General features: G+C 39.2%; 8 protein-coding genes, 2 long non-coding RNA genes and 2 pseudogenes across 13 annotated transcripts; 3 read left to right on the top strand and 9 right to left on the bottom strand.

Moving 5' to 3' along the window:
• Positions 1-8511: 8511 nt before the first annotated feature.
• On the bottom strand, positions 8512-36148 carry LOC136678545 (polymeric immunoglobulin receptor-like; annotated as a pseudogene).
• An 11647-nt stretch (positions 36149-47795) lies between these two features.
• LOC136678544 (polymeric immunoglobulin receptor-like) lies at positions 47796-52165 on the bottom strand (the record flags this gene model as incomplete). Its single annotated transcript, XM_066656590.1, has 4 exons — positions 47796-47947; positions 51301-51363; positions 51466-51756; positions 51859-52165. Coding segments are annotated over 4 exons (813 nt in total), but the record flags the coding sequence as incomplete, so codon positions are not given.
• A 4181-nt stretch (positions 52166-56346) lies between these two features.
• LOC136678543 (polymeric immunoglobulin receptor-like) lies at positions 56347-60015 on the bottom strand (the record flags this gene model as incomplete). The annotated part of the gene is made up of 7 exons (XM_066656589.1): positions 56347-56403; positions 56592-56663; positions 56760-56813; positions 56961-57013; positions 59148-59210; positions 59316-59606; positions 59709-60015. Coding segments are annotated over 7 exons (897 nt in total), but the record flags the coding sequence as incomplete, so codon positions are not given.
• A 25136-nt stretch (positions 60016-85151) lies between these two features.
• Positions 85152-91232, bottom strand: LOC136678762 (polymeric immunoglobulin receptor-like; the record flags this gene model as incomplete). Its single annotated transcript, XM_066656894.1, has 11 exons — positions 85152-85664; positions 85791-85850; positions 86209-86271; positions 86562-86615; positions 89229-89281; positions 89365-89489; positions 89650-89742; positions 90223-90268; positions 90342-90404; positions 90539-90829; positions 90932-91232. Coding segments are annotated over 10 exons (1146 nt in total), but the record flags the coding sequence as incomplete, so codon positions are not given.
• Positions 91233-94274: 3042 nt separating this feature from the next.
• Positions 94275-96585, bottom strand: LOC136678542 (polymeric immunoglobulin receptor-like; the record flags this gene model as incomplete). Its single annotated transcript, XM_066656588.1, has 5 exons — positions 94275-94316; positions 94505-94576; positions 94673-94726; positions 95893-96233; positions 96336-96585. Coding segments are annotated over 5 exons (759 nt in total), but the record flags the coding sequence as incomplete, so codon positions are not given.
• Positions 96586-97457: 872 nt separating this feature from the next.
• On the top strand, positions 97458-170401 carry LOC136678541 (polymeric immunoglobulin receptor-like; annotated as a pseudogene).
• On the bottom strand, positions 120649-126013 carry LOC136678763 (uncharacterized). The gene is made up of 5 exons (XR_010796492.1): positions 123345-126013; positions 122753-122803; positions 121238-121309; positions 121097-121135; positions 120649-121009 (listed from the first exon to the last, which is right to left on the bottom strand). It is a non-coding gene; the product is annotated as an uncharacterized lncRNA (long non-coding RNA).
• A 3831-nt stretch (positions 170402-174232) lies between the features above and the next one.
• On the bottom strand, positions 174233-175157 carry LOC136677762 (uncharacterized). The gene is made up of 3 exons (XR_010796424.1): positions 175084-175157; positions 174839-174898; positions 174233-174726 (listed from the first exon to the last, which is right to left on the bottom strand). It is a non-coding gene; the product is annotated as an uncharacterized lncRNA (long non-coding RNA).
• Positions 175158-177029: 1872 nt separating this feature from the next.
• Positions 177030-201689, bottom strand: LOC136678540 (polymeric immunoglobulin receptor-like). The gene is made up of 10 exons (XM_066656587.1): positions 201566-201689; positions 201135-201470; positions 198527-198555; positions 187948-188260; positions 187530-187846; positions 178437-178485; positions 177881-178195; positions 177488-177778; positions 177312-177371; positions 177030-177239 (listed from the first exon to the last, which is right to left on the bottom strand). The coding sequence occupies exons 1-10, from the start codon at positions 201687-201689 to the stop codon at positions 177193-177195; spliced, it is 1881 nt and encodes a 626-aa protein (XP_066512684.1). The 3' UTR covers positions 177030-177192.
• On the top strand, positions 194200-196235 carry LOC136677817 (polymeric immunoglobulin receptor-like). Its single transcript, XM_066655468.1, has 7 exons — positions 194200-194242; positions 194527-194847; positions 194950-195240; positions 195353-195394; positions 195809-195865; positions 196043-196064; positions 196202-196235. Exons 1-7 carry the CDS (start codon positions 194200-194202, stop codon positions 196233-196235), a joined length of 810 nt encoding a protein of 269 aa, XP_066511565.1.
• Positions 201690-219854: 18165 nt separating the features above from the next.
• On the bottom strand, positions 219855-224323 carry LOC136679037 (polymeric immunoglobulin receptor-like; the record flags this gene model as incomplete). Its single annotated transcript, XM_066657304.1, has 10 exons — positions 219855-220429; positions 220570-220629; positions 220830-220892; positions 221154-221216; positions 221366-221418; positions 221501-221601; positions 223314-223359; positions 223448-223495; positions 223630-223920; positions 224023-224323. Coding segments are annotated over 9 exons (1023 nt in total), but the record flags the coding sequence as incomplete, so codon positions are not given.
• Positions 224324-227905: 3582 nt separating this feature from the next.
• On the top strand, positions 227906-256157 carry LOC136678854 (putative transporter SVOPL). Of its 4 annotated transcripts, none has more exons than XM_066657018.1 (16): positions 227921-228044; positions 233048-233214; positions 233846-233937; positions 234070-234168; positions 234301-234372; positions 237756-237880; positions 238025-238088; positions 238185-238310; positions 239909-240037; positions 240137-240210; positions 241798-241994; positions 248492-248603; positions 249081-249162; positions 252663-252752; positions 252846-252959; positions 254568-256157. In XM_066657018.1, the coding sequence occupies exons 2-16, from the start codon at positions 233070-233072 to the stop codon at positions 254577-254579; spliced, it is 1533 nt and encodes a 510-aa protein (XP_066513115.1). In that variant the 5' UTR covers positions 227921-228044; positions 233048-233069; the 3' UTR covers positions 254580-256157. The 4 variants fall into 4 exon arrangements, 3 of the variants coding, with proteins under 3 accessions (XP_066513117.1, XP_066513115.1, XP_066513116.1); XM_066657019.1 differs by lacking the exon at positions 227921-228044 and adding an exon at positions 231090-231125; XM_066657020.1 differs by lacking the exon at positions 233048-233214 and having other exon boundaries at positions 227906-228044.
• Positions 256158-256970: the final 813 nt, after the last annotated feature.

Below are 256970 nucleotides of genomic sequence, written 5' to 3'. Positions count from 1 at the left end.
ATATTTCATTCAATCAATGTTTGCCATCCTTGCAGTGCTTCCATCATTTGAGTTGCTGCTATGATCTTCAGCACAACACCCCACTGGCTCAATTTACCACTCACTTTGCTCCATAGTCATCATTATGAAAATATATTGTTAGCAGTTCAGGCTAATATTTAGTTAAACGATATGCATGATTTTTAGCATTAGAAAATCACCAAAATTTTACATTGATGTAGCAACCATACCTGCTAGCGTTTTAACTGGCCGCTCATATTTCACCTTGCAAAATTGAAAAGCAGCTCTAGATAAAGTGGGAGAGTCAACATACCCACTGGCTCATCTTAACCCACGCTTCCCTATTGCCCTCAAAATACAAAAGTTGGGGGGTAAATAGAGTAAGTCACTTCACCTCATTTCAAATATACAGACCCTGTGCTGACCTCTGACCCTGCTGAAAGTGTTTACTCAGACCTCCAGTACTTGTCCATGGAGCAATGGAAGATGGTAGCCTGGTCTAATGAGTCGACATTTTTACATCATGTGGGCAGCCAGGTGTGTGTGTTTTACTAAAAATAAAACCAATAACCAAAAACTTTGATGCTCTGTATATATATCATAGTAAATTTATGCATTTTCTAGAAAATAAAACTTCTTAATTGAGTTTAGAAACGTAACCAGTTTTCTTTGGTTAAAAGTGTTTTATTCCACAAAAGGACCACATTTAACAACTGGGGCATGTATCAAATATTTGTACTTTGTAAAATAGTAAAAACATACTGAACATTTCTAAGAAATTCTGTCAATATTGTTTTCTTTTTATAACAACATCTGAGTTACTGAAGGAATAAAGTGAGAGGGTTTATCACGATTTGTGGAACAGGCCGTGTCCAGAAACCTAAAATGTTACTGCATTTTCCTACAGACCCTTCTCTATCCTCAGTCCTGTGTCTGAATACTGGAGGAGATGAGAGAAGCTGCTCAAATCCCACTGAAGCAGCTTCCAGTGAAGGACACATCAGTGAACACTACCCAGAAAAACAGTTACACATTTCAGAGTGACCTCACTGTGTTCAAGCCTAGAGAGGACGGAGCATTCTGTAATTGGTGTATGTTGCACTCGATAAAGAAGGTGTGTAGTTTAAGGCAGTGTGAGTGTGAGTAAGCCCTGTTAAATGACTGTGATTGGCTGTAGAAGAATTAAGGGGTTTCTTTCAAGCCAATATTGTGATGGGTTTAGGTTTGATGTTGGATACGTCATCAATTTACACACTCTTTGTTCAACAGTCCATAACTGCCCATGAAGACTACAGTGCTTTCATGTGCCTCACTTCATACGTTGCCATTTAAAAGAGTTGGCGGATATTGCAGTGTTCCGTGAGGACCACAAAGACCCTGTTATCCAAAGCTCCATGAGAGGAAGGTGAAGACCAACCAGAATGAACAGTTTTATTTATAGTTGTGTGACAAACATGGCGGAGAAAAGTATAAAGATGTAAATATATTTATCAGATGAGTTCTTAGTTATTTATGAGATGTGTTCTGCTTTTAATTTGAACAGAGCTACTGTAGAAAACCAGTGTAAAAATACAAACAGGTGCCTGTATAGTACACGTCTGTCCCAAATGCAGCGTCTGAAGAGAAATAAATACTTCAGTTTTATAGTCTGTTACTGCCCCCTGTTGGTGATTTGTAACGGTTGCAGTTGTAATGTAATCAATTAACCGGAGTTTAAGAGAGTACCATTTACAGATGTAGGCTAATACATTGCTAGGAGCCTTGCCCAAGAACTCACTTTAGTGCGACTCTGTATAACCTCTATATGATGATCTTTCCCCATCACGCAGGACAATGCTGTGACACTCTGGTAAATACTGTGTTTAAATGAAAACAGTCATCCATGTGTTTGAGTGTAGGACCCTGCACTGATCCAGTCAGCAGCAACAAGAGCTGAAAACAGGAAGAAACTCTGAGGTGGTGCTGCAGAGGCAGGAAGAGTATTTGTGTCTGGAGCCACTTACAGAAAGATGCACTTCTACTCCCTCATGAGTTCTTTAATTCTCTCTGTGTTCCTCCTCTGTATCTCAGGTAAGATCAATGCTGCATCATTCCTGTGCACTGGAGGTGTTCTTTGTGTTGTTCAGTTTTCACTGCTTTAAATGTGCTTTAATACTCTTTTATCACAGTGTCGCTTCAGTCTAAAGGACTCATTCTCTTCACTCTACAGTGACACTGATGTGTTTTCTGATGTGTTAATTAATAAGTTCATAATAAAAGAAGAAGTGTGAATAAACCTATAGACACCCTGTATTGTCCTCTATTGGAGGGGATTTTTCTGTACATGTTTCTGCACCAACCACACAGGCAAAAATAGTTTTTAGTTGAAGGACACGTCTGCTTTAGTAACACTGTCTCTGCTGGAAACAAAGTGAGAGACGTCATAATTCATGCGCAGGCATTGAATAACGTGTCTGTCCTTGAAGATTTCTGATCAGAGGCAGTGCTCACACAATAACTGCTGCTGTTTATAAAATAAGAGACACTGTATTGATGAAAGGGACAGACTGTAATAAACTGTAATAATGTTCCTTTTATAACAAACAACTGGGCAGATGGAACTCCACCCAATACCTTTTGGAAAGTGTTGGAGTGGTGTTCGTGATCCAGAACTAATCATTCAGCATCAGTATCTTGCCTCACTAAAGCTCTTACTAAATACAATCAAATCCAGCAGCATTGTTCCAGCCGCTAGTGTAACGCCTCTGAAGAGCTGGAGCTGCATTAAATATATTAAATATATTAAATATAGCAGCATTAAAAAGTAGGTTTAATAGTAACATGAACTTGGTCTCTCTCTCTCTCTCTCTCTCTCTCTCTCTCTCTCTCTGTGTGTGTGTGTGTATGTGTGCTGATTTAAATGATCATTATTATTTTATGTGAGACAAGAATAACCTTTTTAACTAAACATTGTTAGAGTACAATTGTATTGTTGTGTTAATAGTTTTCAATATGGAGATGAGTGGACTGAAGAAGAGTGATGCTGGCTGGTACTGGTTCAGTGCAGGAGAAGTGGGAGTTACTGTTCACCTCACTGTCACTGAAAGACCTACAAGTAAGATCACATCTATCAGAAAATATCTGTTGACCGTCCTGCTGTAACTGTGCCACTAGCACCAGTTTATTTCTTCTTTTCAACAGCAACAACAGCTTTGAGTTCTGTCTCTACGTCTGAGAAACCAGCATCAGTGAGACCACATTGGGTATGATCACAAAGCATGTTAGAAATAAACCAGTTAAATAAAGTGTCACTAACCCTGACTTTCTACAACATTTACAAACATAAACATGGCAGTAGAATTGATCTGTTGTTGTAATACAACTAAATAATAACACATTTCTTCTGTATTTCATACCTGAGCCCAATATTGATTTATTAAACATGTTTGTTAATGCTGTCTTTCACACTGAGTCTAAAACTAACAGACAGGAACACTGTGCTAGAAAAACACAAAGGAACAAATAAAGAAATACCCTCACTAACCCACCATCCACCCACTCAATGTTATAAATATATTCCTTTCCTGAAGCATGATAATGAGCTGATGGTGTGGATCTGGTGTGTTTCTACAGTTGAAGTGGTTGAGTCTGTGCTCCTGTAGAATGATTCTGGACACCACTGACACCGTTAGAACTCATGTAGATTTTAGTGCTTTGAGAGAGCAGTGCTTACATCAGTGACACTGTGTCCTTGTTCAACTCTAACAGCTGTATCTTGTACCATATTTTATAACACTGTTATGTATTCAGTTCTGTTTATAAGACACCTCCACTCCACTCCACAAAGTGCAATGTTATAACTTAATGCTGGAAAGAAATCTAAAAATGATCTTAAATATTAACATTCAACTGGATATTAGCAGCTGCTGTGACAGTCGAGGCCAATTGTAATAAGCCTTTATATAGATTTATTGAGGTATATTTCAGCTCCTCATATGTAAGTGTCCTGTTTCCTCCTTGGTAAAGGGTTACTCTGATTTCTTATGTTAACAGAAGCAGCTAAAAATACATTTTTCAGAGGCAAACAAACTGAGAGAATGATGGACACTCTAGGTACGATCACAAACATTTTTCTTTGATCAACAAAACCTGAACCTGTAATAAATATTATAATATCTATATAAATATTAATAAATATTGTTTGTGTTTTAAAAAAGTAAATGCATTTTGACTTGTTTTGATTTCTTGACTCTTCTGACAGCATCAGACACATGTTCTGGTGTCAATGTGTAAGTACGAGGGTTTGTTATTACTTTACAGCACATTTATATGTTCTGAAACATGCTAATATTTATTAAAATAAGCCCATATTCTTCACTGGTTCCTTAATTATTGAAGAGATCAGACTTTCATAACATTATAGAGTTTATCATTTTAAACTGATGTAAGTCTGATATGAATGCTGGTTCACTACTTTATTATCCCTGGTGTGTTTTCTGTTTCAGGGCGTCAGAGTGCTTCTGTGTGGCACACAAATGATTCCACACACGCTGTGATCATAGAGCTGTCAAGATTTAAAAAAGATGGGAGATTCTGTAAACTACTCAACTGCTTCATAATCTCCTGCCTTTGGCATAAATTACTGATCTGTTTATGCTTTAGAACAGCTATAATCAAGACCACCGGCTCAGCTCAGGGTTACTGCAATCTCCTATGATCACTTTCAGCTCAGTTTGTGGAACATCCTTTTTTTTACATCTTTTTATAAATTATATAAATGACTCATTACAATGTGGTTAAATCTGACTTAAGAAACATATTTGGAAGGTAAATCTATGCTTTGTTGCTGAGTGTTCTGTTACTGTGCTGTTACTTTTCACCTTTCCAGTGTTGCATTCATATTCATGTGTAATGTGCTTTTATATCTAAAATGCTCTAGAAATAGAGATATATTATTATTGTTAGAAATATTTTAGTGTTGATCATTATTGTAATCTGGTCTGATGTGCTGATACATTTATTAAACTAAATAAAAATAAAAAGATCATTATTAACTGTGCACTGCAAAAATGACCTGCATTCACACTCAGTAGCAGTATAACTCGTGTCTCATCTGGGGTGGGGTATATTAGGCATGTGACATGTTTCAGCACACGTGAAATGTGACACACGTCTTCCCTTCTAAGGTGGAATATTTGACATTTACAATTTTGTACAAAGACAAATGCTCAAATTCAATTCACACCCTCTACAGAGAACATTTCTGCATATTTACACTTAATGCACCGTTCCATATTTATTTACTGAGCCCCAAACCCTAAATGTGGGCTGTGAAAGAGGACATTTGTTTACCTCAATGTGTTAAACTCAACATTAGTATTTAAGAAAGTCTGGTCTACTATAATAATATTAATAATATTTTTATTATAAGCATGTGTTAATTAAGGAATGAAAAATGCACAAAACTAAAACATATTACGAATACAGTTGCAGCACAAAATCAAAAACCATACAGTGATGAGAGAGAGAATACAAATTGGACTCTGAGGGTGACTCCTAAAACATCCAATGAATTAGAGCAAGGTTGTCAGTAATGCAGATAAGACGTACTTACATCAGTGTATGAGAAATACATGTGGGTTTACCGTACTGTTTGGTTCCCCTACTGACCACTAAGATGAGAAATATTTAAATCTTTAAACCACACTAAAGCCATTTTTTTCAAGTGAGTATGTTTTATTGAAGTGCAAGGAAGGCATCTTCATTTTGAATGGTCTGGCCAGGTTTTGGTTCAGAAATAGGGTCCTGGGGTCATGGGTTCGAGCCACACTCCGGGTGAATGTCTGTGAGGAGCTTGGTGTGTTCTCCACATGTCGGTGTGGGTGTCCTCTGTTTGCTCTGGTTTCCTCCCACAGTCAAAAATCACACATTGGTAGGTGGATTGGCTGGCCAAAATTGTCCGTAGGTATATGAGTGAATGTGTGTCGCACTGTGAAGAACTGGCACGGATGTGTTCCTGCCTTACGCAGAGTGATTCCGTGTAGGCTCCAGACCCAGGAATACACTGAGCGAGATATGCGGTTACAGAAAATTAATGAATGAATAAGACTTCATATACCAGTGATCGGGCAGAACAGAAGAAAACAGGCTGGAATGTGTTAATAAACCCATTACATAATAAGGACTTGTGTAGTTTGACTCACCTCTTATTTGTGAAGCACAGAGCTGTAGATCACTGCATCATCTTCGGCTGCTGGAGAGAGCTGTAATTTGGGACAGTTTTAGAAATAAATGAAGGTCTCAGCTCTTTCAGCAGCTAAGATAAAGACTTAGGCTTGAGAACCGCCATCAAAACCAGGTATTTCTCATAAATATTTAGTGCCTTTACATAACTGAGGACAGCTCTAATTCCCCTGAAAAATATTGTGGTCTCAGGATAAGTCAGGCTGGAGATGTTTCAGTAACCAAAAGCTGTTTATATGTAGGAGAATGAGAAGAATAAAATCCTAACCACATTTTTTTCTTAATAGTGCTGTATATAACACACTACTCAATTTATGTTTCAGTGACCCCTTAATGTTTCAGTGATACAGCTTTTAAGTAGATGGCTGTGATGAATATGGTCTTACCCTCTTATTCTGGGGAATTATAGTACTGTATGTCACAGAGTCTTCAACTTCAGATGTAGAGATCTATTTCTCACACACAAACACACACACACACACACACACACACAAACACACACACACAGACACACACACACAGACACACACACACACAGAAGATTTCATTCATTCATTCATTCAATCTGTAACCGCTTATCCAATTCAGGGTAGTGGTGGGTCCAGAGCCTACCTGGAATCACTGGGTACAAGGCAGGAATACACCCTGGAGGGGGTGCCAGTCCTTCACAGGGCAACACAGACACACACACACATTCACTCACACACTCACACCTACGGGCACTTTTGAGTCGCCAATCCACCTACCAATGTGTGTTTTTGGATTGTGGGAGGAAACCGGAGCACCAAGAGGAAACCCACGTGGACACAGGGAGAACACACCTCACAGAACTCCTCACAGACAGTCACCCGGAGCGGGGAATTGAACCCACAACCTCCAGGCCCCTGGAGCTGCGTGACTGCGACACTACCTGCTGCGCCACCGTGCCGCCCACACAAGATTTCATAATCTTATAATATATAAAAAAGTATAATATCAAAAATGACTAACATCATACATTACAGTTCGCTACACCTAAATGTATCATATTCATTTCTCTAAAAGTACATTACGTTTCAAGTGAAACAAGTCTGAGAAGTAACCAGTGACAGAGTGGTAAACCAAAAGAATCCCTTGTGTTCTATACATTCAGACATTAAAGGAGATGAAGGTAATGAATAAAGTCTTACTTTCTTCTTTTTGGGAATCACAGTGCTGTATGTTACTGAGTCTTCAGCTTCAGCTGTAGAGGTCTATTTCAGTCACACACACACATACACACACACACACACACACACACACACACACATTACACCACTGACAAAAGAGGCATAGTACTGTCTCCTGCAAAACACCTGACCTGAGACAACATGAAGCCCCCTATCACTCACAGCACTTATAGTGTGAACTGCAGAGTTACTGCTCCTCTCTCTGCTCTCTGTTTGACTTGATTCTGTTACAGAGAGAAGGAGTGAGTGCTGGTGAGTTTAATAAAGTGTACAGCTGATTAAAAAGCCTGAGCCAACAAATACTTACTGGAAAGTTTTCTCAATATGAAGGTTATAACACAGACCAGGAGCAGGAGCAGTCCGAGGCCTACAGCCAGGAGAATCCAGATAAGCTTTGAGTTTCCATTGCTGCAGTCAGTTAAGTCACATGGCCTGTGTAAGTTATTAATTAAGAAAAGGAGACCCACCATGAAGCATATAAGAGTCACTACCACACAAAAATACATTCTATATATTCTATATAAATCATGTTAGCCGAAGAGTTACATGCCAAAGAAACTGCTTTATCAGTCACTAAATTACACAATCAATAAACATGTCTCATGATGTGATAATTACTTGTTGTCCACGCTCTTGTTGTTAGTTGAGTGGTTAATATGTTCAGCAGCTGCTGTAGAGGAGGTTGTTCTGCAAGAAAAAAGTGGTGTACAGTGGTGTGAATGAACAACAGGATTCAAAGGCTAACAAACAAAAAGACTGCCCTGCACAAATGTTTTTTAATTAGGTAAAAATAGTTATATTAAAATGGAATCTTTTTTCTAGAACTAATAATCTAATACCAGATCAGACCTCACTAATATTTTTGTAACTAAAGGCAATCATTTTTTACAGCAATGTTCTCTCTAGTGTAAAACCTTCCTAAAACATAGTTCCTCCAGAAATTAGTCTCTGACCTAAGGCTGTTAGAGCTTACACTGCTAAATAAGGAGAACATTTGCATTTTGTATATGTTTCATACTTCATTTCACACTTTGGTTGGAACTTGTGCATCTTCAGAGTTGTTATTTTTTAGAGCAGACAATTACAGTTCTGCAAAAAGCAAAGAGCAAAAGTATACTACACTGAAGTGTGAAAGTGTAGCTGTAACAGAAGTTCACTACTTACTTATTTGCTGTTGTTGACTTTTCATTTTTAGTCAGAGGTGTGACACCTAGAAAAACAAATATTAGATTTTTTTAATTTATTCATTATTTTTAATTCTAACATAAGATTGTGATCACACCTGATGTGGTCTCACTGTTACTCTTTTTCTCAGTTGAGGACATTGTAGTCACAGCTCTTGTTGCTGTTGAAAATGAGAAATGTCATCATTCAATTGCAAATGCTATAAGTGATCTGCAGATGTAGGCCAAATTTGGGCAAATATTCATTACCCTCTGGGTATGGGCAGTGTTTCTGATAGATGTGATCTTACTTGTAGGTCTTTCAGTGACAGTGAGGTGAACAGTAACTCCCACTTCTCCTGCACTGAACCAGTACCAGCCAGCATCACTCTTCTTCAGTCCACTCATCTCCACACTGACCGCTCCACTCCCATCATCACTGATCTGCACTGCTGAATTCTGGGATGTTAAGCAGCTCCAGTCTCTAAATCTGCACCACTGCTTCTGTTTATTCTTATAATCAGTTCTGTAGAGACACTGGACACTGACACTGCCCCCTTCCTGACCACTCACTCTGCTGTTTATCACAGACACAGCAGGGTCTGAATAAAGAGGCAGAGAATGAGTGCTGTAAACACATCCTCCATCAAACAAGCTTTAAGTTACAGTGAACAGGTTCTACTTCACACAGAGAGACTTCTTACCTGCACTGACCGTCAGATACAAATAATCACCATCATCTGAACCATCTTTGATATCCACAGCGCACCAATAATATCCAGAGTCAGAGTCTTGGAGAATGTTGAGTTCCACAGTAAACATATTCTGGGTCGGATAATCAGTGACTGATGTTCTTCCTCTTGTGTTTGTACGGGCTACTATTCCACAGGAGCTCCAGTAATACCCCTTACACCAGTATTTAGGGTTTGATTTGTATTTTACATCATAAAAACATGGAATAGTGAGAGATCCTCTTCTTTTTACAGCTAAATTTTTCAGTGTCTTCACACTCTCAGACTCTACAGAGAAGAAGTCAAATGGTACAACAGTGTTACTCCGACTCAGGAACTGCTTCAGAACTATATCAGAGGAATAAACTGGTCATAACTGAACAAACACATTTCACCCTCGTCCTAAATGTTATTATTCAGTATCCACTCTGCACCCTGGAGCAGGTGAGTTAATCAAAGTGTATTTAAAGCAGTGAGAGAGTGAAGAACACACCTCCAGTGCACAGGAATGATGCAGCATTGATCTTACCTGAGATGTAGAGGAAGAACACAGAGAGAATTAAAGAACTCATGAGGGAGTAGAAGTGCATCTTTCTGCAAGAGGCTCCAGAGACAAATACTCTTCCTGCCTCTGAGTGAATTACATTTGACTGAGGTGTTCTTCCTGTTTGTCACCCTCACGCTGCTCTAAATTGATTGGTTAAAAAAATAAGGATGATCCTTTAATGATTGTGATATTTTAGTCAATTAATCAAATTATTATAATGTGAATAAAATTAATAAATAAATAAAATATCAATTCTGGTTTATTTTAACTGGTTTAACGATTGTGAGAGTTCTTATTATCAAAGCCTGTAAAACATTGCGGCTATATCTGTTTTTCTCAAATTCTTCACTTACTGGATCAGGAATAAAGGGAGAAGGTTAATCGTGATTTGTGAAACAGGCCGTGACCAGAAACCTTAACTTTTGCTGTGTTTTCTTACTGATCCTCCCCTGTTCTAAAGTACAGAGTCTGAATACTGGAGGAGATGAGAGAACCCGGTTAAAAATCCCAATGAAGACGTTTCTAGGGAAGGACACATCAGTGAACACTACCCAGAAAAACAGTTACACATTTCAGAGTGTCCTCATTGTGTTCACGCCCAGAGAGGACGGTCAACCAGGACGAGTCTGTAATTGGTGTATGTTGCACTTGATAAAGAACATAAGGTGTGTAGTTTAAGGCCTTGTGAGTGTGAGTAAGCCCTGTGAAATAACTGTGATTGGCTGTAGGAGAATAAAAGCTTTGATTTCAGGCCAATATTGTGATAGGTTTAGGTTTGATGATGGGTGAGTGAATCAGCTGCAACTTACGCAGCCTTGGTTTAACAGTCCATTAACTGCCCAAGCTGCCATTTAAAGGAGTTGGCCGTTTGTGGTCCTCACTGAACACCGCACTAAGACCCAAGTTCAGTCTTGTTATCCAAAGCTCCATGAAAGGAAGTTGGGGACCAGTTTATTGAACAGTTTATTTTATAGTTGTGTGAGAAAATATGGCTGAGAAAAAGGAATTAAGATGTAAATATTGTAGTGGAAATAGCATGCACACGTTGCTGTGGCATAAGCACTACAAAGCGGAGTTAATGATAATTATTATTTTATTAATAATTAATTATTTATTTCATTTTCATTTCATTGTTTGGGAGTCATTAAATAATATGTAGTGTCTTTACCTGTTCAATTTTATGTTGCACAATTAGGTCATCATGTTAGATGACTTTACATATATAGCAGAATTAGCTAGAATTAATTATTATTTATTAATAAATAATTAATTAATAACTCATTGACCCGCTGTAGGTTTTCGGCTCTGAAATTGAATCTGAACTAGAAGGAATAATTCCGTACAAGAAAAGTGCACACACAAATAACCAAGGATTGGTTTTATCACAAAACTGGATTATTAATAAAAATATCAAATAAGGAATATTGATCATAACAGACTGACATCGGATATTCTTCATCTTATCCTGTGTATAATTACAACCACACAATAATATAATTTTCAGTGCAAAACCAATTTTTATATTATGTATGTAATACTTGCTCTTATTGTCAGTTGAGTTATTTACATATTCAGAAGGATCGTCTGCAGAGGAAGCAGTTTTTACTGAAGAAAAAGCTATTTTTCTGCTAGAAGCATAAGAAAAATTGTAGTATACAGCGGTGTGGAGTCAAAAGTCAAATGACACCCTTTTATTTTGTTTGATATTGCTACGTTACCTACTTATCCAGTTGTGTGTTTTTGAGGGAGGAAACCAGAGCACCTGAGGAAACCCACAGAGACACGGGGAGAACACACCAACTCTTCACAGACATTCACTGCCATATAAGGAGAATACTTGCATGTTGTATACGTTTCATACTTCATTTCGCACTTCACACTTGTATGTCTTAGGAAGTGTTGTTTTTCAGAACAGACAATTACCGTTGTAATACAGAGCACAGGGCAAAAGTATGTTACACTGTGTGAAAGTGTAGCGGAACTTCACTACTCACTGATTTGCTGTTATTGACAGTTCATTTTTATTCATTGTACAATTATGTTCCCTAATTAAAGGTACGAATATGTAACCTTGATGGTACCACCACAGAGACAGGTTTTCTAATGTAGTGTAGGCAGGGGAGAGAAGGGGTGGTTTCATAACCTCCTCCAAAATATACATAATGCACTTTCTGCAGTGCTGAGCTGAAAGTAGCAAGGACAGAGGCACTTTTCTATGCTCCCTATTACAGGTCAGTGAAGCATCACAATTATTTTTAAGCTAGAATTTTAAAGTAAAATTTTACATAGTTATCTTTTAGGCTCTCTTTTGTTTACATAGTTGCAGATTATAGCTTGAGATTTTTGTAATTCTGAGACACTGAATTTACCCTTAAACAGGCTACAGTTTGTATTTCTGACTTTTTCTCTCTCTGTACTGATTTTTGGGTTTTGGAATATTTCTTCTGATTTTGACTTTGCTTCACATACTGCGTTTAATAAATCTCCAACTGACTCTCACTCTTGGTGAGTAATTTGTGACATCTGAAGATCCGTAAACCATGTATATGAATAGTTACTGATGACTCAGATATTTGATTTTAAAAATGTAATGGAGTTAAAGTATAAACTTGACAACTTTATGAACCATATACATCAGTTGTGCACACAGAGGTTGTATAAAAAGCATGAAGGTCTGAAAAAGAAATTTAATTTAAAAGTTTAATGTCACCAACTCAATGCCAAGTGCTGGATAGAGGGGTATAAATCCACCTTGCATTGGGCTGAAAAGCAGAAGAACAGGACTTTCTGAAGTCGCAGAGCCCCATCCAATACATTCTGGGCTAAGATGGAGTTGCTTTTGTGACACAGAACTTATAAGTAAGTAACTAATAAATCTCTAGTCTAAATCTTTCCTGGAAAAGCTTGGATCAAAGTGGGCCAAACTTCCCTTTAATACTTTTTTTTTCCACATGAAATGTTAGACTAGAAATTATCAACATCCTTTTAGTAATATGATGTTTACTGAATCAAATGACTTCTGCTAATATTTCTGAGAAAAAACTAAATCCGGTGCAACTGTTACTAATATAATAAATACTCTGTTGATTTTGCTATTTCATTTTTGTTGATGCATGCCCCTGGAACACCATACAATGCAAAGTTTTTATATGGAGAACTCAGTGAACTCAGAGAACTCAGGGAGTGGCTCAGTGTCTCAGTCATGGTTTTTAAATCATCTAATTTATTTTCGCCTGTGCGATTTTAATCTAAGAAGATATAAGTTTGTTTAACTAAGAAAGCATTTATTTATGGAATCTCTTAAGAACATCTTTACAATTACAATTAAATATCATTAAATACCATTAAAATTAACTACTAAACCTTTTCAAATGAAACAGACATCCGTATCTACACATATCCTCACGTTAGATAGGTGATTTAATGAAAGCGTATTTAAAGCAGTGAGTAAATGAAGAATACTCCTCCAGTGCACAGGAATGATGTAGCATTGATCTTACCTGAGATGCAGAGGAAGAACACAGAGAGAATATAATACTTTCTGAGGGAGTAAATGTGCATCTTTCTGTTAGAGTCTCCAGCGACAAATACTCTTCCTGCCTCTGAGATAAGCAGCTCCACTTCAGAGGTCTTCCTGGTTTTTTTTTTTTTTTTTGGTTTGGTTTTTTACTACATTTCAGTGCAAAATAATACAACCTACATATTGCAGATATAGTGAAAATTCAAGATGTCCTCTAATAGAAGATACTTTTAATGAGCAAAATGTGTGGGCTATGAATACCTTCTGAACTTGGCTGAATGAAAAACTTTACACTGTGTCTCTGTATTTATGACAGCCAAGTTCATGCAATCTATAGCAGTAAGGCTTCAGCATCACATTGGCCACACAGAGGTAGTGCAATCTGTAAAATGGTTCTAAGTATTATGTCGGTAGCTTCTTTCTCCCGATTTAGACCTATGACCAGATCTATGACTCTGTTAGACATAGTGTTAGATAGTAATTTTACATCTGAAGTAAGCTGAATTTATTGTAAGATTCACTTTCTGGAAATAAACAGGAAAATAAATCCTTCAATGGTTTGAAATGTTAATTGTAGTGACATTTACAGCATCAGATTTTGTTACAGTGATGGTGATAGGAACCAGAGATCACATTTCTACAACAACAATATAACCATTATTTTTACAACTCAAAATGACCAGTCTGTGAACTGTGCTCTTCTAGCCACTACAGCACTGACTCTATATTTTAAGGGAGACATAACTTAATAATATAAAAGAAGTCTGAGATTATTTGTACAGTTGTGTTTTGCTAGCGGCTATTGCCCCTTTCTTGTGGATATTCTGAATATTACAACTGTCCTGTTGTGCAGCAAATTTTCAACTGATAACAGAAGTTGACAGTGAGTCCTATAACCACCATGTGTCAGGATTCTGAGCTGCTCCACACCTACAAGTATTTAATGTACATTTTGATTAAAAAATAAATTAAAACGCCGACCCGTTCAGAGAATGTGTACAGCAAAAGGAACAGTCCTCTGCACATTCTGAGGAAGCTCAGGTCCTTTAATATCGTTTGGATTCTATACTCTATATTAGACACTAGAGGTCATTATTGCACCACAGTGTAAAACAGCCAGATATATATTTGTTTGTGTGTGTCTGTAAAGACTTCATTATGAAGTCATAATTAGTCTCAAAATTCTTGACAAATATGTCAATGTTAATCCACACAAGTCACAAATATATTTCACTATTCACAAATGAATACATCCCAATCTATGGGATGTAAATTATTTAAGTTTACATTGCATATATTTGTAAAGACAGTCTCAAATTTATTTATTATGTGTTGTATCTGCATTTCAATCCAGTCACTCGCTTCTTTTCGGTGACATTTATTTATTTATTTAGTTTTGGTTGTGGGTTCAAGTCCTGCTCCGGGTGACTGCCTGTGAGGAGTTTAGTGTGTTTCCTCCCAAGGTCCATAAACACATGTTTGCAAGTGGATTGGCGACTCAAAAAGTGCCCATAGGTGTGAATGTGTGTGTGTCGCCCTGTGAAGGACTGACGCCCCCTCCAGGGTGTGTTTCTGCCTTATGCCTCACAACTGACCTTGCTCTATGGGCCGCCACAAAACCAACGACTGTAGGCGCCATTGGCTTATTCTGGCTGCTGATTGGCCGAATAAAAATGACTACCAATAAGAAGCGCATACACTGGAAAAGACCGTCTGCTAAAAGCTGTAAATGTAAATGTATTTACTGTTTAGGATCCGTGGGGTATCTGCCTCCACTCCCTCTCAAACAAATCATCCGTTTTAACAATCCAACCTCAAAAATACTCAACACAACCTATCCGTATAAATATAATACGCAACAAAGTATTTTATTTGAAAACACTATAGTCTACCTCAAAATCAGGGAATTTCTGCTGTACCTTAACATCGTTAAATTTAGGGCACATTTAAATGCGTTCCACAGTGATCAACCACTCCTAAATGTCTGTGATATGAAGGCCATTGTTTACAGTCTGAATCTGGAAATATAGATTTGGCCTTTGACTGTAATGTGACTCAGAATTCTTAACTTTTTTCACTAGTGATGTCCCATCAAGTGAGACAGCAATTTTATTTACGTGAGAGAGGAACGCTGCGTGCAACGCTGTTTTTCACCTCTCTGCTGCCATATTTGATCAGCGTTTTTTATACCTGGAAAACCCTTTGAAGTTCACCATCTGTTCACTCTTTTACATTTCAATCATCTTTCAATGTATCCTGTTCCCAAAACTCTGAGTTTCCCACCATTTGTTTTCCACTCTCTCCTGTATTTCTAACACCTTTCCAGACGTGCCCTGTGCCTCCCCCTCTACCTCTTTGGTCTGAAGACAAAGGGAGTTGATTGAAGGGAAGGTGTCGATATGTTATTTGAAACACACACACACACGTCTGCTGTCTCACACAGAGAATTAGGAATAAAACAATTTCAGTTTACACAAGCATGCGTGGCTATTGCTGATTAAAAATATCTCTATTAAATCTATAAATCATTTCTATAAACAAATTTCCATCACAATATTTACACACTTAAAGCGTTGTTAAAGTTTTTTCTGAATTAAAAACACTGAATGTGGGATATATTAGGGGGAAAAGTTTGTTAAAGGCAACAGAGTCTGGTAAACTGAAAATAAATGTCTGGTGAATGGAAAAAAAAGTGTGGTGAACGGAAAACATATATGTATAATACTTTGTTAATTTTAAAAGCAGATATTATTCAGTTAAGTTGCAGCACAGAGTCTGTCTATAGCATACATTCAAGAATAAATATTGATCAGAGGATGGAATACAGGCTGGACTCTGAGGATGACTTATGATCTCTTATGATCTCAATACAGGAAGAATGAGTTTTCAGCAGTGCACATATGACATATTTACATTGATGTATGTAACATACATGTGGGTATACTACAGTGGTTAAAACACCCGCTAAGTTACACTCACCACTATGATGAGGATTTTTATTTTAACCTTTGAAATCACACAAAAGGACATTATATTGAAGGGAATCATTTGTTTTGTTTGTTTGTCATTGATCTCTTCTGGCTGTTTGTTGAGAAATACAGCTGTGTACACCTGGAATCAACACAGACAGAAAAGCAACAATGAGCAGAAGCCTGAAAAGTGTTTAAGTGTTTAACAAACAAAACAAAAAACAAACAAACAAAACAAAACATAATATAATGTGGTGTATTCTGCCTCACTTCTTATTTGGGCAAAATATTGCCGTACAGCATTTAATCACCTCCAGCATCTGGTGAGAGCTGTAAAATGAGACAGATTTAGAAGTGAAAGAGGATATAAGCTTTTTCAGCAGCTAAAGTCATGGTCAGACTAAGGAACCTCCATCAAAGTAACACTTACTGTCCTCATATACATAATGACAGTCTGACTTCAGGTTAAAATAGAGGTGTGATTTATAACAACAGCTTTATAAACGTTCACTTACAGGTTCATTCGTGGCATCAGTGGCTACATTGCCGTAGATCACATCAGTTCCTAGAGCCACTTCAGACAAAGGCTGTGGACATTATTTACTCAGGATGAGAAAATCTAGTACTGATTCTGTAATAAAATCATGTTTATATGTTTGTCGATATAAAAAAGATATACTTACCTTCTTTTTCTTAGACACAGCAGTGCACATATCTGCATCTTCAGCTGTAGTGTTCTGTTTCATACAGACAGACACACGTATATATACACACACAGCACCAATGACAAAATCCACAATGATACACAATACTAATTACTGCACTATGTGTCTGAACACTAGAACTCAAACAACACGAAGCCACCCATCATTCACAGCACTTACTGTGTAAATTGCTGAGTTACTGCTCCTCTCTGTGGTCTCTGTTTGATTTGCTTCTGAGAAAATGAATGAGTGGATCACATTACAAAGGTAGGTGTAAAACAGTGTACATTTGGTTAAAAAGCCTGAGCCTATAAAGATAATGTCAGACTTATATTTACTGGTATGTTTTCTTGATATGAATCTTATGACACAGATCAGGAACAGCAGCAGTCCGAGGCCCACAGGTAGTAGAGTCCAGATAAGCTTTGAGTTTCCATTGCTGCTGTGAATAAAGTCACAGTACCTTTGTAAATTGTTCATTAAAGAGACCCACAATGAAGCATGTAAAATTCAATATCACACAATAATGCCTTAAAGCACTAACAGACTCACATCGGATATCCTTCATCTTATCCTGTGTATAATTACATTCATTCATTCATTCATTATCTGTAACCGCTTATCCAATTTAGGGTCACGGTGGGTCCAGAGCCTACCTGGAATCATTGGGCGCAAGGCGGGAATACACCCTGGAGGGGGCGCCAGTCCTTTACAGGGCAACAAAGAAACACACACATTCACTCACACACTCACACCTACGGACACTTTTTTGAGTCGCCAATCCACCTACCAACGTGTGTTTTTGGACTGTGGGAGGAAACCGGAGCACCCGGAGGAAACCCATGCGGACACGGGAAGAACACACCAACTCCTCACAGACAGTCACCCGGAGTGGGAGTCGATCCCACAACCTCCAGGCACCTGGAGCTGTGTGACTGCGACAACTACCTGCTGCATCATGCTGCCCTGTATATTTACAACCACACAATAATATCATTTTCAGTGCACAACAAATAAACATTTTTATATAATGTATGAAATACTTGCTCTTGTTGTCAGTTGAATTATTTACATATTCAGAAGAATATTCTGCAGAGGAGGCAGAAGCTTTTTACTGAAGAAAAAGCTGTTTTTCTGCTAGAAGCATAAAAAAAATTACACAGAGGTGTGAATATACAGGGTGAGTCAAAAGTCAAATGACACCCATTTATTTTGTTTGATATTGACAACGTTCCCATTGGAAAAACTTTTCCCCTGATCCAATATGGCTGCCTTCACGATGGTAGCCTTGTTCTGAACTTATCCTAAAAGATAGGCTCCCTCACATATTACTTGCTGACATATTCAGATAAAAGTGTGTCCTGCACCTTTTGACTCACCCTGTACAACAGGCTTTAAAGGCTAACTAAAGGAGATTTAACTACACAAATGGTTTATTTGATGGAAAGACCAGCTACACTTTCCAAATGGCATCCAAACACTAGTCAAAACCAAGGAATATTCATCCATCCATTGTCTGTATCTACTTATCCAGTTCAGGGTCGCTGTGGGTCTCATGCCTACCTGGAAGCACTGGGCCTAAAGGGGGAATACATCCTGGACCGGATGGCAGTCCTTCAGAGGGTGACACACACTCACACCTATGGACACTTTTGAGTAGTCGATTCACCTACCATTGTGTGTTTTTGAGGGAGGAAACAAGAGCACCTGAGGAAACCCACAGAGGCACGGGGAGAACACACCAACTTGTCACAGACATTCACTCAAAGCAGGTCTTGAACCCCAACCTGTGATAGAAGCACTACATAACACTACAAGATACACCCATAGATGACTCAGGCCTTCAGAAATGCACACACAGTCCACAGGGCAATTCATAATGGAGCATTATGTAATATATAATGTTAGATGTGTTAAAGTAGAATTTCTTTTCTAGAACTAATAATCTAATATCGAAACCTGACCTCACTAATATTCTTATAACTAAAGGCAATGATGTTTTTACAGCAATGTTCTCTCTAGTGCAAAGCCTTCCTTAAACATAGTTCCTCCAGAAATTAGTCTCTGACCTAAGGCAGTTAGAGCTTACACTGCTAAACAATTCCATTTTGTATACGTTTCTTACTTAATTTCACATTTGGTTGGCACTTGTATGTCTTAGGGAAGTATTGTTTTTCAGAAAATACCATTGCAGTTCTGCAAGAAAGCACAGGGCAAAAGTATGCTACACTGAAGTGTGAAAGTGTAGCGGAACTTCACTACTCACTGATTTGCTGTTGTTGAGGGTTCATTTTTAGTTGTTGGGACACCTAGAAAAACAAATAATAATTGTTTTAATTTATTAATTAAATCAATTCTAACACAAGATTATGATCATACCTGATGGGGTCTCACTGATACTGGTTTTCACAGTCGAGGATATTGTAGTCACAGCTGTTGTTGCTGTTGAAAATGAGAAATGACATTATTCAAGGGCAAATGTGGGCCATAACAGATCTACAGATGTACATCCATTGCAGTCTGGTTCTGGGCAGTGTTTCAGATACAAATAATCTTACTTGTTGGTCTTTCAGTGACAGTGAGGTGAACAGTAACTCCCACTTCTCCTGCACTGAACCAGTACCAGCCAGCATCACTCTTCTTCAGTCCACTCATCTCCACACTGACCATTCCTCTCCCATCATCACTGATCTGCACTGCTGAATTCTGGGATGTTAAGCAGCGCCAGTCCCTAAATCTGCACCACTGCTTCTGTTTATTCTTATAATCAGTTCTGTAGAGACACTGGACACTGACACTGCCCCCTTCCTGACCACTCACTCTGCTGTTTATCACAGACACAGCAGGATCTGAATAAAGAGGCAGAGAATGAGTGCTGTAAACACGTCCTCCATCAAACAAGCTTTAAGTTACAGTGAAAAGGTTCTACTTGACACTGAGAGACTTCTTACCTGCACTGACCGTCAGGTACAAATAATCACCGTCATCTACAGTCCATTTATCTCCAATTTCCACAGCGCACCAATAATCTCCAGAGTCAGAGTCTTGGAGACTGTTGAGTTCCACAGTAAACATATTCTGGGTCGGATAATCAGTGACTGATGTTCTTCCACTTGTGTTTGTATGGGCTACTATTCCACAGGAACTCCAGTAATACCCCTTACACCAGAATTTAGGGTTTGATTTGTATTGTTTATCATAAAAACATGGAATGGTGAGAGATCCTCCACTTTTTACAGCTACGTTTTTCAGTGTCTTCACACTCTCAGACTCTACAGAGAAGAAGTCAAATGGTACAACAGTGTTACTCCGACTCAGGAACTGCTTCAGAACTATATCAAAGGAATAAACTGGTCATAACTGAGCAAACACATTTCACCCTCGTCCTAAATGTTATTATTCAGTATCCACTCTGCACCCTGGAGCAGGTGAGTTAATCAAAGTGTATTTAAAGCAGTGAGAGAGTGAAGAACACACCTCCAGTGCACAGGAATGATGCAGCATTGATCTTACCTGAGATGTAGAGGAAGAACACAGAGAGAATTAAAGAACTCATGAGGGAGTAGAAGTGCATCTTTCTGTAAGAGGCTCCAGACAAAAATACTCTTCCTGCTTCTAAGTGAAGCAGCTACACTTCAGAGCTCTTCCTGTTTCAGCTCTTGCAGGTTACTGACTGTGGATGAATGCAAAGTTCTACACTAAATCTGAAGAATGGATGAAAGGATGGATCCGTTTAAATACTCTTAGCCACAATTTCACAAATACTCTTCCTGCCTCTGAGTGAAGTACATTTGATCAGTTAATCAAAGTGTATTTAAAGCAGTGAGAGAGTGAAGAACACCCCTCCAGTGCACAGGAATGATGCAGCATTGATCTTACCTGAGATGTAGAGGAAGAACACAGAGAGAATTAAAGAACTCATGAGGGAGTAGAAGTGCATCTTTCTGTAAGAGGCTCCAGAGACAAATAATCTTCTTGCCTCTGAGTGAAGTACATTTGAGTGTTCTTCCTGACCCTCTCCTGCTCTAAATAGATAAGTTCTATGGCTAAATGCTAGCTATTTAGATGCAAATGATTTTATGATTTTTTCTAGGAGGAGTTGAATCACGCTTTAAATTCTTCTTTGTGTGTATTAAAACAGGAAAGTGTGTATTTGGTGTATTTTGTACTTGACAGAAATACAAAATGTGAGGTATAAGGCTGTGCACAAGTGAGGGAAAGTTAGTGAACTGACTTTAGGACAGGGGTCGGCAACCCGCGGTTCCAGAGCTGCATGCGGCTCTTTGATCCCTCTGATGCGGCTCAGCTTTTGAAAATAATTAATGAGTATTTAATTTTAGTTAGTTCATTTTCAAAATGTGGCGATCTTGTAACATCTAAAATATTTTAATATTTAATGTTTAAAATATTTTTGTCGCTCTTAATACACGTCACAACTTCCAATGTGTGACACCCGCCAGTGTGCGATTTTTTGAACTTTTTGACAGCTGACTGCATGGCATCAGTAAAATAATGACGGCACGCAGAGAGAGGACAGCATTCTTGTTTGCTGCCAGTGGATAATTTAATTCGTCATTTTTTTTCATTACGACGAGGACTCAAATAGACATTGAGTATTTTACTTAACTGTCAACACAACGTCTTTTTTTCTGAGTTAAAAATACTTTGTTGCATGCAGAAATGTTATTTCATTTTCTCTGCAGTCGTTCAATGATTTCATAAATGTAACACAGTATAGTTTGTTTATAAATATAGTTTGTTTATATTTGTTTTAAAAATAACCCTGTTATACGCAGTGTTATTTCATTAAAAATTTGTTGTCCCAGTGTTTTCTTTACTGTGTGAAATGGGTCCAAATGGCTCTTTGAGTGGTAAAGGTTGCCGACCCCTGCTTTAGGACAATTAGGTTTATTGTCAGGAACGTGGGCCAGACTGACGGAGGTGGATGCACTTGCTAAAACACAAAATACTTTTATTTCTACAAAAAATAACAAAACAGATAGACTAGGATAAGAAGACAGGATACTGAAACAAAGAAAGACCAAGACAGAGAGACTTGAACAGAACGACCTGGACAGAGACTTCAACAGGAGAACAATACATGGAGAGCATAACAGTAGCCTAGACAAAGAAGCAGAAACAACACAGAAAGCTAAACAGACAAACATAAACAGGGGGTACTAAGCAGACAGAGAAAGCTAAACAGACTAAGCTGAACACAGAAAGCTAACCAGACTAAAGACACAAACAGACCTGAGACAAAAGAGATACAAAGACTGACTTAAAGGGAATGAGTAACAGACAAGACAGATAGACTGGAGAAAACAAACCAACGGTAGAAAGCAAACTAAAGGTGGAATGTGCAACAAAGACAAGGGAACTTAAATGAACACCACAGACAAGGGACACCTGTACTGATAACGACGGGGCAGGATTACAAATGACACTGACAAGGAAGAGGAAGAAATGCAGGACATGGGCGGAGACATGGACAATAACAAACAGAGCCATGTGCCAAGTGAGCACATGGCAGGGACAACAGACACAACAGGACAAGGGCATGACATGAATCCTCTTCCAAAATGTACATACTTCAGTTTCTGTAGTGCTGAGCCCAGAATAACAACAAGCCTGCACAGAGTCATGACCTCAAACAGATAGCCTTTGGGATGAATTTGTGTTAAGACCTTGTCTGACCTCACAAATGTGCATCCCATAAACACATTCATAAACCTAGAACAATTATATAGTGAATGAAACTTCTGTTTTTGGTAGCACTGTGTTTAAAGGCAATCTACAGAGAGATGTAATAAAACATGTTCTAAAATATTATCAGTAAAGCAATACATAAAGGTTTCTGAAAGGTGTCAGTGCTCACAAGACAACTGCAGCTGTTTAATGAAATAAGAGACATTGTACTGATGAAACGGTCTTAGACTATTGACAGACTGTAATATATTGTGATGCTGTTGCATTTGTCCCTACCAACAGATTGTGATTGTCTAAAGTAGCTCAAGTCAAGCGGTCAAATAGACCAGTATATCAGTTTTGGGCTGAGGAGCAGTGGAACTGCATTCTCTGGGTGGATAGAGCACCATTCAGATGTGTTGGAGTGGGGTTTGTGATCCATAACTAGTCATTCAACACCAGTATCTAACCTTACTAAAGCTCTTGGTGGCTGAATACAGCTAAATCTTAACAGCAATGTTCCAGCGTCCTAGAACACCTGAAGAGTGCTAACACTAGAGTCAGAGAGGAGGAATACATGAGTGTGTGTGTGTGTGTGTGTGTGTGTTGGTTTAAATAATTACAATTTCATGCAAGATACGATTTTTTTCTACATTTTTAAAGCACTGTTGTATAATTTTGTAAATTTGCTTCTGACTGCATCACACAGTGTGAAAACACTGAAAATGTAGCTGTAAAAAGTGAAGGATTTGTTTTAATGATGAACAATACAAATTAAATACTAAATACTGGTGTAAGGGTTAATACTGGAGCACAAACAATGTTGGCTAATGTTACATAAAAATTCTAATAAAGTTTTAAAGAATATGTTTTAAGTGCAGCAGGTAGTGTCACAGTCACATAGTGAAGATAAAAATATTTCTTTGGACCATTCTCAAAGTATTTAAAATTTACCAACTAATGAGAAAATAACAAAAAGGTCCAAAATACACTCTCCCTCTTCGGGGGAGGCATGTTCGTTACGAGAGAGTTGCAGACACCAGTCGAGTGAAGTTCAAAGCAAATCAAAGTATTTATTTACCAAAATACTGGATCCAGGAGAATTTACACATTGAGAACAGTCTAATACCCCTCCCAAGTGAAAATTCTGACCTCCCATCATCTGACTCAAAAAGTTATACCCATGATGACGTATAGCCTGGTGGTGAGGCGTTTCTGGCTGATTAGCGTATATTAATATGCATGATTTCACGTGTTAGTACTCAGCTCTTCACGTGCAATATTCAGGTGCCTGTTGTGACCCTGAAGACATTCATTATCTGGTCAGGCTTACAATGGGCCTCTCTTCTCAGCACTTTTTTTCCCTAGAGACAAAAATTTAGGGAGTTAGAAATACACTTCAAGGCCACAAGAAGAAGCTACAGATCAGCGCCTCCATGCCCAACACTATGATGTCAGTGTGTTACAATCCTGGAGTGCACATCTGTTCAAGGTTAGACGTTAAGAATTAAAACTGTGTGTCAATATCAAGTTATCATGCCATATAGTGAAGTTAGCTTATAATATGTTTTGAGGAGTAATTATCATATGAGTTAGTAGTGCAGAATCAAGCAAAAATGTTTAACTACATGTGTAAGTAATTAATAATGTAAATGCTGGTTAGTCATTCATATACATGCATATAGGGTACAGGATTTCACACAATGAGTATGTAGTTATAAATGCTAATTTAACTAATCATCTTTTAAGGATATTTGTCAACAAACACAAAGTAATAAAATTATTTTTCACAACAATTCCCCCTTTTGACCTGTCCAACTGACAGGTCAATACATTTAGATAAATGGTAAACAATTAATGTTAGATTGGTCTGCCTAGGTCACCCCCGGCTTGGCGAGTGACTTAGGTAGAGCGTGATGGCAGATTGTGGTGGTAGCGGGCAATTACACCACTCCTGTTGGGAGTGGACACCTCTGTCCTACCACTCACTCTCTGGACTAAGAGATTACAATGAGCCCTATATGTGTATGTGTTAAAGTGTATTCTTCATCCGTTGGTAGGGATCTGCGCTGGGGGCAAGGATAGACTTTCCTTGTCGTGCCCCTGCCTCAGGGGATTATTCTGCCCCTATGTTGGTTGAGGCTGCTTGATCAGCCTCTTCTGAGGTGTTGTTTTCCTTCAGTGAATGTTTGATGTTAGGTGTCGGTGCGGCTCTGCACTGTGTGAGGTGGTACCACTATAAGCCTTTACCCTTCAGCCGGACTGCACAACTGGTTCTCTCTGTCACCTGGTAGGGTCCTGTCCAGCGAGGTTCATACCACTTCCGCTTGATAACCCAGGGTGAGACTGTCACTTCTGGATCCTTCTCCTCTGTTTTTTCTCCTTCTCTCCTTTCTTGCACCTGTATAGAGAAATCTTTACAAACAGCTTTTAGTTCTTCATATAGCTGTCGGTACTCTGCTTGAGGTAGTTTCTGGGGGGACGCAAGCGCACTGGAGGGGCCTTGAAAAGGTATGCCCCTCCCTAATTCAAAAGGAGTAAATCCTGTAGTTCTATTTACTGAACTACAGACACTAATTAAAGCAATTGGAAGGGCCTCAAGCCAATTCATGCCCGTGGCCAGTTTGATTTTTGCTAATTTGGATTTCAAATTTTGATTCATCCTCTCCACCTGACCTTGTGAGGCAGGATGATACACACAACCATAGCTATGGCGCAGCCCCAATGACTGCTCCACCCACTGCAGTGTTTTACTCGTGAAATGACTCCCGTTATCTGAAAAAAAAAAAAATAAATAAAATTTTCTAGGAAACCCATGGTTAGAAATCCAACAATTAATCAGAAACTTACAGACTGATTTTACATCTTCCCTCAGAGTGGGGAATGCCTCCACCCACCCCGAGAATCTATCTACAACGACCAGGAGATATCTATATCTCCTAATGGGGTCAATCATATCTGTGTAATCCATTTGAATCTCATGTCCATGAGAATCTGGCAATGGAAACCTTCCTGGAGCTAATTTAAATGCTTTTGCTATGTTCTGAGTGTTACAAATCTGACATTTAGTGATGTAATCAGCCACTAATGCTGACATGTATGGGTGCCACCATTGTTTTAGATTTTCCAGTGTCTGTTGTTTTCCTATATGTGCCACTTCTAATGCTGAAATTACTGCTAGCAGTTCTGCGTTCCCCCTTTTTCTGAAACAGTACACCATTAATCACAGTGTCTGTTTCAGAAACATCCATGTAAAAACGTAGTGAATAGTCATGTCTGGCTAAGTCAACTGCAACTGATAAGGTTTGTTTAACGTCTATAAACGCCTGTACCGACTCCACCGTCCAATTCAGCTTACCAGACAAATTTCTCATCCCTATAAATTTCACCATGTCCCTAAAAGGTTATGTTCGTCCGACAAAGTCAGTAATGTATTTTCTGCTGTAACCAGTCAGTTCTAAAAATGCTAACATGTCTTACACAGTCTCTGGTTTTGTGGTTATATTGGGGAATCCAAATTGGTTGTGTAATATTCATACAAAAAGATACAGGTGACTGATTAGTGTATCATACATCATCTGGTCCTGTGGACCACAATGTGTCAGGTAGTGATGCTAATAATACCTCCATCTGTAGATAATCACAGTCCTCACAACCATGGTGTCTAGGCAGCAATTGATGGTGCAATGTGACTAAGATTGGTGAGTTATCAGTGATGTGATATGTCTATGTTGACTTTGAAAACATGACACCAGGCAGCTGGGTCCAGACCCAATCCGTGGCCTCATTTGCTCTTTTTACCATAGGGCCCAACTGCTTGGCCTCTTGTCTCTGATGGAGAGCTAGTGAAATGTGTGGTGCCGCCTTGTCAGACAGTTTTTACCAATAATGTTGTTGTGGTGTTAGTGAAACAGGAGATGCCACCCCTTCAAGACCCACATAAATCCCTGTGGTGTCAACCGACCACACTGTACCCTCTAATTCTGTTTGAAAAGCTTCATAGTAAGTTAAATCTCCCCCTACATCATAAAACAGGGTGACATGGAATGGGTCGGCGGAGGAACATAAAGTGCCATGGCTGTAATCCAAGGCGACCACTGTTGTAACAAGTCAATTAGTGGTGGTGACTAGACCGTCTGTCCAGTCACTAAACCCCAGTAAATGTCTACCGACTCATCCTGCTGAGGTCTCATCAGGTGTGCGGGTAATACTGTGTTGATGGCTGACCATGTGGCTCCCGTGTCTGCCAGAAAAGTGATTTTGGAGGCCCCCACAGTTAATGACAGCATGGGTTCTGCCCTGGCCCTGCTGTCCTGGTGCTCCTCTGGGCCCCGTCAATGTCCACCCCACGGCTCCATGCTGTATTGGCCAGCAGGAAGATGTGACAATCCCGGTTTTGGTGCCGCCTGTGGGTGTAGTGTCTGGTGTGGATAGCTGGTGTCAGTAAAGAGTGGTGCCTTCCATTGTCCTGCCCAGTGATCCAAAGCTCCACATCTTAGGCACGCCCCGGTCTGGTGGTGGACCCTGCCCCTCCACCTACCATTACCCCGCCACCTGCCCCATGAGTAGGGCTGATATGGGAAATATGAAATTAGTCCATAATTATACGGTGGGTTTTGTGGTGGCCCTGTTTGGGTTGGCATATATGTTTGTGTTCATGTATGTTTGTGGTGATTGAATGTTTGGTTGTGGTACTGCAGTCATAGGCATCATGGTGTCAGACTTTGTTTGCTTTTTATTGTCATTAATAAATTTCCTGGCTTCTGCTAGTTGAGCAGTTAGTAGGTCCCTTTGTAACTTAACTGTCTCCTTGTCTTTATTATCTAATTTTTAATGGTACATATTAATATGTTCCTGTACTAGTGGCCACTAATGGAAACATAGTGCCGACCTTAATGTCAGTCCTATATCTGTCAGGCGAGTGTCTGTGTCTAGTGCTTCTTCTCAAAATGTCTGTTTTGTCAGAGGTGTGCATGTGCGTTCTAAAGTCTGTTGTTTTAATTCCAATTGTCTCTTTTCTTCTAATATGAGGTTTTCCATGATACGCAATGTATGGTTCAAATCAGTCATCCGTCTATCACCACATCGTCCGTTCGCACTGTCCTCATCATCTGCTATATGTCCGTCATCATGGTCAGAGTCATCATCAGTTGTGACATGACCCTCTAAATCTGCTTTAATCCTAATGTTTTGTTTAGTTTTTTGTGGCATTTGGTTCTTAAATGGTGTTTTCAGTGTTTGTTTATGGTGAAGGCGCGGTTTATCCTTTTCTATATAATTTCCCGTGGTATCTATAATGTCAGAACAGTCGGTGTTAATATTTGTGTGTGCAATTAAAATTGACTCTCGTGGCCTCCGCAATTCAAAAAGATTTTCTGTGTATGCGTTTGTGTGTGCTGCCTGCTCACAGAGCCCAGCCCCTCCCTTCTGTGTCTGCGTTTGTGTGTCTGTCTCTGTAAACTCACTGTGCCCGAGTCCACACTGAAGACAGGCAGGATGTTGCCAGCTGGTGGGACGTGGCCTAAGTTGTATGGCGGAGGCGGGGCAGTAGCCCCCTCCCCCTTGTGTTTTGTATACGGACCTGGTGTTTTCAATGTAACAATCTGTGTTGTTAGCGCTTTCCGGCTCAGTTTACATAAAAAAGAAAAGAAAAGTTTTAAAGTCAAGTTTTCAAGCTCAGCCAAGAAAAGCAGGACCACCTCAGCCCTGTGAATAATTTCACAGGTGGATAGAAAACATAAGCTTGTCTTCAAACACATTATTGAATTTAAAAGCAAGTGAAGCCTAATTTACATTAATTATCAAACCGACCCACTAACCGAAAAAGCTCTTTAGTCAGACGCAAATAACACCAATGTATGAAATAGAATTTGTAATAAACAGAAAAAACCAAAGACTATAGTTTAGATAACTGAACACACTTATCAGTCAACAAGCCACCATCGTGCCTATTATGTAGATTATCAATTTCCAACCGAACAAAACAAACATCATCAGCACACCATCAATAAGCAGTCAGATTACAAGATATATTATAAAAAGTGAAAACAAAATTTTGAGAACTACAGAAATAGCAAGTGACAAAATATCTTATGATGAACAAAAAGTTCAAACCGAGGCAGAAAATAATTTTTTAGACAAACTACCATAGGATAAACATTTGTTTACAATAAGCAGTAAACAAAATACCAAATATATTTTATCTACCACAAATCTAAATTAACAATATCAAAGAAACCAGATTCAAAATTAGAGCAAGTGTTCAATTAACAATTTTCCCTTTAATTCCCATATTTAAACCTTACAGTTTCCCCAATTTATCATATTAATTACTCAGCTTTACACCTTGCTCTTCTATTCACCTATTCTCAACCTCTAAAAACGTCTTTCTGGAGCTCATTGTCTATATTTTCTTAATGTATAGTCTCCAAGAAAGCTCATTTAATTAACTTTATATATTTTGTTTTAAAACGTCTTCCGTTCAGGCTCATTGTCATAGATAAACAAACCCCTCATTTTATTGAGGTTCATATTCTTTAAATAACTGTCCTTGAACGAAGCTCATAATTGTTACCATTACAAATATCTTTCCCTATTAATTTCTAAATCTCTCATTCTTTATCACATTTCCCCACTTCCGTTAAACACTTTCTTCAAACACTTTCTTCACTCTTTCTGACAGTCTTTCTCTCTGACACTCTGTAGGCAGAGATTTTCCCCACTTTTCTTTAAACACACCCACAAAAAAATTCATGGCTTTTTACAGCCCATGGAGAAACTAGTTCTCCCCACACACAAGCAACCACAGAAGAAAGGGGGTTGATCAGTCCCCCACTTTCTCCCTTTTTTTCCAAAAAAAATTCTTTCAGCTAACACACACACATAGTTACAGAAGATGGGAAAAGGGAGGGGGAGAAAGACACACACTCAGCTGACACATACACATACACACAGACAGCAAAACACTCCTCTATCTAGCAGAGACGTACACAACAATCATGCTAACAGCCTCTAATAATGGCACAGCCTCTTAAAACAGATAAAACACAAAATACACAATCAAATATCTTTAAAATACATAACCAACCCCTGGTGGGAACAGCATCCACCAAATTGCGGGAACAGCATCCGCTACCGATATACCATAAATTTTATTTAAATCCACAATAACCCCTGGTGGGAACAGCATCCACCAAATTGCGGGAACAGCATCCGCTTGCGGGAACAACATCCGCTTCCGATATACCATAAATTTCATTAAAATATACAACAAATTGTGGCGGGAACAACTTCCGCTCTTTTTAAATTAATAAATACGCGGGAACAACTTCCGCTCGCGGGCACAGCATCCGCGAAGAATATACTTCTGAGGAGACAAACTCTCACGGCCTACCCTTAGACCAGGCAATTAACACGAAACCTCGTCAGGCTCCGAGCTGAGGACGCCACCACTCTGTCTCAGATGGGCACAACATCCATCTATTAATTTTTTTTTTTTTTTTTAATTATTATTTTTTTTTTATTTTTTTATTTTTTAACAAACAACCCCAAATTTTTAAACAAATTGATTTGCTCAATACCTCACTCCGGACCACCTTCGGGGCTCCACACCACTCCAATTTAAAAAGTCCAATATGCAGAATTTGAATAAAACAGGGTCTGCACACCCACCTTATTATGTTGCGGCCGCTAGTGGAAAGTAGTCCCAAGGTGTCCGGTCTGGACCTCCCGCACGTCCGGGGTCACCAATTTGAAGATAAAAATATTTCTTTGGACCATTCTCAAAGTATTTAAAATTTACCAACTAATGAGAAAATAACAAAAAGGTCCAAAATACACTCTCCCTCTTCGGGGGAGGCATGTCCGTTACGAGAGAGTCGCAGACACCAGTCGAGTGAAGTTCAAAGCAAATCAAAGTATTTATTTACCAAAATACTGGATCCAGGAGAATTTACACATTGAGAACAGTCTAATACCCCTCCCAAGTGAAAATTCTGACCTCCCATCATCTGACTCAAAAAGTTATACCCATGATGACGTATAGCCTGGTGGTGAGGCGTTTCTGGCTGATTAGCGTATATTAATATGCATGATTTCACGTGTTAGTACTCAGCTCTTCACGTGCAATATTCAGGTGCCTGTTGTGACCCTGAAGACATTCATTATCTGGTCAGGCTTACAATGGGCCTCTCTTCTCAGCACTTTTTTTCCCTAGAGACTAAAATTTAGGGAGTTAGAAATACACTTCAAGGCCACAAGAAGAAGCTACAGATCAGCGCCTCCATGCCCAACACTATGATGTCAGTGTGTTACAATCCTGGAGTGCACATCTGTTCAAGGTTAGACGTTAAGAATTAAAACTGTGTGTCAATATCAAGTTATCATGCCATATAGTGAAGTTAACTTATAATATGTTTTGAGGAGTAATTATCATATGAGTTAGTAGTGCAGAATCAAGCAAAAATGTTTAACTACATGTGTAAGTAATTAATAATGTAAATGCTGGTTAGTCATTCATATACATGCATATAGGGTACAGGATTTCACACAATGAGTATGTAGTTATAAATGCTAATTTAACTAATCATCTTTTAAGGATATTTGTCAACAAACACAAAGTAATAAAATTATTTTTCACAACAATAGCTCCAGGGAAAATAAATCTAGATAGTCTCTCTCTGCCTCATCTGTAACTTCCCCTCAAGTCATCACAACAGTGACATTTGTAGTTGTAGAAAATTACACCTTCACAAATTCTTCATTGTAGGTGCACGAATCCAATTCTACACACACCAGTGCAAAATGTTCAGTTTTGCTAGAGTTGCAGCAGAGAATATGGTGCAAAACACATTCACACACTCGTATAAAACCTGCACAAAAGTTGCACATTCGGAAATTAATCTGTGCAATGCGAGTTACACACCTGTATTTATTTATTTTATTTATTTATTTAGGTTTTTTTAAGGGAATATCTGTCGCACAAACACAGGTCAATGATTACACCCGCTCGAATATGTGGCTACGAGTCTCAAATGCTGTGTTTTCCGCTCACACACGACATCCGCGCGGTTTCACTTTTGCACCAAATATCTCAGTCAGTGTTAGTGATGTGTCGGTCGCGAACGAACCGGTTCAAAGAGCCGGCTCTTGTAAATGAACGATGAGAGCCGGTTCCCGTCTAAGACCGAGCTATTTTTTTCTAAGGCTTGTCATTCAAACAATCAGAGAACAACAATCAAAGCTGAGACACTTGGTTTTTCTGAATGCCAATCTGCCTTCTAGGGCAGCAACAACTAATCGATTAAAATCGAGTGTTAAAATAGATTGCAACTAATTTAATAATCGATTAGTTGGGTCTAAGTTATTATACACATAGGTACAGTTGCTACACGTGACGAACTCTGGAAGAAGGGTTCATCTGCGGTCACAGCAGAGGATAATGTTAGCACAAGCAGAGAGAAAAATGTACGACCCAAGTCATCAAAAGTATGGGAACACTTTACATTAACGCTTTCAAGGAACAGCGTTAGGTGCAACATGTGCACAGCTGATCTCGCATGGCACGGCAGCACAACATCACTGCGTGAGCACCGGAAAAGGAAGCCTGTTGGTGCTGTGTGTGAAAGAGATTAAGTATAGTAAGTTAATTCTACTTTTTCTGTCACTCAATGTTACTAGAGCCTGCTAGAGTAGTTAAACAACATTTGTTTTCTTAGTACATTGATATTACACTCGCGTTTAGCGAACAAGCCTTAGCATCCCCCCCCCCCCCCCCCCCCGAGTTTTCTCTTCCACCTTCTCTACCTTCAATTGTATAAATAACTGGATTTTTGTTTAATCACCTTAATAAAAATCACTTGTAAACTCTGAAATATAGCCAATGGAACCCAAAAGGTAGGTATTACAAAATAGCTTATTAAATTAAATAATCATCCATTTCTGATTAATAAAATAAACAAATACAATGGAACCTATACTAACGGACTCGGTCGTAGACGGGAACCGGCTCTCATCGTTCACTTACAAGGGCCGGCTCTTTGAACCGGTTCGTTCGCGACCGACACATCACTACCTCATACTGAAAACAAACATGGAGGACCGAGGGTCCGTGTAGAAAATGGAAAGGAAAACGGGAATTTACTCTTTATCAGATTTCTGATGAAGAAAGTGGGATAGAGATCAAACCGGGAGTATCTGTTACTGTGTAGCATGACTGTGTGGAGATTATGGGGAATAAAAAAGTTATCCTAGTTATTCCTCACTGCTCCACCAGGGGGCGGTATTGTACAGGTAATGTATGACTCTGTGTCAATGTTTTATTTGTTAGTTGGTTTCTTGGGTGAAATCCAAGGCTGCAGTCCAAATGTCTGTCCGACTCCCTGTTTGGACAGGATTAGTTGTACACGGTGTGTCTCCCCCTGCTGTTGCTTCACTTCACGAAAAATCTTTAAAGCGAACCTGGGATTAATATCGCTGCAGGGGATGAGAGCAGAGAAATGGCAATCTGTCCCCAGTGACTGTAAGGTGAGATGGTTAGGTAAAGAGCAGAGTATGTAAACTACTGCATTTGGGTTAATATGGCACTCACTGTGTTCACATTAGGAGGAATGTTTGATGTTACTGTGGTGTGGAAAAATCAAATTCTTTTGTGTGATTTTTAAGTGCTAATAAATACACAACCAAGATATTTTGAATGTTTACACAGTTAAAGCACGGTTACAGTTTATTGGCTGAATTTAAAACATGAAATGTGGAACATATTGGTAGAAAAGTATGTGGAATGCAACAGAGCATTTAAAAAAGACTGGTCTACTAAAAATAATATATAAATAATATATTGCTCATTTTAAAGCAGATAGTATACAACAGGACGACTAATGATCTCTTATGATCTCAAAATAGGATGAATGCGTTTTCAGCAGTGCACATATGACATATTTACATTAACAAGGGTTATTTTTTCAACCTTTGAAATCACACAAAAGGACATTATTTTGAGGTGAATACTTTGTTTTGTGTCTTTGCTGTTGATCTCATGAGGTTGTTTGTTGACAAATACAGCTGAGTACAACTGGAATCAACACAGACAGAACAGAAACAATGAGCAATAGGCTGAAAAGTGTTAAAAATCCCATAATAATATATGGTGTATTCTGCCTCACTTCTTATTTGTGCAAAATGTTGTTTTACAGCACTTCATCACCTCCAGCATCTGGTGAGAGCTGTAAAATGGGACAGATTTAGGAATAAAAGAGCATCTCAGCTTTTTCAGCAGCTAAAGTCATGGTCAGACTAAGGAACCTCCATCAAAGTAACACTTATTGTCCTCAGATACATGACGACATCTCACCTACTTCAGGTTAAAATAGAGGTGTGATTTATAACAACAGCTTTATAAACGTTCACTTACAGGTTCATTTGTGGCATCAGTGGCTACATTGCTGTAGATGACATCAGTTCCTAGAGCCACTTCAGACGAAGGCTATGGACATTATTTACTCAGGATGAGTCAAACTGGTAATGTTTCAGTAATAGAACCATGTTTATATGTTTGTCAATGTGAAAAATGAAGACTTACCTTCTTTTTCTTACACACAGTAGTGTACATTTCTGCATCTTCACCTGTAGTGTTCTGTTTTATATACACACACACACACACACACACACACACACATACATACACACACACACACACAATACCAATGACAAAATATGATGATAAAGAGGCACATTACTAACAGCTGCACTGTGTTTGAACACTAGAACTCAAACAACATGAAACCACTGGTCACTCGCAGCACTTACAGTGTGAACTGCTGAGTTACTGCTCCTCTCTGTGGTTTCTTTTTGATTTGCTTCTGTTAAAGAGACATTGACCAAATAGAGCACATTACACTCATAGGTAAGTGTCAAACAGTGTAAATTTGAAAAAAGCCTTTAATGTCAGATGAATATTTACTTGACCGTTCTCTCAACATGAAGGTTATAATCCAGACCAGGACAAGCAGCAGTCCAAGGCCTACAGCCAGTAGAAACAAGCTAAGCTTGCCGTTTCTATTCCTGCAGTGAACGGAGACACATGACATGTTCAAGTTATTTAATGAACAAATAAAATGATAAAAATATATTTTGTGGCATCTCCAGAAATGGGTAAAATCATCGACATCAACAACACATAAGCCTTAAATATCCCTTAAACAGACCCCAAAGAATGGACAGGGGAAACTATGGGAGTTCTCCCAATTCCACCCAGACTCTGATACATATATAAGATACATTTCTTTATCACACAGTAATATACTTCTAACTTAAGAATTTTAAAGCAGGTTCTTCAGTTTCTGAAATACAGATATAATAAACAACATTTAATATTATGTGGGAATTACTTGTCTTGTTTTTTCGTAATGTCACTTGATTGGACACCAGGTTCAGAAGTGGTTTTTGCAGGAGAGGCTGGTTTTACTAATAACAAAGCAGTTGTCCTGCAAACATGCAAAATAAATAAATAAATAAAAGTAGAAATATTTGGACATACAATGCATTAGAGCTGCTTATATTTCTTGTACTTACTGAACAAGAAAGAAACATTGCATTGGCATAGAGTAATATGACTGATTTAAAACTGTGAGAGTATACTTCAAATAGGGTTAAAATCTTATAGTTCTGAATACTTATCATGCTTCATCTCACACTTGCTTGAAATATGAACATTCCCAGAAGTTATTTGTGTAGAATGTGCAGCAGCTTTTTTTTTCTTTTTTTGTACAAGCAAATGGCAAAACCATGTGAAAGTGTAGCGGTATTAGAACATCACTACTTACTGATTTGCTGTTGCTGATTCTGCATTTCTGATAGATGTGATCTTACTTGTAGGTCTTTCAGTGACAGTGAGGTGAACAGTAACTCCCACTTCTCCTGCACTGAACCAGTACCAGCCAGCATCACTCTTCTTCAGTCCACTCAACTCCACACTGACAGCACCTGTCCCATAATCAGTGACCAGCACTGCTGAATTCTGGGATGTGTTAGTCCTCCCCCCTATGTAGCAGGTCCAGTTTTTAAATCTGCACCACTTTGTATGTTCATACTTCTTATCGGTTCTGTAGAGACACCGGACACTGACACTGCCCCCTTCCTGACCACTCACTCTGCTGTTTATCACTGACACAGCAGGATCTGAATAAAGAGGCAGAGAATGAGTGCTGTAAACATGTCCTCCATCAAACAAGCTTTAAGTTACAGTGAACAGGTTCTACTTCACACAGAGAGACTTCTTACCTGCACTAACCGTCAGGGACAAATAATCACCATCATCTGGACCATCTTTGATTTCTACAGCGCACCAGTAATATTCAGAGTCAGAGTCTTGGAGACTGTTGAGTTCCACAGTAAACATATTCTGGGTCGGATAATCAGTGACTGATGTTCTTCCACTTGTGTTTGTACGGGCTACTATTCCACAGGAGCTCCAGTAATAACCCTTACACCAGTATTTAGGGTTTGATTTGTATTGTTCATCATAAAAACATGGAATGGTGAGAGATCCTCCTCTTTTTACAGCTACATTCCTCAGTGTCTTCACACTCTCAGACTCTACAGAGAAGAAGTCAAATGGTACAACAGTGTTACTCCGACTCAGGAACTGCTTCAGAACTATATCAGAGGAATAAACTGGTCATAACTGAGCAAACACATTTCACCCTCGTCCTAAATGTTATTATTCAGTATCCACTCTGCACCCTGGAGCAGGTGAGTTAATCAAAGTGTATTTAAAGCAGTGAGAGAGTGAAGAACACACCTCCAGTGCACAGGAATGATGCAGCATTGATCTTACCTGAGATGTAGAGGACGAACACTGAGAGAATTAAAGAACTCATGAGGGAGTAGAAGTGCATCTTTCTGTAAGAGGCTCCAGAGACAAATACTCTTCCTGCCTCTGAGTGAAGTACATTTGACTGAAGTGTTCTTCCTGTTTCTGAACCTCTCCTGCTCTGAATAGATTGGTTAAAAATACCTAGTGCTCGTTGTCTCTAATAATTAGATTTAGTTCATGAGATTTTCTGTGTTTTGGAAGAATATTATTTATTAATAGTTTTGACTTATTTAACTAAGACAGGGCTCATAAACATGATTCACAGATCACCACCAATGTCAAGAGCAAAACTAAGCCTTTGGCTATGTCTATTACTTTGTTTTCTGCAACTGTTGGAGTTGGAGTACTGTAGATTTGCAGATACAGCCACAGTTTACAAACTGTCCACACAATATCTCATGTCCATTTTTGTATTTTAATGTTCATGTTAATTTAAATATAGGAGCTGCCCTTTACACGGTTGTGAAGCAGGAAGTGTCGCAGTCACACAGCTCCAGGGACCTGGAGGTTGTGGGTTCATGTCCCACTCCTGATGACTGTCTTTGAGGAGTTTGGTTTGTTCTCCTCGTGTCCGCGTGGATTTCCTCTGGGTGCTCCGGTTTCCTCTCACAGTCCAAAAACAAGTTGGTAGTCGGATTGGTGACTCAAAAGTGTCTGTGGGTGTGAGTGAATATGTGAGTGTGTGTCACCCTTTGAAAGACCACCTCCTCCAGGGTGTGTTCCTGCCTTCCACCCAGTGATTCCGGGTAGGCTCCGGACACACCGCGACCCTGAACTGGATTAGTGGTTACAGACAATGAATAAATGAAGGATGAGCTGCCCTTTATGTTGTGTGCAAATTGCTTGATGAATGAACCAATAAAAATGCTTCATGAGTCAAGTGTAACATTTTGACTGTATGACATGAGCTAAGTAAACTTCTACAAGTTTTGAGCATTACTTCCTTCCCAATAGTGATGACTATGGCTTTATGTTTCAGGGGCAAGTGAAAGAAAGAGGGTATGTGCCTTAAGTGTGATTTTGAGAAGGATGAGATATTCTGTTGAGCTTGTATGAGATTGTCACAGGCAGACACCTCAAGCTCACTGTTTACTAAAAGGGACTCTTTCAGGAAATGCAGGCCACATCTTTCACTGTAGTGCTTTTAGTGCTGTGACATTCAGTGATCTATATAACAACAGGATGAATAATTATGATACTATACCCTGTAAAAGCATCATGACTCATTCTGATACTTACGCATGTTGATCTTCATAAATACAACATATACATGATCATATAGATCCAGCCTTCCATACCACAGGGTCAGGTTGAATGACTCATGGTTCCATTCATAGTTCCTCAAAATAAATAAATAAATAAATAAATGAATAAATAAATAAATAAAATAAGCTAAGCACCCAAATTACCAACACACCACAGACAAGAACCGACAAGTATGTGCAATTTAGATCATATCATCAGTGTATTGCCTCCTGCTGGCCTGAGTGTGAACTGCCGAAGTTGTGAATTCATTATTTAAACCAGTGAAATGTATTGACCGACGGCACGGTGGCGAAACCACTCAGTGTCACTGTTACACAGCTTCAGGGTCGAGCCCCGCTCCGGGTGACGGTCTGTGAGGAGTTTGGTGGGTTCCTTTGTCCGATGTTCTGCCACGGTCCAGAAACACGTTTGTACGTGGATTGGTTACTCAATAAGTGCCCAGGCGTGAGTGAATGTGAGAGCGCCCCCTCCAGAGTATATTCCCGCCTTGCACCTGTAGTGATTCCAGGTAGTTTCCCGACCCACCGGATAAGCGGTTACAGACAATAAATTAATGAATAACGTATTGACATTTGAACAAAATATTTGTATTATTCAAAGCTCCCTAAATAGCATTTTATTCATTTTAAATAGTTTTTGCTGTTTCAGATAATTTAAATATATTCACAATATTCTTAAAATGTTCAGAATAATCAAAATATTCCAGTTAATGTTTTGCAGAGAATTTTCATATATTTTATATTATTTTTATAAAATTTGAATCATGGATGTTTACGACACTGAACAGATTTACAGTGAATTTAAATCTTTAATATCATTAGCAGAACTGATTTATTGAATGAAGCTGATATTCCACAGCTTAGTGCTTCAATATTTACAGAGATTTGCTAAATTTACTTCCGCTTTAAATGGTGCAGCACTTTGACATTTTAATCAGTGTTTAACTTTCACCTTCTGGGTACATTCTGGGGCTGAGGTGGCTTTTTATAGGAGACTGAATCCATTTTACATTCCTGTTCCCTATTTTAATATATCTTTCCATATATAATAATATAGCAAGTAAATTCTGTACAATTTAAAGTGGAAGAGAAACATGTAGAGTGTCTGTATTTGATGCAACTACTTAAAAACATGGACTGTTATGAGTATACATCAACTAAGATCTATGAGGATAATCAGGGTACCATAGCGATAGCTAAAAATCCTGTAAAGAGACAGCGATGCAAACACATTGACATAAAGTATCATTTTGTCAGATCAACAGTGAATGAGGGAAAGGTCACCTTAAGCTATTGTCCAACAGACCAGATGGTAGCAGACATAATGACCAAGCCTGTAACAACAGTTAAGTTAGTCAAGTTTGACAGTTTTGTTTTTGGAACACAGGTTTAAGAAAGTCATGTTGTTTATGAGGCAAATAACCTCAGAGTAAGTGGGGGTGTTACGATATGCTCTGCGGTGTGAATGAATATGTTGTATTCCCAAAGGTCTGTTGTGGGAAGTGACGTGTTATATACATGGTCCAATAAGATGTGTTGTTGTTCTGTGACGCAATGTGTGAAATTAAAAGGAGGTTGCGTAGACGGGAAACTCTCTCTCTCTGCCCGCTCCAAGTTTGAATTTAATAATGTGTGATGTTCTTTCCCTCCATAGTGCTCTTGTTACTGAATGCTCCAGCCTCTGGTCTAAAGCCTAGTCTAGTCTAGCTTTCCTGGAAAAGCAAGAGCTATTAAGAGTCAGTCTAAAGTTGGTCTAACTTCCCCTTAATACTGTTTTTAAAATTGAACATGAATTATTATTAGAGAAGGAAATGAAAGTTAAAAATAAAAGCTTTTTAAAGTAAAACAGACAGATTTCCACATTCACATTAAAGGTGTCTTAAGAAAGATGTCTTTAAAGCAGTGAGAGAGTGAAGAGCATAGGAATGATGCAGCATTGATCTTACCTGAGATGTAGAGGAAGACCAGAGAGAGAATTAAAAAACTAATGAGGGAGCAAATGTGCATCTTTCTGTAAGTGGCTCCAGAGACAAATACTCTTCCTGCCTCTGAGTGAAGCAGCTCCACCTCAGTGTGATTCCTCTTTTCTTCTTAACGTTTTTCTACAAAGGGCAAACTTTAAATTTTTTTTTTGCTATGTACAGATTTTCCAGATATAGAGACAATTCACATGTCCTCTGGCGGAATCTTGTTTGAATAAAAAGCTTTACACAGCACTGTCACTGTATTTATTACAATCCAGTGCATGAATAACCATTATATTTACAACCCCAAATAACAGTGAACTGTGCTCTTCTCTCCAGTGCAGCGCCGACAGACTCTGAATGATTTTAAGGGAGGTATGAATGAATCTTATTTAACGGGTTTAAGGGAGTCATCGTATAAAAGGCGCCTGAGATCATTTGTATATTTGTGTTGTTAGCTGCTGCCCTGTGAAGGACTGGTGCCCCCTCCAGGGTGTATTCCCGTCTTGCGCCCAATGATTCCAGGTAGGCTCTGGACCCACCGCGACAGTGAATTGTATAAGCGGTTACAGATAATGAATGAATGAATGAATGAATGAATGAATGTTGTTAGCTGCCATTGCCCCCTGCTGGTGGATCTGAAATATTACAACTGTCATGTTGTGCAGCAAACTTCCAACTGATAACAGAATTTCACAGTGAGTCCTATAACCACCATGTGTCAGTATCCTGAGCTGCTCCACATCTACAAATATTTAATGTACATTCTGATAAAAAAAAAAAAAGACCAGTTCAGAGAATGTTTAGAGGAAAAGGAACTGCCCACTGTACATTCTGAGGAAGCTTAGGTCCATGTCTTTTGTGTTCTATGCTCTACATTAGTCGCTAGAGGTCACTATTAAACAGTAGAAAGGAAGAGACAGTCATTTTGACCTTTGTGAGATCTTGAGATTATAATAACTTTCACATAATAAACCCCCCAATTCCAAAGTAGCTGTGACATTAATTATATTGGAGTATATTTGAATCAAACATTGTTTTGAAATTAATATTACAAGTCACAAAGGTGTTCTGAGCACATAAACCAGGAAAGACCAGGTCATGAAGAAGAATCACATGAATGATGCAAAGAATGGTCAAGCAGCGATTCACTCCACATTTTGTATCATGTATTATGTATATAAATAAAAAGCGTTCAACTTGTTGTGTAAACCATCTTAAAGCGTTAATGTAAAGTGTATATATATATTTGCAAGCAGTTTTTAAATTATTTTTATTGTGAGTTTTTATTTCACAGTAAATCTGTATAAGATGTCAAACATATATCCATCCATCATCTGTAACTGCTTATCCATTTCAGGGTCACAGTGGGTCCAGAGCCTACCTGGAATCATTGGGTGTACCCTGGAGGGGGCGCCAGTCCTTCACAGAGCAACACACACTCACATTAATACAATTTATTATTGTCTTTTTCCCTTCCTGGATCATGGCCTTGTCGTGGCGGAAGGGCTTGTGTGGTCTCATGACTTCCAGGGCTATGTTTTCGGGAGCTGTTAGCTCCCAGTAGGGTCTCCCATGGCGAACAGGTCTGGAGTGAAGATCCAGACAAACATGATCCAAAAGCATCCCTATGAGTACACCCATTAAAATTCAGTGTACCCTGCCCGGGAGAGGGTTACCGGGACCTACCCCTGGAGCCAGGCCTGGGGGTAGTGTCCGACGGCGAGTGCCTGGTGGCCGGGCAGCCCACGTAACCCGGCCGGGCTCAGCCCAAAATGGCAACGTGGGAGGATCATGTGGGCTCACCACCCGCAAGATCCAGAGTAGGGGTGCGGTGCAATGCCCATCGGGGACAGAGCGGGGGCGAAGGGGCCCCTGACGTCGTGGAACTTGTCAGCGGAAACTGGTTCTTGGTACATGGAACATAACCTCACTGGGGGGGAAGAGCCAGAGCTGGTGCGTGAGGTTGAGAGATACCAGCTAGATATAGTTGGGCTCACCTCTACACACAGTATAGGCTCTGGAACCAAACTCCTTGATAGGGGTTGGTCTCTCTCCTACTCAGGAGTTGCACAGGGTGAGAGGCGCCGGGCGGGTTTGGGGATACTCACAAGTCCCCGGCTGGCACCTGTAGAGCTGGAGTTTGTCCCAGTAAACGAGAGGGTTGCCTCATTGCGGCTCCGGCTTGCAGAGAGGAAAACTTTGACTGTTGTGTGTGCGTGTGCACCGAACAGCAGCTCAGAGTATTCGGCCTTCCTGGAGGCAGTGAGTGGAGTTCTAGAGGGGATTCCATGCACTGACTCTATTGTTTTACTGGGGGACTTCAATGCTCACGTTGGCAATGACTGGGAAACCTGGAGAGGAGTGACTGGGAGGAACGGACTGCCTGATCTTAACCCGAGTGGTGTGATGTTGTTGGACTTCTGTGCTAGCCATGGTTTGTAACATAACGAACACCATGTTCGAACATAAGATTGCTCATAAGTGTACTTGGTACCAGAGCACTCTGGGCCAAAGGTCAATGATCGACTTTGTGGTTGTGTCTTCTGACCTGAGGTCGTATGTTTTGGACACTCGGGTAAAGAGAGGGGCTGAGCTGTCAACTGATCACCATCTGGTGGTGAGTTGGATTCGATGGCGGGGAAAGCTGCCGGACAGACCTGGTAAACCCAAACGTATAATGAGGGTGTGCTGGGAAAAGCTGGCAGATGACTCTGTTCGGATGGATTTCAACTCTCACCTCCAAGAGAACTTCTCACATGTTCCGGAGGAGGTAGGGGGAATGGAGTCTGAATGGACACTGTTCCGGACCTCCATTGTGGAAGCGGCTGCATGTAGCTGTGGTCAAAAGCTTGTCGGTGCCTGTTATAGCGGCAACCCAAGAACCCGTTGGTGGACACCGGGGGTGAGGGAAGCTATCAAGCGGAAGAAGGAGGCTTTTCGAGATTGGCTAGCTCGGGGAACTTCAGATTCTGTGGATGGGTACTGGCAGGTGAAAAAGGCTGCAGCTGTGGCAGTTGCTAAAGCAAAATCCAGAGCATGGGAGAGGCCATGGAGAATGACTTCTGGGCAGCCTCAAAGAGGTTCTGGAAAACACTCCGACAACTCAGGAGGGGGAGGGGGGACACTGTCCAAGCTGTGCTCAGCAAGGATGGTGAAACTCTGAACTCGATTGAGCGTATTGTTGGGCGTTGGAAGGAGCACTTTGAGGAACTCCTTAACCTGAGAGACATGCCTCCTGTGCAAGAGGTAGGGCCAGAAGTGTCTGGGGGGACAGATTCCATTTCCTTGGCTGAAGTCACTGAGGTGGTGAAAAAGTTTCACAGTGGCTAAGCTCCAGGAGTGGATGAGATTCGCCCAGAGTTACTGAGGGCACTCGATACTGTGGGGCTGTCTTGGATGACACGCCTATACAATATTGCACGGACCTCGGGAACGGGGTGGCGGTTCCTATTTTCAAAAAAGGGGACCGGAGAAAGTGTGCCAATTATTGTGTCATTACACTTCTCAGCTTCTCGGGGAAAGTCTATGCCAAGGTGCTGGAAAGGAGAATCCATCCGATAGTCGAACCTAGGATTTTGGAGGAACAATGTGGATTTCGTCGTGGCCGTGGAACTATGGACCAACTCTTTACTTTTGCACAGATGATTGAGGGGGCGTGGGGATTTGCTACTCCACTCTACATATGCTTTGTGGATTTGGAGAAGGCATATGACCCATATCCCAGTGGGTGCCAGGGTTGCTCCGGCGAGCCGTACGGTCCATGTACTCTCAGAGTTTGAGTTGTGTTCGCATCCTTGGTAGTAAGTCAAGCTTGTTCAGTGTGGGCATTGGACTCCGTCAGGGCTGTGCCTTATCTCCACTCCTGTTCCTGATATTCATGGACAGGGTGGCGCCTGGGGCAGGAGGGCTTCCGTCGAGGAGCTCAGGAGGGGGCATCTCTGCTTTTTGCAGACGATGTTGTTCTTCTGGCTTCTGTGCACAGAGGCCTCCAGCGTTCACTTGAGCAGTTTGCAGCCGAGTGTGAAGCGGTCGGTATGCGGATCAGCACCTCCAAGTCTGAGGCCATGGTTATCTTCCGGAAACAGATGGCATGCTCCCTTCAGGTAAGGAGTGAGAACCTGCCCCAAGTGAAGGAGTTCAAGTATCTCGGGTTCTTGTTCACGAGTGATGGGAAGAGGGATGGTGAGATTGACCGTAGGACAGGTGCAGTGTCTGCAGTAATGTGCACTGTACCGCACCGTTGTGGTGAAGAGAGAGCTGAGCCATAAAGCAAAGCTTTCAATTTACCGGTCAGTCTACGTCCCCACTCTCACCTATGGTCATGAGCTGGTAATGACCGAAAGAACAAGATCGCGGATACAAGCGGCTGAAATTAACTTTCTCCGACGGGTCACTGGGAGTGCTCTCCGTGATCGGGTGAGGAGCTCAGTGACTAGGGAGGAGCTCGGAGTAGAGTCGCTGCTCCTTCACATTGAGAGAAGTCAGTTGAGGTGGTTTGGGCATATGATCTGGAAGCCTCCCACTGGAGGTATACCAGGCACGTCCAACTGGAAGGAGGCCCCGGGGTAGCCCAGGACACGCTGGAGGGATTATATTTCCCGGCTGGCCTGGGAACGCCTTGGGATCCCCCAGGAGGAATTGGTGGATGTTGCAAGGGACAGAGACGTCTGGGCTTCTTTGCTCGCCCTGTTGATACCGCGACCCTGAAATTGAAAAGCGGAAAAGAAGATGTATGTACACTCTATAAAGAACCAACTTAATTGAATTGCTTCAATTGGTAACAAGTAATTCAATTAAATTTATCCAACTTAATTTTTTAAGTTTTTGAAGGTTGAACTTAAAAAATTAAGTTGGATAAACTTAATTGAATTACTTGTTACCAATTGAAGCAATTCAATTAAGTTGGATCAACTGTTCTCTTTTTAGAGTGTATATGTATTGTCTTTCTAATATTTATGACTTATTGTAACAAAATGAATTTATTTATACACAGATAATATATCTGTGTATAAATATCATTTAAGATATCATCAATACGCATGAAAATATCAGATGGTCAAAATGAGACATGGTGCTTGTTCTAGTAGTTATGGAATCCTGGCCATTCAAGTGTTAAACCACAGTTTGAGACAACCGTGTGTGTGTGTGTAAGTGTAAAGACTACACTGTGCATTGAAGCTTTATGTCCATACTAGTTGCCAAGCTAGTGTTTATATCTACTACAGAAGGCATTCTACATCCCAGAATTCAGCAGTGCAGATCAGTGATGATGGGACAGGAGCGGTCAGTGTGGAGATGAGTGGACTGAAGAGTGATGCTGGCTGGTACTGTTTCAGTGCAGGAGAAGTGGGAGTTACTGTTCACCTCACTGTCACTGAAAGACCTACAAGTAAGATCACATCTATCAGAAACACTGCCCATATCTGCCGACCGTCCTGCTGTAATAATATCCCACTAACATCTTTCCTCTTGTTTTCTGTCATTAACAACTGTGATGGCAGCATCTGGCAGCCCGAAAACAGAGGACAGTGTGATCAGTCGAGGTAAAGGCAGTCATTTTTTTCTGATCAGTAAATAGTGGAAGTTAAAGACACAAGGGCTGCAAAGTGTGAAACAGGTAATGACACTGTCACACAGCTAGAGTTCTGGGGTTGTGGGTTCAATATCTACTTCCTGTCACTGTCTGTGAAGACTTTGGTGTGTTCTCCTTGTGTCTGTGTGGGTTTATTCTTTGCGCTCCAGTTTTTACTCACAACACCTGTATGTTAATTGGATATTAAGTGTTTGAACAATAAAGTGAGTTTGTGTAACTGTCCTCAGGAGTGAGTGTGTGAATGACTGTGTGATGAACTTTGAGAGACAGCTGTGGCCTGTTATAAGCCATTATAAATGTGTATAGATGTTTATTTCAGCTTTATATAAGTGTTGCATCTTTTGCAACACTTCAGTAAAGAGTTTTTCTGATTTATTATGTTAACAGCAGCAGATACGACAGCTTTCAAAGGAAAACAAACCGAGGAAATGGTGGACACTCCAGCAACAGAGACATGTTTGCACACGTCTCAACAAACACAGTGAAAATACTGAAGGTAACAAGGATCAGTGTTGATCAGTACAGTGCATGCAGATGCTCTGAAAAAGAACTTAAACCTGTAGTGGAAGTAGTATGCACGGTGGCATTTGCACTACATAGCGGAGGCAATGATAATTAATTATTATTTTATTAATAATTAATTATTTAATTCATTTTGCTAAGCTCCATGTTTGGGAGCCATTGACTAATATGTAGTGTCCTTGCCTGTCTTAATTTTAGCTTAGACAAGTAGGTCATCTTCACATATTATACAGCAGAATAAGCTAGACTTAACTATTATTAATGAATTATGCTCATTGACCCACTGTGGGTTCTTGACTCTGACATGGAATCCGAACTAGAAGTTATAATTCCATACAAGAAAGGTGCACACACAAACAAATAACCAAGGATTGGTTTTATCACACAACTGGTTTATTAAAGATAATATCAAATAATGAATATTGATTAGACATTCATATAATAAAATGAATTACAGCGATATATGAGGGAACAGGGAGATTAATATATGAGGGAATTTCTCTATGAAAATTATTGTCCTAAGTTCTAAGAAAGGCTATAGTTTATCCCAGCAAACTTTCAGTACCAACCCATGAGCCATGAGAGACATGAGACCATGTGACTTTACGTATCCGGAGATGGACAGGGAGCATGCCGCTGAGGCCTTGTAGGTTGCAACCGCGGGCGTTCATTTTCTCCCGAGGCTTTCAGACGCAGCCGTCGGAGCTGGTGGTGTTCTGAAGGTCTCTGTGGGGATTCTTTGTCGTTGCTGATCTGCCGCCTTGTGAGAGAGAGACACATCCATGCAAGTCTCTCCTGGAGCCTCATCTCAGAAGGTCATTCTGAGGGTGCGTGCAGCCGTCCTCTTCGTGGCGTTGTCGTCGTTTGGAGGGTCAGAGGTCTAAGGTTGCCTTCATGCTCTGGGTGTGGCACTGAAATTTTGCTAGGGTTAAACTCTAGCTCTTCTTAATCTGTAGTTTCTATCTGGACCACGCTTTAAAGGTCCAAGACTGTTTAAGAAAGCCATGAGTCTGACGCCTGCAGGTCATTTCCAAAATTCAGGTCATTTTATTCTTTTAGCCTTGAAAAAGGCTAAAAGAGACAACGCCCCAAGTGTCTGGAGCCTTTAAGTGAAGAGTCGAACATCTGAGAAAAAGGGGCAGAAGCCCAAAAAGCTCAAAAAGCTTAAAAGGCTCAAGAAGCTTGAAAAGCTTGAAAAACCTTGTGTCATGTGGCGCCACAGGTTTTTAACCAGAGTTTAGAAAACCCGCCCCGAATACCTGATTCGTCCTCAATGAGGGAGAATTGGAGCTTTTCTTGCTCCTGATTGGCTGTTTTCTGTACCTTGGGAGTGGCATCACATAGAATTTAAGACACTTGATAAGATAAAGACTTGACCATCCCTGCACTGTAAAAAGAAAATTGCTTCAATTGGTAACAAGTAAGGTTAAACTTAAAGAATTAAGCTGGATAAACTTAATTGAATTACTTGTTACCAATTGAAGCAATTCAATTAAGTTGGATCAAGTTTTCTTTTTACAGTGTGAGTGAATACTTTGCAATATAAATGATTATATGTTAACACAAAGTAATATCATTAATAAAAAGACAACCATGTTCTATATAATTATTAACCAAATAAACACATAGTATGTGACTACCTTGGTTCTACATAAATTCATATAAACAAAAATGACTTTAAACACATGTAAATTAATTCCACCTATTTTGATTGTCAAAACGGGATTAATTTCAAATTGTTTTCCATGTAAGAACTTTGGGATGTTTGAGTCTTTTTAGAGTTAACAGTCTTTAAAGGTGTGAGAGAGCATTGTGAGTTTCAATCAAGATTGAGTCTCTGTGTCTCTCTGCATTCTTTTCTTGACCCTGGGGGTCCTTATGTCATAAAAAGGGTCTTTGGAGGGGGTTTTACAGGCCTGCTCTGGAGGTTTATCTCCCCTTACATCTGCTAGTGAGGAGATGTCTCTGAAACGAGCTAAAGTTTGGGTATATCAAATCACATCTTCAGAAAGTCATAATTTCTTATTAGAAATTAATACACATTCATCATATCCACTACACCTATCACAGTCCCATTCATTAAATTCCTGTTCTATGTTCTGTTTCAGGGAGTCAGAACAGTTCTGTGTGGCACGCTATTGATTCAACACACGCTGTGATTCTGAAACTGTTAAGAATTTAAAAAGCTTGATCATTTATTTGCAATAAGCAGATTTTAAAAATAATTTTGAAATATTTAGATAAAACACTTTACTCAACTGCTTCATTATCTCTTGTATCTGGGATACTTTACTGATCTGTTTATGCTTTATAACCTACACTGTAAAAAGAAAATTGCTTCAATTGGTAACAAGTAATTCAATTAAGTTTATCCAACTTAATTTTTTAAGGTTAATGAATGAAGCAATTCAATTAAGTTGGATCAACTGTTTTCTTTTTAGAGTGTATTATAATCACAACCAATGAATCAGCTCAGGTTTACTGCAACCTTCTACGATCACAGTTCAGTTGGTGGAAGATCCTTTATAAGCTGATACATGTTTATTAAGGAAAATATATGTTTTGTGGCTTAATTTAGCCTGTGCTCGGTTATTGTGCTGTAAATGTTCATTAAGACCACACTGTTTTCATCCTTGCCCTTATATTTTATAAATGGGTGCTAAAGTATTTCTTTTTTGGCAGTACAGGTAACGGGTGCTCCAGACAATAAATGAATGAATGAATGAATGAGGCTGCATACACCTGTAATCAGGCAGAACAGAAAAAAAAAAACTGGCTGAAATGTGTTAATAAACCCATTACATAATAAAGAATGGTGCATTTGGACTCACCTCTTACTTGTGAAGCACAGAGTTGTAGATCCCTGCATCATCTTCGGCTGCTGGAGAGAGCTGGAAATTGGGACAGTTTTAGAAATAAATGAAGGTCTCAGCTCTTTCAACAGAGAAACTAAAGACTTAGGTTTGAGAACCTCCATCAGAATCAGGTATTTCAGGCAGCTAAAACACAGTGACTTTTTATTTACAACACGAGATAACAATACAGAGACAGACTAAGGTAACTAGACAGAATACTTAAACAAAGAGAGACCTAGACAGAGAGATTTGGACAGGGTGACCTGGACAGAGAGGCTGGACTGACAAGGAACTGGACTGAGAAACCTAGATAGAGGGAGCTAAACAGACAGAGAAAGCTAAACAGACTAACCTGAACACAGAACTAAACAGTGTAAACTTGGACACAGAGCTAAACAGAGTAAAGACACAAACAGACATGAGACAAGAGAGACACAAAGACTGACTTCAAGGGAATGAGTAACAGACAAGACAGAAGCTAGCAAAACTAATATGGAATGTCCAACAATCAGGAAGTAACACAAAGGAACTTAAATATACAACACAGACAAGGGACACCTGGAACAGACAACAAAGAGGCAGGATTACAAATGAGACACTGACGAGGAGGTGGAACTAGGGCAGGGACAGGAACAATAACAAGCAGAACTGTGTGCAAGAGCACATGGCCGGGAAAACAGACATAACAGGACTAGAGTGACAATTTTCCATAAATATTTAGTGCAGATAACTGATGGCATCTCTAATTCCCATGAAAAATATTGTGGTCTCAAGATCAAATACAGCTTTTAAGGAGATGGATGTGGATAATAAAGTCTTACCTTCTTCTTTTTGGGAATCACAGTACTGTATGTTACTGAGTCTTCAGCTTCACCTGTAGAGGTCTTTTTACACACACACACACACACACACACACACACACACACACACACACACACACAATGTTTCATAATCTTATAACATAAAAAAATATATATAAAATGACTAACATCATACATTGTGGTTCATTACACCTAAACGTATCATATTAATTTCTCTGAAAGCACATTATGTTTCAAATCAACTGATCTGAGAGGGAAATCAAAAGGTTTATCTGTTCTATACATTCAGGCAAAACAGTTAATGAATGTAAAGGATAAAGTCTTACCTTCTTCTTTTTGAAAATCAGAGAGCTGTATGTTACTGAGTCTTCAGCTTCAGCTGTAGACGTCTTTCACACACACACACACACACACACACACACACACACACACACACACACACACACACACACACACACACACACACACACACACACACACACACACACACACACACACACACACACACATATATTATACTAATCAAATACACATAAACTACACTAATTAGACAAAATCTAATGCCAAAGAGGCACAGTACTATCTCCTGCAAAACACCTGACCTGAGACAACATGACGGCCCCTATCACTCACAGCACTTACAGTGTGAACTGCAGAGTTACTGCCCCTCTTTCTGCTCTCTGTTTGACTTGCTTCTGTTAGAGAGAGAAGGAGTGAGTGCTGATGAGTGTAATAAAGTGTACATTTGATTAAAAAGCCTGAGCCTGTAAAGACAAATACTTACTGGAAAGTTTTCTCAATATGAAGGTTATAACACAGACCAGGAGCAGGAGCAGTCCGAGGCCTACAGCCAGGAGAATCCAGATAAGCTTTGAGTTTTGACATTTGCAGTGAATAAAGTCACATGACCTGTGTAAGTTGTTAATTAACAAAAGGAGACCCATCATGAAACATATAAAATTCATTACCACACAATAATGCAATAAAGCACTAACAGACATAGGATATTCCACATCTTCTCCTGTGTATAGTTACAATCTCATAATAATGCATTTTAGCTGAAGAGTTACATGCCAAAGAAACTGCTTCATCAGTATCTAAAGTACACAATCAATAAATGTTTATCATTAAGTGAGAATTACTTGTAGTTCACACTCTTGTTGTCAGCTGAGTGTTTAACATGTTCAGCAGATAACACAAGTGATATACTGAGGTGTGAATTTACCACAGGTTATAAACGCTGACAATAAAAAGACTGCTCTGCACAAATGTTTTATTTGATGGAAAGACCTGCTGCGCTGTCTAAATGGCACCCAGACAACACTCAAAATTAAGAAACAGTCTAAGATAATATAAGATGCACCTATAGATGACTCAAGCCTTATAAGATTCATAAGGTTAGATGTGTTCATGCAATATCAGAACCTGTTCAGAAGAGTTATTTTTTAGAACTAAAAATATTTGATCTGTAACAAAGCAAAGGGCAAAAGTATGCTACACTGAGATATGAAAGTGTAGCTCTAATAGAAGTTCACTACTCACTGATTTGCTGTTGTTGACCCTTCATTTTTAGTTGTAACACCTAGAAAATTAAATATTCATTACATTAATTTATTAATTTGATCAATTCTGACACACTTTTGTGATCATACCTGATGTGGTCTCACTGACGCTGGTTTTCTCAGTTGAGGAAATTGTAGTCACAGCTGTTGTTGCTGTTGAAAATGAGAAATGTCATCATTCAAGGGCAAATGTGGGCCATAAGAGATCTACAGTGTTCTGGTTCTGTGCAGCCTTTCAGATACAAATAATCTTACTTGTAGGTCTTTCAGAGACAGTGAGGTGAACAGTAACTCCCACTTCTCCTGCACTGAACCAGTACCAGCCAGCATCACTCTTCTTCAGTCCACTCATCTCCACACTGAACGATCCTCTCCCATCATCACTGATCTGCACTGATGAATTCTGGGATGTTAAGCAGCTCCAGTCTCTAAATCTGCACCACTGCTTCTGTTTATTTTTATAATCAGTTCTGTAGAGACACTGGACACTGACACTGCCCCCATCCTGACCACTCACTCTGCTGTTTATCACAGACACAGCAGGATCTGAATAAAGAGGCAGAGAATGAGTGCTGTAAACACATCCTCCATCAAACAAGCTTTAAGTTACAGTGAACAGGTTCTACTTCACACAGAGAGACTTCTTACCTGCACTGACCATCAGGGACAAATAATCACTGTCATCTGGGGTCCCACTCCCTCCAATTTCCACAGCACACCAATAATATCCAGACTCAGAGTCTTGGAGACTGTTGAGCTCCACAGTAAACATATTCTGGGTCGGATAATCAGTGACTGATGTTCTTCCACTTGTGTTTGTATAGGCTACTATTCCACAGGAGCTCCAGTAATACCCCTTACACCAGTATTTAGGGTTTGATTTGTATTGTTCATCATAAAAACATGGAATGGTGAGAGATCCTCCACTTTTTACAGCTACATTCCTCAGTGTCTTCACACTCTCAGACTCTACAGAGAAGAAGTCAAATGGTACAACAGTGTTACTCCGACTCAGGAACTGCTTCAGAACTATATCAGAGGAATAAACTGGTCATAACTGAGCAAACACATTTCACCCTCGTCCTAAATGTTATTATTCAGTATCCACTCTGCACCCTGGAGCAGGTGAGTTAATCAAAGAGTATTTAAAGCAGTGAGAGAGTGAAGAACACACCTTCAGTGCACAGGAATGATGCAGCATTGATCTTACCTGAGATGTAGAGGAAGAACACAGAGAATTAAAGAACTCATGAGGGAGTAGAAGTGCATCTTTCTGTAAGTGTCACAGCAGTGCAGGGAGGACGAGGAGATGGACGTAAACGCAAGGAAGTTTTATTAAACACAGGTAAAATCAAAATAAACACGGGTAGATACACGGAAACTAGACAAGACTAAACTATGAATTAACCAAAGACAGAAAGGAGACAGCCAAGAACTGGGGTAGACCTGTGAGACACACAAAAAGGGAGTAACACACATCTACGCACACAACACCAGACAAGGGAGCATTGAGACAAAGGGACTATATAGGAACAAGGCAAACGAAGAACACCTGAAGACAATAATGAGACAGAGGCAGGACTAAGGTGGGGCTAGGGCGGAGACAGGAACAACAACAAAACAAAGCCATGTGCAGAGAAAACAGACATGACGAGACGAGGGCGTGACAGATGCCCCCTCCTGAACGCGCAACTCCCGGGGCGCGTAACCTAGACCCCCCAGAAGCTGGCGCAGGAGGGAGCACGGAAAACAAAACAGACTAAGACAAGGAAGCGTGGGAGCGGACAGACTGAGGGCAAAGACGAGGAGGCGGAACAAAGGCGGGGCATGAACATAAACAAAACAAAGCCATGTGCGGAGATAAAGAAAACAGACAGACATGTCCACATGGTGGGGCAAAACAAACAGGATAGGGCCAGGATGTGACAGACGCCCCCTCCAAGACTCGCAACTCCTGGAGCGTGAAAAACTAGACTCCCAGGAGCTGGCGCAGGAGGGGTCAGGAGAAACAGAACAAGAATGAAAGCACAAACTCAGAACAAAACAGGAAATGGAGCTGGGGACAAGAGACTCGACTTAAACGGACACTGGACAGAACTAGAAAGAAGAGACGGGAAACAAGAGAAGACAGAGGACAGATTCGGAGATAGGACAGGGGCAGGCACACGTGACTGGACATTTGACTGGACATTTGACTGAACACTGAACGGGAACTGAGACAGAACAGGAGCAGAGACAGGGGACTGAAACAGACTGGACAGGTGGTGAGACTTGAGACAAGACAGGTAACTGGACTGGGGCTGGGTGCTGGGATCGGAAAGGAACAAAGACTGGTGATGAAACGGGGGACAGGACAGAATCAGAAACGTTAAACTGGACAGAGGCTGGGTGCTGGGACTGGACAACAGACCGGACAGAGGGTTGAAAAGGGACCTGGACTGGACTAACAGAGGACTGGAAGGGACTAGGCAGGGGAACAGGGACCAAGACGTTTACGGGGACAGACATGAATACAGTAACAGGGACAGGAATCGACACCAAAGCAGACAAGGGTACAGGGACAAGGAAAGAGACAGGAACTAGGACAGGGACAGACAGGGGAACCAACATAACATGGGGGTGCCCAGGACTGGCAAATGTCTGCGGGGAAGTCTGAGGAACCAGCCTGGGCACAGTTCTAGGGATCGGCCCCGAAGTCCTATGGGCTGACCTACAGACATGACCAGGAGCGGCCGTAGCCACAAACACGGGGGCAGAAACGGCTGTGGAGGCCGCCTTCACGGAGACAGGAGGCCCTGCAGCGACGTCCACGGAGGCAGGGGACCCTGCGACGACGTCCACGGAGGCAGGGGACCCTGCGACGACGTCCACGGAGGCAGGGGAGCCCGCGCACACGAGGACAGGAGCGGCTGGAGGCGCGGCTTTCACGAGGACAGGAGCGGCTGGAGGCGTCGCTTTCACGAGGACAGGAGCAGCTGGAGGCGCCGCTTTCACGAGGACAGGAGCGGCTGGCTGCGCCGCTTTCACGAGGAGAGGAGCGGCCTGGATTGCCGCCCTCGCTGGATCTGAAGTGTGAAGTCCTCCGGAATCGCCCTTGGAGACATGGGCTTGGGCTACTCACACGGCACCTGCTGGAGCTGTTGAGGGTTCGAGAGGTCCAATGGGCGCACTCATAAGGAAATCCCAGATGTCCCCTGAACAAGGATCCTCACAAAATGCGCCCCTGTTAGCCTCACCTCCTTTGCCCTGAGGCTTGAGGCTAACAATACCAACCCTCAGCGCCCCCCCCAAAATTTTCCCCGGACTTGAGGGGGTAGTTCACTGGCGAGGGGGGTACTCCAGCATGCTGCTTCCGCTGACTCCGTTGTTTGCAGGGTGTGGAGGACACCTTAGCCTCCACTACATACCCCACTGGAGTGCCAGGACCCGAACTGAAAGGTGTACGTCTAATTGCACACCGAGCAAACGGATTCCTCGCTACGTCCATAGTGTAGGTCTGGTGTTCTGTCACGGCAGTGCAGGGAGGATGAGGAGACGGACGTAAACGCAAGGAAGTTTTATTAAACACAGGTAGATTCAAAATAAACACGTTAGATACACAGAAACTAGACAAGACTAAACTATGAATTAACCAAAGGCAGAAACGAGACAGCCATGAACTGGGGTAGACCTGTGAGACACACAAAAAGGGTTGCTGTGGGTCTGGAGCCTATCCAGAATCAATGGGGAATCAATGTAAATCAAATCAATTTGTGTTACATAGTACAGTTTATAATAAGAATAGTCTGGGTTTTTTCTTCAGAAAATTGTTCATACACATTTTATATTGTTTATAAACGTATAACAATGACCTGTATCAGTCTATGATTTACTAAATGACCTCAAATTAAAATGATACACAAATGTACTAAAATGAGTTGTTCCATTTTAAATGGTGCAGCATTGTGACGTTTTATTCAACTTTTCATTTCCGCCTTTAAACGCGCACACTATGGGGCTGTAGCAATGTGGTTTGTTTCTTGGGTGAATTCCCAAGGCTGCAGAGCAAAATATTTGTCCGAATCCCTGTTTGGACAGGAATGGTTTTCCATGGAGAATCTTCCCCTGCTGTTGCTTCTGATGTGTATTTTATGCACATTTAATATTAAGAGCAGCATTAAGAAATATTTCTATTCTCTGAGTTTATACGTATGTTCTGTGTCTGTGCCCCAAAGAAGGAAATGTTTAGGGCAAGGAACCTGTAAGGACAGGAAACTATCAATCTTTCTCTCTCTTTTGGGAGAGATGACTAGAGATATGGAGAGAGATATAGGGAGGTAGTCTGTCCCCCAGTGACTGTGTGAGATGAGATGGTTAGGTAAAGAGCAGAGAAAATGTAAACTACAGCATTTGGGATAATATTTGATGTTTAATTTTTGTGTGGAAAAATAAAATGCTTCTGTGTTTTTCTAAGTGCTAATAAATACACAACACAGAGAACACATTTTTACACATTTACACACTTAAAGCATTGTTAAAGATTTTTTTTTGAATGAATTAAACACACTGAATGTGGGACATATTCGGGGGAAAAGTTTATTAAAGGCAACAGAGTCTGGTGAATAATATTTTGTTAATTTTAAAAGCAGATATTACTCAAACATTAAAAAAGTTGTAGCACAGAGTCTTTCTACAGAAAACACTCAAGAATAAATATTGATCAGAGGATGGAATACAGGCTGGACTCTGACGATGGCTAAAGATCTCTTATGATCTCAACACAGGAAGAATGAGTTTTCAGCAGTGCACATATTACATATTTACATTGATTTTTTTTAACATACATGTGGGTATACTACAGTGGTTAAAACACCCGCTAAGTTACACTGACCACTATGATGAGGATTCTTATTTTGACCTTTGAAATGACACAAAAGGACATTATTTTGAAGGGGATACTTTGTTTTTGTGTCTTGTTTGCCATTAATGTCTTCTGGCTGTTTGTTGAGAAATACAGCTGTGTACACCTGGAATCAACACAGACAGAAAAGCAACAATGAGCAGAAGCCTGAAAAGTGTTTAAGTGTTTAACAAACAAACAAAAAACAAACAAACAAAACAAAACATAATATAATGTGGTGTATTCTGCCTCACTTCTTATTTGGGCAAAATATTGCCGTACAGCATTTCATCACCTCCAGCATCTGGTGAGAGCTGTAAAATGAGACAGATTTAGAAGCAAAAGAGGATAAAAGCTTTTTCAGCAGCTAAAGTCATGGTCAGACTAAGGAACCTCCATCAAAGTTACACTTACTGTCCTCAGATACATGACGACATCTCACCTACTTCAGGTTAAAATAGAGGTGTGATTTATAACAACAGCTTTATAAACGTTCACTTACAGGTTCATTCGTGGCATCAGTGGCTACATTGCCGTAGATCACATCAGTTCCCAGAGTCACTTCGGACAAAGTCTGTGGACATAATTTACGCAGGATGAGAAAATCTAGTACTGTTTCTGTAATAAAATCGTGTTTATATGTTTGTCGATATAAAAAAGATATACTTACCTTCTTTTTCTTAGACACAGCAGTGCACATATCTGCATCTTCACCTGTAGTGTTCTGTTTCATACAGACAGACACACGTATATATACACACACAGCACCAATGACAAAATCCACAATGATACACAATACTAATCACTGCACTATGTGTTTGAACACTAGAACTCAAACAACATGAAGCCACCCATCATTCACAGCACTTACTGTGTAAATTGCTGAGTTACTGCTCCTCTCTGTGGTCTCTGTTTGATTTGCTTCTGAGAAATGGAATGAGTGGATCACATTACAAAGGTAGGTGTAAAACAGTGTACATTTGGTTAAAAAGCCTGAGCCTATAAAAAATGTCAGACTTATACTTACTGGTATGTTTTCTTGATATGAATCTTATGACACAGATCAGGAACAGCAGCAGTCCGAGGCCCACAGGTAGTAGAGTCCAGATAAGCTTTGAGTTTCCATTGCTGCAGTGAGTAATGTCACATGACCTTTGTAAATTGTTCATTAAAGAGACCCACAATGAAGCATGTAAAATTCAATATCACACTATAATGCCTTAAAGCACTAACAGACTGACATTGGATATCCTTCATCTTATCTTGTGTATAATTACATTCATTCATTCATTATCTGTAACCGCTTATCCAATTCAGGGTATGGTGGGTCCAGAGCCTACCTGGAATCATTGGGCGCAAGGCGGGAATACACCCTGGAGGGGGCGCCAGTTCTTCACAGGGCAACACAGACACACACACATTCACTCACACTCACACCTACGGACAATTTTTTGAGTCGCCAATCCACCTACCAACATGTGTTTTTGGACTGCGGGAGGAAACCGGAGCACCCGGAGGAAACCCACGCGGACACAGGGAGAACACACCAACTCCTCACAGACAGTCACCCGGAGTGGGAGTCGATCCCACAACCTCCAGGCCCCTGGAGCTGTGTGACTGCGACAACTACCTGCTGCGCCACCGTGCCGCCCTGTATATTCTGCCACACAATAATATCATTTTCAGTGTACAACAAATAAACATTTTTATATAATGTATGAAATACTTGCTCTTGTTGTCAGTTATGTTATTTACATATTCAGAAGTATCTTCTGCAGAAGAGGCAGAAGCTTTTTACTGAATAAAAAGCTGTTTTTTTCTGCTAGAAGCATAAAAAAATTACACAGAGGTGTGAATATACAGGGTGAGTCAAAAGTCAAATGACACCCATTTATTTTGTTTGATATTGCTACATGACAACATTCCCATTGGAAAAACTTTTCCCCTTGATCCAATATGGCCGCCTTCACGATGGTAGCCTTGTTCTGAACCTAGCCTAAACGATAGGCTCCCTCACAAATTACTTACTGGTGTATTCAGATAAAAGTGTGTCCTGCACCTTTTGACTCACCCTGTACAACAGGCTTTAAAGGCTAACTAAAGGAGATTTAACTACACAAATGTTTTATTTGATGGAAAGACCAGCTACACTTTCCAAATGGCATCCAAACACTAGTCAAAGCCAAGGAATATCCATCCATTGTCTGTGCCTACTTATCCAGTTCAGGGTCGCTGTGTGTCCAGTGCCTGCCTGGAAGCACTGGGCCTAAAGGGGGAATACATCCTGGACCGGATGGCAGTCCTTCAGAGGGCGACACACACTCACACCTATGGACACTTTTGAGTAGTCGATTCACCTACCATTGTGTGTTTTTGAGGGAGGAAACCAAAGCACCTGAGGAAACCCACAGAGGCACGGGGAGAACACACCAACTTGTCACAGACATTCACTCAAAGCAGGTATTGAACCCACAACCTGTGATAGAAGCACTACATAACACTACAAGATACACCCATAGATGACCCAGGCCTTCAGCAATGCACACACAGTCCACAAGGCAATTCATAATGCAGCATTATGTAATATATAATGTTAGACGTGTTAAAGTGGAATTTCTTTTCTAGAACTAATAATCTAATATCGAAACCTGACCTCACTAATATTCTTATAACTAAAGGCAATGATGTTTTTACAGCAAATTTCTCTCTAGTGTAAAGCCTTCCTAAAACATAGTTACTACAGAAATTAGTCTCTGACCTAAGGCTGTTAGAGCTTACACTGTTAAACATTTCCATTTCGTATATGTTTCTTACTTCATTTCACACTTGGTATGTCTTAGGGAAGTATTGTTTTTCAGAAAAAACCATTGCAGTTCTGCAAAAAAGCACAGGGTAAAAGTATGCTACACTGAAGTGTGAAAGTGTAGCGGAACTTCACTACTCACTGATTTGCTGTTGTTGAGGGTTCATTTTTAGTTGTTGGGACACCTAGAAAAACAAATATTAATTGTTTTAATTTATTAATTGAATAAATTCTAACACAAGATTGTGATCATACCTGATCGGGTCTCACTGATGCTGGTTTTCACAGTTGAGGATATTGTAGCCACAGCTGTTTTTGCTGTTGAAAATGAGAAATGACATTATTCAAGGGCAAATGTGGGCCATAACAGATCTACAGATATACATCCATTCAGTCTGGTGTTTCAGATACAAATAATCTTACTTGTAGGTCTTTCAGCGACAGTGAGGTGAACAGTAACTCCCACTTCTCCTGCACTGAACCAGTACCAGCCAGCATCACTCTTCTTCAGTCCACTCATCTCCACACTGACCGCTCCTCTCCCATCATCACTGATCTGCACTGCTGAATTCTGGGATGTTAAGCAGCGCCAGTCTCTAAATCTGCACCACTGTTTCTGTTGATTCTTATAATCAGTTCTGTAGAGACACTGGACACTGACACTGCCCCCTTCCTGACCACTCACTCTGCTGTTTATCACAGACACAGCAGGATCTGAATAAAGAGGCAGAGAATGAGTGCTGTAAACACGTCCTCCATCAAACAAGCTTTAAGTTACAGTGAACAGGTTCTACTTCACACAGAGAGACTTCTTACCTGCACTGACCGTCAGGTACAAATAATCACTGTCATCTACTGTCCATTTATCTCCAATTTCCACAGCGCACCAATAATATCCAGAGTCAGAGTCTTGGAGACTGTTGAGTTCCAGAGTAAACATATTCTGGGTCGGATAATCAGTGACTGACGTTCTTCCACTTGTGTTTGCATAGGCTACTACTCCGCAGATGCGCCAGTACTTCCCCTTACACCAGAATTTAGGGTTTGATTTGTATTGTTCATCATAAAAACATGGAATGGTGAGAGATCCTCCACTTTTTACAGCTACATTCCTCAGTGTCTTCACACTCTCAGACTCTACAGAGAAGAAGTCAAATGGTACAACAGTGTTACTCCGACTAAGGAACTGCTTCAGAACTATATCAGAGGAATAAACTGGTCATAACTGAGCAAACACATTTCACCCTGGTCCTAAATGTTATTATTCAGTATCCACTCTGCACCCTGGAGCAGGTGAGTTAATCAAAGTGTATTTAAAGCAGTGAGAGAGTGAAGAACACACCTCCAGTGCACAGGAATGATGCAGCATTGATCTTACCCGAGATGTAGAGGAAGAACACAGAGAGAATTAAAGAACTCATGAGGGAGTAGAAGTACATCTTTCTGTAAGAGGCTCCAGAGACAAATACTCTTCCTGCCTCTGAGTGAAGTACATTTGACTGAAGTGTTCTTCCTGTTTCTGACCCTCTCCTGCTCTGCATTGGTTCTGATTGGTTAAAAATATATATATTGATTTATTATTATGTGAATTAAAAAAGAGAATAAATCAAATATAATTCAGGTTTAAACGGGTTTAAAGTGTTAACCTAGTTCTGATCTAGATATTTTATTTAAAAAATTCGAAATGAATGACTGTGAGAGTTCATTACTCTTATTTCTGTTTTTCTCAAATCCTTCACTTACCGGAGCAGGAATAAAGGGAGAAGGTTAATCCTGATTTGTGGAACAGGCCGTGTCCAGAAACCAAAATTTTTGCTGTTTCCCTGTTCCTAAGTACGGAGTCCGAACACTGGAGGAGCTTCCAGTGAAGGACACATCAGTGTACACTGCCCAAAAAAGTTACACATTTCAGTTTGACCTAACCGTGTTCACAACAGAGAGGGTAGTCAGCCACGAGCACATGGTTCAACCAAGCTTTATATTCTGGTTTGTGTGTGTGTGTGTGTGTGTGTGTTATTACAGTCATTGCTGGATCACAGTGCTGCAGCTTGTCTCATTTCTCTTTTCCAGTCAAACGCCCTTGAGTGCCCTCTATCGGCCGTTAGTGCAGCCTTCACTGAGAGCGACAATGACCCAGGATCAGCACAGATCTATTACACAAAACCCTTTAAGAAGGAAAGTCATTTTTGTTTACAACCTTTTGACATTGCGAAGGGAGTGGTATTAACATGTAAATACTTTGTTTGTCCTTTTCTATATAGGTTTTTATGGTGCTGATGTTATCAAAGTGTAGACTTTAAGAAGAATTTCAAGACACGGGGCTCCATTAGGGACTGGGCTCTGCTTGTTTCCTCGACTCCTCAACAATTCTCTGCTTATAGAGAGTGTTGTGAAAAATAATTTTATTACTTTGTGTTAGTGGATAAATATCCTTAAATGATTAGTTAAAATTAAGCAATTATAATTGTGTGAAATCTTGTATCTTATAAGAATGACTAACCAGTATCTAGACATGCATTTAAACAGTTTAGAATCTGCACACTGACATGCTGACTCAGTGTTTACACCTTTCTAATTTCTTAGATCTTTAACAGATCTGCACTTAGGCTTGTAGTATAAATTCCAAGTGTTAGTTAGGACAGTTGAACTTTAGGGCATCTCAGTGACCTTAAGTCCATCAGTGACCTTAAGTCCATTAGTGACCCCTCTGTATCTTGGTAACAGAAAAGGAATGTGGGTAATAAAACCTACAGAGTCAGAAGGGCAGGATGAGTGTTTTGGGGTCATAGGTGCATGGGAAACCTGCACGCGAGGAACCTAAGTACTAACATGTCTAATTATGCATATTAATATATGTTAATCAGTCAGAAACGCCTTGCCAGCAGGGTATACGTCATTTAGGGTATAAAAACTGTGGAGTCAGATGGGAAGGTCAGAACTTTGCGTGGAAGGGCACTAGGTTGCGTTTCTTATGTATTAGTTCTCCTGGTACCAGTAGTATAATAAATACTTTGGTTTGCTTCGAACTTCACTCGACTGGTTTTTGTGAAACTTCCGGAACGAGCACGCCTCCCTCAGGAGAGAGGGTGTATTTTGGATCTTTTGGAGATCTTCTAAATTTTAATTACTTTGGGAACGGTCCAAAAAGAACTTTAATTCTTCAATTGGTGACCCCGGACGTGCGGAAGTGTGAGAACAAGACCGACTTCGGACTCCTTTCCACTCGCGGCCGCAATTTATTGAGGTGGGTGAGCAGACCCTGTTTTATTCAAATTCTGCATATTGGAATTTCTAAATCAGAGTGGTGCGGAGGTCTGAAGGCGGTCTGGAGTGAGGTAATGAGCAAATCAATTTATTTTAAATATGTTTTTATAATTTTTTATTGGTTTATACATTTGGGGTTGCTTGGTTATGGTATTTATAATGGTTTAGATGGAAGTTGTGCCCATCATGGAATTTATTATGGTTTCGATGGATGTTGTTCCCATCATGGTTTTTTATAATGGAATTTAAAATGGTATAGATGGATGATTGGTTCCCATCTTGAAACTGAGTAGTGGCGTCCTCCACTGGAACCTGACGAGGTGTCCAGTTAATTGCCCGGTCGGGAAGCCCGTCCGTGGGATTGGTTTCCCCTAAAGTATAATAACAGCGGAAGTTGTTCCCGCCACAGTTTGTAGTGTATTTTAATGCAACCTGATTGTGTATTCGTGTGTTCTATGTTCTAAGAGGCTGTGTTATTTTGTGGGGCTGTTATGTGACTGTCGTGTATGTTTTTGCTCGCTAGAGGGCGATAGAGGAGTGTCTTGCTGTGTATGTGTATGTGTGTGTGTGTGTCAGCTGAAAGAATTTTTTTTGGGAGAAAGTGGGGGACTGATCAACCCCCTTTTCTTCTCCGGTTGCTTTTGAGTGTGGGTGTGAAGAACCCTCCATGTGCTGTACAGAGCCATAAATTTTATGTGAGTGTGTTTAGAGAAAAGGGGGGAAAGGACATCTCTGTTTTAAGAGTGTCAGTGAGAGAGTGTGTTTAATGAGAACGGAAAATGTCATAAAGAGAGATTTAGAAATTAATAGGGAATGAAATTTGTAATGGTATAAATTATGAGCTTCGTTCAAGGACAGTTATTTAAAGAATATGAACCTCAATAAAATGAGGGGTTTGTTTATCTATGACAATGAGCCTGAACGGAAGACGTTTTAAAGTAAAACATATAAAGTAAATTAAATGAGCTTTCTTGGAGACTATACATTAAGAAAATATAGACAATGAGCTCCAGAAAGACGTTTTTAGAGGTTGAGAATAGGAGAAAGGAGAGCAAGGTGTAAAGCTGAGTAATTAATATGATAAATTGGGGAAACTGTTTTAGTTCACTCTGAATTGTGATGAAATCTAACGGTGATAATTGATTTGCAATTAAAGGGTGAACTAGAACAAAGACCATTTCAGGTAAGGTCCAATTTTTTAATCAGTTTCTTACAGACATTATGGCTACTCCTAGAGACTTGCATAATGAATTAAACGCCATTTACGGCGTGGGGAATTGGGAATGGAAACCGTTTGTACAACAAATTGAAATAATAACTGATGGATTAAAACAGGGAGAAATATATTTGGAAAAGCGGGTTATTGTGCACAAAAGTGTGCTACAGAGATTTGAAACATGGGCTAAAAATACACACAGGAGAGAAAACTTCTTTAATCACCGGTATTAATCAGTTAAAAAGAGAGTTGGAGGAAATATTATGTCAGGCTGAAGCAGAGGTTAGTAAGGCTAGCCTTTTTCAGAGACCTAAGGCAAACGCAAGTTTAAATATAGCCAAAACGGACATTGCGGAGCTTCAAAATTTTAAAATGGCGTTCCTCAGTCTCATTCCGCAGCTCGTGCTATTGAAGACACCAGGTCAGTCACCTTCGGACGCTCTATCACTCACTGCCGAGATGCCGGAATTGGAAATCGCCTATACGAACCACAAGGGGGAGGAGCCTACAGCTCCTACAGCTCCGCCTCCCCCATATAACATAGGTCACGTCACACCAGTTGATAATGTCCCACCAGTTGATAATATCCTCCCTGTTTTCAGTGTTGATTCTGGCAAAGTGAGCGTACAGACAGACACAAGAGGCCGGGATTTTGCTTGTGAGCAGCCAGCTCAAAGTGACAAACAAACAAACGCACACACAGACGACCCATTCCAATTGTGAAAGCCACATGAGTCAATTTTAAATACACATACGGATATTAATACCGACCGTTATGACATTATAGATGACATGGGAAAGCATGTAGAACAGGATAATCTGCGTCTTGTCGATAAACAAACACTAACAACATCATTTAAGAACTCGATGCCACGTAAAAATAAACAAAAAATCAGGATAAAAGCTGATTTAGAGGGCCATGTCACAACGGATGACTTTGACCAAGATGAGGGACTTATAGCAGATGACGAGGACAGTGCGAATGGACGTCGTGGTGGTAGACGGATTTCTGATTTGAACAAAACATTACGTGCCATGGAAAAACTTATACTAGAAGAACAGAGACAATTGGACTTAAAAAAACAGACTTTAGAATGCGACATGCAAACTTCAGACAAAACGGACATTTTGAGACGAAGCACCAGACCCCGACACTCGCCTGACAGATATATGTCTGACACTAACGTTGATACTATGCTTCCATTAGTGGCAACTAGTACAGGAACATATAAATATGTACCATTATCACTGACTGATGCACAGACTTTGGTCGATCAGCTTCCGCCTTTATGTAGTGGAGCGGCTGCCTGGATTAGAAAGCTGGACAGTTTGACAGGTGGCATGACTCTAGCACTTGGGGATTTTAGAAATATTATTAAAAGATCAACTACTTCCATGGAAGCAACTGAAATAGAAAAACAGGCTTTGACATTTAATAAACCTAACTATGATCTTTTCTATATGAACAATTATAAGGAAAAATTTGATAATAAAGACAAGGAGATATTTAAGTTACAAAGAGACTTACTAACTGTTATACTAGCAGAAGCCAGGAAATATATAAATGATAATAAAAAGCTAACAACGTCTGATAGCATGATGCCTATGACTGCACTGCCACATATGCAATCACCACAAATATTTATGAACAAAAATACATACATGCCTACTCAATCTGGGCCACCACAAAACCCACCATATAATTATGGACTAAGTCCATATTTCCCATATCAGCCCTACTCAGGAGGCAGGGGGCGTGGTAATGGTGGGAGGAGGGGCAGGGCCCGCCGTCGGACAGCGGCATGTCTAAGATGTGGAGCTTTGGACCACTGGGCAGCACAATGTAGGGCACCACTGTCTACTGACACCAGCTATCCACAACAGGCACCACAACCACAGGCGGCACCAAAACCGGAGCCATCACATCTTCCTGCTGGCCGATACAGCATGAAGCCGTGGGGTGGACATTGACGGGGCCATGAGGAACACCAGGACAGCAGGGCCAGGGCAGAACCATGCTGTCTTTAACTGTGGGGGCCTCCGAAATCTTTTTTCTGGTAGACACGGGAGCCACATGGTCAGCCATCAATAAAGTATTACCTGCACATCTGATGAGCCAACAAACTGTGCAAGTAAGGGGCTTTTCGGGGAAATCTACATCACTGCCAAAAACAAGACATTTGCCAGTCAGTACTGGTACACAGACTGTGTCACATTCATTTTTAATTGCACCACAAGCACCCTTGAACATTTGTGGTAGAGACTATTTTATGCCAACCAGATGGAATCACACTTATGTGGTTGGACGGACACAAAACTGTGGCAGTGGTGGGGTACACTGACGGTATGTACCTGATGAGACCTCAACAGGATGAGTCGATAGACATTTCCTGGGCTTTAGTGACTGGACAGACGGACCGGTCACCACGACTCATTGCCTTGTTCCACCACTGGTCGACTTGGATTACAGCCATGGCACCCTACGTTCCTCCGCCCGACCCATTCCATGTCACTCTGTTTTATGATGTAGGGGGAGATTTAACTTATTATGAATATTTTCAAACAGAATTAGAGGGCATACAGTGGTCGGTTAATACCACAGGGATTTATGTGGGTCTTGAAAGGGTGGCATGTCCTGTTTCACTAACACCACAACAACATTGTTGGTACAAACTGTCTGACACGGCGGCACCACACATTTCACTAGCTGTCGATCAGAGACACGAGGCCAAGCAGTTGGGCCCTATGGTAAGAAGAGCAAATGAGGCCACGGATTGGGTCAGGACACAGCTGCTTGGTGTCATGTTTTCGCAGTCCACACAGACATATCACATCACTGATAACTCACTCATCTTAGTCACATTGCACCATTAATTGCTGCCTAGACACCATGGTTGTGAGGACTGTGATTATCTACAGATGGAGGTATTATTAGCATCACTACCTGACACATTGTGGTCCACAGGACCAGATGATGTATGATAGACTAATCAGACACTTGTCTATTTTTGTATGAATATTACACAACCAATTTGGATTGCCCAATATAAACTAAAAACTAGAGACTGTGTAAGACATGTTAGCGTTTTTAGAACTGACTGGTTACAGCAGACAATACATTTCTGACTTTGTCGGACGAACATAACCTTTTAGGGACATGGTGAAATCTATAGGGATGACAAATTTGTCTGGTAAGCTGAATTGGACGGTGGAGTCTGAACAGGTGTTTATAGACGTTAAACAAGCCTTATCCGTTGCAGTTGACTTGGCCAGACCTGACTATTAATTACCTTTTTACATGGATGTTTCTGAAACAGACACTGTGATAAATGGTGTACTGTTTCAGAAAAAGGGGGAAGGTAGAGCAGTACTAATGTATTCAAGTGTCCCATTGGACCTTATAGAGAGGAGACAATCAAAGTGCACAAGACATGTAGCAGGACTGACTAAATTAGTTCAGAAAACAGCACATTTGGTAGCAGGATATCCATTGCGCATTCTAACCACACATGGAGTAGTAGCGTACATAAACTCACAGATGTTCACACTCACTCCATTGAGACAGAGACGCATTCACAAAGCATTGACTGCACCCAACATCACTTACACACACGAAGGAGTTAATATGGCGGATGGGATGTTGGAAGGTCCACCACATGAGTGCGAGGAACAGGTGGAAAGGCAAGGAAAAGTAAGACCAGACTTACAAGCCACACCCATTCCAGGGTCATGGAATTTATGGACGGATGGGTGTGGGTACAGGGCAGATACAGGTGAAGTCAGAGCAGGATACGCAGTAGTTCAGGAAGCGAAGGGGGAAACACATGAGTTTCAGACAGTTATTGCAGACGAAGTGAAATAAAACCCATCGGCGCAGAAGGTAGAACTGCACATATAGGAAAACAACAAAACACTGGAAAATTAAAAATAATGGTGGTACCCATACATGTCAGCATTAGTGGTTGATTACATCACTAAATGTCAGATTTGTAACACTCAGAATGTAGCAAAAGCATTTAAACTAGCTCCAGGAAGGTTTCCATTGCCAGATTCTCATGGACATGAGATTCAAATGGATTACACAGATATGATTGACCCCATTAGGAGATATAGATATCTCCTGGTCGTAGTAGATAGATTATCGGGGTGGGTAGAGGCATTCCCCACTCTGAGGGAAGATGTAAAATCAGTTTGTAAGTTTCTGATAAATTGTTGGATTACGAACCATGGGTTTCCTAGGAAATTATTATTATTTTTTTTATATTTTTTCAGATAGCGGGAGTCATTTTACGAGCAAAACACTGCAGTGGGTGTAGCAGTCGTTGGGGCTGCGCCATAGCTATGGTTGTGTGTATCATCCTGCCTCACAAGGTCAGGTGAAGAGGATGAATCAAAATTTGAAAATCAAATTAGCAAAAATCAAACTGACCACGGGCATGAATTGGCTTGATGCCCTTCCAATTGTTTTAATTAGTGTCCGTAGTTAAGTGAACAGAAATACAGGGTTCACTCCTTTTGAATTAGGGAGGGGCATCCCTTTTCCAGGCCCCTCCACTGCGCTTGCGTTCCCCCAGAAAGTACTTCAAGCAGAGTACTGACAGCTATATGAAGAACTAAAAGCTGTTTGTAAAGATTTCTCTATACAGGTGCAGGAAAGGAGAGAAGGAGAAGAAATGGAGGAGAAGGATCCAGAAGTGACAGTCTCACCCTGGGTCCTCCTGAAGGTCATCAAGCGGAAGTGGTACGAACCTCGCTGGACAGGACCCTACCAGGTGACAGAGAGAAGCAGTTGTGCAGTCCGGCTGGAGGGTAAAGGCTTATAGTGGTACCACCTCACACAGTGCAGAGCCGCACCAACACCTAACATCAAACATTCACTGAAGGAAAACAACACCTCAGAAGAGGCTGATCAAGCAGCCTCAACCAACATAGGGGCAGAATAATCCCCTGAGGCAGGGGCACGACAAGGAAAGTCTATCCTTGCCCCCAGCGCAGATCCCTACCAACGGATGAAGAATACACTTTAATACATACACATATAGGGCTCATTGTAATCTCTTAGTCCAGAGAGTGAGTGGTAGGACAGAGGTGTCCACTCCTAACAGGAGTGGTGTAATTGCCCGCTACCACCACAATCTGCCATCACTCTCTACCTAAGTAACTCGCCAAGCCGGGGGTGACCTAGGCAGACCAATTTAACATTAACTGCTTACCATTTATCTAAATGTATTGACCTGTCAGTTGGACAGGTCAAAAGGGGGAATTGTTGTGAAAAATAATTTTATTACTTTGTGTTAGTGGATAAATATCCTTAAATGATTAGTTAAAATTAAGCAATTATAATTGTGTGAAATCTTGTATCTTATAAGAATGACTAACCAGTATCTAGACATGCATTTAAACAGTTTAGAATCTGCACACTAACTGACATGCTGACTCAGTGTTTACACCTTTCTAATTTCTTAGATCTTTAACAGATCTGCACTTAGGCTTGTAGTATAAATTCCAAGTGTTAGTTAGGACAGTTGAACTTTAGGGCATCTCAGTGACCTTAAGTCCATCAGTGACCTTAAGTCCATTAGTGACCCCTCTGTATCTTGGTAACAGAAAAGGAATGTGGGTAATAAAACCTACAGAGTCAGAAGGGCAGGATGAGTGTTTTGGGGTCATAGGTGCATGGGAAACCTGCACGCGAGGAACCTGAGTACTAACATGTCTAATTATGCATATTAATATATGTTAATCAGTCAGAAACGCCTTGCCAGCAGGGTATACGTCATTTAGGGTATAAAAACTGTGGAGTCAGATGGGAAGGTCAGAACTTTGCGTGGAAGGGCACTAGGTTGCGTTTCTTATGTATTAGTTCTCCTGGTACCAGTAGTATAATAAATACTTTGGTTTGCTTCGAACTTCACTCGACTGGTTTTTGTGAAACTTCCGGAACGAGCACGCCTCCCTCAGGAGAGGGGGTGTATTTTGGATCTTTTGGAGATCTTCTAAATTTTAATTACTTTGGGAACGGTCCAAAAAGAACTTTAATTCTTCAAGAGGGAGAGTAAGAAATGAGGGGAAGGACAGGGGGACTAGCAAACATTTCTGGACGCAGTCAGTGTTCTATGACTTAAAACAACCTGAATCTTTTTGTACTTCAGTGTTTTATAGTCTGCTGCTGCCCCCTGTCGGTGAGTTGGAACCGTTACAGCCGCAAAGTAATCTGGAGTTGAAAAAAGTACAACCCTGCACTGATCCACAGTCAGTAGAAGCAAGCGCTGAAATGAGGAAGAGCTCTGAAATAGAGCTGCTTCAATCAGAATATGAAATTTCACTCATTGAGAAAATATTTGTCTCTGGAGCCTCTTACAGAAAGATGTACTTCTACTCCCTCATGAGTTCTTTAATTCTCTCTGTGTTCTTCCTCTACATCTCAGGTAAGATCAATGCTGCATCATTCCTGTGCACTGGAGGGGTGTTCTTCACTCTCTCTCTGCTTTAAATACACTTTGATTAACTCACCTGCTCCAGGGTGCAGAGTGGATACTGAATAATAACATTTAGGACGAGGGTGAAATGTGTTTGCTCAGTTATGACCAGTTTATTCCTCTGATATAGTTCTGAAGCAGTTCCTGAGTCGGAGTAACACTGTTGTACCATTTGACTTCTTCTCTGTAGAGTCTGAGAGTGTGAAGACACTGAGGAATGTAGCTGTAAAAAGTGGAGGATCTCTCACCATTCCATGTTTTTATGATGAACAATACAAATCAAACCCTAAATTCTGGTGTAAGGGGTATCTCTGGAGCTCCTGTGGAATAGTAGCCTGTACAAACACAAGTGGAAATACACCAGTCACTGATTATCTGACCCAGAATATGTTTACTGTGGAACTCGACAGTCTCCAAGAGTCTGGCTATATTTGTAGAACCTGTTCACTGTAACTTAAAGATTGTTTGATGGAGGACGTGTTTACAGCACTCATTCTCTGCCTCTTTATTCAGATCCTGCTGTGTCTGTGATAAACAGCAGAGTGAGTGGTCAGGAAGGGGGCAGTGTCAGTGTCCAGTGTCTCTACAGAACTGATTATAAGAATAAACAGAAGCAGTGGTGCAGATTTAGAGACTGGAGCTGCTTTTACTCGTTTTTTTCATGTTTACTCAGATCACAGAATACTGTTTTTTTTTATTGTTCCCAGAATTCAGAAGCCCTCAGCTGAGGGAAGGGCCTTTTCTTATAAAGCCCCCCAAACTCTGGAATGATCTTCCAGAAAATGTTCGGGACTCAGAAACAGTCACAATCTTCAAATCTAGGCTAAAACTCATTGTTTAGTTTATCTTTTGGCAGTTAATGCTCCCCCATAGATAAAGGCGGCAGATCTGGGGGGTCCATGGACACAGGGAATTATAGTAAACTGAGACGCTGGTGCTGTCGTCCCGTCGCTTCATGCGATCACTCAGGTTTGTTGACGGTGGAGCGGAGGGATGCCAGTGTTTCAGGATGCTCCCGTTTCTGTGTGTCCTTCTGGTTTTCTCCTTTTAGTTAAAGCTGTCATAGTCAGATCTTCCGGAGTCATTAGCCACACTCTGAAAATGTTCACATTTTCTGCTTTACAAACACCAAACAGTTCAAAATTAATTCCATCCCTTTCCATTTTTCAAAGTAAACGACTGCCCACCTGTCTGTCTGGACACTGATGGATGACTGTTGAGATCCTCCTCCACGCTTCAGATCAGCTGCCCACGCTCCAGCAACCACCAAGTGCCTTGAAGCTGCCCCTACACTGAAGTTCTCATGGACTACTAACTATTATTGCCAGTAGATTGACCAGAGGAGGATGGGTCACTCCTTGTGCACCTTGGTTCCTCCCAAGGTTTCTTCCTCAGCTGAGGGAGTTTGTCCTTGCCACTGTCGCCCCTGGCTTGCTCACTTGGGGTTTTTACATTTTTTTTACATTTCATGTCAAATCTTTGTCTTACTGGAATTCTGTGAAGCTGCTTTGTGACAACATCAGTTGTAAAACGCACTATACAATAAATTTGATTTGATTTAATCAGTGCAGATCAGTGATGTTGGGAGAGGAGCGGTCAGTGTGGAGATGAGTGGACTGAAGAAGAGTGATGCTGGCTGGTACTGGTTCAGTGCAGGAGACGTGGGAGTTACTGTTCACCTTACTGTCGCTGAAAGACCTACAAGTAAGATCACATCTATCAGAAAATATCTGTTGACCGTCCTGCTGTAACTGTGTCACTGGCACCAGTTTATTTCTTTTCAACAGCAACAACAGCTTTGAGTTCTGTCTCTACGTCTGAGAAAACCAATATCAATGAGTCCACATTGGGTATGATCACAAAGCATGTTAGAAATAAACCAGTTAAATAAATTGGCACTAACCCTGACCTTCTACAACATTTACGAACAGAAACATGTCAGTAGAATTGATCTGTTGTTGTAATACAATTGAATAATAACACATTTCTTCTGTATTTCATGCCTGAGCCCAATATTGATTTATTAAACATGTTTGTTAATGCTGTCTTTCACACTGAGTCTAAAACTAACAGACAGGAACACTGCTACAAAAATAAAAAATAATAAGATTTCTTTATCTTCAGGATATCAATAGTCTGTTATATTGTGTCTTCATTGAGCCTTTCAGATTTTTGAGACACTTTGAAAATAAAAAGATAATTTCCGTGGAAAGAAGCTGAACGTGTAGTTTTTCCACGGTGTGGAAGTTGTGTTCGTATTTCGTCATCTAGCGGCGACAGAATGGAACTACTGCACCATTTAAGGTGAAAGAGAAAATCCAAATGAATCGATTGCTTTTCCTTTGTATCCCGGATGTGTTTTTCACTTGTATTTTGGCATCTGAATTTGGTCTATCGAATTTGCGCAACTTCGAAATGTATAGTTTGAATTTTTTTCCTGAATTTATTAACCTTGAATAATAACAGTGAAAACGTGTTCACGAGTTCCATTCAAGAGCAATTATATTCAGTGCTATACTGAAGTTACTGAATTATAAATTCAAAAGCAACAAAATTCAGATGCATAATTTCAGTGCAAAAAAAATCAGTGCTACAAATTCAAAGGTGGTAATATTTCAAAGTCTGATGAGACAGATTTGCTTCCATACTTCTGATCAGAGGCGATTGCTCTAAGACTGCAAGGGAAGCTCAGCTTCCCCTAAAATGTCAAAAAATAAGTGATCAAATATATTCTGTTGTGTGTACATGTCAGTGAATAAATATGCACTAAGTAATGCACGAGTAAAATGCGCTCAACTTTTGTTCAGAATCAGCTTCTTATCACTGGTAAAGACGCGGCTTTCTCGCAGGTTCACAGTGCTTTAAACAGTAAAGACGCTGAGCGTCCACAGAGTTCAATAGCGAAGCACCGAAGTGCAGCGAAACGAAACGAGTCATTGGATAAATGCTGGGCTTTGTCCCGCCCATCGGACGCTCAGCGTCTCTGGGGTCTATGGGGCAGTGGGCTGGCCTCGGCTGGCCCGGACGCTCAGCTTCTGCATGATGATTGGATGATCTGTCTGAGGCTGAATCCCTTTTTGATTGACAGCGAAATGAGCGAATCAGCGATCCTTTGGTGTAGAGATCCATGGGAGCGTTACATTTTCATTTTGTTCTGAGTTGAACCAGACTTTCTTAATCCTTTCAGCGGCATTTTCTTGGTTAAAAACGACTAGCGACAAATCGAGCTTCTATTTCTGGTGGGTTTTTTGTAGCTGGTTGTGTTTGGAGACTGACTTCTATCACTCTTTCTGACTTCTATCGCAGTTTCTGACCAGCGGGTGCTGCTGAGCCCCTCCACCGTCACAAAGCACTCACAGGCGGACACACTTCACATGGGCCAAGGCCGTTTAAGCAGCCTAGCTCTGCTGGCCATTGAGAGGACACTAGTCAAGTCCCTGGAAAAGACGCCTTGTTGGTACGACAGGGTCACAGATCATTTTCTTAAAAAAGGAACGGAGGGTAGAATTTACGTATAAATAAACAGACACATTTTATGATGTAGGACGAAATTGAGCTTCCCCTCCTTGAAAGACCAGCATCTGCCACTGCTTCTGATGTATATTTTATGCACATTTTATATTAAGAGCAGTATTAAGAAATACTTTTATTCTCTGAGTTTATACGTATGTTCTGTGTCTGTGCCCCAAAGAAGGAAATGTTTAGGGCAAGGAACCTGTAAGGATCTCTCTCTCTCTCTCTCTCTCCCTCTCTCTCTCTCAAGATGCTGTTGTTTGATGAAATAAAAATGTATTTAAAACTCTAGACCCTGTCTGGCAGAGATTCTACTTCATCACCCACAACACCCCGGAAGAAAGGCACAACACTTCACTTCATGAAAAATCTCTAAGGCTAACCTAGGATTGATAGCCGTGCTGGGGATGAGAGCAGAGAGATGGCAGTCTGTCCCCCAGTGACTGTGAGATGAGATGGTTAGGTAAAGAGCAGAGAAAATGTAAACTACAGCATTTGGGTTAATATTTGATATTTAATTGTATGTGGAATAATCATATGCTTCTGTGTTTTTCTAAGTGCTAATAAATACACAACACAGAGAACACATTTTTGCATATTTACACACTTAAAGCATTGTTAAAGGTTTTTTTTGCCGAATTTAAAACACTGAATGTGGGACATATTAGGGGAAAAGTTTGTTAAAGTTTGTTGAGTCTGGTGAACTGAAAAAAGTGTGATGAACAGAAAAAATATATGTATAAGATTTTGTTAATTTTAAAAGCAGATACTATTCAAACGTTAAAAAAAGTTGTAGCATAGAGTCTGTCTATAGCAAACACTCAAGAATAAATATTGATCAGAGGATGTAATACAGGCTGGACTCTGAGGATGACTAAAGATCTCTTATGATCTCAACACACATATTACATATTTACATTGATGTATGTAACATACATGTGGGTATACTACAGTGGTTAAAACACCCGCTAAGTTACACTGATCACTATGATAAGGGGTTCTTATTTTAACCTTTGAAATCACACAAAAGGACATTATATTGAAGGGAATACTTTGTTTTGTTTGTTTGCCATTGATTTCATCTGGCTGTTTGTTGAGAAATACAGCTGTGTACACCTGGAATCAACACAGACAGAAAAGAAACAATGAGCAGAAGCCTGAAAAGTGTTTAAGTGTTTAACAAACAAACAAAAAACAAACAAACAAAACAAAACATAATATAATGTGGTGTATTCTGCCTCACTTCTTATTTGGGCAAAATATTGCCGTACAGCATTTCATCACCTCCAGCATCTGGTGAGAGCTGTAAAATGAGACGGATTTAGAAGTAAAAGAGGATATAAGCTTTTTCAGCAGCTAAAGTCATGGTCAGACTAAGGAACCTCCATCAAAGTAACTCTTACTGGGCTCAGATACATGACGACATCTCACCTACTTCAGATTAAAATAGAGTGAGTGTGATTTATAACAACAGCTTTATAAACGTTCACTTACAGGTTCATTTGTGGCCTCAGTGGCTACATTGCCGTAGATCACATCAGTTCCCAGAGTCACTTTGGACAAAGGCTGTGGACATAATTTACTCAGGATGAGAAAATCTAGTACTGATTCTGTAATAAAATCATGTTTATGTGTTTGTCGATATAAAAAAAAATACTTACCTTCTTTTTCTTAGACACAGCAGTGCACATATCTGCATCTTCACCTGTAGTGCTCTGTTTCATACAGACAGACACACGTATATATACACACACAGCACCAATGACAAAATCCACAATGATACACAATACTAATTACTGCACTATGTGTTTGAACACTAGAACTCAAACAACATAAAGCCACCCATCATTCACAGCACTTACTGTGTAAATTGCTGAGTTACTGCTCCTCTCTGTGGTCTCTGTTTGATTTGCTTCTGAGAAATGGAATGAGTGGATCACATTACAAAGGTAGGTGTAAAACAGTGTACATTTGGTTAAAAAGCCTGAGCCTATAAAGAAAATGTCAGACTTATATTTACTGGTATGTTTTCTTGATATGAAGCTTATGACACAGATCAGGAACAGCAGCAGTCCGAGGCCCACAGGTAGTAGAGTCCAGATAAGCTTTGAGTTTCCATTGATGCAGTGAATAATGTCACAGGACCTTTGTAAATTGTTCATTAAAGAGACCCACAATGAAGCATGTAAAATTCAATATCACACTATAATGCCTTAAAGCACTAACAGACTGACATCGGATATCCTTCATCTTATCCTGTGTATAATTACAACCACACAATAATATCATTTTCAGTGCACAACCAGTTTGTATATTATGTACAAAATAATTGCTCTTGTTGTCAGTTGAGTTATTTACATATTCAGAAGAATCTTCTGCAGAGGAAGCAGTTTCTACTGAAGAAAAAGCTGTTTTTCTGCTAGAAGCATAAGAAAAAATGTAGTATACAGAGGTGTGGAGTCAAAAGTCAAATGACACCCTTTTATTTTGTTTGATATTGCTACGTTACCTACTTATTCAGTTACCTACTTATCCAGTTTAGGGTCACTGTGGGTCCAGGGCCTACCTGGAAGCACTGGGCACAAAGGGGGAATACCTCCTGGACCGGGTGGCAGTCCTTCAGAGGGCGACACACACTCACACCTATGGACACTTTTGAGTAGTCGATCCACCTACCATTGTGTGTTTTTGAGGGAGGAAACCAGAGCACCTGAGGAAACCCACAGAGACATGGGGAGAACACACCAACTCTTCACAGACATTCACCCAAAGCAGGTCTTGAACCCACAACCTGTGATAGAAACACTGTTGCATCATCATACTGCCCAAATCAATGAACACTCTAAGCTAATATAAGATACACCCATAGATGACTCAGGCCTTCAGCAATGCACACACAGTCCACAGGGCAATTCATAATGGATCATTATGTATTATATAAGGTTAGACATGTTAAAGTGGAATTTGTTTTCTAGAACTAATAATCTAATATCGAAACCTGACCTCACTAATATTCTTGAAACTAAATGCAATCATATTTTTGTCAATGCAATCACATTAGTCTCTGACCTAAGGCTGTTAGAGCTTACACTGCCATATGAGGAGAATACTTGCATGTTGTATACATTTTATACTTCATTTCGCACTTCGCACTTGTATGTCTTAGGAAGTGTTGTTTTTCAGAACAGACAATTACCGTTGTAATACAGGGCACAGGGCAAAAGTATGCTACACTGAAGTGTGAAAGTGCAGCGAAACTTCACTACTCACTAATTTGCTGTTAATGACAGTTCATTTTTAGTCGTTGTGACACCTAGAAAAACAAATATTAGTTATTTAAATTTATAAATATGATCAATTCTAACACAAGATTGTGATCATACCTGATGGGGTCTCACTGATACTGGTTTTCTCAATTAAGGACATTGTAGTTACTGTTGAAAATGAGAAATGCCATCATTCAAGGTCAAATGTGTGCCATAAGAGATCTGCAGATGTACATCCATTGCTGTCTGGTTCCGGGCAGTGTTTCTGATAGATGTGATCTTACTTGTAGGTCTTTCAGTGACAGTGAGGTGAACAGTAACTCCCACTTCTCCTGCACTGAACCAGTACCAGCCAGCATCACTCTTCTTCAGTCCACTCATCTCCACACTGACCGCTCCTCTCCCATCATCACTGATCTGCACTGCTGAATTCTGGGATGTTAAGCAGCTCCAGTCTCTAAATCTGCACCACTGTTTCTGTTTATTCTTATAATCAGTTCTGTAGAGACACTGGACACTGACACTGCCCCCTTCCAGACCACTCACTCTGCTGTTGTTCACAGACACAGCAGGATCTGAATAAAGAGGCAGAGAATGAGTGCTGTAAACACGTCCTCCATCAAACAAGCTTAAAGTTACAGTGAACAGGTTCTACTTCACACAGAGAGACTTCTTACCTGCACTGACCGTCAGGTACAAATGATCACCGTCACTGAACCACCTTTGATGTCCACAGCGCACCAATAATATCCAGAGTCAGAGACTTGGAGACTGTTGAGTTCAGTAAACATAGTAAACAGTAAACATATTCTGGGTCGGATAATCAGTGACTGATGTTCTTCCACTTGTGTTTGTAGGGGCTACTATTCCACAGGAGCTCCAGTAATACCCCTTACACCAGTATTTAGGGTTTGATTTGTATTGTTCATCATAAAAACATGGAATGGTGAGAGATCCTCCTCTTTTTACAACTAAATTTTTCAGTATCTTCACACTCTCAGACTCTACAGAGAAGAAGTCAAATGGTACAACAGTGTTACTCCGACTCAGGAACTGCTTCAGAACTATATCAGAGGAATAAACTGGTCATAACTGAGCAAACACATTTCACCCTCGTCCTAAATGTTATTATTCAGTATCCACTCTGCACCCTGGAGCAGGTGAGTTAATCAAAGTGTATTTAAAGCAGTGAGAGAGTGAAGAACACACCTCCAGTGCACAGGAATGATGCAGCATTGATCTTACCTGAGATGTAGAGGAAGAACACAGAGAGAATTAAAGAACTCATGAGGGAGTAGAAGTGCATCTTTCTGTAAGAGGCTCCAGAGACAAATACTCTTCCTGCCTCTGAGTGAAGTACATTTGACTCGTGTCTTTCCTGTTATTGACCCTCTCCTGCTCTGAATAGATTGGTTAAAAATACCTAAGTGTTAGTTGCCTCTAATAATTAGATTTAGTTCATGAGATTTTCTGTCTTTTGGAAGAATATTATTTATCAATAGTTTTGACTTATTTAACTAAGATAGGGCTCATAAACATGATTCACAGATCACCACCAATGTCAAGAGCAAAACTAAGACTTTGGCTATGTCTATTACTTTGTTTTCTGCAACTGTTGGAGTTGGAGTACTGTAGATTTGCAGATACAGCCGCACTCAGTGTTATCCAGTTTACAAACTGTCCACACAAAATCTTTTATGTCCTTGTTTTTTAATGTTCGTGTGAATTTAAATATATGAGCTGCCCTTTACACGGTGGTGAAGCAGGAAGTGTCGCAGTCACACAGCACCAGGGACCTGGAGGTTGTGGGTTCATGTCCCACTCCTGATGACTGTCTTTGAGGAGTTTGGTGTGTTCTCCTCGTGTTCGTGTGGATTTCCTCTGGGTGCTCCGGTTTCCTCTCAAAGTCCAAAAACAAGTTGGTAGTCGGATTGGTGACTCAAAAGTGTCTGTGGGTGTGAGTGAATATGTGAGTGTGTGTCACCCTTTGAAAGGCTGCCACCTCCTCCAGGGTGTGTTCCTGCCTTGCACCCAGTGATTCCGGGTAGGCTCCGGCCACACTGTGACCCTGAACTGGATTAGTGGTTACAGACAATGAATAAATGAAGGATGAGCTGCCCTTTATGTTGTGTGCAAATTGCTTGATGAATGAACCAATAAAAATGCTTCATGAGTCAAGTGTAATGTACGAGTGTATGACATGAGCTAAGTAAACTTCTACAAGTTTTGAGCATTACTTCTTTCCCAACAGTGATGACTATGGCTTTATGTTTCAGGGGCAAGTGAAAGAAAGAGGTAATGTGCCTTAAGTGTGATTTTGAGAAGGATGAGATATTCTGTTGAGCTTGTATGAGATTGTCACAGGCGGGCACCTCAAGCTCACTGTTTACTAAAAGGGACTCTTTCAGGAAATGCAGGCCACACCTTTCACTGGAGTGCTTTTAGTGCTGTGACATTCAGTGATCTATATATAACAACATGATAAATAATTATGATACTATACCCTGTAAAAGCATCATGACTCATTCTGATACTTACGCATGTTGATCATCATAAACACAACATATACATGGCCATATAGATCCAGCCTTCCATACCACAGGGTCAGGTTGAATGACTCATGGTTCCATTCATAGTTCCTCAAAATAAATAAATAAATAAATAAATGAATAAATAAATAAATAAAATAAGCTAAGCACCCAAATTACCAACACACCACAGACAAGAACCGACAAGTATGTGCAATTTAGACCATATCATCAGTGTATTGCCTCCTGCTGGCCTGAGTGTGAACTGCCGTAGTTGTTAATTCATTATTTAAACCAGTGAAATGTATTGACCGACGGCACGGTGGCGAAACCACTCAGTGTCACTGTTACACAGCTTCAGGGTCGAGCCCCGCTCCGGGTGACGGTCTGTGAGGAGTTTGGTGGGTTCCTTTGTCCGATGTTCTGCCACGGTCCAGAAACACGTTTGTACGTGGATTGGTTACTCAATAAGTGCCCAGGCGTGAGTGAATGTGAGAGCGCCCCCTCCAGAGTATATTCCCGCCTTGCACCTGTAGTGATTCCAGGTAGTTTCCCGACCCACCGGATAAGCGGTTACAGACAATAAATTAATGAATAACGTATTGACATTTGAACAAAATATTTGTATTATTCAAAGCTCCCTAAATAGCATTTTATTCACTTTAAATAGTTTTTGCTGTTTCAGATTATTTAAATATATTCACAATATCCTTAAAATGTTCAGAATAATCAAAATATTCCAGTTTGTTTTGCAGAGAATTTATATATATTTTATATTATTTTTATAATTAAAATTTTTTAATCATGGATGTTTACGACACTGAACAGATTTACAGTGAATTTAAATCTTTAATATCATTAGCAGAACTGATTTATTGAATGAAGCTGATATTCCACAGCTTAGTGCTTCAATATTTACAGAGATTTGCTAAATTTACTTCCGCTTTAAATGGTGCAGCACTTTGACATTTTAATCAGTGTTTAACTTTCACCTTCTGGGTACATTCTGGGGCTGAGGTGGCTTTTTATAGGAGACTGAATCCATTTTACATTCCTGTTCTCTATTTTAATATATCTTTCCATATATAATAATATAGCAAGTAAATTCTGTACAATTTAAAGTGGAAGAGAAACATTAAATAATAAAAGTATTTTCTTCGTGTACACTCGGTGCTGATAATGTCTATATGTGTGTGTGTTATTGCAGGCGGGCAACATAACGGCTGCATTTCTCACAGTCACACACATTTATGGATTGCTCCACACGGGGACGCTATTGTGCAGCGCATCAATGACACTGTCAATGTTTGTGTGTTTTCTTTTTCTTTAGGTGAATTCCGCAGGCTGCGTAGTTTAAAATGGGTGTCTGAAACTGGCTGTAGGTAGAACTCGAAACTCGCAGATAGATGGACTGGTTGTGGAAAAGCATCCATGTGAGTGTGTGAGTGAGTGTGTGGTGCACTGTGATGAACTGGCGCTATGTCCAGAGTATGTTCCTGCCTTGAGCTCAATGATTCCGTGTAATCTCTGGATCATCCCTGACCCTGAACTGGATAAGCAGTTGGAATGAATGAATGTTTGCATTTCTGAAAATATTTGTATAACAACAAAGTTTTAACCTTCTCAAAAACTGATTAATAAGATATTTTGTTAAATAAAACTAAATAAGAAGTGAATTAGTATTAATAAAGTGTAAAACTAAATTTAAACAAACCTGCTGCCAAAATTAACATTGCCATGATGATTGTGAAATGTAAACCAACCTTGTTTATTTTTAGAAACTTGTCAACAAACCAATTTGAGTTGCTGCTATGATCTTCAGCACAACACCCCACTGGCTCAATTTACCACTCACTTTGCTCCATAGTCATCATTATGAAAATATATTGTTAGCAGTTCAGGCTAATATTTAGTTAAACGATATACAGGATTTTTAGCATTAGAAAATCACCAAAATTTTACATTGATGTAGAAACCATACCTGCTAGCGTTTTAACTGGCCGCTCATATTTCACCTTGCAAAATTGAAAAGCAGCTCTAGATAAAGTGGGAGAGTCAACATACCCACTGGCTCATCTTAACCCACGCTTCCCTATTGCCCTCAAAATACAAAAGTTGGGGGGTAAATAGAGTAAGTCACTTCACCTCATTTCAAATATACAGACCCTGTGCTGACCTCTGACCCTGCTGAAAGTGTTTACTCAGACCTCCAGTACTTGTCCATGGAGCAATGGAAGATGGTAGCCTGGTCTAATGAGTCGACATTTTTACATCATGTGGGCAGCCAGGTGCGTGTGTTTTACCAAAAATAAAACCATTAATTAAACTTTGACGCTCTGTATATATATCATAGTAAATTTATGCATTTTCTAGAAAATAAAACTTCTTAATTGAGTTTAGAAACGTAACCAGTTTTCTTTGGTTAAAAGTGTTTTATTCCACAAAAGGACCACATTTAACAACTGGGGCATGTATCAAATATTTGTACTTTGTAAAATAGTAAAAACATACTGAACATTTCTAAGAAATTCTGTCAATATTGTTTTCTTTTTATAACAGAACATCTGAGTTACTGAAGGAATAAAGTGAGAGGGTTTATCACGATTTGTGTCAGGCCGTGTCCAGAAACCTAAAATGTTACTGCATTTTCCTACAGACCCTTCTCTATTCCTCAGTCCTGTGTCTGAATACTGGAGGAGATGAGAGAAGCTGCTCAAATCCCACTGAAACAGCTTCCAGTGAAGGACACATCAGTGAACACTACCCAGAAAAACAGTTACACATTTCAGAGTGACCTCACTGTGTTCAAGCCTAGAGAGGACGGAGCATTCTGTAATTGGTGTATGTTGCACTTGATAAAGAAGGTGTGTAGTTTAAGGCAGTGTGAGTGTGAGTAAGCCCTGTTAAATGACTGTGATTGGCTGTAGGGGAATTAAGGGGTTGATTTCAAGCCAATATTGTGATAAGTTTATGTTTGATGTTGGATACGTCATCAATTTACGCACTCTTTGTTCAACAGTCCATAACTGCCCATGAAGACTACAGTGCTTTCATGTGCCTCACTTCGCACGTTACCATTTAAAAGAGTTGGCGGATATTGCAGTGTTCCGTGAGGACCACAAAGACCCTGTTATCCAAAGATCCATGAGAGGAAGGTGAAGACCAACCAGAATGAACAGTTTTATTTATAGTTGTGTGACAAACATGGCGGAGAAAAGTATAAAGATGTAAATATATTTATCAGATGAGTTCTTAGTTATTTATGAGATGTGTTCTGCTTTTAATTTGAACAGAGCTACTGTAGAAAACCAGTGTAAAAATACAAACAGGTGCCTGTATATTACACGTCTGTCCCAAATGCAGCGTCTGAAGAGAAATAAATACTTCAGTTTTATAGTCTGTTACTGCCCCCTGTTGGTAATTTGTAACGGTTGCAGTTGTAATGTAATCAATTAACCGGAGTTTAAGAGAGTACCGTTTACAGATGTAGGCTAATACATTGCTAGGAGCCTTGCCCAAGAACTCACTTTAGTGTGACTCTGTATAACCTCTATATGATGATCTTTCCCCATCACGCAGGACAATGCTGTGACACTCTGGTAAATACTGTGTTTAAATGAAAACATTCATCCATGTGTTTGAGTGTAGGACCCTGCACTGATCCAGTCAGCAGCAACAAGAGCTGAAAACAGGAAGAAACTCTGAGGTGGTGCTGCAGAGGCAGGAAGAGTATTTGTGTCTGGAGCCACTTACAGAAAGATGCACTTCTACTCCCTCATGAGTTCAGGTAAGATCAATGCTGCATCATTCCTGTGTACTGGAGGTGTTCTTTGTGTTGTTCAGTTTTCACTGCTTTAAATGTGCTTTAATACTCTTTTATCACAGTCTCGTTTCAGTCTAAAAGACTCATTCTCTTCACTCTACAGTGACACTGATGTGTTTTCTGATGTGTTAATTAATAAGTTCATAATAAAAGAAGAAGTGTGAATAAACCTATAGACACCCTGTATTGTCCTCTATTGGAGGGGATTTCTCTGTACATGTTTCTGCACCAACCACACAGGCAAAAATAGTTTTTAGTTGAAGAAAACGTCTGCTTTCAGTAACACTGTCTCTGCTGGCAACAAAAAGAGTGACATCATAATGCATGCGCAGGCATTGAATAACGTGTCTGTCCTTGAAGGTTTCTGATCAGTGGCAGTGCTCACACAATAACTGCTGCTGTTCTATAAAATAAGAGACATTGTATTGATGAAAGGGACAGACTGTAATAAACTGTAATAATGTTCCTTTTACAACAAACAACTGGGCAGATGGAACTCCACCCAATATCTTTTGGAAAGTGTTGGAGTGGTGTTCGTGATCCAGAACTAATCATTCAGCATCAGTATCTTGCCTTACTAAAGCTCTTGGTGGCCAAATACAATCAAATCCAGCAGCATTGTTCCAGCCGCTAGTGTAAAGCCTTTGAAGAGCTGGAGTTGTTACTGCTGCCACTAAGAGAGACAGAATATAGCAGCATTAAAAATAGGTTTAATAGTAACATGAACTGGGTGTGTGTGTGTGTCTCTCTCTCTCTCTTTATGTGTGTGTGTGTGTGTGTGCTGATTTACATGATCATTATTATTTTATGTGAGACATGAATAACCTTTTTAACTAAACATTGTTAGAGTACAACTGTACTGTTGTGTTAATAGTTTTCTTCTCTGTAGAGTCTGAGAGTGTGAAGACACTGAGGAATGTAGCTGTAAAAAGTGGAGGATCTCTCACCATTCCATGTTTTTATGATGAACAATACAAATCAAACCCTAAATACTGGTGTAAGGGGTATTACTGGAGCTCCTGTTGAATAGTAGCCCGTACAAACGTGGAAGTGGAAGAACATCAGTCACTGATTATCCGACCCAGAATATGTTTACTGTGGAACTCTGGAGATTATTGGTGCGCTGTGGATATCAAACATGGAAACATGGCAGTAGAATTGATCTGTTGTTGTATTACGACTGAATAATAACACATTTCTTCTGTATTTCATACCTGAGCCCAATATTGATTTATTAAACGTGTTTGTTAATGCTGTCTTTCACACTGAGTCTAAAACTAACAGACAGGAACACTGCTAGAAAAACACAAAGGAACAAATAAAGAAATACCCTCACTAACCCACCATCCACCCACTCAATGTTATAAATATATTCCTTTCCTGAAACATGATAATGAGCTGATGGTGTGGATCTGGTGTGTTTCTACAGTTGAAGTGGTTGAGTCTGTGCCTCTGTAGAATGATTCTGGACACCACTGACCCTGTTAGAACTCATGTAGATTTTAGTGCTTTGAGAGAGCAGTGCTTACATCAGTGACACTGTGTCCTTGTTCAACTCTAACAGCTGTATCTTGTACCATATTTTATAACACTGTTGTGTATTCAGCAAAAAAAGGTCATTATTAATGGTGCACTGTAAAAATGACCTGCATTCACACTCAGTAGCAGTATAACTCATGTCTCATCTGGGGTGGTGTATATTAGGCATGTGACATGTTTCAGCACACGTGAAATGTGACACACGTCTTCCCTTCTAAGGTGGAATATTTGACATTTACAATTTTGTACAAAGACAAATTCAATTCACACCCTCTACAGAGAACATTTCTGCATATTTACACTTAATGCACTGTTCCATATTTATTTGCTGAGCCTCAAACCCTAAATGTGGGCTGTGAAAGAGGACATTTGTTTACCTCAATGTGTTAAACTCAACATTAGTATTTAAGACTGGAAACTCTGGTCTACTACAATAATATTAATAATATTTTTTTTATTATAAGCATGTGTTAATTAAGGAATGAGAAATGAACAAAACTAAAACATATTACGAATACAGTTGCAGCACAAAATCATGGGCCATCTGTAAAAAACTGATAAAAGACCATACAGTGATCAGAGAGAGAATATAAATTGGACTCTGAGGGTGACTCCTGAAACATCCAATGAATTAGAGCAAGGTTGTCAGTAATGCAGATATGACGTACTTACATCAGTGTATGAGAAATACATGTGGGTTTACCGTACTGTTTGGTTCCCCTACTGACCACTAACATGAGAAATATTTAAAGCTTTAAACCACGCTAAAGCCATTTTTTCAAGTGAGTATGTTTTATTGAAGTGCAAGGAAGGCATCTTCATTTTGAATGGTCTGGCCAGGTTTTGGTTTAGAAATAGGGTCCTGGGGTCATGAGTTTGAGCCACACTCCGGGTGAATGTCTGTGAGGAGCTTGGTGTGTTCACCACATGTCGGTGTGGGTGTCCTCTGTTTGCTCTGGTTTCCTCCCACAGTCAAAAATCACACATTGGTAGGTGGACTGGCTGCCCAAAATTGTCCATAGGTATATCAGTGAATGTGTGAGTGTGTGTCGCACTGTGAAGAACTGGTGCGGATGTGTTTCTGTCTTTGCGCCGAGTGATTCCGGGTAGGCTCCAGACCCAGGAATACCCTGAATGAGATAAGCTGTTACAGACAATTAATGAATAAATAGGGCTGTATACACCAGTGATCAGGCAGAACAGAAAAAAAACAGGCTGGAATGTGTTAATAAATCCATTAAATAATAAGGAATTGTGTAGTTTGACTCACCTCTTATTTGTGAAGCACAGAGCTGTAGATCACTGCATCATCTTCGGCTGCTGGAGAGAGCTGTAATTTGGGACAGTTTTAGAAATAAATGAAGGTCTCGGCTTTTTCAGCAGCTAAGATAAAGACTTAGGCTTGAGAACCTCCATCAAAACCAGGTATTTCTCATAAATATTTAGTGCCTTTACATAACTGAGGGCAGCTCTAATTCCCCTGAAAAATATTGTGGTCTCAGGATAAGTCAGGCTGGAGATGTTTCAGTAACCAAAAGCTGTTTATATGTAGGAGATTGAGAAGAATAAAATCTTAACCACATTTTTTTCTTAACAGTGCTGTACGTAACACACTACTCAATCCCTTAATGTTTCAGTGATACAGCTTTTAATTAGAATCAATTAGGCTGTGATGTATATGGTCTTACCTTCTTATTCTGGGGAATTATAGTACTGTATGTCACAGAGTCTTCAACTTCAGATGTAGAGATCTATTTCACACACACACACACACATACGCACACACACACACAGACACAGACACAAGATTTCATAATCTAATAATATATAAAAAAAAGTATAATATCAAAAATGACTAACGTCATACATTACAGTTCGCTGCACCTAAATGTATCATATTCATTTGTCTGAAAGTACATTACGTTTCAAGTCAAACAAGTCTGAGAGAAGTAATCAGTGACAGAGTGGTAAACCAAAAGAATCCCTTGTGTTCTATACATTCAGGCATTAAAGAAGATGAAGGTAAAGGATAAATGCTTACTTTCTTTTTGGGAATCACAGTGCTGTATGTTACTGAGTCTTCAGCTGTACAGGTCTATTTCAGTCACACACACACACACACACACACACAGAGAGAGAGAGAGAGAGAGAGAGAGAGAGAGAGAGAGAGAGAGAGAGAGAGAGAGAGAGACATTACACCAATGACAAAATCTGATGCCAAACACTTTAAAAAGTGGGACTAGGGTCAATTAATATTTAGTTAAAAACTAATAGTAACTTGCACTTAATAAAAAGACTTCATGTAGTTTGAAATAAAATTGAGCTAAATTAAACAAATTTGAACAAATTATTAATTGCAATTTACACAATTTTGTAGTTATAGATTTTACTCATTGGGAGGTCTTTAATTTTATTTTAAATGTGGGGACACGCAGTTCTAAGCTCCGCATTTTTTAAGGTGGATCGGTGTGTTTGAGGGGGGCGACAGATGTTTGCATGTGGATGAAGTTTAACTTGTCTGTAAGTTTTTAATTCACTGATTGAATTACCAGAGACACTCATTTGTAACTCGAGGTGTTTAGTTTGTAGCACTGTCGCTAATGCAGTTAGCCGTCTCCGGAGTTTGGAGGCATTTCCACCTTAAGAGATCTGAAACCGCAAAACCATGGAGCAGGAATAGAGTAATCCTCATTTCTGTTCGTTGTTTTCAACGTTTGAAGTTCTTTTCTCTGTCTAAAACAACACCAGACGCCTCTGCTATGTGCAGGGAGAGAGAGAGACCTAGCAGGGAACTGAGGCGGTTTATTTACAAACACTGGTGCTCCGTAAAGACCGGTTTCGAGCACAGACTGGAGAGTTAGCTGATGGTGAGGAACAACGTTTGATTAAAAAACAAAGTGTTTTTGTGATTACAATCCTGAATTACGGTTTTAAGAAGCTGATGTTGTGCTTTCTGTAGTGTGTATGTCGTTTCATGTGTCTGTTGACGGTATAATGAAGCCATGACAGGACGCTCAGTCTCCTTCAGAGTATACTTTCAAACGGTCATTGCAGCACTAGCGCACTCTCACTTCATACACAGAGCTGCGTTTGAATAGAGTTCAGCAAATTAGAGGAACACTGCACACCACGAAAAAAGTGGCAATGATTCGTCTGTTTACTAAACATTTAACATTTTACGTATTATGTTAGCATTCCATACTCAGTATATCAGAATGCATGTTTTCATAATATTGTGTAGGAACACCTAGCTACATTTGTTTTTATTTTTAATCTCTTTGGTTTTCTGCTAAGTTTTTTAAAGAAAATATCTATTTCCCAATCGCATTTTCTCTTTTCGCGCCATATACCCGAGGGTTTATGTTAAAGTAGACCATTCAGATCACTCTGAATTTTTACTGCTGATGTTATTTCTGTGTCAGAAACGGTGTTATATTCACTGTTTAATTGCACTAATTTGTGTTTCGGACATTTTGTTGTAGTCGATATGGCTCCCAGTTTACTTTTTTTCTGTGAATCTGAATCGTAAAACCAAATTTACGCGTGACTTGAGGGCACTACTATAAACGATATAATTAGTACTTATTAAAAGCAAGAAATATTCCACAGCCAATCGTTTCTATAAAATTGTATGACCTGTGTTTGCTCACTGTCTACAGTCTGGTTTAAATGATTTGACTGTACAGCAAGGTTATGTCTGTTTATATTTTATGTACATAATGTATTTCAAATACAAGTACAAGATCATATTTTGTTAACAATTATACCCAGTCAATCTTATTAGGACTCAGGACGCACCTGCAAATAGATGAATAGAAAAGACCAACACTAAAACATTACACTTGCTTATGAAGTTAAAACTAATATTCATCTATTTGCAGGTGCATGCTGAATCCTAATTAAACTGATCTGGTGTAAGATGAGTGCAGTCTCAAAACATTATTGAGATTTAAGTGCACCAACAAGTTTTGACCTTGCATCACATCCCCAAAATATATTCTGCCTGTGATCCTTGATGTAGTTGTATCAATTTTCAATTTTTGTATGATTAAATTTTGCAAGAGTTGAATAAATGTTTACCTGGTATCATTTTTATGCATATTGACCTGTTGACTCGAACATGGCACAAAAAGGACAAATTAAGTAGATTTAAAATAAAAAAATTATGGCAACAAAGTGACACGTGATATTATTGAATAGATATAAAGTTACTATAATTAGTAAATAGGAAAAAGCTTTCTCCAGAAACCTAGTACATGCTACTCAGTTTTTGGCAGATATTTAGTAAATGTAAATCAATACTTGCAAGATATTTAGTAAATATTAATTATTAAATAAATATTAAATATTAAGTTTACTCAGATAAATAGTCCTTTCCTTGTGAAATTAAGTTGTACTTACTCAATATTTTTGAGCTATATCAATTCATATTTAGGCATGTTATTACTAAATCCAACACATTTTAACTGTGCATTTTGTTAACATTGACATCATTTTCTTGCTTAAATATAGTTAATTTATTCAATGATTGTTACTTAAAAGTTGGAAAATTAGAATCTACTCATTTTTATTACGTGTCAGTTTTTTGCCATAATTTTTTTAAGTAACAATTTTTTTCACATTTTTACAGTGAAGAGGCACAATACTATCTCCTGCAAAACACCTGACCTGAAACAACATGAAGCTCTCTATCACTCCCAGCACTTACAGTGTGAACTGCAGAGTTACTGCTCCTCTCTCTGCTCTCTGTTTGACTTGCTTCTGTTAGAGAGAGAAGGAGTGAGTGCTGATGAGTGTAATAAAGTGTACATTTGATTAAAAAGCCTAAGCCAACAAATACTTACTGGAAAGTTTTCTCAATATGAAGGTTATAACACAGACCAGGAGCAGGAGCAGTCCGAGGCCTACAGCCAGGAGAATCCAGATAAGCTTTGAGTTTCCATTGCTGCAGTCAGTTAAGTCACATGGCCTGTGTAAGTTATTAATTAAGACAAGGAGACCCACCATGAAGCATATGAGTCACTACCACACAAAAATATCATATTATTAAGAGTTACATGCCAAAGAAACTGCTTTATCAGTCACTAAAGTACACAATCAATAAACATGTCTCATGATGTGATAATTACTTTTTGTCCACGCTCTTGTTGTTAGTTGAGTGGTTAATATGTTCAGCAGTTTCTGCAGAGGAGGCCATTTTTACTGAAGAAAAAGCTGTTTTTCTGCAAGAAAAAAGTGGTGTACAGTGGTGTGAATGAACAACAGGATTCAAAGGCTAACAAACAAAAACACTGCCCTGCACAAATGTTTTTTTTAATTAGGTAAAAAAAACATATGTTTAAGTGGAATTTGTTTTCTAGAACTAATAATCTAATATCAGAATCAGACCTCACTAATATTCTTGTTATTAAAAGGAAATCATGTCTTTACAGCAATGTTCTCTCTAGTGTAAAGCCTTCCTTAAACATAGTTCCTCCAGAAATTAGTCTCTGACCTAAGGCTGTTAGAGCTTACACTGCTAAATAAGGAGAACATTTGCATTTTGTATGTTTCATACTTCATTTCACACTTTGGTTGGAACTTGTACATCTTCAGAGTTGTTAATTTTAGAACAAACAGTTACAGTTCTGCAAAAAGCAAAGAACAAAAGTATACTACACTGAAGTGTGAAAGTGTAGCTGTAACAGAAGGTCACTACTTACTTATTTGCTGTTGTTGACTTTTCATTTTTAATCGAAGGTGTGACACCTAGAAAAACAAATATTGGATTTTTTTTAGTTTATTCATTATTTTTAATTCTAACATAAGATTGTGATCTCACCTGATGTGGTCTCACTGTTACTGTTTTTCTCAGTTGAGGAAAATGTAGTCACAGCTGTTGTTGCTGTTGAAAATGAGAAATGGCATCATTCAATTGCAAATTTGTGCCATGAGAGGTCTGCAGATGTAGGCAACATTTGGGCCAAATATTCATTACCCTCTTGGTATGGGCAGTGTTTCTGATAGATGTGATCTTACTTGTAGGTCTTTCAGTGACAGAGAGGTGAACAGTAACTGCCACTTCTCCTGCACTGAACCAGTACCAGCCAGCATCACTCCTCTTCAGTCCACTCATCTCCACACTGACCGCTCCTCTCCCATCATCACTGATCTGCACTGCTGAATTCTGGGATGTTAAGCAGCTCCAGTCTCTAAATCTGCACCACTGCTTCTGTTTATTCTTATAATCAGTTCTGTAGAGACACCGGACACTGACACTGCCCCCTTCCTGACCACTCACTCTGCTGTTTATCACAGACACAGCAGGATCTGAATAAAGAGGCAGAGAATGAGTGCTGTAAACACGTCCTCCATCAAACAAGCTTTAAGTTACAGTGAACAGGTTCTACTTCACACAGAGAGACTTCTTACCTGCAATGACCATCAGGTACAAATAATCACCATCATCTGGACCATCTTTGATTTCCACAGCGCACCAATAATCTCCAGAGTCAGAGATTTGGAGACTGTTGAGTTCCACAGTAAACATATTCTGGGTCGGATAATCAGTGACTGATGTTCTTCCACTTGTGTTTGTACGGGCTACTATTCCACAGGAGTACCAGTACTTCCCCTTACACCAGTATTTAGGGTTTGATTTGTATTGTTCATCATAAAAACATGGAATGGTGAGAGATCCTCCACTTTTTACAGCTACGTTCCTCAGTGTCTTCACACTCTCAGACTCTACAGAGAAGAAGTCAAATGGTACAACAGTGTTACTCCGACTCAGGAACTGCTTCAGAACTATATCAGAGGAATAAACTGGTCATAACTGAGCAAACACATTTCACCCTCATCCTAAATGTTATTATTCAGTATCCACTCTGCACCCTGGAGCAGGTGAGTTATTCAAATTGTATTTAAAGCAGTGAGAGAGTGAAGAACACACCTCCAGTGCACAGGAATGATGCAGCATTGATCTTACCTGAGATGTAGAGGAAGAACACAGAGAGAATTAAAGAACTCATGAGGGAGTAGAAGTGCATCTTTCTGTAAGAGGCTCCAGAGACAAATACTCTTCCTGCCTCTGAGTGAAGTACATTTGACTGAAGTGTTCTTCCTGTTTCTGAACCTCTCCTGCTCTGAATGGATTGATTAGAAATACCACCATTAGAAATAAAACATTTTTGATGCTTGTTGCAAAAAAATAAATAATTATATTTTGTAAAAAGAAGAAGTAGAACAAAAAGAGATAAAATCAAAAGTAGATGTAAGATAAAATATATTTTTGTAGTTGTGTCTCAATTAACTGAATAAGGCAAACATGTTCTGTTATTGAAACAAATATTATTTATAACTAAGTTAATCTAACTGAAGCATTAGATTACTTCCTAGTATGACAGTAAGATAATGCAGATAAACAAGAAAAATTCTCTCTCCAGAGAGCCATTAATTCTCAAGGGAGAATATTTGTATGTTTATATACTTGTGTGTGTACGTGCGTACATTTGTAAATTAAGCTACATTTGTAGAATTTTGATAAGTGCAGTTCCAGAGAAACTCCCAACTAACACCATGGTTTTGGAACAATATTGAAAAAGCACATGGACATATTGCTCGCCATGTAGAGTATCCTGTTTCTGTATGATCCTCGTGTATTTTAGTTTTAACGACACAGCCATATTCTGTGTTGTCCAGTTATATATGATTCACACATAACCTTGTATTTCCATTTTTATTTTTCACAGTTCCCCCTAATGTAAAAGCAGAAGCTACCCTTTACATTGTGTGCAAATTACAGGATAAATGGACCAGTAATGTTTACACTGCATTGACACAACACTAAAAAAGCATCACATAATTTGATTCATTCACTGTCTGTAACCGCTTATCCAGTTCAGGGTTGCCGTGGGTCTGGAGCCTACCCAGAATCAATGGGCACAAGGTGGGGACACACACTGGACGGGGCACTAGTCCATCACAGGGCACCACACACATTCACTCACACCTATAGGCACTTAAACATTAATATTCACAATTCTTACCTTTTATGAAGTATGTCCATTCACTGGTTTGTGTTACATAGTACAGTTTATAATAAGAATAGTCTGGGTTTTTTCTTCATAAAATTGTTCATATACATTTTATATTGTTTATAAACGTATATCAATGATCTGTATCAGTCTATGATTTACTAAATGACCTCAAATTAAAATGATACACAAATGTACTAAAATGAGTTGTTCCATTTTAAATGGTGCAGCATTGTGACGTTTTATTCAACTTTTCATTTCCGCCTTAAACGCGCACACTATGGGGCTGTAGACGGCTTTTACTGAGTGACTATCAATGTACAAGAACTATTCCATGTTACACACCAGCTTTATATTTGATTTTTCTTTCCATGTTAAATACTCCAGGAAGTTAATTTTGTAGTATTTAATGTAGCAGAGAAACATCAAAATAGGCGAAGTCTTAACCTCTGCTGATAACGGCTGTCAGTGGCAGTGTCTGTGGGTTATTGTCGGTTGGCAGTTACCAAGGTACCTCACTGCTCGGAACTGCACCAACAGGGTCGATATTTCTTACTCTCGGTCACATTTATTAACCGATCCACTAGGTGGTGGTATTGTACACCGCATTAATGACTCTGTCCATGTTTTGTGTGTTGGTTTGTTTCTTGGGTGAATTCCCAAGGCTGCAGAGCAAAATAGTTGTCCGAATCCCTGTTTGGACAGGAAAGGTTTTCCATGGAGAATCTTCCCCTGCTGTTGCTTCTGATGTGTATTTTATGCACATTTAATATTAAGAGCAGCATTAAGAAATATTTCTATTCTCTGAGTTTATACGTATGTTCTGTGTCTGTGCCCCAAAGAAGGAAATGGTTAGGGCAAGGAACCTGTAAGGACAGGAAACTATCAATCTTTCTCTCTCTTTCGGGAGAGATGACTAGAGATATGGAGAGAGATATAGGGAGGTAGTCTGTCCCCCAGTGACTGTGTGAGATGAGATGGTTAGGTAAAGAGCAGAGAAAATGTAAACTACAGCATTTGGGATAATATTTGATATTTAATTTTCTGTGTTTTTCTAAGTGCTAATAAATACACAACCCAGAGAACACATTTTTACACATTTACACACTTAAAGCGTTGTTAAAGATTTTTTTGAATGAATTAAACACACTGAATGTGGGACATATTCGGGGGAAAAGTTTGTTAAAGACAACAGAGTCTGGTGAATAATATTTTGTTAATTTTAAAAGCAGATATTACTCAAACGTTAAAAAATTTGTAGCACAGAGTCTTTCTACAGAAAACACTCAAGAATAAATATTGATCAGAGGATGGAATACAGGCTGGACTCTGAGGATGGCTAAAGATCTCTTATGATCTCAACACAGGAAGAATGGGTTTTCAGCAGTGCACATATTACATATTTACATTGATTTTTTTTAACATACATGTGGGTATACTACAGTGGTTAAAACACCCGCTAAGTTACACTGACCACTATGATGAGGATTCTTATTTTGACCTTTGAAATGACACAAAAGGACATTATTTTGAAGGGGATACTTTGTTTTGTGTCTTGTTTGCCATTGATCTCTTCTGGCTGTTTGTTGAGAAATACAGCTGTGTACACCTGGAATCAACACAGACAGAAAAGCAACAATGAGCAGAAGTCTGAAAAGTGTTTAAGTGTTTAACAAACAAACAAAAAACCAACAAACAAAACAAAACATAATATAATGTGGGGTATTCTGCCTCACTTCTTATTTGGGCAGCATTTCATCACCTCCAGCATCTGGTGAGAGCTGTAAAATGAGACAGATTTAGAAGTAAAAGAGGATAAAAGCTTTTTCAGCAGCTAAAGTCATGGTCAGACTAAGGAACCTCCATCAAAGTAACACTTACTGGGCTCAGATACATGACGACATCTCACCTACTTCAGGTTAAAATAGAGGTGTGATTTATAACAACAGCTTTTTAAACGTTCACTTACAGGTTCATTTGTGGCATCAGTGGCTACATTGTCGTAGATCACATCAGTTCCCAGAGTCACTTCGGACAAAGGCTGTGGACATTATTTACTCACGATGAGAAAATCTAGTACTGATTCTGTAATAAAATCACGTTTATATGTTTGTCGATATAAATAATAAATACTTACCTTCTTTTTCTTAGACACAGCAGTGTACATATCTGCATCTTCACCTGTAGTGTTCTGTTTCATACAGACAGACACACGTATATATACACACACAGCACCAATGACAAAATCCACAATGATACACAATACTAATTACTGCACTATGTATTTGAACACTAGAACTCAAACAACATGAAGCCACCCATCATTCACAGCACTTACTGTGTAAATTGCTGAGTTACTGCTCCTCTCTGTGGTCTCTGTTTGATTTGCTTCTGAATGAGTGGATCACATTACAAAGGTAGGTGTAAAACAGTGTACATTTGGTTAAAAAGCCTGAGCCTATAAAGAAAATGTCAGACTTATATTTACTGGTATGTTTTCTTGATATGAATCTTATGACACAGATCAGGAACAGCAGCAGTCCGAGGCCCACAGGTAGTAGAGTCCAGATAAGCTTTGAGTTTCCATTACTGCAGTGAATAAAGTCACATGACCTTTGTAAATTGTTCATTAAAGAGACCCACAATGAAGCATGTACAATTCAATATCACACTGTAGTGGAGTATGGATCAGATCAAGAAATGAAGAATTCTGAGTGAGGAACTCTCCACTCTAATTTGTAACAGAATCCCACATTCTTTTGTGTGTGTGTGTGCGCAGACCCCGTTTTAACACACACACACACACACGCACCCACACACACACACAATCACCCACTTAAGGGCTGCATCAAAGGACGCCTGGCTACAGGCAAAGTTCTCTCTAGTGTAAAGCCTTCCCAAGTTCCTTCAGAAATTAGTCTCTGACCTAAGGCTGTTAGAGCTTACACTGCCATATAAGGAGAATACTTGAATGTTGTATACGTTTCATACTTCATTTCGCACTTCACACTTGTATGTCTTAGGAAGTGTTGTTTTTCAGAACAGACAATTACCATTGTAATACAGGGCACAGGGCAAAGGTATGCTACACAGAAGTGTGAAAGTGTAGCGGAACTTCACTACTCACGGATTTGCTGTTAATGACAGTTCATTTTTAGTCATTGTGACACCTAGAAAAACAAATATTAGTTATTTTAATTTATAAATATGATCAATTCTAACACAAGATTTTGATCATACGTGATGGGGTCTCACTGATACTGGTTTTCTCAATTAAGGACATTGTAGTTACTGTTGAAAATGAGAAATGCAATCATTCAAGGCCAAATGTGTGCCATAAGAGATCTGCAGATGTACATCCATTGCTGTCTGGTTCTGGGCAGTGTTTCTGATAGATGTGATCTTACTTGTAGGTCTTTCAGTGACAGTGAGATGAACAGTAACTCCCACGTCTTCTGCACTGAACCAGTACCAGCCAGCATCACTCTTCTTCAGTCCACTCATCTCCACACTGACCGCTCCTCTCCCATCATCACTGATCTGCACTGCTGAATTCTGGGATGTTAAGCAGCGCCAGTCTCTAAATCTGCACCACTGCTTCTGTTTATTCTTATAATCAGTTCTGTAGAGACACTGGACACTGACACTGCCCCCTTCCTGACCACTCACTCTGCTGTTTATCACAGACACAGCAGGATCTGAATAAAGAGGCAGAGAATGAGTGCTGTAAACACGTCCTCCATCAAACAAGCTTTAAGTTACAGTGAACAGGTTCTACTTCACACAGACAGACTTCTTACCTGCACTGACTGTCAGGTACAAATAATCACCATCATCTGAACCACCTTTGATTTCCACAGCGCACCAATAACCTCCAGAGTCAGAGTCTTGGAGACTGTTGAGTTCCACAGTAAACATATTCTGGGTCGGATAATCAGTGACTGATGTTCTTCCACTTGTGTTTGTACGGGCTACTATTCCACAGGAGCTCCAGTACTTCCCCTTACACCAGTATTTAGGGTTTGATTTGTATTGTTCATCATAAAAACATGGAATGGGGAGAGATCCTCCACTTTTTACAGCTACATTCCTCAGTGTCTTCACACTCTCAGACTCTACAGAGAAGAAGTCAAATGGTACAACAGTGTTACTCCGACTCAGGAACTGCTTCAGAACTATATCAGAGGAATAAACTGGTCATAACTGAGCAAACACATTTCACCCTCGTCCTAAATGTTATTATTCAGTATCCACTCTGCACAGGTGAGTTAATCAAAGTGTATTTAAAGCAGTGAGAGAGTGAAGAACACACCTCCAGTGCACAGGAATGATGCAGCATTGATCTTACCTGAGATGTAGAGGAAGAACACAGAGAGAATTAAAGAACTCATGAGGGAGTAGAAGTGCATCTTTCTGTAAGAGGCTCCAGAGACAAATACTCTTCCTGCCTCTGAGTGAAGTACATTTGACTGAAGTGTTCTTCCTGTTTCTGAACCTCTCCTGCTCTGAATAGATTGGTTAAAAATACCTAGTGCTTGTTGTCTCTAATAATTAGATTTAGTTCATGAGATTTTTCGTTATTTGGAAGAATATTATTTATCAATAGTTTTGACTTATTTAACTAAGATAGGGCTCATAAACATGATTCACAGATCACCACCAATGTCAAGAGCAAAACTAAGCATTTGGCTATGTCTATTACTTTGTTTTCTGCACCTGTACGAGTTGGAGTACTGTAGATTTGCAGATACTGCCGCAGTTTACAAACTGTCCACACAAAATCTTTTATGTCCATTTTTGTTTTTTTAATGTTCATGTTAATTTAAATATAGAAGCTGCCCTTTACACGTTGGCGAAGCAGGTAGTGCCACAGTCACACAGCACCAGGGACCTGGAGGTTGTGGGTTCATGTTCCACTCCTGATGACTTTCTTTGAGGAGTTTGGTGTGTTCTCCTCGTGTCCGCGTGGATTTCCTCTGGGTGCTCTGGTTTCCTCTCACAGTCCAAAAACAAGTTGGTAGTCGGATTGGTGACTCAAATGAATAACCTTTTTAACTAAACATTGTTAGAGTACAATTGTACTGTTGTGTTAATTGTTTTCTTCTCTGTAGAGTCTGAGAGTGTGAAGACACTGAGGAATGTAGCTGTAAAAAGTGAAGGATCTCTCACCATTCCATGTTTTTATGATGAACAATACAAATCAAACCCTAAATACTGGTGTAAGGGGTATTACTGGAGCTCCTGTGCAATAGTAGCCCGTACAAACACAAGAGGAAGAACATCAGTCACTGATTATCCGACCCAGAATATGTTTACTGTGGAACTCAACATTCTCCAAGACTCTGACTCTGGATATTATTGGTGCGCTGTGGATATCAAAGATGGTTCAGATGATGGTGAGTATTTGTATCTGACGGTCAGTGCAGGTAAGAAGTCTCTCTGTGTGAAGTAGAACCTGTTCACTGTAACTTAAAGCTTGTTTGATGGAGGACGTGTTTACAGCACTCATTCTCTGCCTCTTTATTCAGATCCTGCTGTGTCTGTGAACAACAGCAGAGTGAGTGGTCAGGAAGGGGGCAGTGTCAGTGTCCAGTGTCTCTACAGAACTGATTATAAGAATAAACAGAAGCAGTGGTGCAGATTTAGAGACTGAAGCTGCTACATAGGGGGGAGGACTGATACATCCCAGAATTCAGCAGTGCAGATCAGTGATGATGGGAGAGGAGCGGTCAGTGTGGAGATGAGTGGACTGAAGAAGAGTGATGCTGGCTGGTACTGGTTCAGTGCAGGAGAAGTGGGAGTTACTTTTCACCTCACTGTCACTGAAAGACCTACAAGTAAGATCACATCTATCAGAAAATATCTGTTGACCGTCTTGCTGTAATTGTGCCACTGGCACCAGTTTATTTCTTCTTTTCAACAGCCACAACAGCTTTGAGTTCTGTCTCTACGTCTGAGAAACCCAGCAACAGTGAGACCACATTTGGTATGATCACAAAGCATGTTAGAATTAAACCAGTTAAAAAAGCACTAACCCTGATCTTCTACAACATTTACGAACAGAAATATGGCAGTAGAATTGATCTGTTGTTGTAATACAACTAAATAATAACACATTTCTTCTGTATTTCATACCTGAGCCCAATATTGATTTATTAAACATGTTTGTTAATGCTGTCTTTCACACTGAGTCTAAAACTAACAGACAGGAACACTGTGCTAGAAAAAAACAAAGGAACAAATAAAGAAATACCCTCACTAACCCACCATCCACCACTCAATGTTATAAATATATTCCTTTCCTGAAGCATGATAATGAGCTGATGGTGTGGATCTGGTGTGTTTCTACAGCTGAAGTGGTTGAGTCTGTGCTCCTGTAGAATGATTCTGGACACCACTGACACCGTTAGAACTCATGTAGATTTTAGTGCTTTGAGAGAGCAGTGCTTACATCAGTGACATTGTGTCCTTGTTCAACTCTAACAGCTGTATCTCGTGCCATATTTTATAACACTGTTATGTATTCAGTTCTTCTTATAAGACACCTCCACTCCACTCCACAAAGTGCAATGTTATAACTTAATGCTGGAAAGAAATCTAAAAATGATCTTTAATATTAACATTCAACTGGATATTAGCAGCTGCTGTGACAGTCGAGGTCAATTGTAATAAGCCTTTATATAGGTTTATTGAGGTATATTTCAGCTCCTCATGATATGTAAGTGTCCTGTTTCCTCCTTGGTAAAGGGTTACTCTGGTTTCTTATGTTAACAGAAGCAGCTAAAAATATATCTTTCAGAGGCAAACAAACTGAGAGAATGATGGACACTCTAGGTACGATCACAAACATTTTTCTTTGATCAACAAAACCTGAACCTGTAATAAATATTCTAATATCTATATAAATATTAATAAATATTGTTTGTGTTTTAAAAACAGTAGAATGCATTTTGACTTGTTTTGATTTCTTGACTCTTCAGCATCAGACACATGTTCTGGTGTCAATGTGTAAGTACGAGGGTTTGTTATTACTTTACAGCACATTTATATGTTCTGAAACATGCTAATATTTATTAAAATAAGCCCATATTCTTCACTGGTTCCTTAATTATTGAAGAGATCAGACTTTCATAACATTATAGAGTTTATCATTTTAAACTGATGTAAGTCTGATATGAATGCTGGTTCACTACTTTATTATCCCTGGTGTGTTTTCTGTTTCAGGGCGTCAGAGTGCTTCTGTGTGGCACACAAATGATTCCACACACGCTGTGATCATAGAGCTGTCAAGATTTAAAAAGATGGGAGATTCTGTAAACTACTCAACTGCTTCATAATCTCCTGTCTTTGGCATGAATTACTGATCTGTTTATGCTTTAGAACAGCTATAATCAAGACCACCAGCTCAGCTCAGGGTTACTGCAATCTCCTATGATCACTTTCAGCTCAGTTTGTGGAACATCCTTTTTTTTTACATGTTTTTATAAATTATATAAATGACTCATTACAATGTGGTTAAATCTGACTTAAGAAACATATTTGGAAGGTAAATCTATGCTTTGTTGCTGAGTGTTCTGTTATTGTGCTGTTAATTTTCACCTTTCCAGTGTTGCATTCATATTCATGTGTAATGTGCTTTTATATCTAAAATGCTCTAGAAATATGTATTGTTGTTGTAAGAAATATTTTAATGTTGATCATTATTGTGTTCTGTTCTGCTGATACATTTATTAAACTAAAAAAAAAAAAAAGATCATTATTAATTGTGCACTGTAAAAATGACCTGCATTCACACTCAGTAGCAGTATAACTCGTATCTCATCTGGGGTGGGGTACATTAGGCATGTGACATGTTTCAGCACACGTGAAATGTGACACACGTCTTCCCTTCTAAGGTGGAATATTTGACATTTACAATTTTGTACAAAGACAAATGCTCAAATGCAATTCACACCCTCTACAGAGAACATTTCTGCATATTTACACTTAATGCACCGTTCCATATTTATTTACTGAGCCTCAAACCCTAAATGTGGGCTGTGAAAGAGGACATACCTTTCCCTCAATGTGTTAAACTCAACATTAGTATTAAAGAAAGTCTGGTCTACTATAATAATATTAATAATATTTTTATTAGAAGCATGTGTTAATTAAGGAATGAGAAATGAACAAAACTAAAACATATTACGAATACAGTTGCAGCACAAAATCATGGGCCATCTGTAAAAAAATGATAAAAGACCATACAGTGATCAGAGAGAGAATAAAAATTGGATTCTGAGGGTGACTCCTAAAACATCCAATGAATTAGAGCAAGGTTGTCAGTAATGCAGATATGACGTACTTACATCAGTGTATGAGAAATACATGTGGGTTTACCGTACTGTTTAGTTACCCTACTGACCACTAAGATGAGAAATATTTAAAGCTTTAAACCATACTAAAGCCATTTTTTTCAAGTGAGTATGTTTTATTGAAGTGCAAGGAAGGCATCTTCATTTTGAATGGTCTGGCCTGGTTTTGGTTTAGAAACAGGGTCCTGGGGTCATGGGTTGGAGCCACACTCCGGGTGAATGTCTGTGAGGAGCTTGGTGTGTTCTCCACATGTCGGTGTGGGTGTCCTCCGTTTGCTCTGGTTTCCTCCCACGGTCCAAAAACACACATTGGTAGGTGGATTTGCTGCTCAAATGTGTCCATAGGTATATGAGTGAATGTGTGAGTGTGTGTCGCACTGTGAAGAACCGGCACGGATGTGTTCCTGCCTTACGCCGAGTGATTCCGGGTAGGCTCCAGACCCAGGAATACCCTGAACGAGATAAGCTGTTACAGAAAATTAATGAATGAATAGGGCTGTATAAACCAGTGTGTCAGGAATCACGGAGCGGACTGAGGGGGCGGACGCATTCGCTAAAGCACGGATACCTTTAATAACAAAGAATAACAAAACAGAGACTGTAAACAAAAGACAAGAAACGGGGATCCAGGCAGGATAAACGGGACACGGGGAGTAGAACAGGATTAACGGGACAGACAGACGAAAGAACGAAACGACAAAGGAAATACAGCGACAACGTGAAAACTAACAACGGAGAGACTAACGAACACGACAGACTTGACTGGATACACGGAACAATAGAACAATGACCAACCAACAGGAAGTGTAGGAAGGGGACTTAAATACAAGACACTGACGAGACGCACCTGAGACAGATAACGAGAAGGACGGGTTAACAGATGACAGACGAGGAGGCGGGACAAAGGCGGAGACTAGAACATAAACAAAACAGAGCCATGTGCAAATAAAGCACATGGCGGGGACAACAGACTGACAGGACGAAGGCGTGACACAGTGATCAGGCAGAACAGGAAAAAAACAGGCCGGAATGTGTTAATAAACCCATTACTTAATAAAGAATTGTGTAGTTTGACTCACCTCTTATTTGTGAAGCACAGAGCTGTAGATCACTGCATCATCTTCGGCTGCTGGAGAGAGCTGTAATTTGGGACAGTTTTAGAAATAAATGAAGGTCTCGGCTTTTTCAGCAGCTAAGATAAAGACTTAGGCTTGAGAACCTCCATCAAAACCAGGTATTTCTCATAAATATTTAGTGCCTTTACATAACTGAGGACAGCTCTAATTCCCCTGAAAAATATTGTGGTCTCAGGATAAGTCAGGCAGGAGATGTTTCAGTAACCAAAAGCTGTTTATATGTAGGAGATTGAGAAGAATATAATCTTAACCACATTTCTTTCTTAACAGTGCTGTACGTAACACACTACTCAATACCTTAATGTTTCAGTGATACAGCTTTTAATTAGAATTAATTAGGCTGTGATGTATATGGTCTTACCTTCTTATTCTGGGGAATTATAGTACTGTATGTCACAGAGTCTTCAACTTCAGATGTAGAGATCTATTTCTCACACACACACGCACACACACACACACACACACACACACACACACACACATACGCACACACACACAGACACAAGATTTCATAATCTAATAATATATATAAAAAAGTATAATATTCAAAATGACTAATGTCATACATTACAGTTCGCTACACCTAAATGTATCATATTCATTTCTCTGAAAGTACATTATGTTTCAAGTGAAACAAGTCTAAGGAGAGAAGTAATCAGTGACAGAGTGGTAAACCCAAAGAATCCCTTGTGTTCTATACATTCAGGCATTAAAGGAGATAAAGGTAAAGGATAAAGGCTTACTTTCTTTTTGGGAATCACAGTGCTGTATGTTACTGAATCTTCAGCTTCAGCTGTAGAGGTCTATTTCAGTCACACACACACACACACACACACACACACACAGAGAGAGAGAGAGAGAGAGAGAGAGAGAGAGAGAGAGAGAGAGAGAGAGAGAGAGAGTGAGAGAGAGACATTACACCAATGACAATTATCATCTGATGCCAAGAGGCACAGTACTATCTCCTGCAAAACACCTGACCTGAAACAACATGAAGCTCCCTATCACTCACAGCACTTACAGTGTGAACTGCAGAGTCACTGCTCCTCTCTCTGCTCTCTGTTTGACTTGCTTCTGTTAGAGAGAGAAGGAGTGAGTGCTAATGAGTGTAATAAAGTGTACATTTGATTAAAAAGCCAACAAATACTTACTGGAAAGTTTTCTCAATATGAAGGTTATAACACAGACCAGGAGCAGGAGCAGTCCGAGGCCTACAGCCAGGAGAATCCAGATAAGCTTTGAGTTTCCATTGCTGCAGTCAGTTAAGTCACATGACCTGTGTAAGTTATTAATTAAGACAAGGAGACCCACCATGAAGCATATAAGAGTCACTACCACACAAAAATATCATATTATTAAGAGTTGCATGCCAAAGAAACTGCTTTATCAGTCACTAAAGTACACAATCAAATAAACATGTCTCATGATGTGATAATTACTTGTTGTCCACGCTTTTGTTGTTAGTTGAGTGATTAATATGTTCAGCAGTTGCTGCAGAGAAGACCATTTTTACTGAAGAAAAAGCTGCTGTTCTGCAAGAAAAAAGTGGTGTACAGTGGTGTGAATGAACAACAGGATTCAAAGGCTAACAAACAAAAAGACTGCCCTGCACAAATGTTTTTTTTTATTAGGTAAAAAAATAGGTTTGTTAAAGTGGAATTTCTTTTCTAGAACTAATAATCTAATATCAGAACCTGACCTCACTAATATTCTTGTAATTAAAAGGCAATCATGTTTTTACAGCAATGTTCTCTCTAGTGTAAAGCCTTCCTTAAACATAGTTCCTCCAGAAATTAGTCTCTGACCTAAGGCTGTTAGAGCTTACACTGCTAAATAAGGAGAACATTTGCATTTTGTATACGTTTCATACTTCATTTCACACTTTGGTTGGAACTTGTACAAATCTGCAGAGTTGTTATTTTTTAGAACAAACAATTACAGTTTTGCAAAAAGCAAAGAGCAAAAGTATACTACACTGAAGTGTGAAAGTGTAGCTGTAACAGAAGGTCACTACTTACTTATTTGCTGTTGTTGACTTTTCATTTTTTATCAGAGGTGTGACACATAGAAAAACAAATATTGGATTTTTTTTAGTTTATTCATTATTTGTAATTCTAACATAAGATTGTGATCTCACCTGATGTGGTCTCACTGTCACTGGTTTTCTCAGTTGAGGAAATTGTAGTCACAGCTGTTGTTGCTGTTGAAGATGAGAAATGTCATCATTCAATTGCAAATTTGTGCCATGAGATGTCTGAAAATGTAGGCCACATTTGGGCCAAATATTCATTACCCTCTGGTTATGGGCAGTGTTTCTGATAGATGTGATCTTACTTGTAGGTCTTTCAGTGACTGTGAGGTGAACAGTAACTCCCACTTCTCCTGCACTGAACCAGTACCAGCCAGCATCACTCTTCTTCAGTCCACTCATCTCCACACTGACCGCTCCTCTCCCATCATCACTGATCTGCACTGATGAATTCTGGGATGTTAAGCAGCTCCAGTCTCTAAATCTGCACCACTGCTTCTGTTTATTCTTATAATCAGTTCTGTAGAGACACTGGACACTGACACTGCCCCCTTCCTGACCACTCACTCTGCTGTTGTTCACAGACACAGCAGGATCTGAATAAAGAGGCAGAGAATGAGTGCTGTAAACACGTCCTCCATCAAACAAGTTTTAAGTTACAGTGAACAGGTTCTACTTCACACAGAGAGACTTCTTACCTGCACTGACCGTCAGGTACAAATAATCACCATCATCTGGACCACCTTCGATTTCCACAGCGCACCAATAATATCTAGAGTCAGAGTCTTGGAGACTGTTGAGTTCCACAGTAAACATATTCTGGGTCGGATAATCAGTGACTGATGTTCTTCCACTTGTGTTTGTACGGGCTACTATTCCACAGGAGATCCAGTGATACCCCTTACACCAGTATTTAAGGTTTGATTTGTATTGTTCATCATAGAAACATAGAATGGTGAGAGATCCTCCACTTTTTACAGTTACATTCCTCAGTGTCTTCACACTCTCAGACTCTACAGAGAAGAAGTCAAATGGTACAACAGTGTTACTCCGACTCAGGAACTGCTTCAGAACTATATCAGAGGAATAAACTGGTCATAACTGAGCAAACACATTTCACCCTCGTCCTAAATGTTATTATTCAGTATCCACTCTGCACCCTGGAGCAGGTGAGTTAATCAAAGTGTATTTAAAGCAGTGAGAGAGTGAAGAACACACCTCCAGTGCACAGGAATGATGCAGCATTGATCTTACCTGAGATGTAGAGGAAGAACACAGAGAGAATTAAAGAACTCATGAGGGAGTAGAAGTGCATCTTTGTAAGAGGCTCCAGAGACAAATACTCTTCCTGCCTCTGAGTGAGGTACATTTGACTGAAGTGTTCTTCCTGTTTCTGAACCTCTCCTGCTCTGAATGGACTGGTTAAAAATACCTGTCATTTAAATGCAAATGCTTTTTTCCTAGGAGTTCTGCCATGTATTAAATTCTGCTTTGCATATATTAAAACAAGTGTGAAGTTTGTAGCTGATATGTGAAGTTGAATGCTGTGTATAAATGTGAGTTAGCTGTGAACTTGTAATAATTACAACCACACAGTAATATCATTTTCAGTGCACAACCAATTTTTATATTATGTACAAAATACTTGCTCTTGTTGTCAGTTGAGTTATTTACATATTCAGAAGAATCTTCTGCAGAGGAAGCAGTTTTTACTGAAGAAAAAGCTGTTTTTCTGCTAGAAGCATAAGAAAAAATGTAGTATACAGAGGTGTGGAGTCAAAAGTCAAATGACACCCTTTTATTTTGTTTGATATTGCTACGTTACCTACTTATTCAGTTACCTACTTATCCAGTTTAGGGTCACTGTGTGTCTAGTGCCTACCTGGAAGCACTGGGCACAAAGGGGGAATACATCCTGGACCGGGTGGCAGTCCTTCAGAGGGCGACACACACTCACACCTATGGACACTTTTGAGTAGTCGATCCACCTACCATTGTGTGTTTTTGAGGGAGGAAACCAGAGCACCTGAGGAAACCCACAGAGACATGGGGAGAACACACCAACTCTTCACAGACATTCACCCAAAGCAGGTCTTGAACCCACAACCTGTGATAGAAACACTAACTGTTGCATCACCATACTGCCCAAATCAAGGAATACTCTAAGCTAATGTAAGATACACCCATAGATGACTCAGGCCTTCAGCAATGCACACACAGTCCACAGGGCAATTCATAATGGATCATAATGTAATATATAATGTTAGAGGTGTTAAAGTGGAATTTGTTTTCTAGAACTAATAATCTATTATCGAAACCTGACCTCACTAATATTCTTGAAACAATCATATTTTTACACTAAAGTTCTCTCTAGTGTAAAGCCTTCCCAAGTTCCTTCAGAAATTAGTCTCTGACCTAAGGCTGTTAGAGCTTACACTGCCATATAAAAAGAATATTTGCATGTTGTATACGTTTCATACTTCATTTCGCACTTCGCACTTGTATGTCTTAGGAAGTGTTGTTTTTCAGAACAGACAATTATCGTTGTAATACAGGGCACAGGGCAAAAGTATGCTACACTGAAGTGTGAAAGTGCAGCGGAACTTCACTACTCACTGATTTGCTGGTATTGACAGTTCTTTTTTAGTTGTTGGGACACCTAGAAAAACAAATATTAGTTATTTTAATTTATAAATATGATCAATTCTAACACAAGATTGTGATCATACCTGATGTGGTCTCACTGATACTGGTTTTCTCAATTAAGGACATTGTTGTTGCTGTTGAAAATGAGAAATGCAATCATTCAAGGCCAAATGTGTGCCATAAGAGATCTGCAGATGTACATCCATTGCTGTCTGGTTCTGGGCAGTGTTTCTGATAGATGTGATCTTACTTGTAGGTCTTTCAGTGACAGTGAGGTGAACAGTAACTCCCACTTCTTCTGCACTGAACCAGTACCAGCCAGCATCATTCTTCTTCAGTCCACTCATCTCCACACTGACCGCTCCTCTCCCATCATCACTGATCTGCACTGCTGAATTCTGGGATGTTAAGCAGCTCCAGTCTCTAAATCTGCACCACTGCTTCTGTTTATTCTTATAATCAGTTCTGTAGAGACACTGGACACTGACACTGCCCCCTTCCTGACCACTCACTCTGCTGTTTATCACAGACACAGCAGGATCTGAATAAAGAGGCAGAGAATGAGTGCTGTAAACACGTCCTCCATCAAACAAGCTTTAAGTTACAGTGAACAGGTTCTACTTCACACAGAGAAACTTTTTACCTGCACTGATCGTCAGGGACAAATAATCACCATCATCTGGACCATCTTTGATTTCCACAGCGCACCAATAATCTCCAGAGTCAGAGTCTTGGAGACTGTTGAGTTCCACAGTAAACATATTCTGGGTCGGATAATCAGTGACTGATGTTCTTCCACTTGTGTTTGTACGGGCTACTATTCGACAATAACTCTGGAAATACCCCTTACACAACTATTTAGGGTTTGATTTGTATTGTTCATCATAAAAACATGGGATGGTGAGTGATCCTCTACTTTTTACAGCTACATCCTTCAGTGTCTTCACACTCTCAGACTCTGCAGGTAAAGCAAAATTATAAATTAAATATTAATTTATTCATTTTCACAGCTGCACAGAGGTGCAGCAGGTAGTGTCACATTCACACAGCTCCAGGAACCTGGAAACTGTCTATGAGGAGTTTGGTGTGTTCTCCCTGTGTCCGCGTGGGTGCTCGGATTTCCTCCTGTGGTTCAAAAACACACGTTGGTAGGTGGATTGGCGACTCAAAAGATTCCATAGGTGTGTGTTGCCTTCACAGTGATTTTGAAAGTGTAACTTTAAGATAAAAATATTACAGAGTGTTCCGTATTGTGGACTGACTCTCACCCTCGGTGAGTGATCGGTGACATCCGTAAACCGTGAATATGAATGAATGGTTACTGATGACTTAAATACAGCCAAACACTAAACGGTTCAAATCATTTTGTTAATTCATAACGGTTCTAAGAACTGAATATGATTACTTATAGTCTCAAATTCTCTCAACACTTGATAAAAATAAAAGTCTGCCTTTGGTATTATTAGTTTCAGGCGGAGAAATATTTTACTTGTTTTAGCGCGACGACTGTGTTTGTTCGTCTCCTAGCAACGGCGTCCCGCGGAGAGCTATGTGGAGTGGGGTGATTTATTCAGACACGTTACAGTTTTATTCACACATAAACCAAAATGTAACGGCAGGTTTTCATAATGTAGCGGAGTATAAGTAAAAAGTCGCCCAAAATGGAAATACTTGAGTAAAGTACAAATACACGACAAAAGTACTTAACTACAGTAACGAATTACATTTACTTCGTTACTGTCTACCACTGCATTTAGGAACACTAGGTAAGATTTGGGCTTTTTTCCTGGTCCTGGGGCACATCCTAGTGCAATTCATTTTTACAGCACTGTACTGAAATTGGTACACTCAGAAATAACAGGTATGGTACAGGTACATTGGTCACTAAAGGTGATTTAACTGTGTAAATGTACTTTTAAGAAGAACACATCTCCAGTGCACAGGAATGATGCAGCATTGATCTTACCTGAGATGTAGAGGAAGAACACAGAGAGAATTAAAGAACTCATGAGGGAGTAGAAGTGCATCTTTCTGTAAGAGGCTCCAGACAAAAATACTCTTCCTGCTTCTAAGTGAAGCAGCTACACTTCAGAGCTCTTCCTGTTTCAGCTCTTGCAGGTTACTGACTGTGGATGAATGCAAAGTTCTACACTAAATCTGAAGAATGGATGAAAGGATGGATCCGTTTAAATACTCTTAGCCACAATTTCACAAATACTCTTCCTGCCTCTGAGTGAAGTACATTTGATCAGTTAATCAAAGTGTATTTAAAGCAGTGAGAGAGTGAAGAACACCCCTCCAGTGCACAGGAATGATGCAGCATTGATCTTACCTGAGATGTAGAGGAAGAACACAGAGAGAATTAAAGAACTCATGAGGGAGTAGAAGTGCATCTTTCTGTAAGAGGCTCCAGAGACAAATAATCTTCTTGCCTCTGAGTGAAGTACATTTGAGTGTTCTTCCTGACCCTCTCCTGCTCTAAATAGATAAGTTCTATGGCTAAATGCTAGCCATTTAGATGCAAATGATTTTATGATTTTTTCTAGGAGGAGTTGAATCACGCTTTAAATTCTTCTTTGTGTGTATTAAAACAGGAAAGTGTGTATTTGGTGTATTTTGTACTTGACAGAAATACAAAATGTGAGGTATAAGGCTGTGCACAAGTGAGGGTAAGTTAGTGAACTGACTTTAGGACAGGGGTCGGCAACCCGCGGTTCCAGAGCTGCATGCGGCTCTTTGATCCCTCTGATGCAGCTCAGCTTTTGAAAATAATTAATGAGTATTTAATTTTAGTTAGTTCATTTTCAAAATGTGGCGATCTTGTAACATCTAAAATATTTTAATATTTAATGTTTAAAATATTTTTGTCGCTCTTAATACACGTCACAACTTCCAATGTGTGACACCCGCCAGTGTGCGATTTCTTGAACTTTTTGACAGCTGACTGCATGGCATCAGTAAAATAATGACGGCACGCAGAGAGAGGACAGCATTCTTGTTTGCTGCCAGTGGATAATTTAATTCGTCATTTTTTTTCATTACGACGAGGACTCAAATAGACATTGAGTATTTTACTTAACTGTCAACACAACGTCTTTTTTTCTGAGTTAAAAATACTTTGTTGCATGCAGAAATGTTATTTCATTTTCTCTGCAGTCGTTCAATGATTTCATAAATGTAACACAGTATAGTTTGTTTATAAATATAGTTTGTTTATATTTGTTTTAAAAATAACCCTGTTATACGCAGTGTTATTTCATTAAAAATTTGTTGTCCCAGTGTTTTCTTTACTGTGTGAAATGGGTCCAAATGGCTCTTTGAGTGGTAAAGGTTGCCGACCCCTGCTTTAGGACAATTAGGTTTATTGTCAGGAACGTGGGCCAGACTGACGGAGGTGGATGCACTTGCTAAAACACAAAATACTTTTATTTCTACAAAAAATAACAAAACAGATAGACTAGGATAAGAAGACAGGATACTGAAACAAAGAAAGACCAAGACAGAGAGACTTGAACAGAACGACCTGGACAGAGACTTCAACAGGAGAACAATACATGGAGAGCATAACAGTAGCCTAGACAAAGAAGCAGAAACAACACAGAAAGCTAAACAGACAAACATAAACAGGGGGTACTAAGCAGACAGAGAAAGCTAAACAGACTAAGCTGAACACAGAAAGCTAACCAGACTAAAGACACAAACAGACCTGAGACAAAAGAGATACAAAGACTGACTTAAAGGGAATGAGTAACAGACAAGACAGATAGACTGGAGAAAACAAACCAACGGTAGAAAGCAAACTAAAGGTGGAATGTGCAACAAAGACAAGGGAACTTAAATGAACACCACAGACAAGGGACACCTGTACTGATAACGACGGGGCAGGATTACAAATGACACTGACAAGGAAGAGGAAGAAATGCAGGACATGGGCGGAGACATGGACAATAACAAACAGAGCCATGTGCCAAGTGAGCACATGGCAGGGACAACAGACACAACAGGACAAGGGCATGACATGAATCCTCTTCCAAAATGTACATACTTCAGTTTCTGTAGTGCTGAGCCCAGAATAACAACAAGCCTGCACAGAGTCATGACCTCAAACAGATAGCCTTTGGGATGAATTTGTGTTAAGACCTTGTCTGACCTCACAAATGTGCATCCCATAAACACATTCATAAACCTAGAACAATTATATAGTGAATGAAACTTCTGTTTTTGGTAGCACTGTGTTTAAAGGCAATCTACAGAGAGATGTAATAAAACATGTTCTAAAATATTATCAGTAAAGCAATACATAAAGGTTTCTGAAAGGTGTCAGTGCTCACAAGACAACTGCAGCTGTTTAATGAAATAAGAGACATTGTACTGATGAAACGGTCTTAGACTATTGACAGACTGTAATATATTGTGATGCTGTTGCATTTGTCCCTACCAACAGATTGTGATTGTCTAAAGTAGCTCAAGTCAAGCGGTCAAATAGACCAGTATATCAGTTTTGGGCTGAGGAGCAGTGGAACTGCATTCTCTGGGTGGATAGAGCACCATTCAGATGTGTTGGAGTGGGGTTTGTGATCCATAACTAGTTATTCAACACCAGTATCTAACCTTACTAAAGCTCTTGGTGGCTGAATACAGCTAAATCTTAACAGCAATGTTCCAGCGTCCTAGAACACCTGAAGAGTGCTAACACTAGAGTCAGAGAGGAGGAATACATGAGTGTGTGTGTGTGTGTGTGTGTGTTGGTTTAAATAATTACAATTTCATGCAAGATACGATTTTTTTCTACATTTTTAAAGCACTGTTGTATAATTTTGTAAATTTGCTTCTGACTGCATCACACAGTGTGAAAACACTGAAAATGTAGCTGTAAAAAGTGAAGGATTTGTTTTAATGATGAACAATACAAATTAAATACTAAATACTGGTGTAAGGGATAATACTGGAGCACAAACAATGTTGGCTAATGTTACATAAAAATTCTAATAAAGTTTTAAAGAATATGTTTTAAGTGCAGCAGGTAGTGTCACAGTCACATAGCTCCAGGGAAAATAAATCTAGATAGTCTCTCTCTGCCTCATCTGTAACTTCCCCTCAAGTCATCACAACAGTGACATTTGTAGTTGTAGAAAATTACACCTTCACAAATTCTTCATTGTAGGTGCACGAATCCAATTCTACACACACCAGTGCAAAATGTTCAGTTTTGCTAGAGTTGCAGCAGAGAATATGGTGCAAAACACATTCACACACTCGTATAAAACCTGCACAAAAGTTGCACATTCGGAAATTAATCTGTGCAATTCGAGTTACACACCTGTATTTATTTATTTTATTTATTTATTTAGGTTTTTTTAAGGGAATATCTGTCGCACAAACACAGGTCAATGATTACACCCGCTCGAATATGTGGCTACGAGTCTCAAATGCTGTGTTTTCCGCTCACACACGACATCCGCGCGGTTTCACTTTTGCACCAAATATCTCAGTCAGTGTTAGTGATGTGTCGGTCGCGAACGAACCGGTTCAAAAAGACCGGCTCTTGTAAATGAACGATGAGAGCCGGTTCCCGTCTAAGACCGAGCTATTTTTTTCTAAGGCTTGTCATTCAAACAATCAGAGAACAACAATCAAAGCTGAGACACTTGGTTTTTCTGAATGCCAATCTGCCTTCTAGGGCAGCAACAACTAATCGATTAAAATCGAGTGTTAAAATAGATTGCAACTAATTTAATAATCGATTAGTTGGGTCTAAGTTATTATACACATAGGTACAGTTGCTACACTTGACGAACTCTGGAAGAAGGGTTCATCTGCGGTCACAGCAGAGGATAATGTTAGCACAAGCAGAGAGAAAAATGTACGACCCAAGTCATCAAAAGTATGGGAACACTTTACATTAACGCTTTCAAGGAACAGCGTTAGGTGCAACATGTGCACAGCTGATCTCGCATGGCACGGCAGCACAACATCACTGCGTGAGCACCGGAAAAGGAAGCCTGTTGGTGCTGTGTGTGAAAGAGATTAAGTATAGTAAGTTAATTCTACTTTTTCTGTCACTCAATGTTACTAGAGCCTGCTAGAGTAGTTAAACAACATTTGTTTTCTTAGTACATTGATATTACACTCGCGTTTAGCGAACAAGCCTTAGCATCCCCCCCCCCGAGTTTTCTCTTCCACCTTCTCTACCTTCAATTGTATAAATAACTGGATTTTTGTTTAATCACCTTAATAAAAATCACTTGTAAACTCTGAAATATAGCCAATGGAACCCAAAAGGTAGGTATTACAAAATAGCTTATTAAATTAAATAATCATCCATTTCTGATTAATAAAATAAACAAATACAATGGAACCTATACTAACGGACTCGGTCGTAGACGGGAACCGGCTCTCATCGTTCACTTACAAGGGCCGGCTCTTTGAACCGGTTCGTTCGCGACCGACACATCACTACCTCATACTGAAAACAAACATGGAGGACCGAGGGTCCGTGTAGAAAATGGAAAGGAAAACGGGAATTTACTCTTTATCAGATTTCTGATGAAGAAAGTGGGATAGAGATCAAACCGGGAGTATCTGTTACTATGTAGCATGATTGTGTGGAGATTATGGGGAATAAAAAAGTTATCCTAGTTATTTCTCACTGCTCCACTAGGGGGCGGTATTGTACAGTTAATGTATGACTCTGTGTCAATGTTTTATTTGTTAGTTGGTTTCTTGGGTGAATTACAAGGCTGCAGTCCAAATGTCTGTCCGACTCCCTGTTTGGACAGGATTAGTTGTACACGGAGTGTCTCCCCCTGCTGTTGCTTCACTTCACGAAAAATCTTTAAAGCGAACCTGGGATTAATATCGCTGCAGGGGATGAGAGCAGAGAAATGGCAATCTGTCCCCAGTGACTGTAAGGTGAGATGGTTAGGTAAAGAGCAGAGTATGTAAACTACTGCATTTGGGTTAATATGGCACTCACTGTGTTCACATTAGGAGGAATGTTTGATGTTACTGTGGTGTGGAAAAATCAAATGCTTTTGTGTTTTTTAAGTGCTAATAAATACACAACCAAGATATTTTGAATGTTTACACAGTTAAAGCACGGTTACAGTTTATTGGCTGAATTTAAAACATGAAATGTGGAACATATTGGTAGAAAAGTATGTGGAATGCAACAGAGCATTTAAAAAAGACTGTTCTACTAAAAATAATATATAAATAATATATTGCTCCTTTTAAAGCAGATAGTATACAACAGGACGACTAATGATCTCTTATGATCTCAAAATAGGATGAATGCGTTTTCAGCAGTGCACATATGACATATTTACATTAACAAGGATTAATACTTTGTATTAATACTGTGAATACTTTGTTTTGAGTCTTTGCTGTTGATCTCATGAGGTTGTTTGTTGACAAATACAGCTGAGTACAACTGGAATCAACACAGACAGAACAGGAACAATGAGCAATAGGCTGAAAAGTGTTAAAAATCCCATAATAATATATGGTGTATTCTGCCTCACTTCTTATTTGTGCAAAATGTTGTTGTACAGCACTTCATCACCTCCAGCATCTGGTGAGAGCTGTAAAATGGGACAGATTTAGGAATAAAAGAGCATCTCAGCTTTTTCAGCAGCTAAAATCATGGTAAGACTAAGGAACTTCCATCAAAGTAACACTTATTGTCCTCAGATACATGACGACATCTCACCTACTTCAGGTTAAAATAGAGGTGTGCTTTATAACAACAGCTTTATAAACGTTCACTTACAGGTTCATTTGTGGCATCAGTGGCTACATTGCTGTAGATGACATCAGTTCCTAGAGCCACTTCAGACGAAGGCTATGGACATTATTTACTCAGGATGAGTCAAACTGGTAATGTTTCAGTAATAGAACCATGTTTATATGCTTGTCAATGTGAAAAATGAAGACTTGCCTTCTTTTTCTTACACACAGTAGTGTACATTTCTGCATCTTCACCTGTAGTGTTCTGTTTTATACACACACACCCACACACACACACACACACACACACACACACACACAATACCAATGACAAAATATGATGATAAAGAGGCACATTACTAACAGCTGCACTGTGTTTGAACACTAGAACTCAAACAACATGAATCCACTAGTCACTCACAGCACTTACAGTGTGAACTGCTGAGTTACTGCTCCTCTCTGTGGTTTCTTTTTGATTTGCTTCTGTTAAAGAGACATTGACCAAATAGAGCACATTACACTCATAGATAAGTGTCAAACAGTGTAAATTTGAAAAAAGCCTTTAATGTCAGATGAATATTTACTTGACCGTTCTCTCAACATGAAGGTTATAATCCAGACCAGGACAAGCAGCAGTCCAAGGCCTACAGCCAGTAGAAACAAGCTAAGCTTGCCGTTTCCATTCCTGCAGTGAACGGAGACACATGACATGTTCAAGTTATTTAATGAACAAATAAAATTATAAAAATATATTTTGTGGCATCTCCAGAAATGGGTAAAATCAAGGACATCAACAACACATAAGCTCTAAATATCCTTTAAACAGACCCCAAAGAATTGACAGGGGAAACTATGGGAGTTCTCCCAATTCCACCCAGACTCTGATACATATATAAGATACATTTCTTTATCACACAGTAATATACTTCTAACTTAAGAATTTTAAAGCAGGTTCTTCAGTTTCTGAAATACAGATATAATAAACAACATTTAATATTATGTGGGAATTACTTGTCTTGTTTTTTCGGAATGTCACTTGATTGGACACCAGGTTCAGAAGTGGTTTTTGCAGGAGAGGCTGGTTTTACTAATAACAAAGCAGTTGTCCTGCAAACATGCAAAATAAATAAATAAATAAAAGTAGTCTAGAAATATTTGGACATACAATGCATTACAGCTCTGCTTATATTTCTTGTACTTACTGAACAAGAAAGAAACATTGCATTGTCATAGAGTAATATGACTGATTTAAAACTGTGAGAGTATACTTCAAATAGGGTTAAAATCTTATAGTTCTGAAAACTTATCATGCTTCATCTCACACTTGCTTGAAATATGAACATTCCCAGAAGTTATTTGTGTAGAATGTGCAGCAGATTTTTTTTTTGCACAAGCAAATGGCAAAACCAAGCGAAAGTGTAGCTGTATTAGAACATCACTACTTACTGATTTGCTGTTGTTGATTCTGCATTTCTGATAGATGTGATCTTACTTGTAGGTCTTTCAGTGACAGTGAGGTGAACAGTAACTTCCACTTCTCCTGCACTGAACCAGTACCAGCCAGCATCACTCTTCTTCAGTCCACTCATCTCCACACTGACCGCTCCTCTCCCATCATCACTGATCTGCACTGCTGAATTCTGGGATGTTAAGCAGCTCCCGTCTCTAAATCTGCACCACTGCTTCTGTTTATTCTTATAATCAGTTCTGTAGAGACACTGGACACTGACACTGTCCCCTTCCTGACCACTCACTCTGCTGTTTATCACAGACACAGCAGGATCTGAATAAAGAGGCAGAGAATGAGTGCTGTAAACACGTCCTCCATCAAACAAGCTTTAAGTTACAGTGAACAGGTTCTACTTCACACAGAGAGACTTCTTACCTGCACTGACCGTCAGGTACAAATAATCACGGTCATCTACTATCCATTTATCTCCAATTTCCACAGCGCACCAATAATATCCAGAGTCAGAGTCTTGGAGACTGTTGAGTTCCACAGTAAACATATTCTGGGTCGGATAATCAGTGACTGATGTTCTTCCTCTTGTGTTTGTACGGGCTACTATTCCACAGGAGCTCCAGTACTTCCCCTTACACCAGTATTTAGTGTTTGATTTGTATTGTTTATCATAAAAACATGGAATGGTGAGAGATCCTCCACTTTTTACAGCTACATTCCTCAGTGTCTTCACACTCTCAGACTCTACAGAGAAGAAGTCAAATGGTACAACAGTGTTACTCCGACTCAGGAACTGCTTCAGAACTATATCAGAGGAATAAACTGGTCATAACTGAGCAAACAAATTTCACCCTCGTCCTAAATGTTATTATTCAGTATCCACTCTGCACCCTGGAGCAGGTGAGTTAATCAAAGTGTATTTAAAGCAGTGAGAGAGTGAAGAACACACCTCCAGTGCACAGGAATGATGCAGCATTGATCTTACCTGAGATGTAGAGGAAGAACACAGAGAGAATTAAAGAACTCATGAGGGAGTAGAAGTGCATCTTTCTGTAAGAGGCTCCAGAGACAAATACTCTTCCTGCCTCTGAGTGAAGTACATTTGACTGAAGTGTTCTTCCTGTTTCTCACCCTCTCCTGCTCTGAATAGACTGGTTAAAACTACTTGTCATTTAAATGCAAATGCTTTTTCACTAGGAGTTCTGCCATGTATTAAATTCTGCTTTGTATGTATTAAAACAAGTGTGAAGTTTGTAGCTGATATGTGAAGTTGAATGCTGTGTATAAATGTGAGTAAGCCATGTGAACTGATTATCGATGTTAACCTCTGAAGCCTCTTATGGAAAGATTTACTTCTACTCCCTCATGTGTTCTTTAATTCTCTCTGTGTTCTTCCTCTACATCTCAGGTAAGATCAATGCTGCATCATTCCTGTGCACTGGAGGTGTTCTTTGTGTTGTTCAGTCTTTCACTGTTTTAAGTGTGCTTCATAAACATTTTATTGCAGTGTTGCTTCAGTCTAACAGACCCATACTCTTCACTGTGAAATGACACTGATGTGGTTTTTAGTAAGAAATAAAGGGTTATTAATAAAAGAAGTGTGAATAAAGCTACTGGAGGGTTGTAGATCGTACTTCTTAATTTACATATTTCTGCACAAGCCTGGTTCCCCTTTGTACACTCATGCAAAAATGTTTTTTCACATGTAGAAATTATTTTTTTATTTTGGTAATAAGGCGATCTACAGAGGGACGTCGTAAAACATTTTCTAAAAAGAAGTATCTGTAAAGCAGTTCTGTCACCAATAGAGTCACAGTAGCAGAATACATGAGGTGAGCAAATTGAACAGTAGTTTAATTTGTAGTTAATTTGTAATAGTTATGTTAAAAATCTGTGTGTGTTGTTCTTTGTTTTTAACAAAGTACTGTGTAAATGACTATAAATATATATACTCTATTTATGTAACTTAATAACAATCTACAGACTATCACACAACGTCTCATCATGTTCGTACAGTGAAATTAAATATATTTTATCTTAATAGAGAGCAGTCTTTCACCAATCAGCCATACATTTATGAACACATTCCTGGTTCTACACTCTGTCCATACTCTCAGCTTAACTGATCACACAGGACCTTTAGACCCATAGGTTGTTTGCCACTTTTTACCCTATTTTTCCAATAGCAGTGACCCCACAAGTCCACCACAGAGCGGGCATGATGTTCGTGGCCGGGGCGCTGCCCTCCTCAAGATCGCTTTCAAGAGGCTACTCAGGAGCTGGGCTGACTGCTATGCTGTCTTTGTCCACTAGAGGGAGGCAAAGGTCTACTCCCCAGTAAATCCCGTTCATCACCCAACACCTGATCACTTCCTTATTTAAGAGCTGCTTACAACCGTTATCGTGCTTGGCCTCTATTACATACAAAGACAAAGTTTTGGGAGGTAGCTAACTTTTCTTACACTCCTAGCGCCTTTTCTCCATTGGGAAGATAAAAACCAAACATCAAAGAAAGAGTATGGAAGCAATCTGTCTCATCAGACTTTGAAATATTACCACCTTTGAATTTGTAGCACTGAACGCTTTTGCACTGAAAATATGCATCTGAATTTTGTTGCTTTTGAATTTAAGTCTTCAGATTAACACCTCTGAATATTTTGCTTCGCAATTATGCGTCTGAATATAATTGCTCTTGAATTGAACTTGTGGATTTTCAAGAACACGTGTTCACTGTTATTATTCAAGGTTAATAAATTCAGATAAAAAAATTCAAGCTTAAAAAACATTCAAACAATATATTTCGAAGTTGCTCATATTCACATATTCATGTCACTTGCTATATTCACAGGGCCATGACAAAAATTCCACAGTAAAATTTCTTCATTTTTAGGATATCAATAGTCTGTTATATTGTGTCTTTATTGAGCCTTTCAGATTTTTGAGACACTTTGAAAATAAAGAGATAATATCCGCGGAATGAAGGTAAACGTGTAGTTTTTACACGGTGTGGAAGTTGTGTTCGACAGAATGCAACTACTGCACCATTTAAGGTGAAAGAGAAAATCCAAATAAATCGAATACTCATCCTTGGTGTCCCGGAAGTGTACTCTATTTTTTTAACTCGTATTTTGGCGTCTGAATTTGCTGAATCGAATTTGAGCAATTTCGAAATATATTGTTTGAATTTTTTTTTTTTTATCTGAATTTATTAACCTTGAATAATAACAGTGAAAACGTGTTCTTGAAAATTCACGAGTTCAATTAAAGAGCAATTATCTTCAGACGCATAATTGCGAAGCAAAATATTCAGAGGTGTTAATCTGAAGACTTAAATTCAAAAGCAACAAAATTCAGATGCATAATTTCAGTGCAAAAAAAATTCAGTGCTACAAATTCAAAGGAAGTAATATTTCAAAGTCTGATGAGACAGATTTGCTTCCATAAAAGAGTGTATGTTTTTTTAGTAGTAGCCTGGACTTTTGTTTGTGAAAGTAGGTCTTTAAAGACTTTTAGTTCTCTTTTGCTGTCTGGTTTTGAGCCAGAATTTGCTTTCAACACAGCTCCAGGGGCCTGGAGGTTGTGGGTTCGATTCCCGCTCCGGGTGACTGTCTGTGAGGAGTTTGTGTGTTCTCCCTGTGTCCGTGTGGGTTTCCTCCAGGTGCTCCGGTTTTCTCCCACAGTCCAAAAACACACGTTGGTAGGTAGATTGGCGACTCAAAAGTGTCCGTAGGTGTGAGTGTGTGAGTGAAAGTGTAAGTGTGTGTGTGTCTGTGTTGCCCTGTGAAGGACTGGCGCCCCCTCCAGTGTGTATGGGAGCACATTAACTTGTGAACAACAAATGTTCTTAATGTAGTGTTCTCTGAGGTGTTTGTACCTGAGTGTGGAAATCTCCAGAATAGCAGCAGCTGGACACAACAGCATCGAGCCAAATCAACAGCCATCAAAACCTGCTTGTACTGTTACTTATATTTTGCTCTTTTGCACCTCAACTCTATTTCAAATCTGTGTTTCTGAATTCAGCTGCACTTCCCTTAACAGCTGTGTAGTTGCTGGTTGCAGTAAGTAAAGAGCATAGAAGCCTTATGTAAATGATAGTATTTGAGTTGTTTAGGGTGACAAGATCTGAGATGAGCTGAACCTATGTGTGCTCTTAGGTTCTTTACACCTTTATTTGCTACACAGAATATGGGAATTTATTTTTTAATAAGAGATGAGGGTAGGTACATGAGTTTTGCCTGACGTAAACAAGGACTACTGACGTGCAGACTGACCAATTAAATGTTTACAGAGAAGGTTATCGACCAATAACTGTAGCTCTACAGTCAGACCGTCCAATCAGAAGATTTTAGGCTACTTCACCACGCCCCACTCAAGCGAACCAATCGGAGTAGGGGAGGGCGGGACTAGTTTGTGAACGAAACGCTTCTCGAAATTCTATGTAAGCTCTAGAAAAACAAAATCCCGGACGTTTGTGAAATTCAGCCCGGACATTTTTTTAAGTCTAAAAAAGAGGACGTCTGGTCACCCTAGAGTTGTTGAGTTTGGCACTCACTGTGTTCACATCTCAGGAGGAATAGAAAGCACACTTCTACACATTTACACACTTCATGTTAAACTTTGTTTAATGTAACATTTAAAGCACTAAATATGGGCTGTGAAACAGCACAACTTTCCCCAAATATGTTAAAATTAGCATTTAAAAAGCCTCAAGTACTGAATAAATATGTTAATATTGTATTAATTATTTTAAAAGCAAGTGTTAAAAAATGAGAAAGGCACAAAGTTCACAGATTTTAAAACTAGAGTTGGAGAACAGAGGCAACAGGCCATTTACAGAAAACTGTTTCAAGACCCTGCAGTGGTCAGAAGGAATAGAAGGTGAGGACTATGGGCTCTCCTAAAATATGTGATGAATTAATGTATTCACCAATGCACATATTTACTTTAATATATGAAAATTACACATGGGTATATCATAGTAATCTTTACATCCACTTCACTGATGTTTTTTTGGTGTTTTGTGATGAATTCTTTGATTTGTTTGAACTGAACTGCAGCATCCTTCTTCTTTGCAAATGATGTGGTCTGGTATTTTGTTCCGAAATATAGCCATGCACAACTGCAATCAGCACAGAAACAACAAAATCAATTAGAAACATTCTAAAAAGTGTAATAAACCCATCAGATAATACGTTTTTTGACTCACCTCTTACAGAATTTTACATCACTGCATCGTCCCCGGCAGCTGGAGAGAGTTGGAAAATGGAGACGCTTTAGAAATAAAAGGATCTCTCTGCTTACTTTAAATCTAAACTGAAATCTAATTTATGACATTAAAGTCACTTACAGTTGTATTTTTGGAAGCTGAGGCTACATTGACGTAGATAAAGTCAGTTTCCTGAGCTGCTGCAGATGAAGGCTGTGGATAGTTATTACTATTGATAAGTCAGTCTGATAATGTTTCAGTAATCATATACATTACTGAGGTGTCAACTGCAGAATTCTGTTACATTTTAATACTTAATTTGGATTTGACTTGTAAAATCCAAAACCTTTACAAAGTTCATGATTAAATTCACAATATACATTTCTCATGGATAGAGGTAACATTGTCTTCTCCATATATACAGCACAGGCTCCCTGTAACTGCTAAGACAGAGCAGTACTTCACTAACTGCTTGGCCTTGCTCTTTCCCAATCCTACAAACTGTAGACCACTCACTCACACCTACAGACACTTTTATGAGTCCCAATCCACCAATGTGTATTTTTGGACAGTGGGAAGAAAACAGAGCACCCAGAAGAAACCCATGCAGACACAGGGAGAACACACCAAACTCCTCACACACAGTCACCCGGAGCAGGACTTGTGACTGTGACTGTGTCACTACCTGCTGCACCACCATGCCGCTCTTAGTCTGATGCCAGTGAGGAGCAATTACTATCAGAACTGGATCAAAGTTCATTCTGGTTACTGTCCTCTACCATACACCTGTAAATCAGAAAAAGCTGGCACTGGGTGGAGAATTCAAAATAAGAACCCTGTCATTTTTAAATTTGCACAGACTTTGAACAAAAGATCCATGTTTTAGTTTCTACTATTTCATGCATCCACTCTGTGATTAGGGCATTTTAGGGAGAGTAGAGAGGGACAAGAACTGTTTTTAAGAGTGGATATAAACACTCTTTTTTAGCATTAACTTTGTTCTAGCATTAACTTTAATGTTAAAACATGCAACCTGCTGCCTCCTAGAAGAGACCTTTTTAAGGACGTCAATGCTCATTTCAACAAGACAACGCACAAAGCCACGGCTGTGAAAGAAGAAGGTGCAGGGGCTGACTTGGCCTTCTTTTAAACTGATCTGTTCCCAAAAGAGAATGTGTGACACATTCTGAAACACAAGAAAAGACAAGCAAGATCTATATACTGCTGCATAGGCTAAGATTGGTTTGTAGGAAACACAAAACCAACACCTGAAACAATTTATCACAAGGTGTCATTTACTGCATGTATTTCAGCTGTTGTGGAAGAGAAAGGCAGATTTCTGAAGTTGTGAACACTTTGCTGTCAAACCTTTTTCTATAATCTGTTGTAGCATTTAAATTAGTTTATTTTGAAAAGACAACATATTTAATTAGGTCTAATATGAAATAATGTGCTTTTTTAAATGGTTTTTCAGTGTAAAACAGGCCAAAGATCATTTATAGAATCATTCTGGCTTTTTCTAAAAAAAAAAAAAAAAACATGCATAAAACCACAATAACAGAAAATAACATGATACAATAAAGTCACAGACACCTTTCTCAGTCTCTTAATGTTTCAGTGATCAAATAAAGTTTAAAGGCAGATTAATGGTCTTACCTTCCTTTTTTTAGGTTTCACCTTAGTGTATGCCTTTGAATCTTCAGATGGCTATCAAACACACACACACACACCAGCCTTACTATTGTTTAAACAACCAAAATCATTTTACTGAGAAATGGGCTTCAAAAGCTGCTAATCTAAAGCCAGAGAAGAACAGCAGTGACAGCACAAATCTATGAGAGAGCTGAGAGCAAGGCAAATACACACAGAAAAGCTGTAAACGACCCAGTCTAGGGTTGAGCCGTAACAGAATGATGTGTGTGTTGGAATTAATATATATGAAGGGAATAACTGTAACAGAGATCTAAATGGTGAAACAAAAGGACACAAACGGAAACACAGAATGGATAATGAATAGAATATATATTGTAAATGTGATACGTACAATGAAACCAAACACCAGTGAACTTCAGGATGGCCTTTAGCCGACAAAAACAACAAAGAAAGAGAGAAAAAACACATACACAGCGCAGCGTAACACACATCAGCAAGATGCATAGCTCAAAAATAATAACTCTATCTGAGCAGGGGAGTATCCAAGAGAATCAACAAGAGCACAAAAGAGCCACTTATCAGCATTAATACTGACTGTGTGAACTGTGGTGTCACTGATCCTCTCTCTGGTCTCGGCTGGATCTGTTTGTAGTTGGTGAAGTAGTGATGGAACGGAATAAAGTACATAATATAGAATAGAAAAGTTTATTATTATAAGCAGTGGTTAGTACAGTTTGAAATGTGTGGATTAAAATCTGAACAAATATTTGACTATTATCCTCATGAACATAGATTTTTGTAAATAAATCTCCTAATAAATTCCCAATATAATTCCTGCAACATGTTTCAAAAAAGGTGGAAGGAAAATGTTTAGTGTAACCAATTATCAATAATATATTAGTAAGTTACAGTATGATAACGAGTTGGACCGGTAACAATCTATGACCCGAACCAGAAGACACCAAATTCTCTAGGAGCTGGTGTGTTGAGCAGCAATAAAGAATCAGAAAAGGGAATGAATATTGATTAACCTCTCTTGTATTTTTCAATTAACCAAAAATATTGTTTCACAAAATAATCAATCAATAACCAAAAACCCAAATGTCTACAATAACCAAAAGTGTGCACACACAAAATAAAATAAAGTGTCTGTTTGGGATCCCTCAGACCTGAGAATTTGTTACAGGTGCACCTGATATTAAATGTTCGTCTGAGTGTCTTGAGGATGTATGAGTGTATGAGTGGATACGTAGGTATCTCCTTGTCCGTGTCTTTTCTTCAATGTTCCTGGTTCGCCATCTAATGCATTCAGAATCACGTCCTGATTCTTGAATTTTCCCGTCCTCTCAAAAAACCTGACCTATAAACAAGGTCATATCTATTATTTCTATTCTCAGATGCATCACTAAAAGTTTAAATGTCTAATTGCTACATACTACACCCAACTTCATACGTATATCTTAAATCTTATCAGATCTCACATCTTCAGTTTCAGTTGTACAACATTCAAAAATATTGTTTTCCACTCATATGAAATGTTTCAATGTTACTCACAGTGAGATACTTAACATTCTGAGTTGCTTCCAGAGGTATCAAAGAAGTGTGCTTAATTACTCCTCATACACTATAGGCCTACTAGTGTGAAGAAGACTGCACCAAAAATTACCCTCTTAATTCCTTAAATTCACAATGGGAATTAATGAATTTCTGCACTTACAAGTAAAATAGAATATAGTTTTACACTCATCATATGAATTATCAAATCATTATTATTCCCTTTCTTTCCTTAAATTGGCAACAGAAAATAAAACCATTCCTCTTATACATTTTTATTTTATATCAAATACAATATACATGTTCCAAACTTTGCACAATTACTCACTTCTGTGCATTCACAGACTTTAGAAATACCCCAGCTTTTGATAGCACACTAGACGTAAGATAAATTTAGCACCAGGGCATCAAAAAGAGACATGTTTCTCACCGTTGCGTCCGTATTTCAAAACTGCGCCCGCCGTCCTCGGCTTGAAGCGGCCCCGAAATTGGAAGGTAAGTAATTAGCCTATGATACACCAAATTAGCATTAGCATGGGTGATAACGATAAATTAGGAATTTGGAAAGTTATATATTCTCATCATCAAAAAACATTGTTCCCAAAGAAGGGTCAGATTACAATGATGTTCTGAAGGAAAATAAAGAAAACCAGGAGCAATACATTATTAAGTATTTAGACTGATATGGGCAATATTTATTGAGCTACACACTGAAGATTAAAATGTTCTTTTGGACCGTTCTCAGAGTAATTAAAATTTAGAAAATATCAAAAAGGTCCAAAATACACCCTCCCTCTTCGGGGAGGCGTGTTCGTTACGGAAGAGTCGCAGACACCAGTCGAGTGAAGTTCAAAGCAAATCAAAGTATTTATTTAACAACACTGGATCCAGGAGAACAATACATCGAGAACAGTTTAATACCCTTCCCAAGTAAAGCTCTGACCTCTCAAAATCTGACTCCGACAGTTATACCCCATATGAAGTAATCCCTGCCGGTGAGGCGTTTTCTGGCTGATTAGCGTATATTAATATGCATAATTTCACGTGTTAGTACTCAGCTCTTCACGTGCAAGATTCAAGTGCATGCCGTGACCCCGAAGACATTCGTTATCGGCCAGGCTGACAATGGGCCTCTCTTCCCATGAGACCAAAATTTAGGGAGTCCTAAATGCACTTCAAGGTCAACAACATGCCCCTACACTTCAGTGCACATCTGTTCAAGGTTAGACGTTTAAGAATTAAGAATGTGTAAATATCACGTGAGTTATCATGCCATATAGTTAGTCGTGCAGGATCAAAAAATGTTTAACTACATGTGTAGATGCTGGTTAGACATTCATATAAATGCATATAAGGTACAAGATTTCACACAATGAGTATGTAGTTATAAATGCTAATTTTAACTAATCATCATTTAAGGATATTTGTCCACAAACACAAAGTAATAAAATTGTTTCCCACGACAGTTCCCCCTTATGACGTGTCCCCAAGGCACGTCATCACAGTCTAGGTCCTCCAAACATGTTTTTGACATGTGTTTAACCTGTGAGAGCGAAAACCTGTCCGGCAGCCAACCAACCAATTTTTTTGACAGGAAAAATTCTCTCAGTGCCCCTTCTGCCCCAGGCGGCCAAAATTTTAACCATGTCAACGGGAGGAAGTAACATTATTTCCCTGTATGTTATCTCCCAGACTACTTGTTCTACAACAGTAATGGTGTCTGTTTGCGTTTTTGTGGTGCGTTTTTTTTTTTTTTTTTTACAGATTCGTTTAGAAAGTTCAACCTGCAAGGAAAGAAGAAGGAAAAAAAAATTAAGAGTCCAAGCAACCTGTAAAGAAGAAGAGTCCACGACAACCTGTAAAGAAAATAATAATGTGTTCTGGATCTTCAAGAGCTTCAGACAGCTCTCCGGTGACACCTGTCGTTCGCAGAGTGTCCAGCTGGCACTTGTTACTAATTAGATGCTTGCTTCTGCGTCTGGTGGTCTCCTCCTCTGTTTCTACGTACCTGCACAGATATTTCCTCACACACTGATTTTAGTTTCAAAAACAGTTGACGATACTCATCTGTGTTCGTCCCAGGCGAGCCCGCATCAGGACTCAGTCTTGTTTTTGGGCCTGGGAATGCTACACCTCTGACCAGTTCAAATGGGCAGAAGCCTGTGCTTCTATTAATAGAGCTCCGAATACTGATCAGGGCAATTGGTAGGGCATCTAGCCAATTCATGCCCGTGGTCAGTGTAATCTTAGCTAATTTGGATTTCAAATTTTGATTCATCCTCTCCACCTGACCTTGTGAGGCAGGATGATACACACAACCATAGCTATGGCGCAGCCCCAACGACTGCTCCACCCACTGCAGTGTTTTGCTCGTGAAATGACTCCTGTTATCTGAGAAAAGTTTCCTAGGAAACCCGTGGTTCGGAATCCAACAATTAATCAGAAACTTACAGACTGATTTTGCATCTTCCCTCAGAGTGGGGAGTGCCTCTACCCACCCCGAGAATCTATCTACAACTACCAGGAGATATCTATATCTCCTAATGGGGTCAATCATATCTGTGTAATCCATTTGAATCTCGTGTCCATGAGAATCTGGCAATGGAAACCTTCCTGGAGCTAGTTTAAATGCTTTTGCTACATTCTGAGTGTTACAAATCTGACATTTAGTGATGTAATCTACCACTAATGCTGACATGAATGGGTGCCGCCATTGTTTTAGATTTTCCAGTGTTTGTTGTCTTCCTACGTGCGCTACTGTGTGTGCTTCTTCTAAAACTGCTTCTGCTAGTAACATTGGTAAAACTACTTGTCCTTCTTGTGATGTCCACACCTGACTGTTTGGGCTAGCCCCCTTTGCTAGCCATACTGACTTTTCTTCTGGACTTGCCTGATCCTGTATGTGTCTAAGCTCTTGTCCTGTGGGAATCGGTTCCCAGGGTACACTGGAGTCCAACACAAGCATGTTGTTGGGTTCCGTGTATCCTGCTGCTCTTTTTGCTGCCTCATCTGCAGCTTCATTCCCTCTGTTTATTATTGTGTCTCCCTTTTGGTGTCCTTTACACTTCACAATTGCTACCTTATTTGGTTTGTGTATAGCTGCTTCTAATCGCATCAGTTCTGTCTTGTGTTTGACTGGTTTCCCTGTGCTTGTGACATATCCAACCTGCTTCCAGTGTGGAATGTCTACATGTGCGGCTGTCACTACGTACGCTGAGTCACTATAAATAGTGACGTCCCTTCCTTCTGCCACTTCTAGTGCTGAAATTACTGCTAGCAGTTCTGCCTTCTGTGCTGATGGATTTTGTTTCACTTCCTCTGCTATGACTGTCTGAAACTCATGTGTTTCCCCCTTTGCTTCCTGAACTACTGCGTATCCTGCTCTGACTTCACCTGTATCTGCCCTGTACCCACACCCATCTGTCCATAAATTCCATGACCCTGGAATGGGTGTGGCTTGTAAGTCTGGTCTTACTTTTCCTTGCCTTTCTACCTGTTCCTCACACTCATGTGGTGGGCCTTCCAGCATCCCATCTGCCATGTTGACTCCTCCGTGTGTGTAAGTGATGTTGGGTGCAGTCAATGCTTTGTGAATGCGTCTCTGTCGCAATGGAGTGAGTGTGAACATCTGTGAGTTTATGTACGCTACTACTCCGTGTGTGGCTAGAATGCGCAATGGGTATCCTGCTACCAGATGTGCTGTTTTCTGGACTAATTTAGTCAGTCCTGCTACATGTCTTGTGCACTGTGGTTGTCTCCTCTCTATAAGGTCCAATGGGACACTTAAGTACATTAGTACTGCTCTACCTTCCTCCTTTTTCTGAAACAGTACACCATTAATCACAGTGTCTGTTTCAGAAACATCCATGTAAAAAGGTAGTGAATAGTCAGGTCTGGCTAAGTCAACTGCAGCAGATAAGGCTTGTTTAACATCTATAAACGCCTGTTCTGACTCCACCGTCCAAGTGAGCTTACCAGACAAATTTCTCATCCCTAGAGATTTCACCATGTCTCTAAGAGGTTGTGTTCATCCGACAAAGTCAGGAATGTATTGTCTGCTGTAGCCAGTCAGTCCTAAAAATGCTAACATGTCTTTCACCGTTTCTGGTCTTGTGTGTGACAGTATAGCGGACCGGTGTGTGGCGGACATGCCCATAGAACCCTGTGTTACTACCCTCCCTAGGAAAGTAACCCTAGATCTGCAGCACTGTAATTTCTGTTTGGACACTTTGTACCCAGCGTCTGCTAAGCATTGAAGAACCGCCTTGGTGGCTTCAAGGCAGATTTCCGGTGTTTTAGCCGCCAAAGCAAGATCATCAAGGGCCTGATTGAACAATCCTGGAGACAGAGCAAAACCTAGTTCCGACAGGGCGGTGTACGGGTTAGGGTTAGGAACCGGAACAGTGGCAGTAGCTAAGGCTGCATTCACGGCTCTTAGATCATGTGCCATCCGATATTGGCCAGGCTCCTTTTTCGGAACCGGCAAAATCGGTGTGTTCCATTCTGATTGGCACGGTTCCAGGACTCCGGCCTCCACCAAAGCCTGGACCGTTTTATCCAAGGATTCAACAGCATCTGGCTTGTGTTTATATTGGGGAATCCAAATTGGTTGTGTATTATTCATACAAAAAGAGACAGGTGTTACACTTATTAGTGTATCCTACATCATCTGGGCCTGTGGACCACAATGTGTCTGGCAGTGATGCCAATAATGCCTCCGTCTGTGGATGATCAGAGTCCTCACAACCATGGTGTCTAGGCAGCAATTGATGGTGCAATGTGACTTGGATGGGTGAGTTATCAGTGATGTGGTATGTCTGTGTTGACTGTGAAAACATGACGCCAGGCAGCTGGGTCCGGACCCAATCCGTGGCCTCATTTGCTCTTTTTACCATAGGGCCCAACTCCTTGGCCTCGTGTCCCGGATGGAGAGCTAGTGAAATGTGTGTTGCCGCCGTGTCAGACAGTTTGTACCAATTACGTTGTTGTGGTGTTAGTGAGACAGGAGATGCCACCCCTTCAGGACTTCAGCATGGGTTCTGCCCTGGCCCTGCTGTCCTGGTGCTCCTCTGGGCCCCGTCAATGTCCACCCCACGGCTCCATGCTGTATTGGCCAGCAGGAAGATGTGATGGCCCCGGTTTTGGTGCCGCATGTGGGTGTGGTGCCTGGTGTGGATAGCTGGTGTCGGTAAAAAGTGGTGCCCTACATTGTGATACAGTGGCCCATGGCTCCACATCTTAGGCATGCCCCGGTCCGGTGGTGGACCCTGCCCCTCCACCTACCACTGCCCCGCCCCCTGCCCCCTGTGTAGGGCTGGTGTGGGAAATATGGACTTGGTCCATAATTGTACGGTGGGTTTTGTGGTGGCCCTGGTTGGGTTGGCATGTATGTTTGTGTGTTCATGTATGTTTGTGGTGGTTGCATATTTGGTTGTGGTAGTGCAATCATAGGCATCATGGTGACTTTATTTGCTTTTTGTTATCATTTATAGATTTCCTGGCTTCTGCTAGTTGAGCAGTTAGTAGTTCTCTTTCTAACTTAACTGTCTCCTTGTCTTTATTATCTAATTTTTCCTTATATTTGTTCATATGGAACAAAACATGTCTAACCCACAGGTCATGTAGTGCATCAGGGTCCATATTAGGATCGTCCTCAATTTTGTCCTTTATGAGGGCTGGCAAGCCTTTCAAAACTGCTGTTCTAAACCAAACCACCTGCTGCCCCCTAGCAGGGTGAACCTCTGTAGTGTTAGTCCAATCCTCAACTGCTTTACCCATATAGTCCCCTGGGCTGACTTTTTCATCCCAGGCATATGATGGGATTGTGGATGCTGCTCTGGTAGGCCACATCTCTCTCATAGCGTCAGTGAGGCGCTGCGAGTGAGCGTGGAAAGGATCATAGTTTGGTTGAGTAGATGTCTGAGCCTGTCTCTCTATTTCAGCTGCTTCCATTGAGGTAGTAGACCTTTTAATAATGTTTCTAAAATTCCCTAGTGCTAGAGTCATGCCACCTGTCAGACTGTCCAGCTTTCTAATCCAAGCAGCCGCTCCACTACATAGAGGCGGAAGCTGGTCGGCCAAAGTCTGTGCATCAGTCAGCGATGGTACATATTTATATGTTCCTGTGCTAGTGGCCACTAATGGAAGCATATTTCCGACGTTAGTGTCAGTTCTAAACCTCTCAGGCGGGTGTCGGTGTCTAGTGCTTCTTCTCAAAATGTCTGTTCTGTCTGAGGTGTGCATGTCGCGTTCTAAAGTCTGTTGTTGTAATTCCAATTGTCTCTTTTCTTCTAGTATAAGGTTTTCCACGGTACGCAATGTACGGTTCAATTCAATCATCCTTCTACCACTACGTCGTCCGTTTGCACTGTCCTCATCATCTGCTATGTGTCCGTCATCATGGTCAGAGTCACCATCAGTTGTGACATGGCCCTCTAAATCTGCTTTAATCCTGAAGTTTTGTTTAGTTTTTTGTGGCATCTGGTTCTTAAATGGTGTTTTCAGTGTTTGTTTATGGTGAAGGCGCGGCTTATCCTGTTCTACATAATTTCCCGTTGGTATCTATAATGTCAGAACAGTCGGTGTTAATATTTGTGTGTGCAATTGAAATTGACTCATGTGGCCTCCGCAATTGAAATGGATCTTCTGTGTGTGCGTTTGTGTGTGTGACTCTGTGGGCTGCCTGCTGACAAGCAGAGCCCCTCCCTTCTATGTCTATCTGTAAACTCACTGTGCCCGAGTCTACACTGAAGACAGGCAGGATGGTGTCAGGTGGTGGGACGTGGCCTAAGTTGTATGGCGGAGGCGGGGCTGTAGGCCCCTCCCCCTTGTGTTTTGTATACTCACTTTCCACTTCCGCCTTCTCATCAGTAGGTGAAGCTGCCGTCGGCTGTGACGGACCTGGTGTTTTCAGTGTAACAAGCTGTGGAGTCATGCTCAGAAATGCAATTGTGATAGCTGTAAGCTCCGCTATGTCCTTCTTAGCTGTGTTCAAGCTTTTCTTTGCCTTAGCTCTTTTGAAAAGGCTAGCCCTACTAACCTCTGCTTCAGCCTGACTTAATATTTCCACCAGGTCTCTCTTCATCTGGTTAATGCAGTTGATCAGACATATACTATCCCCTGTGTGTGTTTTAGCCCATTTGTGAAATCTCTTGAGCACACTTTTGTGCACAATATCCCGCTTTTTTAAATTTACCACACCCTCTTTCACTACCTCAGCTATCTTTTCAATTTGCTGAACAAACAGTTTCCATTCCCAATTCCCCACGCCGTAAATGGCGTTTAATTCGTTATGCAAATCTCTACTACTAGCCATGTTGTCTGTAAGGTGCTGACTAAATATGGATCTCACCTGAATGGGTCTTCGTTCTACTTCACTCTCAAACGCGGATCAGTTAACACCGCAAGGTTTCACCACAATTCAGAGTGAACAGAACAGTGTCCCAGGGTCTCCCCCCACAGCGCCCTCGGCAGCAGCCGCTGCACTTAACGCTCTCCGGGCGGTATGTAACAAAAAGAAAAAGTCCAAGTTTAGAGTCAAGTTTAAGCTCAGCCAATAAAAGCAGTATCACCTCAGCCCTGTGAAGAATTTCACAGGCTGATAAGAAACGTAGTGCGTGTCTTCAAACACAGTATTTAATTTAGAAGCAAGCTAAGCCTAATTTACATTAAGTATCAAACCGGCCCATGGACCAAAAAAGCTCATTAGTCAGAAACAAATAACACACCAATATATGAAATAAAATTTGTAGTAAACGGAAAAAACTATGAAGGCAGGACAATAAGCTCACAACACAGAATTAAACCAAAGACTATATTTTAGGTACAAAAACAAGTTACCAGACACACTTAACAGTCAACAAGCCACAAACATGCCTAATATGTTGAGAAATAGTTCCAGCCAAACAGAAGGAACATCATCAGCACACTGTTAAAAAGGCAATCAAATTACAAGTTATATTATAACAAGTGAAAGCAACATTTTTGAGAACTACTGAAATAGCAAGCAGGTTACAAAATATGTTATGATGAACGAAAAATTGAAACCGAAGCAGAAAATAATTTTTTAACACAAACTACCACAGTAAAAGAAAATGCAAACTGAACCGGAAAAATAAGATTCTTATTTTTATCCACAAGAAGTCTAAATCACCAAAATATGCAAATAAACCCCAAAAAGAAAGAAACAGAATTTTTAAATCTGAGCAGGCGCTCTTGTCCAAATAAATCAACCAGTTTATGCAATCCTCTATCGCCCTCCAGCGAGCAAAAACATACACAACTGTCATGTAAACAGCCTGAATAATATGATGAGCTGAAATAATGTGATCTCTCTCTCTCTCTCTCTCTCTCTCTCTCTCTCTCTCTCTCTCTCTCGCTCAAGATGCTGTTGTTTGGTGAAATAAAAATGTATTTAAAACTCTAGACCGTGTCTGGCAGAGATTCTACTTCATCACCCACAACACCCCACATCACCCACAACACTTCACTTCATGAAAAATCTCTAAGTCTAACCTAGGATTGATAGCCGTGCTGGGGATGAGAGCAGAGAGATGGCAGTCTGTCCCCCAGTGACTGTGAGATGAGATGGTTAAGTAAAGAGCAGATAAAATGTAATCTACAGCATTTGGGTTAATATTTGATATTTAATTGTATGTGGAATAATCATATGCTTCTGTGTTTTTCTAAGTGCTAATAAATACACAACACAGAGAACACATTTTTGCATATTTACACACTTAAAGCGTTGTTAAAGATTTTTTTTTTTTGCCGAATTTAAAACACTGAATGTGGGGCATATTAGGGGAAAAGTTTGTTAATGGCAACAGAGTCTGGTGAACTGAAAAAAGTCTGGTGAACTGAAAAAAGTGTGGTGAACAGAAAAAATATATGTATAATATTTTGTTAATTTTAAAAGCAGATACTATTCAAACGTTAAAAAAGTTGTAGTACAGAGTTTGTCTACAGCAAACACTCAAGAATAAATATTGATCAGAGGATGTAATACAGGCTGGACTCTGAGGATGACTAAAGATCTCTTATGATCTCAACACACATATGACATATTTACATTGATGTATGTAACATACATGTGGGTATACTACAGTGGTTAAAACACCCGCTAAGTTACACTGACCACTATGATGAGGGTTCTTATTTTAACCTTTGAAATCACACAAAAGGACAGTTATTTTGAAGGGAATAATTTGTTTTGTTTGTTTGCCATTGATCTCATCTGGCTGTTTGATGAGAAATACAGCTGTGTACACCTGGAATCAACACAAACAGAAAAGCAACAATGAGCAGAAGCCTGAAAAGTGTTTAAGTGTTAAAAAACAAAACAAAACAAAAACAAACACTTCTTACTTCTTATTTGGGCAAAATATTGCCGTACAGCATTTCATCACCTCCAGCATCTGGTGAGAGCTGTAAAATGAGACAGATTTAGAAGTAAAAGAGGATATAAGCTTTTTCAGCAGCTAAAGTCATGGTCAGACTAAGGAACCTCCATCAAAGTAACATTTACTGTCCTCAGATACATGACGACATCTCACTTACTTCAGATTAAAATAGAGTGAGTGTGATTTATAACAACAGCTTTATAAACGTTCACTTACAGGTTCATTTGTGGCCTCAGTGGCTACATTGCCGTAGATCACATCAGTTCCCAGAGTCACTTTGGACAAAGGCTGTGGACATTATTTACTCAGGATGAGAAAATCTAGTACTGATTCTATAATAAAATCATGTTTATGTGTTTGTCGATATAAAAAATAAATACTTACCTTCTTTTTCTTAGACACAGCAGTGCACATATCTGCATCTTCACCTGTAGTGTTCTGTTTCATACAGACAGACACACGTATATATACACACACAGCACCAATGACAAAAGCCACAATGATACACAATACTAATTACTGCACTATGTGTTTGAACACTAGAACTCAAACAACATGAAGCCACCCATCATTCACAGCACTTACTGTGTAAATTGCTGAGTTACTGCTCCTCTCTGTGGTCTCTGTTTGATTTGCTTCTGAGAAATGGAATGAGTGGATCATATTACAAAGGTAGGTGTAAAACAGTGTACATTTGGTTAAAAAGCCTGAGCCTATAAAGAAAATGTCAGACTTATACTTACTGGTATGTTTTCTTGATATGAATCTTATGACACAGATCAGGAACAGCAGCAGTCCGAGGCCCACAGGTAGTAGAGTCCAGATAAGCTTTGAGTTTCCATTGCTGCAGTGAATAATGTCACATGACCTTTGTAAATTGTTCATTAAAGAGACCCACAATGAAGCATGTAAAATTCAATATCACACTATAATGCCTTAAAGCACTAACAGACTGACATCGGATATCCTTCATTTTATCCTGTGTATAATTACAACCACACAATAATATCATTTTCAGTGCACAACCAATTTTTATATTATGTACAAAATACTTGCTCTTGTTGTCAGTTGAGTTATTTACATATTCAGAAGAATCTTCTGCAGAGGAAGCAGTTTTTACTGAAGAAAAAGCTGTTTTTCTGCTAGAAGCATAAGAAAAAATGTAGTATACAGAGGTGTGGAGTCAAAAGTCAAATGACACCCTTTTATTTTGTTTGATATTGCTACGTTACCTACTTATTCAGTCACCAATTTATCCAATTCAGGGTCGCTGTGTGTCTAGTGCCTACCTGGAAGCACTGAGCACAAAGGGGGAATACATCCTGGACCAGGTGGCAGTCCTTCAGAAGGCGACACACACTCACACCTATGGACACTTTTGAGTAGTCGATCCACCTACCATTGTGTGTTTTTGAGGGAGGAAACCAGAGCACCTGAGGAAACCCACAGAGAAACGGGGAGAACACACCAACTCTTCACAGACATTCACCCAAAGCAGGTCTTGAACCCACAACCTGTGATAGAAACACTAACTGTTGCACCACCATACTGCCCAAATCGAGGAATACTCTAAGCCAGGGGTGGGCAATCTTATCCGCAAAGGGCCGGTGTGGCTGCTGGATTTAAGTCCATTCAGGCTCAAGCACACCTGATTTCACTCCTTTAATTAGTTGGCTTGAGTAAAACAAATGATCATGTGACCTCCTGGTTGGTTGGAACAAAAACCAGCAGCCACACCGGCCCTTTGCGGATAAAATTTCCCACCCCTGCTCTAAGCTAATGTAAGATGCACCCATAGATGACTCAGGCCTTCAGCAATGCACACACAGTCCACAGGGCAATTCATAATGGAGCATTATGTAATATATAAGTTTAGACGTGTTAAAGTGGAATTTGTTTTCTAGAACTAATAATCTAATATCGAAACCTGACCTCACTAATATTCTTGAAACTAAAGGCAATCATATTTTTACAGCAAAGTTCTCTCCAGTGTAAAGCCTTCCCAAGTTCCTTCAGAAATTAGTCTCTGACCTAAGGCTGTTAGAGCTTACACTGCCATATAAGGAGAATACTTGCATGTTGTATACGTTTTATACTTCATTTCGCACTTCGCACTTGTATGTCTTAGGAAGTGTTGTTTTTCAGAACAGACAATTACCGTTGTAATACAAAGCACAGGGCAAAAGTATGCTACACTGAAGTGTGAAAGTGCAGCGGAACTTCACTACTCACTGATTTGCTGTTAATGACAGTTCATTTTTAGTCGTTGTGACACCTAGAAAAACAAATATTAGTTATTTTAATTTATAAATATGATCAATTCTAACACAAGATTGTGATCATACCTGATGGGGTCTCACTGATACTGGTTTTCTCAATTAAGGACATTGTAGTTACTGTTGAAAATGAGAAATGCCATCATTCAAGGTCAAATGTGTGCCATAAGAGATCTGCAGATTTACATCCATTGCTGTCTGGTTCCGGGCAGTGTTTCTGATAGATGTGATCTTACTTGTAGGTCTTTCAGTGACAGTGAGGTGAACAGTAACTCCCACTTCTCCTGCACTGAACCAGTACCAGCCAGCATCACTCTTCTTCAGTCCACTCATCTCCACACTGACCGCTCCTCTCCCATCATCTCTGATCTGCACTGCTGAATTCTGGGATATTAAGCAGCTCCAGTCTCTAAATCTGCACCACTGCTTCTGTTTATTCTTATAATCAGTTCTGTAGAGACACTGGACACTGACACTGCCCCCTTCCTGACCACTCACTCTGCTGTTGTTCACAGACACAGCAGGATCTGAATAAAGAGGCAGAGAATGAGTGCTGTAAACATGTCCTCCATCAAACAAGCTTTAAGTTACAGTGAACAGGTTCTACTTCACAGAGAGAGACTTCTTACCTGCACTGACCGTCAGGTACAAATAATCACCGTCATCTGAACCACCTTTGATTTCCACAGCGCACCAATAATATCCAGAGTCAGAGTCTTGGAGACTGTTGAGTTCCACAGTAAACATATTCTGGGTCGGATAATCAGTGACTGATGTTCTTCCACTTGGGTTTGTACAGGCTACTATTCCACAGGAGCTCCAGAAATACCCCTTACACCAGTATTTAGGGTTTGATTTGTATTTTTCATTATAAAAACATGGAATGGTGAGAGATCCTCCTCTTTTTACAGCTACATTCCTCAGTGTCTTCACACTCTCAGACTCTACAGAGAAGTCGTCAAATGGTACAACAGTGTTACTCCGACTCAGGAACTGCTTCAGAACTATATCAGAGGAATAAACTGGCCATAACTGAGCAAATACATGTCACCCTCATCCTAAATGTTATTATTCAGTATCCACTCTGCACCCTGGAGCAGGTGAGTTAATCAAAGTGTATTTAAAGCAGAGAGAGAGTGAAGAACACACCTCCAGTGCACAGGAATGATGCAGCATTGATCTTACCTGAGATGTAGAGGAAGAACACAGAGAGAATTAAAGAACTCATGAGGGAGTAGAAGTGCATCTTTCTGTAAGAGGCTCCAGAGACAAATACTCTTCCTGCCTCTGAGTGAAGTACATTTGACTGAAGTGTTCTTCCTGTTTCTGACCCTCTCTTGCTCTGAATGGACTGGTTAAAAATACCTGTCATTTAAATGCACATGCTTTTTTACTAGGAGTTCCATCATGTGTTAAATTCTGCTTTGTATGTATTAAAACAAGTGTGCAATGAGAAATCAGGGTCTGTTCGCCCTATTACAGTTCAGTGGAGCATCATAATGAAGATGTAATTTTAGGGTCAAAATGTAACATAGTGGTCATTTAGTGTTGGACCCTGTTGGAAACTCAGTAGCTGAAAACAGGAAGAGTTCTGAAGTGGAGCTGTTTCACTCAGAGGCAGGACGTGTATTTGTCTCTGGAGCCTCTTACCGAAAGACGCACTTCTACTCCCTCATGAGTTCTTTAATTCTCTCTGTGTTCTTCCTCTACATCTCAGGTAAGATCAATGCTGCATCATTCCTGTGCACTGGAGGTGTTTTTTTGTGATTTTCAGTCTTTTTTTGATTTAAATGTGCTTCATAAACATTTTATTGCAGTGTTGCTTCAGTCTAACAAACCCATACTCTTCACTGTGAAATGACACTGATGTGGTTTTACCAATAAATAAAGGGTTAATAATAAAAGAAGTGTGAATAAAGCTACTGGAGGGTTGTAGATCGTATTTCTTAATGTACATATTTCTGCACAAGCCTGGTTCCCCTTTAAACACTCCTGCAAAAATATTTTTTCTTATGTTGAAATTATTTATTTATTTATTTTGGTAATAAGGCGATCTACAGAGGGACGTCATAACACATTTTCTAAAAAGAAGTATCTGTAAAGCAGTTCTGTCACCAATAGAGTCACAGTGGCAGAATACATGAGGTGAGCAAATTAAACAGGAGGTTTAATAGTTTGAAACATGAGATTTGTCATGATGAAAGTATAATGTGTGTGTGTGTGTTGTCCTGAACAACTCACTGTTTTTAACAAAGTACTGTGTAAATGACTATAAATATATATACTCTATTTATGTAACTCAACAATCTACAGACTATCACACAACGTCTCATCATGTTCGTACAGTGAAATTAAATATATTTTATCTTAATAGAGAGCAGTCTTTCACCAATCAGTCATAAATTTAGGAACACATTCCTGTTTCTGCACTCTGTCCATACTCTCAGCTTAACTGATCACACAGGACCTTTAGTCACTGTATAAAAGGCCCTTGAAATTAGAAAAGCCCTCTCTGCATTGGTCAGAATAATTGCCAACGGCAGCCTATCCGGAGCCTCGGCAGCAAGCAGCAGCGCCATTTTGCAACAGTATGCAGTGAAGAAAGAGACTGTGTAGACGTTTGATTTGGTTCCTAATAGTTTGAACTTTTAAAAGAGTTGCTCTTGCTGGTTCAGTGTGGGTTTATTTTCTTAATTTAGTCTGTGACACAAAGTAAGCTATTATGTTCATTCTTTGAGAATAGCTTAATTCTAATTGTGGGCTAGGTCTGTAGAAATGTAGCTTCAGAATCGATTTGTATTTCCTTTAATATTCATAGGTTTGGTAATATTTTCTGATACATTTTACAACATTGAGCTGTTCCACGTTAGTATTAATGGTGTAACTTTGTGGAAATGCGCTAATTCTGTGTTCTTAATCGATTTCATTGGTGTATAATTAGTTACTGCTCAGAGACTGTTGCTATTCTTTTTCTGTCCACAATATAATCCCATTGTTTAAGCTGTGTAACCGTTAATGTGTTAATATAGCTTGTGCTCTGGCATGATATTAACGAGTGTTGCGTGTATTAGCCTTGTTTATCCCACCATTTATGTGTATGTGTATATATACTTCTACTACTAGTTAATACTGTACCTGTCTGTTGTTCATTTCAGACTCAATTACTTTTCATCATTCTTCTGTACCTTTATCCACCGAGTCTACTGCTTAATATTCTCTGATTCAACTACAATGTCAAATCAGTCCACTTAATACAACAACATCCAGAATATCATCTTATATCTCCGTGTCTTTGATGTCTTGACCGACACACAGGAGTGTTTGCTGCTAAAATCATAGTCTCAGCGCATTCAATAATAAAGCTTCATTACAGTCACACATACTTTGTTTGCCACTTTTTTCTATTTTTCCAATAGCAGGGACTCCACAAGTCCAACACAGATTGGGTGTGATTTTGGTGTCAAGATCGCTTTGAAGAAGCTACTCAGGGGTTGGGCTGACTGCTATGCTGTCTTTAAAGAGTTTTATTTCTCTTTTGCTGTCTGGTTTTGACCCAGTCAGTTTGCTTTCTCCGCAGTTTTACGTCTCATCTAGTTAGTCGCATATGAAATTTATGAAATATGAATCTGAAATTAAGTAGTGCAGTTTTCTGGCTCATTTTCACACGTTCACACTTGGTCCTTAGTTCTATTTGAAACTTGCAGTCTGTTCTACAATAATTATTGCCTCTGGGTGGTGGCTTACGATTTGCCTCAGTTTTATAAACCTGGGCTCCATCCCACCGCATTGTGACACATTCAATACAGGAACATGAACAAAGAACAAAAAGTAAGGGAATTTGTGTTTGGTAGATTATTTCTTTGTTGTTACAATGCTGCTTGGCAATAAATATGATACCGTCGTAGAGAGTGAAGAACACACCTCCAGTGCACAGGAATGATGCAGCATTGATCTTACCTGAGATGTAGAGGAAGAACACAGAGAATTAAAGAACTCATGAGGGAGTAGCAATGCATCTTTCTGTAAGAGGCTCCAGACACAAATACTCTTCCTGCCTCTGAATGAAGGACATTTGACTGAAGTGTTCTTCCTGTTTCTGACCCTCTCCTGCTCTAAATAGAAAAGTTATATGACTAAATAATAGCCATTTAGATGCGAATGATTTTATGATTTTTTCTAGGAGGAGTTGAATCACGCTCATGTATTAAAACAGGAAAGTGTGTATCTGGTGTATTTTGTACCTGACAAAAATACAAAATGTGAGGAATAAGGCTGTGCACAAGTGGGAGTAAAATAGTGAACTGACATGAGATTGACTTTAGGAGAGTTAGGTGTATCCTCCTCCAAAATGTACATAATTCAGTTTCTGTAGTGCTGAGCCCAGAATAGCAATGACAGAGGCTGTGTTCTCCCTGTTAGGTCAGTGAAAAAAGCAAGGTCCATTAAGACATGGATGAGTGAGTTTGGTGTGGAAGAACTTGGCCTGCACAGAGTCATGGCCTCAAACAGATAGCCTTTGGGACGAATTCGTGTGAAGACCTTCTCTGACCTCACAAATGCGCTTGCCATAAACACATTCATAAACCTAGAACAATTATATCGTGAATGAAACTTCTGTTTTTGGTAGCACTGTGTTTAAAGGCAATCTACAGAGAGATGTAATAAAACATGTTCTAAAATATTACCAGTAAAGCAATACATAAAGGTTTCTGACCAGTGTCAGTGCTCACAAGACAACTGCAGCTGTTTAATGAAAGAGACATTGTACTGATGAAACGGTCTTAGACTATTGACAGACTGTAATAAATTGTGATGCTGTTGCATTTGTCCCTACCAACAGATTGTGATTGTCTAAAGTAGCTCAGGTCAAGTGGTCAAATAGACCAGTATATCAGTTCTGGGCTGAGGAGCAGTGGAACTGCATTCTCTGGGTGGATAGAGCACCATCCAGATGTGTTGGAGTGGTGTTTGTGATCCATAACTAGTTATTCAACATCTGTATCTAACCTTACTAAAACTCTTGGTGGATGAATACAACTATATCTTAACAGCAATGTTCCAGCGTCCTAGAACACTTGAAGGGTCATACATTTCAGTCTTACAAAATGTTGAGGAGTCAGTTGCAGGTTTATTCAAGAGACAAAAAACCAAGTTGAAGAGGAGTCAAAAAACAATGAAGACCGTCCGAGAAAAAACAACCATAATCCTAAGGGTAAACCGATCAAAGGAATAAACCAAGTCCAAAGCCAAGATAAAAAAAAAAAAAAACAGGAAAAGCTTATACAAACACTAATGCTCAGACTAATGCTCAGAATTGCCAATATAGTTTTAACAATACTTCGCAACCTGTGGAACAAAACAGTGAGCTTATATGTTCTGCAAATGATTTGGCTAATCAGAGACAGGTGAGGAATCTAAGCTAGAACTCAGGTGAGTGTGACCTCTGGTGGTTTGGAGAGGAAAATGCTTGGGCTGATGTGACGAAGATTCCTAACACTAGAGTCAGAGAGGAGGAATACATGAGTGTGTGTGTGTTGGTTTAAATAATTACAATTTCTTGTAAGATACGATTTTTTACTACATTTTTAAAGCACTGTTGTATAATTTTGTAAATTTGCTTCTGACTGCATCACAGTGTGAAAACACTGAAAATGTAGCTGTAAAAAGTGAAGGATTTGTTTTAATGATGAACAATACAAATTAAATACTAAATACTGGTGTAAGGGATAATACTGGAGCACAAACAATGTTGGCTAATGTTACATAAAAATTCTAATAAAGTTATAAAGAATATGTTTTAAGTGCAGCAGGTAGTGTCACAGTCACATAGCTCCAGGGAAAATAAATCTAGATAGTCTCTCTCTGCCTCATCTGTAACTTCCCCTCAAGTCATCACAACAGTGACATTTGTAGTTGTAGAAAATTACACCTACACAAATTCTTCATTTTAGGTGCACAAATCCAATTCTACACACACCAGTGCAAAATGATCAGTTTTGCTAGAATTGCAGCAGAGAATATGGTGCAAAACAGATTCACACACTCGTATAAAACCTGCACAAAAGTTGCACATTCGGAAATTAATCTGTGCAGGCGAGTTACACACATGTATTTATTTATTTTATTTTATTTATTTATTTAGGTTTTTTTAAGGGAATATCTGTCGCACAAACACAGGTCAATGATTTCACCCGCTCGAATATGTGGCTACGAGTCTCAAATGCTGTGGTTTTCTCTCACACACGACATCCTCGCGGTTTCACTTTTGCACCACATATCTCAGTCAGTGTGGTGCAGCACTAATTTGTGCATCTGTAGAGCCAGGAGCGGGCAATTTTCAGAGACCAGCGAACCCTTCTGACCAATCAGAGGACTCGTTAGGTACGTGTCGAACGCTAATGGCTGAGGTCTCCTGGTTCTGTCTGGGTTCAGTGACTGAGCGCCTCATACTGAAAACAAACATGGAGGACCGAGGGTCTGTGTAGAAAATGGAAAGGAAAACGGGAATTTACTCTTTATCATATTTCTGATGAAGAAAGTGGGATAGAGATCAAACCGGGAGTATCTGTTACTATGTAGCATGATTATGTGGAGATTATGAGGAAGTAAAATGTTTCCCTAGTGAAAAATCTTTAAAGCGAACCTGGGATTAATATCGCTGCAGGGGATGAGAGCAGAGAAATGGCAATCTGTCCCCAGTGACTGTAAGGTGAGATGGTTAGGTAAAGAGCAGAGTATGTAAACTACTGCATTTGGGTTAATATGGCACTCACTGTGTTCACATTAGGAGGAATGTTTGATGTTACTGTGGTGTGGAAAAATCAAATGCTTTTGTGTTTTTTAAGTGCTAATAAATACACAACCAATATATTTTGAATGTTTACACAGTTAAAGCACGGTTACAGTTTATTGGCTGAATTTAAAACATGAAATGTGGAACATATTGTGGAAAAGTATGTGGAATGCAACAGAGCATTTAAAAAAGACTGGTCTACTAAAAATAATATATAAATAATATATTGCTCATTTTAAAGCAGATAGTATACAACAGGACGACTAATGATCTCTTATGATCTCAAAATAGGATGAATGGGTTTTCAGCAGTGCACATATGACATATTTACATTAACAAGGATTATTTTTTCAACCTTTGAAATCACACAAAAGGACATTATTTTGAGGTGAATTCTTTGTTTTGTGTCTTTGCTGTTGATCTCATGAGGTTGTTTGTTGAGAAATACAGCTGAGTACAACTGGAATCAACACAGACAGAACAGAAACAATGAGCAATAGGCTGAAAAGTGTTAAAAATCCCATAATAATATGTGGTGTATTCTGCCTCACGTCTTATTTGTGCAAAATGTTGTTGTACAGCACTTCATCACCTCCAGCATCTGGTGAGAGCTGTAAAATGGGACAGATTTAGGAATAAAAGAGCATCTCAGCTTTTTCAGCAGCTAAAACCATGGTCAGACTAAGGAACCTCCATCAAAGTAACACTTATTGTCCTCAGATACATGACAACATCTCACCTACTTCAGGTTAAAATAGAGGTGTGATTTATAACAACAGCTTTATAAACGTTCACTTACAGGTTCATTTGTGGCATCAGTGGCTACATTGCTGTAGATCACCTCAGTTACTAGAGCCACTTCAAACGAAGGCTATGGACATTATTTACTCAGGATGAGTCAAACTGGTAATGTTTCAGTAATAGAACCATGTTTATATGCTTGTCAATGTAAAAAATGAAGACTTACCTTCTTTTTCTTACACACAGTAGTGTACATTTCTGCATCTTCACCTGTAGTGTTCTGTTTTATACACACACACACACACACACATACAGGTCTTTAAGTATTATGAGGACATCCCTTGCCAAACCAGTTAAAACGTGGTTTAGTGGGACCCACCTTTCCCTTTGCCCTACAGCGCTGCTGTAAACACCAAAAAAATCTCTCTTTTTACAGAACCCAAATATTACCTTAATTTGTTTCTACACAAATGTAAGCTCTTACTATGTCCACCTGACAACATGCTTGTATATGGGGACATCCTGAAAAGCTCCCGCCTACTGCAAGACTGTGGTTTGTGAGGTCATACCTACTTTACCAGGACACTGATTTAACAATACACAAAAAAGGCCATTTCACTGTATTATAAGGACAGAGGTGGTTTACTGGTACTTGATCACACACAAACACAAACATGACAGTTTGGTGCATTCCAAAGACACATGTGATTAAGCAGAACAGGTCCCTGTAAACCACAAACTCTGGACATGAGCATCTCACTTCTGTTAGTGTTAACTGCAGCTCCAGTTATAACAACAAAAAAAAAAGAATTAAACACATCTTTAATTAACATGCTGCATGTGTAAAACCAATCTTTTCTCAGATTGTTAAAGAACTAAGTGAACAAAAATCAAGCCCATGTCCTTGAAGTAAATCTTCATTTAGATTGAATTTTCCTTTTAAAGGTGATCCCTCTATTTCTAACAAAGTCTCTTATATTTTGTGCACTTCGGTCCTTCAACACAGGATCCTCAGCATCCTTGCACTGCTGACATTCTGCCATTGTGGCCAGTTTTCTTTTTGTTATGTGAGGCTTGAAATGTTTCATCACAGCCATCACCTCCTGTTTAGACCACAGTGTTCTTGTCCTCTTCTTAGAGTTTTCAACCTCTTCTGGGCTGTGATCAGTACACACTATCAAAGAAAATAAAAAGTCAGATTAACCAATTGATTACCATGGCAGAATAGACATTTCTGGGAATAGAATTAAAAAAATAAAATAAAGAAATTAAAACAATGGGGCAGATCATCTGATCATCTTTATTCCAAGCACAACACACACACAAGGATCATTTCCTCAAATAATGGCTTGGAAAAACAAATCATAACATTCATTCATTATACAGCTTATCCAGTTCAGGGTGACGGTGGGTCTAGAGCCTACCTGGAATCATTGGGCACAAGGCAGGAATATACCCCGGAGGGGGTGCCAGACCCTCACAGAACAGCACACACATTCAGTCACACACTCACACCTACAGACACTTTTGAGTCTCCAATCTACCTACCAACATGTGTTTTTGGACTGTAGGAGGAAACCAGAGCACCCGGAGGAAACCCACGCAGACAAAGGGAGAACACACCACCCTCCCCACAGACAGTCACCCGGAGGAAACCCACGCAGACACAGAGAGAACACACCACACTCCCCACAGACAGTCACCTGGAGGAAACCCACGCAGACACAGGGAGGACACACCACACTCCTCACAGACAGTCACCCGGAGGAAACCCATGCAGACACAGGGAGAACACACCACACTCCTCACAGACAGTCACCCGGAGGAAACCCATGCAGACACAGGGAGAACACACCACACTCCTCACAGACAGTCACCCTGGAGCGGGCATAAATGTTGGGGGAAAATAAATAAAGATAAACATTGAATGAGAAGGTGTACTGTACTAATATATATATATATATATAAACTCACTGGTCTGTCTTGGGGCACTCACAGCATCATCCACTGCCACATTGTCAGGTTCACTTTCATTGCTGTCTTCAGTTGCGTTGATCTCGTCTTAAAAGTATAAGCAAGTAAAATTGAGTTGGTTACTCATATTCTACTTTACATTAGTTAAACGTTATGCAAGATATCACTGCTGCTGAATCAAAACCTTGTATTTCCCACTTATAATTCAAGTGTAACAGGATTTTATTACAAAAAAATTAGGATGATGTATTTTGAAGTAGGAGTTACTGTTCAACTCACTGCCACTGAAAGACCTACAAGTAAGATAACATCTATCAGAAAATATCTGTTGACCGCCCTGCTGTAACTGAGTCACTGGCACAGTTTAATTCTTCTTTTCAACAGCAACAACAGCTTTGAGTTCTGTCTCTACATCTGAGAAAACCAGCATCAGTGAGACCACATTGGGTATGATCACTAAGCAGGTTAGAAATAAACCAGTTAAATAAATTGGCACTAACCCCCTAGCCAGGGTTATATTACTAAAGTGGAATGCCCTTCCACTAACGACATACTCTCCCCTAACCCCCTAACCATTTAAGGTGGAACTGGGTGAACTACAACGATTTTCAAAAAATCACCTAGCAGATCCAAAAAGAGTTAGCAAGATTGTTCCAGTGCAGGATGAAAGTTAGGCCCCGCCCCTATCAATGGCTGGGCGGGGCTATCGCCCTATACGGCCTGCAAAAAAAATTATGAAAATATTCTATGGGATTTTACAGTGAAAAATTTGGTCTATTTTGGCACTTTGAATTAGCATAACCCCGCCCAGGAATGTGATAAATCGATAAAATAGAAGGTGAGCACGAATCAGGACAATTTCGATCGATTGCATGCAACTTCCACGAATGCTATATGGGTCCTTACTAGGGGGTTAGGGGAGAGTATGTTGTTTGTGGAATCTAGTTCCTCAAATGATCTATGTTAATTAAAGATGATCAATCAGTTAAGATATAGTGTGTGTGTCTGTGTGTGTGTGTGTGTGTGGGGGGGGGGGGTCTAGGGGCTCAAAATGACCCTCAGAGTTACCGGAAATTGTTAGGGAGTTAGGGGAAAGTATGTCTGTATGTCTAAAACAAACAGACAGTATGTCTAAAACAAATAGACAGGAACACTGTGCTAGAAAAAAACAAAGGAACAAATAAAAAACTAGAGGTCCAGGAGGAAACACGAGATGTTGCGCCACTGAAACCCCCGCCCCCCGATCCGCGTCTTTCCTGCTTCAAGCGAGGCCGTCGATATGGTAAATGCGTGGGTCCCAAGGTGATGCTATGGTGAAGGAGTTGACTGCTAAGCTGTTGGTAGTGGGATGTTAAGAGAGCAGTCTCCCACAGCAGTATACATTGGACTCTATGGAGCTCCGTAGGCCGTGAATGGAAAACAATATATTTTGACTTCCACCTTTATAAACAATTCCACCTTAAGAAACCCAGAATTGTATTGAGATGTCCACATTAAACAATGACCACTGTAAACAAAGGTACAAATGTTGAAATAACAGCCAGTATATTTTGAACAAGGTATTTTTTTTTTAAATCCACCTTAAGAAACCCTGGATAATTAAGACGTCCACCTTAAAAATGTCTTAGAAAAAGTCTTAGAGACTGCCTAGACACTCAGGCTATCGAGTTGGTGTAAAAAAAAATGTAAGTTTGAGTGAGAATTGATGGTGTAATGATGAGTTGAAAACAGGAGAGATTTGTATAAGCCTGTTTTCTGAAAATACATTGAACTCTATGGGAGCTGAAACCCTCCCAGTGCCGAACAAACCTTCATAACTCAAGAACCGTCCCCCGTAGTTCCTCGCAGGCCAAAAGAGTCTTAAAAGCATAAAAAGATGGCCAATACATTTTAAATACCACCTTAAGAAAAATTTCACCTTAAGAAACCCACAACCCAAAATTCAAAGGTGGTAATATTTCAAAGTCTGATTAGACAGATTTGATTCCATACTTCTGATGTGTATTTTATGCACATTTGATATTAAGAGCAGCATTAAGAAATATTTCTATTCTCTGAGTTTATACGTATGTTCTGTGTCTGAGCCCCAAAGAAGGAAATGTTTAGGGCAAGGAACCTGTAAGGATCTCTCTCTCTCTCTCTCTCTCTCTCTCTCCTCTCTCTCTATCCTCTCTCTCTCCCTCTGTTTGCTCTTGAAGCCCTTACAGTTGGTAAGATGCTGTTGTTTGGTGAAATAAAAAGTATTTAAAACTCTAGACCGTGCCTGGCAGTGATTCTTCTTCATCACCCACAACACCCCATAAGAAAGGCACAACACTTCAAAAACAGTATTTTGTCTGAAATTTACATGTGTGAGAAAGAGGAAATGTCTCTACCATTTAAAATTTAAATGAAGTCTGTAGGTGAAAGTATAAGGAAATTATTGCGAAATGTTCGGCACAAAATTGAAAAAGAAAAAAAAATAATTTCAATGCATTCCTATGGGAGCGTACCCACTCTCCGAACAAATGTTTATAGCTCGGAAAGATTTTCCCAAATCACTTAACTGTACATACCGTTGCGACAAGGAGACACTGGGGATCGATCTGGTATAAAAAAATCAGCAGATTGAGTGTGAATTGAGCGTGTTATAATGAGTTAAAAACAGGAGAAAAATTTAGAAACCGCACTCTGAGCCACTCCGAAAAAACATTGAACTCTATGGGAGCTGAAATAATATGATCTCTCTCTCTCTCTCTCTCTCTCTCTTTCTTTGCTCTTGAAGCCCTTATGGTTGGTAAGATGCTGTTGTTTGGTGAAATAAAAAGTATTTAAAACTCTAGACCGTGTCTGGCAGTGATTCTTCTTCATCACAGACAACACCCCAGAAGAAAGGCACAACACTTCACTTAATGAAATGTCTCTAAGGCTAAACTAGGATTGATAGCCGTGCTGGGGATGAGAGCAGAGAAATGGCAGTCTGTCCCCCAGTGACTGTGTGAGATGAGATGGTTAGGTAAAGAGTTAATAAATACACAACCCAGAAAACAAATTTTTACATATTTACACACTTAGAGCTTTGATACATTTTTTTTCTGAATTAAAAACAATGAATGTGGGACATTAGGGGAAAAGTTTGTTAAAGGCAACAGAGTCTGGTGAACAGAAAACATATGTATAATACTTTGTTAATTTTAAAAGCAGATAATATTCAAACGTTAAAAAAGTTGCAGCACAGAGTCTGTCTATAGCATACATTCAAGAATAAATATTGATCAGGATGGAATACAGGCTGGACTCTGAGGATGACTAAAGATCTCTTATGGTCTCAACACAGGAAGAATGAGTTTTCAGCAGTGCACATATTACATATTTACATTGATGTATGTAACATACATGTGGGTATACTACAGTGGTTAAAACACCCGCTAAGTTACACTGACCACTATGATGAGGGTTCTTATTTTGACCTTTGAAATCACACAAAAGGACAGTTATTTTGAAGGGAATAATTTGTTTTGTTTGTTTGCCATTGATTTCATCTGGCTGTTTGTTGAGAAATACAGCTGTGTACACCTGGAATCAACACAGACAGAAAAGCAACAATGAGCAGAAGCCTGAAAAGTGTTTGTGTTAAAAAACAAAACAAAAAACAAAATAAAAACATAATATAATGTGGTGTATTCTGCCTCACTTCTTATTTGGGCAAAATATTGCCGTACAGCATTTCATCATCTCCAACATCTGGTGAGAGCTGTAAAATGGGACAGATTTAGAAGCGAAAGAGGATATAAGCTTTTTCAGCAGCTAAAATCGTGGTCAGACTAAGGAACCTCCATCAAAGTAACTCTTACTGTCCTCAGAAACAAATCGGATTCCAAAAAAGTTGGGACACTAAACAAATTGTGAATAAAAACTGAATGCAATGATGTGGAGGTGCCAACATCTAATATTTTATTCAGAATAGAACACAAATCACAGATCAAAAGTTTAAACTGAGAGAATGTATCATTTTAAAGGAAAAATATGTTGTTTCAAAATTTCATGGCATCAACAAATCCCAAAAAAGTTGGGACAAGGCCACTTTTTACCACTGTGTGGCATCCCCCCTTCTTCTTACAGCACTCAACAGACGTCTGGGGACAGAGGAGACCAGTTTCTCAAGTTTAGAAATAGGAATGCTCTCCCATTCATGTCTAATACAGGCCTCTAACTGTTCAATCGTCTTGGGCCTTCTTTGTCGCACCTTCCTCTTTATGATGCGCCAAATGTTCTCTTTAGGTGAAAGATCTGGACTGCAGGCTGGCCATTTCAGTACCCGGATCCTTCTCCTACGTAGCCATGATGTTGTGATTGCTGCAGAATGTGGTCTGGCGTTATCTTGTTGAAAAATGCAGGGTCTTCCCTGAAAGAGATGCCGTCTAGATGGGAGCATATGTTGTTCTAGAACCTGAACATAGTTCTCTGCATTAATGGTGCCTTTCCAGACATGCAAGCTGCCCATGCCACAAGCACTCATGCAACCCCATACCATCAGTGATGCAGGTTCCTGAACGGAGCGTTGATACTTGGGTTATCCTTGTCCTCTCTGGTCCGGATGACATGGCGTCCCAGTGTTCCATAAAGAACTACAAATCGTGACTCATCTGACCACAGAACAGTCTTCTATTTTGCCACACTCCATGTTAAAAGACCCCTGGCCCAGTGCAAACGTCTGAGCTTGTGGAGCTTGCTTAGAAATGGCTTCCTGGCGGATGGCACGGTGGATTGTGTTCACTGACAATGGTTTCTGGAAGTATTCCTGAGCCCATTCTGTTTTTTCCTTGACAGTGGCATTCCTGTTTGAGGTGCAGTGATGTTTAAGGGCCTGGAGATCACAAGCATCCAGTAGAATTTTATGGCCTTGAACCTTATGCACAGCAATTGTTCCAGATTCTCTGAATTGTTTGATGATATTATGCACGGTTGATGATGATAACTTAAAAGTCTTTGCTATTTTACACTGGGTAACACCATTCTGGTATTGCTGCACTATTACGAATTAAATATTGACATTTTATGACATGGCGGCACGGTGGCTTAGTGGTTAGCATGTTCGCCTCCCAGCGCTGGAATCTTGCGTTCAAGTCCCATCTGGGTGGAGTTTCCATGTTCTCCCCGTGTCTGCGTGGGTTTCCTCCGGGGTCTCCAGTTTCCTCCCACAGTCCAAAAACGCGGAGGGTAGGTGAATTGGCTTCCTGGTGTGTGAATGAATGTGTGTGAGCCCAGATATGGATTAGCGCTCTATCCTGGGTTAAACCCTAGTGCCGGATGCAGTCCTCCAGGTGGACGGTCGTTCCTGATTGAGAGTACGCTGTGCGCGTTTGGCTGCCGCTTCTCCCCAGTGTGTGTGTGTGGATTGAGCATTCTGAGCAGTGTGGATTGTAAAGCGTCCTTGGGTGTCTAGAAAGGCACTATATAAGTGTAAAGATACATACATACATTTGCCGTCTCCACATCATTGCATTCAGTTTTTTTCACAATTTGTTTAGTGTCCCAAATTTTTTGGAATCCGGTTTGTACATGACGACATCTCACCTACTTCAGGTTAAAATAGAGGTGTGATTCAGAGATAACAGCTTTATAAACGTTCACTTACAGGTTCATTTGTGGCATCAGTGGATACATTGCTGTAGATCACATCAGTTCCCAGAGCCACTTTGGACAAAGGCTGTGAACATTATTTATTCAGGATGAGAAAATCTAGTACTGATTCTGTAATAAAATCATGTTTATATGTTTGTCGATATAAAAAAGAAATACTTACTTTCTTTTTCTTAAACACAGTAGTGTACCTATCTGCATCTTCAATTGTAGTGCTCTGTTTCATACAGACAGACACACGTATATATACACACACACAGCACCAATGACAAAATCCACAATGATACACGATACTAATTATGTGTTTGAACACTAGAACTCAAACAACATAAAGCCACCCATAACTCACAGCACTTACTGTGTAAATTGCTGAGTTACTGCTCCTCTCTGTGGTCTCTGTTTGATTTGCTTCTGAATGAGTGGATCACATTACAAAGGTAGGTGTAAAACAGTGTACATTTGGTTAAAAAGCCTGAGCCTATAAAAAATGTCAGAATTGTACTTACTGATATGTTTTCTTGATATGAAGCTTATGACACAGATCAGGAACAGCAGCAATCCGAGGCCCACAGGTAGTAGAGTCCAGATAAGCTTTGAGTTTCCATTGCTGCAGTAAATAAAGTCAAAGGACCTTTGTAAATTGTTCATTAAAGAGACCCACAATGAAGCATGTAAAATTCATTATCACACAATAACGCCTTAAAGCACTAACAGACTGACATCGGATATCCTTCCTGTGTATAATTACAACCACACAATAATATCATTTTCAGTGCACAACCAATTTCTATATTATGTATGAAATACATGCTCTTGTTGTCAGTTGAGTTATTTACATATTCAGAAGAATCTTCTGCAGAGGAAGCAGTTTTTACTGAAGAAACAGCTGTTTTTTCTGCTAGAAGCATAAGAAAAAATGTATACAGAGGTGTGAATATACAGGTTGAATCAAAAGTCAAATGACACTCATTTACTTTGTTTGATATTGCTACATGACCACGTTCCCATTGGAAAAACTTTTCCCCTTGATCCAAAATGACTACCTTCACAGTGGTAGCTTTGTTCCGAACCTAGCCTAAAAGATAGGCTCGCTCACATATTACTTGCTGACATATTCAGATAAAAGTATGTCCTGCACCTTTTGACTCACCCTGTACAACAGGCTTTAAAGGCTAACTAAAGGAGATTTAACTACACAAATGGTTTATTTGATGGAAAGACCAGCTACACTTTCCAAATGGCATCCAAACACTAGTCAAAGCCAAGGAATATTCATCCACCCATTGTCTGTATCTACTTATCCAGTTCAGGGTCGCTGTGTGTCTAGTGCCTACCTGGAAGCACTGGGCCTAAAGGGGGAATACATCATGGACCGGGTGGCAGTCCTTTAGAGGGCGACACACACTCACACCTATGGACACTTTTGAGTAGTCGATTCACCTACCATTGTGTGTTTTTGAGGTAGGAAACCAGAGCACCTGAGGAAACCCACAGAGACACGGGGAGAACACACCAACTTGTCACATTCACCCAAAGCAGGTCTTGAACCCACAACCTGTGATAGAAGCACTACATAACACTACAAGATAAACCCATAGATGACTCAGGCCTTCAGCAATGCACACACAGTCCACAGGGCAATTCATAATGGAGCATTATGTAATATATAATGTTAGATGTGTTAAAGTGGAATTTATTTTCTAGAACTGATAATCTAATATCGAAACCTGACCTCACTAATATTCTTATAACTAAAGGCAATGATGTTTTTACAGCAATGTTCTCTCCAGTGTAAAGCCTTCCTTAAACATAGTTCCTCCAGAAATTAATCTCTGACCTAAGGCTGTTAGAGCTTACACTGTTAAACATTTCCATTTTGTATACGTTTCTTACTTCATTTCACCCTTGGTTGGCACTTGTACGTCTTAGGGAAGTGTTGTTTTTCAGAAAATACCATTGCAGTTTTGCAAAAAAGCACAGGGCAAAAGTACTTCACTACTCACTGATTTGCTGTTGTTGAGGGTTCATTTTTAGTTGTTGGGACACCTAGAAAAACAAATATTAATTGTTTTAATTTATTAATTTAATCAATTCTAACACAAGATTGTGATCATACCTGATGTGGTCTCACTGATACTGGTTTTTACAGTTGAGGATATTGTAGTCACAGCTGTTGTTGCTGTTGAAAATGAGAAATGACATTATTCAAGGGTCATAAGAGATCTACAGATATACATCCATTGCAGTCTGGTTCTGGGCAGTGTTTCAGATACAAATAATCTTACTTGTAGGTCTTTCAGTGACAGTGAGGTGAACAGTAACTCCCACTTCTCCTGCACTGAACCAGTACCAGCCAGCATCACTCTTCTTCAGTCCACTCATGTCCACACTGACTGCTCCTCTCACATCATCACTGATCTGCACTGATGAATTCTGGGTTGTTAAGCAGCTCCAGTCTCTAAATCTGCACCACTGCTTCTGTTTATTCTTATAATCAGTTCTGTAGAGACACTGGACACTGACACTGCCCCCCTCCTGACCACTCACTCTGCTGTTTATCACAGACACAGCAGGATCTGAATAAAGAGGCAGAGAATGAGTGCTGTAAACACGTCCTCCATCAAACAAGCTTTAAGTTACAGTGAACAGGTTCTACTTCACACAGAGAGACTTCTTACCTGCACTGACCGTCAGGGACAAATAATCACCGTCATCTGAACCGCCTTTGATATCCACAGCGCACCAATAATATCCAGAGTCAGAGTCTTGGAGACTGTTGAGTTCCACAGTAAACATATTCTGGGTCGGATCATCAGTGACTGATGTTCTTCCACTTGTGTTTGTATGGGCTACTATTCCACAGGAGCTCCAGTAATACCCCTTACACCAGTATTTAGGGTTTGATTTGTATTTTTCATCATAAAAACATGGAATAGTGAGAGATCCTCCACTTTTTACAGCTAAATCTTTCAGTGTCTTCACACTCTCAGACTCTACAGAGAAGAAGTCAAATGGTACAACAGTGTTACTCCGACTCAGGAACTGCTTCAGAACTATATCAGAGGAATAAACTGGTCATAACTGAGCAAACACATTTCACCCTCGTCCTAAATGTTATTATTCAGTATCCACTCTGCACCCTGGAGCAGGTGAGTTAATCAAAGTGTATTTAAAGCAGTGAGAGAGTGAAGAACACACCTCCAGTGCACAGGAATGATGCAGCATTGATCTTACCTGAGATGTAGAGGAAGAACACAGAGAGAATTAAAGAACTCATGAGGGAGTAGAAGTGCATCTTTCTGTAAGAGGCTCCAGAGACAAATACTCTTCCTGCCTCTGAGTGAAGTACATTTGACTGAAGTGTTCTTCCTGTTTCTGAACCTCTCCTGCTCTAAATAGACTGGTTAAAAATATTGATTGTTGTTTGATCATTTGATGATTCTGTGATGTTACAGTGAGTTAATTAAAATATTTATTTATGTGAATTCTTAAAACATAAATAAATAAAATATTAATTTAGGTTCATTTGAACTGGTTTAAAATGTTAGCCTAGTTTCTGATCTATATATTTTATTTAAAAATAAGAAATGAATGATTGTGAGAGTTCTCATTATCAGAAATTGAAAACATTGCTCCTTTGTTTGTCTCAAATCCGTCAAAAGTTGGGGGGTAAATAAAGTAAGTCACTTCACCTCATTTCAAATATACAGACCCTGTGCTGACCTCTGACCCTGCTGAAAGTGTTTACTCAGACCTCCAGTACTTGTCCATGGAGCAATGGAAGATGGTAGCCTGGTCTAATGAGTCGACATTTTTACATCATGTGGGCAGCCAGGTGTGTGTGTTTTACCAAAAATAAAACCAATAATTAAACTTTGACGCTCTGTATATATATCATAGTAAATTTATGCATTTTCAAGAAAATAAAACTTCTTAATTGAGTTTAGAAACGTAACCAGTTTTCTTTGGTTAAAAGTGTTTTATTCCACAAAAGGACCACATTTAACAACTGGGGCATGTATCAAATATTTGTACTTTGCAAAATAGTAAAAACATACTGAACATTTCTAAGAAATTCTGTCAATATTGTTTTCTTTTTATAACAACATCTGAGTTACTGAAGGAATAAAGTGAGAGGGTTTATCACGATTTGTGGAACAGGCCGTGTCCAGAAACCTTAAATGTTACTGCATTTTCCTACAGACCCTTCTCTATTCCTCAGTCCTGTGTCTGAATACTGGAGGAGATGAGAGAAGCTGCTCAAATCCCACTGAAGCAGCTTCCAGTGAAGGACACATCAGTGAACACTACCCAGAAAAACAGTTACACATTTCAGAGTGACCTCACTGTGTTCAAGCCTAGAGAGGACGGAGCATTCTGTAATTGGTGTATGTTGCACTCGATAAAGAATATAAGGTGTGTAGTTTAAGGCTGTGTGAGTAAGCCCTGTTAAATGACTGTGATTGGCTGTAGGGGAATTAAGGGGTTTCTTTCAAGCCAATATTGTGATAGGTTTAGGTTTGATGTTGGATACGTCATCAATTTACACACTCTTTGTTCAACAGTCCATAACTGCCCATGAAGACTACAGTGCTTTCATGTGCCTCACTTCGCACGTTGCCATTTAAAAGAGTTGGCGGATATTGCAGTGTTCCGTGAGGACCACAAAGACCCTGTTATCCAAAGCTCCATGAGAGGAAGGGGAAGACCAACCAGAATAAACAGTTTTATTTATAGTTGTGTGACAAACATGGCGGAAAAAAATATAAAGATGTAAATATATTTATCAGATGAGTTCTGCTTAGTTATTTATGAGATGTGTTCTGCTTTTAATTTGAACAGAGCTACTGTAGAAAACCAGTGTAAAAATACAAACAGGTGCCTGTATATTACACGTCTGTCCCAAATGCAGCGTCTGAAGAAAAATAAATACTTCAGTTTTATAGTCTGTTACTGCCCCCTGTTGGTGATTTGTAACGGTTGCAGTTGTAATGTAATCAATTAACCGGAGTTTAAGAGAGTACCGTTTACAGATGTAGGCTAATACATTGCTAGGAGCCTTGCCCAAGAACTCACTTTAGTGTGACTCTATATAACCTCTATATGATGATCTTTCCCCTTCACTCAGCACAATGCTGTGACACTCTGGTAAATACTGTGTTTAAATGAAAACATTCATCCATGTGTTTGAGTGTAGGACCCTGCACTGATCCAGTCAGCAGCAACAAGAGCTGAAAACAGGAAGAAACTCTGAGGTGGGGCTGCAGAGGCAGGAAGAGTATTTGTCTCTGGAGCCTCTTACAGAAAGATGCACTTCTACTCCCTCATGAGTTCTTTAATTCTCTCTGTGTTCGTCCTCTGTATCTCAGGTAAGATCAATGCTGCATCATTCCTGTGCACTGGAGGTGTTCTTTGTGTTGTTCAGTTTTCACTGCTTTAAATGTGCTTTAATACCCTTTTATCACAGTGTCGCTTCAGTCTAAAAGACTCATTCTCTTCACTCTACAGTGACACTGATGTGTTTTCTGATGTGTTAATTAATAATCTCATAATAAAAGAAGAAGTGTGAATAAACCTATAGACACCCTGTATTGTCCTCTATTGGAGGGGATTTCTCTGTACATGTTTCTGCACCAACCACACAGGCAAAAATAGTTTTTAGTTGAAGGAAACATTTGCTTTTAGTAACACTGTCTCTACTGGAAACAAAAAGAGAGACGTCATAATGCATGCGCAGGCATTGAATAACGTGTCTGTCCTTGAAGATTTCTGATCAGTGGCAGTGCTCGCACTATAACTGCTGCTGTTCTATAAAATAAGAGACATTGTATTGATGAAAGGGACAGACTGTAATAAACTGTAATAACGTTCCTTTTATAACAAACAACTGGGCAGATGGAACTCCACCCAATACCTTTTGGAAAGTGTTGGAGTGGTGTTCGTGATTCAGAACTAATCATTCAGCATCATTATATTGCCTTACTAAAGCTCTTGGTGGCCAAATACAATCAAATCCAGCAGCATTGTTCCAGCCGCTAGTGTAAAGCCTCTGAAGAGCTGGAGCTGTTACTGCCGCCACTAAGAGAGACAGAATATAGCAGCATTAAAAAGTAGGTTTAATAGTAACATGAGCTTGGTGTGTGTGTGTGTGTGTGTGTGTGTGTGTGTATGTGTGTGTGTCTGTGCTGATTTAAATGATCATTATTATTTTATGTAAGACATGAATAACCTTTTTAACTAAACATTGTTAGAGTACAATTGTACTGTTGTGTTAACAGTTTTCTTCTCCGTAGAGTCAGAGAGTGTGAAGACACTGAGGAATGTAGCTGTAAAAAGTGGAGGATCTCTCACTATTCCATGTTTTTATGATGAACAATACAAATCAAACCCTAAATACTGGTGTAAGGGGTATTACTGGAGCTCCTGTGAAATAGTAGCCCGTACAAACACAAGAGGAAGAACATCAGTCATTGATTATCCGACCCAGAATATGTTTACTGTGGAACTCAACAGTCTCCAAGACTCTGACTCTGGGGATTATTGGTGCGCTGTGGAAATTGGAGATAAATGGACACCAGATAACCATGATTATTTGTACCTGACGGTCAGTGCAGGTAAGAAGTCTCTCTGTGTGAAGTAGAACCTGTTCACTGTAACTTAAAGCTTGTTTGATGGAGGGCGTGTTTACAGCACTCATTCTCTGCCTCTTTATTCAGATCCTGCTGTGTCTGTGATAAACAGCAGAGTGAGTGGTCAGGAAGGGGGCATTGTCAGTGTCCAGTGTCTCTACAGAACTGATTATAAGAATAAACAGAAGCAGTGGTGCAGATTTAGAGACTGGAGCTGCTTAACATCCCAGACTTCAGCAGTGCAGATCAGTGATGATGGGAGAGGAGCGGTCAGTGTGGAGATGAGTGGACTGAAGAAGAGTGATGCTGGCTGGTACTGGTTCAGTGCAGGAGAAGTGGGAGTTACTGTTCACCTCAATGTCACTGAAAGACCTACAAGTAAGATCACATCTATCAGAAAATATCTGTTGACCGTCCTGCTGTAACTGTGTCACTGGCACCAGTTTATTTATTTTCAACAGCAACAACTGCTTTGAGTTCTGTCTCTGCATCTGAGAAACCCAGCCTCAGTGAGACCACATTGGGTATGATCACAAAGCATGTTAGAAATAAACCAGTTAAAAAAGCACTAACCCTGACCTTCTACAACATTTACGAACAGAAACATGGCAGTAGAATTGATCTGTTGTTGTAATACAACTGAATAATAACACATTTCTTCTGTATTTCATACCTGAGCCCAATATTGATTTATTAAACATGTTTGTTAATGCTGTCTTTCGCATTGAGTCTAAAACTAACAGACAGGAACACTGTGCTAGAAAAACACAAAGGAACAAATAAAGAAATACCCTCACTAACCCACCATCCACACACTCAATATTATAAATATATTCCTTTCCTGAAGCATGATAATGAGCTGATGGTGTGGATCTGGTGTGTTTCTACAGTTGAAGTGGTTGAGTCTGTGCTGCTGTAGAATGATTCTGGACACCACTGACACTGTTAGAACTCATGTAGATTTTAGTGCTTTGAGAGAGCAGTGCTTACATCAGTGACACTGTGTCCTTGTTCAACTCTAACAGCTGTATCTTGTACCATATTTTATAACACTGTTATGTATTCAGTTCTGTTTATAAGACACCTCCACTCCACTCCACAAAGTGCAATGTTATAACTTAATGCTGGAAAGAAATCTAAAAATGATCTTTAATATTAACATTCAACTGGATATTAGCAGCTGCTGTGACAGTCGAGGCCAATTGTAATAAGCCTTTATATAGGTTTATTGAGGTATATTTCAGCTCCTCATGATATGTAAGTGTCCTGTTTCCTCCTTGGTAAAGGGTTTCTCTGGTTTCTTATGTTAACAGAAGCAGCTAAAAATATATCTTTCAGAGGCAAACAAACTGAGAGAATGATGGACACTCTAGGTACGATCACAAACATTTTTCTTTGATCAACAAAACCTGAACCTGTAATAAATATTATAATATCTATATAAATATTAATAAATATTATTTGTGTTTTAAAAACAGTAGAATGCATTTTGACTTGTTTTGATTTCTTGACTCTTCTGACAGCATCAGACACATGTTCTGGTGTCAATGTGTAAGTACGAGGGTTTGTTATTACTTTATAGCACATTTATATGTTCTGAAACATGCTAATATTTATTAAAATAAGCCCATATTCTTCACTGGTTCCTTAATTATTGAAGAGATCAGACTTTCATAACATTATAGAGTTTATCATTTTAAACTGATGTAAGTCTGATATGAATGCTGGTTCACTACTTTACTATCCCTGGTGTGTTTTCTGTTTCAGGGCGTCAGAGTGCTTCTGTGTGGCACACAAATGATTCCACACACGCTGTGATCATAGAGCTGTCAAGATTTTAAAACATGGGAGATTCTGTAAACTACTCAACTGCTTCATAATCTCCTGTCTTTGGCATAAATTACTGATCTGTTCTGTTGTGCTGATACATTCATTAATCTAAGCAAAAAAAGATTATTATTAATTGTGCACTGTAAAAATGACCTGCATTCACACTCAGTAGCAGTATAACTCGTGTCTCATCTGGGGTGGTGTATATTAGTCATGTGACATGTTTCAGCACACGTGAAATGTGACACACGTCTTCCCTTCTAAGGTGGAATATTTGACATTTACAAATTTGTACAAAGACAAATGCTCAAATTCAATTCACACCCTCTACAGAGAACATTTCTGCATATTTACACTTAATGCACCGTTCCATATTTATTTGCTGAGCCTCAAACCCTAAATGTGGGCTGTGAAAGAGGGCATTTGTTTACCTCAATGTGTTAAACTCATCATTAGTATTTAAGAAAGTCTGGTCTACTATAATAATATTAATAATATTTTTATTAGAAGCATGTGTTAATTAAGGAATGACAAATAAACAAAACTAAGACATATTACGAATACAGTTGCAGCACAAAATCATGGGCCAACTGTAAAAAAATGATAAAAGACCATACAGTGATCAGAGAGAGAATATAAATTGGACTCTGAGGGTGACTCCTAAAACATCCAATGAATTAGAGCAAGGTTGTCAGTAATGCAGATATAACGTACTTACATCAGTGTATGAGAAATACATGTGGGTTTACCGTACTGTTTGGTTCCCCTACTGACCAGTAAGATGAGAAATATTTAAATCTTTAAACCACACTAAAGCCATTTTTGCATTAAAGTGCAAGGAAGGCATTTTCAGTTTGATTGGTTTGGCCTGGTTTTGGTTTAGAAATAGGGTCCTAGGGTTGTGGGTTCGAGCCACACTCCGGGTGAATGTCTGTGAGGAGCTTGGTGTTTTCACCCCATGTCGGTGTGGGTGCCTAGAGTAATAAATTCATATAAAAAAAATTCAAGCTTAAAAAATTCAAACAAAATTTATTAATCTTGAATAATAACAGTGAAAACGTGTTCTTGAAAATTCACGAGTTCAATTCAAGACCAATGATATTCAGATGCATAATTTCAAATATAAAATTGTAAAGTGTAAAAATATTCAGTGCTACAACTTCAAAGATGGTAATATTTCAAAGTCTGATGAGACAGATTTGCTTTCATAAAAGAGTGTATGTTTTTTTAGTTGTAGCCTGGACTTTTGTTTGTGAAAGTAGGTCTTTAAAGAGTTTTAGTTCTCTTTTTCTGTCTGGTTTTGAGCCAGTCAATTTGCTTTCAATTTTCTTACGATTTGCCTCAGTTTCAAAAACCTGGGTTCCATCCCACCACATTGTGACACATTCATTACAGGAACATGAATATAACACAAAAAGTAAGGGGATTTGTGATTGGTAGATTATTTATTTGTTGTAACAAAGCTTCTTGGCAATAAATCTGATAACGTTGGAAAGGCTGTTAATTTCCCTTTTTAAATTGTGCCACATTTGTAAGGTACATGCATTTGTAGGATGAGCAGTAGAGCTGAGTATGCGGGTTGCGCCCAAATCTCCCCAAGAGAAAAGGCACTGGGAGTGTAAGAAAAGAGGCTAAAGAGACCGTACTAAAGTTACCTTCTCAAAATGACAGTCTTTGTAGGCAACCAAGGCTAAGCACGAAAGCGGTTGTAAGCAGCCCTTAAATAGGGAAATGATCAGGCGTTGGGTGATGAACGCAATTACTGGGGAGTAGACCTTTGCCTCCCTCTAGTGGACAAAGACAGCATAGCAGTCAGCCCAGCCTCTGAGTAGCCTCTTGAAAGAAATCTTTACGAGGGCAGCGCCCCCGCCACCAAAATAATACTCGCTCCTTGGTGGTCTTCTATTTAATATTCTAACTTCTATTGAAAAATAGGGTAAAAAAGTGTAAAAACAACCTGTGTGTGACTAATATGGTTTTTGGCGATTTTGGCAGAGAATATTTGGCAAATAGTTCATGGGCGCAACCCATACTCAGCTCTCCTGCTCATCCCACAAATGCATGTTCCTTACAAATGTGGCTCCATTTAGGGAAATTAACAGACTTTTAAACGGTGTCAGAGTCATTGCCAAGAAGCATTGTTTCAATAAAGAGATAATCTACCAAACACAAATTTCCTTACTTTTTGTGCTATGTTTATTTTGGTCTCTGTGTTAAATGAAGCTAAAAAGGGGAAAATGCCCCTGAACCACTCACTAAATTACTGCTGGTTTTCTCACAGAAATTTAAAAACATTGTGATGCTGGGAGCACATTAACTTGTGAACAACAAATGTTCTTAATGTAGTGTTCTCTGAGGTGTTTGTACCTGAGTGTGGAAATCTCCAGAATAGCAGCAGCTGGACACAACAACATCGAGCCAAATCAACAGCCATCAAAACCTGCTTGTACTGTTACTTATATTTTGCTCTTTTGCACCTCACCTCTATTTCAAATCTCTGTGTTTTTCTGAATTCAGCTGCACTTCCCTTAACAGCTGTGTAGTTACTGGTTGCAGTAGGTAAAGAGCAGAGAAGCTTTATGTAAATGATAGTATTTGAGTTGTTGAGTTTGGCACTCACTGTGTTTACATCTCAGGAGGAATAGAAAGCACACTTCTACACATTTACACACTTAGTGTTAAACTTTGTTTAATGTAACATTTAAAGCACTAAATATGGGCTGTGAAACAGCACAACTTTCCCCAAATATGTTAAACTTAGCATTTAAAAAGTCTCAAGTACTGAATAAATATGTTAATAATATTTTATTAATTATTTTAAAAGCAAGTGTTAAAAAATGAGAAATGCACAAAGTTCACAGAATTTAAAACTAGAGTTGAAGAACAGAGGCAATGGGCCATTTACAGAAAACTGTTTCAAGACCCTGCAGTGGTCAGAAGGAATAGAAGGTGAGGACTATGGGCTCTCCTAAAATATGTGATGAATTAATGTATTCACCAATGCACATATTTACTTTAATATATGAAAATTACACATGGGTATATCATAGTAATCTTTACATGCTGAAGATTAAGAAACAATTGAGGTTCCTTTTCAGCGTGGTCTTGAAAATCCATTTCCTCCTCTAATGGGGTTTCTTGGGATGGCACAGTGTCAAAAAATGGCCTGCTTGAACATTTATCGACCTCAGAAAGCCATATTTTAACATCCTCAAAAAAATCTTTATTGTACTTTGTGATGCTTGAAAACCATGCATTTTGCTTATCTTTCTCATCAGATGGAATTAAAGGCAGCAAAGATTCATGCAGTGCACTGGCATCCTCAAACAGATGCATTAATTTATCAAGCTGAGATTTAACCTGTGAATCATTTTTATCATCCTTCATTAGCTCTTTAAGAGACAGAATTACCCTTTTCATTTTATATACATGCCTTTTTCTTCCTGTCTGGATTATTTCAATTTTATTTGCAAGGGCTTTCCCAGTAAGAACAATTGATATTTTATCCTGTTCAGTTTTCCCAACGACAGAAGCAATTTGTGATCCGCTCATTTTTAGCATTCAAACAAAAAACATTCAAAAACAGCTTAAAGGGTTCAGTATCAGTAGCAATTTCTTAACAGCTCGCTAAGCACACGCAAAGCCACAACACACATGCCAAATTCCCAATGAACTTCAGGCCTACACACAGTTCTAAACGGCAATAGCCACAGTTCAACAACACAGCAACAAGCCCGTCACAAAGTCTTCTCCAGGAAGTAACCAAACTGCGTTCAAACAAGCAATAGCCAAAAACAACACAAGCACTGGTTACATACAACCGTTGTCTTCCCGACTCTCTCGGGCGGGCCGCTTTCGTTGGTTTAGTGGCAGTGGTGTGTGGGCTTAGGTGCACACAGAACCAAGAAAAACCCAAGCCTATGCCTGTCCTCAACAATGTTATCAAAGTGTAGACTTTAAGAAGAATTTCAAGACACGGGGCTCCATTTGGGACTGGGCTCTGCTTATTTCCTCGATTCCTCAACGATTCTCTGGTTAAAGAGAGGTAGAGTAAGAAATGAAGGGAAAGACAGGGGGGCTAGCAAACATTTCTGGATGCAGTCAGTGTTCTATGACTTAAAACAACCTGAATCTTTTTAGGGGCCTCGAGGTTGTCGGTTCGATACCCTCTCCGAGTGATTGTCTGTGAGGAGTTGGTGTGTTCTCCCCGTGTCCGCGTGGGTTTCCTCCGGGTGCTCCGGTTTCCTCCCACAGTCCAAAAACACACGTTAGTAGATGGATTGGCGACTCAGAAGTGTCCGTAGGTGTGAGTGTGTGAGTGAATGTGTGTGTAGGTCGGTGTTGCTCTGTGAAGGACTGGCGCCCCCTCCAGGGTGTATTCCCGCCTTGCGCCCGATGATTCCAGGTATTTTGATTCCTGAAATAGAGCTGCTTCAATCAGAATATGATATTTCACGCCTTGAGAAAAGATTTGTCTCTGGAGACACTAACAGGCAGATGCACATTTACTCCCTCATGAGTTCTTTAATTTTCTCTGTGTTCTTCCTCTACATCTCAGGTAAGATCAATGCTGCATCATTCCTGTGCACTGGAGGTGTGTTCTTCACTCTCTCACTGCTTTAAATACACTTTGATTAACTCACCTCCTCCAGGGTGCAGAGTGGATACTGTATAATAACAGTTAGGACGAGGGTGAAATGTGTTTGCTCAGTTATGACCAGTTTATTCCTCTGATATAGTTCGGAAGCAGTTCTTAAGTCGGAGTAACACTTTTGTACCATTTGACTGCTGCTCTGTAGAGTCTGAGAGTGTGAAGACACTGAAAATTTAGCTTTAAGAAGTGGAGGATCTAACATTCCATGTTTTATGATGAACAATACAAATAAAACCCTGAATACTAGTGTAAGGGGTATTAGTGGAGCACCTGTGGAATAGTAGCATATGCAAACACAAGAGGAACATCGGTCACTGATTATCCGACCAAAAATATGTTTACTGTGGAACTCAACAGTCTCCAGGTGCCTGGCTATCTCTGTAGAACCTGTTCACTGTAACTTAAAGCTTGTTTGATGGAGGGCGTGTTTACTGCACTCATTCTCTGCCTCTTTATTCAGATCCTGCTGTGTCTGTGATAAACAGCAGAGTGAGTGGTCAGGAAGGGGGCAGTATCAGTGTCCAGTGTCTCTACAGAACTGATTATAAAAATAAACAGAAGCAGTGGTGCAGATTTAGAGACTGGAGCTGTTTAACATCCCAGAATTCAGCAGTGCAGATCAGTGATGATGGGAGAGGGGCAGTCAGTGTGGAGATGAGTGGACTGAAGGAGAGTGATGTTGATGTAACCCACCTACATTTATCATATAAATATATAAGGGTTACTGTTTTTTTTGTTTTTTTTTTTTTTTGTTGTTGTTGTTCTGTCAGTGATATTTGTGTGCACCAATGGTGAGTGACGTTGACATTTGGGATTTCTGCTCCGTAATCAGAGAGAGACACGTAAGAACCGTGACGCACCTCATGTCTCCAGACTGCAGAATAAAAAAAGAACTTTGCGCATATGTTCCTCAGTTGGACATTTTATTCAGTGTCCACCTTATAGCTTTTGTGTTTCGAGAAAAGTGTTGCTGTGCTCCGAAACAAGCATTTAGCGAGCTCAAATCACCGCCATGCAACCAGTGCCAACAACCTAGCAAGACCTAAGAGAGAGAGAGCCAGAACAACACGTGGGCCACGCAGTGTAAAAGATGTTAAAGAAAGTCAGAGTTGGTTTTTTTGGAGACTAGATTTTGAGTTCTGTTGTCTAAACTGGATACAGGCGGTGCTGGAGAAAAAGATTTATCCAGTTCTTTTCGCAGAATTCTCCAGTGAGTGTTTGAAATGACTCATGTATTGCCATGCTAATGATATTTGTAGCTAAAGGTGTATTACTATGGGTTAGGTTATGCTATGAAGTTCAATGTGATATAACTTTATTTTCAGTACTGTTATGTAGACTTATAAATTAAAACCAATCAGAGAAACTGTGAAACTATTTACAAAGTGAACTATATTACCGAAATGACGGCAATTACACTGCCATGTGCGCGGTTAAGGCCCAGTGAAAAAAAAAAGAAATGTGAAGTGTAAATGAGCTATGAGCTATTGTGAAGTTCAAACGTGACTATGAATGACTTACACCAGATCTGGTTAATTTTATTTTATGTAAGAGTGATTAATATTTCCCCTGCTTATGCAGGTTGGTTTTAAGTTGACCTGGATTAAAGCGGACCGTTTGTATGTGAAGCTGCTTCTGGATCGGGGAGCCAGTGATGAGTTGGATGCCATAACCTCACTCCATGGTGTATCAGGATCTCATCATAACAGCTAAGCCCAGTGTACAAAAAAAATATACTACTAAGTTTGGGCTGAATGTGAACATTTAATGGGATTTGAAATACATTAAAGTTTATAAACTGACTCAAAGGACTAACAGACAAAAAAAAAAAAAAGAGGACAAGTGTTAAGCAATCAATAGTACCAGTAATAGTAAGTGTTATGTTCAGATTTGTTTAATAAATGCCGGCTCTGTTTATTCTGTTCTTAACAAGCTGTGATTGGGATTTATTTTCACCTTTACTCCTCCTTCGGAACTTAGATTAAGGTGTGCGTGTATTAACCCTCAGTGGTCCAGTAAAGCATATTACACTTCATACACGTTACATCAGCCAATTTAGTGGTGAGCCAGCCAGGAGGAGTAGGTGGAAAGAAAACGTATTATTATTTTTGTCAGTTATCACTGCCACTGTCATTTTTTTTCTCACTACAAACTGTACTTAAACATGGATGTTGAAACAGACTATGGCACTGACATGAAGAGGTGTGTGTATGTTGAGGGTATTGTTACATCTGACACGAATGAACAGATAGCTATGTTTTGTTCAAAATTTGGGCCTGTGAACAAAGTGTTAAGAGTAAGACAAACGGGGCAGAGTTCTGGGGTTAAAGCTTTAGTTGAGTTTCAGATTGACGAAGCTGTTACAAACCTAGCTCCTACGCTCCCACAGACTTACCCTAGCATTGACAATCCCAATATTATGTGGCGGATAGATGTAGCTTGCAGTGTCACCCAGACCACTAAGAAAGCCACCCTTATTGACCTCTCAGCTGTATCTGATCATGGAGACCACCCTGGCTCAGAAAGTGATGCAGATTCTGATGACAGTAGAACACCCTTAATACCAAGAACATGTTCTAAGATTAACCTTTTTGAACCTTTTTCGAGACTCCTCGAATTCAGGCACAAAAGCAAAAGTCTGGGGAAAGATGATTCAACCAGCAACATTTAGCAGCCCAAAATCTCCAGATAACAGCATTACCAATCCCCCTGAAGTGCAGAAAATCATTGTAGAGCATTTAATTAAAAATTATGTCTCTAATGCACCAAGCCACAACTCCAAATGGCTTCACCCGTTTTCAGGAAGCGTTCCTAAACCCTAAACGAGGTTGATTTTGAAACATGGTCTCTCCATGTCGAACTTGTGATGCAAGACAACCCCAATGTCGACATGCAACGGAGAAAGATATTAGAGAGCCTACTCCCACCCGCATCTGACTTAATGAGGCAGCTAGGCCCTTATGCAGCCCCTAATGACTACGTCAAACTTCTCGAATCAGCTTATGGACTAGTTGAAGATGGGGAAGAGATTTTTGCACGCTTTCTAAGTACCTATCAAAATACAGGTGAAAAAGCTTCTGAGTTCGATTGCAAGTGCTGCTGACCACAGCTGTACAAAGGGTAGGAGTGACAGACAAAGATGCAAACAAACACTTAATTAGGCAATTTTGACATGGATGCTGGGATCAGTCCCTTACATTGCAGCTAGAGCTCAACTCAGGTACACCCCCTAAATTCGCTGATTTCTTGTTGCAATTACAAATAGAAGAAGACAGGAGAGCAGCGAAGATTGATCGCATGCGACGGCATCTAGGAGGCACAAAGACTAAACCGTGTGTAAGCATGCAGCTCCTACCCAAGATAACTCCTCAATGTGAGCCAGTTACCGAGGTACTTCAGGCATGTATTACACAAACAGAGGATTTGAAAAAGCAAATAGCTGAACTTAAAATGCAGCTTACCAAAAAGAAGAAACAACGAAAGCAGAATATTTCTAAAAAGTCACACTCAAAAACCAAGACACCCTCAGTTGAGGCTTCTGAGGCTCAGGTCCAGCAAATCACACCTAAACCTCGACCAAAAGCTTGGTTCTGTTTCAAATGTGGCAACGATGGGCACCTTGCTCGAGAATGCCCGAACCCCCCAAATAAGTTCCTAGTAGATCAAAAATACAAGGAGTGGCAGAGCAAATATGGACATTTAAACTGGAAAGGGTCACAGTGGAGGGACTAACTGCACCCAGAGAAACAGAACGTCCCAAACAAACTCAGCCAGTCACTTGCAAGAACCATTCCACAATAGAGCCCACTAGCACCAAACTTCCAAAAGGCTTAATAGGGCCAAAGTGCACAGCTACAGTAACAAAAAATCTGTCAAATACCTCGGCCATGTTGTGTCAGAGAATGGGGTTGAGACAGATCCGTCTAAGATAGCGGCCCTTACCACCTGGCCCCGACCAAATAACATCAAAGAGTTAAAGTCTTTTCTTGGCTTTGCGGGGTATTATAGGAGGTTCATAAAGGACTACTCCAAAATTGCGAGATCCCTCAACAAGACGCTGGTTGCATACCCCCAAAGAAACGGCCTAGTAATGCCAGGACCTCCCTGAGTCCAGACTTTAAAAAGCCTTTCAATGAGAAATGGACCACAACTTGGGAGGATGCCTTTAAAAATCTCATTCAAAAACTAACAACAGCTCCTATCCTTGGATTTGCGGACCCCAAGAAACCATATGTAGTTCACACAGATGCTAGCCTCCATGGCCTTGGTGCTGCAGTTTATCAGGAGCAGGAAGGAAATCTAACATTGATAGCCTATGCGAGTATGGGACTCTCACGCTGTGAGCAGAGATGTCCTGCACATAAATTAGAGTTCTTGTCCCTCAAATGGGCTATAACCGAAAAGTTTTTTGACTACGTTTATGGGGCAAAATTTACAGTGGTGACAGATAATAACCCGCTGACATATATATTAACGTCCACAAAACTTGATGCAGCAGGGCACCGCTGGTTGGCCACTCTATCCAGCTTTAACTTTAACATCCAATATAGAGCTGGCAAAAAGAACCAAGACGCTGATGGTCTTTCGAGGCGTCCACACTTCCAAGACAATGACACACATGATATCAGTTCTCAAGAGGAAGATGACAGGATCAAAAAATTCATTGCCCAGTTTTTGCAAAATGAAAAAGAGCCCAATTTTCCAACCAAAGCTGTAAGAGCAGTGTGTCAAAGACATGAACTGACCCCAACACCTAATGCAGAGTCGCAGCATTTACATCCACTGGTTCCAGTAGAATGCGTAGCCATTGAAGCATCTGCATTACCTGATGTATTTTGTCAAACAGATATGCTTGGGTCATGTACATTGCCAAAAATGTCCCTTCAAGATTGGGCACGAGAACAAAGACAAGACCCAGTCATAAACCAAGTAATTGATATTGTCAAAGCAGGCAAAAACCTTACATACCGACAAAGACGACGGGAAAGCCGTGATGTTCATGTAATGTTAAGAACAATGAACCAGTTAATGCTAACCAATGAGGTCTTATACAGGAAACATTTTGATCAATGCAAGCCCTGCTACCAACTAGTACTGCCAGCCAGCTACAGATCTCAAGCACTCGAAAACCTTCACGATGCTGTCGGACACATGGGTATTGATAGGACTTTAGATCTTGCACGTGCCCGCTTATTTTGGCCCCGAATGGCCTTAGATGTGAATGACAAGATTTGAACATGTGAAAGGTGTGTGCGCAGGAAGAAAAGAGCTGAAAAGAGTGCTCCATTAGTACATATCCAAACGAGCCATCCATTGGAATTAGTTTGTATGGACTACCTTTCGCTCGAGCTGGATGGAAAAGGGACAAAGAACATTTTGGTCATAACAGACCATTTCACTAAATATGCGGTAGCTGTCCCTACTGCAGATCAAAAGGCTAGGACAGTTGCCAAGGCCTTTTGGAGCAACTTTTTCATTCACTATGGATTCCCTGAGCGTTTACACAGCGACCAAGGTCGCGATTTTGAATCAGCCCTGATCAAAGACTTGTGTTCTCTGCTTGGCATAAAAAAGACAAAAACAACGTTGTATCATCCACGTGGCAATCCCGTGGAGAGGTTTAATAGGACTCTCCTTGAAATGTTGGGAACACTTGAAGAGGGAGACAAAAACAGGTGGAGAAACTTTGTACAACCATTTGTACATGCGTACAATTGCACTAAAAACTAGACAACTGGGTTCTCTCCCTACCAGCACATGTTCGGCCACCAGCCGCATCTCCCAATAGACATAGCTTTTGGCCTAAACCCAGAGCGATGTAGTAAAGTGTCCCATTCTGAATATGTCAAAAAGCTAACAGAAAGCCTATCAGAAAGCTATCGACTAGCCACGGAACACAGTCAAAAACAGGCACTGCAAAACAAACGGAGGTTTGACAACAAAGTGAGGGAGCCCATTCTAGCCACATGGGATCAAGTTCTTGTGAGAAATGTTGGCATCAGAGGCAAACATAAAATTACAGACCGCTGGAGTGAGATTGTTTACACAGTTGTTAAGCAAATACCAGACTTACCTGTCTATGTTGTTGTTCCAGAGAATGCAAATGGGCCTGAGAGAGTCCTCCATCGAGACTTACTGTTACCTTGCGGATATTTACCATCTGCCCTTGAGGAATTGAGTCCTTCCAACTCAAAATCAGAAATTGTAACGGAAACACCACTACCAAATGATCCTCTGGAAATTGAAGAGGAAACAAATTCACCTGAATTGGAGGATGGAGTTCACTACTATTCTTCTTTTGACCAACCTTTGTGTGAGACAAACGATACACAAACAACCAATGAGCAAGGAGATACAGTCTTGCAGTACATTGAATGAGTCCTCATCCTGAAGGGTCACCTCAGTGTGATTCACAAAGAGAAAACATACATGAACAATCTGAAAGTGAAGGTTCAAGTCAGTTCCTATTGGACCCTGATGCTGAAATATTTCACCCAATGTCTGCACAAACAGGCGAACAAAATGAACATATACCTAACCGAAAGGTCAGTTTGGACATTTATCCAACTGTGGACAGTAATCCAAGTGAACCCTGTGATCTTAACAATGGACAGCCAAATGAACTAGAGGCCCCACATGACACTGAAAGTAGAAATGAGCAAATTGAAAGTAACCATGACGAGGAAACTGGACCAAGGAGATCTACAAGAGAAAGGGTGCCTCCAAGAAAATTCACTTACCCCACTTTGGGGAGCCCATTAGTAACTGTAATGCAATCCCTCTTACAGGGGTTAGACAAAACCCTATCTGAGACTTTTACATTTGACCCAACAGCTATTAATATCTTTACTCTTTATAATAATACATCATGCAAGGATGCATGCCGATTTAGGAGGGGAGGATGTAACCCACCTAGATTTATCATATAAATATAGAAGGGACCGTGACCCTGAAATGGAGAAGCGGAAAAGAAAATGTATGTATGTATGTATATATAAGGGTTACTGTTTTTTTTTGTTTGTTTGTTTGTTTTTTGTTATAGTTTTGTCAGTGATATTTGTGTGCACCAATGGTGAGTGACGTTGACATTTGGGATTTCTGCTCTGTCATCAGAGAGAGACGCGTAAGAACCGCGACGCACCTCGTGTCTCCAGACTGCAGAAAAAAAAAGAACTTCACGCATATGTTCCTCGGTTGGACATTTTATTCAGTGTCCACCTTATAGCTTTTGTGTTTCGAGAAAATTGTTGCTGTGCTCCAAAACGCGAGCGTGAGCTCAAATCACCACCATGCAACCGGTGCCAACAACCTAGCGAGACCTAAGAGAGAGAGAGCCAGAACAACACGTGGGCCAGGCAGTGTAAAAGAGATTAAAGAAAGTCAGATATAATTTTTTTTTGGAAACTAGATTTTGAGTTCTGTTATCTAAACTGGATACAAAAGATTTGTCCAGTTCTTTTCGACGAATTCTCTGGTGAGTGTTTGAAATGACTCATGTATTGTCATGCTAACGATAATTGTAGCTAAAGGTGTATTACTATTGAAGATTAAAATGTTCTTTTGGACCGTTCTCAAAGTAATTAAAATTTAAAAAATATCCAAAAGGTCCAAAATACACCCTCCCTCTTCAGGGAGACGTGTTCGTTCCGGAAGAGTCGCAGAAACCAGTCGAGTAAAGTTCAAAGCAAATCAAAGTATTTATTTAACAATACTGGATCCAGGAGAACAATACATGAGAAAGTGTAATGCCCCTTCCACGTAAAGCTCTGACCTCTCCAAGATCTGACTCCACAGTTATACCCCATATGACGTGTCTCCTGGTGGTGACGCGTTTCTGGCTGATTAGCGTATATTAATATGCATATTTTCACGTTAGTACTCTTTCGCGTGCAAGTTTCACATGCATCCCGTGACCCCAAAAACATTCATCATAGCTCTTCTGACAATATACCTTTTCTTTCCCAAGCCTCCTCTCCCATGAGGAAAATTTAGGAAGACACTAATGCACTTCAAGGTCAACAGCATGCCCCTACACTTCAGCCGTGCTGACCAACACTTGTGATTAATGTGAGCGTGCTAAAAGCCTAAAGTGCACATCTGTTCAAGGTTAGACGTTTAAGAATTAAGAAGGTGTAAATATCACGTGAGTCATCATGCCAGTTAGTCGTGCAGAATCTAAAATGTTTACTACATGTGTAAATGCTACATACAGTTAATGCTGGTTAATCATTTATATAAATGCTTAATTTTAACTAATCATCATTTAAGGATATTTGTCCACAAACATAAAGTAATAAAATTGTTTCCTACAACACTATGGGTTGGGTTTATGCTGTGATTGGGATTTATTTTCACCTTTACTCCTCCTTTGGAGCTTAGATTAAGGTGTGCGTGTATTAACCCTCAGTGGTCCAGTAAAGCATATTACACTTCATACACGTTACACTGGCTGGTACTGGTTTAGTGCAGGAGAAGTTGGAGTTACTGTTCACCTCACTGTCACTGAAACACCTACGAGTAAGATCACATCTATCAGAAAATATCCGTTGACTGTCCTGCTGTAACTGTGTCAGTTTGGCACAGTTTATTTCTTCTTTTCAACAGCAACAACAGCTTTGAGTTCTGTCTCTACGTCTGAGAAAACCACCAATGAGACCACATTGGGTATGATCACAAAGCATGTTAGAAATAAACCAGTTAAATACATTGGCACTAACCCTGACCTTGTACAACATTTACGAACAGAAACATGGCAGTAGAATTGACCTGTTGTTGTAATACAGCTGAATAACAACACAGGTCTTCTGTATTTCATACACAATATTGCACAATACTGATTTATTAAACATGTTTGTTAATGTTGTCCTTCACACTGAATCTAAAACTAACAGACAGGAACACTGTGAAAGAAAATTAAAAAATAATAAAATTTCTTCATCTTCAGCATATCAATAGTCTGTTATATTGTGTCTTCATTGAGCCTTTCAGATTTTTGAGACACTTTGAAAATAAAGAGATAATATCCGCGGAAAGAAGTTAAACGTGTAGTTCTTCCACGGTGTGGAAGTTGTGCTCGTATTTTGCCATCTAGCGGCGACAGAATGCAACTAGTGCAGCATTTAAGGTGATAGACAAAATACAAATGAATCGATTGCTTTTCCTTTGTATCCCGGAAGTGTACTCTGAATTTTTTCACTCGTATTTTGGCATCTGAATTTGGTCTATCGAATATGAGCAACTTCGAATTGTATAGTTTGAATTTTTTTAAGCTTGTATTTCTTATCTGAATTTATTAACCTTGAATAATAACAGTGAATACGTGTTCTTGAAAATTCTTGAGTTCCATTCAAGAGCAATTATATTCAGTGCTACACTGAAGCAATTCAAATTCAATTCAAAAGCAACAAAATTCAGATGCATAATTTCAGTGCAAAAAAATTCAGTGCTACAAATTCAAAGGTGGTAATATTTCAAAGTCTGATGAGACAGATTTGCTTCCATACTTCTGATGTTTATTTTATGCACATTTGATATTAAGAGCAGCATTAAGAAATATTTCTATTCTCTGAGTTTATACGTATGTTCTGTGTCTGTGCCCCAAAGAAGGAAATGTTTAGGGCAAGGAACCTGTAAGGACAGGAAACTATCAATCTTTCTCTCTCTCTCTTTGTTCTTGAAGACCTTATGACTGGTAAGATGCTGTTGTTTGGTGAAATAAAAATGTATTTAAAACTCTAGACCGTGTCTGGCAGAGATTCTTCTTCATCACCCACACCACCCCAGGGGAAAGGCACAACACTTCACTTAATGAAAAATCTCTAAGGCTAACATAGGATTGATAGCCATGCTGGGGATGCTGGGGAAATGCTGTCTGTCCCCCAGTGACTGTGTGAGATGAGAATGTTAGGTAAAGAGCAGAGAAAATGTAAACTACAGCATTTGGGATAATATTTGATGTTTAATTTTGTGTGGAAAAAAACAAATGCTTCTGTGTTTTTCTAAGTGCTAATAAATACACAACCCAGAGAACACATTTTTACATATTTACACACTTAAAGCATTGTTAAATGTTTTTAAATGAATTAAAAACAAACAAGGTTTGTTAAAGGCAACAGAGTCTGGTGAATAATATTTTGTTAATTTTAAAAGCAGATATTCAAACGTTAAAAAAGTTGCAGCACAGAGTCTGTCTACATCAAACACTCAAGAATAAATATTCACCAGAGGATGGAATCCAGGCTGGACTCTGACTGATGACTTATGATCTCAACACAGGAAGAATGAGTTTTCAGGAGTGCACAAATTACATATTTACATTGATGTATGTAACGTACATGTGGGTATACTACAGTGGTTACAACAAAGTTACACTGACCACTATGATGAGGGTTCTTATTTTGACCTTTGAAATAACACAAAAGGACATTATTTTGAACTTTGTTTTGTGTCTTGTTTGCCATTGATCTCATCTTGCTGTTTGCTGAGAAATACAGCTGTGTACACCTGGAATCAACACAGACAGAAAAAGCAACAATGAGCAGAAGCCTGAAAAGTGTTTAAGTGTTTAAAAAAAACAACAAAAAAACATTATATAATGTGGTGTATTCTGCCTCACTTCTTATTTGAGCAAAATATTGCCATACAGCATGTCATCACCTCCAGCATCTGGTGAGAGCTGTAAAATGAGACAGATTTAGAAGTAAAAGAGGATATAAGCTTTTTCAGCAGCTGAAGTCATGGTCAGACTAAGGAACCGGCATCAAAGTAACACTTACTGAGCTCAGATACATGACGTCTCACCTACTTCAGGTTAAAATAGAGGTGTGATTCATAACAACAGCTTTATAAACGTTCACTTACAAGTTCATTCGTGGCCTCAGTGGCTACATTGCCGTAGATCACATCAATTCCCAGAGTCACTTTGGACAAAGGCTGTGGACATTATTTACTCAGGATGAGAAAATCTAGTACTGATTCTGTAATAAAATCATGTTTATATGTTTGTCGATATAAAAAAGAAATACTTACCTTCTTTTTCTTAGACACAGCAGTGCACATATCTGCATCTTCACCTGTAGTGTTCTGTTTCATACAGACAGACACACGTATATATACACACACAGCACCAATGACAAAATACACTATGATACACAATACTAATTACTGCACTATGTGTTTGAACACTAGAACTCAAACAACATGAAGCCACCCATCATTCACAGCACTTACTGTGTAAATTGCTGAGTTACTGCTCCTCTCTGTGGTCTCTGTTTGATTTGCTTCTGAGAAATGGAATGAGTGGATCACATTACAAAGGTAGGTGTAAAACAGTGTACATTTGGTTAAAAAGCCTGAGCCTATAAAGAAAATGTCAGACTTATACTTACTGGTATGTTTTCTTGATATGAATCTTATGACACAGATCAGGAACAGCAGCAGTCCGAGGCCCACAGGTAGTAGAGTCCAGATAAGCTTTGAGTTTCCATTGCTGCTGTGAATAAAGTTACATGACCTTTGTAAATTGTTCATTAAAGAGACCCTCAATGAAGCATGTAAAATTCATTATCACACTATAATGCCTTAAAGCACTAACAGACTGAAATCGGATATCCTTCATTTTATCCTGTGTATAATTACAACCACACAATAATATCATTTTCAGTGCACAAAAAATTAAAATTTTTATATAATGTATGAAATACTTGCTCTTGTTGTCAGTTGAGTTATTTACATATTCAGAAGAATCTTCTGCAGAGGAGGCAGTTTTTACTGAAAAAAAAGCTGTTTTTTTGCTAGAAGCATAAGAAAAAAATTACACAGAGGTGTGAATATACAGGGTGAGTCAAAAATCAAATTACACCCTTTTATTTTGTTTGATATTGCTACATGACCACGTTCCCATTGGAAAAACTTTTCCCCTTGATCCAATATGGCCACCTTCAAGATGGTAGCCTTGTTCCGAAACTAGCCTAAAAGATAGGCTCCCTCACAAATTACTTGCTGGCGTATTCAGATAAAAGTGTGTCCTGCACCTTTTGACTCACCCTGTACAAAAGGCTTTAAAGGCTAACTAAAGGAGATTTAACTACACAAATGGTTTATTTGATGGAAAGACCAGCTACACTTTCCAAATGGCATCGAAACACTAGTCAAAACCAAGGAATATCCATCCATTCATTGTCTTTATCTACTTATCCAATTTAGGGTCCCTGTGTGTCCAGTGCCTATCTGGAAGCACTGGGCACAAAGGGGTAATACATCCTGGACCAGATGGCAGTCCTTCAGAGGGCGACACACACTCACACCTATGGACACCTTTGAGTAGTCGATCCACCTACTATTGTGTGTTTTTGAGGGAGGAAACCAGAGCACCTGAGGAAAGCCACAGAGGCACGTGGAGAACACACCAACTCATCATAGACATTCACAAAAAGCAGGTCATGCAGCCTGTGATAGAAACGCTAACTGTTGCGTTATCATACTGCCCAAATCAAGGAACACTCTAAGCTAATGTAAGATACACCCATAGATGACTCAGGCCTTCAGCAATGCACACACAGTCCACAGGGCAATTCATAATGGATCATTATGTAATATATAAGGTTAGAGGTGTTAAATTGGAATTTCTTTTCTAGAACTAATAATCTAATATCGAAACCTGACCTCACTAATATTCTTATAACTAAAGGCAATCATGCTTTTACAGCAATGTTCTCTCTAGTGTAAAGCCTTCCTAAAACATAGTTCCTCCAGAAATTAGTCTCTGACCTAAGGCTGTTAGAGCTTGCACTGCCATACAGAAGAATATTTTGTATATGCTTCATTACTTCATTTCACACTTGGTTGACACTTGTACGTCTTAGGGAAGTGTTTTTTTTTTTTTCAGAAAATACCATTGCAGTTCTGCAAAAAAGCACGGGGTAAAAGTATGCTACACTGAAGTGTGAAAGTGTAGCGGAACTTCACTACTCACTGATTTGCTGTTGTTGAGGGTCCATTTTTAGTCGTTGTAACACCTAGAAAAACAAATATTAATTGTTTTAATTTTAAATAATTTAATCAATTCTAACACAATATTGTGATCATACCTGATGTGGTCTCACTGATACTGGTCACAGTTGAGGATATTGTAGTCACAGCTGTAGTTGCTGTTGAAAATAAGAAATGACATTATTCAAGGCCAGATGTGTGTCATAAGAGATCTGCAGATGTACATCCATTGCTGTCTGGTTCTGGGCAGTGTTTCAGATGCAAATAATCTTACTTGTAGGTCTTTCAGTGACATTGAGGTAAACAGTAACTCCCACTTTTCCTGCACTGAACCAGTACCAGCCAGCATCACTCTTCTTCAGTCCACTCATCTCCACACTGACCGCTCCTCTCCCATCATCACTGATCTGCACTGCTGGATTCTGGGATGTTAAGCAGCTCCAGTCTCTAAATCTGCACCACTGCTTCTGTTTATTCTTATAATCAGTTCTGTAGAGACACTGGACACTGACACTGTCCCCTTCCTGACCACTCACTCTGCTGTTTATCACAAACACAGCAGGATCTGAATAAAGGGGCAGAGAATGAGTGCTGTAAACACGTCCTCCATCAAACAAGCTTTAAGTTACAGTGAACAGGTTCTACTTCACACAGAGAGACTTCTTACCTGCACTGACCGTCAGGGACAAATAATCACTGTCATCTGAACCGCCTTTGATTTCCACAGCGCACCAATAATCTCCAGAGTCAGAGTTTCGGAGACTGTTGAGTTCCACAGTAAACATATTCTGGGTCGGATAATCAGTGACTGATGTTCTTCCTCTTGTTTTTGTACGGGCTACTATTCCACAGGAGCTCCAGTACTTCCCCTTACACCAGTATTTAGGGTTTGATTTGTATTTTCCATTATAAAAACATGGAATGGTGAGAGATCCTCCACTTTTTACAGCTAAATTTTTCAGTGTCTTCACACTCTCAGACTCTACAGAGAAGAAGTCAAATGGTACAACAGTGTTACTCCGACTCAGGAACTGCTTCAGAACTATATCAGAGGAATAAACTGGTCATAACTGAGCAAACACATTTCACCCTCGTCCTAAATGTTATTATTCAGTATCCACTCTGCACCCTGGAGCAGGTGAGTTAATCAAAGTGTATTTAAAGCAGAGAGAGAGTGAAGAACACACCTCCAGTGCACAGGAATGATGCAGCATTGATCTTACCTGAGATGTAGAGGAAGAACACAGAGAGAATTAAAGAACTCATGAGGGAGTAGAAGTGCATCTTTCTGTAAGAGGCTCCAGAGACAAATACTCTTCCTGCCTCTGAGTGAAGTACATTTGACTGAAGTGTTCTTCCTGTTTCTGACCCTCTCCTGCTCTGTATTGGTTCTGATTGGTTAAAAATATATATATTGATTTATTATTATGTGAATTAAAAAAGAGAATAAATCAAATATAATTCAGGTTTAAACTGGTTTAAAGTGTTAACCTAGTTCTGATCTAGATATTTTATTTAAAAAATTCGTAATGAATGACTGTGAGAGTTCATTACTCTTATTTCTGTTTTTCTCAAATCCTTCACTTACCGGAGCAGGAATAAAGGGAGAAGGTTAATCCTGATTTGTGGAACAGGCCGTGTCCAGAAACCTTAATTTTTGCTGTGTTTTCATACGGACCCTCCCCTGTTCCTAAGTACGGAGTCCGAACACTGGAGGAGCTTCCAGTGAAGGACACATCAGTGTACACTGCCCAAAAAAGTTACACATTTCAGTTTTACCTAACCGTGTTCACAACAGAGAGGGTAGTCAGCCACGAGCACATGGTTCAACCAAGCTTTATATTCTGGTTTGTGTGTGTGTGTGTGTGTGTGTGTGTTATTACAGTCATTGCTGGATCACAGTGCTGCAGTTTGTCTCTTTTCTCTTTTCCAGTCAAACGCCCTTGAGTGCCCTCTATCGGCCGTTAGTGCAGCCTTCACTGAGAGCGACAATGACCCAGGATCAGCACAGATCTATTACACAAAACCCTTTAAGAAGGAAAGTCATTTTTGTTTATAACCTTTTGACATTGGGAAGGGAGAGGTATTAACATGTAAATACTTTGTTTGTCCTTTTCTATATAGGTTTTATGGTGCTGATGTTATCAAAGTGTAGACTTTAAGAAGAATTTCAAAACACGGGGCTCCATTAGGGACTGGGCTCTGCTTGTTTCCTCGATTCCTCAACAATTTTCTGGATATAGAGAGGGAGAGTAAGAAATGAGGGGAGGGACAGGGGGACTAGCAAACATTTCTGGACGCAGTCAGTGTTCTCTGACTTAAAACAACCTGAATCTTTTTATACTTCAGTGTTTTATAGTCTGCTGCTGCCCCCTGTTGGTGAGTTGGAAACGTTGCAGCTGCAAAGTAATCTGGAGTTGAAAAAAGTACAACCCTGCACTGATCCACAGTCAGTAGCAGCAAGTGCTGAAATGAGGAAGAGCTCTGAAATAGAGCTGCTTCAATCAGAATATGATATTTCACTCATTGAGAAAGTATTTATCTCTGGAGCCTCTTATAGAAAGATGTACTTCTACTCCCTCATGAGTTCTTTAATTCTCTCTGTGTTCTTCCTCTACATCTCAGGTAAGATCAATGCTGCATCATTCCTGTGCACTGGAGGTGTTTTTTGTGATTTTCAGTCTTTCACTGATTTAAATGTGCTTCATAAACATTTTATTGCAGTGTTGCTTCAGTCTAACAAACCCATACTCTTCACTGTGAAATGACACTGATGAGGTTTTACTAATAAATAAAGGGTTAATAATAAAAGAAGTGTGAATAAAGCTACTGGAGGGTTGTAGATTGTACTTCTTAATTTACATATTTCTGCACAAGCCTGGTTCCCCTTTGTACACTCATACAAAAATATTTTTTCTCATGTTGAAATTATTTATTTATTTATTTTTATTATTATTTTTATTTGGCAGTACAGTGCTCTACAGAGGGACGTCATAACACATTTTCTAAAAAGAAGTATCTGTAAAGCAGTTCTGTCACCAATAGAGTCACAGTGGCAGAATACATGAGGTGAGCAAATTAAACAGGAGGTTTAATAGTTTGTAACATGAGATTTGTCATGATGAAAGTATAATGTGTGTGTGTGTGTGTGTGTGTGTTGTCCTGTTACTGTTTTTAACAAAGTACTGTGTAAATGACTATAAATATACATACTCTATTTATGTAACTTAATAACAATCTACAGACTATCACACAACGTCTCATCATGTTCGTACAGTGAAATTAAATATATTTTATCTTAATAGAGAGCAGTCTTTCACCAATCAGTCATAAATTTATGAACACATTCCTGGTTCTACACTCTGTCCATACTCTCAGCTTAACTGATCACACAGGACCTTTAGTCACGCATGGGTTGTTTGCCACTTTTTACCCTATTTTTCCAATAGCAGGGACCCAACAAGTCCACCACAGATCGGGTGTGATTTTGGTGTCAAGATCGCTTTCAAGAGGCTACTCAGGGGTTGAGCTGACCGCTGTCTTAGGCAACCAAGGCTAAGCACGAAAGCGGTTGTAAGCAGCCCTTAAATAGGGAAATGATCAGGCGTTGGGTGATGAACGCAATTACTGGGGAGTAGACCTTTGCCTCCCTCTAGTGGACAAAGACAGCATAGCAGTCAGCCCAGCCTCTGAGTAGCCTCTTGAAAGAAATCTTTACGAGGGCAGCGCCCCCGCCACCAAAATAATACTCGCTCCTTGGTGGTCTTCTATTTAATATTCTAACTTCTATTGAAAAATAGGGTAAAAAAGTGTAAAAACAACCTGTGTGTGACTAATATGGTTTTTGGCGATTTTGGCAGAGAATATTTGGCAAATTGTTCATGGGCGCAACCCATACTCAGCTCTACTGCTCATCCCACAAATGCATGTTCCTTACAAATGTGGCTCCATTTAGGGAAATTAACAGGCTTTACAACGGTATCAGATTCATTCCCAAGAAGCATTGTTTCAATAAAGAGATAATCTACTAAACACAAATTTCCTTACTTTTTGTGCTATGTTTATTTTGGTCTCTGTGTTAAATGAAGCTAAAAAGGGGAAAATGCCCCTGCTCCACTCACTAAATTACTGCTGGTTTTCTCACAGAAATTTAAAAACATTGTGATGCTGGGAGCACATTAACTTGTGAACAACAAATGTTCTTAATGTAGTGTTCTCTGAGGTGTTTGTACCTGAGTGTGGAAATCTCCAGAATAGCAGCAGCTGGACACAACAACATTGAGCCAAATCAACAGCCATCAAAACCTGCTTGTACTGTTACTTATATTTTGCTCTTTTGCACCTCACCTCTATTTCAAATCTCTGTGTTTTTCTGAATTCAGCTGCACTTCCCTTAACAGCTGTGTAGTTGCTGGTTGCAGTAGGTAAAGAGCAGAGAAGCTTTATGTAAATGATAATATTTGAGTTGTTGAGTTTGGCACTCACTGTGTTCACATCTCAGGAGGAATAGAAAGCACACTTCTACACATTTACACACTTAATGTTAAACTTTGTTTAATGTAACAATTAAAGCACTAAATATGGGCTGTGAAACAGCACAACTTTCCCCAAATATGTTAAACTTAGCATTTAAAAAGCCTCAAGTACTGAATAAATATGTTAATAATATTTTATTAATTATTTTAAAAGCAAGTGTTAAAAAATGATAAATGCACAAAGTTCACAGAATTTAAAACTAGAGTTGGAGAACAGAGGTAATGGGCCATTTACAGAAAACTGTTTCAAGACCCTGCAGTGGTCAGAAGGAATAGAAGGTGATGACTATGGGCTCTCCTAAAATATGTGATGAATTAATGTATTCACCAATGCACATATTTACTTTAATGTATGAAAACTACACATGGGTATATCATAGTAATCTTTACATCCACTTCACTGTACACTGTGATGTGAATACTTCTATTAAAGCTGTGAAATTATGTTTTTTTTGTATTTTGTGATGAATTCTTTGATTTGTTTGAACTGAACTGCAGCATCCTTCTTCTTCGTAAATGATGTGGCCTGGTATTTTGTTCAGAAATATAGCCACGCACAACTGCAATCAGCACAGAAACAATTAGAAACATTCTAAAAAGTGTAATAAACCCATCAGATAATAAATTATACTGTATTTTGACTCACCTCTTACAGAGTTTTACATCACTTCATCGTCCCCGGCAGCTGGAGAGAGTTGGAAAATGGAAACGCTTTAGAAATAAAAGGATCTCTCTGCTTGCTTTAAATCTAAACTGAAATCTAATTTATGACATTAAAGTCACTTACAGTTGTATTTTTGTAAGTTGAGGCTACATTGACGTAGATAGAATCAGTTTCCTGAGCTGCTGCAGATGAAGGCTGTGGATAGTTATTACTATTGATAAGTCAGTCTGATAATGTTTCAGTAATCATATACATTATTGAGGTGTCAACTGCAGAATTCTGTTACATTTTAATACTTAATTTGGATTTGACTTGTAAAATCCAAAACCTTTACAAAGTTCATGATTAAATTCACAATATACATTTCTCATGGATAGAGGTAACATTGTCTTCTCCATATATACAGCACAGGCTCCCTGTAACTGCTAAGACAGAGCAGTACTTCACTAACTTCTTGGCCTTGCTCTTTCCCAATCCTACAATCTGTAGACCACTCACTCACACCTACAGACACTTTTATGAGTCCCAATCCACCCACCAACGTGTGTCTTTGAACCGTGGGAAGAAAACAGAGCACCCAGAAGAAACCCATGCAGACACAGGGAGAACACACCAAACTCCTCACACACAGTCACCCGGAGCAGGACTTGAACCCACAACTTGTGACTGTGTCACTACCTGCTGCACCACCATGCCGCTCTTAGTCTGATGCCAGTGAGGAGCAATTACTATCAGAACTGGATCAAAGTTCATTCTGGTTACTGTCCTCTACCATACACCTGTAAATCAGAAAAAGCTGGCACTGGGTGGAGAATTCAAAATAAGAACAAAGTAATTTTTAAATTTGCACAGACTTTGTGAACAAAATATCAATGTTTTAATTTCTACTATTTCATGCATCCACTCTGTGATTAGGGCATTTTAGGGAGAGTATAGAGGGACAAGAATTGTTTTTAAGAGTGGATATAACCACTCTTTTTTTAGCATTAACTTTGTTCTAGCATTAACTTTAATGTTAAAAGATGCAAACTGCTGCCTCCTAGAAGAGACCTTTTTAAGGACGTCAATGCTCATTTCAACAAGACAACGCTCAAAGCCACGGCTGTGAAAGAAGAAGGTGCAGGGGCTGACTTGGCCTTCTTTTAAACTGATCTGTTCCCAAAAGAGAATGTGTGACACATTCTGAAACACAAGAAAAGACAAGCAAGATCTATATACTGCTGCATAGGCTAAGATTGGTTTGCAGGAAACACAAAACCAACACCTGAAACAATTTATCACAAGGTGTCATTTACTGCATGTATTTCAGCTGTTGTGGAAGAGAAAGGCAGATTTCTGAAGTTGTGAACACTTTGCTGTCAAACCTTTTTCTATAATCTGTTGTAGCATTTAAATTAGTTTATTTTGAAAACACAACATATTTAATTAGGTATAATATGAAATAATGTGCTTTTTTAATGGTTTTTCAGTGTAAAACAGGCCAAAGATAATTTATAGAACCATTCTGGCTTTTTTTTTTATATAAAAAGCGATGCATAAAACCACAATAACAGAAAAAAACATGATACAATAAAGTCACAGACACCTTTCTCAGTCTCTTAATGTTTCAGTGATCAAATAAAGTTTAAAGGCAGATGAATGGTCTTACCTTCCTTTTTTTGGGTTTCATCTTAGTGTATGTCTTTGAATCTTCAGATGGCTATTAAACACACACACACACACACACACACACCAGCCTTACTATTGTTTAAACAACCAAAATCATTTTACTGAGAAATGGGCTTCAAAACCTGCAAATCTAAAGCCAGAGAAGAACAGCAGTGACAGTACAAATCTATGAGAGAGCTGAGAGCAAGGCAAATACACACAGAAAAGCTGTAAACATTGCATTATTCTGCATTTATAGCTAATAAACTTTAATAACATAAAGAAAAGAGAACACAGACATGGCAAAGGAAAACACATCAGCAAGATGCATAGCTCAAAAATAATAACTCTATCTGAGCAGGGGAGTATCCAAGAGAAACAACGAGCACAAAAGAGCCACTTATCAGCATTAATACTGACTGTTTGAACTGTGGTGTCACTGATCCTCTCTCTGGTCTCGGCTGGATCTGTTTGTAGTTGGTGAAGTAGTGATGGAACGGAATAAAGTACATAATATAGAATAGAAAAGTTTATTATTATAAGCAGTGGTTAGAACAGTTTGAAATGTGTGGATTAAAATCAGAACAAATATTTGACTATTATCCTCATGAACATAGAATTTTGTAAATAAACTCCTAATAAATTCCCAATATAATTCCTATATATATGTGTAGCATCATATGGAATGACTCATGTGCCATTAGGAATTTGGAAAGTTATATATTCTCATCATCAAAAAACAATGTTCCCAAAGAAGGGTCAGATTACAATGATGTTCTGAAGGAAGATAAAGAAAACCAGGAGCAATACATTATTAAGTATTTAGACTGATATGGGCAATATTTACTGAGCTACACATACAGAATTAGTGTCTTTCAGTATGCTAATGCTATGCCAGACTTCTTCATATGTGGCTGACAAATGCATCCAGAATAGGTTGCATTTAAGCAGAAAACCTCAACCTTTACATTAGGAATATTTCTTTAAAAGGTTTGTATTGACCAGTATCGATAGTACACTATGTTCACTGAGGAGAGCTTAGACACAAATGCAAGACCAAGATGCAAAGTGTTACAGATTAGTGCGTATTTATTAACAGCTTCATATGACCCTCCACCGTTGTTTGTAATTCTGTGTCTGAGAAAAATATCAGGAAAAAAAACAAAATCCATCCAGACCTTGCAAATAGCGTATACGTCATTAGATGTCACAACAAGCAAGAAAAACAACTGCAATAGAACCATTTCCCATTTTCCTTTACTCTGGCCACATTTATCCATTTTTAAAAATCGAGTCTTTCACGTGTCTGTGTATCAGAAAGTTTGTTTAAATCATCACTACACAGGCAGACACGGTTCATGTGCGTATATGTTTCGAGTGTCCCTCTTATGAAAGACACGTAAAATTTTGTCATGATAATGTGACCAAAAAAGAACACCTTTACATGCTTCTCATGGTTTCCACCTTAAATCTGGGCATTACATATCCATAATAGGACTTACATCACACATTGTAGCTGACAACATAATATTTCTTTAGCTAGCTCTATCTAAACACACTCGAGTTTTTCTTCACAAAGTAAATGATTCAGGAAAAAAAAACCTTGAAAGAATTGGCCCCATAATACTTTTATTAGACAGTTTAGCAACTTTCTAAACAGAAAGGATCCTAATAAAAGCAGAGACTCAACACAAGCTCCTGAGAGAGCACACAGACACAGACTCAGGAATAGGGTGCATGTGAGAAGTTTTCTTATTGTTATAAATGTATTAAATGTATAGATTATATGCATAACAGAAACAATTTGTAAAATACTTCAATTACAATGTGAACTAACAGAGAGTAACTGCGACTAAGAAACCAGAATGATATTGTGAAAGAAATACCAAGTAAAATGTCGCCAAAAGTTAAGCCAACTCTACAATGCGGGTTTGAGCTTAAAGTCAGTCCTATTACATCACTTCCTCTCCTATTCACAGTGTCAGAACTCGTGTGCTCTGCTGAGCTACAGGTGGCAGTTTGTCGACTCAATGAGCCAATCAGAAATAAGCAAAGGTTCAGCTGGCTCAGCGTGCTTTGTGGGTGGGCAGAGAGGATATTTGGGTGGGCAATGGCAACCCCTTCTCAACCCTCACCACCACCCACAGAGCAGGTGTTCTGACGAGCTGTGCTACCTTGTCGGAATGTGCTGCCATAGCGTACTGTTATATGTACAGTTGCTTAAATAAAACAGTAGGTGAGACTCATATAAGCTAAATGTAGTTCATCAGAAATGCTGTATAAGCAGGAGATATGCACAGCATAAATCTCCTTATTAAAAAATGATAGGGCAATTACAGTGATAAGAAATGCTTTTATATATATATATATTTTTTTTTTTTTAATTTTTTTTTTTTTACATTCAATTAGTCGTGTACAATTTTGCAACACTCAAGAAAATAATAATGGTAAACAAATATAAAAGAGATTTATCACGTAAAATACCACATTTTTGGGTCTGAGCATGTGCAGAGCTGCAAAGTAGCACATTTCGACAAGGTAGCACAACTCGTCAGAACACCGGCCCTGGTTTTACTGCTGGCTGAGCATTAAACTTGAATCATTCAGATGTCCCACGATGTCAAACCTATTCACCAGGTTTCCTTCCTGTCAAATGATTCTGGGTGCAACTATTTATTTATTTAGATTATGAGTTTATTCTAGAGGGTGTAATAACCTTAAACAGGATTACTCACTGATCTGTTGTTATACACAACCATGATGTATCAAATTTTTGAAGTGTTTCTTTATCACTGCTCTATTTTCTAGAACTGACCCTGTTCCACATTTATTATAATGTATTGCAGGCATCAGTTTCAGAATGAGATTTCCAAATAAAAGTTTGGAAATGTCGTACTATTTTTGTTGAAATACAGATCAATACAGCTCCTATGACAATAGAAGACAGGGAACACTTACTGAACATTCTTCTCAACAGGTAGGTCACAACGCTGACCAAAAGTCCGAGTCCTGCAGCCAGTAGAATCCAGAGAAACATGGTGTTTCCACTTCTGCAATGAATGAAGACACATGATATGATTAAACTAGCATTGCTTACACACCCTGGGCACATTTAACCTGAAGGAAACACATCTTTTATTTTTCTTTGAGTGAATTACTTATTTTGCTTTGTTCTGCTTTTGCTCGAGCCATTTACTCTGTCAGAAGTCACTGCAGAAAAGGAGGCTGTTCTTCTGTTAAAAGCAAACGAAGGGAAAGTGTGAAATTCAGCTGTTTTTAAAGGTAAATGTCACATAATGAAGGTCATTACTTACAGTGTAGTCCCTGATTTTCTTGTCATAGCTGTAGAACATGGAACACAGATTACATAAATGAATTACAGTATTTTAATGATTTTGCAACATATAAAATAGTCTCTTTGGCTTTATAATACAAGAAAATTTACAGCAGGATGATCAGGAAATATGGGCAGTATTTCTGATAGATGTGATCTTACTTGTAGGTCTTTCAGTAACAGTGAGGTGAACAGTAACTCCCACTTCTCCTGCACTGAACCAGTACCAGCCAGCATCACTCTTCTTCAGTCCACTCATCTCCACACTGACCGCTCCTCTCCCATCATCACTGATCTGCACTGCTGAATTCTGGGATGTTAAGCAGCTCCAGTCTCTAAATCTGCACCACCGCTTCTGTTTATTCTTATAATCAGTTCTGTAGAGACACTGGACACTGACATTGCCCCCTTCCTGACCACTCACTCTGCTGTTGTTCACAGACACAGCAGGGTCTGAATAAAGAGGCAGAGAATGAGTGCTGTAAACACGTCCTCCATCAAACAAGCTTTAAGTTACAGTGAACAGGTTCTACTTCACACAGAGAGATTCTTACCTGCACTGACCGTCAGGTACAAATAATCACCGTCATCTGAACCACCTTTGATTTCCACAGCGCACCAATAATATTCAGAGTCAGAGTCTTGGAGACTGTTGAGTTCCACAGTAAACATATTCTGGGTCGGATAATCAGTGACTGATGTTCTTCCACTTGTGTTTGTATGGGCTACTATTCCACAGGAGCTCCAGTAATAGCCCTTACACCAGTATTTAGGGTTTGATTTGTATTGTTCATCATAAAAACAAGGAATGGTGAGAGATACTCCTCTTTTTACAGCTACATTCCTCAGTGTCTTCACACTCTCAGACTCTACAGAGAAGAAGTCAAATGGTACAACAGTGTTACTCCGACTCAGGAACTGCTTCAGAACTATATCAGAGGAATAAACTGGTCATAACTGAGCAAACACATTTCACCCTCGTCCTAAATGTTATTATTCAGTATCCACTCTGCACCCTGGAGCAGGTGAGTTAATCAAAGTGTATTTAAAGCAGTGAGAGAGTGAAGAACACACCTCCAGTGCACAGGAATGATGCAGCATTGATCTTACCTGAGATGTAGAGGAAGAACACAGAGAGAATTAAAGAACTCATGAGGGAGTAGAAGTGCATCTTTCTGTAAGAGGCTCCAGAGACAAATACACTTCCTGCCTCTGAATAAAATACATTTGACTGAAGTGTTCTTCCTGTTTCTGACCCTCTCCTGCTCTGAATAGATAGGTTATATGGCTAAAAGCTAGCCATTTAGATGCAAATGATTTTATGATATTTTTCTAGGAGGAATTGAATCATGCTTTAAATTCTTTGTGTGTATTAAAACAGGAAAGTGTGTATTTGGTGTATTTTGTACCTGACAAAAATACAAAATGTGATGTATAAGGCTGTGCACAAGTGGGAGTAAACTAGTGAACTGACATGAGATTGACTTTAGGAGAGTTATGTGTATCCTCCTCCAAAATGTACATAGTTCAGTTTCTGTAGTGCTGAGCCCAGAATAGCAATGACAGAGGCTGTGTTCTCCCTGTTACAGGTCAGTGAAAAAAGCAAGGTCCATTAAGACATGGATGAGTGAGTTTGTTGTGGAAGAACTTGGCCTGCACAGTGTCATGACCTCAAACAGATAGCCTTTGGGATGAATTAGTGTGAAGACCATGTCTGACCTCACAAATGCGCTTCCCATAAACACATTCATAAACCTAGAACAATTATATCGTGAATGAAACTTCTGTTTTTGGTAGCACTGTGTTTAAAAGCAATCTACAGAGAGATGTAATGAAAAAATGAAAAAATGAAGACCTGCCTTCTTTTTCTTACACACAGTAGTGTACATTTCTGCATCTTCACCTGTAGTGTTCTGTTTTATACACACACACCCACACACACACACACACACACACACACACACACACAATACCAATGACAAAATATGATGATAAAAAGGCACATTACTAACAGCTGCACTGTGTTTGAACACTAGAACTCAAACAACATGAAACCACTGGTCACTCACAGCACTTACAGTGTGAACTGCTGAGTTACTGCTCCTCTCTGTGATATCTTTTTGATTTGCTTCTGTTATAGAGAGATTGACCAAAAAGAGCACATTATACTCATAGATAAGTGTCAAACAGTGTAAATTAGACAAAAGCCCTTAATGTCAGATGAATATTTACTTGACCGTTCTCTCAACATGGAGGTTGTAATCCAGACCAGGACAAGCAGCAGTCCAAGGCCTACAGCCAGTAGAAACAAGCTAAGCTTGCCGTTTCTATTCCTGCAGTGAACGGAGACACATGACATGTTCAAGTTATTTAATGAACAAATAAAATGATAAAAATATATTTTGTGGCATCACCAGAAATGGGTATAATCAAGGACATCAACAACACATAAGCTCTAAATATCCTTTAAACAGACCCCAAAGAATGGACAGGGGAAACTATGGGAGTTCTCCCAATTCCACCCAGACTCTGATACATATATAAGATACATTTCTTTATCACACAGTAATATACTTTTAACTTAAGAATTTTAAAACAGGTTCTTCAGTTTCTGAAATACAGATATAATAAACAACATTTAATAATATGTGGGAATTACTTGTCTTGTTTTTTCGTAATGTCACTTGATTGGACACCAGGTTCAGAAGTGGTTTTTGCAGGAGAGGCTGGTTTTACTAATAACAAAGCAGTTGTCCTGCAAACATGCAAAATAAACAAATAAATAAAAGTAGTCTAGAAATAATTTGGACATACAATGCATTAGAGCTGCTTATATTTCTTGTACTTACTGAATAAGAAAGAAACATTGCATTGTCATAGAGTAATATGACTGATTTAAAACTGTGAGTGTATACTTCAAATAGGGTTAAAATCTTATAGTTCTGAATACTTATCATGCTTCATCTCACACTTGCTTGAAATATGAACATTCACAGAAGTTATTTGTGTAGAATGTGCAGCAGCTTTTTTTTTTCTTTTTTCTTTGCACAAGCAAATGGCAAAACCATGCGAAAGTGTAGCTGTATTAGAACATCACTACTTACTGATTTGCTGTTGTTGATTCTGCATTTCTGATAGATGTGATATTACTTGTAGGTCTTTCAGTGACAGTGAGGTGAACAGTAACTCCCACTTCTCCTGCACTGAACCAGTACCAGCCAGCATCACTCTTCTTCAGTCCACTCATCTCCACACTGACCGCTCCTCTCCCATCATCACTGATCTGCACTGCTGAATTCTGGGATGTTAAGCAGCTCCAGTCTCTAAATCTGCACCACTGTTTCTGTTTATTCTTATAATCAGTTCTGTAGAGACACTGGACACTGACACTGCCCCCTTCCTGACCACTCACTCTGCTGTTGTTCACAGACACAGCAGGATCTGAATAAAGAGGCAGAGAATGAGTGCTGTAAACACGCCCTCCATCAAACAAGCTTTAAGTTACAGTGAACAGGTTCTACTTCACACAGATAGACTTCTTACCTGCACTGACCGTCAGGTACAAAAAATCACCGTCATCTGGTGTCCATTTATCTCCAATTTCCACAGCGCACCAATAATATCCAGAGTCAGAGTCTTGGAGACTTGAGATCCACAGTAAACATATTCTGGGTCGGATAATCAGTGACTGATGTTCTTATTGATGTTACTGATGTTCTTATGATTCACTAGTTGTGAATTCATTATTTAAACCAGTGAAATGTATTGACCGACGGCACGGTGGCGAAAACACTCAGTGTCACTGTTACACAGCTTCAGGGTCGAGCCCCGCTCCAGGTGACGGTCTGTGAGGAGTTTGGTGGGTTCCTTTGTCCGATGTTCTGCCACGGTCCAGAAACACGTTGGTACATGGATTGGTTGCTCAATAAGTGCCCAGGCATGAGTGAATGTGAAAGCGCCCCCTCCAGAGTATATTCCCGCCTTGCACCTGTAGTGATTCCAGGTAGTTTCCCGACCCACCGGATAAGCGGTTACAGACAATAAATGAATGAATAACGTATTGACGTTCAAACAAAATATTTGTATTATTCAAAGCTCCCTAAATAGCATTTCATACAATTTACGGTGGCGCAGCAGGAGTCCACTTCTTACAGCTACATTCTTCAGTGTCTTCATACTCTCAGACTCTCCAGGTAAACGAAACAGTACATTATTAATTCATTTTCTGACTTCTGTGGGCCTCCTGCCTGGATTCACTGGGTATAAAGCAAGACTACACATGAGACAGGGTGCAAGTCCAACACAGAGCATTTCACACACCCCACATTCACACCCATGGTCAGTTCTGCACACTCCATCCACCTTTAAATATATGTGTGTGGACTCTGGGAGAACTCCTGAGCACATGGAGGAAACCCAGGCAGACACAGTGAGAACAAACTAAACTCCTCACAGACAGTGAGCGAAGGTGAGCACTAAACCCACAACTTCAGAACCCTGGAGCTGTGTTGCCGTGACAATAACTGTTGCGTTACCGTGCCCACAAAATAATAAATGAAATAAAAATTCATTATTGAAAATGATTGCATTTATATTTATTCGAGAGAAGCATGACGTATTCATCCTCAGATTAAATGACTATTTTATAACAAAATTAAGAGTGCTTTTATCGAATAAATGAGATCAAGCAGAGGCGAATATAGTTTATACCACTTTTAATTGAGATAACATCTGTACTGCTGAGGTATTTTACACAATCTTTCATGGCTGTATTGTTTTAATAACTCAGTAAGGTTTTGTTTCTACCAGACAAACAAGGCTCCACCACCTCATCAGGTATTATTAGGGATTAATCATTCACAGCTCTGCAGCCACACTCACTTGTAATTATAGAACTACTAAGTATAGTTTTATGTTACATAGACAGATAAAATAAACATGGTATGTGTAAGATACAGATGTATGCTAAGCGTAGGAGATCATGACCACTTGATGAAGCAGATGACAGTTGTGCACAGAGAGTGTGTATAAAAAGCATGAATGTCATGAATGTCACCAAGCTCAATGGCAGTAGTATAGAGGGGTATAAACCCTCAAAGCTTTGGGCTGTGGAGCACGGATGTGGTGTTTCCTGAAGTCACACAGCCCCATTCAGTACATTCTGGGCTAAGCTGGATTGGCTATTGTGATTCAGAACTAATAATCTAACACCTGCACCTGCCCTAGTGCTAGAGAATTAAAAAACTAATGATGGAGCAAATGTGCATCTTTCTGTAAGAGGCTCCAGAGACAAATACTCTTCCTGCCTCTGAGTGAAGCAGCTCCACCTCAGTGTGCTTCCTCTTTTCCTCTTAATTTATTTTCTACAATGGGCAAACTTTAAATATTTTTTTTGCTATGTACAGATTTTCCAGATATAGAGACAATTCACATGTCCTCTGGCGGAATCTTGTTTGAGTAAATAGCTTTACACAGCACTATCACTGTATTTATTACAATTCAGTGCATGAATAACCATTATATTTACAACCCCAAATAACAGTGAACTGTCTGTGAACTGTGCTCTTCTCTCCAGTGCAGCGCCGACAGACTCTGAATGATTTTAAGGGAGGTATGAAGGAATCTTATTTAACGGGTTTAAGGGAGGAGTAATCGTATAAAAGGCGTCTGAGATCATGCTGCTATTGCCCCCTTCTGGTGGATCTGAAATATTACAACTGTCATTTTGTGCAGCAAATCTCCAACTGATAACAGAAGTTCACAGTGAGTCCTATAACCACCATGTGTCAGTATCCTGAGCTGCTCCACACCTACAAATATTTAATGTACATTGTGATTAAAAAAAAGACCAGTTCAGAGAATGTTTAGAGGAAAAGGACAGTCCACTGCACATTCTGAGGAAGCTTAGGTCCATGTCTTTTGTGTTCTATGCTCTACATCAGACGCTAGAGGTCACTATTAAACAGTAGAAAGGAAGAGACAGTCATTTTGACCTTTTTGAAATCTTGAGATTATAATAACTTTCACATAATAACCCCCCCCCCCCTCCAAATTCCAAAATAGCTGTGACTTTAATTATATTGGAGTATATTTTAATCTAACATTGTTTTGAAATTAATATTAAAAGTCACAAAAGTGTTCTGAGCACATAAACCAGGAAAGACCAGGTCATGAAGAAGAATCACATGAATGATGCAAAGAATGCTCAAGCAGTGCTCCACTCCACATTTTGGATTATGTATTATGTATATAAATAAAAAGTATAAATAGTATAATAACTAGTACTGCACATTAAATATCAATAAATAAATTCTCATTAATACAATTTATTATTGTCTTTATGACATTTATGACTTATTGTAACAAAATGAATGTATTTATTTATACATGCTCTAAGATATCATCAATACGCATGAAAATATTGAATGGTCAAAATGACCATGGTGCTTGTTCTAGTAGTTACGGAATCCTGTCCATTCAAGTGTTAAAGCACAGTTCGAGACAACCGTGTGTGTGTGTGTGTGTGTGTGTGTAAAGTGTAAAGACTACACTGTGCATTGAAGCTTTATGTCCATACTAGTTGCCAAGCTAGTGTTTATATCTACTACAGAAGGTAGTACACCTAGTACACAATCACAGTGAGCACGAGAAGTGGAATTACTGCTGATTATGATCAGCTTCTGTGATGAGAAATATTAAGAATCTGAATTAACAGGAAGAACTCTGAAGTGGAGCTGCTTCACTCAGAGGCAGGAAGAGTATTTGTCGCTGGAGCCTCGTACAGAAAGACACACTTTTACTCCCTCATGAGTTCTTTAATTCTCTCCGTGTTCTTCCTCTGTATCTCAGGTAAGATCAAAGCTGCATCATTCCTGTGCACTGTACACATTCACCTCTTTAAACATTCTTTTATTAACTCATCAATTTCAGGGGATTTTTATTACACACTTAAAGTTATTAACAACTGGGTTAAAATCAGATGATTACATTTTTTCCTTCATTTATTTTTGTTCATTAGTCTTTAGTCACACACAAAAAACACATTGTATATTTAACTGAGAAAGCATTTTTCAAAATAGAGCTTTAAATAAACTTCCTTTTTGTTTTGTTTTATTGCTACTTCTTCTCTGTAGAGTCTGAGAGTGTGAAGACACTGAGGAATGTAGCTGTAAAAAGTGGAGGATCTCTCACCATTCCATGTTTTTATGATGAAAAATACAAATCAAACCCTAAATACTGGTGTAAGGGGTATTACTGGTACTCCTGTGGAATAGTAGCCCGTACAAACACAAGTGGAAGAACATCAGTCACTGATTATCCGACCCAGAATATGTTTACTGTGGAACTCAACAGTCTCCAAGACTCTGACTCTGGAGATTATAGATGCACTGTGGAAATTGGAGATAAATGGACCGTAGATGACAGTCATTATTTGTACCTGATGGTCAGTGCAGGTAAGAAGTCTCTCTGTGTGAAGTAGAACCTGTTCACTGTAACTTAAAGCTTGTTTGATGGAGGACGTGTTTACAGCACTCATTCTCTGCCTCTTTATTCAGATCCTGCTGTGTCTGTGATAAACAGCAGAGTGAGTGGTCAGGAAGGGGGCAGTGTCAGTGTCCAGTGTCTCTACAGAACTGATTATAAGAATAAACAGAAGCAGTGGTGCAGATTTAGAGACTGGAGCTGCTTAACATCCCAGAATTCAGCAGTGCAGATCAGTGATGATGGGAGAGGAGTGGTCAGTGTGGAGATGAGTGGGCTGAAGAAGAGTGATGCTGGCTGGTACTGGTTCAGTGCAGGAGAAGTGGGAGTTACTGTTCACCTCACTGTCACTGAAAGACCTACAAGTAAGATCACATCTATCAGAAATACTGCCCATATCTGCTGATTGTCCTGCTGTAACAATATCCCACTAACATCTTTCCTCTTGTTTTCTGTCATTAACAACTGTGATGGCAGCTTCTGGCAGTCCGAAAACAGAGGACATTGTGATCAGTCGAGGTAAAGGCAGTCACTTTTTCTTATCAGTAAATAGTGGAAGTTAAAGACACAAGGGCAGCAAAGTGTGAAACAGATAATGACACTGTCACACAGCTAGAGTTCTGGGGTTGTGGGTTCAATATCTACTTCCTGTCACTGTCTGTGACTTTGGTGTGTTCTCCTTGTGTCTGTGTGGGTTTATTCTTTGTGCTCCAGTTTTTCCTCACAACACCTGTATGTTAATTGGATATTAAGTGTTTGAGCAACAGAGTGAGTTTGTGTAACTGTCCACAGTTGTGATTGTGTGAATGACTGTGTGATGCACTTATAATAAGCCATTATACATATGTATAGATGTTTATTTCAGCTTTAAATAAGTGTTGTGTCCTCTGCAGCACTTCTATAAAGAGTTTATCTGATTTCTTATGTTAACAGCAGCAGATACGACAGCCTTCAAAGGCAAACAAACTGAGGAAATGGTGGACACTCCAGGTACAAACACCTACATTTCTCTTTGATCAACAAAACCTGAACCTGTAATAAGTATTTAAACATTTCTACAAGTATTAGATACTTTGTTTTAAAACAGTAGCTTTATGGTTGCTGTTTATTCTGCTGCATTCTGACTGTGTTAATGACAAAGTTTTCATTTCTTGATTCTTCGTACAGCAACAGAGACATGTTTGCACACGTAAGTACGAACACAGTGAAAATACTGAGGGTAACAAGGTCAGTGTTGATCAGTACAGTACATGCAGACGCTCTGAAATAGAACTTAAACCTATCACAGTACCATTCATTAAATTTCTGTTCTATGTTCTGTTTCAGGGAGTCAGAACAGTTCTGTGTGGCACGCAACTGATTCAACACATGCTGTGATCCTGGAGCTGTTAAGCAATAAGCAGCAATTTAAAAAATAATTTTGAAATCTTTAGATAAACCACGAATGTGTGAGTGTGTGTGTTGCCCTGTGAAGGACTGGCGTCCCCTCCAGGGTGTATTCCCGCCTTGCCCAATGATTTCAGGTAGGCTCTGGACCCACCCTGACCCTGAACTGGATAAGCGGATACAGATAATGGATGGATGGATAGATAAACCACTTTACTCAACTGCTTCATTATCTCTTGTATCTGGCATACTTTATTTATCTGTTTATGCTTTATAACCTATTATAATCATTCATTCATTCATTCATTATCCAACCAACGAATCAGCTCAGGTTTACTGCATCCTTCTATGATCACTTACAGTTCAGTTGGTGGAAGATCCTTTATAAGCTGATACATGCTTATTAAGGAAAATATATGCTTTGTGGCTTAATTTAGCCTGTGCTCTGTTATTGTGCTGTAAATGTTCATTAAGACCACACTGTATTCATCCTTGCTCTTATATTTTATAAATGTGTGCTAAAGTATTTATTTTATGGCAGTAGTATTTTTACTTTGAGTTTCATTGTGTTCTGTTGTTTGTAATACTATTGTTCCTATAAAATGATTAAAAACTATTTAAAGTATCACAGCTATTATTATTGTGAAGTGTAAAAATGCCGTGTTCATATTCAGTAGCAGTAGAGCCCTCATCTCTTCAAGGGGTGATATAAAGTGGGCAGCAAGTCTGACGAGTTCAGTATGGCACAATTGTCCTTACATCTCAGGTGGAATATTTGACGTATAAAGTTCTATGCAAAAGTCAAATATATTTTATTTAATGGGTGCAGCCCTCTACAGAAACACACTTCTGCACATTTATGGCACTTTTTCACTGCATAGAACCTACACGACTCGGCACGGCTCTTACTTTTCCACTGGCCAAATCTGGTCTCTGGAGCTGGGTTGGTTTTCAGTCCCAGCGAGCTCGGGGTTCCAACCGTGCCGAGTAGGAACTAAATGGTGACGTGTAAACTCTGCAGAGCGCTGATTGGCCAGAGCCATGTCAATCACCAAGAAATGCAGAGCTCGTTCAAATCCAGCACAAACTGTTGCTTGTAAAATCTCTAAAAGCTCAGCAGTTTTCACATTTATTTTTATCGGACTCACAGAGGCAGCTCGTAACTTTACCCTATGAGGTGTTTTGAAGAGGTTTATATGCTCCTTGGGCCGATGGCCGACAAAATTTCCAGTGATAGCCAAACGCTAAAGTGAAACTGATCTGTGAGAACTGGGGTGCAGAGCCGAGTTTAGTCCAAAAAATGCAACAATGCTTGAATACACGATGTGTAAACAGCACCGAACTTTACTGCTGCCATTGTTGTGGTTTTTAAGCGATTCTTGTTAGAGACGAGGTTTTGCAACATCACCGGCCCTGCCAGTAGAAAAGCTACAAGCTTTAAGCGAGCCGAGTCATGTAGAGACGGACCCATGCAGTGGAGAAGTGACATTACACATTTATTGTAGTAACATATTTCCATTTATGTATGTAAAATAGGCCACAAGTATATAGTTGTCAAACAGTTCCAGGGTCCTGGAGTTGTGGGTTTAGGCCCTGCCTCAGGTCACTGTCTGTGAGGAGGTTTGTTCACAATTACAGCTGTGTACATCTGGAATCAAAACCGACAACAAAATAAGAGCAGAAGGCTGAAAAGCATTTTAAAAAATAATAAATTAAGGTGTAGATCACTGCATCATCCCCGGCTGCTGGAGAGAGCTGAAAAATGGACCGCTTTAGAATTAAAGAATAATCTCATCTCTTTCAATAACTAAGCAGACGAAGGCTATGGACACACAGGATTTTACTAACTCAAAACTCTATGATCCACAATAGTTAAAGTCATTATTGTTTATACACACATTCAACACATGGATATAAACATAAATACAATCACATCAGCAACCCCTGATTCAGTGTCTTAATGATTCAGTGATCAAATACAGTTTAAATTTGATGGATGTGAAAAATAAGACTTACATTCTTTTTCTGGGTCACAGTACTGTATATCACTGAGTCTTCTGCTTCAGCTGTAGAGGTCTCTTTCACACACACACACACACACACACACACACACACACACACACACACACACACACACACACACAAACCAGTGACAAAATCTGAAGCCAAATACACAACTGCAACTACTAACTACTGCAACGTGTTAAACAGCAAACCTCAGAAAACATGAAGTCACCCATCACTCAGAGCACTTACTGTGTGAACTGCAGAGTTACTGCTGCTCTCTCTGGTCTCTGTTTGATTTGCTTCTGTTAGAGAGAGATGGAGTGAGTAGAGCACATTACACATTATTAGTCACCAATTAAAGACAGACGTAAAGAGAATTGAATAAATACTTAGGCTTGTTTAAGTTTAGCAACATTAGCATCCAACCCCATCACTAAAATAAAAAATAACAAAGCATAAAAAACCTGTCATGGCTGATTGACAGCATCTGAGGTAAACAGAAAACGGTGTAGTTTTGATGGAAAAGCCTGTAAAAGAATGACTTGATGATGAACACTTACTGAACACTGTTTTTTTCAACTTGAAGGTTATAACGCAGAAGAGGAGCAGGAGTCCGAGGCCTACAGCCAGTAAAATAAAGAGCAGCTTGGATTTTCCATTGCTGCAGTAAATGAAGACACATGACCTGTGTAAGTTATTCATTAAACAAAAGTAAGAACCATCATAAAGCCTATAATATGAACACAATAATGTATTTTTAACTAAAGTGTTTCCAAGCACTCGCTGCCATACACACAGTTAAATCAGTCTCTGACATACAGAATCAATAAATTCTTCCATACAGTGCCTTGCGAAAGTATTCGGCTCCCTTGAACTTTTCAACCTTTTGCCACGTTTCAGGCTTCAAAGAAAGATAAAATTTAAATTTTTTGTGAAGAATCAACAACAAGTGGGACACAATCGTGAAGTGGAATTAAATTTATTTGATGTGTCAAATTTTTTAACAAATAAAAAACTGAAAAGTGGGGCGTGCAATATTATTCGGCCCCCTTGCGTTAATACTTTGTAGCGCCACCTTTTGCTGCGATTACAGCTGCAAGTCGCTTGGGGTCTTTATCAGTTTTGCACATCGAGAGACTGAAATTCTTGCCCATTCTTCCTTGCAAAACAGCTCAAGCTCAGTGAGGTTGGATGGAGAGCGTTTGTGAACAGCAGTCTTCAGCTCTTTCCACAGATTCTCAATTGGATTCAGGTCTGGACTTTGACTTGGCCATTCCAACACCTGGATAGTTTTTTGTGAACCATTCCATTCTAGATTTGGCTTTATGTTTTGGATCATTGTCTTGTTGGAAGATAAATCCCAGTCTCAGGTCTCTTGCAGGTTTTCTTCTAGAATGGTCCTGTATTTGGCCCCATCCATCTTCCCATCAATTTTGACCATCTTCCCTGTCCCCGCTGACGAAAAGCAGGCCCAAACCATGATGCTGCCACCACCCTGTTTGACAGTGGGGATGGTGTGTTCAGGGTGATGAGCTGTGTTGCTTTTACACCAAACATGTCGTTTTGCATTGTGGCCAATGATTTTGGTTTTATCTGACCAGAGCACCTTCTTCCACATGTTTGGTGTGTATCCCAGGTGGCTTGTGGCAAACTTTAAACAAGACTTTTTATGGATATCTTTGAGAAATGACTTTCTTCTTGCCACTCTTCCATAAAGGCCAGATTTGTGCAGTGTATGACTGATTATTGTCCTATGGACAGACTCTCCCACCTCAGCTATAGATCTCTGCAGTTCATCCAGAGTGATCATGGGCCTCTTGGTTGCATCTCTGATCAGTCTTCTCTTTGTTCGAGATGAAAGTTTAGAGGAACAGCCAGGTCTTTGTAGATTTGCAGTGGTCTAATACTCCTTCCATTTCAATATGATTAATTGCACAGTGCTCCTTGGGATGTTTAAACCTTGGGAAATCTTTTTATATCCAAATCCGGCTTTAAACGTCTCCACAACAGTATCTTGGACCTGCCTGGTGTGTTCCTTGGTCTTCATGATGCTCAGTCATTTGGGACAACATTGGATCATTCAGAAATCCTCACTGAACTTCTGGAGTGAGTTTGCTGCACTGAAAGTAAAGGGGCCGAATAATATTGCACGCCCCACTTTTCAGTTTTTTATTTGTTAAAAAAGTTTGACACATCCAATACATTTCATTCCACTTGTTGTTGATTCTTCACAAAATATTAACATTTTATATCTTTATGGTTGAATCTTAGCTTAAAATGTTCAAGTGGAATGAATACTTTCGCAAGGCACTATATATTCACAAATACTTTTTTGGCCCAATCTCCTTGTTGCTTGTGTGGTAAACTTGTCCAGGAGTTGTTTCTGCAGAGGAGGCTGATTTTACTGCAGAGAAAGCTGTTGTTGTGCAAGAAGCAAAAAGAAAATGTGGTAACTGTTTTTAAAAACATAACCATACATGTCTTGCATTATCTCACACTCACTTGGACCTTGTACATTCACAAATGTTATTTTGGAGATTGGGCAGCTGCTTTTAAGCAAAAAAAGCAAAGTGTAAAAGCCTGCTACAGTGAGGCATGAATGTGTAGAACTTCACTACTTACTGATATGTTGTGGTTAAATTTGTATTTCTGGATAAAGGTAAGGAACCTAGAAAAACAAACAAACATTGTCTAATAATTCATTTAAATTTGATCTATTCCAGTGTGATTTGTAATTATAACTGTGACCTCAGATGCTGGTTTTCTCAGTTGAGGAAATTGTAGTCACAGCTGCTGTTGCTGTTGAAAAGGAGAAATAAACTGATGTTAATGGCACAGTTACAGCAGGACGGTCAGCAGATATGGCCAGTGTTTCTGATAGATGTGATCTTACTTGTAGGTCTTTCAGTGACAGTGAGGTGAACAGTAACTCCCACTTCTCCTGCACTGAACCAGTACCAGCCAGCATCACTCTTCTTCAGTCCACTCATCTCCACACTGACCGGTCCTCTCCCATCATCACTGACCAACACTGCTGAACTCTGGGATGTGTAAGTCCTCCCCCCATTGTAGCAGCGCCAGTCTCTAAATCTGCACCACTGCTTCTGTGTATTTTTATAAGCAGTTCTGTAGAGACACTGGACACTGACACTGCCCCCTTCCTGACCACTCACTCTGCTGTTTATCACAGACACAGCAGGATCTGAATAAAGAGGCAGAGAATGAGTGCTGTAAACATGTCAAACAAGCTTTAAGTTACAGTGAACAGATTCTACTTCACACAGAGAGACTTCTTACCTGCACTGACCGTCAGGTACAAATAATCACCATTATCTAGGGTCTCATCCCCTCCAATTTCCACAGCGCACCAATAATATCCAGAGTCAGAGTCTTGGAGACTGTTGAGTTCCACAGTAAACATATTCTGGGTCGGATAATCAGTGACTGATGTTCTTCCACTTGTGTTTGTACAGGCTACTATTCCACAGGAGCTCCAGTAATACCCCTTACACCAGTATTTAGGGTTTGATTTGTATTGTTCATCATAAAAACATGGAATGGTGACAGATTCTCCTCTTTTTACAGCTACATTCCTCAGTGTCTTCACACTCTCAGACTCTACAGAGAAGAAGCAACAAAAAAAGGAAGTTTATTTAAAGCTCTATTTTGAAAAATGCTTTCTCGGTTACATATACAATGTGTTTTTTTTGTGTGACTAAAAACTAATGAACAAAAATAAATGAGGAAAAAAATTAATCATTGGCTGATTTTAACCCAGTTTAACCCATAATTTTAAGAGTGTAATAAAAATCCCCTGAAATTGATGAGTTAATAAAAGAATGTTTAAAGAGGTAAATGTGTACAGAAAAGAAGTCACCTCCAGTGCACAGGAATGATGCAGCATTGATCTTACCTGAGATGTAGAGGAAGAACACAGAGAGAATTAAAGAACTCATGAGGGAGTAGAAGTGCATCTTTCTGTAAGAGGCTCCAGAGACAAATACTCTTCCTGCCTCTGAGTGAAGTACATTTGACTGAAGTGTCCTTCCTGTTTCTGACCCTCACGTTGCTCTAAACTGATTGGTTAAAAATATGAATGATCATTTGATCATCATTTAATGATTATGATGTTTTAGTCAATTAATCAAATTATTATAGTATGAATAAAAAAATAATAAAATGGCTTATTTTTAATGGTTTAAATATTGACCGAGATTTGCTAAATTTACTTCCGCTTTAAATGGTGCAGCATTTTGACATTTTAATCAGTGTTTATGTAACAGGCCCCTAGTGAGTGGGCTGCCAACAGATTACATCCTGAAAAGAAACAGGAAAATCGGGAGACGGACGACAGTAGTGTGTTTCCTTCTCCAGCTTCTGCCGAGTCTGAAGACGGTAGCTGAAGCCACACTAAGCCGTCTCACTAGGGAGTAGGTGCCCCCTTGTGGCGTAACTCAGGAGAGTACTCCATTTATCTAATAACATAAATCAGAAGACTGGGATCCTAACTTGACAAAATTACAAAGTTCACACAATACAACCAAAATTAACCACATAATGTGACCACACATTACGGTTTGTCACATTTAACTTTCACCTTAAGGGCACATTCTGGGGCTGAGATGGCTTTTTAAACTGTGAGGTAGGAGACTGAATCCATTTTACATTCCTGTTCCCTATTTTAATATATCTTTCCATATATAATAATATAGCAAGTAAATTCTGTACAATTGAAAGTGGAAGAGAAACATTAAATAATAATAAAAGTATTTTCTTCGTGTACACTCGGTGCTGATAATGTCTATATGTGTGTGTGTTATTGCAGGCGGGCAACATAACGGCTGCATTTCTCACAGTCACACACATTTATGGATTGCTCCACACGGGGACGCTATTGTGCAGCGCATCAATGACACTGTCAATGTTTGTGTGTTTTCTTTTGCTTTAGGTGAATTCCGCAGGCTGCGTAGTTTAAAATGGGTGTCTGAAACTGGCTGTAGGTAGAACTCGAAACTCGCAGATAGATGGACTGGTTGTGGAAAAGCATCCATGTGAGTGTGTGAGTGAGTGTGTGGTGCACTGTGATGAACTGGCGCTATGTCCAGAGTATGTTCCTGCCTTGAGCTCAATGATTCCGTGTAATCTCTGGATCATCCCTGACCCTGAACTGGATAAGCAGTTGGAATGAATGAATGTTTGCATTTCTGAAAATATTTGTATAACAACAACGTTTTAACCTTCTCAGAAACTGATTAATAAGATATTTTGTTAAATAAAACTAAATAAGAAGTGAATTAGTATTAATAAAGTGTAAAACTAAATTTAAACAAACCTGCTGCCAAAATTAACATTGCCACGATGATTGTGAAATGTAAACCAACCTTGTTTATTTTTGGAAACTTGTCAACAAACCAATAGCTACAGTTTGAAGACCAGTGAAAAAGACTGTTCAATATTTCATTCAATCAATGTTTGCCATCCTTGCAGTGCTTCCAGCATTTGAGTTGCTGCTATGATCTTCAGCACAACACCCCACTGGCTCAATTTACCACTCACTTTGCTCCATAGCCATCATTATGAAAATACATTGTTAGCAGTTCAGGCTAATATTTAGATACACGATATGCATGATTTTTAGCATTAGTAAATCACCCAAAAAAATTCACTGTGATGTAGCAACCATACCTACTAGCATATCTCCCCTGTGCTTATCCTTTTCACAGATTGGAAGAAATGCATGGTCACATGACAATTAAAATGCATGGATACATATCCCTGCGTTTGAATTCTGGTTTTAACTGGCCACTCCTATTTCACCTTGCCCCTTCTCGTTCCCCTTGACTTCATCTTAAGGGCTGTTCATTGCACTAACCTACCTGAAGCGATGAGAGAGACATCAACACTGATGTCAGCTTAAAAATTAAATCTTACCCAGAATGCATAGCAGTTTGATATAACTTTCATAGCAACACTAAAAACAATGTTAGACAAAGCAGTTTTGTGAGCAAATTTAATGTGCAAATCAACAAAGAAATAAGTTCAGTGGGACACTGTTCCCTAGGGCAAGTGTTGTCCCATTGAATAACCAACTGCTTTTTGCCCCTTTCTCCATTTGTACTGTGAGTGGCTTGCATGTTATGCTATGCACGTCAGAGTGGTCAAGTGAAAGATGAAGTGTGCAAGGGCAAGTGAAAATAGAAACTGAAAAGCAGCTCTAGATAAAGTGGGAGAGTCAACATATCCACTGGCTCATCTTAACCCACGCTTCCCTATTGCCCTCAAAATACAAAAGTTGGGGGGTAGAGTAAGTCCCTTTACCTCATTTCAAATATACAGACCCTGTGCTGACCTCTGACCCTGCTGAAAGTGTTTACTCAGACCTCCAGTACTTGTCCATGGAGCAATGGAAGATGGTAGCCTGGTCTAATGAGTCAACATTTTTACATCATGTGGGCAGCCAGGTGCGTGTGTTTTACCAAAAATAAAACCAATAATTAAACTTTGACACTCTGTATATATCATAGTAAATTTATGCATGTTCAAGAAAATAAAACCTCTTAATTGAGTTTAGAAACGTAACCAGTTTTCTTTGGTTAAACGTGTTTTATTCCACCAAAGGACCACATTTAACAACTGGGGCATGTATCAAATATTTGTACTTTGTAAAATAGTAAAAACATACTGAACATTTCTGAGAAATTCTGTCAATATTGTTTTCTTTTTATAACAGAACATCTGAGTTGTGTGTTAAATTACAGTACAAACAAACTGTGCCATTTTCTACCCTACAAACACAAACCAGGTTAAAGTATGGCACTCAGTAAACTACTGCTCATATTCTTACAGGATTTTAACCCTTTAAAGCCTGACATATAAAATAATAATACAGTTAAACAGATTTGTTTGAAAATCACACGTTATGTGGCTCTTTAACAAAAAATCAAACAAAAAATGTTGGATCATATAATTTCTGAATGCATCATATTTAGGCACTTACCAATATTTTTTTTTTCGATAGCAATTGATTATCTCTGTTCAGAACTTTTCAAGAAAACATAACACTGAGCTGCTCCAGAGGTCCTTGGACTATGAGTACTCTGTTCTTCTCTCTGACCTTTTACATTTCATATACCGGTGGTAATAAATACATCAAAACCACAAAGGCTCTTTTTTGTTTATCTGCACAACCATGTTTCCATATTCAGAGGTACTGCAGTTGTTTCTGTTACTGTCTGAAACTTGGCTTTAGGTGTGAAATCTGTCTCAAAAAATCTATGTCAACAACTAAACCAAAACATTTTGAACAAAATTATAAAATTAAAAATACATTTTTGTTTTATAAAAAGACTTGGTAAAATTGTCTAAATGTGTTTTCCTTCTGTAAAGAATAAATTGCAATTTCTGAATATTTATTATAATTGATTAGCATCTGACAGGTAGAATACACTACATCTATGAAATCATACATGGAATTGCTTCAGATGAGCAAAAAGTATATCTTAATATTTTCTCCTGTGTTTTCATGAAGATAGCAACAATTTTGTAATGGTTTGGTAAATGCATGGAAAAGCATTTCATTCCACTTCATTCACAGTTCAGTAGAGAACTCAGAACTCTTTGCCCAAAATGATAAAACATTTTTTTGCTATTTCTCTTCATTAGATGATGAAAGAGCCACCTCTAAAGATCATGTATCATATTTAATACATTTGACTTTATAACGTTAAAAACACTAAGATGTTGGTAACATGTGACAGCGTTGTTATTGAACATATTTCATGGCTATTAACAAATGGTTATATTGTAGTTTTCTGAATGCACCTGGAATGAACACAGACAAAACGGAAACAATGAGCAGAATGCATAAAAGTGTTAAAAATAATAAAGAATGGTGTATTGTGACTCACAGATTATTAGCAAAACATGTTGCTGTAGATCACTGCATCATTTACAGCAGCTGGTGAGAGCTGTAAAATGGGACAGTTTTAGAAATAAAGGAGGATCTCAGCTCCTGCAGCATGTAAACTAAAGGCTGAGGAACCTCAAAAGCACTACTTTCAGCTATGTGATGTCAACGGTACTTCCTTTGGGTAAAACGGAGGTGTGACTGACAACAGCTTGTGTTCAAGGGTTCACTTACAAGTGTATTTGTGGCATCTGTGCCTAAATTGATGTAGATCGCATCAGTTTCCACAGCCACTTCTGATGAAAGCTGTGGATATTATATACTCAGGATAAGTTAGTCTGGTTTCAGTAATGAAATAGTTTTTTATGTTTATAGTACTGTGCACACATTATAGGCACCTGAGAAAACAAGATACACAATGTATCTATTTATCTGGGCAGTAAGACCTTGTTAAAAATCAAATGTGCTGTTGATTTAACAAATACATGTGATTAAGGAGAATATATGGAAGCAAACTTACTTTTTCACAAGTACTAACTTTCAGAGAAAGAACACGACACTTATGGAGAAGGTAAATCATTTTCATAATAATCTTTGGTGCCAATGATGCGTAGGTGAATGTGAATTAGGAAGTCTTACCTTTTTCTTATTTTTAATCACAGTGCTGTATGGTGTGGCATCTTCAGGTGTTGGTTCCTGATACAAGCACACGTACACACACACACACACACACACACACACACACAAAACACAGATAATAAAATCCGGTGTCTACACAATACTACCTACTGCACTCTGGGCTGGTTTCTCAGGGATTAAGTTTAGTATTTGAGTATATCCTCTTTAATATGTAGTCCAGGGCTAGGCTTAATCCCAGTCTGGGATACAATTTCTACACAACATGAAGCCACCCATCAGTCACAGCACTTACAGTTTGATCTGTTGAGTTACTACTCCTCCCTCTGGTCTCTGTTAGAGTGAGAGATGGAGTGAGTGGAGCACATTATACAGAGAGGTAAGTGTAAAACAGTGTAAATGAGATTGAACAGCCTTTAAGGAAATGTCAGACAAACACTTACCAGACCTTTTCCTCAATATGTAGGTCATAACCCAGACCAAGAGGAGCAGCAGACTGAGGCCTGCAGCCAGTAGAATCCAGATAAGTTTAGCATTTCCATTGCTGCAGTGAAACCATTAATTAAACAAAAGGAAGACACCATGGAACACATTGCATTTTTATCTAGTAATGTGTCTTTGACTTGTGAGAGTATACACTAACAAATCCTTATGATCCATATCTTCATTTTGTGGATTTTTATTTAAACTACCTCATTTGAAGACAGCAACTGCCCTTCACTGAGAGATCATTGTTTTTTTTTAACTGGACAGTGAGAAAATAAGGGGAGTGTTTTGCATATTCATATTTATCATGCTTCATCTCACACTTGGTTGGACCTTGTACATTCTCAGATGTATTTTTGTAGAACTTAGAGTTGTTTTTGCAAATAGCAAAGGGCAAAGCATGCTATACTAAGGTATGAAAGTGTAGCTGTAGTAGAACTTCAGTGCTTACTGATTAGCTGTTTTTGACTCTGAATTTCTGATCAGACTTGTGGAATCTAAAAAGACAAACATACATTTTTTCTGTTAATTAATTTAATTTGATCAATTCAAACATGGTTTCTGGTCAAACCTGATGTGGTCTCACTGATGCTGGTTTTCTCAGTTGAGGAAATTGTAGTCACTGCTTCTATTGCTGTTGAAAAGGAGAAATAATCTGATATTAGTGGCACAGTTACAGTAGGACGGTCAGCAGATATGGGCAGTGTTTCTGATAGATGTGATCTTACTTGTAGGTCTTTCAGTGACAGTGAGGTGAACTGTAACTCCCACTTCTCCTGCACTGAACCAGTACCAACCAGCATCACTCTTCTTCAGTCCACTCATCTCCACACTGACCGATCCTCTCCCATCATCACTGATCTGCACTGCTGAATTCTGGGATGTTAAGCAGCTCCAGTCTCTAAATCTGCACCACTGCTTCTGTTTATTCTGAGAATCAGTTCTGTAGAGACACTGGACACTGACACTGTCCACTTCCTGACCATTCACTCTGCTGTTTATCACAGACACAGTAGGGGCTGAATAAAGAGGCAGAGAATGAGTGCTGTAAACACGTCCTCCATCAAACAAGCTTTAAGTTACAGTGAACAGGTTCTACTTCACACAGAGAGACTTCTTACCTGCACTGACCATCAGGTACAAATAATCACCTCATGCTCCCCAATTTCCAATTTCCACAGCGCACCAATAATCTCCAGAGTCAGAGTCTTGTTATCATTACACTTATATAGCACCTTTCTAGATACACAAGAACCCTTTACAATCTACACTGCTCAGAACGCTCAATTCACACACACACTGGCGAGAAGCGGCAGCCAAACGCACACAGCGTACTCTCAACCAGAAACGACCGTCCACTGCATCGGACTGCATCGGAGGACTGCATCGGGCACTAGGATTTCACCCAGGACAGAGCGCCAATCCATACTGTGGTGGAAAAATCATGACAGAAAATAAGACAGCTCTCTGAGTCTCTGAGTCGGCATCAAGTAAGACAGCATTTATTAATTAACGTGAGAGAGGGACGTGCGCGCAACGCTGTTTTTCACCTCTCTGCTGACCATTTTTGATCAGCGTCTTTTTATACATGGAAAACCCTTTGAAGTACACCATCTGTTCACTCTTTTACATTTCAGTCATGTTTTACTGTATCCTGTTCCCAAAACTCAGAGTTTCCCACCATTTGTTGCCCCCATCTCCTGTATTTCTAACACCTTTCCAGACGTGGCCTGTGCCTCCCCCTCTACCTCCTTGGTCTGGAGACAAAGGAAGGTGTCGATATGTTATTTGAAACACACACACACACAAGTCTGCGGTCTCACACAGAGAATTAGGAATAAAACAATTTCAGTTTACACAAACATGCGTGGCCATTGCTGATTAAATATCTCTATTGATTATGAATCATTTATATAAACAAATTTCCATCACAATTCCCTCCTTTGATTCTTAATCAATCATTTTTACAGATTATCTTCATCAAACAAATGTTCCAGCCCCAGGTCTTTATCTACTTAATCAGGTTTAGAGTCATTTGTGATCTGCAGGGGCTGGTATCTCGCTTGAACATGATGAGACAAAGTTTCGTTCACGTTCTCGTCCTTTTGGGGTACTCTTAAGGTTGTTGTTTCTTCAGGTGAGGTTGGAGCGTTCTTGCAGTGAGTATGATGTACCCGCGTCCCTCGTCCTGCCACTTTCACGGCCGTGTGAGTCACTAGGAGCACCTGGTGTGGTCCAGTCCACTTGGGTTGGTTCCACCTTCGTCTGCGGAGGTCTCGTATCAGCACCCAGCCACCTGGCTTGTGGTTGTGGAAGGGCTGGTCGGCTGGTTGCGGCAGCACTGTTTTCACCTGCTTAGATATGGGCAGAAACATCTCGAGACGCAATACGTTGTGAGAGAGTGGGTCAAGCAACTGATTATCAAGTGGAGGTGGATCTAACCCCGTGTTGGGAGGCCTGCCAAACATTATCTCAAAGGCACTAAGATCTTTTCTGTGGTCTGGTTCTGCTTTGCCAGAGGACCTGAGGGATGCACTTAACCCAATTAAGGCCTGTTTGTGTCATTTTGCAAGACCATTTTTAATGGTTCTATTAACCCTTTCTACTGACCCAGCACTGGCGGGGTGGTGGCATGTCTATTTCTAGGTTCTTAGACTAATTAGGCCTGTATGTACAAATGAAGTGCCATTATCACTCGAGACGCATTGTGGCAGGCCCCATCTGGGGATTATTTCTCTGAGGAATGTTTTGGCTACTGCCTCGCCATCCTGGGTACCTGTGGAAAAAGCTTCAACCCATTTACTGAACATGCATACACAGACCAAGAGAAACCGCTTCCCTTCTGCTTGTGTTAGCTCCACAAAATCAATCTGCCAATGGAATGGCTCTGTTGCTGGGGGGTGACTTACAGGTTGTTGTGACAGGGGTTGTTTGTGCCTATGTGTGTTTTGTGCACACATGAGGCATGCTGAACAAAACTTTTGGGTGAGTGTAGAGAGTCTGGGTGCATACCAACTAATGGGTATCATATATTATCATTCCCTCCTTTTGCTCATGTGATAACTCCCTATGAGCAATAGCAATTAACCCTTTTATGTATGTTTCTGGGAGACATGGTCTGTAAGTTGTAGTGTGTACCCATACTTAATGCACCCTGATTTGGACCACTGAACTCGCTCGGCTCCAGTGGCAGTGGATTGAATAGCCTGCAGAGTGGGTTTCTCTTGATCTGTTACAGGAAGTTGTGTGGCGGCGACCGGAGCTGTGAAAGCTGTGTATGAGTTTATAATTATCCCATGCCATGTCAGGTTTCATGGGGTTTCACATGCATGCATATCTAATAAAGGTGATATAAATGTATTAATCAAAATGTGATATATTGATTTCTCAGTTATCACGTGTTCTAAAACATGTTAAATCAGATCTTATATTAAGCCAATTGGTTGGCTCGAATCAATAATGACTCAATTCATATCAATAACTGATAACCATTAATCAAACTGGGGATAAAATGAATCTCATTGTTAATAATAATTTTAAATCTCAAATATTTAGAATAAAAGTCAATCAAACCATCACCAATCTCAACAAATTCGATGATAATTAATGAATCAATTTCAACAAGTTGAAATTTGAAACAAAGTATCATAAAATGAAACAAATGTAAGGTTCAAGTGAATCAAATTGTCACCTCAATGAATCAACTCAGTGATTCAATCTGAATTAAACCAATGACTCAACCGAATCACCTTATCAAATGAATCCCGCTTTTTTGTCGCGCAGTGGCCTCTACGCGGCAAAATAGGGGATTTATTTTTTTATTTTTTTTTATTATAATATTTATTTATATAGACATGTTTGCATACAGTCTAGATAAATAAATCTATACGTCATGCTAAATGCATATATATATATATATATATATATATATATATATATATATATATATATATATATATATATATATATATATATTTATACCAGAGCTCTGGGGGATTCCATTCAGTCTTAGGTAATCCCTTGAAATCACATATTTCAGATCAGCACATAGATCCACACATAGAATAGAAGCATTTTTATATATTTTTTCTAATAAATACTTCGCATGGTCTATCAATAAAATCCCCTTTATTTATTTTTTTTTTATCATTAGTTTCTATAACGTTATCTGATCTGCAGATTTATAGTAATTATCTAGTCAGGCAGTTAACTTAAGTTTTGAGAAGAAAAGAGTACTTCCCTTTTCACTGTGTCAGTGTGTCCCATCTCAGCGCGTCCTGCCTCCGCCGCCCATCACTTCTCGCAGTGTGCTGTTTCTGGCTTTTCTTCCTCCTGAGCATATTGCTCCGGGCAGTCTCTGACAAAATGTCCCTGTTTGCCACAATTGTAGCACCGATTCACCCATGTATCTCTTTGAAACACGTTTGGCTGGAAAGCTGGCCCATTGCGTGCAAATCCTCTTCCTCTGCTTTGCCCTCGACCCCACCATAGTCCTTTTCCTCTGCCTCCTCCACGTGAAGCGCTGGTGGGGAAGGTTGCAACTTCTTGTACCATCGTCAACATGGCTTGGTCCAAAGTGTCTGCCCGCTTTTTTCTTTCCTTTTTTTCCAGAGTATTGAGTTCTTCGTGGTGTTTAGCGTGGTCTTCTATGACACTGAGGGGTTGTCTAGGATACCCCACACAATGTTGCTTAATAGCGCTGGAAAGTTCTGGCTTCAGACCTAGTAGGAAACTGTTGCGCAGATGCGCTTCCCACGGGGTCACATGTTCCGCATCAGCTGCTCTTGCTGCAGGTGCGTCCAGTCCGCTGAAGTCTGAATGAATTCTCGTCAGGCGGACCAGATAATCTTGAACCGTCTCTCCATCTTCCTGTCTGCATGCTGCTATTTTTCCTGTGTTTACGTTTAAAGGAAAAGCATCTCCTAAACGGGTTTTCAAATCTCTTATCATATTTCGATAAGGAGCGTTGGGATCCTGTGCAGCGTTCTCTCCAGGGTCGTAGGTGGGGTGGGCTAGGCGGACATCTCCGTTTGGCCAGCCTCGGTCCACCTTGCAATAACTGGAACATAACTTTCGGAATAAAATGCGTTTTATCTCGTTCGACGTCGGGCGACAAGACATAACAAAGTCTTCAAACTCTTCTCCAAACTTTCGTCCTCCTACTTGTCGGGGGTCAGAAAGGCCAGAGGCAGCTTCCATCATGTCCTTTTCAGTCCAATGTCGATGTACTAACAGGGGTCCTTCTGGGCCAGCCACTTCCACCATGGGGAAAGAGCCGCTTGGGTTCTGGAGCAAGGCTATCATCTGTCCTTGGTTGGTGTGGTTTCCGGAGGGCGGGGGGAATTGGTCTCCTGCTTCATTTCCACTTGAAGTTTTGGTTCGAGTTCGGGCGGAGACGGGTGGAGAGTGAAAACCGATTCCCTCCTGCTCTCTGTCCAACACTTTGATTTCCCGCTGTAGATTGACATAGGGACCGGGTGCTGGATGTGGAACCACTGGGTTTTGGTGCTCTGGTGGGTTGTATGGTGGAGGTGGTTGCACTGCTACTTGCTCAGGTGCTGCTGCGGCTCGGTTGTTCTCTGGTGCAGTTCTTTTCGGCGGGGCGGCATCGAGGTCAGGATCGGCTGTGATTGAGAGACACTGAGACAGAGGTTTAGTTTTGCCCCCTTCCCTTTTTTCTGTTTCCTTACGCTCTGCTTCTTCTATCCAAAACCCCACTGCCCGTAACATATTTTCTTTATGTTTTGCACAGTGTTTAACCACCGCCCGTGGGCATCCCACGGGTGGTTGTTTCACCCTGTCCTTGAACTTATTTAAATACTTCACACTGAGGCTCCCAGTAGTCGGGAATCCGAAATATTTTATCCACAGTGGGACATATGTTACACTATCAGTGCCATAATCCTGGCTCATCTGACTAAAAAGAGCCGCAGTGTGAATCTTTGGGTTAAAATATAATTTTTTTGTTAACTGGGATCCCATCTTGCTCTCTTACTTGATTTAGTGACTCATAAATTTAGCCCCAACAACAACGTCTCACCTCCCTTTATCTATTTATTCACTTAGGTAACCTGTACCTAACACTAGCACTCCTTCCCACGGTCCGGACCTGTTACTCTAAAAGTACGTCTAACAATTAGAGGCCTCGCTATGAGCAGGCTACTCTTTTCCTTTTGTTACCCTAGTGATACGTCTACCACCAGAGGCCTCGCTATGACCAGGCTAGTCTTTTACTCCAGTGATAATAATTTTTATCACTAGAGGCCTCGCTATGAGCAGGCTACTCTTTTACTCCGGTGATATATTTTACCACAAGAGGCCTCGCTATGACCAGGCTAGTCATCACACGTTACACCGTCATGTAACTACACTTATTTCAGGACGGAGTGCTTAAAGGGAGGTGGAGGGGAATAGTTTAAACTATAATTAATCTCGAAAAATTAGACTGTCACTCACCACCAATGTTTGTAGATGAGGCTTGGATTGTTAGCGGAGGGATGATCAGTCACACGGACCCCCGCGGTACTATTTTTTTCTTGTTCCCTGCTTTTGGGTCCAGTCTCTGCCGGAGAGCGTCCTCGGTCCGTGTTCACTGCTCCTCTCTCCGCCACAATCCTTTGCTCATCCTGCCGACTACGCCAAATTGTGGTGGAAAAATCATGACAGAAAATAAGACAGCTCTCTGAGTCTCTGAGTCGGCATCAAGTAAGACAGCATTTATTAATTAACGTGAGAGAGGGACGTGCGCGCAACGCTGTTTTTCACCTCTCTGCTGACCATTCAGCGTCTTTTTATACATGGAAAACCCTTTGAAGTACACCATCTGTTCACTCTTTTACATTTCAGTCATGTTTTACTGTATCCTGTTCCCAAAACTCAGAGTTTCCCACCATTTGTTGCCCCCATCTCCTGTATTTCTAACACCTTTCCAGACGTGGCCTGTGCCTCCCCCTCTACCTCCTTGGTCTGGAGACAAAGGAAGGTGTCGATATGTTATTTAAAACACACACACACACAAGTCTGCGGTCTCACACAGAGAATTAGGAATAAAACAATTTCAGTTTACACAAACATGCGTGGCCATTGCTGATTAAATATCTCTATTGATTATGAATCATTTATATAAACAAATTTCCATCACAATACACCCACTCATTAACCAGGACAGTTATTACAGAAGCCAATTCACCTACCCTCCATGTTTTTGGACTGTGGGAGCAAACCGGAGACCCCGGAGGAAACCCACGCAGACACGGGGAGAACATGGAAACTCCACCCAGATGGGACTTGAACCCAAGATCCCAGTGCTGGGAGGCGAACTTGCTAACCACTGAGCCACTGTGCTGCCCTGTTATTATTCAGTATCCACTCTGCACCCTGGAGCAGGTGAGTTAATCAAAGTGTATTTAAAGCAGAGAGAGAGTGAAGAACACACCTCCAGTGCACAGGAATGATGCAGCATTGATCTTACCTGAGATGTAGAGGAAGAACACAGAGAGAATTAAAGAACTCATGAGGTAGTAGAAGTGCATCTTTCTGTAAGAGGTTCCAGAGACAAATACTCTTCCTGCCTCTGAGTGAAGTACAATTGACTGTTTCTGACCCTCTCCTGCTCTAAATAGTCTAAATAGTTAAAAAATGATTGATTGTTGTTTGATCATTTGATGATTCTGTGATGTTACAGTCAGTTAATTAAAATATTATTTTTTTATGTGAATTCTTAAAACATAAATAAATAAAATCTTAATTCAGGTTCATTTGAACTGGTTTAAAATGTTAGCCTAGTTTCTGATCTGTATATTTTATTTAAAAATAAGAAATGAATGATTGTGAGAGTTCTCATTATCAGAAATTGAAAACATTGCTCTTTTGTTTGTCTCAATTCCGTCACTTACAGAAGGAATAAAGTGAGAGGGTTTATCACGATTTGTGGAACAGGCCGTGTCCAGAAACCTTAAATGTTACTGCATTTTCCTACAGACCCTTCTCTATTCCTCAGTCCTGTGTCTGAATACTGGAGGAGATGAGAGAAGCTGCTCAAATCCCACTGAAGCAGCTTCCAGTGAAGGACACTTCAGTGAACACTACCCAGAAAAACAGTTACACATTTCAGAGTGACCTCAGTGTGTTCAAGCCTAGAGAGGACGGAGCATTCTGTAATTGGTGTATGTTGCACTTGATAAAGAAGGTGTGTAGTTTAAGGCTGTGTGAGTGTGAGTAAGCTCTGTGAAATGACTGTGATTGGCTGTAGGGGAATTAAGAGTTGATTTTAAGCCAATATTGTGATAGGTTTAGGTTTGATGAAAACCTCAATGTTAAATCATCAATTTACGCACTCTTTGTTCAACAGTCCATAACTGCCCATGAAGACTACAGTGCTTTCATGTGCCTCACTTCATACGTTGCCATTTAAAAGAGTTGGCGGATATTGCAGTGTTCCGTGAGGACCACAAAGACCCTGTTATCCAAAGCTCCATGAGAGGAAGGTGAAGACCAACCAGAATGAACAGTTTTATTGTGTGACAAACATGGCAGAGAAAAGTATAAAGATGTAAATATATTTATCAGATGAGTTCTGCTTAGTTATTTATGAGATGTGTTCTGCTTGTAGTTTGTACAGAGCTACTGTAGAAAACCAGTGTAAAAATACAAACAGGTGCCTGTATATTACACGTCTGTCCCAAATGCAGCGTCTGAAGAGAAATAAATACTTCAGTTTTATAGTCTGTTACTGCCCCCTGTTGATGATTTGTAACGGTTGCAGTTGTAATGTAATCAATTAACCGGAGTTTAAGAGAGTACCATTTACAGATGTAGGCTAATACATTGCTAGGAGCCTTGCCCAAGAACTCACTTTAGTGTGACTCTATATAACCTCTATATGATGATCTTTCCCCAGCACAATGCTGTGACACTCTGGTAAATACTGTGTTTTAATTGAAACATTCATCCATGTGTTTGAGTGTAGGACCCTGCACTGATCCAGTCAGCAGCAACAAGAGCTGAAAACAGGAAGAAACTCTGAGGCAGTGCTCACACAATAACTGCTGCTGTTCTATAAAATAAGAGACATTGTATTGATGAAAAGGACAGACTGTAATAAACTGTAATAATGTTCCTTTTATAACAAACAACTGGGCAGATGGAACTCCACCCAATACCTTTTGGAAAGTGTTGGAGTGGTGTTCGTGATCCAGAACTAATCATTCAGCATCAGTATCTTGCCTTACTAAAGCTCTTAGTGGCCAAATACAATCAAATCCAACAGCATTGTTCCAGCCGCTAGTGTAAAGCCTCTGAAGAGCTGGAGTTGTTACTGCTGCCACTAAGAGAGACAGAATATAGCAGCGTTAAAAAGTAGGTTTAATAGTAACATGAGCTTGGTGTGTGTGTGTGTGTGCTCATTTAAATGATCGTTATTCTTTTACTTGAGACATGTAACCTTTCTTCTCTGTAGAGTCTGAGAGTGTGAAGACACTGAGGAATGTATCTGTAAAAAGTGGAGGATCTCTCACCACTCCATGTTTTTATGATGAACAATACAAATCAAACCCTAAATACTGGTGTAAAGGGAAGTACTGGCGCTCCTGTGTAATAGTAGCCCGTACAAACACAAGAGGAAGAACATCAGTCACTGATTATCCGACCCAGAATATGTTTACTGTGGAACTCAACATTCTCCAAGACTCTGACTCTGGAGATTATTGGTGCGCTGTGGAAATTGGAGGGGATGGGACACCAGATGACGGTAATTATTTATACCTGACGGTCAGTGCAGGTAAAAAGTCTCTCTGTGTGAAGTAGAACCTGTTCACTGTAACTTAAAGCTTGTTTGATGGAGGACGTGTTTACAGCACTCATTCTCTGCCTCTTTATTCAGATCCTGCTGTGCCTGTGATAAACAGCAGTGTCAGTGTCCAGTGTCTCTACAGAACTGATAAGAAGTATGTACATACAAAGTGGTGCAGATTTATAAACTGGACATGGTACATAGGGGGGAGGACTAAAACATCCCAGAATTCAGCAGTGCAGATCAGTGATGTTGGGAGAGGAGCGGTCAGTGTGGAGATGAGTGGACTGAAGAAGAGTGATGCTGGCTGGTACTGGTTCAGTGCAGGAGAAGTGGGAGTTACTGTTCACCTCACTGTCACTGAAAGACCTACAAGTAAGATCACATCTATCAGAAAATATCTGTTGACCGTCCTGCTGTAACTGTGTCACTGGCACCAGTTTATTTCTTCTTTTCAACAGCAACAACCGCTTTGAGTTCTGTCTCTACGTCTGAGAAACCCAGCATCAGTGACACCACATTAGGTATGATCACAAAGCATATTAGAAATAAACCAGTTAAAAAAGCACTAACCCTCAGCTTCTACAACATTTACGAACATAAACATGGCAGTAGAATTGATCTGTTGTTGTAATACGACTGAATAATAACACATTTCTTCTGTATTTCATACCTGAGCCCAATATTGATTTATTAAACATGTTTGTTAATGCTGTCTTTCACACTGAGTCTAAAACTAACAGACAGGAACACTGTGCTAGAAAAACACAAAGGAACAAACAAAAACACCTCACTAACCCACCATCCACCACTCAATGTTATAAATACATTCCTTTCCTGAAGCATGATAATGAGCTGATGGTGTGGATCTGGTGTGTTTCTACAGCTGAAGTGGTTGAGTCTGTGCTCCTGTAGAATGATTCTGGACACCACTGACACTGTTAGAACTCATGTAGATTTTAGTGCTTTGAGAGAGCAGTGCTTACATCAGTGACACTGTGTCCTTATTCAACTCTACCAGCTGTATCTTGTACTATATTTTATAACACTCTTATGTATTCAGTTCTGTTTATAAGACACCTCCACTCCACTCCACAAAGTGCAATGTTATAACTTAATGCTGGAAAGAAATCTAAAAATGATCTTTAATATTAACATTCAACTGGATATTAGCAGCTGCTGTGACAGTCGAGGCCAATTGTAATAAGCCTTTATATAGGTTTATTGAGGTATATTTCAGCTCCTCATGATATGTAAGTGTCCTGTTTCCTCCTTGGTAAAGGGTTTCTTATGTTAACAGAAGCAGCTAAAAATACATTTTTCAGAGGCAAACAAACTGAGAGAATGATGGACACTCTAAGTACGATCACAAACATTTTTCTTTGATCAACAAAACCTGAACCTATAATAAATATTATAATATCTATATAAATATTAATAAATATTGTTTATGTTTTAAAAACAGTAGAATGCATTTTGACTTGTTTTGATTTCTTGACTCTTCTGACAGCATCAGACACATGTTCTGGTGTCAATATGTAAGTATGAGGGTTTGTTATTACTTTACAGCACATTTATATGTTCTGAAACATGCTAATATTTATTAAAAAAAAGCCCATATTCTTCACTGGTTCCTTAATTATTAAATGTACAAAAATATTTACACTGGAACAACACTGAGATCAGACTTTCTTAACATTATAGAGTTTATCATTTTAAACTGATGTAAGTCTGATATGAATGCTGGTTCACTACTTTATTATCCCTGGTGTGTTTTCTGTTTCAGGGCGTCAGAGTGCTTCTGTGTGGCACACAAATGATTCCACACACGCTGTGATCATAGAGCTGTCAAGATTTAAAAAAGATGGGAGATTCTGTAAACTACTCAACTGCTTCATAATCTCCTGTCTTTGGCATAAATTACTGATCTGTTTATGCTTTAGAACAGCTATAATCAAGACCACCGGCTCAGCTCAGGGTTACTGCAATCTCCTATGATCACTTTCAGCTCAGTTTGTGGAACATCCTTTTTTTTACAGGTTTTTATAAATTATATAAATGACTCATTACAATGTGGTTAAATCTGACTTAACAAACATATTTGGAAGGTAAATCTATGATTTGTTGCTGAGTGTTCTGCTACTGTGTTGTTATTTTTCACCTTTCCAGTGTTGCATTCATATTCGTGTGTAATGTGCTTTTATATCTAAAATGCTCTAGAAATAGAGATATATTATTATTGTTAGAAATATTTTAATTTTGACCATTATTGTGTTCTGTTCTGTTGTGCTGATACATTTATTAAACTAAGCAAAAAAAAGATCATTATTAATTGTGCACTGTAAAAATGACCTGCATTCACACTCAGTAGCAGTATATCTCGTATCTCATCTGGGGTGGGGTATATTAGGCATGTGACATGTTTCAGCACACGTGAAATGTGACACACGTCTTCCGTTCTAAGGTGGAATATTTACAATTTTGTACAAAGACAAATGCTCAAATTCAATTCACACCCTCTACAGAGAACATTTCTGCATATTTACACTTAATGCACTGTTCCATATTTATTTGCTGAGCCTCAAACCCTAAATGTGGGCTGTGAAAGAGGACATTTGTTTACTTCAATGTGTTAAACTCAACATTAGTATTAAAGAAAGTCTGGTCTAATATAATAATATTAATAATATTTTTATTAGAAGCATGTGTTAATTAAGGAATGAAAAATGAACAAAACTAAGACATATTACGAATGTAAAAAACTGATAAAAGACCATACAGTGATCAGAGAGAGAATACAAATTGGACTCTGAGGGTAACTCCTAAAACATCCAATGAATTAGAGCAAGGTTGTCAGTAATGCAGATATGACGTACTTACATCAGTGTATGAGAAATACATGTGGGTTTACCGTACTGTTTGGTTCCCCTACTGACCACTAAGATGAGAAATATTTAAAGCTTTAAACCACATTAAAGCCATTTTTTTTCAAGTGAGTATGTTTTATTGAAGTACAAGGGCAGAGTCTTCATTTTGAATGGTCTGGCCTGGTTTTGGTATAGAAATAGGGTCCTGGGGTTGTGGGTTCGAGCCACACTCCGGGTGAATGTCTGTTAGGAGCTTGGTGTGTTCTCCACATGTCGGTGTGGGTGTCCTCCGTTTGCTCTGGTTTCCTCCCAAGGTCCAAAAAGCACACATTGGTAGGTGGATTTGCTGCTCAAATATTTCCATAGGTGTGAGTGAATGTGTGAGTGTGTGTCGCTCTGTGAAGAACTGGCACGGATGTGTTCCTGCCTTACACCGAGTGATTCCGTGTAGGCTCCTGACCCAAGAATACCCTGAACTAGACAGCGGTTACAGACAATGAATGAATGAATTAATAGAGCTGCATACGCCAGTGATCAGGCAGAACAGAAAAAAAAAACAGGCTGGAATGTGTTTATAAACCCATTACATAATAAGGAATTGTGTATTTTGACTCACCTCTTATTTGTGAAGCACAGAGCTGTAGATCACTGCATCATCTTCAGCTGCTGGAGAGAGCTGTGAATTGGGACAGTTTTAGGTAAGTCAGGCTGGAGATGTTTCAGTAACCAAAAGCTGTTTATATGTAGGAGATTGAGAAGAATAAAATCTTAACCACTTTTATTTCTTAACAGTGCTGTATGTAACACACTACTCAATCCCTTAATGTTTCAGTGATACAGCTTTTAAATAGATGGCTGTGATGAATATAGTCTTACCTTCTTATTCTGGGGAATAATAGTACTGTATGTCACAGAGTCTTCAACTTCAGATGTAGAGATCTATTTCTCACACACACACACACACACACACACACGATCTCATAATCTTATAATATATAAAAAAGTATATTATCAAAAATGACTAACGTCATACATTACAGTTTGCTACACCTAAATGTTCATTTCTCTGAAAGTACTTTACGTTTCAAGTGAAACAAGTCTGAGAGAAGTAATCAGTGACAGAGTGGTAAACCAAAAGAATCCCTTGTGTTCTATACATTCAGACATTAAAGGAGATGAAGGTAAAGAATAAAGTCTTACTTTCTTCTTTTTGGGAATCACAGTGCTGTATGTTACTGAGTCTTCAGCTTCAACTGTAGAGGTCTATTTCAGTCACACACACACACACACACACACACACACACACACATTACACAAATGACCAAATCTGATGCCAAAGAGGCACAGTACTATCTCCTGCAAAACACCTGACCTGAGACAACATGAAGCTCCCTATCACTCACAGCACTTACAGTGTGAACTGCAGAGTTACTGTTCCTCTCTCTGCTCTCTGTTTGACTTACTTCTGTTAGAGAGAGAAAGGGTGAGTGGTGATGAGTGTAATAAAGTGTACATTTGATTAAAAGCCTGAGCCAACAAATACTTACTGGAAGGTTTTCTCAATACGAAGATTATAACACAGACCAGGAGCAGGAGCAGTCCGAGGCCTACAGCCAGGAGTATCCAGATAAGCTTTGAGTTTCCATTGCTGCAGTCAGTTAAGTCACATGACTTGTGTAAGTTATTAATTAAGAAAAGGAGACCCACCATGAAGCATATAAGAGTCACTAACACACAAAAATATCATATTAGTGTAACAGGCAGGAGGTAGGGGTGTTTTCTTTGGTGCCTGGGCCTGCAAGGTGGAGGCAGATGTCAGATGACGTGTGTTAATTTACAGGGGAGGTGCCTATATGTACTGTCCTGGGCAGGAGTGTTCGTTTGGCGTGGTGGAACTTTGCAGCAAACTTTTACTGCTGGTTGGGGACGTGATATTATAGGTATGTGTTGTGCGATTAATATACGTTAGTGCATTTTAGATGCTGAACGGTGTTTTATTATGGAATGCCACTGGGCTCTAAACGTGTCAACACATGCACATTAACATGTAAAAAATTTGTTGTGATAACATGACCAAAAATGACACGTTTACACGCTTCTTAAGGTTTTCGCCAATGGGCGAACTTCAAATCTGGGAGTACTTACATATTCATGATAGGATTTACATCACACACTGTAGCTGACAAGAAACATAAATCCTTTTTGAACGTAGTCCCTATGTTTCATCTGAATTATTCATAACATAGTGAGCTAAGCGCTGACCTATGGCTACGTTGAGCCCTACGTGAGCAGTGTGAAGACAGCAATACTAGTAAGCTAATACCCATGGCAACTGGAAGTTTATTTTTCACAAGAAAAGACTCACAATAAATATATATGTGCGTGGGGTGAATTCTTATTTATTTATTTTTTATTATTGAGGTATGATGGTATTGGATCCAGCCTGTATAATTGGCATTGTGATTTGGGTTCATTCTTGTTTTGTTTTTTTTTCTCGTGAAGGATTTATCGATGCTATCTGCTAACAAACTTCTTAATTTTTTTATTGTATCTAATAAAGGTATAAATCTTGCTTCTAATTCTGTGCTGTCTCCCCTCATTCAGTGAGGCTCTCTCGGGGATGGGAAAACTAGAATTCTGAGCCATTGTGGTGCCATCTAGGTTAAAGGGTTTGGGGGTTGTTATTGTAGCCCCTGACAGAAGCTGAAGTTTGGTGAGCACCCGATGCAACATTAGCTTAAGAGCTACATGCCTAAGAAACTGCTTTATCAATCACTAAAGTACACAATCAATAAACATGTCTCATGATGTGATAATTACTTGTTGTCCACGCTCTTGTTGTTAGCTGAGTGGTTAATATGTTCAGCAGTTGCTGCAGAGGACGCCGGTATGTTGTGGAATACCGTGGTGTGAATGAACAACAGGATTTAAAAGCTAACAAACAAACAAAAAGACTGCCCTGCACTAATGTTTTTTTTAATTAGGTAAAAAAAAAAGGTGTGTTAAAGTATTTGTTTTTTAGAACTAATAATCTAAACCAGACCTCACTAATATTCTTGTAACTAAAGGCAATCATGTTTTTACAGCAATGTTCTCTCTAGTTTAAAGCCTTCCTAAAACATAGTTACTACAGAAATTAGTCTCTGACCTAAGACTGTTAGAGCTTACACTGTTAAATAAGGAAGACATTTGCATTTTTTGTATGTTTCATACTTCATTTCACACTTTGGTTGGAACTTGTACATCTTCAGAGTTGTTATTTTTTAGAACAGACAGTTACAGTTCTGCAAAAAGCAGAACAGCAAAAGTATACTACACTGAAGTGTGAAAGTGTAGCTGTAACAGAAGTTCACTACTTACTTATTTGCTGTTGTTGACTTTTCATTTTTAATCAGAGCTGTGACACCTAGAAAAACAAATATTGGATTTTTTTTAGTTTATTCATTACTTTTAATTCTAACATAAGATTGTGATCACTTCTGATGTGGTCTCACTGTCACTGGTTTTCTCAGTTGAGGAAACTGTAGTCACAGCTGTTGTTGCTGTTGAAAATGAGAAATGGCATCATTCAATTGCAAATTTGTGCCATGAGAGGTCTGCAGATGTAGATCACATTTGGGCCAAATACTCATTGGCCTTTGTGTATAGGCAGTGTTTCTGATAGATGTGATCTTACTTGTAGGTCTTTCAGTGACAGTGAGGTGAACAGTAACTGCCACTTCTCCTGCACTGAACCAGTACCAGCCAGCATCACTCTTCTTCAGTCCACTCATCTCCACACTGACCGCTCCTCTCCCATCCTCACTGATCTGCACTGATGAATTCTGGGATGTTAAGCAGCTCCAGTCTCTAAATCTGCACCACTGCTTCTGTTTATTCTTATAATCAGTTCTGTAGAGACACTGGACACTGACACTGCCCCCTTCCTGACCACTCACTCTGCTGTTTATCACAGACACAGCAGGATCTGAATAAAGAGGCAGAGAATGAGTGCTGTAAACACGCCCTCCATCAAACAAGCTTTAAGTTACAGTGAACAGGTTCTACTTCACACAGAGAGACTTCTTACCTGCACTGACCGTCAGGTACAAATAATCACCATCATCTGAACCACCTTTGATTTCCACAGCGCACCAATAATATCCAGAGTCAGAGTCTTGGAGACTGTTGAGTTCCACAGTAAACATATTCTGGGTCGGATAATCAGTGACTGATGTTCTTCCTCTTGTGTTTGTACAGGCTACTATTCCACAGGAGCTCCAGTAATACCCCTTACACCAGTATTTAGGGTTTGATTTGTATTGTTCATCATAAAAACATGGAATGGTGAGAGATCCTCCACTTTTTACAGCTACATTCCTCAGTGTCTTCACACTCTCAGACTCTACAGAGAAGAAGTCAAATGGTACAACAGTGTTACTCCGACTCAGGAACTGCTTCAGAACTATATCAGAGGAATAAACTGGTCATAACTGAGCAAACACATTTCACCCTCGTCCTAAATGTTATTATTCAGTATCCACTCTGCACCCTGGAGCAGGTGAGTTAATCAAAGTGTATTTAAAGCAGTGAGAGAGTGAAGAACACACCTCCAGTGCACAGGAATGATGCAGCATTGATCTTACCTGAGATGTAGAGGAAGAACACAGAGAGAATTAAAGAACTCATGAGGGAGTAGAAGTGCATCTTTCTGTAAGAGGCTCCAGAGACAAATACTCTTCCTGCCTCTGAGTGAAGTACATTTGACTGAAGTGTTCTTCCTGTTTCTGACCCTCTCTTGCTCTGAATGGACTGGTTAAAAATACCTGTCATTTAAATGCAAATGCTTTTTTCCTAGGAGTTCTGCCATGTATTAAATTCTGCTTTGTATGTATTAAAACAAGTGTGTATTTTGTAGCTGATATGTGAAGTTGAATGCTGTGTATAAATGTGAGTAAGCCCTGTGAACTGATTAGAAATGTTAACCTCCTCCAAAAGTTACACAGTGCAGTTTCTGCAGTGCTGAGGCCAGAGTAGCACTACATCACTACATCAGAGTAGATCGTACTTCTTAATTTACATATTTCTGCACAAGCCTGGTTCCCCTTTGTACACTCATGCAAAAATATTTTTTCTCATGTTGAAATTTTTTATTTATTTATTTACTTTGGTACTAAGGTGCTCTACAGAGGGACGTCATCACATTTTCTAAAAAGAAGTATCTGTAAGCAGTTCTGTCACCAATAGAGTCACAGTGCCAGAATACATGAGGAGAGCAAATTAAACAGGAGGTTTAATAGTTTGTAGCATGAGATTTGTCATGTTAAAAATGTGTGTGTCACACAACGTCTCATCATGTTCGTACAGTGAAATTAAATATATTTTATCTTAATAGAGAGCAGTCTTTCACCAATCAGCCATAAATTTATGAACACATTCCTGTTTCTGCACTCTGTCCATACTCTCAGCTTAACTGATCACAGAGGACCTTTAGTCACTCATAGGTTGTTTCCCACTTTTTACCTTATTTTTCCAATAGCAGTGACTAGTCCACCACAGAGTGGGTATGATTTTGGTGGCAGGGGCGCTGTATGGAAGCAAATCTGTCTCATCAGCTTTTCAAATATTACCACCTTTGAATTTGTAGCACTGAATTTTTTTTGCAATGAAATTATGCGTCTGAATATAATTACTCTTGAAAAGAACTCATGAATTTTCAAGAACACGTTTTTACTGTTATTATTCAAGGTTAATAAATTCAGATAAAAAAAATTCAAGCTCAAAAAAAAATTCAAACAATATATTTCGAAGTTGCTCAAATTCGATAGACCAAATTCAGATACCAAAATACGAGTTACAAAAAATTCAGATACTCTATAGAGCAATCAAGATAGAATGAGCAATCGATTCATTTGGATTTTCTCTTTCACCTTAAATGGTGCAGTAGTTGCATTCTGTCGCCGCTAGATGACGAAATACGAACACAACTTCCACACCGTGGAAAAACTACACGTTTAGCTTCCTTCCGCGGATATTATCTCTTTATTTTCAAAGTGTTCAATAAAGACACAATATAACAGACTATTGATATCCTGAAGATGAAGAAATTTTACTGTGGATTTTTTTGTAGTCAGCTTCGAAATAGATTGTTTTTTAGCTTGATTTGTTTATCTGAATTTATTAACCTTGAATAATAACAGTGAAAACGTGTTCTTGAAAATTCACGAGTTCTATTCAAGAGCAATTATATTAGATTTCAGTGCAAAAAAAATCACTGCTACAAATTCAAAGGTGGTAATATTTCAAAGTCTGATGAGACAGATTTGCTTCCATACGCTGCCCTCAAAAAGATGGCTTTCAAGAGGCTGTTCAGGGGCTGGGCTGACTGCTGTCTTTGGCCACTAGAGGGAGGCAAAGGTCTACTCCCCAGTAATGGCGTTCATCACCCAACACCTGACCACTTCCTTATTTGAGAGCTGCTTACTATAGCAGTTCATATAATAACGTATGAAATGGAAAAATGCAGATTTTTACATACATTACATAACATTAACGATATTAACTACATTTGGGCGATACCAAAATACTTATGTATCAAAAAAATATAAGGTTAAATTGAAATACTTACGGGATGAAGCTGTTCCCTGAGGCCGATAAGAGCTGCTCGCGCGCCGCGGTCACAGAAAAGAGCGCAAATCTTCATCATTTTTTTCTTCTGTGTTTTTACAGCGGTTCGCTTCTGCCACCTTCGGTTTTCTCATTCAGAGTTCATTCATTTTAAAGCTGTCGTTCCAGTCCAGTCATCTTCAAAAACTTAAATCACAATTTCCTCCCTTCAACACGGCACTGTCTCCTTATTAACTCTATTTATCATAATCATTTCTGTCGTTCGTGTTTTTACATCAGTCATTACATCAATATTCTAAAATATTACAGAGCTTACCTATAACTGTATGGCATTTAACAAGTTAAAATAATGATTCTATTTATTTAACATTTTTACATCGTTTTCCAGACAGTTACCAGTATTTTCTTTTATTTTTAGATGTGGGCCACATACCATTAATACGCAGTAATTAATAAAATGCTCTGATCAGTGTAGTGTGCTAACTGCAATGACGATCGCCAGCCGACAGTGCCAACGTGCAGCCGGAAACGGGCCAGACACAAGGTGCCGCATTCACGCCGAGACAGCAGCCAGCCGACTGTTCCGAGCCTCAGCCAGAATCGGTCCAGATCTACCTTGCTAGCTGGGGTAGGACTGACGGTTTGGGCTGCCCATCGCGTTTCATAGGAGAAAAAGAAAAGAGGAAACAGGGCAAAAACAATAGGGCTTCAGCTGTGCTTGGACCCCATAAATATGTTTCACTATTCATTATACATTTTAAATTAGAGACTTCAACTTTACAAATATATGCATTGTAAATTTAAACAAATGTATTTATTTTCGCATAAAATTATGTCAATGAAAACTAAAAACATGTATTTATGAATGTAACTGTATTTGTACAAATTGCAGACCGTAAGACATTTGGATTGATTCATTTGTGAATAGTGAAATATATTTGTGAGTTGTGTTTAATTTGTGAATTAACATGTACACACTTGTAAACTGTTTTTACTGTATTTTGAGACGAATCTCTCTCCATAGAAATGGGCCGTTCTCCGTTTTTATATTGCAGGGTTAGAAATGGAAAACCGATTAATGAAAGGTACACTGACACTGTTTGTTCCTGACCACTGTTCCTGTTAAATCAGACTCTACGCCTTTGTTGCGAAGGTGTTTGAGTGCAGTAATCGCACTCGGATGCGGACCAAAACAACCTCATCGAGACTTTTGAGAGAAGGTGATCGGTCTGGTCCCTAACGAACACTTCAGCAGTTTGTTTGTGGTGAGAATATGATCCGTCCCAAATATCATGTGAACTCCTCAAGTTTGAGCTAAACGGCTCCTGTAGCCAGGTGTGCTTTGCATTATGGGATGCAACAGAACATGTAAACAATTGAACTGACTAAACTTAGCAGTTAACCGGGGAAGGAGAATGAACCACAATGACTCCAAAACACAGGAGCTTCTTCCTGTATGAACTTTCTTGCTCCCGTCTCATACAGGTAAGCGAAGAGAACGTTCTCACATTGTTGATGTGACGCATTTTGATTACCTTTGATTTACCACTGTGAAAATAAAGTAAACTTGGGGGAAACTGTGGTCACACCATCCGGCACTCAATTTTCATGGTCTCGCTATCAGACGCTAATCAGCATTCAGCCCTCTGAGCTCACTTGCACGTCTATAAATGGTACAATAGAAAAAAACAATGGTGCCAAAATCTGCATGTTTTTGTAATAAAACATATTTGTAGTTTTCCTATACATCCTACCCTTGTGGGGTTTAATTATTATATTATATTATAGTGTGTTGGCTATGTTGACCTTGTTGAAAAATATGCTGTTCAAACTGGAGTTAAGAGTTGACAGTAAAAATGTGATGGTAAGTGTATATGCTAGACTCACATTTTTGAATAACATGGTGCTAATTTCATATGAAAATGGAATATTTTTAAATAATAAAAATAATAATAATACATTTTATCTGTAATACACTTTACATTTCATAAAATTTACATACACTTTACATTTCATAAAATTTACATACACTTTACATTTCATTTTATAATTACAGCCATTTAAATGTAGCTACTGTAGAGTATGATATTGACATAATGACAAAGTTCAAAGTGAAAAAAACCTGACAGTAAAAATTTCTGATACTAGGTGTGTAGACTTGGCTGCCTTTCCTGAACTACATGGTGGTCCACATGTAGGTTATAAACCTGAGTAACATAGTTTAATTTATAAGCTAACTGCTAATTAAATGTAATATATTGTTAAAGTTTACTAATATAACACTATTAAATATTTTGAATACTAAGCTAATTAAAATGAAATAGTTCGCTATAAGTAAACACAGGAATAACAAAGAAAAAATATTTTATTTTATTATTTATTTATTTTTTTGTATTTTCCTATTGGTTGATGATAAATCCAGCCGGCCAATCGGGTGGCGGTTTGATGAGGCGCGAGTGCCTGTCTGAGCGCTCAGCTCTCTTCGCGTCCATCCAGCAGATGAGACGGGGGGGGGGGTTCTCCTGCTGTAAAGCATAGAAAATTAGATAAAAGTTGAAAATAAGTGGTGAAAGCTTATTTATTAGTTTAACTTGTCGCTGAACAAGACAACGCAAAGGGTAAAGTTGCTCGTCGAAGAACGACGGGTTTATCTTACTTTTTGCACTGGTCAGGTTTTTTTTGATTGGATGAACAAATTGGATAAATCCATTTGATGGCGAGCCTCCCAGAATCTACCTAGAGTATTCTCTACATTCCGCGGACATCTTCGAACTGATCTTTGTTTCCTTGAGCCCAGCCCTGATCAAACTGGTAGGAGGAACACTTACCTTTGCAGATCCATGGACTGAAATAGTTCCATCACAATTGGGACTAAAAGGAAAAAAAAGAAAAGGGCATTATTACACACACACACACACACACACACACTCAGAGTATTGTAATTGAATTTAAATTGTTTTTTCTAATTGGTTGATTTAATTTTCACATTGATTTTTTTTAAATATTGAGAGTTGATATTTATTCAAGTTGATATTTATTTTCTACCTGGGCTAGAAATAGTTATATTGTTTTGTTTACTTACCAGTTTGTAATAAATTGTTAATGCACTTTTCTAATGTCCAATAGTGCCCAGTCATTTCTTGAGTTGCTGGTTGTCCGAGCTCAGTTCTGGTATTCTTCTGAGTGGCCCATGTCTATACCTAATTTAATATACAATCAACCTGTCTGCATATCTAACCAATAATCAGTTATATGCTTACCTGTTACTATATTTCTACCAAAGCAGTATATAATTATTATACACATACATAGATATATTTATTTTGTATGTTTGTTACACCTTTTTCCAGGAATTATGGATTTTTTTTAATACAGCCATTTAAAATTGCTATTATAATGTATGTTATTTACATAATGACAAATTTCAAATTGAAAAAAAAAAAAAAAGCTTCACAGTGAAAATTTCTGATACTAAATGTATTGACTTGGCTGACCTTCCTGAATAAGAGGGTGGTGATTGGTTTCAGAAATTATGGATTTTTTAAAAAACATACAGCCATTTAAAATAGATATTGTAATGTATGATATTGACATAATGACAAACTTCAAAGTGAAATAAAAGAAAAACTTGATAGTAAACATTTTTGATACCAAGTGTGTAGACTTGGCTAACCTTCCTGATTAAGATGGTGGTGGATGTTTTCAGGAATTGTGGATTTTTAAAAAAAAAATACAGTCATTTAAAGGTAGCTACTGTAATGTATGATATTGACATAATGAAAATGTTCAAAGTGAAATTAAAAAATAAGTTGAATAGAAATCAATGGCTAGAAAATTATATAATAGGTAAAAAATGAGGGACTTTTAAAACTACTACAGCCATTTTATGATAGTCATTGATGTATGGGATGTGGGTTTTGGGACCAAATCCAAGGTGGAATTTAAAAAAAAATGGAAAAGGACAAACATTTACAATTTAAGAATCATGTTCTTTTTATGTATAAGCAAATTAAATCCGCATTTTTTAAAGCATTTAAAACATTTTCAATAAGCAAATAGAAATATAACAGTAATAAAATATACAATATGTTGGATATCAAAAGCAGTGGAGAACAATCGCCTTTTTTCATCAACTCTTTTGAGCTCGTTGGCCTTCCATAGCGGCAGTCGCCGTCTAACAGAGAACATCTTCCTTTAGTGTAGTGTTGTGTGCTGCAAAAGTGACAACATAAGCAGTCTAGCTTCACATCGTAGAACAATGTGAACTATTTAAGGCCTGTCAGCATTATGCTGTACCATTTATAGACGTGTAAGTGACTTTTTTTTAGCCTCAGAGAGCTGAATGCCCTTTAGCGTCTGATAGCGAGACCAAGAAATTTGAGAGTAGAATGGCGTGACCGCATTTAAAACAAACCTGTTTTACAACAACGGTTGCAAAATTTGAGTCAGGGTAGAGCCAAGCCCAGCCCAACTCAACTCTTTGTGTTGCTGAAAGCTCTGTACATGGCCCTTTAAAATTCTCCAGCCTTCCTCTGCTGAAGGGTGACGCGATTTACCTGTTGGCAGGTACACAAATGTTTTGTATTTAACCAGAAATGGGAGATTAACTATACAACCAATGTTTTTAACGCTTACATTCTATTTAATTAAGTTTTCCTGCTTGTCTGTGCTTCCATGAACTCCTTTAATATTTCGCTTGATTTGTTTTTGTGATAAATGCTCGATGATACGAGGCTGGAGTTGGTTTCTTGCCAGCTTATTCGAATTTTCCGCTCCTCTGCGAATTAGTTATTCTGTCTGTCCATATTTTCAGGTGCCAGAAAGTAATCTCTCTCCGTCTCTCTGGTAGAATTTAAATAAAGTGCTGGCAAATAAGGGCACATCTTAATCTTTCTAGTTTCTAGTTTCTGTTTCTAGTGTAATAGCTGTGTTTACATATATGCAAGCTTGGCTGAAGTCAAGAAAGAATTAAAACCACGCAAGGTCAGACATGTACTTAGACTTACCTTCAAAAACTAATTGGGCTTTGGGTTTAAATAATGTGTACCACGTTTGGGAAATATGTGACAACTGAAAACTAAATTCACATTTAAAAATAAATGACAACCACAAAATAATATTCATGTACATACTGGTAAAATATTTAGGGCTCAAGGGAAGTGACGTCTATAAAGATCTTTTCTGGATAAGCGGTTACAGACAATGAATGAATAATGAATATAAAATCTTAAATTTAATTCAACCATGGAACATTACTTGCATACATGTTAAACTAGGCAGTAGCAAGGGCAATGGGCCATTGAAAACCCACTACAGAATGCCAGAACATGATGCCTGAAATTAATATCACTAGTGTCCCGTCTGCCCATTCAGTTTTGAAAGCCTTGTGCAGAATTTATCATTCATTCATTAAGTCATTTGTAACCGCGCATCCATTTCAGGGTCGCTTGTGGGTCCAGTGCCTACCAGGAACCTCTGGGTGCAAGGCAGAAACACACTTTTGATGGGGAACTAGCTCATATATTTTGTAAATGAATGTGTGTATGAGCAGTATTCCAGGTGGAATTTGAAAGCAAGACTGTATTAGCCAGTCAAATATCAAGTAATGTTATTTCTAGACATAATGCTTTCTCAAAATGAAGTGGGCTTTCAATGACCCAGGGTTCTTGTTTCTCTTAAGAGCAAAATTACTTGATTCTTGTTTGGCCCAATGCATATTTTACCTTAAAATGTCAAATACCAAAATAATTACACCCAAGACTCTATGATTTTTGCAAGGTTACATTTTTTCATTTTATATATTTATTTACTTATTTATTTATAATTACACTTATACAGCACATTTGTAGACAACCAAGCATGCTTTACAGTAATCTTTACAAGAACAATTTTATTGGGCACTAGGTTGTTTACTCAGGATAGAAGCCAGTCCATAGCTGGATATTCAAACATGCACACATACCCATTAACACACATCAGGACAGTTCACTTAACCTCCATGTTTTTGGACTGTGGGAGGACACCAGAAACCCCAAAGATAACCCATCAGAAAGAGGGAACATCCAACCAGATGGGACTTGAACCCCAGATCCCAGTGCTGAGAGGTGAATGTGCTACCACCAAGCCAGCAATAAAAGCAAATCAAGAAGAGGGTTAAAAATTGGGAGTAGAAAAATTAAATCTCACCAAATTTAGAGAATCATTGTCTTTGTTTCATTTTGTGCACACTATTTCTAAAATTGTCCAGATCTCCTGAAGTGGTAACAAAATAAACTCCAAGCCTGCTGATAAGTTACTGTTAGTTCTGAAGGTAAGCCAAAGTAAATTATTAATTCAAGTTTCATATGCAAAGCACCTAGTGAAACTGATTTTAAGCCACTCACTCATATTAAGCAGACTAGATTTCACAAGAGGGTAAACTCAGTTTTTGATGATTTTGAAGAGTGATGCTTCATGTTAGTGACACTGTGTACTCTTGTTTGCTTGAGGATTGAGTGACTGTTCAAGAAGATGACTGGAAAGCGTAAGAGCTCTATGAGGACTCAGCTGGTGAATGCCATCCAGTTGCAGGAAGTAGAAGAAGAGATGCAGCAGAAGCAGGAGGAAGAGGAGAAAAGCAGGAGAGATGCAGCAAACAGTACAAATACTGAGCTATGTGGGGCTTCACACTTCTAACTTTTTCTCCCGGTCTCTTTCTCTCTGTCTTAGACTATGTCTTGCTTTCTACTGTATTTTTTTATTTTTTGTTTTGGTCTGTTGTTTAATCTTTCAGGTTATTGATAAATAACCATAATTTACATAATATGACATACAAAATACAATATCATAAAATAAATGTATTCATTTGATTAGGCTGTTTAATCTGCTTCCAATACCCGTGCATGGTCCTACCCCATTTCTAGCAATTATTTCAATAGTATTTTTTGGAGTCTCTTATCTACTATCTGGGCTATGGTAGCAATAGGAATCATGCCAAAAGACTCTTATGGGATTAGTTTGGTATTCCAATACTTTGCCTTGTGTTGGACAACAATGTTATTCACTATGCTACAACAGGCAGAAGGATGTTGTGGGCAAATATCTGGGGTTTTGGTTTAGCACTCATTGAAGTAAAGCTGGGCTTAAATCCAAATATAACCCCCAATTCTTTATTTTTATATGTGATTCACTGTATTATTGTCCTGGTGATTTATGGATATCATATGACGATTACTTAATCTGTTAATCTGTTTTCTTGGTCAGTATCATCTGACATGTGATCCTTTGGTCCTCTTTGTCTCTCTCAGATCAGAAGTCCTACACTGTGGAGGAAGCTGTGGAAAGCATTGGCTTTGGCCGTTTTCACATTCTACTTTTTGTTATAATGGGCAGTGCTAATGTAAGAGGTTTATTGTTCTGTATGTATCTTTGAATTTGTTTTTTTTTTCTCTTACTAAATATTCAATCATACAGTATATACTACATAACTAACATATTTGTTTATGTTTTATTGTGTGTATGTGAGATACAGATAGTAGAGGCGATGGAGATCATGTTGTTGGCTGTGGTGTCTCCTGAGATTCGATGTGAATGGCGACTGGAGGATTGGCAGGTGGCACTGGTCTCCACGGTGAGGTTTCAGCAAATTAGAGAGGAGGAATTATTTACACTCATGTATATGATGTAATTTAATTCAGTAATATGTGGCTGCTGATTAATGCCTGAGATTTTTAATGTACATAACATTTTTGCAACTTGATAGATGGTGTTCTTTGGCTTCATGGTATGTGGCGTGTTCTGTGGCTATGTGGCAGATAAATATGGTCGCTGGAAGGTCAGAGATCCCTCTTTATAACCTTTACACACATCACTCCTTCACTTACATTTCTGTTCTAAAAGTGGGAGAACACCTTGCCTTTTAAAATTTTCTCATTGTTAATTTTCAGCCAAGTAAAATATATTCAAAAGATTTATTAAAATGGACAGTGTTTCATTTGTTTCAGATGTTCTCCTTATTCATAACCATTATGCTAGCATGTGTTGTTTAATTCAATATTTTAGATGTCATATCCAAACTTCAGTTAGACTATATAAATACACATTTAAAATATTTTGACCCTAAAGTATATAAGCTTGTGCACTAGAATTCTATGTAGCACTGCAGTAAATATTATAACATTTGGGTTTCCTTAAAACAGCCCTGTTTAGGAGACTAATATTCAAATGCAATTACTTAGGTTTGGAATTATTAAATTCAGTTAGAATGTTATATTATTTAATAGGACGTAAAACTTTTGAAAAGCAGATATGACCCCATTTCCAAAAAAATATGGGACATTGGCCAAAATGCAAATAAAAACTGAATGCAATGATGTACAATGATATATATATATATAACTATAGTGAGAAAGTGTATAGTATTTTCAAAAACATATTTTTTATTTGATGCCACCAGCACCTTCCAAAAAAGTTGGGAAAGGGGCATCTTTACAATTATTTTACGTCACCTATGATGTGTCTCCTCTTTATCCCGGAGGAGGATGCAGCTTCCATGATTTGCTAAATGAATTTCAGATTTGTCAGGACACAGGATAATTTTCTGTTTTTCAGTCCATCTTAAATGAGCATGGGCCTAGAGAAGGCGGCTGTGTTTCTGGATCTGGATGGCTTTTTCAATGCATTTGTCAGTTTTATCTTGCATTTTGTGGATGCAATGATGAGCTGTGTTCTCAGACAATGGTTTTGGGAAGTGTTTCTTAGCCCATGGAATGATACAGCAGGGGTCGGCAACCTTTACCACTCAAAGAGCCATTTGGACCCGTTTCACACAGTAAAGAAAACATTGGGAGCCACAAAACCCCTTTGAAATTCTAAATGAAATAACACTGCATATAACAGGGTTTTTTTTGCCTTTGTGCTAAGTATAAACAAACTATACTGTGTTACATTTATGAAATCAGTGAACAACTGCAGAGAAAATGTAATAACATTTCTGCATGCAACAAAACATGTTTAACTCTGTGTTGACGGTTAAGTAAAATACTCATTGTCTATTTGAGTCCTTGTAGTAATGGGAAAAAAACATCGAACTTAAATTATCCACTGGCAGCAAACAAAAATGCTGTCCTGTCTTTGCGTGCCGTCATCCTTTTACTGGGGCCGTGCAGTCAGCTGTCAAAAAGTTCAAGAAACTGCACACTGGCGGGTGTCGCACATTGGAAGTTGTGACGTGTATTAAGAGTGACAAAATATTTTAAATATTAAAATATCGCCATAATCTTCATAGAATTACATTTTGAAAATGAACGAACTAAAATAAAATACATTTTAATTAAATACTCATTAATTATTTTCAAAAGCTGAGTCGCATCAGAGGGATCAAAGAGCCGCAGGTTGCTGACCCCTGCACTACAGAAACTTGACTGTTTTTTAATTAAGTGACATGATGGCCCGAAGACCACAGCCAGCTGATGTTTGTTTTGGACTTTGTCCCTTATGTATTTCCAGATTCTCAGAAACGTTTAATAATATTATGTGTGACACATAATTCTCAAGTTCTTTACTAATTAAAGTTGAGAAACATTATCCTTGAATTATTTCCCTGTTTGCTCATGCAGTCCTTCACTTCTGAAAATATCAGCCTCTCTGAGATGTTCTTTTTAAACCCAGCCAAATCACTTACCTGTGGACAATTAGTTTACAAACCGAATTCCAAAAAAGTTGGGACACTAAACAAATTGGGAAACCGAAAACGAAATGCAATGATGTGGAGGTGCCAACATCTAATATTATATTCAGCATATAACACAAATCTCAGATCAAAAGTTTAAACCGAGAGAATGTATCATTTTAAGGGAAAAATATATATTTTCATGGCATCAACAAATCCCAAAAAAGTTGGGACAAGGCCATTTTTTTACCACTGTGTGGCATCCCCCCTTCTTCTTACAACACTCAACAGACGTCTGGGGACAGAGGAGACCAGTTTCTCAAGTTTAGAAATAGGAATGCTCTCCCATTCATGTCTAATACAGGCCTCTAACTGTTCAATCGTCTTGGGCCTTCTTTGTCGCACGTTCCTCTTTATGATGCGCCAAATGTTCTCTATATGTTCTCTTCCCTGAAAGAGATGACGTCTAGATGGGAGCATATGTTGTTCTAGAACCTGAACATAGTTCTCTGCATTAATGGTGCCTTTCCAGACATGCAAGCTGCCCATGCCACAAGCACTCATGCAACCCCATACCATCAGTGATGCAGGCTTCTGAACGGAGCATTGATAACAACTTGGGTTATCCTTGTCCTCTCTGGTCCGGATGACATGGCGTCCCAGTGTTCCATAAAGAACTTCAAATCGTGACTCATCTGACCACAGAACAGTCTTCCATTTTGCCACACTCCATTTTAAAAGACCCCTGGCCCAGTGCAAACATCTGAGCTTGTGGAGCTTGCTTAGAAATGGCTTCCTCTTTGCACTGTAGAGTTTCAGCTGGCAACGGCGGATGGCACAGCAATTGTTCCAGATTCTCTGAATCTTTTGATGATGTTATGCATGGTTGATGATGATAACTTAAGTCTTTGCTATTTTACGCTGGATAACACCATTCTGGTATCGCTGCACTATCTTTCTGCGCAATATTTTACGTATAAAATATTGACATTTGCCATCTCCACATCATTGCATTCAATTTTTATTCACAATTTGTTTAGTGTCCCAACTTTTTTGGAATCCGGTTTGTACTTACATTTATTGATTGATTGTATTTTATAACCAGTTGTTAGTTTCCAAATCAAATCATCAATCATCAAATTCCAAATGGGCAAATATGATTTAAAAAAACAATAAAATTTCCCAGTTTCATCCGAAATATTGTCTTTGTTGTATTTTGAATTGAATTTAGTGTTTATAAGATTTGCACATGTTTCCATTCTGTTTTTACTTAGTTTGCTCAGTGCCCCATCTTTTCTGGATGTAGGTTGTTATAGTATATTGATGAAGAAATCCTGTAAGGAAACCATTTTGAAAAGCTAGGTGTTCTCGCATTTTTAATGGTTAGTGTTCACCAAATGTTTTGAAACATGCATCGTTTGTATGAATGATATTTCATGTTAAAGATACATTAGTGTAGACTCAGTCATAGTGCCTGGATATTTTGTGTATATATTTATATGCATGTTCATGGTTGTGATTTTTTTTTTATTATTATGTACATGCAGGTATTGTTTGGAGGCTTTGTGTGGGCTGCATATTTCTCTATGCTCACATCATTTGCACCATCTTACATCTGGTTTATTTTCCTGCGTAGCATGGTAGGCTGTGGAATAGCAGCCACATCACAGGGGTACAAACATAAAACATGCACAACAAACAAATTATACTATCATTAAACTAGTCTCCACAATTCCTTTTACATTCAGGGAAGATTTTTGTGTGTTATAATGTGTCATAAATGTCTAAACCAGACTATGTTCTGTGCTGCTTAAAGGTTTGTTCTGAAGACTGAGTTCATTCCTGCCAAACACAGAGCAATCCTGCTTCCTCTTGCCTCAGTGAGTGTGCAATCAGAGGCATGATAAAGCAGTGCTTTCATTTCATAGAGAAATTCTACACACTTATGTTAAACCTCTTCCTGTACATTTTGGTAGGTCTTCTGGATGGTGGGTTCTTTGCTTATCATTATTCTTGGCATGAGTGTAGTGCCCACATTAGGATGGCGGTGGATGATTCGACTGTCTGTCATCCCTGGACTCATACTTATAGGACTCTTCCAGGTAATTTTTTAAATGTTTGTATCAGCTAGATTTGATGAAATATATTGCTCAAGATGGTGAAAATAAAATTTTTCTCATTGCATGTACAGAATGTGTATATAATTGAGTTAGCAAAAATAAAATGCATAAACTGTCATTAAAAACTCGCAGAATTGGCTATGCTAAGAGTGCTTCAGAAAACACATGGCCCTGTGATAGATTTGTGCCTTCTACAGGGTGTGTTACTGCCTTGCACCCAGTGATTCCAGGTGGGCCTGAAACTATCAAACACTGATTATGTTGAAGCAATTACACAAGATATAATGAATAAATAAATGAATAAATTACAGGATGAATGGATCATAAATCACTACTTAACATAAAATAATATCAGAAATGACAAACATACACTTAAATGTTTGTAACATCCACATGCATCAGGGTTTTACATTGTTATAATGCAGTGTTAATTTTGGCAGCTGATTTTGATTTAGTTTTATTATTTTGACTAAAACGTGTATTATTCTCATTTTAGTCATTAATTTATTGTTAATTGTAGTTAATTTTGGCCAATGATTGCTAAAATATTCTAATCTAGTTTTAGTCTAGTAAACTTGAAAAATGTCAAATATTGGTTATTTATATATATTTTAAAATATATAAGATTTTGAGGAGAATTTTGTTTAAATTGGCATGAGTCAACTCTATTTCTACCTTAAAAAACTCACTTTCTTCCTCACAGACCTGTGACATGTGGCAGATATTACTCTGAAATATAATTTTTAAAATGTTATTTTAAAAGTCTGGTTCTAAAGCTGTTCAGCTGAGCAGAGTTTATATTTAAAATGAGAATGCAAGCATAGTGAAGAAGATTCTTCCAAAGAAAAAACTCCCACAGAAAACCAAAAACAGGCAAAAACAAAGTCTCAGTTGCAAAAGTTGTCAAAGCATTTGAATAATTCGTTGTGAAATGAAATTCCCTTAAACACACATTTGTAAAGTCAAGAGCTTGTTACAAAAAGTTTGCAAAATTAAATAATGGCACGGAAGTGTTGGCCCTTTTATCATGAATATCATGATTTCAGTGGTGATGCCAGTCATCTGTTACCTTGAGTTCAAAGGGCATTAATTGCCTCGCATTCTCTGGGTGTCCCAACCTATTCCAGAAGTCTACTAGTTAGTGCTGAATCAGCAGATCATGTTCTCCTCAATGCATGTTGAGAAGCTCTGTGATGCTGTGTTTGTGGCAGTTTGAAACATATGGCAGCACTTTAAGTAACTCGGTTCATTCTATTATACTAATTTTCACTCTTTCACCTTCATAGTATTATGTAGTAATCATGTAATGACATGGAACAAACAACAGGTACTCATTTAGAATATCCTAGAAAAGACCATTCTACCCCAATACTGCCCTAAAATGTACATTGTTTTTGGCAGATTATGAGCATTATAAAAAGTATAAAAACCTAATGTTATGAGCTACTTCACTTGGCATATTCATTACTTTATTCAATTTCAAATAGCTAACAATTTTTATTTAAACTGTCAAACTATGCACATTAATTAAAGATTAATAACTAGACATATTTATCATTAATGCTTTTTTTGTATTTAAGTTCATCCCTGAGTCAGCAAGGTTCCAGGTCTCTGCAGGTAATGTACAAGGTGCTGTTGCTACATTACAACGGATTGCTCAGATGAACGGAGCTAATTTGCCAGAGGGAGAGCTACGGGAATCTGTAGTGGTGAGCTCACTTCCTTTAATATATAAACACACACACACACACACACACACACAGATACATATCCATTATTCTGTATCCACCTGTGTTGGGTGTTTTCAGACAGAGAGAGGAAAAGCTGTTACCCTCATCAGTCCAGCCTTCAGGAGAACATCCCTGCTGCTGTGGTACTCTTGGTAACATTGCACGCATTTTTCCTGGATTATTCTTTGTGAGATTTACAGAAGCCCTAAGGATACTGTGAAAAAAACATAGAAATGCATTCCTGGGTCTAAGTTCCACATTATTTATTTATATATAATATATTTATAATATTATTATATTTCTGCCTGTAAAACACATGAAAAACAGTTGAATTTTAGTCATCAAAGACCATGAAAAAAATTCTCCCTCAATTTGTTTTCCTCTTAGTGAGGTGAGCCAGAAGGGTAAAATATACTGAAACATTTAGCTTGTTACACCAGATTTGACCAGCCAATTTTTTTCTACTGTCCCTTCAGGCTTAAGTGGAAAATGAGAAAAATTCTGAGGGGCTAGGTACTAATTAGCATGCTGTACCAGCAGTCTAACTCTACAGATACAAGCAAGTAAGTTGGCCATAATACAGCCACAGGTGAGACAAATTGTTTAGCTGTTCTTAATTTTATATATATATATATATATATATATATATATATATATATATATATATATATTATAATCAAAGAGAAAAGCAGAATAATTATGTCTCATCTATGCAGGGGCCTAGCACCAAATTTTTCGGCCCCAGGTACAGTATTTGCCATGGGCCCCTCCCCCCACCCTCACATAGGTTTTACCAGTGGTTCCCAAACTTCAACTGCCGTGCCCAGCGTTTGGGGCTGGTTTTATGTTAACCACATCTAGCTGTCAAGTAAAATACAGAATCAGCCTTCACCACCTGTTCCGAAGTGCTGGCTGCTGAGTTTATTACAGAATCGGCCCACTCTGCTGGAGCCAATGTTTCGACTGCAGAGTATAATACAAAATCTGCCGCCTGTCACTCCCCTCCCCATCCCCTGCTTAGCACTCATACTTAACAAAACAGTAACAAAAGTGTATTTTATTGTTTTACATGTTTTATCAGTTGTGGGTTTTTAACAATGTGATTGACACAGGCCACTGATCTACTGGTTTTATGGGCTGTTCAGATAAAAAAATATGTTGGGACTGTCAACCAAAGTAGCACATCCACTCACCGGGAAAATGCCTGGTATTGGCTGGTCCCATCCCTAGGTGCGGGTGATCTTTACCTTATGAAAAAAATGGTGCTTTTCATGCTCCTGGTGCTAGATGTTAGCAAGTATTCTTTTGTATATTTCACCCTTCTGACTCAGCTCGCTAGTAGAAAAAAAATCATGTTTTTTGATAGCAAGATGATGCTAGAAAGAAGTAGAATGAAGCCCATTCATGCACTTTTTTATAGTACACTTCAGGGCTTCAATAGAGATTGTTAAAACTGTGAAAATTGTGTAGATTTGCTGAGTTTTCTTCCAGCGAAATATGTTTTTCATTTTTCTGTAACAGTTACTGTTTTGGAACTACATTATGGCCACAACACTGAAAATGTCTTTTTAAAGACCAACCCTTGCCCTAATACTAAAACTATACTCAAGCAGTAGCTAAACTGACCTCCAGTTATAATTAAAGACTGATCGCTGTTATTTCCTTGAAAAATTGGCATGACTGACCTACAGTCAATACTAAATCAGAACATTCAGTTGTCAGTGACTTGTTTTCTTCAGGTTTGTGGCCTCATTTTGCTATTATGGCTCAGTCCTGAGCAGCTCAGAGCTCCTGGAAAAGAACCTACTGTGTGTGACTGATGCTAATGTGGAACATGACATCAAATACAACCAGGAGGAGGCACTGTGTTACTGCATTCCATTCAACAAGGCTGACTACCAGACCCTCCTCATCAGCTGCCTAGGAGAGGTAGCACGTAAGTGCCATCTAAACACAAGTTCTTTTGTTTAATACTGGTGTCACTGTCTGCCTGTATTTTAATATAATATTGGTATAAGGGGAAATAATTAATTTAGTATAAAAAGAAGTAATTTATTATTCTTTTGTACACCACTGACTGTAATCTAGATCAGCTGTTCTTAAACTGGGGGCATGACCAAAAATAATAAGAGGATCCCAAGATAATTTTCTGTCTATATTTATATATATCTATGTATTTAACCATATTTAAATAATTTTTTAATATTTAAAGTAATCAATGTTAAAGCTGGTCAACAGGTAAGAGGATCACAATTTTGTTTCCTTACTTTTCCTCCAAAGTAAAAAAAAATGACTGGATGTAAACTCCTATCCCACTTTATTAAAAAAATAAAATAAAATAAAGGTTTGGTTTGGCAAAAAAATAGAACAAACTCGTTCCATCTATTTGCAGATCCAGAAAGAGCTAGTAAAAGGTTCAGATGAGTCATCTTCATGTATGTCTGTTTCTACAAAAGCATCTTTATTTTTGGCTGTGCATAAAAATCATAAAAATCATAGAATAGGAAAATAAAATAGAAAAAAGCCTTCCAAGCATTGACATTTTCAGAAAGAATATGTAAATTACTTCACATGCCAGGTCAAAAATTAAATGGACCACACAAAATGTGGGCTTTACTGTGATGTGTGGGCTAATGAGAGTTTAAACCAGTCAAAATGAACTGGCAACTTGACATGACAACCCCATGAAATATATATGTGTGTGTGTGTGTGTGTGTGTGTCACAAGTAATTTTTTTCCGAGTACATGTCATGTCTTTGACGTCAACTTTCACGTCTTTGAGGAGCAAGTCCAGGTTAAAAAGAATAAATGTTTGTGTGCGCTTTTCCATGTGTTAGGGTTTGACCCTGCCTTTAAAAACCCCATGATTTTGAGGGTTCATAGTTCAGAGGAGAAGGACAGGCACTCACATTTAAGGAACATATGGACAGTGTGGATTTTGAGTTGGAGAGAGTTGAAGTTAAAGTAGCAACTATAATAATAATAATAATAATAATACACAAGGTAAGATGTAAAATATTCTATGCCAATCCTTTAGAGCTTCACACAGGGCCCACCCCACACTCTTCCTACCAACAGCCACACAATTTTCCTTGTTCCAATCCTGCAGCTACACCCTATGGTTGCATCATTTATGATCCGATCAGCAACCAGCTACCCTTAACATCTATAGTTAATCATTGAGCCCAACATTTGAGTACCCAGACCACCCACTGCATCACTAGCTCTTCACAAGGGTCATCAGGTAGGCACCTCCCTTCGTCAGTTTTTCAGTGAATTAAACCTCCTTTTATGTTCATTTGTCAGGAACAGCAATGGTTCCCGGGTCAATTTGACCCGGTGCATGTTTAATTATCCAAAAGATGTCTGAAACCAAAAAAATCCTAACAAGCAGTGTGAATATTTCATTACTAACTCCATTACTAATTATTCTATCAATATTTAGTGCAGTGGTGTTCCTTACCTCTAACAGGTAATGGTACAATTAGGATAATTCACTCATTTTGCATAAAAAAAATACAACTTTCTTTTAATGTTGCTCTACTTTATTATATTTGAAAGACTGGCTGTTGATTCAACCTTTGACTTGTACACACCTGCCAGGATGAGGAGCCCCAAATATGCATCTAAATGTGTTTTATTTGACTTTACACTTATACAGCGCCTTTCTAGAAACCCAAGGACGCTTTACAATCAACACTCAACATTCAATCCACACACACACACTGGCAAGAAGCGGCAGCCAAACGCGCACAATGTGTTCTCAACCAGGAATGACCATCCACCTGGAGAACTAGGGTTTCACCCAGGATAGAGCGCCAATCCATATCTGGGCACATACACATACACTCACACAGACACATTCTTTCACATACACACTCATTCACTCACACACCAGGACAGTTATGAGAGAAGCCAACATACTGTGGGACTGTGGGAGGAAACCGGAGACCCCGGAGGATTTGTCATTCATTCATTTTGTGTAACCGCTTATCCAATTCAGGGTCGCGGTGGGTCGTTTATTTTTGGACCATGGGAGGAAACCGGAGATGATCAGAATCATATGTGAGTGTCACCCCAAGATCAGAATCATTAGAATCAGAATTTAGCTCAAGATAGTCTTCGACATCAGACACATCCTTCTCTATTTCACTGTCATGATAAATGATGACTTCCAGAGCCTACTGGACTGTCATCCTTTTCCTTCGGCTGCTCATTTTGTAAAGGTCTGCCTGACATAGTGAAATGTTGGTAGGATTCCCATGCAGAGAATTTATGTTTTGCCCCTCCCCTGTTATGTATCCACTGAATATGGGTGGAGTTTTCCCAAGAGAACATAAATGGTTCATGTCAAAAGTCATCTACACGTATGTGTGTGTGTGTGTGTGATCCAGGTGAAGTATGTCTCACAGTTGCAAACAAAGAAATACTCTGACATTTTTGACACTTTTTTACCTGCAGTTTGACTGTTGGGTCAAATTGACCCAAGCATTATTTATGTGATATAAACATGCAGGGGGTGGTTACAAATATGTGAGATGAACCATTTTAATATTATATGTTGATTACGCTAATTAAGGCAAGCAGAAGAAGTTTCATACTGAAAAAATACTTTTAACTATTTTTCCTAGATCACCAAACTTTAAAACTGGTCAATATGACCCATAACATACAAGGAGGGTTAAGCCCATAACACCTCTAGAAGACTCAACAGTGAAGTCTGGTGTCCCAGACCCAGTCCACTCCAAGCCAGCTTTACAGTCCTTTCCCTTAACCATCAATAGATGTAAATCCACACTGGCCTCCCTGGTGACTAAGGCTGTACCTAGCCCCACTGGCACCGTTAATGCATGCTCAGTGCCACCAGTTCCATGTGATCTTTACGTGCTACAGTACCAACCATCACAACAGCACCTCTACAGTGCATTTTCCCAACTTTTCTGTGTTCTTCTTATCCACAACCACTGACTAGACCTTTCAGCTGTTTCTGATAACTTCATCACAGCTGCCCTTAGTTTCCAGCCCCTAATGCCGGACTGCACAAGCAGGGATGTGGCAGACTTGACTACAAATCCCCTAACATCTCCAGTGGTCTTACATATGCCTGCTACCCACGTTCCCTCACCTCAGCCACCAACCTGGAAAAGAATCGGAGGGATTGGATAGTGATAATGATATATGTATGGATGAGATTCGTCCATCAAGACCCAGCGTACCCAGTATTACATATTTTTTTAGATCTTCTGAAGACGCTCCTTGAAGAAGTGTCATTATTAACGTGTCAGAGTTCATCACCTGCTCAGAAATAGATTGTTATACTTAGAAATCCATGTGACTAAGTCCAATTACAGATCATGAGTTATCAGACATTGAGGATGAAAACATCCAAGAGCCAATGGTTTCAGCGATGACGAATATGTATCACGTGAACAGTGCCTAGAGGGCCAGTGTCCAGAAAATCCATTGGATTTTTACAGTGATCATCATCTGAGTAACGGGGATCATTTTTGCTGCATGTTCTTCAACCTTGAGGATGATTAGTTCATTTAAAACCTGTTCTTTGGTTAATGAACGTCCACATTTTAATAACACTGAGTTTAATTTTCACATAGAATTGAGATATTCTGGTAGGAGTTTGATACGATTAACACAACTTTTACATGGTCAAGTAAACATTTTTTTCAGAGAGCCAAGGATGTGTCCACAAGTTTTGATGATATAATTAAATTAACATTAAACAGTGAAAGTTTGGGAAGTCTGGGAACTGGATGCTGAACTTTTTCTTAATAATGTGGAAACTGATACAGTCGAATGAAAAAGTTTTGGGGGATTACACATTGGTTTTAAATGTACAGTTGGTATGCAAACTGGAGATTTTTGGGGGAAAAAAAGCCAAACATTTGAGCAAACTTGTAGTTTGACGTCAGTGATGATCCTTTTCTTAAAAATAATAATTTCTTGAAATAAGTTGATGGTTATGAGAGACCCCTGTATGTTATCAGAACTATGTGACTGTTATAAGAAAAGCCTGTGCTGTCGTTAGGACAGGTGGTTACATTTTAAAATGTCATTCTGGCAAGCACAGCACTGTCTATGTTTAGGGCTAACTTTCTACCAGACATATGTTTGACCCTGACAGGACCACACTATTTCATGAAAACATCTAAAAGTTGTTCCAGCCCATGCGCCCAGGGGTTGACGTTTTTGAGCTTCAAAGAGGAGGTTTTCATACAGCATGCTTTGAACCTCGTGTAACAGCAGATCAGTTATTTCTATGTGGATGGTTTAGCTCTGTTTGTAAACATATCTGTCCTGCTCGTGTTTATTTTCGTTTTGTTTAAGTAAAGTGTTTCTTGCATGTACATTCACCTCCTGTATCTTCCCTACAACCATGACAGAACACCAGACCTAAAAAAAAAAAATATATATATATATATATATATATATATATATATATATATATATATATATGTATATGTATGTATGTGTGTGTGTGTGTGTGTGTATATATATTGCACTTGGCTGAGAGCTGAGGGGGCCTTGGACCAGTTTGGACTACATCACTGCAAGTGAATATTAATTTATTGTTAAATAGGCTGTTTATTTTTAATAAACACCAAGTAGAGGAAGATATTCCAAGAATGGAAATATGGTACCTTTAATTCGGTAGGATGCGCTTTGCTGCAGATGACATAGCAAATATCAGTGCTGATATCTGTGTCTGCGCCCATGAGCTACATTGTGCATGGCAGGGAGGGAACAGAACGCAGGTCACCAAACAAACATGAAAGATATAATAATAATAATTGCTTAACACAAAGATTGTTCACAAGTCCCAAATCTCAAGTCCAGGTTGAGTGTCAAGTTGAGTCAGAAGTCACTGTTTAAGTTGCTTAAGTGCGACTCGAGTCTGAGACTCTCTAGTGTGTGTGACTCTCCTCCATTCTTCCTTTTATGTGTCTGTGTTCATTTAAGATCTGACTGGCTGAAACATACATAGTCTGCATTTATTATTAGGGTTTCAAGTATTATTTAGTTAAAATAAGTTTACATACATTGCATTGCACTGCCGGTAAAATAAATCTTTAAAATTCATTCATTCATTCATTCATTGTAAGTAACCGCTTATCCAAACCCAATGCACAAAGCAGGTTTACACCCTGGACCTTCGCAGGGTGACATAGACTCACACTCACACCTATGGACACTTGTTTATCTAATCCACCTGCCAATGTTTGTTTTTGGACTGTGGTAGGAAGCCAGAGCACCCAGAGGGAACACATGTAGACACGGGGAGAACACACTAGACTCCTATTGTTGCATCTTAGCTTCTGCTTTTTGTTTCATGGCATTGTAAATGTTTGCTGCCAAATCAGTGGGATGGGAAAGAGGGGTACTACAAGACTTGACTAGCTATACCTTTCTGTGTAGTCCTCAGAAGCTTCCATACCACTACACAAGCTTTCATTTTCTGGCAAGCTTAATGTGTGCGAGGGGGAAGAGCCTTCTCTCCTCAGTATTTATTCAAAGTCTTCTTTGTTCAGAGCATAACCTTAACAACCATAGCCCAAGTAATCAACGTGGTCACCAGGCACTCTCTGTGAGTGCAGTGGTATTTACCTTATTCCTTAACCCTTGAATGAGGCTCTAAGCATGAAAAATTCTGCTGTCTACAAAAATAAATCCACTCCGATGTCTCTAAACAGAGTCTTCGCCTCACTTGGGCACGTGTGAAAACTTGGACGTTCTTCCTGTGTTTACATTCTTGCTCGTGCCTCAGTCAGGTCTGACCAATCAGTGGTGATAACATTCTCACATGGTATGTGGTGACACATTTTGGTGCACTTGGAATTTCCAGTGCGTGAAAACAAACCAAAGGTAAAACGCTCCAAGATTACGAGCTTCTTAACTTATTTGGACCCGAACAAATGAACTACAGGTGTGAAAACGCCCACAAGCTGGGCCTCTGGTGCAACCCAAGCCTAGTGACACACAAGCTACATGGTTCAAGAAGCCTCCCTCTTCAGCCCCAAACCAAGTCTCTATGCCAGGGGGTGAAGAAACAGCATGAACAACAGGAGAAGAGCAAGGATGGCCAGATGCTGGCTGCTTCGTCCCTTCAAAAAGTTCAGAGCTTGGGCCAGTTCCAATGTGCAGATTCCCCTGTTATGCACAGGATACAGAGCAGCTGTGGTGTTTGAAGGGAGCAAATCTGGCAGTTTGGACACTGGCATATCTTAGTAGAGGAGGCTTTTCCCCAGTGGTCATATCAAAGCTGCCAGCAAATGGGGGCTGGTGTGGTGGTATAGGAGTTTCTGGACAAGTGGTTACAGACAATGAATAAATGAATTTATAATTTGTAACAGTGTTGATTGATTTATATTTTTATTGTAAGTGTTTTTAAGAATTTTTATTTTTGTTGTTTTTCTGTAGTCATCCCTTTGAACATTGGCTTGTTGAATGTGGTGGGCAGGAAGTGCAGCATGGTCATCTTGCTACTTCTCTCGGCCATCTTCTTCATGCTGGTGAACGTCTGCACCACTATGTAAATAAAGCTGCTTGAATTGTTTTGAAAAATATTGGCTGTTTTATATATGATTTGTACATTGATGAAATGTATTAATTTACCTCTATTACACCGTATGTTTGTAGACACCGGTTAAAATTCTTCCACTAGAATTCAACTACTTTACTAATGGGTGAACCCATTGTGGACACAGACATTTCAAATGTGAAAACGTAGTGTGTATAATCTCTGTATTGGCGGAGTCTCTGTAGTGGTGGAGCTCCATTAAGTATGTTTGAGATGAGTTGGAGGATGTTTGTTATCTATAAATAATTACTCAAAATCAAATATTGATCTCATGTTTGTTCTTAAAGCTGAATGACATCAAATTCATAGAGAAAAGTTCCAACATCTAGTGTGAAGGCTTGAATGAGCAGGTGTCCACAAACATTTGGCCATAGAGTACCCTCTACTGTTCTATTGGTGAGTTTCTGGTTTTTTGTTTTTTTTCTACAGGTTTGGATTTACCTTGCTGCTCTTCCTGCTCCGCTCGCTTGTCTCAATGTATTTTAATGTGGTTTATATTTACACTGCAGAGGTGAGACCCGGTATAGTGGACTTTTTGTGTAAATTGTTTTTTCTAGTTTCCAAATTGGAGGTACAAGAGTTTGTATTAATTTTAGTTAGATTCTGTGGAGAGAAAATATACTGATATACACAGAACAATTACTGGATTGGGAACACCTACCTTGTATCTATGCATGGACACAACACAATAAAAAGAACCAAACACAGAACCACAAAGCATAGACAGAAGACTAACTGCAAACAATGACCCACAACTAAAAAACACACAGACACAGGCTATAAAAATTCACCCCAATTTCATAGCACCTGAGCTATGAAAGAAATTAAACTATGTGACCTTATGTATCCCTGGAGAGGAGTGGAGTTGGCTTGCAGAACATCACAGACATGCTGGGCTTTCTTCTCGTAGACATAGGCCTTGTAGCATTGCACCTATTCTTCCATTTGGCATTTGGTCAAAGACACAGCCTTGAACATGGCGACCACTCCGTCAGATCTGGTGGCATTCTGAGGGGCATGTGGGATTCTCCTTCCTTGCTGATCTTCCTCCGTGTAAGAGCCACATCCATGCATGTCTTTCTTGGGCATATGCTCAGAGACACCACCTCAGAAGGTGATCATTCTGAGGGAGCATGTGGTCTTCTTCGTCAGTGATCCTGAAGCTCTTGTCACCACTTTGAAGGTCAGAGGTCTGAAGTCTCTTTAATACTTTAATAAAGTGGCATTGAGCTTTGCTGGATTTAAACTATAGCTTTCTAATATTACTACTAAAATGGAAATTAAACATGGATTAATGACATGGTACCCCAAATAATCACTGTGGAAACTACACTGGACCTCAAGCAACATGGATTCTGTGCCTTTCCTCTCTTCCTCCAGACTCTGGGACCTTGATTTCCAAAGGAAATGCAAAATTTACTTTCATCAGAGGACATAACTTTGGACCAGTCAGCGGCAGTCCAGTCCTTTTTGTCTTTAGACCAGGCGATATGCTTCTGATGCTGTCTCTTGTTCAAGTGTGGCTTGACACAAGGATTGCGACAGCTGAAACCCATGTCTTGCACAAGGCTGTGCATGGTGGTTCTTGAAGCACTGACTCCAGCAGCAGTCCATTCTTTGTGAATCTCCTTCACTTTTTTGAATGGGTTTTGTTTCATAATCCTCTCCAAGGTGCAGCTATGATAATGATAATAATTTTGATAGTCCAACTGGAATTAACTTGTGCAATCAAGTGCAATCTTGTTTACCATATAAGAAACTTAGTAATTAAGGAATGTCTGATTCTCTTAGTTTTAACAGTGTTTAAAATGTGTCAGAGGACATTGAATCAAAGTGGAATATTATCTGAATCTGTGTGTCTATCTGAAATCCATTTGCGGAGAGCTGCTTGAGCCTTTAAGACCTTGTGCCATAAACAGTCCCTGGAGTGGCCTTTAGTGTGGTTTACAATCCTCTCTGAGTGCTATCTCTTGGTTGGGGGTGAGAAGAGTAACTCAGAGTGAAGGGAGGTCACTGATAACTTTCGGCAGATTAAGTCCCAAAAAGTCAAATTTCTTTTATTAGAAATTGTGTTCATCATACTGCACTACATCACATTAGATTTCAGTAATGTCCCAGCTGAACCAGGTACAGGCCTGTTCAGAACTTTATCCAGTACCAGGGACAACACAGCACCAGTATCCCTTGATATGGTCACTGATACTGCCTCCTTCTCTGGTGAAACTGCAACCAACCGAAACCGACTCCTTATATATGAGGCACTGGGCTGGAAGCATCCTTCAACCTCACTCCTGATTGACACACAACCAGTGCTACACATTTGCCAAAACCTTTTTAGCCAAGACCAGACACCCTGATTTTATATGGCCAGGCCTCTGACAGTAATGATGTATAACCTCAGTGTGAGATGGATATAACTTATCTATCCTCGTCAGGGATAGTAGGCTATCCTGGTGGCCACCCTAACATAAATTCAGCCACAATATACTTAGGACTCTCAAAAAAGGATCTACCATCCTCTCTATCTGTTACCTTTCCTTTCCATGAAATCTCTTTATGAGCTAACTCATAAAAATCAGCTGCCTTCTTCACTTTTTACACCCCTTGATTATTGAGGTATGTTTCCAGGTGCTTTGGTACCCTTGCCCTAAACTTCTCCATTAACATAAGCTGCCTTAATTCCTGAAAAGTATATACTTCACAGGCTCCTAACCACCTTCCTGTTGTCGGTCAATATCCATATATGTATCACCCTGCTTCTAACGAAGAACTCTAAACTATTGATGATAAACTTCTGGTACCATCTCATAGGAAACCAAGACCTCTTTTCTCATATTCTCTAGACTGGGTAACATCTACTGCAGCATATTCTTCCTAATCTTTTCCCACCAAAACACTTTGAACCAGGCAATGCCATTTTTCTTCTGGCCAAAACAATTCTTTAGCTATTTTCTCAAAATAATAATAATAAAAAAAAAACACATTATCCTCACAAAATCTAGGATTTAAGTGCTTCCGTTGCTGCTGAGGATTTGTAGCTTTAAGTTTCTCTTACTCCAACGCTATTTGAGCTCACTCTAACTAAACTGACATGCTCTCTTGCTCTATCCATGTCTGATGAGCTTTCCTTTCCTTCCACTTTTCTTGTTCTTTTACCCATTCTTTACATTCCCTAACCGGATCAGGTAAACCCAGCCATTCTGTAAGCCCCTCATCTATTTCTGATTTCTTACAATAGATGTCAATCTCCATTTCTTAATACTGTGCCACTACAACCAACTGTTCCTTTTTTAATTTATGTAAGTCATTATGTTCAAAATGTCTGTACATTTTATTAGTAATGCACTTTACATTTCAAGGAAATCTCAAAGTACTAAAAATCACCACTACAAAATTCTTGTACGTCAAATGCTGCCATAATAATGAATCCAAAGTTCACGTATCCTGAAAAAATTATCTTTCCTACCACACCTTCACAACCAAATCTAACTTGAGCACACAATTCTCTAGTAGCACACCATACCAACCACAGAATAGACTCTGCTCTTATACCTGCTAGTACTATATATATATATATATATATATATATATATATTTTTTTTTTTTTTTTCCCAACAACTATTAACACCACTTATTTTAATTTTCCATTTAGTTAACTTAACATTTAATTTAACTACATAAAACATAAAATGTCTAGGGTCTAAATGCTACTCCTTAGCCTAAGTGCGTGGAGTGAGCATGTTAGTCAAAATATATGGTGAAAATGGAAATAAGTGACACTGCTAAATGCTAGCTTACCTCCATGGGTCTCAGCCAGTCCAAGCACGACCCTCTCAATGGGGGCTGTCACTCCGCAGTTGATCTTACGTTGAATCATTTAGCTTCTGTCATAAGAAGGGACAATGTGATTAATCATGATTTCACAATATTTGGCAGTTATGTGTATATATATATATAGTGTGTATGTGTGTATTATATATTTTTTTCATAATAGGTTTATTCTACATATAGGTTTATCCTACATCCGTGCGCTCTTTAGGAATGGGTTTCTGCACTTCATTCAGTCGAATAGGAGGGATGATTGCTCCATTTATTGCCCAGGTACTTCTGTGGATTTTTGTGTCTTTGAAAATGCACCTTTGAAGTGTGTATTTATAAGTGTTCATCTGAATTTACTCTGTGTGTGTGTGTCAGGTCTTGATGTCTAAGTCTGTCTTGTTAGCCTTGTCTCCATTCTCACTGGCATGCTGCCTGTGTGTTGCTGGAACTGTCCTGTTACCTATAGAGACAAGAGGACGGGCGTTACTGGTAAATTATTCATAATTTTGTGTGTCTGTGAGTGTGTGCATTGCTTAATTTGAGCCAGATCCTGTGGGATCAAGGTCAAACACCTCTTATGGGAGCACATGTATTGTAGGTTCTAGATAAGAAGGTCCCAATGAGAGTTGCTGGACCTTGTTCCCACAGGATCTGGTTTAACGTTCTCATTATATGCAAGATGAAATTCAAATGTTTTTATATTCATTGTACCCGTGACACACAAATAAGGTGCCAGTCTTTAAAAACATTTTAATTTCATCTTATGAAAACTTTGGGTACTGTACACAGTTAAAAATGATGGTTCTATTAGGGTTCTATAGTAAAGTAAATGACGATATATAGAACCTGGAGCACTCAAAGAACGTTTGTATTATAAAAGGGTTCTGTGTATCATTAATAGGTTCTTCAGATTGATGGAGAATGTGCTGTAGATGGTCCCTTATAGCACCGTTCTGTATGGCACCAAAAAGGGTTCTATTATTGTAACAAGCATGACTAAACAAGTCTATACCTGTCACCCACTGAAAACAGCTGGTGCATTATGAAGCAAAAAACACTATTACAAAGACCCAAGCTGTTGAGCATTAATATATATCCTGTAACAAGCAAGAGTCAGAAAACATTTAATTTTCAAAACTACAGCGACTGGTCTCCTCAGTTCCCAAACACATACAGAGTGGTGTTAAAAGAGGCGATTCAACACTAGTGAACATGCCCCTGTCCCAATGTTTTTGGAATGTGTTACTAACTTCTAATTCAAAATGGGGAAATATTTTTTGAAAAAGCAATAAACCTTCTCAATTTCAGCATGTAAAATAATGTTTTTGTACTATTTTCAATTACATATAGGTTTTAAATGCAACATTCATTATTGTGATGTAACACTTTTTTTTTTAGATTTCCTCACCGTTTGCTAGCTCTCCAGTCTGTTTGCATGCTAGAAACAGCTAGCTAAGTTCACTTAAAAAGAGCAGAGATCCTAAAATTTAGAAAATCATGAAAAGAGATGCGGATATTGCTTAATTTCTGCTCCATAGTAATCCTCACTTATTTTTGCTGTTTTAGATTATTTTGGTAGGAGCTCACTCCTACCAAATTTTTGGGAGACACATGCAGAAAACAGTACAATACTAAACAACTCGAGTTACAAAAAGTTTCTGTGGTAATTCAAACAGTGAATAAAATTTACAAATTAAACAAGAAATAACTGCAGTTTCCCACAACCATAGATGTTGCCTTTAAATTATTTGCACATCAGTGCATTTTGTTTTTTAATTTACACTTTGCATAATAGACCAATTGGTTTAGTTCTGAAAGGGAAACGTTTTCCCACTCTTGCTCAATATTGCAGCTACTCAAGAGTTCAGGTCTCTGTTATAGTATCTTTTTTTTAATAATGAGCCAAAATCTGGGTATGAAGCACCTCTGTTTTACCACAAGATGCCATTCATAATGCCATTCACCTGGGATCATGTTCATACTTCCACATCAAGTTAATTTATTGGAATGTGTAATTAATAATAGCACATCTGTTATTTTTAATTTGTATTCTTTCTCTCTAATAATCCATTTTTTAATTTTTAATTTCATTTACAGCAAAATGAATGACGCATTCCTGGTGAAGAAGAAACTTGCATTATACATATAATGTCCATCAGATGAAGACACCAAGCCTTTTTTTTTTTTTTTACAGCTCATAGCAGAACATCTTGTGATCTTGCACAATGCAGTTCAAGACATAATTCATTTTCTTCTTCTTCCTTTTTTGTCCTCTTTTTTATTTTCATTAAAAGATTTTCCTACAAATGTACGAAAGTTGAGGTGATTAGTATTTAGGTTAGGCTTAAATCAGGGCTGCCAACTATTCTGTACTAGCCAGAAGACTCCCACAATTTGGTCCAATATTCTCCTCTCCCACAAAACCTTTGAACTTTTCTCCCAGAAATTATTTTATACAACTACATTGAGCTTATTGCTGAAGCCAAGTTATTTTATGACCTACACTGTGCCCTTCAGAGGGTGTAGGAGGACATTTGAAATTCAGCCTCAGCTTTGCTGCAGTGTGGAAACATCACTCACACTTTCAGACAAGAATTACTTTATTAAATTTAAAGCCAAACCAGAGAAATAATTTAGGTAATTCGTCACAATAAAACATTATCCTCCATAAATCTGTTCCACTTGACATATGGTTTTTGTCCAGGGATGGACTGGCCATCTGACATACCAAGTATTTTCCTGGTGGGCCAAAGTACTATTTGTGCCGACAGTCCCAACATGTTTTTATCTGACCGTCCCATAAAACCAGTAGAATAGCGGCCCATTTGACAATGGGCTGGCCCAATCACATTGTTAAACACCAACCCCTATCATGTTGGTCCTGCCTGCGTAATGCATTTGCCCCCAAAAATACATCAGCGCAAGGGTTGGTTTACTAACCACCAGCCCTTGAAACAGACTGGTCTGCGGCCCATTAGATATCTTCTTTACTGACACAGGGCTAGCCCAATCATATCAGCAAATAAACTTGCTCTTCAATGCTTATTTTACCTGCATTGACAATACAAACTTACTTGGCTATAAAAAATTTGCCAAAACTATTTTATTGATGTTTTATCATTTTATCAGATTTTCAGGGTTGGGCTGCTTTAGCCTGCTCATTACATAGCCTAAGTGTTTTGAAAGCAGTCCAGCTTACTGCAGGTCCTACTAAATGTTCCCGTTCACGGTAAGTGCCACTGCCAGAACCGTCATCATCATCACCACCACTGTCGTCTGCCACGGGAGGTAATGAAGTCCCTGCTGTGGCGAACATGTCTGTAATTTTGGCACATTTGGCAGTGTTTGCTTGAAGAGCAAGTTTATTTTTTTCTTGCGGGTTCTCTGCACCTCCTTTGCATTTTCTCAGAAGATTGTAACAGATAACATTGCATTTATTGTACATTAAACAGCACACCAGCACACAGCCAAAGGGAGGAGGTGTTTCATGATAAGATTGGGCCAGCCATGTGTCAGTAAAGAAGATAACCATCAGGTTGCAGACCTGCGTGTTTCAAGGGCTGTTGGTTAGGAAGCAAACACTTGCACTGATTTTTTGGCAAATGCATTATGTCCTTACCACTAGCAGCTATTTATAAGTCATTTTGTAGAGTATACATTTTTATAGTGTTAATAAATGACAATTTTTGGAAGTATTAAATGCGTCCATGCTCACTGATTCCCATTTACTCACTGCATGGCTTAAGGTATGTGGTAAAGTGTCACACAGTTGGTACATTCAAGACATAGAAAAGACCATAAAGGTGTGCATTATTGAATGTGGTGGACCAGTCTGGTCCAAAATGCCAGAGCCAATTTTGTTGTCCCACTCAGCCTGTGCTTGTGTCTGTAGCCTTTTACACGATAAAACAACACGAGTGAAATTAGACAATTATTTAAGTTTGTTTATACAGAGGCCTTGAAGGTCAAGCTGAATTAAAACATTTTAATATATGCTTTTGAATGTATAAAGTTCCACATTATTTATTTTTCTCTGTCTGTTATACACACCAAAAAAAGTTGACATATTATTTCTAGCATAACTTATAAAATTTTAGCCATCAAAAGCATAAGTTTTTTCCTTCCACAATTTTTTTTGGGGTTTAAACAACAACAAAAACCCGTTAACATTTAGCATGCTTTTCCAGCTTTGACCAGCAGGGGGTGGATTAAAAAAAAACATTTTCTCATACCCAGATGAAAAGGGGAAAAAACATTTTTTGGTAACACTTTATATTGATGGTCCTCCCTGTAGATATTCAACATACTTTGAGTAACCTGTTAACAGTGCTAATCTGTTGATTAGGTGTAAGACAGTGTTTGAAAGATTTAATTTACCATTAATGAACACATCAGCAGACTGTCAGTTTAATTTATTTAAGTACATATTATTTTAGGCATTCAGTTGACACTCTCATATATCGTCACACTATCAGTGTTATTTTTGTAGATGTGCTACAA

Source organism: Hoplias malabaricus, chromosome Y (genome assembly GCF_029633855.1).
Source record: "Hoplias malabaricus isolate fHopMal1 chromosome Y, fHopMal1.hap1, whole genome shotgun sequence".
NCBI lineage: Eukaryota > Metazoa > Chordata > Actinopteri > Characiformes > Erythrinidae > Hoplias > Hoplias malabaricus.
Note: the sequence above shows the minus strand (reverse complement) of the source record. Positions and strands in the feature narration are given on the sequence as shown.

Excerpts from the sequence above, each read along its gene's own strand:
- LOC136678540 (XM_066656587.1), bottom strand. The coding sequence starts at position 201,689 with ATGTTTACTGTGGAACTCAACAGTCTCCAAGACTCTGACTCTGGATAT. Across the intron at positions 188,261-198,526 it reads AGAGCAGCAGTAACTCTGCA|TCTGAGAGTGTGAAGACACT; the intron begins GTTCACACAGTA and ends TTCTCTGTAGAG. Across the intron at positions 177,372-177,487 it reads TGTCACTGAAAGACCTACAA|CAACTACAGCTGTGACTACA; the intron begins GTAAGATTATTT and ends TATTTTCAACAG.
- LOC136677817 (XM_066655468.1), top strand. The coding sequence starts at position 194,200 with ATGAGTTCTTTAATTCTCTCCGTGTTCTTCCTCTGTATCTCAG. Across the intron at positions 194,848-194,949 it reads GTACCTGATGGTCAGTGCAG|ATCCTGCTGTGTCTGTGATA; the intron begins GTAAGAAGTCTC and ends CTCTTTATTCAG. Across the intron at positions 195,866-196,042 it reads GGAAATGGTGGACACTCCAG|CAACAGAGACATGTTTGCAC; the intron begins GTACAAACACCT and ends TTCTTCGTACAG.
- LOC136678854 (XM_066657018.1), top strand. The coding sequence starts at position 233,070 with ATGACTGGAAAGCGTAAGAGCTCTATGAGGACTCAGCTGGTGAATGCC. Across the intron at positions 237,881-238,024 it reads ATAGCAGCCACATCACAGGG|GTTTGTTCTGAAGACTGAGT; the intron begins GTACAAACATAA and ends TGCTGCTTAAAG. Across the intron at positions 240,211-241,797 it reads CTGCTGCTGTGGTACTCTTG|GTTTGTGGCCTCATTTTGCT; the intron begins GTAACATTGCAC and ends TGTTTTCTTCAG.